Source organism: Acomys russatus, chromosome 20 (genome assembly GCF_903995435.1).
Source record: "Acomys russatus chromosome 20, mAcoRus1.1, whole genome shotgun sequence".
NCBI classification, from domain to species: domain Eukaryota; kingdom Metazoa; phylum Chordata; class Mammalia; order Rodentia; family Muridae; genus Acomys; species Acomys russatus.
Window position 1 is genome coordinate 26002509 of NC_067156.1, and position 202396 is coordinate 26204904.

The 202396-nt window shown below is 44.6% G+C and overlaps 16 protein-coding genes and 1 pseudogene across 16 annotated transcripts; 16 read left to right on the forward strand and 1 right to left on the reverse strand.

Moving 5' to 3' along the window:
- Window positions 1-1066: 1066 nt before the first annotated feature.
- On the reverse strand, window positions 1067-2210 carry Taf7 (TATA-box binding protein associated factor 7). Its single transcript, XM_051163435.1, has one exon. It carries the CDS (start codon window positions 2090-2092, stop codon window positions 1067-1069), a length of 1026 nt encoding a protein of 341 aa, XP_051019392.1. The 5' UTR covers window positions 2093-2210.
- Window positions 2211-15809: 13599 nt separating this feature from the next.
- LOC127204773 (protocadherin gamma-A1-like) lies at window positions 15810-18242 on the forward strand. Its single transcript, XM_051163991.1, has one exon. The coding sequence runs from the start codon at window positions 15810-15812 to the stop codon at window positions 18240-18242; it is 2433 nt and encodes an 810-aa protein (XP_051019948.1).
- Window positions 18243-22917: 4675 nt separating this feature from the next.
- Window positions 22918-28401, forward strand: LOC127204132 (protocadherin gamma-A2-like). The gene is made up of 2 exons (XM_051163040.1): window positions 22918-25590; window positions 28245-28401. Exons 1-2 carry the CDS (start codon window positions 23170-23172, stop codon window positions 28281-28283), a joined length of 2460 nt encoding a protein of 819 aa, XP_051018997.1. The 5' UTR covers window positions 22918-23169; the 3' UTR covers window positions 28284-28401.
- Window positions 28402-28513: 112 nt separating this feature from the next.
- Window positions 28514-30946, forward strand: LOC127204774 (protocadherin gamma-A3-like). Its single transcript, XM_051163992.1, has one exon. It carries the CDS (start codon window positions 28514-28516, stop codon window positions 30944-30946), a length of 2433 nt encoding a protein of 810 aa, XP_051019949.1.
- Window positions 30947-34400: 3454 nt separating this feature from the next.
- On the forward strand, window positions 34401-36806 carry LOC127204775 (protocadherin gamma-B1-like). The gene has a single exon (XM_051163993.1). The coding sequence runs from the start codon at window positions 34401-34403 to the stop codon at window positions 36804-36806; it is 2406 nt and encodes an 801-aa protein (XP_051019950.1).
- A 2781-nt stretch (window positions 36807-39587) lies between these two features.
- On the forward strand, window positions 39588-44991 carry LOC127204131 (protocadherin gamma-A4). Its single transcript, XM_051163038.1, has 2 exons — window positions 39588-42332; window positions 44855-44991. Exons 1-2 carry the CDS (start codon window positions 39912-39914, stop codon window positions 44981-44983), a joined length of 2550 nt encoding a protein of 849 aa, XP_051018995.1. The 5' UTR covers window positions 39588-39911; the 3' UTR covers window positions 44984-44991.
- Window positions 44992-45054: 63 nt separating this feature from the next.
- LOC127204134 (protocadherin gamma-B2-like) lies at window positions 45055-46244 on the forward strand. Its single transcript, XM_051163042.1, has one exon. It carries the CDS (start codon window positions 45055-45057, stop codon window positions 46123-46125), a length of 1071 nt encoding a protein of 356 aa, XP_051018999.1. The 3' UTR covers window positions 46126-46244.
- On the forward strand, window positions 46188-57366 carry LOC127204776 (protocadherin gamma-B2-like). Its single transcript, XM_051163995.1, has 4 exons — window positions 46188-46224; window positions 46266-47467; window positions 51138-52007; window positions 57181-57366. Exons 1-4 carry the CDS (start codon window positions 46188-46190, stop codon window positions 57364-57366), a joined length of 2295 nt encoding a protein of 764 aa, XP_051019952.1.
- An 8723-nt stretch (window positions 57367-66089) lies between these two features.
- Window positions 66090-66190, forward strand: LOC127204836 (uncharacterized; annotated as a pseudogene).
- A 15245-nt stretch (window positions 66191-81435) lies between these two features.
- LOC127204133 (protocadherin gamma-B4-like) lies at window positions 81436-82922 on the forward strand. The gene has a single exon (XM_051163041.1). It carries the CDS (start codon window positions 81546-81548, stop codon window positions 82815-82817), a length of 1272 nt encoding a protein of 423 aa, XP_051018998.1. The 5' UTR covers window positions 81436-81545; the 3' UTR covers window positions 82818-82922.
- A 4077-nt stretch (window positions 82923-86999) lies between these two features.
- Window positions 87000-92114, forward strand: LOC127204777 (protocadherin gamma-A8-like). Its single transcript, XM_051163996.1, has 3 exons — window positions 87000-89423; window positions 91656-91702; window positions 91937-92114. The coding sequence occupies exons 1-3, from the start codon at window positions 87000-87002 to the stop codon at window positions 92112-92114; spliced, it is 2649 nt and encodes an 882-aa protein (XP_051019953.1).
- A 45-nt stretch (window positions 92115-92159) lies between these two features.
- On the forward strand, window positions 92160-97402 carry LOC127204778 (protocadherin gamma-B5-like). The gene is made up of 2 exons (XM_051163997.1): window positions 92160-94565; window positions 97256-97402. The coding sequence occupies exons 1-2, from the start codon at window positions 92160-92162 to the stop codon at window positions 97400-97402; spliced, it is 2553 nt and encodes an 850-aa protein (XP_051019954.1).
- Window positions 97403-97455: 53 nt separating this feature from the next.
- LOC127204779 (protocadherin gamma-A9-like) lies at window positions 97456-99918 on the forward strand. Its single transcript, XM_051163998.1, has one exon. The coding sequence runs from the start codon at window positions 97456-97458 to the stop codon at window positions 99916-99918; it is 2463 nt and encodes an 820-aa protein (XP_051019955.1).
- Window positions 99919-102614: 2696 nt separating this feature from the next.
- On the forward strand, window positions 102615-124722 carry LOC127204780 (protocadherin gamma-B6-like). Its single transcript, XM_051163999.1, has 3 exons — window positions 102615-104037; window positions 122470-123488; window positions 124708-124722. The coding sequence occupies exons 1-3, from the start codon at window positions 102639-102641 to the stop codon at window positions 124720-124722; spliced, it is 2433 nt and encodes an 810-aa protein (XP_051019956.1). The 5' UTR covers window positions 102615-102638.
- Window positions 107140-110924, forward strand: LOC127204722 (protocadherin gamma-A10-like). Its single transcript, XM_051163963.1, has 2 exons — window positions 107140-110159; window positions 110826-110924. The coding sequence occupies exons 1-2, from the start codon at window positions 107754-107756 to the stop codon at window positions 110922-110924; spliced, it is 2505 nt and encodes an 834-aa protein (XP_051019920.1). The 5' UTR covers window positions 107140-107753.
- A 356-nt stretch (window positions 124723-125078) lies between the features above and the next one.
- On the forward strand, window positions 125079-201344 carry LOC127204129 (protocadherin gamma-A12-like). The gene is given in 5 exon segments (XM_051163036.1): window positions 125079-126265; window positions 126267-127901; window positions 185904-185962; window positions 194184-194272; window positions 200596-201344. Coding segments are annotated over 5 exon segments (2799 nt in total). The 5' UTR covers window positions 125079-125476; the 3' UTR covers window positions 200823-201344.
- Window positions 175491-179056, forward strand: LOC127204130 (protocadherin gamma-C4). Its single transcript, XM_051163037.1, has one exon. It carries the CDS (start codon window positions 176417-176419, stop codon window positions 179039-179041), a length of 2625 nt encoding a protein of 874 aa, XP_051018994.1. The 5' UTR covers window positions 175491-176416; the 3' UTR covers window positions 179042-179056.
- Window positions 201345-202396: the final 1052 nt, after the last annotated feature.

Here is a 202396-nt window from a genome sequence, read left to right on the forward strand (position 1 = left end):
CTGAAGTTTTATAAACCAATCAGACAGGAATTAATTTTTAACTATGCGCCTTATCAATTTTTTTCCAAAATTACTCCCTCAATTGTAAAATATTAAATGCTTCAGAGAAAAATTACATGTATAAAATTTTAAAATATCAGAACAGGACACAGGCTTTCATAATGAGATACACTAGTGAATCAACATGAATAAATATCAGCCTACTAAATAATTGTAGCAATTAAATTGGCAATAGTTAAGAATATAATCTTAATCAAAGCAAGTGGAATGGTCTATCTGATAATCACTGTTTAATTGCTTCCAGTATTTTACAGATAACCTTACTGCTTAATAAAAAGATACAGATGTTCATCAATGAAAACAGGGTAGTTTAAGGCTTTAGCCCCAGTGTTCTCACACCTCTAGATGGAGTGGGTGGATCTGAACCTTAATATAAAGATGAATGTCTCCATTCCCTTGTCCCTATGTATGCCTTTTTCTGAAAACACAAAAGAACACCATGCATCTTTATCAACAAAACAGGACACCATTCAGTCATTAAACTCCATGAATCCACCTCAAATTTCCATATTCACAGAAGAAAAAGATAAACATTATAATGTGGAAATTAGTACCTTTTATTGTGTAAGAAACAACTTATAAAAATAACTTGCATTTCTATGACATGGAAACTTCCTGAGCTAATAGCTACTATCTATCTACCTATCTTATAGATAAAAAAAAAACATAAAACTAACTTCACTGCCAGTATGCTAGCTTCTTACTGATCTTAGCACCAATGAGTAGGAATAAAAACTTCTGGGAAACACACAAATAGTAATAAAGTCCTATGGCAACATGATTAAAGCTCAAGTGTCATTTTACTGATATTACATATAACTTCCTTAAAACAAACCTATGTAACCCTACTCCCTCAAGAATGAAAACCCAGCACACTGGTTCTGAAAACAGCCAACAAGATTCAACAAAACTCCTAGCATTACAGGGAATAAGAACTATTTAGCAGTCCTACTGTAAAAATAAAACTTTTCTTAAGCTGACCATCTAAGACTTAAAACCACCACTCTCACTTCTCTAGAAGTGACTCCAGCTCTTCTTGCAAAGAGCTAAGCTGCTCCTTTTCCCGGTCTTCCTTTTGTTTGAGTTCATCCAGAACAGCTTGAAACCTGTTCTTGAGAGCCAGGTTTTCTACTTTCATGATGAGATCCTCCTGGCGCTTTGCCCTGTCTTGGGTCTCTTGGAGCTTGCCTTTGATGTTATCAATCTGTTTCTGAATTCCCATAACCAACTGATTGGTTCCTTCGTTTTCCTGGTGCTGTTCGTCGGATTCATTCAGCTTGTCTTGCAGCTGTCTCTCCAGATCTTCCTCAGTGTCGATGATGTTTACATCTTCTTCGTCCTCGCTACTGCTGCTGAGGTCATTGAATATCTCCCGAAGCTCGTCGTGTTCCAATGAGTCATGGCCCTGCCGGTGGCCAGACATTCCTGGAGAGGAGACATCAAGGCCTTGATTTTCTGTCTCCTTTGTTTCATCTTCAGCAATTATCTCCCAACGAGTACTGACTGCTTCTGCATCTGTACTCAGCAAGCGCTTTACTTCTTTCTCCACATCTGGAGATTCAATATATTTCTTCTTTGCTGTCTTCCGGAACCTTCTCTTTCTGACATTCTTTAGAGGTAGAGTGATTCCATGGTTCCAAACAAACTTTTTCTCTTTGTCCTTATCTTTTTTCTTGCTTGCCTTGGGGTCAGCCGTGGCAACCGGTTCCTCTACGGGAGGGTATAGGTCACCATCTACTGTGGATACAAGCATCTGACAGATATCAGCTGTCTTGTAAAAGGTTTTTTTATCAATGGTTTTCAAGCTTTCCATAACACAAGGCAAATCCACCAGTTTTGAGGCCAATGGAACTCGATCCACTCTGACAATTCCATGGCGCCCATCAGGGTGTAACTCGATGGTCAGTCTGTCTTTCAGGTTGACATGTCCAGACTGCACTGCCCTCCTCACAGTAGCGGCATATTCTGGGGGCAATCGTAAGATAAACTGGCTCTCTAGTTCATGAGGGGCGTCATCTTTGCTCTTACTCATCTTTAATTCCTTGTGAGTTACTTCTCCAATAAATACTTGCTGCGCTAAAAAAAAAATTCCAGCTCCTACAACAGTTAAAAGGGAGACTGTTATTAAGTATAATTTTAAATTCTTAATTACAGATTTCTAAGGAAAAAAGCAACAAAGTGAAACACCAGCTGCGGTCTATTTTGTCTTAATTTTCTACTTTTATCTCTAAACACACAGCAGCTTTAGCACCGTCCCGGTTAAACTCACTCGTCTACCAGACGCAATACCAAGCTGGAGCCTCCAAATCCTGCGCAGGCGGAACGCAAAAGCAAAGGAAACGGCAGCGCCTGAGGGGTTTTAGGTACAGACGTTCAGTCTAGCAGACAGTCCCCACCCACAAATTTTCCTCCAATAAGATATTTTAAAGGCAGGGGTGCCTTGAACTCTCTTTGCCCCGGGTACTTACAGTTCACTGGCAATTATAAACTCAGCTTTCCGCGGCCGGAGCAAAGCGGCGGGGAGCGGACCGGCTGCCTTTCGGTTTCTCCGCGCTTCCGGTCGCCCGGGCACAGCGACCTGCGCGCTGCCCGAAACGGCTCGGGACCCGCGGCGCGAATCTCGCCGCCCCACCACTCCACGCCCGGGACACCCGAGCCGACTCACCCAGCTCTCCTCTCACCACCGGCGAAAACAAACAGGAAATGAAAGCGCTACGTCACAGACCGGAAGCAGACGCAAGGACGCTGACGGCCGCTCTGCCGGAAGTCTAGCGTCACGGCGCGCGCAGGCGCAGTCTCGCGATTACGCTGTCTCTTCCTGCCCTGTACAGGATTAAAATTAGTGTTTTCGGGAAAGCTTTTGCTTGGGAATGAAAGTTGAGGATTCCAAAAAAGAAAAGACATAAGTTTGCCCCCTAAGACAGCACTTTTATGAAGTCATGGGACGGCACAGTTTCTAGTCTGCCGAGTGATTACAAGAGACAATGGGTTCCTTGCAGAAAGCATCTTCACTGCCTGAGCTCACCCAGTCTGCCTCCGCTACAAGCTTTGGGGACTAATCACAAAGTAAAATGTAAAGTACCCAAACCAGCGGAGTGAGACAATATTCTGCTCATTGTATAATGCTAAGTGTATAATCGTGTTAATTATGAAGGTGCCTTGAGGGGAACTAAGCCTTCGTGTTCATTTGTATTGGGGGGTGAGGGGGCAGGATGCTCCAGAGATCCAGGTGTGATGAATGATATGATCTTTTTGTTAGTATGTCTGATAGATATAAAGGTAAACAATGCTTTTATGATGGCACAGGTTCATTTAGAACAGAACTGTCTGAAACACAAATGGTCTGGTTGTGTTGTGGGGGTATCCACCAGATAACACTGCTTAGACATGGGTTTAAGCCAATAAAAAGTCGTTATTAGCTAGACAGCGACTACACTTTAGTGTTCTGTATCCCAGTGTGGCCTCAAGCCATTCTCAGAACTACAGAAGCCAAAAAGCAAGGTTAGTACATTTAGAGACTTTTCCCCAGAACTATGGAGTTTGATGAATTGTCTTTGTTTTTGTTTTGACCATTGCTCCTGTCCGTGATGAATGGTACTTTCATCATGGAGTGCGCTAAGGTTTGGGGGCCTCTTTTTAAATCTTTGTTGATAGATTGTCTCTGTGGCCTTACCTAGGCAGAATCTTGAACTCCTAGTGACCCTTCTGGCCCAATCAGCCTTCCAAGTGCTGAGATAACAGCCACCATCCCCAGCATACGCCCTGGCTCTTACTGGCAAGTAAAGTTATTTTAGAATTTATTTCGCTTCTTTACTGTCTTACTGCTTTGATATGTTTGTACTATGGATACTTAGGAGTCCATCAACATGTGGTATAGTACTTTGGAATAAAATGACAGTTTCCACTGTTTTTCTGTTTGTTTGTTTGTTTGTTTTGGTGGGTTTTTGTTTTTGTTTTTGTTTTTGAGACAGGGTCACTATGAATCCCTGTCTGGCCTCAACATCACTCAGAGCCACCTGCCTCTGCCTCCTGAGCACCAGGATCAAAGGAGTGCTCTGTCACACTGGTTTTTCCACTTCTTGATATCCATTTTCACATATTGTTTTAGTTGGCTCTCTGTGGCTCTGCATTAAAGTCATTTGATGTATGTCTTCTAAAATACTAACCATAACTAAATTAAAATGACCCTCTTAAAATGTGGTTAACAGTTCCAAAATTCACTTTATATTTACTGAATTGACTTCGTGGTAGAATGCTTTGGCTTGTTTGTTGTGCTCCAGTGACGAATACAAGAACATAGGAGCCAGGCTTGGTGATCATCACCTTTAATCCCACCACTTATGAGGCAGAGGCAGGTAAATCTCTGTAAGTTTGAGGACATCCTGGTCTACATAGCAAGTTCTAGGCCAACCAGGGCTACATAGTGAGACCCTGCCTAAAAACAAACAAACAGGAGGTACATACAACTGCTAATTGGATAACATGGTTGGTCTATCTTAAAGAAAATGTAGTCTAAATCCTATAAAATTTTATGAGAGAAAAATTAGTCTGTCACCTTAAAATTTAATAGAGCTATTTAATGCATGCTACCTTCCTACAGTGCTGGTTGTTGTAAAGTGGGACGGCTTACCAACACAGTGTGCCTTGTTTGCATATCAAGCTTTGCCCCAACAGGCACTAGTATTTTGGATACCAATTGATGGACTTTGTGGAAATGATTGAATCCTGAGGACTCTGGTCTAATCAGACAAGTTAATCTATTGATGAATAATATGAAATTACTAGAATGTAGTGAAAAGTAGATGGTGGAGTCTAGTTGGAGAAAGAAGGACAGTAGAGACGTGCCCTGGGAAGATCTCTTATCCTTGCTTCAACTCTCTTTGCTTCTTGACCACATCTGTCACATATCTGTCTGGCGTTAGGCTATGCTTCATATCAGGCCCAGAAACATGGAGCCAGGCAGGCATCCTGGGACTGAAGTCACTGATACCAGGAGGAAAAATAAGTCTTTACTTCTGTCAGGTTGTTTAAATATGATATCTTGTCAAAAGAACTAAAATCTGCCAGGAGTGGTGGTTCATGCCTTTAATCCCAGCACTCGGGTCAGGGGCAGTTGGCTCTCTGTGAGTACGAGGCCAGCCTGGTCTACAGAGTGATGAGTTCCAGGGCAGCCAGGGCTACACAAAAACCCTGTCTCAAAAAAAAAAAAAAATATATATATATATATATATATATATGTTTGATTATTTTTAAATAGACTGTCATGCTTTATCATGAGAGGAAATTTAAATGAGCTGTAGGGAAGGTCCTCATTCAGAGCACCACAACAATATAACCTTTCACTCTTTTTTAAGGGAACAGTCTCTATAACCTTTTAATTCTACTTATACCAGTAGACGGGTAGATGCTGACCTGTGGACGGTGCTTGACCTAACCATAGAAACCAGGAGACCATGGTTATACATAAAAAGAATACAAGTATTACTTTTCATTTCATTCCCTGTGAGTTTGATGCTCAAATATTCTTGTCACAAAAGATAACTTGACATAAATTTATGAAATTCTCATTGGCCAACATTTGGGGGTGTTCTAGCTAAACTGCACAGAGATAACAGGCTCATCTAAAGGTTTCCTAAAGCATCTGCCTCCTTCAGTCATGAAATGTACTGTCTGCTTTTGAGTTTCACATGTTTTCTAAATGCTGCTCTTTAAAGGGAAACTATATTGACCTTAAAACAAAGGACTTTTCCACATTACCATTATTTTAATGTCTTTCTTTTTTTCAAAATCTAATAAATACACAGAAAAGTCCTGAATGCCCAAAAACTTACACTTGCTCCATCCTATTCTTGTAATGCAAGTGAAACAAAGATTTGGGGGAGCAGTTAATTTCCTCGAGTAGTAGCACACTCTCCATAGCGTCCTCTCTATAGGAAGGAGAATAATAAGCAACCTTTGATACCATGTTATTTGAAAATTCCTGTTTAAAAAAAAACCTTTAGAATTCTTCATAGGGGGATGGTTATACATTAGAAGTTTAAAATAACTAACTATGTGAGTAATGAGAGAACATCTGCCTATATTTTGAAATTAAAAATTTTAAAGGATGAATGTGTTAGTCAGGGTTACCTAGAATAGCAACACTTATAGAGGGAATCTGTGTCTCTCTCTGCTGAGCTTAAACTGGGATGTGTTCTAAGTGTAAGGCACACCGTAGATTTAATTTCAAAGACTTGAAGACTAAATTCAAAGTAAATATATAAGTTAACTTTTAAAATAAAACAAAGTAAATATATACATATATTTTTTTATCTTGAAATCTGTGTGTATGTGGAGGGGTGAGGGAGTGGTTTATTGGAAGGATTTACAGGCTGTGTTTCAGCTAATCTAACAATGGTTGCCTATGAATGGACAGTCTGAGAATCTAGTAGTTGTTCAGTCCATGAGGCTGTTCTTTGGAATACACTGTAATCCAGAAGAAGTGGGCTCTAAAACCAGTGAAGGAATCAACTTGCTACTGAGGAGAGAGCAAGCAAGCAAAGAGCAAGAGCTTCCTTCTTCCATGAACTTACAGAGGCTGCCAGCAGGCTGTGTGGCCCACATTAAAGGTGCCTCTTCCCACCTCAAAAGATCTGGATTTGGAAAAAAATGTCTTCCCAATTCAAAGGTCCAGATTAGAAGTGAATCTTCCCACTTTAAATTAATGGGAAAATCCCTGAGAGGTGTGCCTCTCCATTTTTAAATTTTAGTTAATTCCAGATATAGTCAAGTTAAGAACCAAAAATAGCCACCACTGTGAGGAAATACGTAACATAATACCCAAAAGAAACCATATGTATTGCTAAATAACCCTTTTTTTTTTTTTTTTTTTTTTTGGTTTTTTGAGACTGGATTTTTCTGTATAGACCTGGCTGTCCTGAACTCACTTTGTGTACCAGGCTGTCCTCAAACTCACAGAGATCTGCCTGCCTCTGCCTCCCAAGAGCTGGGGTTAAGGGTGTGCACCACCACGCCTGGCTTATCACCAAAAATTTTTGAAGTTAAAAAGCAAGTTAAATAAAAATATATAGTAGTTCCTATACCAAGTAGATGCCTTCTATATAATAAGTAAAAAAATAAAAATAAAAATATGATGTGGCTACAGATGGGAGCCATAGATGTGACTTTAAGTCTTTAGAGGCCTGAGCAGTAATGCGCAGAGGACCTGCGTAACATGTGCAATGTTATGAGCTTTTGGAACACTGCTTTAAAAAACACATAACTATTATTTGATAATCACAATAAAATGAAAAAATAATCAAGTGAAAATAACTACACCCATGTATCTAAAATATAAGTCACCACTGTAAAATTTATTAATGAAATGTTTACATTCTTACTTTGAATTAAATCTTCAAAAATCTAAGGTGTGTTTTACACTTAGAATGCATCCCAGTTTAAACTAGCCACAGATCAAGTGCTCAGTTGCCAAGCATGGCTAAGGATTACTGACTGGGCGGTTCAGATCTTGAAGTGTAGTAAACAGCACTACCCAGCAGCACGAAAACAAAGACCCAATCCAGCACAGTCTGTAGTTCTTGGGATGTCTCTAAACGTGCTAACCTTGCTTGTTGGCTTCTGTACTTCTGGCTGACTGTTCTTGTTACCTGAAGTATGTCAACACAGGTCATGGTTTCTGTGCTTAAAACTCACCCTGAGGAAGGCTTAGAGTTACACTGGGGTCCTGAACACCCAGTGTAGTGGATGGCCAACAAAGACTTTCTCTTGTCTTAAACCCCTGTACAATCTTTTCTGGTTGGCACCCAGGTATACAGACACTGGGCATCTAAATTATATATTTTAGTAAAATGATGTGAGTAACTCATAATATCCACAGAAGAGCTGATTATTGGTTTTTTTGTTTTGTTTTGTTTTTAGTTTTTTTAGTTTTGTGAGACAGGGTTTCTCTGTGTAACAGTCCTGGCTGTCCTGGACTCACTTTTGTAGACCAAGCTGGCCTCAAACGCACAGTGATCCTCCTGCCTCTGCATCCCCAGTGCTGAGATTAAAGGCCTATGCCACCACGCCCACCTGATTGGGGAAATTTTAAAGTATGCGTATTGGAAGAGTTAGAATAGATATCAAAAGTAAATTTTAAAATTAGTGCAACTCTGGATTACTTTAATTTTTATAAGTGTTTTCACTGTTTTATAGTGAAAACTATGTGTTTAAATTTTGTGTGTGTTTGCCAGTGTATGAAGACCATTACCTCCCCGTCCTCTCCTTCTACTCTCCCTGTTACATCCTGAGGAAGGATCTGTCGCTGAACCTGGAGCTTGGCTGGCAGCCAGCAAGCCCCAGTGATGTCCTGTCTCCACCTGGCACAGTGCTGTGGTTCCGGGAGGCAGTGTGGCCATCGGCTTTTCACGTGGCTGCTAGGCATTTAGACTACGGTCTTAATGCTTGCCCGGCAAGCTGTTTTACACATTGAGACATCTCAACTCTAGGAACTGGTTTTTATGATCTATCTTTTTACTGTGGATACTTTCTTTAGTAAGGAGAACTCCTTTTTGTTGCGATAACGTCTCTTTATGTCACCCTTGCTGGCTTGGAACTCTCTGTAAACCTGGCTTATTTCGAACTTCTGGTGGACCTCCTGTCTCCTGATTATTGGAATTACAGGTGTGTCCCACCAAGCCTGGCAACTATCCCCCCCCCACTCCAAAGAAAAGTATTTCATCAGTGTGTCATCTTCAAAAATAAGTGCCAAGGGTGGGGCATGTACACCACTTGTGTAGACAAGTGCAAAGTCCTGACACTGATACTCAGCAGCGGGGAAAAAAATTTATCGAGAAAAGACTGTATTAGGTTTCTTAAGTCAAATTGTAATCGATTAGATTACTTCGCTTAAATTTAGAAAAAGATAGTTTTACTAATATTTTGCCCAAATAATACAATCTACACTCCTCACATTTAAGTAGTTGGTATTCAAAAACAGGTTCAGCATTGTGACGGGCATATCTGGGTCCTGGGGTCCTTCCTGCTCAAACTATGGCACCAGCCAAGGAAAATATAGGCAGTAAACTTCGAACCTCTACCCAGGCCTAGCCGATGGACAGGACATTCTCCACTGTTGAGTGGTGAGTGAGGTCTGACCTTCATACAAACTCTGGGGCCCCATTTCTGACCACGTCTCCTTGATGGGGAGGCCTGGTGGCAGTCAGAGGAAGGATAACAGGTCTCCAAGAAGAGACCCGATACCCTAGGAGCATATACAGGGGGAGGAGGTCCCCCTCAGTCACAGTCATAGGGGAGGGGAGAAGGGGGGAAGCGGGAGGGAGGGAGGAATGGGAGGATACAAGGGATGGGCTAACAATTGAGATGTAATATGAATAAATTAATACAAAAAAAAAAAAAAACAGGTTCAGGAAAATGAAGTAAAGTGTTCTCCGAAGGGATTTCAGAAGCAACTTGCGTGATAGGTACCACGCTGGACCTCTGGGTGGCGCTGTCCTGCAGTCCCTGGCCATTCCTGACCCAGATCCCCAGGCATTCGCAGACACTTCTGAAGAGTGCTCGGCAACCCTGCGCTCTCTTTGAACCTCTTCGTTTTCGCCCTCTCTCCTGCTTTCCCTTTAGAATATCCTGATCACCATCACCAGGATATTTAACAACTCGGAGTGCGGTGCTGCCTTTTCCTTCCTGGAAAGCTTGAGACAACTACAGGGAGAGAATTCGCGTCTCATCGGCTGCGTGGAAAGGAAGTCACCCACGGGGCAGGCGCGCGGAGCGCAGGAAGCACCGCCTCCCTTCCTGCAGTCTTTGTTCTGCTCCAGGAACAACGAACCTTCTTCGCAGCGTGATTGGGAAAGAAGGCTGAGTGTTTAAATGCGGGGAATCTGAGGGTGAGTGCCTAGCACTGCTCCATCTAGCCAAGACAGCAAAGACCAGCTGGAGAATGACCGGATCGACGCAGCGGTTCCGCCAAAGAAATTACGTAAGCCACTAGGATTTGTAAATTAAATCTACTGAAAATCATATAGACAGAATCATCCTAGACTTAAATGACCGCGGCTTGTGGCCCAGACTGTTTTGAAAATCCCGGAGAGCATCTTAACGGCAGTATTTAAAGATTCCGATACTGACACAAATATATCGCCCGTAACTTTCAGTAACCACCTTCTCTGACTCCAGAAATGAATGGAGAGCACTACAGCGGTAAATATTGGGAACTACTACTGAAGAAACCCTGAACCAGAGGAGCAGGACTGCCATTCCTCAGTGATGGACCCCGGGACAGAACATCTCTGGACAAAATAAAGCCTTCAAGCCTTGGATGTTGAGCCGCAGCTATGCAGCAAGGCCATCCTGCAGAAGAGCCCATCCTCACCTTGAGCACATTCCAGGTGACCCTCCTTGGCATCCTTAAGGTAGAGTTCTCCTGTCATTTCCACACACTCACAAAACATACAGAGTAGAATCTCTGTCCTCAGATTGCAGAAATGCTTGGTTTCTTTTTTAAAAAAGTAACCGCATGGGTTCAACCGCAGTTGAAATGGAGGTCAAGACTGCAGCACAGGTCACTGTCAACCAGGCGTCCACAGGTAAGAACTGCTATTGCATAAACAAACAGCAGAAGTGAGGGCTTTGCTTAAATGGAAAGGTGAAAAACGTTGCAGAAAGAATGACCCCACCGACAGACAGTTCACCTGCAAGAATTACTACATAATAGTCACCTACTGGCAGATGGAATCCTAAAAGCACAATCTTGCCATCAGTGCCTTCACAGGGATGAGCCCAAGCATTACCCAAGCATTTTCACCACCCACAACAACAAACAAACAAACAAAGCTCTGCTCGCAGGGAGTAATGGTACGCGCCTGTAACCTGCCTCAGCATCCAGGAGGCTGTCCAAGAAGATCCAGAGTTTTAGGCCAGCCTGGACTACAAAGTGAAGTGCTGTCAAAGCAAAAAAGCAGTCAAAGTGGTTTTTCTTTTCAAACAGGCCATTGTTTTTCTTTTCTCCCTTCATCTTTTATTTGTGCTGAGGTTTGAGCGTGGGACATTTTTCTATGCTAGGCAAGTGTACCACACTGAGCCACATCTTGAGCCCTTATTTTTCTTTGAGATGGGGTCTTGCTGTGTAGGACAGGCTGGTCTCAAGTTTTTAATCCATCAGCCTCTGCCTCCTGAAATGCTGGATTATAGATGTATCCCAATGTGCCTTCTGCCCAGGGAATTGGGAACACTCACCCAAGTTCCATTGAATAGTTTAGCATTTCTGAGTAGAGCTTAGGCTCTTTCATAATTCCTGTTTCTTCCTGACCAAGAAAGTGCTACTGCCCTATATCAACTGACTGCACATTGCAGCAGTATTCCTGGAAACTATCTTTAGATTGATTCTCAGCATGATTAGCCAGGCTTTGACTGGCTCGATACCATCGTGAGCCTCCCTGTGATGGTGTGTGACTGACACAAAAAAAATGCAAGGAGGATGCTTTGCCAAGAGCTTCAAGTAGGTAAGACACTGCAATGCGCACCGTGAAGCCTGTCTCCCTGGTGACCAAGCAGAAGAGCTAATTGTCCTATAGTATAGTTCAAACCATCTTATGTGGTTCTTCAGCCTAGGGTCTCATGCAGCTAAGCATGTACAACACTGCTCCATGCTCAGAGGCAGACCCTACCAGGGCCCATGTGGTGACAGTCACTACACTGCACCTAGTCTTTGCCATGAGTTTTCAGGAGTTGCTGCCAGACCTCAGTGTACGCAGCATAGCATTGCCAGGCAGATGGAGGTTCAGTTTTGGAAACTATGCCTCCGTTTCTGTACTCTTCCTCCTCAAAGGAATGCCAGCGATCATCCCGGACCTGTAATGTTGCTCTAGCTGCACCACTAGGAATGTCTGTCAGCCTGGTCTCTGAAGCATGGTTTTGGAGATGCTCCCAACTTAAGAGACACTCATGTTTTAGTGTCTTACATGCATGGCTTTGCCTATCGTAAAACCTTCAGATTACTCCCAGAAACATCCTTTAACTGGACATTGCCTGCAGTGCCAATAATGAAGACTTAAATGTTATAGTGGAGTCAAATATATACATGTGAGTTTGAATATTTTTCTTTAGTACAGCCTTTTGTAAGTCGCTCCTGCTTGTCTTTTGTTGATGGGGATGGGAAGCTATATAAATTCACTGGTTATCTTTATGTGTGCCTCTCTGGTTCACAAGTCCTTTTAGAAGAAGTTTGCATGCATTATCATGTTCTGAGAAGTCGTTATTATTATTATTATTATTATTATTATTATTATTATTATTATTATTATTATAGAATTTCTTCCTTGCAATAATGAAGGTTTATTGCATCAATAAGTTACTACCCTTGAGGCCCATATACTTGTCTTTGAGATTCTGACAAACTATAGATTTCATTATTTAAGAACAGAAATTCTTCCAAGAAGAATTCATTTGGCTGTTAAGTCCTTCCTTCCTTTTCTCATTTTCTGGACCTTTGTGGCTATTGTATCTAGTTGGCTGCCAGCATCCTGCCTCAATTGCTCCTGAAATGCCAAGCCATAGAGTACAAATACCATATTTTCTTGTCAGTTAAAGAAAAATAAATTACTGTAACTTGAGACATTGTACTTAGTAACTGCCTTTATCAAGGAATAAATTAAACATTTGCAAAGGTTAGATTTTAAATGCACCGATGGAAGATCAGCAATAGCTGTGGGACTGATCTCTCCAGCCCCCAGGTCTGATAATTTAAGCAGAGATAATTATGTTTTTTTAACCTAAGACAACCAAGAGATAAATTTGTTTAAGTTATTTTGATTGCACAAGAAAATTCATGTTCCATTTAGTCATTTATATTGTAAGAGTTCAACTTTTTTCCTTTATTTATTTCTCTTCCTCTTCCTCTTTCTCCTCTTCCTCTTCCTCCTCCTACTCTTCCTCCTCTCCTTCCTCCTCCTCTTCTTCTGCTCCTCCTTCTTTTTCTTCCAATCTTCTGTAGCCAGGCTGACCTCAAACCCACTGTATAAGCCAAGGATGACTTTGACCTTCTTATCCTCTTGATTCTAACTTCCTGCTGGGGTTACAGGATTACACACTTGCGTACCGTGCTGTGGATTAAAGCAGGGCTTTGTGCATGCCCAACCGTGATGTGCAGATCAACTGAGCTACATCCCAGCCCAAGCTCAGCCTTTGTGAATAAAATACTAAGAAATCACATTTTGACATATATTTACAAGAAAATATTTCTTCCTGGTGGAAAGATCTCTGCTATATTTATATATCCAAATAATTTATACTAATGCTTCACAAAAAATATTATTTTATTACTGTAATCCCAAAGTCATAATTTCTGTGTAAGTGAGCATTAGGTGGTGTACTGTTAAGTTACTTTTTGAGTAGAATAAATCACTACAAAGCAAATAAAAAGAATTGTAAGTCATCTGACCTTGGTGTGCACTTCTTCCCTTAGTGCAAGTAATTCAGAATTCAGCAGAGCATCACAGAGCATCATGCCACTGTGTTAAAGTGAGTAAGGACACTCAGCATGTGATAAAATTACAGAAAATGTGCATATATGTACATGTGTAATGTATAAAATATATGTTGGGTTATTCACATGGTTTTAAGTGATTAGCTATGGACTTATCATAACTACAACTAAACCATTGACTTCTGAGGAATGCCCTTCCCATTGGCTGTGGGAAGGAGGAGTGGCTCCAGTGTCCTCTCAGCTGCTCTGGTGGTCAGACTAATGATTCCAAGTGCTTCGTGATAACAGCTTTTTAAATTGGCTTTTCTCAGATCTGCACACCTCTCTTTTAATTATTTTGGAATCTATTCAAAATCCTTTTCTTGTACTTTCACCTCTCACTGTTGTATTTCATTTTTAGATTATTATATGTTTAAATTGATTTGCTATCAACCACCATTTTCCCACTTTGTGTTTTTTGAACAAAGTAATCAGCAACTTTTCATATCTGCCAGCATTTCACTCAGTGGACAAACATATCTTGTAATCGTCACTTAGTAGTTCGGAATATTTTGATAAAGTCAGCAAACGTTTGCCCTTACTGCAGCTGATCTGGAAGCTGAGACAACATTCTGGATAAAGCAAGCTAGTTCTCAGAATGACCTACCACCATGGCACTTCTAGCAGAAGGAACAGTGTTATCTGGAAATTCTTTTCTATAACCAACCAAGTCTTCAAAACTGGATGAAGCTGGGAAGTTACTCCTCCAGATTCTCAAATTATTCATGCTTTTCTTCAAACAATAAGATTCCATTCACTCAGCTGAGCATGGTGGCCCATGCCAGCACTCAGGAAGCAGAGGCAGATGGATCTCTGAGTTCAAGGCCAGCCTGGTCTACAGAGCAAGCTCTAGGATGGCCAGGGCTACACAGAGAAACCCTGTCTCAAAAAAAAAAAAAAAAGATACAACTCATCCATCTCAATTGTCAGTTTATTGACTGGGTTTTCGGCCTTCTTCACCATTCTAAGTAGTCCAGCTCAACTCCAAGCTCTAAAGAACTTCCTTCAGCCAGGATCCTGTAGGAAGGCAGCATGTCCTACTGTTTGTTCTTAGAAGCCACTTCTCAGGAGCTGCTCTCCATTTTCTGCTAATCTATCTTCTTCCTGCTTTGACCCCGGTCATACCACTAGTGTTCCGTTATTCTCTTCATAGTGAAAGGTATTGAGAGAGCCCACTGGCCGACCTGAAATGAGCCAAGGTGGGCTCACCACTGCAGCTCCAGTTCCCTATCAGGGAATAAAAGGAAAGTGTCATCATCATCATCCTAGTTAAAAGATACCGCTGTTTAAAAAGGGCCACCTTCTCTTGGAGAATAGAGTGCATGATTGTAGAACTCTGTAGCCTCCCTGAAAATAAAGATGTGGCTTTTTTCATCTATGAAGAATAATATCATGGCTTCTCAGTCTTTTGAGTTTGAAGTTATATATTCATGTGTTATTTTTAATGAGATTACAAGACACCAATTTTATTTTATTCAAAATATATTACCTTTGAGGAGGGTTAAACTTTTGCCAACATAGGTGCTTCAGAAAAGAAGAAGAAGAAGGTTGTGGTTTAACACGGTCTTCAAAATCCCAGGGTTCTGGAAATGTTCAAAGCACAGCAGACGGAAAACGGAGTGGCCCAGTTTTGAAGACTCTGTCCGGAAGTCTGAAAGTTTATACTCCCTCCCCCAATATTTTTTTCATCCTCCAAACTGCTCTTTGCAGACTGATAAATTATCAAATGCTCAGGCTATATAACACAATAAACGGGAGACTGATTTTTCCTCTCTCTGTGGTTGTTATTTGTTAAATAGCAAACAGGGAAAGAAGATAATTTGGACTACCGGGTTCTCCGGCACAATGCAGTATAAAAATATATCTATAAGAAAGTGAACATTGTATCATCTTTACATATAAGTACGTACATGCATGCATACATACTATTGGGGAAAAAAATTTAACTATTGCCCTGACAGTAAGCCAGGACTTAAGAAAAGATACCTAACATTTCCAAGGAGCGCAGTAACTTCTTAGAACTCTGGGCGCCGCTGTTCACCAACCTGGGGGATACATGCATTACACTGCTCGCCCAATTTAAAAATAAATAAATAATATAACACGTGACTCTTAGAATCCATCATACCAGATTGAAAATGTCCGCCAGGAAGAGCGTCTTTCTGGACAGCTCTCTGCCGTAATTATCTAAAATATTAAGGCAAAGAAGAACTGGAAAAGCAGAGAAACAATGACGACTCTAGAGAAGCTAACCGGCTGGAGGCGGCTGATGCTGCTGTGCCTTTCTCTGGAGCTACTATTGGAAGCCGAGTCTGGCAACATCCGCTACTCTGTGTCAGAAGAAACTGAAAAAGGCTCCTTCGTAGGCAGCGTTGCCAAGGACCTGGGGCTGGAGAGCCGGGAGCTGGCGGAGCGCGGCATCCGTATTGTCTCTAGAGGTAGGTCTCAGCTTTTCTCCCTGAACCCGCGAAGCGGCAGCTTGGTCACAGCCGGCAGGATAGACCGGGAGGAGCTGTGTGCCCAGAGCGCGCCCTGTCTGGTAAGCTTTAACATCCTTATGGAGGATGAAATGAAGCTTTTCCCGATCGACGTAGAGATAATTGATATTAATGACAACACTCCCCAGTTCCAGTTAGAAGAGATGGAATTAAAAATGAGTGAAATAACGACTCCAGGTACCAGGATCCCCCTGCCTCTTGGGCAAGACCTTGATGTGGGTATAAACTCACTTCAGAGCTACCAGCTAAGCGCCAATCCTCACTTCTTCCTGGATGTGCAACAGGGTCCTGAAGGACCACTACAGCCAGAGCTGGTACTGCAGAGCCCTCTAGATAGAGAAACTGATGCTATGCACTACCTTGTCCTCACTGCCTCTGATGGGGGCGACCCGGTACACTCGGGAACTCTGCAAATTCGTGTTCAGGTGGTAGATGTGAACGACAACCCACCAGCATTTACCCAGGCAGAGTATCACGTGAGCGTCCCTGAGAACGTGCCATTAGGCACTCGGCTACTCAAGGTGAATGCCACTGACCCGGATGAGGGAGCTAATGGCAAAGTAATGTACACCTTTCACAACGTAGACCACAGTGTGGTCCGGAAATTTCAGCTAGATTCTTACACAGGGGAAATATCAAGTAAAGAACCACTAGATTTTGAAGAATACAAAGTTTATCCAATGGAAATCCAAGCTCAGGATGGTGCTGGCCTCATGGCCAGAGCTAAGGTGCTTGTCACTGTTTTGGATGTTAATGATAATGCTCCAGAAGTTGGAATCACCTCTGTCACCACCGCAGTACCAGAAAACTTTCCTCCTGGAACCATAATTGCTCTTATCAGTGTGCACGATCAAGACGCCGGTAACAATGGTCACACCACGTGTTCCATTCCTGGAAACCTACCCTTTAAACTGGAAAAGTTAGTCGACAATTATTATCGCTTAGTAACAGAAAGAACACTGGACAGAGAGCATAGCTCTGGGCACAACATCACAATAACAGCAACAGATCAGGGAGCTCCGCCCCTATCTACCCACGCTCACATCTCACTGCTAGTGACAGATATCAATGACAACCCTCCAGTTTTTGAACAGGACTCCTACTCTGTCTACATCCCTGAAAATAACCCCAGAGGGGCTTCCATCTTCTCAGTAAAAGCCCAGGATGCTGACCACAATGAAAATGCACAAGTGACTTATTCCCTAGTGGAAGACATTGTTCAGGGAGTGCCTTTGTCTTCTTACTTCTCCATCAACTCGGACACTGGGGTTGTCTATGCATTGCAGTCCTTTGACTATGAGCAGTTTCAACAGTTGCACCTAAGAGTGATGGCCCGTGATAGTGGGAATCCACAACTCAGCAGCAATGTATCTCTGAGTCTGTTCATGATGGATCAGAACGACAACGCCCCGGAGATCCTGTACCCTGTCTTCCCTACTGATGGGTCCACCGGTGTGGAACTAGCACCTCGATCTGCCGAGCCCGGTTACCTGGTAACCAAGGTGGTAGCAGTGGACAAAGACTCGGGACAGAACTCCTGGCTGTCCTACCGACAGCTCAAGGCCAGCGAGCCAGGGCTTTTCTCAGTGGGACTGCACACAGGCGAGGTGCGCACTGCTCGGGCCCTGCTGGACAGAGATGCTCTGAAACAGAGCCTGGTGGTGTCCGTGCAGGACCACGGCCAGCCTCCTCTGTCCACCACAGTCACATTTACTATTGCAGTGGCTGATAGCATTCCTGACCTCCTGGCTGACCTGGGTAGCATCGGGACCCCTGCCGATCCCCAGAATTCAGATCTCACACTGTACCTAGTGGTGGCGGTGGCTGTTGTCTCCTGCGTTTTCCTGGCCTTTGTCATCGTGCTCCTGGTCCTCAAGCTGCGCCACTGGTACTCCTCACGCTTGCTCCAGACTGCAGCAAATGGAGCGACTGGACTGCCTGCCTCCAACTTTGTAGGCATTGACGGGGTGCATGCATTTCTACAGACCTATTCTCACGAGATCTCACTCACCGCCGACTCTCGAAAAAGTCACCTGATCTTCCCACAGCCCAACTACGCAGACACACTCATCAGCCAAGAGAGCTGTGAGAAAAAGGAATTTCTGTCAGCACCCCAGTCTCTGCTTGAAGATACTGAGGAAATATTTTCTCAGGTAAACTTGTAATGACCTTATAAGCTGTATCAGTGAAAATAATCCGTGGTTGTACATACTTGCTCTCACTGTTTTCTATAAGTAGTATATTCCATTATACCCCAGTAGTAGTTGGGAGTGGGTTTTTTTTTTTTTAATGTCACTGGCAATTAAACCTAAGAGTGAATGCATGGTAAGTAAATGCTACCATTTTGAAATAAGGTCTTAATAAGATACCTGGGCTTGCTTGGAACTCACTTTGTAGCCCAGCATGGTTTTAAATTTATAATCTTGCATCCCTAGACTACCAGGGAGATGGGATCTTGGGCATGTAGGCATAACACAGGTGGCCTACACTTTTAGATTTCTATTAGCATCCTGGGGCTAGGGAACATGCCTAAAATCCTAGTACTCTGTCTCAAAAAAAAAAAGGTGGAGAGTGGAAGTGGGAACTTTGGAAACGAGCTGTTAGTCATACTGTGAGGAGTGTGTGTGAAGGGCTGTCTCCTTTGAGAAAGAGACCTGCATCAAAAACAAACTTGTCTTTTACTTCTCACTGTGTCTGGCTAAGTCATTTCGTTGTTCTGAATTGAGTATCCACTTATTCAGAAGCAGTAGTGGCGAAAACCATCGAAAGCCATAATGTTACTTGTGTGAATGTAAAATTATAATCTATACAAGTTGTGATTTTATTGCTAAACATCTTAGTTCTATGATCTCTCATTATGAGATATTTTATGTGTGCTTAAAAATATATCTCTTTAAGTAACTTATAAAATGGAGGGTAATGGACAGAAATTTTGTCATGCAAGTTCAGAAACAGGGGTTTTTGGTGGTGAAAATGACAAAATCAGGATATATTCCATATTGGTGTTGTGGATGCTTCATACCTGTGCTGTGGTAATCTAGTGTGATGGCAGATGCTTTTAATCTCAGCACTCAGGAGATAGGCAGATCTCTGTGAATTCAGGGCCAGCCTCATCTACATAGTGAGTTACAAGCCAGCAAGGGTTGCATAGTAAGGTCCAGTCTCAAAAAAAAAGAAAGTGTATTGTGGGAATATAAATCCATGTCTTGATAGACCTAGTCTGCTCTGTTAAATTGGACAGATTCACAAAATATATACATAGGAAATTGGTAGTCTAGTAAAGTACATGTAAAAAATAAATATATGAAAGAGATAGACCAGGAAGTGATGAGTTGGTCTAAAAGTATTTTAACAGGGACTGAAGGCCAGCAATATCATACAGACAAAACTACCTCATTCTACATAGGTGGCCTAGGATTGGCTTATTGATGAAAACCAATATAAGTAATTAGAACCATCAGCTGTGTAAATCCATGAAACCTTTTCTGCCTATTCCTGTGCTTTGTTGTAAGATGAAGGCCAAGGGAGATTAATCAGATGCAGTAAACAGTAAGCCTGATCACTGGGAGCTGCGTTACCCAGATTAACACCACCACACAGCCTTGAAGCACCATTAAAAGACCTAGTTATTTCCTGGAACCTGAGCTATATTTTTAACAGGCTCTCACCGTGTTCATCAGTTGGACTGAAACTTTGTGTGTAGGCCACGCTGACCTCTGACTTGTAATTTTCCTGCCTGCATTTTCTGAGTGCTGGAATTGCAGATATGAACCGTCCCCATATATGGCTGACAAATCACTTCAGAACCAATGGAAGACAGGCATGATGGCCTCACATGCCTATAATCACAGTACTTAAGAAGCTGAGGCAAAAGGATCAAGAATTTGGGGTCATTCTTAGCTACATCTACAATCTGAAGCTATATGAGCCACATGAAACCCCATGGGTGGGGGCACCCAGGACAGAAAAAGATAAGGAAGCAGAGTAGCTGAGAACTTTAAAAACATCTTCTACTTAAATTATAAGCCTAAAAAATAAATAAATTATAAGCCTAAATTTCTTCCTATAATTTATGACTTTTACAAATGTGATATTTTCTGTCAGTGGGCTGTCATTTTTTAAGTGATTTTTTTTTTCTTCTCTGGTGTTTAAAGGAATTACATTCTTGCTGTATGTCCTGTGGATTTTTATTTTCTTCTTGGGTCCAAAATTACACTGTTGACTAATAAAGTATTTCAGTTCTGCATTTCCTTAGCTCTTATAATGTAAACGCAGATTTAATGAGTTGATTGGTTTTTTAAATCTATATTCTCTTGACAAGATAGATTATTAAATTTATACTGAAGTGTTGAAGCTAAAGATTCATGTGTACACATGCACAAAAACAAAAATGCCAGGCGTGGTGGCGCATGCCTTTAATCCCAGCACTTGGGAGGCACAGGCAGGTGGATCACTGTGAGTTCGAGGCCAGCCTGGTCTACAAAGTGAGTCTAGAACAACCAAGGCTACACAGAGAAACCCTGACTCAAAAAAACCAAACAAACCAATTGTAATAAACCATTAATACAACAACCAAACAACATTTAAGGCAACAAATTCTAGCTGTAAATTTAAGAAACTAATTGGTTATAATTATTTAAGAAAAGAAAGTGTTGTCAAACAGCTAGAAAATTATGAGCTCCCATCACTTAAAAATACAGCTTTGAAAATAGTGTCTGATTTTAACATAATTCCCAAAGAGAATGTAGATCAAACAAAAGGTTCTAGAGACTCCCAATTGCCTTTAGCTCCAATTTCAGAGTTCCATGAAAACACACACACACACACACACACACACACACACACACACACACACAACACACTAGCAGATAAAAATGTAAGAAATAATTAAATAAATAGAAATGTACAGAATGAATTAAAACAACCTACATATTTACTGAAATTCCCATCAAAGCTCTAATAATGGGATTTGAGGAAGTTTACAACAGAGAAAACTCCAAATGATTAGAGAATTTCTAGAGCATTATCAGTGATCAAAGTTAACAAAAATAGTAGTGGGACAAAGACATCTGAGAGGGAGATGACGTCATTTCTATGTATTCCCACCAGAACTGCAGTCTGAACCTAGTCAAGCGACAGACTCTAACACACTGCAAGGGAGAATGTCTTTTCAGTAGAACTGGCCAAATCTTCAGGTCCAGAGTCATGAGAGGTAAAGCCTGGTGAACTGCTCAAAGTTTACACACTGCAGAAACCTTGTGGGGTGCAACATGTGAGCCTGGGCTGGATCCTAAGCCTAGAAAAAAAGACATTGTGGCAAACTGGAAAATTATTACTAAGAGCTGTGGCTAGATAATGAAACTCTATCAATGCTAAGTTGATTTTATATGTTGGTAATGAAGGAATCTAAGAAAAGTAAAGAGACATCATGTCTGCAACTTACATGGAATCAATGGGGGCGTGAAACTAAATGTTAGCATTTGGGGTGATGTGGGCACAGAATAAAGTGAACTTTATATGTAAAGTGTGTAAGTCCAGCAACTTCCTACATCACAAATGGAAAATATTTTGAAAACAATACATTTCCTAAACATGCACATCAACTATGTGCATTGTCTTAGACAGCCATGTATAATTGGGAGATGGCAAACTGTCCAGGAGAATGTACACAGGCCATTTGCAAATTCTACATCATTTTGCACGTGACTCCACCATCCTCAGATACAGAACCATGCCCGCTCAGCTACCCACGGTTGGCTATGTATAGCATTTATCTACACTATACTTGCAACTATTCTGAAATTATTCAAAATAAAAGGCTAAACCTTTATCCTATTTAAACATGGTAAGCTGTTAAAATTAAATAAAGTCTACTGGTAGGTACACAGAATTTGGTTATATTACTTTCTGTAATGGTATGTATGCTTGGAATACTTCAAAGTGTCTTTCACCACTCAATTTTCATTAATGAATTATGAACTCACAAATTCGGCATCAATACTCCTTAATAATATTCTCTTTACCTCCCCACATCTTCACCCTAAAAGCTTCTGAGGAATAGACCGGGAGAAGCTGTGCATCCCAGCACTCCCTGTCTGGTGATTCAACCAAACCTTGTGTCAGGCACGCATACTGTTAAGTGTCCGCAAATCAGCAAATTAAATGTCAAGTATTGGAGTTAAATGCTCTGCGACCACGCACAAAAATTCAAAAACTTATCTTACTGATCTTTTTGTCTGAGGGTAGGTTTGTGTGTGTGTGTGTGTGTGTGAGAGAGAGAGAGAGAGAGAGAGAGAGAGAGAGAGGAGAGAGAGAGAGAGAGAGAGAGAGAGAGAGGGGAGAGAGAGAGGGGGAGAGAGAGAGAGAGAGGAGAGAGAGAGAGAGAGAGGGGGAGAGAGAGAGAGAGAGAGAGAGAGAGAGAGAGAGAGAGAGAGAGAGAGAGAGAGAGGGGAGAGGAGAGAAGAGAGGGAGAGGGAGAAGAGAGGAGGAGAGAGAGAGAGAGAGAGAGAGAGCGCTGGGGTTTGTTTTTGCTTTTAAGGGTAGGAGATGTAACAAGATGTAACACTGATCTAACATGGCCAATAGCACTTGGTTTAAGCCTTCAACATTCTACAGTACTTTCTCAGCAACCACTATCAGGTTGCAATGTTTTCGCCGTTCCTATTAGTTCTGAAAAAGCCCCTTTCCTTTAAATACTTACTTCTACTGGAAATAATGCTGTATCTTAGTGTAAGAGCAATTCGTGAGAGCAAAATTAAAAGCTACAGGCGTACAGGAGCTGGGTTTGCCTGAGCTAGTGCAAAAACTGGCTAAGGCCTCTGAGCGTCGCTGTTGACCACCTAAGGAGTAAAAAAAAGGCAGCCAACCAATCCCACTGAAGGGCTGGCACAACACAAAGGGCTGGCGGTTTGTCCGCAGCTTCCGGGTAGGAGAGGACACAAGAAAATACAACCCCGCCGACAGATGGTTCTCTCTCCTCTGTGATCTGGGACTGGTGAATACTGGTCGTCTCAGACCCTGGGGATAAGGACTGGACTCCCTCACGGTGCTTGCTGGAAGCTGGTTCGGAGGAAGCTCGCCTGTAGAAGGGCAATGGCGACGCTGCAGAAGTTTCCCGGGTGCAGAATGCTAGTCCTGCTGTGCGCCCTTTGGGCCGCCTTGTGGGAGGCCAGAGCTGGACAGATCCGCTACTCCGTGCCAGAGGAGATCGACAAAGGCTCGTTCGTGGGCAGCATCGCCAAGGACCTGGGGCTGGAGCCCCAGTCTCTGGCAGAACGAGGGGTTCGCATCGTCTCCAGAGGTAGGTCGCAGCTCTTTGCTCTGAACCCGCGAAGCGGCAGCTTGGTCACCGCAGGCAGGATAGATAGGGAGGAGCTGTGCGCTCAAAGCACTCCCTGTCTGTTGAACTTTAACCTACTACTGGAAGATAAACTGACTATTTACTCCGTAGAGGTGGAGGTAACAGATGTTAATGACAATGCACCTCGCTTTGGAGTAGAGGAGCCGGAACTAAAAATAAGTGAAACGACTACCCCAGGATTCAGGATTCCTCTTAAAAGTGCTCATGATGCGGACGTGGGAGAGAACACCCTCCAAAAGTATGAACTCAACTCAAATGACCACTTCTCTCTGGACGTACGAACTGGGGCTGATGGGAACAAGTACCCAGAGCTGGTGCTGGAGCGAGCCTTGGACCGCGAAGAAGAAGCCATTCACCATCTGGTTCTAGTAGCCTCGGATGGGGGCAATCCGGTGCGGTCTGGCACCTGCCGCATCCGTGTGAAGGTCCTGGATGCGAACGACAACGCTCCTGTTTTCACACAGCCCGAGTACCGCGTGAGTGTCCCTGAGAATATGCCCGTAGGCACCCGGATACTTACAGTGACAGCCACTGACCCAGATGAGGGGTACAATGCTCAAGTGACTTACTTTCAGGAGCAAGCCCTTGGAGAAAATGCGGATGTGTTTGAGCTAAAGCCAACATCTGGAGAGATAACAATCACAAAAGGTCTGGATTATGAGAAAGCTAAATTCCATGAAATCGATATTGAAGCTCAGGATGGCCCTGGCCTTCTGACCAGGACTAAAGTCACTGTCACCGTTCTAGATGTCAATGACAATGCCCCAGAATTTTACATGACATCTGCCACTGCTTCTGTACCTGAAGACTCTGCTCCGGGAACGGTAATTGCACTTTTCAACGTGCACGATAGGGACTCTGGGCAGAATGCTATTGTCACGTGTTCGCTTCCTGAGACGCTGCCTTTCAAGTTAGAAAGGTCAGTGGACAGTTACTACCGACTGGTTACAACCAGAGCCCTCGACAGGGAGCGGTCCTCCTCCCACAACATCACTCTAAGTGCAAAAGATGGGGGGAACCCGCCTCTGTCCACAGACGCGTACCTTTTACTGCAGGTGGCAGATATCAACGACAACCCACCCTCCTTCCCCCGAGGGTCCTACTCTGCCTACATTCCTGAAAACAACCCCAGAGGCACCTCCATCTTTTCAGTGCTGGCCTACGACCCTGACAGTAACGAGAATGCCCATGTGACCTACTCTTTAGCTGAAGAGACCTTTCAAGGAGCTCCCCTGTCCTCCTACATCTCCATCAACTCTGACACTGGAGTCCTCTATGCTCTCCGCTCCTTTGACTACGAACAGTTCCAGGACTTGAAACTGTGGGTGATAGCAGTGGACAGCGGGAACCCTCCACTGAGTAGCAATGTGTCGTTGAACCTATTCTTGGTGGACCAGAACGACAACACGCCTGAGATCCTATATCCTGCCCTCCCCACAGATGGGTCCACCGGTGTGGAACTAGCACCTCGATCTGCAGACCCTGGGTACCTGGTGACCAAAGTGGTGGCAGTGGACAAAGACTCGGGGCAGAACGCCTGGCTGTCTTACCGTCTGCTCAAGGCCAGCGAGCCAGGGCTCTTCTCAGTGGGACTGCACACAGGTGAGGTGCGCACTGCTAGGGCCCTGCTGGACAGAGATGCTCTGAGACAGAGCCTGGTGGTGTCTGTGCAGGACCACGGCCACCCTCCTCTCTCAGCCACCGTCACACTCACCATAGCAATAGCTGACAACATCCCTGAGGTCCTGGCTGACCTGGGCAGCATCAGGACCCCTGCCAACTCTGATGATTCAGAACTTACACTCTACCTGGTGGTGGCGGTGGCTGTGGTCTCCTGTGTCTTCTTGGCCTTCGTTATTGCTCTGCTGGCCCTCAGGCTGAGGCGCTGGCATATGTCTCGGTTGCTCCAGGCTTCAAGAGATGGGTTAGGGGGCATCCCTGCCTCACACTTTATGGGAGTGGGTGGGGTACGTGCTTTCCTGCAGACCTCTTCCCATGAAGTCTCACTCACCGCAGACTCAGGGAAAAGCCACATTATCTTCCCTCAACCAAACTATGCCGATACTCTCATCAGCCAGGAGAGCTGTGAAAAAAATGATTTTCTTTCAGCACCTCAATCTCTACTTGATGATAAAAGAGAAGAAACCCCTCAGGTAACTTTTTTTTTTCAATATGCTCATGCTATGTTGCTATTTATTTAGTTTCTCGGGGTTGTTTATACATGTTTTATTCTCATATTTCCTTGCGGATGTAATGAAGTTTTAAATGAATCCAGGTGAGCTATTCCTAGGTAGTTTCAAGTGCTCATGGGCTGTAATGGAAGTTAAAAACATCGTGGAATGAATGAAAATTAAGGATTAGTACTTGATGGTGAATTTAACTCATCAAAATAATACTATTACACACTGGGTTTATTTTATTTGTTTATTTATTGGGTTTTCAAGACAGACTGCCCTGGAACTTGCTCTGTAGACCAGGCTGGCCTCAGACTCACAGAGATCCACCTGCCTCTGCCTCTTGAGTGCTGGGATTAAAGGTGTGCACCAACACCACCCGGCCTGGCTTGATTTCTTACTTTTCCATTTCTGGTACAAATAATTTCATGTATGTAGATTAGTGATTCTTTTTTGAAAATAGAAAAATCAGAGCTGGTGATCAGTGGTAGTGTACCTGCCTGCCATGCAATGTATATGCTGGATTTTATATTAGTTGAAGACTCTTCCTTCTTTAAAATATAAGGCCTGCTTTATATTTGAATCTGTGCGTGAATTATAAAACACCTTGGTTGATCCTTTCTCACTTAATCATTCTCCTTCAGATTTTCAGAGGACTTATTTTTTCTAATTTACATGCCAATACATGTTTAAATGAGGAAGTTTTATGTAGGCATGGTAGCACACACCTTTAACCGCTGTACTTCAGAGGCAGAGGCAGGCGGATTTCTGTGTGTTCTAGGCCAGCCTGGTCTACATAGCAAGCTCCAGGCCAGCCAAGGCTACATAGTGAAACCCTGTATTGAAGAAAAAAAAAAAAGTTTTTTTTTTCAGTGTTAGGAATCAAACCCAGACACTCACACTGAGCTATATCTCAACCCCATATGTTTTTGTGTGTTGCGGCTGTATATTAAAACCAATACCTCATTTCGCACGCGCTTTGACACTGACGCGTGCCTCCGGCTCTAGGACATATGTTCCTTACAGAGTTTCAGTGTGCCATGGTGCCTCTGCTTATCTGCAAACAACAGTCTCTGGAGTACTCCATGCTCCTCAGGGGCTTATTGTGCACTCGGTAACAATTGGTAAAGTAACAATAACAGGTTTCTCTTCTGGAAATCATGTTGACGCTAGTGACTTCTATCCTCATATACTGTGCTCACAGAAAACATAGAAAGGATATTCAGAGACCATGTCATACAATGGCCAAGGTTCCTGTTCATCAGAACCCAGGAATATCCCCGTTCAGAAACTCTTGGTTCTCCTTCTCCACTCCTCTGGGTTGCTTTAGTGTGTTGATCATATACTTAATAACAATGGGCATGCGAACAGTAGGACTCAATTTCTTTTTATTTGGAAATAATCGTGGACTGGTTGAAACTAATTGCTATAGGTAGTTTCACATCTTCTATGGTGCCTGGGGTTTTTTTATTACATCTAAGCGTATCTGAGAAAATTTGGGACATTGTATTCCAATGCATTTGTCAGTATGGCATAAGCTTCTGTGAGATAAAGTCAGAATTCACTTTGGAACAGTGTGTCACAATATCTTTACTTGTTAGTAGATAATAAAGTAAGGAAGAAGAAAAATATTTCCTTTTAAGGATGTAGTAACCCTCCGAATAAGTGCCTTATGGATAACGTATGCAATACATCATGATCGCAATGACATTTTTTAATTTCTTTTTGTTTTGCTTTGAGACAGAGTTTCTCTGTATAGCTCTGGTTAGCCTATAACTCGCTTTGTAGGCCAGGCTGTCCTCAAACTCAGAGATCTGACTGCCTCTGCCTCCTGAGCGCTGGGATTAAAGATGTGTGCCACCACACCTGGCTCCCTTTCTATTTTGGTGCTTGAAGAGGAAAATATACAGATGGGATTCTGGATGTAAACAGAAAGCTTCTCTCTACCAGTGTCAGCTGTGATTTTTAAAATGGCATCCTCACACACCTCTGCACTTGAGCAAGTTGAACATCTTCAGTAGCTTGGGGTCTGTAATTTCTCTCACACCCAAGCCTTTCCCCTACTCCACTCTTCTCACGCTTCTAAATAAAGCCTTTGCTAAACTCCACAACTAGGCTGGAGAATTTCCTATCATCCTTGAATTCTCCTGGTGTGGCAGTTGTTTCAATGCATGGTATGACCCAAGTGGTTTTCCACTGTCATAAACTCCGACAGAACTGGTTGTGTCTCTATTTTCCACCTTAAACCTCCAGACAAACACATTGTCTGACACCTGATCATGTTTTTATTCAACAAATCAGTTAAGTGAAACTTAAATGACATATTAAGCGTGCTAAAACAGTATGTCAGGATATCAAAAGCAAACTTCAAGAATTACAATCCACAAATGTGGCTGATGTTTCTGTGTGGGTGTTAAACTGAACCTTTGGGAAACGGTAATTATGCTTGAAGCAATATTGGCGGAGTTAACGTTAGAATGTGGCATTCCAAAAAAAAAAAAAAGATAGCTTGAAGCATTTAACAAGTGTCAATTCGGTTATGTGAAATAGATTCCAGGCCCTTTGCCAGTACTAGTCCCCTTGCCTTGACAGAAGATGCTAGGAACAAAGGATAACTTGCCTTTGCCTGAAAGTGTGCAGTGAACGATTGGGCCTCTGGGTGTCGCTGTTGACCAAATAAGAAGAAAAGGCGCCGCTGAAGCTGTGTCCACCATTTCTCTGCTGCAAAGAAACGCCAAGAACAGTCTGAGAAGACAGAGCGGCTACCGGGCTCACCACATCGTCGGCCAACTCAGTGGTGTGTAAATTAAGTCCATGAAAGATTTAACTCCTTGAGGGTGTAAGGCTAGGACCCATCGTGGAAACCAGAGAAAGAGGCGGGGAAAAGGAAAAAGGAAAAGAAATGAGCCGCCTGAGACTAGGAACCGCCGGAGCTTTTTTATGCGCGCTCCTGGGGACGCTTTGTGCGACTGGCTTCAGGCAGATCCGTTACTCGGTGCCGGAGGAGCTGGACAAAGGCTCCTTCGTGGGCAACATCTCCAGGGACCTGGGGCTGGAGCCCCGCGAGCTGACGGAGCGTGGGGTCCGCATCGTCTCCAGAGGTAGGTCTCAGCTTTTCTCTCTGAACCAGCGAAGCGGCAGTTTGGTCACCGCAGGCAGGATTGACCGGGAGGAACTGTGCGCCCAGAGCGCGCCCTGTCTCATCAGCTTTAACATCCTTGTGGAGGATAAGCTGAAAATATTTGAGGTAGAAGTCGACATCAGCGATATTAATGATAATGCGCCTAGTTTTCCAACAGAGGAACTGGAAATAAAAATTGGTGAACTAACAGATCCTGGAACTCGATTTCCGCTCAAAACTGCCTTTGACCCAGATGTGGGCATGAACTCCCTGCAGAACTATAAGCTCAACCCCAATGACTACTTCTCCTTGGCTGTGAACAGCGTCACCGGTGACACCAAGTACCCAGAGCTAGTGCTGGAGCGAGCCCTGGATCGTGAGAAAAAGGCAGTTCATCGGCTTGATCTCATTGCCTCTGATGGCGGAGAGCCTGTCCACACTGGCAAGCTGTGCATCCAGGTGATAGTCTTGGATGCAAATGACAATCCACCCGTGTTTACTAAACCAGAGTACCACGTCAGTGTTCTGGAAAATGTGCCAGTGGGCACCCGGCTGATCACAGTGAATGCCACTGACCCTGATGAGGGATTCAATGCTCAAGTATCCTATATTCTGGATAGAATGCCTGGGAAAATTGCTCAGGTTTTCCATCTCAACTCAGTGACTGGAGAAATATCGACGTTAAAAAGTCTCGACTATGAAGATGCTGTGTCCTATGAAATCAGAATCGAAGCACAGGATGGACCAGGTCTCTTTTCAAGAGCCAAGATTCTCATCACCATTCTGGATGTGAATGACAATGCCCCAGAAGTCGCAGTCACTTCCCTCACAGGCTCAATCCCAGAAGAAGCCCCTGCTGGAAGGGAAATCGCTCTTATCAATGTGCATGACAGAGATTCTGGCCAGAATGGACAAGTCACCGTTTATGTCCTGGGAAATCTGCCTTTTACTCTAGAAAAATCAATAGACCAGTACTTCCGCTTAGTGACAGCCAGATGTCTGGATCGTGAACAGGTGTCTCAATATAATATCAGTCTCAGGGCCACGGACGGGGGAAGCCCACCACTGTCCACAGAAACTCATATCTCTCTGCATGTGTCGGACATCAATGACAACCCTCCTACCTTCACGCGTGCCTCCTATTCAGCCTATATCCCTGAAAACAATCCTAGGGGAGCCTCCATCTTCTCTGTCACAGCACAGGACCCAGACACTGACAAGAACGCACAAATCACTTATTCACTGGCTGAGGACACACTTCACGGGGTGCCACTGTCCTCATACATCTCCGTCAACTCCAATACTGGTGTCCTGTATGCTCTCTGCTCCTTTGATTATGAGCAATTTAGAGACCTACAGTTGCAAATAACAGCTAGAGACAGCGGGAACCCTCCACTCGCCAGCAACACAACACTGAGCCTATTTGTGCTGGACCAGAATGACAACATTCCTGAAATCCTGTATCCTGCCCTCCCAATAGATGGTTCCACTGGTGTTGAGTTGGCGCCCCGCTCTGCAGAGCCTGGATACCTGGTGACCAAGGTGGTGGCAGTGGACAAAGACTCAGGACAGAATGCCTGGCTGTCCTACCGCCTGCTCAAGGCTAGTGAGCCAGGACTTTTCTCAGTGGGGCTCCATACAGGTGAGGTGCGCACAGCCCGGGCCTTGCTGGACAGAGATGCCCTCAAACAGAGCCTAGTGGTAGCTGTGCAGGACCATGGCCAGCCCCCTCTCTCTGCCACAGTCACTCTCACCATTGCAGTGGCTGACAGCATTCCTGACATTTTAGGGGACCTGGAAAGCATCCATACGCCTGCTAACCCCAAAGATTCAGACCTCACGCTCTACCTGGTGGTGGCAGTGGCTGTGGTCTCCTGCATCTTCCTGGCCTTTGTCATTGTGCTGCTGGCACTCAGGCTAAGGCGCTGGCATTCATCGCGCTTGCTACAGGCCTCAGGAAATGGGTTGGCTGGCCTGCCAGCCTCTCACTTTGTGGGTCTGGATGGGGTGCAGGCTTTTCTGCAGACTTATTCCCAGGAAGTTTCACTTACCGCAGGCTCTAGGAAGAGTCACCTGATCTTCCCGCAGCCCAACTACGCAGACACGCTCATCAGCCAGGAGAGCTGTGGGAAAAGCGAGCCTCTTATAACATCTCAAGATTTACTTGAAACAAAAGAAGACCCCAAACTGCTCGAGGTGAGTTTACTTCTTTGAATGTTATGAACATTCATGCCAGTGTCATAAGAACGCCTTAATGAGCATTTATTTGAGAAGTAAAACAACAATGTAATTGTACATTCTGTTTTCTCTTCCTGTGTCCCAGTTGCCTATGATAAGACTGTACTTCCTGGCATTGTTATGGCTGAGTGGGTCCCAGGTAGCTTGTTCTGGCCAATACATTGTGAGTATTGTCAGCAACAGGACATTTCCAGAGGAAATTCCAATTGTCATGAGAATTCCAATTCTCTCCTTTACCCTTTGAAATTGCAGTTGCTCTTCTACCCAGGCCCTTGAGTAACTGTAATGAGAGAGGAGCCTTGTCAACCCAATGGTGATCTATACACCTGTGGTAAATGGACCTTTCACAGTTTTGTTCCCGTTGTCCGAGTGCTGAGGTAGAGTACAGGGTCTTGGAACGTGCTGATCATCTGCAGGACCACTGAGCCTTACCTCAGCCTGCCTTTCTCATTATGAACCCCTGTGACTTGAACTTGGTCATTCCTGCCCACTAGCGCATTCTGACCGACACAAACAAGTGGGTGGGGGAGGGGTGGAGAGCATAAATACAAAGTATTTTATTTTATGCTCTCATAAAATGTTATCTGAACCTCTCCAAGTCACACCACAGCCTTTCCATCTTAAGAACATAAAAGTCGTAGGGTAGGAAGTAAAAGAAACAGGTATAACAGTTGCAGCTACCTTGGAAACTATGATGTTGGGAATCACTCAGGCCTGGAGTTCACGACCAACCTGGGCAACATGGCAAGAGCTGTCTCAAACAGAAAAGCAGAAATTAGATAACTAAACCCTTGGTGACTAAAATATAGTGTGCATGTGTCCATGGTGCCTCCCTCTCTTTTGGCTGAAGGTGGAAAGTTCAGTCACCTAAACCATTATGAGCCATGAACTGGTATTTATCATCCTTTCAGAATGGTTTTTAAAACCTGGACTACAGGGGTTTTTAAAACCCCTGACTGTAAATCAACATATTGCACAGATATTTGCACGTTTGGTTGTTCACAAAAGATTAAGGACCTAGGCATCGTCAGTAGAGACATGCATTAATAAAAGCTGATGTATAAACATATAAACAATGAAATTTTCAGCCATAAAAATGAAATTTTGTCATTTGCAGGAAAATGAATGCAATTATAGATAAATAAGTCACCTTAATATTAAGCAAGTTACGTCTATTTCAAATATACTGTCTCTTCTCATTTATGAACTCTAAGCTTTATATAGATACATAAAATGATATGTGTGATACAAGTAAAAGTGGAACTACTAGGAAAAGGGGGTACGGACAGGAGGGGAGGGGAGAAAAAACAAGGGACATATGCCCAGCGTACAATATGTACTTGTATAAAAATGTCCTTGTGAGACCCAGTTCCATATATAATGAATAGATGTCAACACAAAAATATTTCAAAATACCAGGAAGTATTTCTCATTCTCTCCAAGAGGTCTCAGACCATCCATTATAGCAATCAAACAGGAACCCTAAATGTGCCCTAAAGTTTTCTTTGGCCAGAAGTTGTGGGCCAAATAATCTTTATTCCTGTAGCTACAAAAGAGGATTGTCTAAAAATGAACCAAAATGTATTTCATTGCACCTCAAAGGAACAAATTTCTTCCTTTATGTATTAGAATATATAACATTGAAATGCGTGAGCCAATAAAGCCTGAAGAAAATATCCATAAGCATATAAAACTCAAGATGTATATAAATATGATGGAATATTGTGAAAAGGAATATAAAGACATGAAATAGAGAAAACAATAGAAAGGAAATCTTAGAGGGGATATAATATGTTTCTGCTGGAGGTGATTGAGCTCTTCAAAATAGTAAAATTAAATCATTGGCCTACAGCTGTCAATTCATTTTTGTCACTATTAGAAAATACTTGAGACTTGGTAATTTATCTTTAAAATAAATGTTTGTAAGATGGTTGGAAACTAGGAAGTCCAAGAGCGTGACAGTCTCGTCTGCTTGGGGCATTTCCTTTCAGAGTCATCACATGTTTGGGGGGCACACCACATGACAAAAACAAAGCAAGTATGTCAGGGACTGCTATTTTTTACGACAAAGCCACTTATATAACGACCTAGTGACCATTCATTGATTCACACTAGTGAAGACAAAGCCCTCCTGGTTTGGCCATGTCCCTAAGGTCCTGCATCCAGATACTGTAAAACCATCAAATGGGAGATTGAGGTTTTAACACACAAAATGTAAGAGGTGCACTTAAGCCATAGTCACCCACTTTGGTGGTACATTAGAAATAAAAGGATTTGTTTGAGTTACCCAAGTTCAGGATCAAGTTCTAAAATGGAGTATTTAGATCAAGTGAGATGGGTGAATGGCAAAGCTGCTTGCTGCCAAGTTTGACAACCTGAGTTCCACCCCTGGCACCTACATAGTGGAAAGAGAAAGCCAACTCCAGTATACTGTCCTCCGACCTCCACATGAGTGTGCATGCACATATATACACACCCAAACACACAAGTAAGTAAACGTAATAACATGTAAATAATAAAATAAAATGTGTAAATACTGTTGATGTCTAACCAAGAGTTACTAGCAATCAGTTACTTTATTAATTAATAGCATTAAACTGGCTGACGTTAAGAATTTGGGTTATGGGGTATTGCTTATTTTGAAAGAATTTGTTTTATAAAAATAAATATGGTTTGCACAAGATTCATCATAATAAAAATCCAAATACCACATCAGTACCTTTAATAAGCTGTCATGCTCTGATGTACTTAACTGAAAATAGGATGCTTTGGAAGGGAGATGAATGCATTAAAATATCTCTGGAGATGCCACGCCTCTCTTTTGCAAAGACTACCTTTGAAAAGTTCTACCGAATTGATAAAATACAGAGAAATTAAAATACTAAATAAGACGTTACTTCAATAAACTTGCAGAAAGGTAAAGATCATAGTCCACTGAATAATATGGGTAAAAATCCACTCACTTATTGGTATATGACAGTCAGACCTGCGTTTCTAAGTGCCATACAGTGAAGTCACTGTTGGCACTTTTCTCCAAAACTGGAAAAGGGAGAAGGGGGTACACCTTGTGAAATGGGAAATATGTTATATAATGGTAAACAAGAAAATATCTAAACCAAGGGGTAAGTGTGAATACCTGGTTCCTTCGAGTAAATTAAAAATCAAAAGAAAATCTTTGATTAAACAGCTGCGTGATACGCAATTTTACAAGACAACCTCTAGGCGCCGCTGTTGACCAAGAGAAGTCCAGAGAGGGCTTGCCTGCTTTTTCAGGCACCTATGAGTCCGTCCGGTTCCTGGGCACCTTTCAAGCTCCTGACAAATGCTGCCCTCAGATCACAAACATCCAGGACACTGATTGTCTTCTAAAAATCCCAGAGAAACCTCGAAAAGAAGCTTCCTGGAGAGCAACGCGAGAGGCTTTGGAACGATGGCAAATCAGGTATTCCTTCACTTCCTGGTGCCTTTGTTCTATGGTGCCATCTCCCAGCCCATCCGCTACTCCATTCCGGAGGAGCTACCCAAGGGCTCTCCGGTGGGGAATCTCGCCAAGGATCTGGGGCTCAGTATCGAGGAATTGCCAGCTCGGAAAATGAGAGTTAGTGCAGAGGATTACTTCAGCGTTAGCGCAGACAGTGGGGATTTGTTAGTGAGTGGCAGCATAGACAGAGAGAAGATCTGTGGGAGGAAATCTGAGTGTGCACTGGAATTTGAATCAGTTACTGAAAACCCGATGAATATTTTCCACGTGATTGTTGCCATCCAAGATATTAATGATAATGCACCACATTTCTTTGGGAAAAGCATTGAACTGGAGATCTGTGAGTCAGCCTTACCAGGGGTAAAATTCCCTCTGGACTCTGCACGAGATGCAGACGTGGGAAGCAACTCGCTGAAGACGTACACCATCAGCCCCAATCCACACTTCTCCCTGTCGACGAAGGAAAGTCCCGATGGAAGTAAATATCCAGAACTGCTGCTGGAAAAGTTTCTGGATAGGGAGCATGAGAGCTCCCATCACTTAATACTGACCGCCATCGATGGTGGAGACCCACCCCTAAGCAGCACCACCCAGATCTGGATCAAAGTCACCGATGCCAATGATAATGCTCCAGTGTTCAGCCGGGACATTTACAAAGCTAGCCTCCGTGAAAACATACCCCTGGGGACCTTAGTGCTGCAAGTGACGGCCACGGATCAGGATGAGAGTGTTAACGGAGAGGTCACCTATGCCTTCCTTAATGGGCCTCCAGGTACTAACCTCATCTTCAGTCTCAATCCAAATACTGGCGCTATCACGACTAATGGTACATTGGATTTTGAAGACAAGACTAGATACACGTTAGGTGTGGAAGCCAAGGATGGAGGGGTGCACACAGCTCACTGTAATGTTCAGATTGAAATCCTTGATGAGAATGACAACGCCCCAGAGGTGACATTCATGTCCTTTTCTAATCAAGTACCAGAGGACTCAGTCCTTGGAACAGTAATAGCCCTCATTAAAGTTCGAGACAAGGATTCTGGACAAAATGGTCTGGTGACATGCCAGACCCAGGAAGAACTTCCCTTCAAATTACAACCCACTTCCAAGAATTATTACAAGCTAGTGATTGACAAGGCCCTGAATCGGGAACAGACCTCAGAATACAATGTCACTATCATAGCTACCGACAGTGGCACGCCATCCCTTTCATCCAAGACATGTGTCATTGTGCACATCACAGATGTCAATGACAATGCTCCGGTTTTCCACCAGGCCTCCTACTTGGTCCACGTGGCTGAGAACAACCCACCTGGAACCTCCATCGCTCAAGTCAGCGCCTCCGACCCGGATTTGGGGTCCAATGGTCATGTGTCCTACTCTATCATAGCCAGCGACCTAGAGCCAAGGATACTGTCGTCCTTTGTCTCAGTGAACCAGGACAGTGGAGTGCTGTTCGCCCAGCGCGCCTTCGACCATGAACAGCTGCGCTCCTTCCAGCTAACACTGCAGGCTCGCGACCAGGGCTCTCCTGCGCTCAGCACCAACGTGAGCATGCGCGTGCTGGTAGGTGACCGCAACGACAACGCGCCACGCGTGCTCTACCCCGCGCTCGAGCCCGATGGCTCCGCGCTCTTCGACATGGTGCCACGCGCCGCTGAGCCTGGATACCTGGTCACCAAGGTAGTGGCGGTGGATGCCGACTCAGGACACAATGCCTGGCTGTCATACCACGTGCTGCAGGCCAGCGATCCTGGGCTCTTCAGCCTGGGGCTGCGCACAGGCGAGGTGCGCACAGCGCGTGCCTTGGGAGACAGGGACTCAGCAAGGCAGCGCCTTCTGGTCGCTGTGCGTGATGGTGGACAGCCACCGCTCTCTGCTACAGCCACGCTGCACCTCATCTTCGCTGACAGCCTGCAGGAGGTCCTGCCAGACCTCAGGGATGACCCTCTGCCACCTGACCCCCAGAGTGAGCTGCAGTTTTACCTGGTGGTGGCCTTGGCCCTGATATCAGTGCTCTTCCTCCTGGCGGTGATTCTGGCTATTGCCCTGCGTCTGCGAGGCTCCCCTAGCTCAGCTGCCTGGGGCTGCTTTCAGCCTGCTCTCAGCTCCAACCCTGTGACTGGAGTTCTCCCCAATTACAGCGAGGGGACTTTGCCTTATTCCTATAATCTACGCGTCGACGCACATTCTACGACTGCAGCAGGGTTTAATTTTCTTCATGTGGCACCAGAGGTAGCTCCCCCTCAGGATCTCCTGTGTGATGATCCATCTGTGGTTGTCAGTGGCGATGATGAAGATCTCAAACTTTCGTTCAAATCTTCTCCTCAGGTAAGTTTCTACAGAGCTGCATGAATATATATTCTTTGTTGCATTTGCTTCCTCATTCATGCACAAATTAATCAATTTTGGTAGGTGTTTTTTCATAGTTTGGGGGATATTTGGTGGGGAAAGTGTCATAGATGCATAAAGATTGGCTCTTGGTTGATCAGTCGTCTTGGAAATGACCTGACTACCAGTTTGAGTCTTTACTGTTGGTGTTTCTGTGTGGCTAGCAAATCTTTCCAGAGACTGTTTCCTATAGGTCCTTAGTAATATTAGAGCCCTTTTTTACTTGATTTGTGAGACTGAAAAATAATCTTTAACTCTTTGTAAGCATATGACATTTCTTTCTGCCTAAATTAAAGTTTATGGTCAATTACCTTCCTTGCCTGAACAACTTTGTTTGTTTTGAGACAGGGTCTCTCAGTGTAGCACTGGCTGTCCTGGAACTCAACCTGCAGACCAGGCTACCTTTGAACTTGCAGAGATCTGCCTGCCTCTGCCTCCAAGGGCAGAGATTAAACACATGCACCGCCACCACTCCACCTAACTTTTTTTTGTAACGTGTCTGTTAAAAGGACCTTCCAAAAATTAAGCCCATTAGCACTTATTTGTCTTACTGCAAGTACCAAAGATTACCACATTTCATATTTTATTAGTAACTTTGGGTCAATATTCTCACTCATTTGTCTTTTTAATGTGTGTTTGTGGGGGATGAGACACACATGTGCCACAGTGAACATGTAGAAGTTAAAGTACAGTATGGGAGTCAGTTCTCTACTTTCACCTCAGGATCAAACTCATCAGATTTTCAAGCTTGCCAGCAAAACCTTTTGCCACCTGAGTCATCTGGTCAACCCTTCCATAGGTCTTCTGGCAATTCTTTAAGGATTTGTTTTATGTTCCATTTGTTTTATGACCATTATAGTTAGGACTGTGATGATCTTTCTTTTTGTGAAACATGTTATATCTTTCTTGCTATTTTAATGTAGATTTTTGTGAGTCAAAACTACAAGCATTTTGAGATTTTTATACATATTGTAAGTTACTTCCAAGACATATCATTTTAATCCCCCACTACTGAGCACTTAATAAATGTTTCAAAGACTACGAAAAACACATTTAACCTACTCTTTCAAAGACTAAAGACTTTTTAATTTTGCATAATTAGCAGGCTTTTATGAGGCTTTAAGTATATTCATTTCCACCTGGTAATTGTTAAGTAAGGAATAGTTTAAAGAATAGATGACTGCACACCTGTAATCCCAGCACTCAAGGAGGCAGAGACAGGTAGATCTCTGTGAGTTCAAGGCCAGCCTGGTCTAAAAAGCAAGTTCAGGATAGCAAATACTACACAGAGAAACTCTGTCTTTAAAAAAAAAGGGGGGGATGGATGACTTCTTGACTTATCTCAAAATTTCTCAGGTTACTCAAGAAAGCCCTGACAATTGTGATGTATACACAATTATTAAAATAGTTCCTTTTACTTGCTATTTCTGAAGTCAAAGGTAAAGCAATTTAAAACGGTGATTTAAAAAAAAAAGAATTGGTGGTAGTAAAATGAGACCACTGGATGTGTCTTATATGAGAGAAGTCACTAAAATATATAAATATACATGTAAATATGTTTATGTATGTGTACATATATTTTTTCAGGCTGGCATGGAACTCAAAGAGATCCACCTGCCTCTGCCTCCCAAGTACTGAGATTAAAGGTGTGTGTCCTGAAATTCTTCGTGGCCTTTAAACTTAACTTTTCTGCCTTGATTGTATCATTTAATATGTGTTTGTCCATTATTTGAGTTTGGTTTGCATTGGTGATTGAGTCATTAAACAGGGACACACCACAAGAACACCACCCACTGTATCAACTGATGAGGACTCATTGGGAACTTGAAGAGATTAGGAAGCCTGTAGGAATCTAACTTAGGTCCTTTGAATATATGTTATGGCTGAGTAGCATGGTGTTCTTGTGGGAACCCTAACACTGGCAGCAGGGACTGCCTCTGGCTCTTTTGCCTACTTATAGGATCCTTTCCCTCCTACTGTGCTTCCTTGTCCAGTCTCGATGCAGTAGCATGTGCTTGGTCTTATTATAGCTTGTTATAGCGTGTTTGGTTGATGTCCCTGAGAGGCCTGCTGTTTTCTGAGAGTAGACAGAGGAATGTGGATCTGGGGGAGACAGGAAGTGAGGGGAAGACTAAAAGAGGGGAGGGAAGGAAAACTGGAGACAGGATGTAATAACTGAGATCAAAAAATTGAAAAATATTTTAGTCTCTGAGAGTTACTGTTATAAAGATGGAGGGCACAATGAATATAACTGTAGTGATATAGCCACTAGAATGTTCTGTGTACAAAATTATCTATTTTACCTCACACCTAGAATCTTTCCCCTAGACACATTTGCACAAGGGCGATATTATCTCTTGAGCAGCTGGCATGTTTCTTGCAATGGAATTGAAAACGATATCCCAGATTCCAAAGGGGGAATTCCCCATGTGAGGAAATTCGCCTCTGCATATGTTGTAACTAGAGCCGGACCCCAGGCTACATAGGCTACTGTCTCTTTACCCTTCCCTTTTCTCCACTCTTCACATATACCTCAGTTCCTGGGAATGATGGGTGTGGTCCTCATACAATACAAAAAATACTGTAAATGATGAAGGGAAGTGAACAGTGCAACAATTAAAAAGAGAAAACAATTCTTTTCCCCAAACCACTATATTATTTCCTGGCAAATTAACTTAGTTTGATGTATAGGGATCTTTGGATAACCTCTAGATTTTTGTTGCAAATTAAACAACAGGATTTTGCCTTTTATTCTCCTTTGGAAAAGTAGGGTTAGGAAAGGGAAAAGAGCAGTGGTGTTTTTAACCAAGAATTGGTTGCAATAACAGTTTGGTACTCTGGGTGTCGCTGTTCACCACTCAGGGGTGAAAATCAGGTATTTAGTAAGAACAGGATTTCCCGGCGCACAAAGGACTGGTTCTGGTCTTAAGAAAAGCATCATTTTTGGACTCCCAAGAGCGCCAGCGTCCAAGGGCGCAAATACATCATCTTGAAACCTAAAGGTTGTGGACTCGTCAGGCCTACGCAGACTCAAAGCCCAAGCTCAGGACCCTCTGTGGCGAAACTGCAATGGCGGCTTCTTTCAGATCAAACCGCAGGGGACTAATCTGGATCTACATTTTCCTTGGATCTTTCTGCGGCCTCCGCGCGGAACAGATCCGGTACTCTGTGCCGGAGGAGCTGGAAAGGGGCTCTGTGGTGGGCAACCTCGCCGCGGACCTAGGGCTGGAGCCCGGGAAGCTGGCAGAACAAGGAGTCCGCATCGTCTCTAGAGGTAAGACCCAGCTCTTCGCCCTGAACCCGCGAAGTGGCACCTTGGTGACAGCAGGGAGGATCGACAGGGAAGGGCTCTGTGACAGATCCCCAAAGTGCACTGCAAATCTGGAGATTCTCCTAGAGGATAGAGTGAGGATTCTTGCAGTAGAAGTGGAAATTATTGATGTTAATGATAATGCCCCCAGCTTTGGAGCACAGCAGAGGGAAATAAAAGTCGCTGAAAGTGAAATTCCTGGGACAAGATTTCCTCTTCCTGAAGCTTTTGATCCGGATATAGGGGTGAATGCCTTGCAGGGTTACCAGCTCAGCTCCAATGGTCATTTCTCCCTGGACGTGCAAAGTGGGCCAGATGGGATTAAGTACCCAGAGCTGGTGCTGGAGAATGCCTTAGACCGCGAGGAGGAAGCCGTTCATCATCTGGTTCTCACCGCCTTCGATGGAGGCGACCCGGTTCGCTCTGGTACTGCCAAAATTCAAGTAACACTCATGGACACCAACGACAATGCTCCTGTATTCACTCAGCCAGAATACCACGTTAGTGTGAAGGAGAATTTGCCTGTGGGCACGCGGCTACTTACCATAAAAGCCACTGACCCGGACGAAGGAGCCAATGGAGAAGTGACATATTCTTTCCGGAACGTAAGAGACAAGATATCCCAACTCTTTCGGTTGAATCCTCTGAGTGGGGACATAACAGTGTCGGGGGAGCTGGATTATGAGGACTCTGGATTCTATAATGTTGATGTAGAAGCCCATGATGGTCCCGGTCTGAGAGCCAGAAGTAAGGTCCTGGTGACGGTCCTGGATGTAAATGACAATGCTCCGGAAGTCACTGTTACCTCTCTCACCAGCTCTATCCGAGAAGCTTCTTCCCCGGGCACGGTGATTGCGCTTTTCAACGTGCATGACAGTGACTCTGGGGAGAATGGCCTTGTCACCTGTTCTATCCCAGACAATCTTCCATTCAGGCTGGAAAAGACCTATGGAAATTATCACCGGCTGTTGATACACAGGACTCTGGACAGGGAAGAAGTCTCTGAATATAACATTACAGTAACTGCCACTGACCGGGGAACTCCACCACTCTCTACAGAGACTTATATCTCATTGCAGGTGGTGGACATCAATGACAACCCACCCACCTTCACCCATGCCTCCTATTCTGCCTATATTCCAGAAAACAACCCAAGAGGAGCTTCCATCTTATCCATAACAGCCCAGGACCCAGACAGTGGTGAGAATGCCCAGGTAACCTACTCCCTGTCAGAGAACACTATCCAGGGGGCACCTTTGTCCTCCTGCATCTCCATCAACTCCAACACCGGTGTTCTCTATGCACTGCGTTCCTTCGACTATGAGCAGTTTCAAGACTTGAAGCTACTGGTGACGGCCAGGGACAGTGGGAACCCTCCACTCAGCAGCAACGTGTCACTGAGCTTGTTTGTGCTGGACCAGAACGACAATACGCCTGAGATCCTGTACCCCACCCTCCCCACTGATGGTTCTACTGGTGTGGAGCTGACACCTCGCTCCGCAGAGCCTGGATACCTGGTGACCAAGGTGGTGGCAGTGGACAAAGACTCGGGACAGAATGCGTGGCTGTCCTACCGCCTGCTCAAGGCCAGTGAGCCAGGTCTCTTCTCAGTAGGACTGCACACAGGGGAGGTGCGCACTGTACGGGCCCTGCTGGACAAAGATGCCCTCAAGCAGAGCCTGGTGGTGACTGTGCAGGATCATGGCCAGCCCCCTCTCTCTGCCACCGTCACACTCACCATCGCCGTGTCAGACAACATTCCCGACATCCTGGCGGATCTGGGCAGCATTAACACTCACACTGACCAGGAAGACTCAGACATCACACTGTACCTGGTGGTGGCTGTGGCTGTGGTCTCTTGTGTCTTCTTAACCTTTGTCATTGTGCTGCTGGTATACAGGCTCCGTCGCTGGCACTCAAGTCGCCTGCTTCAGGCTGCAGGTGGTGGGTTGCCATCCATGCCTACATCACACTTTGTGGGTGTGGATGGTGTGCAGGCCTTCCTGCAGACCTATTCTCATGAAGTCTCCCTCACAGCAGACTCTGGGAAGAGTCACCTGATCTTCCCGCAGCCCAACTATGCAGACACACTCATCAGCCAGGAGAGCTGTGGGAAAAGTGACCCTCTCCTGGTATCTCAGGACTTGCTAGAAATAAAAGGAGACTCCAGCCTTCTTCAGGTGAGTGAGTCACTCCTATAGTGGATCTTACCTTGCTAAAACACAGGCATGGAGTTTTGTAAAATGCCTTCAGTTGTATGTGTGTTGTATCAAAACTATGCACCTCGTTATTAATAGCCCCTTGCTTTAAAATGAATAATGATTAATGATAGACGCTACCCCAAAAGCTATTTGTTGATTAATAATCTTATTTTCTTTTTGTAATGGTTTGAGTTGAACCCAGGCTTTGGGCATATTGGGCAAGCCCTCTGCCACTGAGTTACACCTCAAACCATGATTATCTATTATTTATCCTTCATAGTCTTCATTCAATGATGATTATGGTAAGAATTCCTTAATTTTATATCTCTAAGCCATCTGCTATTTAAATGCCATTTTCCTGTGTACATTGATAAAAGGCTAGAATTGACAAGTGAATAGAAGGCAATTGTTCAATGCTCTATTTACATCACCTTTCTCGTGATACTAATGGGGAGTCTAAGATGAACATGTTAAAACATTTAACTACACTCTCTGTCTCTCTATCTCTCTGTCTCTGTCTCTGTGTGTGTGTGTGTGTGTGTGTGTGTGTGTGTGTCCTTCTACTATGTGAATCCAAGAGATCAAAGTCAGACTGATGGGTATGGCCAATAGTGCTTTTAACCTAACCTAATTTTTTTTTTTAGTTTCTCCTTTATATTAGACTATACTTTGCTTGGAGTTTATTTCTTTTTCCTTGAAAAGGATTTTCCAGTATAATTATACAATGACAAATTATATGTAACAAAAATATTTAACATTAACTTCTCCATGAACGTGTATATTTGAAATATTTTTATGCAAGGTCTGACTCTCTAGCTTAGGCTGGCCTTTGATTCACTGTGTAGCCTACCCAAGATGGCCTGCAATTCACAACTCTCCTTAAGTGATAGAATTAGAGGTGTGTGCCACTATGCCCAGATCAGATATTTTGTTGTTGCTGATACAAAGTGTCCCATAGTATCTGATTCCTTTTATACAACTTGGTTATTACACACACAAAAAAAAAACCCTCTCATTGTATTTTATTCATATAAATAAATTATAAGAGTAATTTTTATAATTTCTAAATTCCATGTTATGGCATCACCATTGAGTCCAAACAAAACAGAATTCACTTCCTGGTTTTCTGGTTTTCATTGCATTGGGTAAGCCTCTCACAATGTCTGCGCGCCTTGGACTCTGGGCTGATATTACCCTTAGTACTTAGCTGGCCTTGTTCCCACCCATCAGAATCTCTACCAACTATTCTTGAAAGGCTTACCACTGTGTGACCTGGGACAAGACAAAGTATCCCCTAACGTGGCATAAGTTATTTTCTGTGTCAGAGATAGGCAACATTTTTATTTCCTAAGCTTTCCTATAGTTCTATGAGTTAATCCAAAATTAGTGAGAGTCTATACTCAAATTCCTGAGGTTTCTGTAAAGGTGAGCTGTAACAAGATGATGGGATGTCACTTGGTATGAAAAAAGAGGTGATTCTACGTGGCTTTGTGTTAGTGTGAAGCTGTGTGCAATACACAGACTAGGTAGGGATGAGACACATGATAGGAAGCAAGAGGCAACAAATGAAAACAAAATGAAAGGGCAGAGTCTATCTGAGGACACATTACTCCAAATACTGTTGTGATAAAATGTAGCTCAGAGTGTTCAGTTGGCCTAAATTTGGGTAAAGCACACTCAGATGTTGCCTTTAAGAATACATTCTTCCAAGACTTGACACCCTATGATCATATACAGGGGGAGGAGGTCCGCCTCAGTCACAGTCATAGGGGAGGAGAATAGGGTGAAAGTGGGAGGGAGGGAGGAATGGGAGGATAGAAGGGATGGGATAACAATTGAGATGTAACATGAATGAATTAATAAATAAATAAAATTTTAAAAAAGAATACATTCTTCCAGAGTGGTATATGATGATGATTTGGAGAACAATAAATAATAACTTAATATCAAAAGACAAAATAGAAAATGTTTTATATAAATAACTACTGGGCTTCCTTAAGTATGATTTATGATTAGATAAGTTACTGTTTATCCATATGATGGACTACTACATGAGAAATAATACTACATGAGAAATAAATTCAGAGCTTTATGTACTAGTATGAAATGAATTATTTTACTGAAAGTCCAGAGAAGGAGTGTACATGCAGGTGTATTACTGAGTGAAAGAAGTGAGATGGAAAATGTTATGATGTAATGCTTTTATTTACTAGAGGGGAGGGGGAAACGTTTATTTAAAGTTTGGCTGCACTATCCGAAACATACTAAACAAACACAAAAACAAAAACCCTAGAACTCATTCCATTGAAGGGAAATGTACTAAATGATTCAGAGATGATAATAAGAACCTATGCCATATGTAGCATCCTAATTTGGAACAATTTAATATATTACCTATTTTAAAACAAATAAATACATCACAAATTTTTAAGAAAAGGGCTTTCCAAACGTTTGCTAGACTTCGGTGCAATTTCTAAGAAGACCTCTGGGCGTCGCTATAGGTCCAAAGAAGAGAGAAACCATTTCCCAGCCGCATTTGGGCGATTAGGAGAGTAACTTCCTGTGCTAACCAACCGTGGAGGAGAAGACAGTACACCTCTAGATACAACAAACAGCAGCAAGAAAAGTGACCCTAGCCGGCCACTAAGAGAGGACTTACCCACACCGACAAAGGAGCATAGCGGCAGCGTCCGCCAGGAGAATGAGGCGGGGCTCTGGCAGCGGCCCGGCCTGGTGGCTGCAGGTACTGTCGCCCTTCCTGCTGCCTTTGTTCCACGGAGCTCTCCCGGATCAGATCCGTTACTCCATTCCCGAGGAGCTGGCCAAGAACTCGATGGTAGGAAACCTCGCTAAGGATCTGGGGCTCGGTATCCAAGATCTGCCCACCCGGAAGCTGAGGGTCAGCGCAGAGAAGGACTATTTTACTGTAAACCCAGAGAGTGGGGACTTGCTTGTGGGTGATAGACTAGACAGAGAGCAGGTTTGCGGGAAGCAGCTTCTGTGTGTTCTGGAATTCGATATTGTCGCTGAAAAGCCATTAAATATTTTCCACGTAGCAGTAATTCTTCAGGATATAAATGACAACGCCCCTCTGTTCAAACAGAGTGAGATTGATTTAAACATCGGAGAGTCCACCAGACCAGGTAAAGCATTTCCATTGGATCCAGCCCTCGATGCTGACGCTGGTTCTAATTCACTTCAAAAATACTATCTCACTGATAATGACTACTTTGAGGTCACAGAGAAAGAGACCCCGGATGGACGTAAATACCCTGAGTTGATTCTAAAACGTTTTCTAGACAGAGAAGAGCAGAACTTCCACCAGCTGGTCCTCACAGCTGTGGATGGGGGGGATCCTCCCCAAAGTGGCACCGCCCAGATCCGAATCCAAGTCACAGACGCCAACGATAACGCGCCAGTGTTCAGCCAGGATGTGTACAGGGTTGCCCTTCGGGAGGATGTGCCTCAGGGCTACTCTGTGCTTCAAGTGACAGCCACCGACCAGGACGAGGGCGTCAACGCCGAGATCACCTACTCTTTTCACAGGGTAGAGGAACAAGTGGAGCGATTTTTCAAATTAGACAAGCGAACCGGAGAAATCACGACAAAGGGTAATTTGGATTTTGAGACTGCTAAGAGTTACTCCCTGAGCGTAGAAGCAAAAGATCCCGGAGACCTGGCATCCCATTGCAGTATCCAAGTGGAAATTCTGGATGAGAATGACTGTGCGCCCGAAGTCATTGTGACTTCAGTGTTTTACTCCGCTGCCTGAAGATTCTCCGCTAGGAACAGTCATCGCCTTGATAAAAACCAGGGACAGGGACTCCGGAGAAAATGGAGACGTTTACTGCCACGTCTTGGGAAATGAAGAGTTTGTACTGAAATCTTCTTCGAAGAATTATTACAAATTAGTGACAGACAAAATACTAGACCGAGAGAAGGTTCCGGAATACAACGTCACCATCGTAGCTACCGACAGGGGTAAGCCCCCGCTCTTCTCTAAGGAAATCATAAGTCTCCATATCTCAGATGTCAACGACAATGCTCCGGTTTTCCACCAGGCCTCCTACTTGGTCCACGTGGCTGAGAACAACCCACCTGGAACCTCCATCGCTCAAGTCAGCGCCTCCGACCCGGATTTGGGGTCCAATGGTCATGTGTCCTACTCTATCATAGCCAGCGACCTAGAGCCAAGGATACTGTCGTCCTTTGTCTCAGTGAACCAGGACAGTGGAGTGCTGTTCGCCCAGCGCGCCTTCGACCATGAACAGCTGCGCTCCTTCCAGCTAACACTGCAGGCTCGCGACCAGGGCTCTCCTGCGCTCAGCACCAACGTGAGCATGCGCGTGCTGGTAGGTGACCGCAACGACAACGCGCCACGCGTGCTCTACCCCGCGCTCGAGCCCGATGGCTCCGCGCTCTTCGACATGGTGCCACGCGCCGCTGAGCCTGGATACCTGGTCACCAAGGTAGTGGCGGTGGATGCCGACTCAGGACACAATGCCTGGCTGTCATACCACGTGCTGCAGGCCAGCGATCCTGGGCTCTTCAGCCTGGGGCTGCGCACAGGCGAGGTGCGCACAGCGCGTGCCTTGGGAGACAGGGACTCAGCAAGGCAGCGCCTTCTGGTCGCTGTGCGTGATGGTGGACAGCCACCGCTCTCTGCTACAGCCACGCTGCACCTCATCTTCGCTGACAGTCTGCAGGAGGTCCTGCCAGACCTCAGGGATGACCCTCTGCCACCTGACCCCCAGAGTGAGCTGCAGTTTTACCTGGTGGTGGCCTTGGCCCTGATATCAGTGCTCTTCCTCCTGGCGGTGATTCTGGCTATTGCCCTGCGTCTGCGAGGCTCCCCTAGCTCAGCTGCCTGGGGCTGCTTTCAGCCTGCTCTCAGCTCCAACCCTGTGGCTGGAGTTCTCCCCAATTACAGCGAGGGGACTTTGCCTTATTCCTACAATGTGTGCATTGCTTCACAGTCAGCTAAAACAGAGTTTAATTTTCTCAATGTGACTCCGGAAGTGGCTCCTCAGGACCTCCTCTGTGACGATGCCTCTTGGGTACCAGGTACTCTTGGAGACACTGAGGTTCCTTTTGTCTCAGATTCTACCTCGAAGGTGAGCTTCAATTTAATTCGTTCTTATACTTAAGATGTCAGCGTTTCTTAATAAATCACTAAGTCGTTTATGGTAGTTTCGTTGTATATTCCATTGTCTTGTCAGTCAGCCTTGAACAATGTTCTGCCTTAAGTATGATAATTTTATCCAACCACATCTTAAAGAAAGGTTACTTGCCCATAATTAAAAGTGTTTGCAGCATGGGATACTTCTTCTTCTTCTTCTTCTCATTTACTTTCCTCTCCATCTCCCAAAGCTCATCACTGTTGAAGTTTAAGCGACTCTTTTCATGTCTAATACTCAAGTTTGGGTCCTATTTCCTCTTAGACTCGGTGATTCATTGTAAGCATGAACCTCCTGCTACTGGTTTGTAAATTGGATAGGAAAGAAACACATCAGTCAAGGTGGTAGCTTGTTATCAGCAAAGTATGGTTGGGTAGGGTACTATCTGACTGACTTGTTGACAAACATTGTGCGGGCCTTAAAAGCAAAATGTCTTGTGTTTACTGGAAGATTTTTCTAATTTTGTTTTTATTTTATATGTATGGGTTTTTTCTCGCATGTATGCTTAAGCACCAGTGCTTCTGGTACCCACAGAGGCTGGAAGAAAGCATTGGATGCCCTAGAACTAGAGTTGCAAATGCTCGTGAGCCAAAATGTGGGTCCTGGGAATTGAATCCAGGTTCTCAGGAAGAGCAGTCATTGTTCTTAATTGCTAAGCCATCTTTCCAACTGCTCCCTCCCTGCAGCTTCTATTTAAAGGATAAGCAAAGTGTGAAGTCTGAGATGTCTTATGAATTTTATTATTTTATTATTAAATTGAGAAGTCATCATGCATTTTAATTGCTTGCTGTTAAGAACATACATATTGAGGGAAAGTTTGCAACCTATGCTCATGTCAATTTCTACAAGTATATTTAAAATTGTGTGGTTTGGATTATTTACTCATTTCTTCATGTATTTACTTACTGATGTAATAAGGATCAAATTCAGAGTCTCATGTTTCCACAGCAAGCACTCTACCAACTGAGTCATAGCCCAAGCCCTAGATTGTAAAATTATAGATATCAATTAAAATCTTTCCCTATTGATGAGTTACTAGGTGAAATTTGCTTTTCTCATGGGAGGAGCTTTCTGAACTGTTTCTTGTTTTCAGCCATGACTTTTTAAAAAAATATCTGTTATTCTTCATGGGTTGTGATATTAAATATCTGCCTCAAGGCAAATAAGCCACTTACTACTGCTAACTAAATACCTATGCTTTCCTTCGTGGGAGAGAAATGAAGCCCTGTCTCCCACGTTTACTGTATTAGTTGCTACTCATCCTATCTCAGTAAAATGTCGACAGGTGTTCTGAATATAGTAATGGGAAACCATAAATAATGCAGGTAACCAAGTCAGACTTTCTGTCTGAGACAGGAAAACTGCTTATAGCCTTAGATTGAAAACTTGGAAATTTTCTCAAAGACTTGACAAGTACATTATCTTTCTGCCTGTGACAGCAAATATGGGCCACTCTGCAAAATACATTAAGAGCCTGGTTTGTTTCCTTGTCACACTAATGTACTATTAGGCAGATGTTCATAAACCTATCCTGATAAAAACAAAGTCTTGATATCAACAAAGGTAAGAATTTCAATTTCAATTAAACAGACTTGATGTGGGTAAGACATAAAGGATTCGGTGGTTCAGAAAAATCAAACTTTTCTGGAGAAGTAAAACAAAACTGGTTTTATTGATCTCAGGTTGTGGGAGGCTTATTTTCAGAATTAAAACTTAAATATAAGCACTGCTATACAATAATACATGTTATACACACAAATATACAGCAAAAAGCTTGAAAATGAAAATATCAGCTGAACTAAGAGACTAAACATAAAATTGGTGTAGTAACTGGTTAGGACTCTGAGTGTCGCTGTTCACCAGACTGGGAAAGACTCGGTCCTGGAAGCGCCCAGCTCCCAGCTTCCTCTGCACCAAACAGAGACTAGACAAGCTCCCGGGGAAAGCCACCCAAGCTAAGTCCTCTAGGAAATATGCTCTCCCTAGCGTTTGAGAAATAAGAGAACAGCAGGCTGAACTAAGGACTAAAAGGAAAGCGAAGGAAGAAAAAACAATGGCGGATCCACCCAAGCGCTGGAGCTGCAGCGACCTGCTGAAGTACTTCATGCTGCTGGGGACCCTGTGCACTCCAGGAAAAGGGCAGATCCGCTACTCGGTTCGGGAGGAACTGGACAAAGGCTCCTTCGTGGGCAACATCTCCAAGGACCTGGGACTGGAGCCCCGCGAGCTGGCAGAGCGGGGTGTCCGCATCGTCTCCAGAGGTAGGTCGCAGCTTTTCTCTCTGAGCCCGCGAGGTGGCAGCTTAGTCACGGCAGGTAGGATAGACCGGGAGGAGCTGTGCGCCCAGAGCGCGCCCTGTCTCGTCAGCTTTAACATCTTGGTTGAGAATAAAATGAAAATATATGGAGTAGAAGTGGAAATCCTTGATATTAATGATAACTTTCCCCGGTTCCGCGATGGGGAGCTAAAAGTAAAAGTAAATGAAAACGCGGCTGCAGGAACACGGTTGGTACTCCCCTTCGCTAGAGATGGAGATGTGGGTGTGAATTCTCTCCAGGGTTACCAGCTAAGCTCCAACCCCCACTTCTCACTGGACGTAAAGAGGGGGTCTGACGGGCAAAAACATCCAGAGCTGGTGTTAGAACAGCCCCTAGACCGTGAAAAGGAGTCTGCTCATGACCTGGTCCTTACAGCGTTGGATGGCGGAAACCCAGTACATTCTAGCACCGTCCATATCAGCGTGACCGTCCTGGACGCAAATGATAACGCACCCCTGTTCACTCAAAGCGAATACAGAGTGAGTGTTCCAGAGAACACACCTGTGGGCGCTCGACTCCTTACACTCACAGCCACGGATGCTGATGAGGGAATCAACGCGAAATTGACCTACTCTTTCCGCAACGAAGAAGACAAAATTTCTGAGACTTTCCAACTCGATTCTAATCTGGGGGAAATCTCAACTATCCAATCGCTGGACTATGAAGAATCCAGAGTCTACCTCATGGAAGTGGTAGCCCAGGATGGAGGTGCTCTTCTTGCCAGCGCTAAAGTGTTGGTCACAGTCCAGGATGTAAATGACAATGCCCCAGAAGTGATACTCACCTCCCTCACCAGTTCCGTTTCTGAAGACTGTCTACCCGGAACCATAATTGCTCTCTTTAGCGTACACGATGCTGATTCTGGGGATAATGGGGAGATTTCGTGTTCTATTCCCAAGAATTTGCCCTTCAAGCTGGAAAAATCAGTTGATAATTACTATCACCTGTTAACAACAAGAGCACTGGATAGAGAGGAGACTTCAGATTATAACATCACAGTAACCGTTGTTGACCATGGAACTCCTCCCCTGTCTACAGAAAACCACATCTCTCTGAAAGTAGCCGACATAAATGACAATGCGCCCACCTTCTCCCATTCCTCCTATTCCACTTCCATCTCAGAAAATAACCCCAGAGGTGTCTCCATTTTTTCAGTGAGTGCCTTTGACGCTGACAGTGGTGATAATGCTCAGGTCACTTACTCCCTGGCTGAATATACATTTCAGGAAGCCCCTGTGTCTTCCTATGTCTCCATTAACTCTGACACTGGTGTCCTGTATGCATTACAGTCCTTTGACTATGAGCACTTGAGAGACCTACAGCTACTGGTGACAGCCACGGACAGTGGGAACCCTCCACTCAGCAGCAACGTGTCACTGAGCTTGTTTGTGTTGGATCAAAATGACAACGTACCTGAGATCCTGTACCCAGCTATTCCTACTGATGGTTCCACCGGTGTGGAACTGGCACCCCGCTCTGCAGAGCCTGGATACTTGGTAACCAAAGTGGTGGCTGTGGACAAAGACTCAGGACAGAATGCATGGCTGTCCTACCGCCTGATCAAGGCCAGTGAGCCAGGGCTTTTCTCAGTAGGGCTTCACACAGGGGAGGTGCGCACAGCAAGGGCTTTATTGGATAGAGATTCTCTCAAGCAGAATCTGATGGTGGCTGTGCAGGACCACGGCCAGCCCCCTCTCTCTGCCACTGTCACACTCACTATTGCTATAGGAGATAGCATCCCAGATGTACTGACTGACTTAGGTAGCAACAGCACCCCCACAGAGCCCCAACCATCAGACCTCACACTCTACCTGGTCATATCTGTGGCAGTGGTGTCCTTTGTCTTTCTGGGATTCGTTACTGTGCTCTTGGCCCTCAGATTGAGGCACTGGCACATGTCACGCCTGCTTCAGACTTCCACAGCCAGATTGGCCAGGATGCCCACCTCCCATTTTGTGGGCATGGATGGGGTACAGGCTTACCTGCAAACCTATTCTCATGAAATCTCCCTCACAACAGACTCCAAAAACAGCCACCTGATCTTCCCCCAGCCCAATTATGCTGACAGGCTCATTAGTGAAGAGAGCTGTGAAAAGAGTGAGCCTCTTCTGATACCTGATAATATACATGCAAACAAGGAAGAGCCCGGAGATGTTCAGGTTAGTTTTCTTTTTCACTAAGAACTGCAGCGCGTTCTTCACTTGTTTTGTAACTTGTTTTTTCTGGTCGAGTCAAAATTGGGTAGATAGCGAATCATTTGCTGTGTTGGAGTTTAACTCAATTGTGTTCAGTACTTTTCAAATGATATTTGGGACAGAATATCTTTTCCTGGTGTCAGGATGCTTTAGAAAATCTAGCTGATGACAGCAGGCAATAAGATGACAAAAACATAATCATTTTCCTTTAAAATGTGCTAGTTTAAAGACTGCTATTCTATTACTAAGAAGAGTTGTGTTAATTCAATATGTATTGTTCCCTTTGATGTGTTTGTCTACATACTATTGGCGGTCCTATTTTGTAGGTGTAGTGGCTTGGATGAGCAGGGCCCTCATAGGCTCACATATTTATGTGCTTAGTCACCAGCGAGTGGAACTGTTTGAGAAGGGTGATGAGGTGTGGCTTTGTTGGAGTAGGTGTGTCACTGGGGGTGGACTTTGAGATTTCAAAATTCCACACCAGCCTCCCCACTCACTCTCTCTGGATCAGGATGCACCGCTCCAGCGCTGTGGCTCTGTGTTTCCCACCATGATGATCATGGTCTAAAAATCTAAAGCTGTAAGCAAGCCACCCCCAATTAAATGTGGTCTTTTAGCCAAACAGAGATGATGCATACCTTTAATCTCAGCACTTAGAAGACAGAGGCAGGTGGATCTCAGAGTTTGAGGCCAGCTTGACCTACTTAGTGAGTTTTAGGACAACCAGGGCTACACAGAGACATCCTGTTTTAAGTTTCCTTGGTCATTCCATCTCTTCACAGCAATATAACAGTAACTAAGACAGTGGACATTGGCAGAGGATATTGTGTGTGCTTTATATTTTAGTGTACACGTAGATGACAATTTGCAATTCTTCCACAAATCAGTAGACAGTAAGGAAAACTTTTGCTCAATCCATATCAAAAATTTAGATTATATTTATACTGACTATAAGATCACAGCATTGTAAGATCAGAAAAGTCCGAGCTAACCCATGTAATTATTGCATATGTCTCTTCATTGGGAGAATAAATCAGTGAGAAGTAACTGTGACATATGTTAAGGTCTCCAAAGAGTTGTATACAGCTATGTTCAACCAGTATAAATGTGTCCTGCCCCTTGGTGCCTGCTGGTTTCTCCCTCTTCACTATTAAAATCCATATCTCTCAGAATGTTTGCATTCTTCTGTGTGAGTGCAAATCTGTTTTGTCACACAGTAAAAGATTAGTGTTCAACATGACTTAAGAACATTTTACATTTAAATTTCATTCCTTAAGGATGAGCTTATTTCAGGTTAATGTAACACTTGTTTCTGGGTCTCAAATCTCAGGAGCATGGATCGTGTAAGGGAATAACTACTCAAGTCATCTTCTGTATCTTTTCATATGCCCTTTGCTAACTGACTCTTCAACTAGGAATAAATGGTAGAAAATAAAATAGATATTAGTAGTGGGATTATAGGTTGTTATTTCAGATACATGAAAGATTTATTAACACACTTAAAACCCAGGAACACTTGATCTTTATTTTCCAAACATTAAAGGACATCCAGACTACATGCATATGTACATTCTTCTGACAACAGTATAAACAGCAGACATAACATTATAATAGAGCAGAAAATGGTATGAACAGCAGACTTACCAAAGAACTAATGTATTCGGAAACTAAGAGTATCTGTGTGAACAGTATTGTTCATGTCACTCACTTCTTCATGGAAATACATGTGTGTGTTCGTATGTGTGTGTGTGTGTGTGTGTGTGCATGTGTACATATTTGGGTCCCTGTACACAGGTGCCTATGTGTCTGCAAGTGCTTGTGGAGGTCAAGGACAACTTCAGGTGTTGTTCTTCGGGCATCGTCCACCTTATTATTATGATAAGGTCTCTCATTGGCCTGAACCACACCAGGTAGGCTAGACTGTCTGGCCAGGGAGCCCCAGCGATCTCCTGTCTCTGCCTCCCCAGTAGTAGGACTGCAAGCACTTGCCACCATGCCAGCCTTTTAAAAACAGGTTATCAGGGTCAAACTCAAGCCCTCATACTTGCAAGGCAAGCACTTCACTGGCTGAGCTATCTCCCCGTCCACTTTTCTATTATTTTAAAGAAAATGTTTATATTTGTTTACGTATCCTGAGACAAGCTTTGTGCAATGGAAAAAATATCCTTTAAATCTCTATAAAGAACTAATAGACTTTATATTATAAAATGCTTATTTCCTACACTGTAAGTATATGTACCGTGTACACATTATATTCTTTTACCGGTTGTATGTGTGCTCTCAAAACGTAGGTTTCCCATAAAAATGTGGTACTTGGATAATAATGAAGAGGAATGTTGTTTGCTTATGTTTTAAGAAGTCTTGTTTTGGTGGGTTTTTTTTAATGTTTGGAGAAAGTACAGATACTTAGGCTGGAGATATGGATCATTCAGCACACTAAGGTTTGAGAGATGGCTCAGCACTTAAGAGCACTTGTAGCTCTTGCAGAGAACCCCAGTTGGGTTCCCAGCACCCATATGGGAGTTCACAGCTGTCTGTAAACTAAGTTTCAGGGGATCGGACACTCTCCTATGTCCTACACAGGTTCCAGGCATGCATGTGATATGCATACAATCAGACAGTACATCTACAAACATAAAATAAAAATAATTTTAAAAGAACCCACATACAAACTAAAAAGATGAGTACATGTCCATAATCCCAGTGCTGGGAAAGGGGGAGAAATGGAAGGGCCCCTGGGACTTGCTGTCCAGTTAGATTGGCCAATCAATGAGCCTTATGTTCAATGAAAGACCCTGTCTCAAAAAGTAAGAAAGTGACAGAAGACACCTGACATCAACCTCTAGCTTCTGCATACCACACACCAAAATAATAATAATAATAATGATGACGATGATGATGATGATGGTGATGATGATGATGATGATGCCAGTGAGTGTGCCTCCCTGAGTGCTGGGATTACAAGCATACACCACCAAGCCCAGCTGATACTTTCTTTCTGTAGTCTTTTTAGTTTGGAAATGTAATTAAAATGATAAGACACTAGCTAGATGGTGGTATCACACATCTTTAATCCCAGCTCTCAGGAGGCAGAGGCAGGTGGATCTCTGTAAGTTTGAGGTCAGCCTGATCTACAAAGCAAGTCCAGGACAGTTAGGACTACACAGAAACCCTGTTGCAAACAAAAAATGCTTATATGAGCTGGGCATTATGGTTGTACACCTTTAATCCTAACACTCAGGAGGCAAAGGCAGACAGAAATCCGTGAGTTCAAGGCTAGCCTGGTCTACATAGTGAGTTCCAAGACAGTCAGAATTATGTGAGAGACCCTGTCTCAAAAAAAAAGTTTAAATGGTCATACAGTAAACTAGGGACCAAGGGAGAAATCAACATTAATCTATTTCTTTCATATATATGATTATGGTTAAAAGGATTCATATCTCACCTCCCAAATTCAGATAATTTACCACTGTTAATCTACTTGGAGCCAGGCATATTGGTGCATGCCTTCAATTACAGGATTTGGGAGTCAGAGGCAGAAAGATCTCTGTGAGTTTGAAGCCAGCTTGGTCTACAGAGGCAGGCAGATTGCTGTAAGTTTGAGGCCAGCCTGGTTTACAAAGTGAGTCCAGGACAGCCAAGGCTACACAGAGAGACCCTGTCTTGAAAAATCAAAAAAATGAGCTTCAGCATAGTCAGAGCTGTTAAACAGAGAAACCCTGTCTCAAAAAACCAAAACTGAACAAACAAACAAAACCCTACTTGGGAAAAATACAATGCAATACAATACAATACAGCTTGTGAATTAGTTTGTCATGAGAATTTCATACATACATGTGAGTTTGGATCAATCTCCACTTCTCTCCAAATCCTCTCATAATCTACCTGCTCTTTCCCTCCTAACTTTATGTGCTATTTCTTAAAATAACCCCACTGAGTCCTCTTAATGCTGTCTGTAATGCTCATGGAGTCCAAATAATCTATTGGAGAATGGATAGCCTCTCAGAGCCCACAAGGTTCATAGCTATAGCTATCAAAGACTGTTGTTGGCTTTTCTCCATTGGTAGTGTGCATAGAACCTTCCGGCACTTCCACCTTACAACTCTCCAGTAGGGATAAAGCTCTCAGGTAGGTAGTAGGTACCAGTTTGATTTTTCCATGTGGTATGACTCAAGTTTATGATATCTCCAGCATTCTGGTCTTACCCTCAAGTTCTGGTAAATTCACTTTTAAATCATACTTATTTAATTTAATTTTCTAAAGAAATACTTAGAAACAGGAAAAGACAATTTCTTGCTTCCTACTATTCAATTTTATAAAAAAAAACCATCAATCTTTTTGCTTACCTTATGGGAGAAATATGATATGAGAGGGATAGTATTTTATCATGCCTGTAATCCCAGCACTGAGGAACTGAGGAGGCTGAGGCAAGAGGAGGATGGCAAGTTCTTAGCCAACTTGAGCCTAAATCAAGTGTTACTTCCAGATCACCCTGAGCTATATAGTGAGACTCCATTCTCTCTCTCTCTCTCTCTCTCTCTCTCTCTCTCTCTCTCTCTCTCTCTCTCTCTCATATGTGTGTGTGCATATGTGTGTGTGTCTTCAGAAATAAAACAGGATAAAAACTAAGGGCTATGGGATTTATAACTTTTATAGGTTAAAGTAATGGGGAATAAAATGAAATTTTACAGCCCCCACCAAACTGATACTTCAAGAATATCTGTGCTATTTATTCTGCAACCCCAAAACCTTCATTCATTTGCATACTTTTCAAATATCTTATTGGTCTCTCAGGTCTACTAAGATAAACAGGGAAGGTATCATGACTATTTTATGAAAAAGAAGTCAAAACTGTAACTATGCCAACATACATTACTGCAACAAGGTAACCTCTGCTATTTGAAAAGTAATGAAGCACTTAATTTGGAGGGATACAAAATTCCAATTTGCATAAATTATATCAATACTACATAGGAAATATTGGAAAAGTTGCTTTCAGCATCAGTACACCGTAAAATCTCATTCTAACAGGGCATTTATTTGGAGCCATTAGTGGCTACTGCTGTAACTCCTCCACCTGAGTGCAGAGTGCCACCCTTGGCAGTGATGAGAAAAGTCTTGACCCCTTCAAATGCAGCAAAATTATCTGAGAACCCTGAATTTGTCTGAATACCACAAAGAGATATCAGCCAATAGAGAACCTGCCACAGAACAAGTGCTCCAAACTCCCAAAATCGCCCAGTATGGCATGGAAAACATCCCTAGACCTGGCCATGGCAGAGCTGCAGCCTATGGCATTTCTTCTCTGATGTGTTCTGCTTGATGGTCTCAGAAATTTACCAATTTATTATGGATGAGCTAGACATGGCCTCACTTCCAAAGAACCTTACCGAAGAGCTGGCATGCAGGATCGCCTCACTAATAACCAGTGGGCTAATGCTGAGAAAATGCTCTGCTGTGAGCACAGAAGAGGGTTTACCTGTGAGTGACCTTACAGATCAAGAGCAGACTTGTGGTCAGAAATCAACCTGTATATTGGAGTTCAAAATTATTGATGAAAAGCTGTTAAACTGTTATCATATAAGTGGGCTGGCCAATGATATTAACAAAAAACACACTGATATTAGCATAAATATCACTGAGCTGGAAATCATCAAAGTGGACTTTCCTGGATCCACCTTTGTCCCAGAATCCTTGCAAGATACTGATGTAGGTGTCAGTCAATTGAAATAACATTTCCTGTTTAGTTTCTTTTCTATTTCTGTGAAGAGACTCCATGACCAAGGCAACTTATAAATAAAAGAGTTTATTGGGGATTTACAGTTTCAGGGAATGAGTTCATGACCATCATAGTAGGGAGCATGTCAGAAGGCATGCCAGCATGGTACTGGCACAGTAGCTGAGAACTTACATGTTGAGACAACAACCCTGAGGCGGAGAAAGAACCGAGAATGTCATGGTCTTTTGAAACCTTAAAGCCCGCCCCCAGTAACACACCTCCTTTCCAATAAGACCACACTTCCAATAAGGCCACACCTCCTAATCATTTCCAAACAATTCTGCCAACTCCCCAAGCATTCAAACATGAGCCTATGGAGTTCATCCTCATTCAAAACACCACATTGTTTCAGCCCAGAACACACCACTTTTTTTCAAAAGGAGAACCCAGATGGCAGATGTTACATGTATGGAAAGTGCCCCTGAACAGAGAAGGACATTCCTGAAACTACCTGTTCTTCATTACTGCGGACACAGGCAGATGCTACACCACAAGATCAGGGAACTATGGCAGATGAAAATCGTAACCTTCCCCAAAGTCTAACCCAGACTTAAACAAAATCTCAATGAACCCATCTTCTAACTCTTGGGTACTACAAATGATGGCTGTTGGCCCAGAAGAGATCATCAGTATTGAAATCGCCTATTCTTTTACCAATGTTGATAAGGCAGTTAGACAACTTTTCAAGCTGAACAGTAAAGAAGAAAATTCACCACTGATGGAAAATTGACCTTTGAAGAAATGGAGAGCTGCTATGTAGAGGAATTTTAATCCAGCAACATGGCTGCTCTGGCAAGGGATCACATCCAAAGACCTGGGTCTGTGTAATCTATCTGGAATACAAACACCCTTAGTACACACCTTTAATACCCCCTAGTTGGAATACACACCCTTTAATCTCTCTGGCTGGAATATAGGCATGACACATCTTTAATCCCTGTGGCAAAAACTAAGTACATACTTTTAATCCCAAACAATGACATCTAATTGAAGGGCAGACAAGTGACGAATCAAAGAAAGACTTGACAGAATGAATCAAAGGTAGGATATGTCCAGCTCTCATGAGAACAGACAGGAAAGAGAAGCTACTTATGAGCCGCACAGAGTGAGAGCAGAGGAGAGAAAAACATTTACATCTGGCACCCATTGTGATTGGAAAAGAAAGTACACCAACATTGCAGAAAGCAGCGGCCATCTGACAGAAGCATCCCTGAGGACAGGAAACATCTGTCAGCCTCGGAGGAGAAAATCATCTGGGATTGTCTCCAAATGAAGCATCAGTTCTTCAGGTTTAGCTTGAAGTCCAGGGAGGCTTGGAAGACTCCAGAGCATGGGAGCCTTGAGCCCAGAACAAGAAACGACACAGGAGCCTCTGAAACAGGGAATCACAATAAGCCACCTCAAAAGACAATTTTGATTATGTAGACAGACTTTTCATGCATTAAAAAATTAGAAACTCTATTTCAGACCCCTAAAGACCAAGGATAGGAGTTGAGAAACATCACTTAAAAGAGCTATTGCAATACTTATTGCAACTATGACCACCGGAGTAAACCCCTCCCTACTTTCAATTGCAATCTTTATACATTTTCTCTCAAAAAAGGTAGAAAAATAGCTGTACAACAAGAAAAATTAGCTATTAATACGAAGGCTTAAGAAACAAGAGAAAAAAAAGAAGTGAGATAACAGGGAAGTGCTTAATTTTGAACCTATGGCACTTAATGAAATTAAGGATCAAGAGACAATTGAAAATGGCACCACCTTTTAATGAAACTTGGGGAAAGCAACTCCCCCCAACTAGCACTTCCAGTTACCCAGGAATAATTCCAGAAAATAGTAAAAATTCACAAAATGAACAACTAGCCTAAAACCTGTTAAAATGCAAGGTCTCAAACATTTTAAAGAATCAATAGTAATTTATGAAATTAATTAATTTATGAAATTAATTAATTAATTATTACACCTTAAATACCTGGGCTACCCAAGGCAGGATTATCCCCTAAGACTGGGAAGATTTTGCAGTGGCTATACTGGAATCTGGTTCTCAGTTACAAAGGCTGACATGGTAGTAAGAATAAGCTGCAATTATGGAAAATCATAGTAGGTCTAAGGGTGTTAACATTATGAAATATAAATTGTTACATGAAGGCCAATATACTGATTTACAAAAGCAGATGCAACTTGATGACTCTTATTATACAATGTACTTTAGTAGCTTTACAAGCCTGGGATAAGGTATAGAAACAAAGAAAAAGGTCTATGTACTCACAAAGATTATGCAAAGCTCTAGAGAGACTTTTACTGATTTCCTACATAGATTACCATCCTCTGTGGACAGGGCAAATAAGATCCAGATGTGTGATGGGTATTAATTGAAACTTTAGCTTTGAAAAATGCAAATGCGGGGTGAAAATAGTTCTTAGACTTTAAAAAGATCAATCACCACCAATGGATTAGAACTACTGCTGATATTGACCCTAATGACTACGTAGTTGGACAACCAATAGCCAATCATTCTAAATATCAAGTGTCTGTTGTTTTAACTGTGGCAACAAGGCCATTTGAAAAGGAATTGTAGGTAAAGTGTGTCTAGAAGACCTCAGCCTTCTGGAATTTGTAGAAGGTGTAGTAGATGTGGGCATCAGACTAATAAGCAAGAGATATGTGAGATAATGCCTTACCTATGGGAAATCCTTATGAAACAATCCTTTACATGTAAGAAACTCCCTAAGGGGATTAGCTTGTATGCCGGCAACAAACAATATGAGCCAGACATTTTCCATCATCAATGAAATAGCTCATTCAAACTTGATAGTGGAGACCTAATGTATGCTACAGAAGGCAACACTGCTTCTGTAGCCCATCAATCAAGGGCAAAGCAGTGCCACTACATTCTGGAGATATCGGGAAACCAACACCTCTACGTTTAAAATTGTGAACGGCAAGCCTGTGTGGGTAGAGCAATGGCCCTTGAATAAAGAAAAATTACAGGTACTTGAGCAGCTGGTACAAGTTAAGTTGGAAGCTCAACATATGGAATAGTCTACAAGTTCTTGAAATTCTTCTGTATTTGTCATTAAAAAGAAATCTGGAAATTAGAAGATGTTGACTGACCTAAGGGTTGTAAATAAAGTGATCCAAATAAAGTGATTCCATTACAGACTGGAATTCCCTTACTGTCTCTATTACCAAGAGAATGGCCTATAATTATAGTTGACTTAAAGACTGCTTCTCTACTATTCCCCTACAAGTGCAAGATGGAGAAAATTTTGCTTTTACAGTACCCACTTGTAACAATACTCAACCTATGAAAATATGCCAATGCAAAGTTTTCCTCTAGGAAAATTAAATAATCCAACTGTATGTCAATATTTGTACAACCGTGGCTATAAAAAATCACAAGCAATTTCCTTAGCCCATAATTTGCCATTATATGGATGATTTCTTTTTGGCCAATTATGATGCAAATACATTAGAAAGAATATTTAATGAAGCAAAAAGGATTTTACCTAGTTGGAGTTTACAGATTGACCCTGAAAGTATACAGAGAGAAGATTCTAACAATTATTTAAATTGTCAACAAAAGAATCAACCAAAGAAAATACAGATCAGAAGAGATCAGTTACAAACTCTTAATGGCTTTCAAAATCTAATGGGTGATATTAACTGGTTACAGCCTACTATTGGATTAACTACTCAAGAGTTGAATAATACCAAGAGCTGAGAGTTGAAAACTTCCGAGTTCTCCTTCTGCCCATGTGGTTCTTCTTTACATATCCGATGGTGACTCTACTTCCTTCTTTCTTTTCTACCTGTCTCTCTCTCCCTCTTCTCATATCCTCTACCTTCTCCAAGCCCACAAACCTTGGCCAAGCCTACCTAACTCCTGCCCTGCCTAGGTGTGTAGACAGCTTTATTTAGCCAATCAGGGATAATTTTGAAGGCAAAGTTACACAGTATCATTTTGGTAAATGAGAGAAACTGCTGTGGAACAGTAAGAATCTCAGGGGGCAAATAATTAACATCTGAATACACAGCACGAGATGATGCCATAATATTTCCCCCTTTCTATCTAATTTAAAAGTCCATTTTTAAAACTATACAGTAAGAACAATTATGAAACCATTATAAAATAGATAAGACTTACATATATAATTTTCAGTCTGTTTATGTTTGGCAACCTTAAAGAAAATACTCTCTGTCCTATCTTGATGAGTCTAAAGTTTTGTACTTAAATTATTCTCTATCATATCTTGTATTTATCAAGCTAAAAATATCTTTTAAAACCTTAAACTATCTTAATTGTAAAATTATAATTACTTAGTCTTCAAGCCCATAAAAGACTTGAATAATGCTTTATTAACTTTAAATTTTTTGAATGCCAATGAGGCAAGGATAAAAGCTGCTGAAAGACTCAGGATTGTAGAAATGTACTGTTGAACTAGAACAACCTGTATATTTTAAAGATGTTTTAACATCATAATGGAAATCAGGGAATGAGTTACATTGGGAAAGAGGTTTTGTCTATATTTCCATAGGTGATGAAAGACTATGAGTTCCATCAAAATTAATAAAGATCTGGCCCAAGTAAGAAAAACTTCCACCTCAAGGGTCCCGCTCAAACTAAGGCACCAGCCAAGAACAATACAGGTGGTAAACTTTAAACCCCTACCCAGATCTAGCCAATGGTCAGAACATTCTCCACAGTTGAGTGGAGAGTGGGAAATGACTTTCTCACGTACTCTGGTGCCTCACATTTGACCATGTCCCCTGGAGGGGGAGACCTGGTGGCACTCAGAGGAAGGACAGCAGGTTAATAAGAAGAGACTTGATACCCTATGAGCATATACAGGGGGAGGAAGTCCCCCTCAGGAACAGTCATAGGGGACGGGAATAAGGGGGAAATGGGAGGGAGGGAAGAATGGGAGGATACAAAGGATGGGATAACCATTGAGATGTAACAAGAATAAATTAATAAAAAATAAAATAAAATACAAGTAAAAAAAGAAAAGAAAAGAAAAACTTCCACATGAAAGGCATGACTCGAGGAATGAATAAACACAGAAGGACAACAATACAGACAACACAGAAAGCTTATCTCCTGCATGGGGGCAGCTCAACAAACTGGCTGAAAAAGGACAGATCGTTCATCAGACTGGAAGACTGAAAAGCCTTGATGCTGAAGTGGTCATTTGCTAAAGGGCAGATCATCAGGACTGCAGTTATGAAGGATCATCACATCAAGAGATCTTCACAAGGACATTTAGCCTGTTGAGTTTATGGGATTGATAATTGTTTCTGTTGTAATAGTTAAACTGTGTACAGTGGTTAGCTTTAAAGAAAGGGGAAAGATGTAGAGGAGTTTTAATCCAGCAACATGGCTACTCTGGCTATCAGTCACATCCAAAAACATAGATCTGTGTGATCTGGCTGGAACACAGACACGCCATTAGTATACACCTTTAATCTCTCTGGCTGGCATATAAACATGAAACACTTTTAATCCTTGTGGCTGAAATTTAGTACACACCTTTATTTCCAAGAAATGACATCTAATTGATGATCAGATAATTTGATGAATCAGAGAAAGACTTGATAGAATGAGTCAGAAATAGAATATCACAACAGACCGAAAAGAGAAGTGACTTAAGAGCATCATAGAGAGAGAGCAGAGAGTTCATAAAGACAGTGCAGTAGAGTTTGGAAATACAGTACAGTTTGCTGCAGTTCAGTTGAGTACAGTTGAGTTCACACAGCTCAGTTTGTGGAGTTCAGAGACAGCTTTTCCAAGCAGAGCAATTCAGTGAGAAGCAGAGAGAAACCAGTTTGAACCAGTCAGCTTGTAGAGAAGTTTTGAGCCAGAACAGCTCAGTTGAACCAGCCAGTCAGAGTTCAGAAAGAACAGGGTGAGCAGTAAGTCTCAGTGACTGAAGACATTCCAGCAGACAGAGGCTGGAAGCTGAAACTTTCAAGGTCTGGCCTTGGAGAAGATTAGATTGTACAGAGGCTAGAAGTTTCTAGGCCTACACCTAGGGATAGTTAGATTGAAACATTCTGGGTTCATCCCAAGACATGTATTTGTAAAGTTTTGGTATGGCTCCCATCTCATCCCATTATCTAAGGAAACAAAAACAACATTTACAGAGCTATATAATTGAGGTGCAAGCAAATGATGGTGGAAGTCACAGTGTACATTGCAAAATATAATGGAGAAATTATGTGCTGAATTAAAGGAAAATTCCACTTATAATAGTTCAAGATTCAATACTCATATGTAAGTGGGTAAAAAATGGAACCTTCAACCAGGAGCAGATTGCAGAGTGTAGTGTGGACAAGTGCAACCTGTCACATTCTTCCAGCACAAAGTTTGTTCTGTAAACCTCAGACATCAGTATCTACTCAGTTTTATACCAGTCTTCCTATATTGTCCATATAACTGGAAACAGTCTCCTTCTAGAGACTCTATCATGGAAGTAAGTCTTTCAAGTCCTGATTTGGGGCCTATTGGCCATGTTGCCTACTCTGTCTTGACCAGTGACCTATAGCTAAGGTCATTATCCCATATGTCCCAAGTGGGGTTTGTACAACCATAAGAAACTGCACTCTTTCAAGCTGACAGTGAATTCCCACATTCAGTATTCTCCAGCCCTTGGCGCCAAGGTGGGTGTGTGCATGCTGGCAAGCCACCTCCATGACAGCACCCAGCAGATGCTGAACCCTGTGCCTGGGCACAACAGTCTTGAGCTCCTCTACATAATACTGCCCACCACAGTCTAGTGACCTATTCATCAGAGTAGTGGTGGTAGACATGGACTCTGAACACAATGCCTACCTCTCCTGCCTTATGGGACTCTACAGCCTAGGATAGCTCATGGGAGATGTTGTACTGGGCATACCTTGAATGGCAAGATGAAATCCATCACCACCCCCGACTGTAATTAAAAAATGAAGCTCAGCTACCTTATTCAGTCTCTGTTACACTGTGTGCAATCTTTGCAGATGGCTTGCAAGAGATACCTATGGACCTTAGTGATTGCCCAATACCCTGTGGCCCCTAGGCAAGCTCCAGATTTACCTGGTGATTGATCTCTGTGCTCTTTCTCCTTACTGTGGTTGTGGCTATTGCTCTACATGATAGGCAGGCATGACACTGGAGTCTCTTTTGAACTTGATCTCTGCTCCAAGGTTGCGTAGATTTCCCTTTTCCTCCCGACTATAGCAAGGAAATTTTGCTATATTCCTCCAAGTGGATTGGATGAACTACCTAACACTCTCCACGCACTGATTTTAATTTTATCCGCACAAAGCCCAAGGATGTTCTACTGCAAGATCTATGTGTTGAAGGCTTTGGGGCTGAAAGTACCTGCCAATAAAGACACCTGCAATGTAGGTTTGATTCAATAAACTTGCAAAAGATTCCTTCAAATCGTTCCTATGTGTAGTTAGGAGGAAACTCATTAACCTAGAAAGTAAGTATTTCTTGATTCTGTTGTGTTTTATTAATGTTTCTGGGTGTGGAGCATACAGTAAGGAAACCCTTTGTCAGCATATCTGTGTCACAATTGCTGTTCTGTAGAAATGGTCTTAAATTTTTTTGTTGATTCTAAAGCAATACAACTAAAAACATTGCAACAAAGTAACACATCACACTATCATTGTTACACATTATCTACCTTCCTTGCACTACTTGGTATTGAATTCAAGGCTTTTGACATTCTCAACATGCACTCTCACCCTGGGCTACATTCCGGTCTTGGTCACTGTTATATTGCTGTGAAAAGACACCAGGACTACAGCAACTCTTACAGAGGAAAGCATTTAATTAGGGCTTGTTTATAGTTTCAGAGGCTTAGTCCATTGTCATCCATCAGGGAGCATGGCAGCATGTAGTTAGACATGATACTGAGGTCGTAGCTAAGGGTTCTACCTCTGGATCCACAGGCAGCAGGAAGAGACAGACTCTGGGACAGGCTTGGGCTTTTGAAACTCCAAAGTCCACCCTAAGTGACACACTTCCTCCAACAAGGCCACACCTACTAAAGACAAGGCCACACCTCCTAATCCTTTTAAATAGTGCCAAGCCAATCCCTAAGAAATCAAATGTTTGAGCCTATGGAGGCCATTCTCATTCAAACCACTACAATTCCTAACCCCAGACATTATCTCCTGAATTAAACACAACTCTATAAAATTAAGTGATCCACTTACTTTGAGTGCAGTCAATCACAAATATCCTGTGTGTAACACAACAAATAAATGTATAAATATGGTTTATGTGACATGGAAGATAAGTGCAAAAGTAAGTTCTCTTTTGCAATCCAAAACTCATTGTTCAGTATGAGTTTTGATACATACAAAAAAGGAAGATAACACACAAAACAACTCTGAGGGATGACGGCATGGATGATGAGGCTTGTCTTGAGCACGTGGTCTGAGTCGAAGATGCCTGTGAATGGATGTTTGTTTTGACGTAGCACTAGCATATCCTACATACAGATTAGTATTCTGAGAGCAATGGGAATGAATAGGATCTGAATTTGCTTGTAACAGATGCGGAGCATCAAGCACATGAGAGGCAGATCTGCCTTAAAATGGTTCCTAAAGTAAGTTGTTTGAAGCAGGTTGCCAGAGATCCTCCAATGAAGAAGTTTTAGTTGGCATGATTATATGTTTTTAATTCAAGGAGAGATAATAGAATTATGGTCTGATATCACATCTGGATTAAGCATCTTTCTTTGAGAAAAGGCTATTTTCAGAAACCTTGAACTTGAGTGACCTCAATGGACAGCAAAAGAATCACACGTGGAATCCATTAAATAAAAATGCATTAACTTTACAATAAAAATGTTTTATGTAGCGTATACATTTCACTTCCTTTACATTTAAAAAAAAAGCATACAAAGCCTGTGTTACAGACATTCTTTAAATGTTAATAAGAACAGATAATGACATCTAAAAATAGAAGCTCTTCTATTTGCTGACACTGTCATAGATTCATTCAAAATGTTTCTGATTATCAATGACCTTACTAAAAATTGGCAAATGCAGATGACAATTCAAGAGTTCCAGAAATGTGTGATACCATATCTGCTCTATAGGATTCTAAGAGATATTTCCACAAGAATAAGTGAAAAATTTTCAGACAAAACCTAAGATTATTTGAAATCGAACATATTATTCTTCTGTTTCATTCACTCTCTTATTGGGAGAAATATAAGTGCCATAACTGCAAATTTAACAAATAAAATCCTCTACCAATTTCACAAAACGGGTGCAGTATGAAGTTAAGACTCTAAGTGTCGCTGTTCCCTAACTCGGGCAAGAAAACCGGTGGGAACAGGGTTGTGTTCGGATGAGATTACAAAGCTGTACAGAAATTCTAACCTGAAATGGTTCTCAGCGGGTCTCTGTTCATTTAAGGACCCTGAACTCTAATTCTGTGGATTACCAAGTGGGGAGGGCAGTTCTTCTACCAACAATTGCTGGGAAGTCTTTAACAAGCCAGCCATGGCGGCTCTGCAAAAGCGCCCGCCCTGCTGTGAGCTGCTCCTGCTTTTCAATCTCCTGTGGTGGCTGTGGGGCTCCGAAGCTGGCCAGATCCGCTACTCTATTCCCGAAGAATTGGAGAAAGGCTCCTTCGTGGGCAGCATCGCCAAAGACCTGAGGCTAGAGCCCCGCAAGCTGGCAGAGCACGGGGTCCGCATCGTCTCCAGAGGTAGGTCGCAGCTTTTCTCCCTGAACCAGGCAAGCGGCAGCTTGGTCACTGCTGGCAGGATAGACCGGGAGGAGCTGTGCGCCCAGAGCGCGCCCTGTCTCGTGAGCTTTAACATCCTTGTGGAGGATAAACTAAATCTTTATCCTGTGGAAGTGGAAATAGTGGACATTAATGACAATTCACCCCGATTCTTAAAGGAAGAAATGGAATTGAAAATTTTTGAAAACGCAGCTCCATCCTCTCGTTTTCTACTAATGGGTGTCTATGACCCTGATGTGGGAGTGAACTCCATTCAGAGTTTCAAGCTCAGCAGTAATAGTCACTTCTCAGTACATGTACAAAGCCAAGCCCATGGGCCCAAGTACCCGGAGCTGGTGTTGGAGCACACCCTGGACAGGGAAGGGGAAGCCGTTCACCATCTGGTTCTTGTTGCCATGGATGGTGGTGACCCTGTCCGAACAGGTGTGGCACGAATTCTAGTAACTGTCGTAGATGTGAATGACCATGCTCCAGTATTTTCTCAGCCTATCTATCGTGTGAGTGTTCCTGAAAATCTACCCGTGGGTACACGAGTGTTAACAGTTAATGCCACTGACCAGGATGAAGGGGTCCATGCGGAAATAACATATTCCTTTGTGAAGATCACAAACGAAATCTCACAGATTTTCTGCTTGGATACTTTAACTGGAGAAATTTCCACTTCTGAAACTCTAGACTATGAGGACTCAAAGTTTTATGAGCTGGATGTTGAAGCCCGGGATCAGCCAGGTCTTCAAGACCGAGCAAAAGTCTTAATAACCGTCTTGGATGTGAACGACAATGCGCCAGAAGTGGTCGTTACATCTGGCAGCCGAGCAATTGCTGAAAACGCGCCTCCGGGGACAGTAATTGCTCTTCTTCAAGTTTATGATAAAGACTCTGAACTGAATGGCCTGGTAACATGTTCCATCTCAGAAAGCCTCCCGTTTAAATTGGAAGGATCATTAGACAACTATTTTCGCTTAGTGACAAACACGGAACTGGATCGGGAGAAGACACCCTCATATAACATCTCTGTGACAGCCACCGATAGGGGAGTGCCACCTCTGTCTACGGCAAGGCTCATCTCCTTAGATGTGGCAGACATTAATGACAACCCACCAGTTTTCTCCCGCTCATCCTACTCTGTTTATGTCCCTGAGAATAACCGTAAAGGCGTCTCCATCTTCTCTTTGAACGCAATGGACCCTGACAGTGAAGAAAATGCTGAAATTATCTACTCTCTGGCCAAAGAAACCCTTCAGGGCACACCTCTATCCTCCCTCCTCTCCATCAACTCCAACACTGGTGTCCTGTATGCACTGTGTTCCTTTGACTATGAGCAGTTCAGAGAACTGAATCTACTGGTGACAGCCAGGGACAGAGGGAACCCCCCACTCAGCAGCAACGTGTCCCTGAACTTGTTTGTGCTGGACCAGAATGACAATGTACCTGAGATCCTGTACCCTGTCCTCCCCACTGATGGTTCTACTGGTGTGGAGCTGGCTCCCCGCTCTGCAGAGCCTGGATATCTAGTGACCAAAGTGGTAGCAGTGGACAAAGACACAGGACAGAACGCCTGGCTGTCCTACCGCCTGATCAAGGCCAGCGAGCCAGGGCTCTTCTCAGTGGGACTGCACACAGGTGAGGTGCGCACAGCAAGGGTCTTGCTAGACAGAGATTCACTCAAGCAGAGTCTGGTGGTGTCTGTGCAAGACCACGGCCAGCCCCCTCTGTCAGCTACTGTTACTCTCACTGTGGCTGTAGCCAGCAGCATTCCCGACATCCTGGCTGACTTGGGCAGCCTTGATATTCCACACAAGTCTGATGATTCAAGCCTTACAATGTACCTGGTGGTGGCAGTGGCCACTGTTTCTTGCATCTTCTTCACTTTTGTTACGGGGCTGCTGGTGCTCAGGCTGTGGCACTGGCATAAGTCAAGATTGCTGAAGGCCACAAGGAAAGATGTGTCAAATATAGCTACTTCACACTTTGTGGGTATTGATGGGGTGCAGGCTTTTCTGCAGACCTATTCCCATGAGGTCTCCCTCACAGCAGACTCAAGAAAGAGCCACCTGATCTTTCCCCAGCCCAACTATGCTCATACACTTATCAGTCAGGAGGGCTGTGAGAAAAATGAGCCTTTATTGATACAGGAAGATCCAACATTTTGTAAAGAGGAAGACTCTCTTGGTCAGGTAAGGTTATTGCTTTTTTTTTTTTTAATACAAACAGGAAATTGTAATGTTCTCTTTGAACAGCGATAAAGTTTTTCCTTCTTTTGAAATGAATCAGATTTGTCAATGTTCCTATATAAAATGTCCCCCCAGAGATCCAAGGCTTGATTTCCGATAAAAGTAATCAGAGGTGAGCTTTTGGAAAGGTATTGTATTGTAAGGATTGGAAAATGATGAAAGCTGTGGGAGGTAGGTCCCAGTAGAAGGGAGTTGGTTGCTTGGAGACGCAGCCTTGAGGGGGATACGTTATCCTGGGGCTTGTGCTTTACTGCTGCCATGAGGTCAACGTCCTTGCTCTACCATGTGTTCCTACTGTGGTGCTCTGCCTCGCTGCATCACTAACACTGCATCAGAGCCGGGTACCGCAAATGAAACCTCTGAGTCTGTGAGTCAAAAGAAATCTTCCCCCTATTCAAAATGACGTGTCTAGGATGCTTTTGTCACAGCAATGAAAATATAGCTAAGACAATATAATTCTGGGGTTTTCTTTTTTTATCAGCAGATTCCTTAAGTCTCTTTTCTTGATTTTCATAGGAGAAAAGTCTTATTTCATATTCCAGATTTGTTTGGTCCTTCTTTTCTGTACTTCTGATTTTGTACATCTCATTTCCAGGGGGATGTTCCTATTATAGAACAGTTAAGCAATTTGTATTCTTTATTGTTCCTGAGACAGGGTTTCTCTGTGTAACCTTGGTTGTCCTTGAGCTACTTGCTTTGTAGACCAGGCTGGCTTTGAACTCACAGAGATCCACCTGTCTCCGCCTCTCTAAGTGCTGTAATTACTGACGTGCGCCACCTCACCTGGCAGCAATTTGTTTTCTAAACTGAAAGAATTAAAGTCTCTACTATATACAATTAAGGCCTTAATTTTCCATTTTTCCTCAGTATTACATAATAATTGTAGGTGTCTTCCAAAATGGTGAAGATTCATCATGTGAGTGTTATTTTCTTTTCTTTTTTCTTTTTTCTTTTTTCTTTTTTCTTTAGACAGGGTCTCTTGTATCCCAAGCTGGCCTCATTTGGCTGACCTTGAACTTCTGATCCTCCTGCCTCTGCCTCAGGGGTGTGCACTACCACACCTGGTTAATGCAGAGTTGAGAATCAAACCTAGGGCTTTGTACATACTAAGCAAGCACTACCAAATTTTACCAGTTCTTAGCGAAAGGTATATGCACATTTACCTTATCTCTGCATCTTAGTATTTTCTTCCCATACTTGCCCTTTTACTGTCCTACATTGGTGAGAATTGATGTTCTGTTCCAGAATCTTTTGTAATCTTTGTCTCATTCTGGCTTAGTGATAAACTGCTTGCTGGGGTAAGTGCCCAATGGGCCATTGTACCATTATCGCTTTCTTGCTATACGTGTTCAGTACAGATGATATTTAAAGGTGGGTTGCTATGCCAATCTGCCATCCTTTATAGTGTTATCTTTTCACAAGAGCATAGATTGAATGTTACGCGTTTGTCTTAGTTCTTTCTAAAAGAGAAAAACACATAACCTATCAAATGTTAGAAGGTGTGCTGAAATGCCCTTTATGGTTCTTGCTTCGGTCAGAGGTCACAAGTGGAAAGAACTTCACTTTGGTTGCTGCCACTCTAATGATAGCAGTGAAACGGCCCTCTTTACTTCTTATAAATTTAGCTTCAAAAAAAAAATATTGATGTCTGTCCAAGAAACTGTCTATTCACTGATGCTTTTGTTAAAAGTTGAATAATATGTTTACAAACATTTGTAACTCATTTGAGCCAGTGAAAATCTCTATGGTCTTCCAAGGAATATCTAAAAAAATTTAAACCTTGCTTTATCTGTCTCACACAATTCTAGGAAGATGAAATAAAACAACTTTGTGAAAATATTTTTCCAACAATAAACTAGTATAGTGAACAAGTGTTTGTTGACATCACCGCTATTATAATTGTTGTATTGTTACATTATTACAATGACATTGTATTAGGTGCTTGATAGTGTCTAATAATGAAAATTAGTTTTAATATAAAATCACTTATAGGAAATATCTCTAAAAAAATAGCAGACTGACTGGTGCATTGGAGGATGAAGGCTTAACAGAATACAAATGAAAATTTAGATAATTTAGCATTTAAAGAATATATATTTATGTCATATAAGAGCTCTATAATTAACACATAGGAACTCTGTATCTAAATATTTGAAGGAAGTGAAGATTATCATTTACAGGAATTGGTTTTATTCCTTATGACTGAAGATGCAAATAGCATTATGGAATATTGAGCATAAACTGGTGAAATTTTTTAATTGTCAAAGGAATAAAAGAAAGGGACTTCTGGTGAGGAGATAGAGTCTGTGGTTGGCTCTTCTTGAGAGTAAGCTGATGATGATTAGGTGGGTGTGGTGAAACACATCTGAATCCCAGAACTCAGAAGCCTGAAGCAGGAGGATTGTAGGTCTGAAGCTAACCTTTGAGAAGCTGCCTCAAAGGGGGAAGAGGTAGAATCAATAGCCAAGGAATTAATAGTCCTGAGTTAGAAGATTCAATGACCTGACAATAGAGGGGCCTGACTACGCATACACCTGAATTTGGTGTGCATGTGCGATGAAACCTAATGTGGAATACATGTTGAAGATGTAGGAGGCTCTCCTTTGTAATCTGATGTTAACAGTGATAATAAAAACAAAGAAACTAAAAATCCATTTCTGTGGCACAGAACTTGCCAACTATGCACAGAGCCACTGTGCCAGTCCTCAGCACCACAAAAGTAAGTAACAATAAGCTTGCCTTGTGTGTCTGAAGCCCTTGTTTCAAATAAATGCTGCCACAAGGAAGGGAGGAATGAAGAAGGGAGAAAATTGGAAGAGAAAAGAAAAGAAAATGGATAAGAAAAGGGAAAGAGAGCAAAGAGAAAAGAAAAACAAAGCTATTAGATTTTTTTTTTAGACAAGATCTTGTTATGTAGGCAAATGTGCTCTATAATTCCCTGTGTGGCCTTAAATTTGTAATCTTCCTGTTTCCATCTCCCAAATATCATACCTGACTAGTTTATGCTTTTAAGTAAGAAGCTAGGGGTGATAAATGTTTTTCTAAGCCAATATTGTGCTATTTACATTTCTATAGTTATTATGAAAGAGTTCGTTTCTCAATCATGATTTCTCAATCATGACCTGATTTTTGAACAATGATGATATGACTCTTTTATTTTGTTTTAACTCAATGTTAATTTTAAACATTGTATATCCTATGTATTAGTCATATGAATTTAATGGCCTACACAAATATGATTGTTTTATAAGCTGTAAGGGGATAATTTTTGAATGATTTTAAACTACATCTTGAACATAGCATTGCCAAAGCTAGCTGAGTTTCATGGGTAAATGACTAGTTTAATCTTTCACCTGAGTTTCCTGTGACCATATAACTTGAACAAATAAAACATTTACTATAGAAAACTTATCGAACTTATCAACTATTAAACATATGAAAATCATGGACTAACGGAAACTTTTTGATCAACTTACCATACAAATAGCTAATACCAAGCTAAGCTGTCAGAGAGTTTGACCATATATTGGATTTTGAATCTTCATGGAAGCGACTCTTCAGGATCACCTGGCTGTTTTATCACCTACATAAATTGTCCATTTCTGAACAAACGCTGTTGAAGTGACAGCTGTCAAGGGGATGAATAAACTAGCAGAGAAAGTTATTGCAAAATACTTACTTTTTCTTTTAACTAAACAGAACTTCAAACAAATGGTTCATCAACGAAAATTTTACAGAGAATGTAAAATAGTATATAGAAATATATTTGCAGTATAGATTTACAATATAGATTTAAATGACGTTTGCATGCTTGCCTGCAAAGGCTTAATTTTCTCTAACTTCAACATTACTTCCTGAGAGATATTTTTAAAAGGCGTTTGGATTTATCAAATAGTCAATACTTTAAAATGTATCTTTCAAGTATATCCGTGGTGTCTGGGGCGAAGGAATTTAAACAAATAGAAACTTTGAAGACTTAAACAGTTTTCTGTAAAAATCAGTTCATTTTGCTTCAATTCAAGATGGTGCAGTAACTTAGTAAGGACTCTGCGCGCCGCTGTTCACCAGCCCGGAGAAGGTGGTGCAGGAGCTCAGTCACAACCACCGAGTTTACAACACAAAGAAAGGACACACTGAGACAAGCCCTCCTCCAAGCTGCACCAAACTCAAGCCTTTTTTCGGAAGAATTCCCGGCTTCTCTTCCGCATACTGGAGGTCCCCGAAGACACAACCGGGTTCTGAAACACATTCCAAGACCTCTCAGGGTCTGAGCGAGATCCTCAGGACAGCAATGGCGCCTGGGCAGAGAGGCGCCGGCCACAGAGGATTCGTGCTGCTTTCCATCCTCCTGGGGACCCAGTGGGAAGTCTGGGCAGGACAGATTCTCTACTCCGTGTCTGAAGAGACAGACAAGGGGTCTTTTGTGGGAAATATCACGAAGGACTTGGGACTGCAGCCTCGGGAGCTGGCGGAGCGCGGTGTCCGCATCATCTCCAAAGGTAAGACCCAGCTTTTCTCTCTGAACCCGCGGAGCGGCAGCTTGGTTACAGCAGGCAGAATAGACCGGGAGGAACTGTGCGCCCAGAGCCCACGGTGTCTCATAAGCTTTAACATCTTGGTGGAAGACAAAATGAATCTTTACCCTATAGAAGTGGAAATAATGGATATTAATGACAATGCTCCCAGATTCTTAACAGAAGAAATAAACGTAAAAATAATGGAGAATGCAGCTCCTGGGATGCGATTTCCGTTAAGCGAGGCTACAGATTCAGACGTGGGCACAAACTCCCTCCAGAGATACCAGCTCAGCCCCAGTCATCACTTCTCCCTGGTTGTGCAAAGTGGAGATGATGGAACCAAGTACCCAGAACTGGTGCTGGAAAAGTCTCTTGATCGGGAAGAAGAGGGGGTTCACCATCTGGTCCTCACGGCCTATGATGGCGGGGACCCACTCCGATCGGGCACCGCCAGCATCCGTGTGACAGTGGTGGATGTGAATGATCACGTGCCAGTCTTCTCTCTGCCGCGGTATCAAGCGACAGTCCCTGAGAACGTGCCAGTAGGCACAAGACTTCTCACAGTAAATGCCATCGATCTAGATGAGGGAGTCAATGGGGAAGTGACATATTCTTTTCGGAAAATTACTCCAGAACTTGTACAAATATTCCATCTGAGCTCCCTTACGGGGGAACTGTCGACTTTAAAAAGTCTGGATTATGAAGAATCCAGCCTCTATGAACTGGAAGTTCAGGCTCAAGATGGTGCTGGCAGTCTAACCAAGGCAAAGGTACTGATCACGATTTTAGATGTGAATGACAATGCCCCGGAAGTCACTGTCACCTCTGTGAGCAGCCCAGTCCCTGAAGATACACCACCCGGGACAGTGATCGCTCTGTTCTACCTCCAAGACAAAGATTCAGGGAAGAACGGTGAGGTGACCTGCTCTTTTCCAGAAAACTTGCCTTTTAAATTAGTGCGATCAATTGATAATTACTACAGGTTGGTCACAGCACAACACCTGGACCGGGAAAAGGTGTCTGTGTACAACATCACATTGAAAGCCACAGATGGTGGAATCCCTCCCCTGTCCACAGAAACTCACATATCCATTCATGTGTCGGACACCAACGACAACCCACCCACCTTCTCCGACTCTTCATATTCCATCTACACCCCTGAGAACAATCCCAGAGGCGCCTCCATCTTCTCGGTGACTGCACAAGACCCTGACAGTGACAAGAATGCCCAAGTCACCTATGCTTTAGCTGAGGACACCATCCAGGGGGTACCAGTGTCCTCCTATATCTCCATCAACTCTGACACTGGTGTCCTGTATGCACTTGGATCCTTCGACTATGAGCAGTTTCGGAATCTACAACTAAGAGTGACTGCGCGTGACAGTGGGGACCCACCTCTCAGCAGTAATGTGTCATTGAACCTCTTTGTGTTGGACAAGAATGACAATGCCCCTGAGATCCTGTACCCTGCCCTCCCCACCGATGGTTCTACAGGGGTGGAGCTGGCTCCCCGCTCTGCAGAGCCTGGATACCTAGTAACCAAGGTGGTGGCTGTGGACAAAGACTCAGGCCCAAATGCTTGGCTGTCCTACCGCCTGCTTAAAGCCAGTGAGCCAGGGCTTTTCTCTGTAGGGCTCCACACAGGGGAGGTGCGCACTGCAAGGGCCCTACTGGACAGAGATGCGCTTAAACAAAACCTCGTGGTAGCTGTACAGGACCACGGCCAGCCCCCACTCTCAGCCACTGTGACACTCACTGTGGCTGTGGCCAACAGCATTCCTGATGTTCTGGCAGACCTAGGCAGCATCAAGACCCCCAGTGAACCTGACGATTCAGACATCACTCTCTACCTAGTGGTGGCAGTGGCCACTGTTTCCTGTGTTTTCCTTGTCTTTGTCACTGTGCTACTGGCTCTCAGACTGTGGCGCTGGCACAAGTCACACATGCTACCTGCTTCAGGTGGTGGGCTGGAAGACGTCCCTGCCTCGCACTTTGTAGGTTTAGATGGGGTTCAAGCTTTCCTACAAACATATTCCCACGAGGTCTCACTCACCGCAGACTCTCGAAAGAGCCACATTATCTTCCCTCAGCCCAACTACGTGGATACACTCATCAGCCAAGACAGCTGTGAGAAAAGCGATTCTTTGTTAACGTCCATAGATTTTCAGGAATGTAAGGGTGAAACCCCAAGTGCCCAGGTGAGTTCATAGCTTTACTTTTTCTGTGTGCCTGTGTGTATGCCGTGCTCTCATGATGCCAAGTACCTTCTATTGCTTTCCGCCTTGTATATTGAGGGAGGGTCTCTTATTTAAACCTAGAGCTGGCCGATTTGACTCTGAGATCCCCGCATCTCCATCTCTTGTGCTCTGGGATCACAAGTGGGCCACCATGCCTACCTGGTACTTACTTGGGTGCTGGGCTTGGGATCCAAACTGTGCCTCTCACACTTTCAAGTCTAACAATTTATCCATGAACCATCGACAAAGGATCCTCTTCCTTAATCTTTTGCTGGGAGTCTTCCCCAGCATGTTACTGACAGGGCAGCTGGCAGAAGGAGATGGGGGGGAGGCGCGGAGCAGAAGGAGATGAAGGCGGGAGTCAGATGTGATGGTCAAGGGAATCCTGGAGCTCTGACTAATTAGCAATTGGAGGCTTCTTTATTTATACAGGTTTCACAGAACAAAGACAGACTAATGATTATCCAAGAAGTACAAATTATATGTTTGATTTTTTTCATTACATGTTCAGGGTTATAAGTTCAATCACAATTAGAAAATACAAACAACAGATTTTATTTTTATTATCAGCCCCATAATTCCAATTTAAAGAATCTAAAGAATGGCTCCTCTAAAGAAAATGCATTTATTATATGACAGCCTGCTTTTAGGCTGGCAGTGTTTGTAGTTTTAAAGCACTCCAGAGAAACAGAAAATATCTAAATCACCCTTTTTATGAATAGCAAATACTAATACCTACCTTCTTTTGCTATACGTTTCATCATCTACTCTATAAAGAAGGAAAAGTTTGAATCAGTTTATCTTAATTACTGAATTCTATTCCTTCATGGGTGAACCCTGTATGGCTCCTTATTGTAAAGCAGGGCCTTGAATCTGTTACCTGTTCTCGTGGCCAGAGTTTGTCAATTGTCTCTGTTTACCATGCACCAATTATACTGTTGGAGTTTGCTTAGGGTCAGGCACCCCAAGAAGATTCTTGGAGTAATGGCCTCACCTTGCTGTGTGCTTATCTGTGTTTAATGATCTCCAGGGCATAAGGAAGACTTCCAAATAAAGCCAGACAAAGTTAATTTTAGGATGTTCCTAAAAAGACTCACCCATAATTTTCTCAATAAACGAATCATAATATAGAAAATCCCCAAGAATGCAACACACAGAGACCAAAGTCCAACCGTGAGAGATAGAATGGCGGTGAGTGCAGCATTCGGCTCAGCTTAGCTGAAACTATGTCAAAAGCTGTGATGGCTTCATTACTTTTGCTGCTTCCAATGGGCGTGGCTGTGCAGGTCTTTATTTCCACAAAGGTTATATTTCGCGTGAGCTGTCTCTTACCATTTTGCAAAAACAAGAATTAGGAAAATATAGATGTAATGACATTTAAATGGTGCAGAAAGTTCACCATTTCAGTGGTTGTACTTCAGCAAGAAGCACGTAAACCATGCTATCCTTTCATTAAACCCTGTGCACAAGAATATGAATAAATAGGCTCATGTATCTTGTGCCACCTACCTTCCTTCTGTTTCATTTTCTTAACTCAAATATCATCTAAATAAACATGAATTGTTGAGCATTCAGGCTGGAGAGATGGCTCAGAGGTTAATAGCACTGGCTGGTCATCCAGAGGTCCTAAGTTCAATTCCCAGCAACCACATGGTGGCTCATAACCATCTATAATGAGATCTGGTGCCCTCTTTTGGCAGGCATGCATGCAGGCAGAACATTGTGTATATAATAGATAGATAGGTAGGTAGATAGATAGATAGATAGATAGATAGATAGATAGATAGATAGATAATTTTTAAGTAAAGCGTTCCTTAGCCACCTTCCCAGGGTCCTCCTTAGAATTCAAATCTATAAAAGAGACTTATTTAGTGGCCTTTTCAATCTGGAGCCTTTCTCTGCTTTGCTTCTATCTCCACTCAACTTAGGAGCCTTTAAAAGCATGATTACTTGCTCAACTGTGTAAATCACAGGCATCAATTAAAGTTGGTTTGCTAATGGAATATTAGATAGATGCTTTGAGGATGGAATGTGTCCAGCTGGGTGGATACCTTAGTCAATAAAATGCTTCCTGCAGAAGCATGAACACCTGAGTTAATTCTCAGTACTCATGAGAAAAATGCAAGTATGGTGGTGCGTTTTTAACCCCAGTGCTGGGGAGACAGAAACAGGCAGGTCTCTGGGATTAGTCTGGCCAGCCTAATTTAACTGGTGAAACCCAAAGTCCCAGTGAGAGACACTGACTCAAAAAAAATGGGTAACTCTTGAAGAACAATGCCTGATATTTACCTCTGGCCCTACACACACACACACTTCATACAAAAGAATGAAATGTGTCAAGTATCACTAAAATCTCTATTTAAAAAACAAACATGGTATCTAATGCACTAAAGTTAATTGGTCAAAGTGGATTAAATATGTCAAATAATATGAAGTTTCCAAAGTAGGTGTGGTGGTTTTGCTTGCTATTGCAACAACGCTCCAGAGACAGAAGCAAGAACTATGGGCCAGCCTCTTCTAACTCAAACACCAGTGTCTTTTTCAAGTGTTCTAACTCTATTTGAGAAATGGACAGTTGCATTCATTCGCACACAACTCCAATATGTTCTTTTTTTAATTTTTTTATTATTAATTTATTCTTGTTATATCTCAATGGTTATCCCATCCCTTGTGTCCTCCCATTCTTCCCTCCCTCTCCTTCTCCCCTTATTCCCCTCCCCTATGACTGTTCCTGAGGGGGATTACCTCCCCCTGTATATGCTCATAGGGTATCAAGTCTCTTCTCGGTAACCTGCTGTCCTTCCTCTGAGTGCCACCAGGTCTCCCCCTCCAGGGGACATGGTCAAATGTGAGGCACCAGAGTACGTGAGAAAGTCGTATCCCACTCTCCACTCAACTGTGGAGAATGTTCTGACCATTGGCTAGATCTGGGTAGGGGTTTAAAGTTTACCGCCTGTATTATCCTTGGCTGGTGCCTTAGTTTGAGCGGGACCCCTGGGCCCAAATCTGCCTATCATAATGTTCTACTTGTAGGTTTCTAGGACCCTCTGGATCCTTCTACTTTGCTATTCTCCCATGCTTCTCTCATCTAGGGTCCCAATAGGATGTCCTCCCCTCTGTCCCAGTTTCCCGGTAAGTGAAGGCTTTCGTCCAATATATTCTTTTGGTGGTACTCCAGCTAAAGTGTCTGTGGTCTTTCTCTAGGGGGTATACTAGGAAGGCTCTATGAAATAACCACCTTGTACTGTCAAGCCCCACTTTCACTTATCCATTCTTCTGGGAAACAAAAGATTAAAAATAAGTAAGTTTGGGAATTGACTACTTCCATATTCTTTCAGATTGTTTTTGTACTACACTTATTTATAGGAAGAATTTGGCAAAGTGATAATGACTCCTGGGACTTTCTGAGTGCTAATTAAAAGGGTTTTTTCCTAGTGTAATGCTGTATTTTGTGGTATTTTTCCATACGAAAAAGCACTTAGGATCATGAGAGAATGTTTCACTCCTGTAGTGTTCAGGGGTGTAATAATTAAGGAAGAGGACTATATTAAATTTTGTGGGGAAAAGCACACTAGTAAAGAGATTCCAGACATAATGAGAAGGAACTCCCCTAATCAACACTTATTAGATTCTCAAATACATTTTTAAACAAAGAAGAGAAGTCATCATCAAACTCAGGCAGCTATTGAAAGCAAGGTTTCCATGAAGGTTTCTCTCCAACCTTAAGGTTATCATGAAATGTAAAGCAAGTGCAAAGGGAGAGACCAATACAGGAGTTTCATGAACTTTAGTCCCTTTGTGTCACAAGGTAAAGTATTACTTGCTTGGTGGTTTGAATATTGATCTTAGAGTTTATAGTGAGAGTAGCTCTAATGGGAAATGGGTGGCCTAACTGTTCAGCCTGCATTATTTCTTTGACGATGATACTGGAAATGAGAATCAGATAATACTACTGTAAGGCAATTGCTTGATCTATTTTTTTTTTTTTAATGAAATAGGTTGGATGATGAGGGTGAATTACACCTTCGACAAGCCACATTTTGTCCAGGCATGGTGGTGCACAATTTTAATACCAACATTTGTGAGGAATGAGGCAGGTGGATCTCTGTGATTAGAGGCCAGCATGTTTTATATAATTCCAGGACAGCCAGGCTATGTAGATAGACCCTGTCTCAAAAGAAAGAAGGAAGGAAGGAAAGAAGAAAAGAAGGAAGAAGAAAGAGAAAAAACAAACAAAGAGAAAGAAGGAGGAGGAATAAAAAGAAGAAGAAGAAGAAGAAGAAGAAGAAGAAAGAAGAAGAAGAAAAAGAAAAGAAGAAGAAGAAGAAGAAGAAGAAAAAGAAGGAGGATATATTCCAACATTACTGACACACTTAGAAAAGAAAGTATGAATTATGTCATAGTGGGTGACCTAGAAAAGAAGATAAAATATTAGGGATAAAAATAATGAAAAATTTCCCCCTGTATTGCTGCTAAATAAATATGCAATGCTATTGCTCCCTGAGATTATTTAGGCCAAGACTATTACAGTCGTGTTTGGCTAACTAGTTGTGTATCAAAGATTAAAACATGTTTGTGTCAACATATTTTATGCGTTTACCGATATATTCCTGGGTTTGTGATTTTTTTTTAAAAAAAAGAATTTCTGACAATATGATTTGGGACGTTATTAAATACGTGAAAATTGATTAAGAACCACTAACAGCAGAGGCTGCAGTTTCCTACTATGGACTCTGGGCGCCGCTGTTGGCCAGACTGGAGAGCCTGAGAGCCTCTTCTTGCGCAGCCGCAGAGCGCTTTCCAAGACACCCTTTCTCAGCCTTCTCCTTTAAACGCAGCTTCTTTCCCAGCAAAAGAAGAATCGTTTCATGGACTAGAACTAGTATCAAACTCCATTAGGAACCCGGAATATCCGCAGCACGGAGCTACCTCGTAACCCAGCGTTTCCAGCCTGGTGAGCAAATAAACGGGAACAAGAAGGATGCGGGAGGGCGCTGCCCAGAGGCGCCAGAGGCAGTGGCGGCCAATACTCCTTCCCTTCCTGCTCCCTTTGTTCAGCCCCGCGCTCTCTGAGCAGATCCGCTACAAGATCCCCGAGGAGATGCCCACCGGCTCGGTAGTGGGGGACCTCGCCAAGGACCTGGGCTTCAGTGTCCAGGAGTTACCCATGCGAAAACTACGTATCAGTTCCGAGAAGCCTTATTTCAGTGTGAGCACAGAAAGCGGCGAGTTGCTAGTGAGCAGCAGGCTGGACAGGGAGCAGATATGCGGGAAGAAGCCAGTGTGTGTTCTGGAATTTGAGGCTGTTGCTGAAAACCCATTGAACTTTTATCACGTGAGCGTGGAGCTGGAGGACATTAATGACCACATGCCAAAATTCATGCACACATTCTTTGAATTGCAAATAAGTGAGTCCACAAAACCAGGGACACGATTTATCTTAGGATCTGCCCATGATGCAGATGTTGGAACCAATTCTCTGCAGAATTACCAGCTTAGTCCTAATGATCATTTTTCACTGGTGAATAAAGAGAAGTCAGACGGTAGTAAGTACCCTGAAATGGTATTGAAGACACCTCTAGACCGGGAAAAGCAGAAATCCTACCACTTGACCCTGACTGCTTTGGACTTTGGGCAGCCACCCCTCAACAGCACTGCACAAATACAAGTCCTAGTGACTGATGCCAATGATAACCCTCCAGTGTTCAGCCAAGACATATACAGGGTGAGCCTTCCAGAAAACGTGCACCCAGGAACCACCGTGCTTCGGGTGGTGGCCACAGACCAGGACGAAGGTGTCAACTCCGAGATCACGTTTTCTTTCAGCGAAGCTGGTCAGATCACGCAATTTAACCTGGATTCTAATACCGGGGAAATTACTACTCGAGGCACATTAGATTTCGAAGAAGTCAAAGAATATTCCCTTGTTTTGGAAGCAAGGGATGGTGGGGGAATGATTGCACAATGTACGGTGGAGATAGAAATCCTGGATAAGAATGACAACGTCCCTGAAGTGTTATTCCAATCTCTACCTGACTTCATAATGGAGGACGCTGAGCCAGGAACTTATGTCGCTCTGCTTAAAACCCGCGACAAAGATTCTGGACGCAATGGAGACGTTGCCTGTAAATTAGAGGGTGTTGCTCCATTTAAAATAATCACTTCTTCAAGAAACACATATAAATTAGTGACGGATGGAGTTCTAGACCGCGAGCAGAAACCCGGAATACAACATTACTATCAGAGCCACTGACAAGGGTGACCTGCCCCTCTCTTCCAGCAAAATTGTCACCTTGCGTATTGGTGATGTGAATGATAACGCGCCAGTTTTCACAAAGGTTTCATATGTGGTCCATGTTGCAGAAAACAATCCGCCGGGAGCCTCCATCGCTCAAGTCAGCGCCTCTGACCCAGATTTGGGGTCCAATGGCCACGTCTCCTACTCCATCATAGCCAGCGATCTGGAGCCTAAATCACTGTGGTCCTACGTGACCGTGAATGCGCAGAGCGGGGTGGTGTTCGCCCAGCGCGCCTTCGACCACGAACAGCTGCGCTCCTTCCAGTTGACATTGCAGGCGCGCGACCAGGGCTCTCCCGCTCTCAGCTCCAACGTGAGCATGCGCGTGCTGGTGGGCGACCGCAACGACAACGCGCCACGCGTGCTCTACCCCGCGCTTGAGCCCGATGGCTCCGCGCTCTTCGACATGGTGCCTCGCGCTGCCGAAACCGGATACCTGGTCACCAAAGTGGTAGCTGTGGATGCAGACTCAGGACACAATGCCTGGCTGTCATACCACGTGCTGCAGGCCAGCGATCCTGGGCTCTTCAGCCTGGGGCTGCGCACAGGCGAGGTGCGCACAGCGCGTGCCTTGGGCGACAGAGACTCCACGAGGCAGCGCCTTCTGGTCTCTGTGCGTGATGGTGGACAGCCACCGCTCTCTGCTACGGCAACGTTGCACCTGATCTTCGCAGATAGTCTGCAGGAGGTCCTGCCAGACCTCAGCGATGACCCGCTGCCCCCTGACCCTCAAGCCGAGCTGCAGTTCTACTTGGTTGTGGCCTTGGCTTTGGTTTCTGTGCTTTTTCTCCTGGCTGTGATGCTAGCCATTGCACTTCGACTGCGACACCCCTCCAGCAGCAAGGCATGGGGCTGCTTTCAGTCAGACGTTGTGGTTCCCCCCAACTACAGTGATGGGACTTTGCCGTATTCCTACAACCTGTGTGCTGCAGCCACAGGAAAGGCAGAGTTTAACTCTCTAACATGTAATGACCAGCTGAAATCAGGACAGGATATATTTTTTGGAGATTCAGCAGGGGCCTTGTTTCCACTTTGTAATTCCAGTGAGTCAACCTCCCATCAGGTGAGTTTCCTGCAAGCATAAGGTACTTCTTTCTACTCAGTTCTTCATATTCTCCGGAAATATATATATATCACGAAAAGTTAGTGTGGCTAAGTGGAGATGAGCACCTGATCTCCACTTGATGAGTCAGTCCCTAAGGCCACCACAAAAAGTTTTAGTGGGTTAAGAAGTGCTTATGGGGGCCAGAGAGAGACTCACTAGCTGCTCTTTCAGCGAACCCAGGTTCAATTCCCAGCACTCACATAGCAATTGCCTGTAACTCCTGTCCCAAGGGATCTGATGCCCTCTTCTAGCCTCCGAGAGCATCAGACACACACAGTGCACAGACACTCATGTAGACAAACACCTATACACATCTAATAAATAAATAGTTCCAAACAGTGACGATGCAATTTTTTAAAAGTAGATAAAGTAGGAGCACTTGTGTAACTTACATGTATGATGTACTGACCTCAGATGTTCAGGAAGTGGTCTTACCTACAATATGAACTTTTACACAGTGTTGTCTCTCCTTAAAATTCAATTGATATTTCTCCATGAATTTTCTCCCTGTTGCTTAATAAGATGAATGCTTTGTAGATTACACATACTATAAATATAAAAGCAATCATTGAGCTGGGCATGGTGGCTCACATCTTTAATCCCAGCACTCAGAAGGCAGAGGCAGGTGAAACTCTGAGTTTGAGGCCAGCCTGGTCTACAGAGAGAGTTCCAGGACAGCCAGGGCTACACAGAGAAACCCTGTCTTTAAAAAGACAATCACTGACGGGAGGGAGGAAGGAATGGGAGGATACAAGGGATGGGATAACCATTGAGACATAATATGAATAAGTTAATAAAAAATAAATAAAAATCATTAAAATAATCTTTAAAACAAAAACACGGTAAAAAATGGATATTTTGCTATTGCTTTAGCTGTTTTAGCTTCTATAATCTGTTGTTTTGCTTCTTGTGACTATTTCCTTTTCTCCCAAAATAAGATCACTTAAGCTCAGTCCTATGGCCATGGCCTCTTGTAATTTTATACAGTATATTATATGTGATCGGTTCCTTAGCAGAAGGCCCGGTATTTACCAGAAGATCAAAGGGACTGATAATCCATGTGTATAGTGCCAGTATTTGGGAGATAGAGGCAAAGCCAGAATGGGCTATATGAGACCCTTTCTAAACAAACAACCAGAAGCTGGTTGTTACTGCTTAAAGCATAGGTCTTTGAGAATTTATCTGTACTGATGCTCATTTAATAGAGATGAACAACGCCTTCCCTCTGTTCCTCCCTGGCACCCTCCAACATATCATTTTTTAAATTATTACTAGTATCTGGACATTGGTGGTACATTCCTATAATCCCAGCATTCAGAAACCAAAGGCAGGCAAATCTCTGAGTTCAGGGTTTGTCTGGTCCATAAAGCAAGTTCCAGGACAGCCAGGGCTACACAGAGAAACGCTGTCTCAAAAACAAAACAAAACAAAAAAATATTACTAGTATTTTCTGTGTGTAAATAATGTATGGGTATATATACAAATCAGAGGACAACTTTGTAGTTTTGGTTCTTTTATTTCGTCTTTTATGTGGCTCCCAAGGGTAGAGCCCATGTCACAATGCGTAGTCAGCAAGTTCTGTCTACTTAGCCATCTGGACTCTAGCAAAAAATTCAACTGCCTTTTCTTTGTGCTTCTAAACTAAATATGTAGAGGTCTTCTACAAATTTATCTAGAAGATAAATAGTCTTGAAGTTTTCACACTTTTAGACAAACTTGCCAATCTGGTGTGCAATTAAAAATAATAATATATACGTGTTAATATGTGCACAGCGTGCTGTGTCCGTCTTCCTGGACGGTCTACGCACCTGCCCCAGCTCCTGGCAACTTCAGTACCAAAAGGCAGAGTTTTTGTTGTGGCATTTACTCTTTGGCTTCTTACGATAATCACAAATGTTCCTCACTTTTTGTTGTTCTTTGGATGAAAGTTATAGTAGTGGAGCTAACCTAACGTGTGTGTGTGTGTGTGTGTGTGTGTGTGTGTGTGTGTGTGTGTGTACTCCCTTAAATGGTCATCTGGTTTAAAATGTAACACCAGGCTTGGTGGTGCATGCTTGTAACACAGCACTGAGGAGCAGCAGAGAGGCAGATGGAACTCTGTGAGTTCAGGTCCAGCCTGGTCTACATAGTGAGTTCCAGGACAGCCAAAGCTACTTCGTGAGATCCTGTATGAGTTTTGTTTCTTTTGTGGAAGAGGGGGTAGAGTTTTGCTTTTATTATGTCTTTATCTGTTCCTCCCAAGTATTTTTAAATAACAAACCCACATAATATAATTTTTTAAAAAAACTTGAATTGTGAAAGTATTCGTCCTGGTCAAATTCCTCAATAATAATAAAAAAATCATTGGTGTGTAATTAAAATAAGATTTTAGTAAGAAAACATAAAAGCAACAACTCTGTGGAAAGCTACTATGATGATTAGTTTAAACCAGAGAAAACAACCCTCCAAACAGTCATCTCCATCAGATCTGGTTTACTCTAAAAATTATCAGTTTCCAGTAGCAACTAGAATTATTAATTTATCCGCATATGTAGAAACCATTCACACAAAGCTGGGAAACAATGAAAAGTAAAACTGCACTGTTTGCTTTAGAGAGCAGATGTAGACTGCCATTCGATATAATGCTAGCCCAGAGACCTGATCATTAATATAACCACATTTTATCACACACACATATTTGCACTTTCTTCTAAAATATGTATTTAGGAACAAATTTAAACTTAAAGTAATAAAAAACGGTTAATTGATAAGGCTTAAATAACTGCATCTAAGTGCAGTAACAATTTAGGACTCTAAGCGCCGCTGTTCACCTTCTGGGAGAGAGATGCACCCGGAAAGCAATCGAATTCTCAGCGATGACAAAATCAGACTAGCAGATTCCAGAGTCGAACTGCGACACTGCGGTGAAATTCTGTCCCTAAATTTGTGGCTCTCCAGCTTTCCGTGAGATTGTAATCTCCATCACCTCAAGCAAAGGTAAACCAGCCATCTATGCCCAGGGAAGACTGAGAGGATTTTTTTGCGAATGAACAATGGCCGCTTCCAAGAACCAACACAGGCACAGCCCGCTGGTCCTGTTGTGTACGCTCATGGGGACGCTGTGCAAGATCGGGGTAGGACAGATTCGTTACTCGGTCCCAGAAGAGACAAACAAAGGCACGGTCGTGGGCAACATCTCTAAGGACCTGAGGCTGGAGCCCCGCGAGCTGGCGGAGAGCGGGATCCGCATCGTCTCCAGAGGTAGGTCTCAGCTTTTCTCTCTGAACCCGCGGAGCGGTAGCTTGGTCACCGCAGGCAGGATAGACCGGGAGGAGCTGTGCGCTCAAAGCACTCCCTGTCTTGTAAATATTAACATCTTAGTTGAGGGGAAAGGAAAACTCTTTGGGGTTGAAATCGAAATAACTGATATTAACGACAATAATCCGAAGTTCCATGTTGAAGATCTGGAAGTGAAAATTAATGAAATCGCCGCCCCTGGAGCACGGTATCCACTTCCAGAAGCGGTTGACCCAGATGTGGGGATAAACTCCCTCCAGAATTACCAGCTCAGTCCTAACCAACACTTCTCTCTCCACCTGCAAACCGGAGACGACGGAACTATAAACCCAGAGCTGGTACTGGAGAGCACCCTGGACAGAGAGGAAGAGCCCACTCACCTCCTGGTCCTCACCGCCTCCGATGGCGGTGACCCGCGCCGCTCCAGCACAGCGCTCATCCAGGTCACAGTGTTGGATACAAATGACAATGCCCCTGTTTTCGAACAACCGGTTTACCGCGTGAAGGTCCTTGAGAATGTGGCCCCGGGCACCCTGCTGCTCACAGTGAGAGCTAGCGACCCGGATGAGGGTGCCAATGGGAAAGTGACGTATAAATTCCGGAAAATTAATGAAAAACAGTCGCTGTTATTCCATCTTCATGAAAACACTGGGGAAATGACCGTAGCGAAGAATCTGGACTATGAAGAATGTTCATCGTATGAAATGGAAATACAGGCTGAAGACGTGGGAGCACTTCTCGGGAGGAGCAAAGTGATAATTATGGTGGAGGATGTAAATGACAATCGGCCGGAAGTGACCATTACATCCTTGTTTAACCCAGTTTTGGAAAGTTCTCTTCCTGGTACAGTAATTGCCTTCTTGAATGTGCATGACCGAGACTCTGGAAAGAATGGTCAAGTTGTCTGTTATACACATGACAACTTACCTTTTAAATTAGAAAAGTCAATAGATAATTACTATAGATTGGTGACATGGAAATACTTGGACCGAGAAAACGTCTCTCACTACAATATCACAGTGATAGCTTCAGATCTGGGATCCCCACCTCTGTCTACTGAAACTTACATTGCCCTGGTCGTGGCAGACACTAACGACAACCCGCCTCGTTTTCCTCATGCTTCCTACATAGCCTATATCCCAGAGAACAACCTGAGAGGTGCTTCCATCTTCTCACTGACTGCACATGACCCTGACAGCCAAGAAAATGCCCAGGTCACTTACTCTGTGTCTGAGGACTCCATACAGGGAGTACCTTTGTCCTCTTATATCTCCATCAACTCGGACACTGGCGTCCTGTACGCACTGCAGTCTTTTGACTTTGAGAAGATGCAAGACTTGCAGCTATTGGTTATTGCCAGCGACAGTGGAAGCCCACCACTCAGCAGCAACGTGTCACTGAGCTTGTTTGTGTTGGACCAGAATGACAATGCGCCTGAGATTCTCTACCCTGGCTTCCCCACAGACGGTTCCACTGGTGTGGAATTGGCGCCCCGCTCTGCAGAGCCTGGATACCTAGTGACCAAGGTGGTGGCGGTGGACAGAGACTCAGGACAGAATGCTTGGCTGTCCTACCGCCTGCTCAAGGCCAGCGAGCCAGGTCTCTTCTCTGTAGGGCTGCACACGGGTGAGGTGCGCACAGCAAGGGCCCTGCTGGACAGAGATGCTCTCAAACAGAACCTGGTGATGGCGGTGCAGGACCATGGCCAGCCCCCTCTCTCTGCCACTGTAACTCTCACCGTGGCTGTGGCTAACAGCATCCCGGAAGTGTTGGCTGACTTGAGCAGCATTAGGACCCCTGGGGCACCAGAAGATTCCGATCTCACGCTCCACCTGGTGGTGGCCGTGGCTGTAGTTTCCTGTGTCTTCCTAGTCTTTGTCATTGTCCTCCTAGCACTCAGACTTCAGCGCTGGCAGAAGTCTCGCCAGTTCCAGGGCTCCAGAGGGGTATTGGCCCCTGCACCTCCATCACATTTTGTGGGCATCGACGGGGTACAGGCTTTTCTACAAACCTATTCGCATGAAGTCTCACTCACTTCAGACTCCCAGACAAGCCACATTATCTTTCCTCAGCCCAACTATGCAGACATGCTCATTAACCAAGAAAACTGTGAGAAAAATGAATCTTTATTAACATCCATAGATTTTCATGAGAGTAAAGATGAAGACGCTTGTGCTCTGGTAAGTTCGGGTGCTTGATTTCTCGCGGGAATTTTGAGATATGCCAAAACTGTTGTGTTCGTGTAAGTAATGGGAATGTCAATCTGAACACTTGAAAGTCATGTGTCTATGAAAACAAATTGAGTTTGTTTTCAAAGGGATTGAGCAATGCTTGGGAACGTAGGTTAGTTATTAGAGTGCTCGCCTAGTTCGCACAAATCCTGAGTTTGATTCCCAGCACCAGATAAACCGGGCTATGTGAGACTCTGTCTCAAAACACACACACACAGAGAGAGAGAGAGAGAGAGAGAGAGAGAGAGAGAGAGAGAGAGAGAGAGAGAGAGAGAGAGAGAGAGAGAGAGAGAAGAGGCCTTTAAAGCATCTCATTGTCTTTATCACTCATTTAGTTAAGAATTAATTACCTACCACACACAGTACCTTTTCTACTTACACACATGGATTTCTTTGTCGTCGTCTTCTTCTTCCTCCTCCTCCTCCTCCTCCTTCTCCTTCTGGTTTTTTGAGACAGGGTTTCTCTGTGTAGCCTTGGCTGTCCTGGACTCACTTTGTAGACCAGGCTGGCCTCAAACTCACAGCCTACCTCTGCCCCCCAAGTGCTGGGATTAAAGGCATGCACCACCTCACCTGGCCACACATGGATATTCTAAGTGAACACTATGCAAAAATAGTTGAGATTTTCAAATCCTTAGTAATTAATCATCAAGTGTGCACCACAATTATATTACCTACAAGGAGCCCCCATGAGATGTCTTGCCTTTGAACATCTCTTAAGGCCTGCTTCTGCATCTGCATTCAAACTTTACTACTGCTTACTATACTTCAAACCACAAGCGCAGGGGCTGGAGAGGTGGCTCAGCGGTTAAGAGCACTGCGTCCTCTTCCAGGGGTCCTGAGTTCAATTCCCAGCAACCACATGATGGCTCACAATCATTTATATCCTCTACTGCCCTCTTCTGGCATGCAGGTGTACAGGGAGATAGAGCACTCTAATACATAAAACGAGTAAAATCAAACCACAAACACATTTTAAAATGTGGATCTTGGTGGGAGATAAACTGGTGCACAAATGTTGAATGTATGTGTGGATGGTTATCCTTCTCGGGGTCTGTGCCTATGGAAATATGACATCAAAAGCCTCATTTAGCAATCAGTCTCCCCTCCAAAAGAAAAGCAACAAAATCTAAACTAAAATAAAACTTTCTTAATTAAGATAGTGAAGACTCCATTTCAGAAGATGAATCATGGAGAAAACTCATGAATGATAAACAAATTCCAAATAAGTTAACTAATTTCAGAAAAATTGTAGCAAGCTATACACATTATCTGTATTTCCTCATTTGTCACCAATCAAAAATGAAAGATAGAATAAATATATTGTGATTGTGGAGAGGGATAGTTCCCAAGGACTGTGCAGTATTCCGTGCTATGTTGCATGTACATAGGAGTAGAAATTAACATCATGCTTTCTGTAGCATCTTGGCGCACAATCATTTGAGGAGACTGCTATATCATTGGCTCTGTCATTTTGTTAGGGGTAAAGAAAGCTGTCTCTTGCCTAATATGTGTGTCACCCTGATTTGATTCCCAGCACTTCAAAAACTAATTAATTAGTGGAGTATTAAGTTAGACCAAATGTCACAGTTTCAGTAAGTTTATGTAATGGGTTTACTATGTTTTCAGTTTCTCCAACTCCAAAGTGTGGTGCCTAGGCAGGGAAATAATGTGCTCTATGTGTGTTGCACATAGCTAATCACTTCCCCAGGAATTTTAAGGCTGAATTGCTGTAATATAAAGAGTGAGGTACAAACTACATAATTTGGAAATAATAAAGTAGGGGATTTATATCTGGGCTACCTCACTGAGATATCCTTCTCAAATTTGTATCGCTAAAGAGCCAAAAACAAAAAACAAAAACTCTTGGTTTTTATAAAGAGAACGTTGATGTTACCAGAAAGGAAGGATGTCTGAGGAGTGGGACGCATCTGCCCAAGTACAATGTAAGTAATAACTTACAACAGTACTGCTGTCTCCAAACACTACTAAACAGCATTGATTACCTAGAAATCTGGAAGAATTATAGAAATAAATAAAGAGGAGTAAAAGTAGTTTCAACATACCATAGCCAACAAAGAAGTGAATTTGTGGACTTAATAATCTAATAGACTCCGAGGGAAAAACTAATGGTTCATTAGCTATTAAATTCTCACTCAAAAGTGTAACATTTTTCTTTAGGTAAAAGCACAGTGCATGCACAGTGACCCAAGAATGGACCGTTATATGTAGGTTTGCACAAAAACTCAATGTGGTATTTCAAACATCGTGGAAGAATAAAAAAGATATATGAAATGGGTATTTAAAGTATTTTTTCTAAATATTAAAGTATGACGTATTAAGTTAGGCACAATTGTTATGTTGTTAGTTAGTTAAAAATAATAAAATAAAAAAATAAAAAACCTCCGAACAGCAGAGGCTGCAGTTTCTTACTGTGGACTCTGGGCGCCGCTGTTGGCCAGACTTGAGAGTCTGAAGCTCCACTTCTTGCGCAGCCGCAGAGCTCTTTGCAAGACACCCTTTCTCAGCCTTCTTTACTTCGCTCCTTTCCGAGCAAAAGAAGAATCGTTTCATGGACTAGAACTGGTATCAAACTCCATTAGGATCCCGGAATATCCGCAGCACGGAGCTACCTCGTAACCCAGCGTTTCCAGCCTGGTGAGCAAATAAACGGGAACAAGAAGGATGCGGGAGGGCGCTGCCCAGAGGCGCCAGAGGCAGTGGCGGCCAATACTCCTTCCCTTCCTGCTCCCTTTGTTCAGCCCCGCGCTCTCTGAGCAGATCCGCTACAAGATCCCCGAGGAGATGCCCACCGGCTCGGTAGTGGGGGACCTCGCCAAGGACCTGGGCTTCAGTGTCCAGGAGTTACCCATGCGAAAACTACGCATCAGTTCCAAGAAGCCTTACTTCAGTGTGAGCACAGAAAGCGGCGAGTTGCTAGTGAGCAGCAGGCTGGACAGGGAGCAGATATGCGGGAAGAAGTCGGTATGTGTTCTGGAATTTGAGGCTGTTGCTGAAAACCCATTGAATTTTTATCACGTGAGCGTGGAGCTGGAGGACATTAATGACCACATGCCAAAATTCATGCACACTTCCTCGGAACTGCAAATAAGTGAGTCTGCACAACCGGGCACTCGATTTATTTTAGAGGTAGCAGAAGATGCAGATATTGCCTTAAATTCTCTACAGAATTATAAACTCTCTCTTAGCCCTAGTTTCTCGCTGGTAAATAAAGAAAAACAAGATGGTAGTAAATACCCGGAATTGGTATTGGAGAAAACTTTAGACCGCGAGCAACAGAATTACTACCGATTAGTCTTGACAGCCTTAGACGGTGGGAATCCTCCCCTAAGTGGCACCACTGAGCTTCGGATCCAAGTGACTGATGCTAACGATAATCCCCCTGAGTTCAACCAGGAAGTGTACAGAGTCCGCCTTCCCGAGAACGTGCCCCTAGGCACAACTGTGCTACAGGTGACAGCTACCGACAAAGATGAGGGTGTGAATTCGGAGATTACTTATTCCTTCTACAGAGCTGGGCAAGTGTTTGGTCTAAATTCAAAGAGTGGAGAAATTACAACACAAAGGACACTGGATTTCGAAGAAATGAAAGAATATTCTATAGTGGTGGAAGCACGGGACGGTGGGGGCCTGGTTGCACAATGTACGGTTGAAATTAACATTCAAGATGAAAATGACAACAAACCAGAAGTTACAGTTGATTCCCTACTAGAAACGATTCTAGAAAACGCGGCGCCAGGAACACTGGTTGCTTTGATCAAAATACACGACGGAGATTCTGGGGAGAACGGAGAGGTTCATTGTCGACTGGACGGTGAAGTGCCCTTTAAAATTATCTCTTCTTCCAAAAATTCTTATAAATTGGTAACAGATAGAGCCTTAGACCGAGAGATGACCCCGGAATACAATGTTACCATCACAGCCACTGACAGGGGCAAACCACCCCTCTCTTCCAGCACGAGTGTCACCCTACACATTGGTGACGTCAATGACAACACTCCACTTTTCCACCAGGCCTCCTACTTGGTGTACATAGCCGAGAACAACCCACCTGGATCCTCCATCGCTCAAGTCAGCGCCTCTGACCCGGATTTGGGATCCAATGGTCAAGTCTCCTACTCCATCATAGCCAGCGACCTGGAGCCTAAATCGCTGTGGTCCTACGTGACCGTGAATGCGCAGAGCGGGGTGGTGTTCGCCCAGCGCGCCTTCGACCACGAACAGCTGCGCTCCTTCCAGTTGACATTGCAGGCGCGCGACCAGGGCTCTCCCGCTCTCAGCTCCAACGTGAGCATGCGCGTGCTGGTGGGCGACCGCAACGACAACGCGCCACGCGTGCTCTACCCCGCGCTTGAGCCCGATGGCTCCGCGCTCTTCGACATGGTGCCTCGCGCTGCCGAACCCGGATACCTGGTCACCAAGGTGGTGGCAGTGGACGCTGACTCCGGACACAATGCCTGGCTGTCATACCACGTGCTGCAGGCCAGCGATCCTGGGCTCTTCAGCCTGGGGCTGCGCACAGGCGAGGTGCGCACAGCGCGTGCCTTGGGCGACAAGGACGCCGCCAGGCAGCGCCTGTTGGTTGGTGTTCGCGATGGTGGACAGCCTCCTCTCTCTGCCACTGCCACGCTGCTCTTGGTATTCGCTGACAGTCTGCAGGAGGTCCTGCCAGACCTCAGTGACCGCCCGCTGCCCCCTGACCCTCAAGCTGAGCTGCAGTTCTACTTGGTTGTGGCCCTGGCCTTGGTTTCTGTGCTTTTCCTCCTGGCTGTGATTCTAGCCATTGCACTTCGACTGCGACACCCCTCCAGCCCCTCTGTCTGGGGTTGCTTTCAGCCTGGATTTTGTTCTGAGTCTAGACCTGTGGTTCCCCCCAACTACAGCGAAGGTACTTTGCCGTATTCCTATAATCTGTATGGTGTACATGCCGGAAAGACAGAGTGTAATTTCCTAAAATGTAGTGAGCAATTGAGTTCAGGACAGGGCCTTCTTTGCCCTGAGTCAACCGGGGCCCTGTTTCCACTTTGTGATTCCAATGAGCCGACGTCCCACCCGGAACCTCTAACACCGGTGAGTTTCACTCAAGCCTTTGGTTCTTCCTCTCTTCCTAAAAGGACACAATTATTTATATTTACATAGTAATACAGCACGTTTTCAGGTCTTGTGAGTCCTCTTCAAAAAGTTTAAATGGCTCAGAAAGTTCTGTTTTGTTTCCTCAATAGAGTTGGGTGAAGTGTGGTATAAACTAAGTTTTAGAAAAGAATTAAAGGTTACAGATTTACAGTGTAGTAAAATATCCAAGCAATACTGAGAGTGTGTGCTGTTAGCTTCACAACAAAATTAGTGCACAATTTTTCAAAGTGATTGGAATTTACCTGTTGGTTTTTACTTTTTTGAGACAGAGTCTTGCTATGTAGTTTATAGGGTGGCCTTGATTCATGACTCACAATGTATCTCAGGCTGGCCTGGGAGTTATTATACTGGGCAGAGGCCAGCCTGGAACTGGAGCTCCTCCTGTCTCAACCTCGTGGGTGCTGGTTTATAGGTCTGAGCCACCATTCTTCCTATTTTTTTATACATAGGCAAGCATTAAATTTAGAGTACATAATAATTTGCCAAGCAATGGTGGCACACGCCTGTAATTCCAGAACTCAGGAAGCAGAGGCAAGCAGATCGCTGAGTTTGAAACCAGCCTGGTGTACAGAGTGAGTTCCAGGACAACCAAGGCTACACAGAGAAACCCTGTCTCACAAAAGAAAGGAAGGAAGGAAAGGACTTTATCCTCTAATGAAACTACTCATTGGTCTCTTCCTTTGCTTCTTTCACTAATGGTTTCCTTTCTTGTGTTTATTCCTTGTGCTTAGCTTCCTATGCTTACTTAACAGATTCATGACTTTGATTTCCTTAAAGATACATGAAAACTACTGTGTGTGGTGTGTGTGTGTGTGTGTGTGTGTGTGTGTGTGTGTGTGTGTGTTTGTGGAATGAAAGAGATTTGCTGAATTCTTCAGACTCAACTCACTAAGTCCTATCAGCTTTGTGGAATCCTGAAGAAAACAAAAGACAGGCAGAGATGTGGTGATGGAGCGCTCCTCTGTTATGCTCTAGGCCCTGGGGAGCCTAGGAGAAGACTAGGGAAGGAAATGAAGAAAAGATATTATCACTCCCATTTCTTTTGTTCTTTTGTTTAATTTTTGTTGTATGTGCATGAGTGTTTAGTTTGCATGTATGTCCGGACACTACTTGCATACCCAGTGCCCTCAGAGGCCCGAAACAGAAGAGTATTGGATCCCCTTGGACTGGAGTTATAGATTGATGTGAGCCATCATGTGGGTGTTGGGACTTGAACCCAGGTCCTCTGCAAGACCAGTCAGTACTCTTAACTCCGAATCATCTCTACAGCTCCCTCCTCTGGTTCTTGACATATAATCTCTGAAGAAGGGAGCAGGAGGGGAAACCACTGGATTCTTCTTATAATTTGAAGCCACAAAGGTTTTCCAGCCATCCCTGTAGTGGGGAATTCTGAGTTATTGACTCTTAAAGGAAAGAGCTACTGCTCAGGCATGCACATGAAACTGCTATTTCATACTATGTCTTTGCTTTGTTTCCTCTGACAGTAAAATATAGTAAATGGCTACTTTACAAACAGATTTCTTCTTTACATAGCATCACTTAACCATTTACTTCTTGATAGTAAACATTTGTTCTATGTTTTGTGCTCTTTTCTTTCAGTCATTGATTAAATTTAAAAGACCTTTAGAATAAGAAGTGTATGGCCACTTTAAAAATCACACGATTTCTTTCTTCCTTTCTTTTCTTTTGTCCTGAGGGTTGAGCTGATGCATGCTAAGCAAGGCAAATACTTTTCTACTGAGCTGCATCCCAGCCCTTGAAACTGTATGGGGGTTGGTGATGTAACTCAGTAATAGAACTCTTGCCTAACATGGTAAGGTTCTAGATTCTATCCCCAGAACACACACACACACACACACACACACACACACACACACACACAGTTCTAGGCTAGCCAGGGTTATATAATGAGGCCCTGTAAGAAAAATATGGAATCAATATAATTATGAAATGAACATATATCAAAGTATAAAGGAAATATAAATATTATAAGACTTTCATACCAAAATTATTTCTAAAAATCGTAAAGATGTGCAAAACAAAACAACATAAAAATAACATTTTAACAACTTATATATCTAGAGGGTGTGTACAAACCAAAATTTAAGGTGGGTTAGGTTAACATTAAGCCAAAACTGCGGAGTTAATACAGAAATATCATTCCCCTTAATTTAAAATTCAGATGTCCACAAATGGTAATTGCTTTAGAAATGTGAGTGCAAGAAAATGCTTAGAAAATCTAAAATCACAATAAGAAGAGAGTACTCTTTTCTTTATCTATAATCAAATATTTTGGGGGAGCACATGAGTAGACACAAGTGCTCTGGAGACTGAGACAGGAGAGTACCCTCCTTCAAGACCAGCCTGAGAGACTCCATTTCTGTAAGACACTTAATGAAAGAACAAAAGGAAGGAAGAAGGGAGAAGAGGGTGGAGAAAGAAAGGAAGAAGAAAGGAAAAAGAAGGGGGAGCCGGGGAGAAACAGGGAGAAAGGAGAGGGAGTTGAGAAAGGAACAAAGGGGAAAATGGGATGTGATGTCTCGGTGTAGTAACGACTTAGGACTCTGAGCGCCGCTGTTGACCAACTAAAAGAAAAACTAGGCTTTCCGTACGGATTTTCACGTCAGCAACTACATAAAGCTCTGCGCATCCAACAAAGTGGCTCCCGGACTATAGCAAAACTCAGCCTTTTAGCGTGGAATGCTCTGGCTTTTTTCCTGAAGAAGAAGAAGAAGTATCATCGGGGCCCTTATAGGAAGAAAAGAAGAGCCTAAGGAGTTAGCGAGCACAAAGAGTATTCTGAGAGAATTCCCTAGCAAAAGCAACAATGGCTGCCCGGACCAAAAGCCCGCCCTGCAGAAGACTGGTTTTCCTGCTCCCGCTGCTGGGGATGCTGTGGGAGGCCACGGCCAGGCAGATCCGCTATTCGGTGCCAGAAGAGACAGAAAGGGGCTACATAGTGGGAAATATATCTAAGGACCTGGGACTAGAGCCCCGTGAGCTGCCGGAGCACGGAGTCCGCATCATCTCCAAAGGTAAGATCCAGCTTTTCTCTCTGAGCCCGCGGAGCGGAGGCTTAGTCACCGCAGGCAGGATAGACCGGGAGGAGTTGTGTGCCCAGAGCGCGCCGTGTCTCCTAAGCTTTAAAGTCTTAGTTGAAGATAGAGTAAAACTTTATGGGGTGGAAGTAGAAGTCACTGATATCAATGACAATGCGCCGAAATTTGAGGCCGAAAATTTGGTAGTAAAAATCAGCGAAATCGCCGCCCCTGGAGCACGGTATCCACTTCCAGAAGCGGTTGACCCAGATGTTGGGATAAACTCCCTCCAGAACTACCAGCTCAGTCCTAACCGACACTTCTCTCTCCACCTGCAAACCGGAGACGACGGAACTATAAACCCAGAGCTGGTACTGGAGAGCACCCTGGACAGAGAGGAAGAGCCCACTCACCTCCTGGTCCTCACCGCCTCCGATGGCGGTGACCCGCGCCGCTCCAGCACAGCGCTCATCCAGGTCACAGTGTTGGATACAAATGACAATGCCCCTGTTTTCGAACAACCGGTTTACCGCGTGAAAGTCCTTGAGAATGTGGCCCCGGGCACCCTGCTGCTCACAGTGAGAGCTAGCGACCCGGATGAGGGTGCCAATGGGAAAGTGACTTATAAATTCCGGAAAATTAATGAAAAGCAGTCGCTGTTATACCATCTTCATGAAAACACTGGGGAAATGACAGTAGTGAAAAATTTGGACTATGAAGAATGTTCATCGTATGAAATGGAAATACAGGCTGAAGATGGTGGGGGACTGAAAGGGCGGGCCAAAGTGGTAATTATGGTAGAAGACGTAAATGACAATCGGCCGGAAGTGACCATTACATCTCTGTTTAGCCCGGTGAGGGAAGATGCGCCCCCGGGGACAGTAATCGTTCTTTTCAACGCTCATGACCAAGACTCTGGGAAGAATGGTCAAGTAGTCTGTTCTATCCAGGAGAACCCATCTTTTAAATTAGAAAACTCAGTAGATGATTACTATAGGTTGTTGACAGCCCAGATTCTTGATCGAGAAAAGGCTTCTGTGTATAACATCACAGTGACCGCAACAGACAGAGGAACCCCATCCATGTCCACAGAAATCCACATCACCCTGTATGTAGCTGACATCAATGACAATCCGCCTACCTTCTCGCAAACCTCATACTCAGTCTATGTCCCTGAAAACAACCCCAGAGGCACCTCCATCTTCTCAGTTACTGCCTATGACCCTGATGACAGTGAGAATGCTAAGGTTACATACTCTTTGGTGGAAAACACCATCCAGGGAGCACCACTCTCCTCCTATATCTCCATTAATTCTGACACAGGTGTGCTCTATGCTTTGCAATCCTTTGACTATGAACAGTTTCAAAATCTGCAAATGCAGGTGAAAGCAAGTGACAGTGGACAACCACCACTCAGCAGCAATGTGTCCCTAACTGTATTTCTATTGGATCAGAATGACAATGCTCCCCAAATCCTGTACCCCTCCCTCCCAACCGATGGATCCACTGGTGTGGAGCTGGCTCCTCGCTCGGCAGAGCCTGGATATCTGGTGACCAAGGTCGTGGCAGTGGACAGAGACTCTGGACAGAATGCTTGGTTGTCTTACCGTCTGCTCAAGGCTAGTGAGCCAGGACTTTTCACAGTGGGGCTACGCTCGGGTGAAGTACGCACAGCCCGGGCCCTGCTAGACAGAGATTCTCTTAAGCAAAGCCTCCTGGTGGCTGTGCAGGATCATGGGGAGCCCCCTCTTTCTGCTACCATTACTCTTACAGTGGCTGTGGCAGACAGCATCCCCGCCATCCTGGCTGACCTGGGCAGCATCAACACTCCAGCAGACCCTGATTCTGACATTACTCTCTACCTTGTGGTAGCAGTTGCCGTGGTGTCCTGTGTCTTCCTGCTCTTTGTGCTTGTGCTGCTAGCGCTTAGGCTGAGGCGTTGGCATACTTCACACCTGCTGCAGGCTGGGACCAGTGCACTGACTGGGGTGCCAGCATCACATATTGTGGGTGTGCAAGGGGTTCAGACTTTCCTACAAGCCTATTCCCAAGAGTTCTCCCTCACACCTGATTCTGGGAAGAGCCACCTGATCTTCCCCCAGCCCAACTATGCAGATACACTCCTCAGCCAGGAGAGCTGTGGGAAAAGCGAGCCTTTGTGCAGTTCAGTGGAGTCCAAGTTTCCTATTGATGACACTCCTTTGGTTCCTGTGAGTTTGGGGGTCCCCCCCTTTATTATGTCTGATAATTAGCTCTCTGCTTTAGTCTTGCATAAGTTGATATTTATATACCTGTAACCCCTCTAGTTTTCACTGAGACTAATCTTCACCCGCAACATCTAAAATGTTTATTGGTCAGACACCACTGAGGTAATTTCTGAGGTGCTGATGGGAGAGGGGGAACAGTTAACATTATCCTGCCTGGTTGGAGCTGTTTAGAGTTGGTTGGTTGGTTACAGTGGCTCCCTCCTACCTCTCCAGCTGGAGTTCTTTTCCTGACATTAATTGCATCATTTATTCCTAGTGCCCCTCATTGTAGCTCTTGCTCCTAAAAGTTTCTAGAGTGATCCTTTTGTAGGGGTGAACTAAAAAGTACCCTTTTCTTAGAGAAACAACTGAACAACCAGTCTATACCCCCACATTTCTATCTCTACGACATGAAAATGCCCTCAATGAACTGTTGTTTAGCAGACCATAAGTTCATGGAAACTATTTGTGTTTAAAGAGCTTTCTTTATTGAGGATGAGTTAAGCTTCAGTTGTCAACTCCAGACCCAGCAAAGCTTTTTTGGTTTTGTTTTTATTTTTTTCTTTTAATGGTGAAAATTGTAACTTCCATTGTGGTAATAGCGTTGAAGCCTTGGATTTCCTAATGGTGTAGTCTATAGCTTGACACTCTTCATTCAAGTCTGTGCTTGCTCAAGTGAAGTTGCTAGTAAGGGGAATTTAAATTTTGTCACATGTGGGGAATTAAAAATTTGGCTCCAGCTCAATACTCCAATCTCAAGAAGTAGAAATGAAACTGAACATGGGATGTAAGGTAGAAACTAGTCTCAGAACATGCTGGAGGAGATTCTAAAAAGATGTCTGGATTTTAGATTTAAGTAAAAATAATTTATTACTTGGATTTTAAACATAATGCCAATGTTGAAGAGGCAGATGACATGTGGGAGAACACTTGAAAATAAACTTTGGAGATGGTAGTATTGTCCAGTGACAGAGTACTTGCCTGTCCTATGTGAGACACCGGCTTCAACCCGTGTCTGAAAAAAAAATGGAAGAAATGAAACTTGCACATTTTTAGTCTGTAGCCTGGTATGGTAGCACATGCTTTCAGTTCCAGCACTCAGGAGGCAGAGGCAGGCAGATCTCTGTGAATTCAAGGCCTACATAGTGAGTTCCAGGACAGCCAAATCTATGTCTAAGAAAAAAAAATTTCTATTCTAAACATGTGCTGCATAGATACATTGATGACTGCTGGCGTTTATAGGAACATAGAGAATTATGCACATAATAAGAAGTTTGATGTATCTAGGTGTTGATATTAAGATATATTATGGATATACGATACATGGACATTTTAACCTCTTCAGGCATTCTGTCAGTACCATGGTACGCATAGCTAGGGGGTAGAGGAGTTGTGCACAGCTCCAGGATCCATCTGTAGCACCTGAAGAAAAAAAAAAAAAAAAAGCAAAGAAAGCACTCTTTCTTCCTTAAGCTGATAGGAGACAATAAGAATTCTTTGATGATCTTAATTTTCAGTAATGCAGTATGGAAAGTTTTCAAATTTCTCTTCTGAGGAGTCATATCTGTATTCAAATCATCAGTGTAAAATGCGTAATTTTGGAAAGCATAGTAACAGACATTCATGCTGTACGGATCTATGACATGGTAAGTAGACAAGTCTACACAACACCGCCACTTCTCTTCTCAGTGATTATTAGCTTACATTAATTAGGACATTTCCGTACATGTGCGGAATGTGTTTCAATCACACTCACTCTCCCACCGCCACCGGTTACCTCCACCCACCTTCAGTCTTCCCAACGCATCCCATCCATACTTCCACGTGTTTCTCATCAGAGTTGTTTACAGGAGTACAGGTGAGGATGTTTCTGTCCTGGTTTGGCTTGGTCTGGTTTGGTTTGGTTGGCCTTTTCATTCAGGGTCCCATTGTGTCTCCCAGGCTAGTCTTGTGCTTGCAGACGTATGGTTCCACACCATAGTTATAAAACCATGATGTGGATAGCTTAATTGACGGCTGAGAAGAGTGTGGGAAATTATCAGTTCCAGTGCCTAAAACTAGGTGTGTAGATAACAGATTGTAGGACATAAATAAGCAGAAATATGGAATTACTGGTGTTTTGTCTCTTTTTATTTAAAAACAATACGTGTTAAATGACACTACATATTTTGTATTTGCTTATGAATAGCCAGAAAGCTCAGTATACACTAAGCAAAGATTGCCTTTATGTTTATCCTGTTGAAGTTGGTTGGTCTGATCTGTATGTGAAGATTCAAAACATAATACATAATATTCCACATTGTGGTATAAGTTTCCAATTATAGATACTTTTAAAACATTAAATACATAACTATCCACTGTAATTCTCGTAGTGGGATTAAGTTTTTCTGGCTACTTCTTAGCTGCATATTCAGAGCAATACATACATTTTGAAAAGGGATTTCTTAAAAAAAGATAAACTGCAATTCCACTCAGAGCCTCTGGGCGCCGCTGTCGGCCAGTGCAGCGCAAGCTCCAACGCCCGGGATACCTCAGTCTCTAGCCTGAAATTTCCTGCGCAGAAACACTTTCATACCAAAGCGAACTCTCACTCACAACGACTAAGACTCCGATTCCCGGCCCCCAAACTGGGGTCAGGCTATCAGAGACTGAATGCACCCCGGCCTCGATTGACTACACTCTCCTACTGTGAAGATCCTAAGACCTACAGACAGCCAGAGACAGCAATGCGAGGGAGCTGCGCTCACAGGCAGCGCCCCGGCCGCCCGCAGGTACTGTTTACCCTACTGCTGCCTTTGTTCTGCCCCGCGCTGGGCCAGCCGGTCCGCTACTCCATCCCGGAGGAGCTGGACCGCGGCTCTGTCGTGGGGAACCTCGCCAAGGATCTAGGGCTCAGTGTCCTGGAAGTGTCTGCTCGGAAGCTGCGGGTTAGCGCTGAGAAGCTGCACTTCAGCGTGGATGCGGAGAAAGGGGAGTTACTGGTGAAGGACCGCATAGACCGTGAGCAGATATGCAAAGGGAGAAGGAGGTGTGAGCTGCAGTTGGAGGCCGTGCTGGAAAACCCTTTAAATATTTTTCATGTCGTTGTGGAGATTGAGGATGTTAACGATCACGCTCCTCAATTCGAGAAGAAAGAGACGCGTTTAGAAATTTCAGAGTCTGTGCCCATTGGTACACGAATACCCCTTGAGCCTGCCACGGACCCCGACATAAACTTGAACTCAGTTAAAGATTACCAAATAAGCTCCAACCCTTACTTCTCATTAATGGTGAGAGTTAATCCTGATGGCGGCAAAACCCCAGAGCTGTCTCTGGACAAGATCCTAGACAGAGAAGAGCAGAGGTCTCATCTCTTGATACTGACTGCCTTGGATGGAGGGGACCCGCCCCGCAGTGCTACCACTCAGATAGAAATCTCTGTAAAGGACATCAATGACAACCCCCCAGTGTTCAGCAAAGAGGAATATAGGATCAGTGTTAGTGAAAATCTGGCCCCGGGATCCTCCGTGTTGCAAGTGACAGCCACTGATGTGGATGAAGGCGTCAACGCTGAGATAAGTTACTACTTTCGGAGCACTGCCCAAAGCACAAGACACGTGTTCGCTCTTGATGAGAAAACAGGCACCATTAAGAATAACCAGTCACTGGATTTTGAAGATGTAGAAAGATACACCATGGAAGTGGAAGCGAAGGATGGAAGCGGTCTCTCTACGCGGTGTAAAATCATCATAGAAGTCCTAGATGAAAACGACAACAGCCCAGAAATAATCATCACCTCTCTTTCTGATCATATTTTGGAGAATTCTCCTCCAGGGGTGGTGGTTGCCCTCTTCAAAACGCGAGATCGGGATTTCGGAGGAAACGGGGAAGTCAAGTGTGATATAAGCAAAGGCCTGCCTTTCAAGATCCATGCTTCATCCAGCAACTATTACAAGTTAGTAACAGATGGAGCCATAGACCGAGAGCAGAACCCACAGTATAACGTCACCATCACAGCCATGGACAGGGGCAAACCACCCCTTTCTTCCAGTACAACAATCACTCTGCACATCACTGACATAAACGACAACGCTCCGGCTTTCCCGAAGTCTTCTTACATAGTTCACGTAATGGAGAACAACCCACCTGGATCCTCCATCGCTGAAGTCAGCGCCTCTGATCCGGATTTGGGATCCAATAGTCAAGTCTCCTACTCCATCATAGCCAGCGACCTGGAGCCTAAATCGCTGTGGTCCTATGTGACCGTGAATGCGCAGAGCGGGGTGGTGTTCGCCCAGCGCGCCTTCGACCACGAACAGCTGCGCTCCTTCCAGTTGACATTGCAGGCGCGCGACCAGGGCTCTCCCGCTCTCAGCTCCAACGTGAGCATGCGCGTGCTGGTGGGCGACCGCAACGACAACGCACCACGTGTGCTCTACCCCGCGCTTGAGCCCGATGGCTCCGCGCTCTTCGACATGGTGCCTCGCGCTGCCGAACCCGGATACCTGGTCACCAAGGTGGTGGCAGTGGACGCTGACTCCGGACACAATGCCTGGCTGTCATACCACGTGCTGCAGGCCAGCGATCCTGGGCTCTTCAGCCTGGGGCTGCGCACAGGCGAGGTGCGCACAGCGCGTGTCTTGGGTGACAAGGACGCCTCCAGGCAGCGCCTGTTGGTTGGTGTTCGCGATGGTGGACAGCCTCCTCTCTCTGCCACTGCCACGCTGCTCTTGGTATTCGCTGACAGTCTGCAGGAGGTCCTGCCAGACCTCAGTGACCGCCCGCTGCCCCCTGACCCTCAAGCCGAGCTGCAGTTCTACTTGGTTGTGGCCCTGGCCTTGGTTTCTGTGCTTTTCCTCCTGGCTGTGATTCTAGCCATTGCACTTCGACTGCGACACCCCTCCAGCCCCTCTGTCTGGGGTTGTTTTCAGTCTGGTCTTTGTTCTAAGGCGGGACCAGGTATTTCTCTCAACTATAGCGAGGGGACTCTGCCTTATTCCTATAATCTGTGCGTTGGACAAACGGGGAAGGCCGAGTTAAATTTCCTGAAATGTAGCGCACCTTTGCCCTCTTCTCAGGAAATAGTTTGCAGTAGTTCTCCGGGAGCTTTAGTTCCGCTTCACGTTGGGGATGATTTGACAATAGATCCCGAGACTCTAACATCGGTAAGTTTCATTTTATTCTTTAATAATTCTAGTTTCTCTTATTTTATAGTGACTTCATTTTCATATCTAGGTTCATATTGAAAGATCAGTAGCTAACTACCACCTTGTCTTTTCAATGGTGAAATGATGACTTTTCGGTCATAAATTGATCTAGCCAGCCGGGCGTGGTGGCGCACGCCTTTAATCCCAGCACTCGGGAGGCAGAGGCAGGCGGATCGCTGTGAGTTCGAGGCCAGCCTGGTCTACAAAGTGAGTCCAGGATGGCCAAGGCTACACAGAGAAACCCTGTCTCGAAAAAACAAAAAAAAAATTGATCTAGCCTTTGTGGGAAAAAAATGTTAACAAGAGCTGAACGTGGTAGCGCGCGCGCGCACACACACACACACACAAACACACACACACCCTTATTTAATCCCAGCACTTGGGAGGCAGAGGCAGGCAGATCTCTGTGAGTTCGAAGCCAGTCTGGTCTACAAAGTGAGTCTGGGAGAGCCAGGGCTACACAGAGAAACTCTGTCCTGAAAAAAAAAAATTAACAAAATGGTGGTGGTGCACGCCTTTAATCCCAGCACTTGAGAGGCAGAGGCAGGTGAATCTCTGTGAGTGCTAGGCCAGCCTGGTCTACAGTCGAGGCTATGCAGAGAAACGCTGTCTTGAAAAAAAAGGGGGGCTCTGACCGGCAAAGAATAAGAGTAAAAGTCCTGGGCCTGCCTGAAGGGTGAAGAGCAGCACTTGTTGCTCTTGCAGAGGACATATATTCGGTTCCCAGCTCCCAATCATCCAACCACTGTCTTTCCAGGGGATCTGGGAATCTGATACCTCCTGCTGCCTTCCCTGGGCTCCAGGCAGGCACATGGTGCACATACACATGTCGGGTCCAAACAGTCCGACACATAAAATAATTCTTTAAAGCAGTGGTCTTGGCATCTAATCAAATAAACGGATGACCTACCCAAACTTGCCACTTAAATGAATTTATGCATCTAAGTTTTATGTTTTAATGTCTGGCATGTTGGGGCATGCTGAACTACCAGAACAGGTGCTCCTTTCCAGAAAAAAAATTTTTTTTTCATTGTAAATAATTTCTGCCGCCTTTTGGTGTCTCTGTTTATTTTCACATTTTTTGTCTACCCATGAGCACTTGGGGGGGGTGACTGGGACATCAGTTAACAGATCTTCCAACTTCTGTTCAGGATCAGATGTTCACTTGGTAGGTAGCTTAAAGTTTTGCTCATATTCCCAAGGTTTTTGGTCCTACATAACTGCCCTAGAGGGATTTTCCCTTCTGCTTCTGGGTCTTCTAGCTTTCTTCCATGTTTTCATCCTTCCCTTCTCTTAGAACTGCTTTTGTGCCTCTTCTCAGTCTCTTCCTCTATGTCAAAAGAAATTACTTTCAGGAAGACTGTGAGATACTCTTGCCTTTTTCTTTCAGTCTGTTTGTGATTTGAGATCTTTGGGGAAAAAATATATGGTTGGATCTGGCCAGTACCTGCCTAGAATTCCAATGCTCAGGGGGCAAGGCCCTGCCTCTCAGAACCATAACAAAACATTCGAAGAGTGTCCTACTGACTGAAACACTTTCAAACAACCTGTTTTCTTTATGAAAGAAGTAGACTTGTGCCGCCTCCTGGGTGTGGGTGGAAAGGCAAAACTACAGCTGCACTATCCACCTTTTCACACTTCCAGTGTCGATGCTCTGATAAAATAGGGCACTTGGCATAAAAGCCTGCTTATCCAAAACTCTACACCAGAGTCAGTCATTTCGTGCTTGCCTTTTGATCCGCTACACTGGAAGAGATTCACATCACTGCATCTCTGATTTTGTTTCTGGTACCTGAAATGCGTGTGTGCCTGTCTTTCTATTGCAACACACTTTAGAAGGCAACCTTAGATTTGTTCCTTTTACTTTCTAATTATTTAATGGATTTATTTCCAAATAGCCTGATTAAATTTTAATAACTATCCTATATAAGAAAAAGAACATTTTTTCAAAAAATCTTAAGAAATAGTCGACTATCTTGGCAGCCTCTTAAGTGATTATAAAATAAATAACACAGTCAAATTGAAGAAATTTAAAATATAAATTTTTCAAAGTGAATTTTATCAAAATCGATATAATTGTCTTCATGTGAGTGAATATCAAAGTTTTACTATTTTTCAACACAAAATAAACATTATATACACAAAGTAAGCATACCCATTTTAAGTGGGTATGCTCCTGTTGGAAATAAGATGCAAATATTATCAATTTAACTTATTATACTCCCCAGTTAGAAACCTTGGGAAGGGCTCTGATACAGGTCATTGGTGGTGCATTTGTCTGCACGTATGGAAAGCCCTGCTTTCAATCTCACACCGTCTCAAAACTATCAACAGAGAAAGGATCAACGTAATTAAAATAATTCAACAGAAAGATGCACTTGCTGAGATATTGTAGTGGGTGCAGTACCCTTCTTCCGACTCTGAGCGCCGCTGTTCACCTACAAGGAGCAAAACTCCGCCAGAGCTCAGTTGGGATTCTCTGGGTCCAAAAGCCTCACACTTCAAACAAACTGGTTCCTGAGCTGCAACGAAAATCACCCCGGAATTTAATGCCCTCCAGCTGCAGGAGACTCCTGAGGCCACAGAAGAAAAGAACCAGGTTAAACACCCAGAGGATCGGGGAGAGCTTTAAGAGAATTCCGTGCTCAGAAGACAATGGCTGTTCAAAGGAATCTCTCAGGGCGCACCAAATTGGTCCTCCTTTTCCTGTGGATTCCCTGGGAGTCCGCAGCCCGGCAGATCCGCTACTCGGTTCCTGAGGAACTAGAGAAAGGCTCTTTTGTAGGTAACATCTCCAAGGATCTGGGCCTGGAACCCCGCGAGCTGGCGGAGCGCCGGGTCCGCATCGTCTCCAGAGGTAGGTCGCAGCTTTTCTCTCTGAACCCGCGAGGCGGCAGTTTGGTCACCGCAGGCAGGATAGACCGGGAGGAACTGTGCGCCCAGAGCGCGCCATGTCTTGTGAGCTTTAACATCCTTGTGGAAGATAGAGTGAGACTTTTCGGGATAGAGATAGAGGTAACAGATGTCAATGACAATGCCCCAAAATTCCAAGCAGAAACTCTAGATGTAAAAATTAATGAAAATGTCGCTTCAGGGATGCGCTTTCCTCTTCCGGAAGCTATTGATCCGGATGTGGGCGTGAACTCTCTGCAGAGTTACAAGCTCAGCCCCAATAAGCACTTCTCTCTTGGCGTTCAGAGCCGTGCTAATGGCGTCAAGTACCCAGAGCTAGTGCTGGAGCACTCCCTAGATCGTGAGGAAGAAGCGATTCACCACCTGGTCCTCGTGGCCTCTGACGGGGGTAACCCTCCCAGATCAGGCACTGTCCTCATCACTGTGACTGTCTTTGATGCAAATGACAATGCTCCAGTCTTCACCTTGCCCGAATACCGGGTGAATATTCCAGAGAACTTGCCTGTGGGCACTCAGCTGCTAAAGGTAACCGCCACTGACAAAGACGAAGGCGCCAATGGAGAGGTGACATACTCGTTCCGAAAGTCACTGGACACAAAATTGTTGAAATTCCAACTAGACAAAAATACTGGGGAAATAAAAATATCTGAAAATCTAGACTATGAAGAAATGGGTTTCTATGAAATAGAAATCCAAGCTGAAGACGGTGGGGCCTATCTGGCGACTGCAAAAGTGTTGATTACAGTAGAGGATGTAAATGACAATGATCCAGAGGTCACCATCACATCTCTCTTTAGCCCAGTGACTGAAGACTCGCCTGTGGGCACTGTCATAGCCCTTTTAAACGTGCACGACTTAGACTCTGGGCAGAATGGAGAGGTAACCTGTTCCATCTCAGGGAGCCTGCCTTTTAAATTAGAAAAGTCCATTGACAGTTACTATAGACTAGTGACACAAAGAGCCCTTGATAGGGAACAGGTGCCCTCTTACAACATCACAGTGACGGCCACTGATGGGGGAAACCCACCTTTGTCAACCCAGGCTCACTTCACTCTGCAAGTGGCAGATATCAACGACAACCCGCCTACCTTCCCTCGCACATCCTACTCTACCTCCGTCCCAGAGAACAACCCCAGAGGTGCCTCCATCTTCTCAGTGACTGCCCTGGATCCAGACAGCAGAGAGAATGCCCAAATCGTTTACTCTCTGGCTGAAGACACCGTTGAGGGGGCACCACTCTCTTCCTACATATCCATCAACTCAGACACTGGCATCCTGTATGCGCTCTGGTCCTTTGACTATGAGCAGTTTCGTGAACTGCAGGTGCAGGTGACTGCTAGTGACAGCGGGAAGCCTCCCCTCCACAGTAATGTGTCATTGACCCTGTACGTGCTGGATCAGAATGACAACTCTCCAGAAATCTTGTACCCCACCATACCCACTGATGGCTCCACTGGAGTAGAGCTTGCTCCCCGCTCAGCAGAACTGGGCTATCTGGTGACGAAGGTGGTGGCAGTGGACAGAGACTCGGGACAGAACGCCTGGCTGTCCTATCGCCTACTCAAGGCCAGCGAACCAGGTCTCTTCTCGGTGGGACTGCACACAGGTGAGGTGCGCACAGCACGGGCCTTGCTAGACAGAGATGCTCTCAAGCAGAGTCTCGTAGTGGCTGTGCAGGACCATGGCCAGCCTCCGCTCTCTTCAACAGTCACTCTGACTATCGCAGTAGCTGACAGCATCCCTGAGGTTCTAGCAGATTTGGGCAACCTAGAGCCACTTCCGGACTCTGAAGCCTCAAGCCTCACACTCTACCTAGTAGTGGCGGTGGCAGCGGTCTCCTGCGTTTTTCTTGCCTTTGTCATTGTGTTGTTAGCACTCAAACTTCGTCGCTGGCACAAGTCTCACGTGCTGCGGTCTTCAGGAGACGGATTGGCTGGCCTGCCCGCCTCTCACTATGTGGGCGTGGATGGGGTGCGCGCTTTCTTGCAAACCTATTCGCACGAGGTCTCCCTCACTGCTGATTCGCGGAAGAGTCACCTGATCTTCCCGCAGCCCAACTACGCAGACACGCTCATTAGCCAGGAGAGCTGTGAGAAAAAAGATCCTTTGTCTTTGTTAGACGATTCGAAGTGCCCTGTCGAAGTGCCAGTGAGTTCTGATTTTACTTTTTCTTTAAACAATTATGATCAGAATTACTTTTAGGCTTAAATAGAGGCGGTGGAAATATTAGATCTCTATTTTTTTAAACCATTTCTCTCGGTTCCAACACTTCCCTCTTGCTAAAACATCGAAGAGTAGAACCTGGTGGTTAAGACTGTGTTGGAAACTTTGTGATGAAAATCGCCTAGGTTGCCATAAGGTTGTATAAGTAGCCTTTTCAGAACCTTGTGTGCTACTGTGTTGCTGAATACAACATTGATGGTTCCTAAAAGGAAACTTCAAACGGAAATGTCCGTTGATTTATGTGTCCTCCTCAGTGGCCACGTGCTGCAACCTCAAACACTTTAGACAGCCAGAGCTCAACTAACAATTCATATTTATCTGCTTAGAATCTTTACAACCATAACCATTATGCCCATTAGCCCAGTGGCATGCTTTCGCATATAATTATGTAACATCTTACTATATGAAAGATACGGCTTTTTAATTTGAATTTCCTTGCCCAACAAGGGTTCCGAATTTTTATTTTAAAAAACTAAATTAAGGAGATTTTGGATTTTCTTTGTCTTTTTTTTTTTTTTTTTTTAAGCATGGCAGTAGTTAATGCTAAGGTCAATGAGGGTTGGGAGTGCATAACGCTGTGCCTGTTCCCAGGAACAGAAGCTGAACATGATGAGGACATTGTCCTCTTTAATGGTGAAGAAAACTCAGCGGAAACCGGAAGTGCTGGGGCGGGGCTCTAGAATAACCTAAGAGTTAAGAGCAAAGAAAGAATTTCCAGTTCTGCAGGAGACTAGAGCTGAAGCAAAGGTGTACATAAAACTCTTCTGAATAAGTGGTTAGTGGATTAGGTATTGGTGCACACATTTAGTTCAAGGAAAACAGTGATATATTTGATTCTATCTTTGGATTTGTTATTACCCTACACAAGTCACAAGAATAAAGAGTGGTCTACAGGGTCTCAAAGTACACCTGAGACCATGACACATGTGTCAACACTTGGGTAGCTGTGGATCCGTGGAAGGTAAGTACACTCTCTGGAGTTATGATACTATTTATTCATTATTCATCTTTGTCCCACAAGGGTAATAATTATACATACATTTCAGTTCTATTATTTGAAAATGCAACCTTCAACAGCACTCTTTTCTTTTGACATTGCAAGTGTTCTGTTAAGTTTTTAAGAGCAATTCTGGAGGACTGAATACAGCCAAGGTTACAATCCAGTGTCTATATATGGATGGAAAGGTTATTTTTTTTTAAACTAGCTAGAGCTAGAGTTGACGACAAAAAATAATATCTTCAAAAAAGAGTGATAGTCATTTCCCATGGATGGAGGATTTGGGTAACAGTGGGCCATCAGTTAGGATCTGTGCACCTTCATTTTACTTTCTTTCATGCCTTTTAATTTGATGGAAATACACCTTCAATCTACCCAAAATAAGTATAAAATTTTACGTATAAAAATAATATTTATTATTAAAAATTTGGACTATTAAAACAAAATCAATGAGAAACAAAATAAAAATGTTTGGCTATCAACTTGCACTTACAAGAAAAGATTTCCCCAAAATTTGAACCGCCAGACTGCAATTCCACTCAGAGCCTCTGGGCGCCGCTGTCGGCCAGTGCAGCGCAAACTCCAACGCCCGGGATACCTCAGTCTCTAGCCTGAAATTTCCTGCGCAGAAACACTTTCATACCAAAGCGAACTCTCACTCACAACGACTAAGACTCCGATTCCCGGCCCCCAAACTGGGGTCAGGCTATCGGGGGCCGAACGCACCTTCTCTTCGGTAGACTGCACTCTCTCCTACTGTGAAGATCCTAAGACCTACAGACAGCCAGAGCCAGTAATGGGAGGGAGCTGCGCTCACAGGCAGCGCCCCGGCCGCCCGCAGGTACTGTTTACCCTACTGCTGCCTTTGTTCTGCCCCGCGCTGGGCCAGCCGGTCCGCTACTCCATCCCGGAGGAGCTGGACCGCGGCTCTGTCGTGGGGAACCTCGCCAAGGATCTAGGGCTCAGTGTCCTGGAAGTGTCTGCTCGGAGGCTGAGGGTTAGCGCTGAGAAGCTGCACTTCAGCGTGGATGTGGAGAGCGGGGACTTACTGGTGAAGGACCGCATAGACCGCGAGCAGATATGCAAAGGGAGAAGGAGGTGTGAGCTGCAGTTGGAGGCCGTGCTGGAAAACCCTTTAAATATTTTTCATGTCGTTGTGGAGATTGAGGATGTTAATGATCATGCTCCTCAATTTCCAAAAGACGAAATAAACATAGAAATAAGTGAATCCATCAGCCCAGGGATGAGAACAATTCTGGAGTCTGCAAAAGATCCTGATATTGGTGTGAATTCACTGAGCAAATACCAGCTAAGTCCTAACGAGTATTTCTCACTGTTGGTGAAAGACAATCCTGATGGTGGCAAATACCCAGAATTAGAATTGCAAAAAACGCTGGACCGAGAAACGGAGAGCACCCATCACCTGGTGCTGACAGCTATAGACGGCGGGGAGCCACCCCGAAGTGGCACTGCTCAGCTCCGGATCCGGGTGATGGATGCCAACGATAACCCCCCAGTGTTCAGCCAAGACGTGTATAGAGTCCGCCTTCGAGAAGACGTGCCTCTAGGGACCACTGTCCTAAGGCTGAGGGCCGCGGATCAGGACGAGGGCATCAATGCTGAGTTCACATACTCCTTCCTGGGTGTGGAGAACAAAGCCCAGCACGTGTTCTCTCTGGATCCTGTGACGGGAGCTATTGTAACTCGCCAGCCGCTGGATTTTGAAGAAGTAGAAAGATACACGATTGATGTGGAGGCAAAGGATCGAGGATCTCTTTCTTCGCAGTGTAAAGTCATTGTCGAAGTTTTAGATGAGAACGACAGCCACCCAGAAATAATCATCACTTCTCTCTCTGATCAAATTTTGGAGGATTCCCCTTCTGGAGTGGTTGTGGCCCTCTTCAAAGTACGGGATCAAGATTCCGGGGAAAACGCGGAAGTCGCGTGCAGTTTAAGCGGAGGCAGTCCATTTAAGATTCATTCTTCTTCTAATAATTACTACAAGTTAGTAACAGATAGCACCCTAGACCGGGAACAGACCCCAGAGTACAACGTCACAATCACAGCCACAGATAGGGGGAAGCCGCCCCTTTCCTCCAGCACAACCATCACACTGCACGTCGCTGACGTCAACGACAATGCACCTGTTTTCCAACAGCCGGCCTACCTGGTAAATGTACCCGAAAACAACCAGCCCGGTACCTCCATAACCCAAGTCAGAGCATGGGACCCAGATCTGGGACCAAATGGCCTCGTCTCCTACTCCATCATAGCCAGCGACCTAGAGCCAAGGGCGCTGTCGTCCTTTGTGTCTGTGAACCAGGACAGTGGAGTAGTGTTTGCGCAGCGCGCCTTCGACCACGAACAGCTGCGCTCCTTTCAGCTAACACTGCAGGCTCGCGACCAGGGCTCTCCCGCGCTCAGCGCCAACGTGAGCATGCTCGTGCTGGTGGGAGACCTCAATGACAACGCGCCACGCGTGCTGTACCCCGCGCTAGAGCCCGACGGCTCCGCGCTCTTCGACATGGTGCCACGGGCTGCCGAACCCGGATACCTGGTCACCAAAGTGGTGGCGGTGGACGCTGACTCGGGACACAATGCCTGGCTGTCATACCACGTGCTGCAGGCCAGCGATCCGGGGCTCTTCAGTTTGGGCCTGCGGACGGGCGAGGTGCGCACAGCGCGTGCCTTGGGCGACAAGGATGCAGCTCGCCAACGCCTTCTGGTTGCTGTACGAGATGGTGGACAGCCACCGCTCTCTGCCACCGCTACGCTGCTCCTAGTTTTCGCAGACAGCCTACAAGAAGCGTTGCCGGACCTCGTTGATCGTCCCACCCCCACCGACCCTCAGAGTGAGCTTCAGTTTTACTTGGTGGTGGCCTTGGCCCTGATCTCAGTACTTTTCCTCCTTGCGATAATTTTGGCTACTGCTTTGAGACTGCGACAGTCTTCCAGCCCTTCAGCCACTGGTTGCTTGGGGTCAGTTCTCAGCTCCAAGTCTCGACCAGTACTTCCACCCAACTACAGTGAGGGAACGTTGCCCTATGCCTATAATTTGTGCACGCCAGGAGATCAACTTAAGCCAGAATTTAATTTTCTCACATCTGTTGGTGATTGTCCAGCCACACAAGATATCCTCACCAAAGATAGCTCCTCAGCACTGTTGGCTAGCGTTTTACCTCTTAATATTGAAGCAGATGAGAAGACCTTTAACCAGGTATTTGATATTATGGTTTTTTTTTTTCATTCCGGTATGCCTATGTACTCCAATATAGTGCTGCTATTTTAAAGAGTTTTGCTTTGTGTTGTTTGAGACGGGGTCTCTCTGTGTAGTCCTGGTTGTCCTGGAATTTGCTGTGTAGACCAGGCTGGCCTAGAATTCACAGAGATCCTCCTGCCTCTGCTTCCCAAGTGCTGGGACTAAAAGGAGGGGCCTTCCTGCCTGGCTCTATTTTAGGAGCTTTAAGTTCCTAAGAGAAATCTAGGTTGAACTTATGGGTAAAACTGTGTTGGAGAAGAGTGTTACTTAGTGACAAAACATGTACCTCATGTGAAACAGACCTAGTTCTATCCAGCACACACAACAAAAGATTTGCCTGCTTAAACACTCTACTATCCAAACACATTTAATTCTTTTTTTTTTTTTTAAGTTTTTTGAGGGTTGAGGTGTACCGTGCTGTAGGTCCTGGCTTTAATTACCAAATCTCTCCTCCCTCGTCCTGCCTTGAGCACACATGAGTATATGAAAATCTCACAGAAATGTGTCATTAAAATGTCTTGCAGTTATGAATATGAAATAGTTATTTTTTAATATCTCTTAAATGATAACATGATCCTATTCAAATTTTTGAACAAAACATTCTGTCTTTATTTTACTTGTTAAAAAACAAAACACCTCATTAAAAAAAAAAAAAACAACCTGGTGGTGACTGGAGAGATGGCTTAAGTGGTTAAGAGCACCATTGCTCTTTGGGAGGACCCAGGTTCAGTTCCCAGCGTCTCACTACTGCCTGTAACTCCAGCTCTGCCTTCTTCTGAATTTCACACCAATCCACACTCACATGTGCACACACTCACAAAGACACATGCATATACACATAATTAAAATAATAAAGATGGGGGGGTAGTAACAATAATAGCCATGCATCCAACCTGAGGATTCTGTCTGGACCAAGCTGCTTTCACATCCACAAATGCCGTGTCTCTTCAAACAGTAAAGCCAGAATAGGAACTAATCTGTGCGTTTTCAGTTCCGGTAATACATCGAAACATTTTTAATTAAACCAGTTCATTTAATAACCATCCTTTTCATGCGTGCTCTTGGTAAAGTTTACGTCACATTGCACAGCTATTGTTTGCGGTTTTCTTCTTTACAAATGTGTATGATCCACGGAAAAGGTGAGTGTGACAGTTTCCTCCGTAATAGACACCAGATTTTTCTTAGCGCTGCAATAATAAAATTGGGCTCTAGGCGCCGCTGTTGACCAATCAAGGAATGGGAGGACAAAGCTCCTGAGCCCTCCCAAACCTCTACCACACAAAGCGGAACGGGACGGAGGCTCACGCATCCTACTTCTGGAAATATAAATACCTTCATTCGCTTTTGAATATATTTTGGATACTGATAGCCTGGAACTTCGTAGACACAAAAGCTGATTCAGAAATAAATAAATAAAAATAAACCGGAGCAAGACCCTCACGGAACAGCGCTCACCATGGCGAATCAGCCTCAGTGTCTGGACTGCAGTGTGCTGCTTCCGCTGTGCATTTTCCTAGGGTCCTTGCTGACCTTTGGGACAGGGCAGATCCGTTACTCGGTGCCAGAAGAGACAGATAAAGGCTTCTTCGTAGGCAACATCTCCAAAGACCTGGGGCTGGAGCCTTGGGAGGTCGCGGGACGCGGAGTCCGCATCGTCTCCAGAGGAAAGACGCAGCTTTTCGCTCTGAATCCGCGAGGCGGCAGCTTGGTCACCGCGGGTAGGATCGACCGCGAGGAGCTCTGTGATACACTGCTCTCCTGCTTGCTGAATTTGGAAATTCTCGTGGAGGACACCCTGAAGATTTATGGAGTGGAGGTGGAAATAATGGACATTAATGATAACGCCCCCAGCTTCCGGGAAGAGGAGATAGAGATCAAAGTCAGTGAGCATACTAGTCCTGGGTCGCGATTTCCGCTACCTAACGCTAGAGATCCAGATGTGGGGATGCACTCCCTCCAGAGCTACCAGCTAAGCCCTAGTAGCTACTTTTCGTTGCAGGTGAGGGGCGGAACAGATGGGGACAAGAATCCAGAGCTAGTGCTGGAGGAAGGCCTGGACCGGGAGAAAGAGGCGTCTCACCACCTTCTCCTCACAGCCTTAGATGGGGGAGATCCCATCCTTAAGGGCACAGTTCCCGTTCGCGTGGTGGTCCTCGATGTAAATGACCACATCCCAAAATTTACACAGTCTGTGTATAGAGTGAGTATTCCTGAAAACCTCAGCTCCAGAACGCGGGTGCTCATGGTAAACGCCACAGACCCAGATGAGGGTATCAACGGGGAAGTGACGTACTCATTCGGGAAAATGAAAAGCAAAGTTTCTGAAACATTTCAGTTGAATTCTCGAACTGGAGAAGTTCTAGTCGGAAAGCCTCTGGATTTTGAAAAATATAGGTTCTATGAGATGGAAATTCAAGGCCAAGATGGCGGAGGGCTTTTGAGCACCACCACGTTGTTGGTCACGGTTGAGGATGTGAACGATAATACTCCAGAGATAACTGTCACCTCTTCCATTAACTCAGTGCCAGAAAATTCTCCTTCGGGTACAGTAATTGCTCTTCTAAATGTTCAAGATCAAGATTCTGGAGAAAATGGTCAGGTCTCTTGCTTCATTCCTAATGGTCTTCCTTTTAAGTTAGAAAAGACGTATGGGAATTATTATAAATTGATAACAAATCGTGAACTGGACCGGGAGCAGGTGGAGAGCTACAATATTACCTTGACCGCCAAAGACCAGGGAAGTCCATCCTTGTCTACAGAAACCCACCTCCTGCTGAAAGTAGCAGATGCCAACGACAACCCTCCAGTTTTCACTCACTCCTCTTACTTGTCCTACATTCTGGAAAACAACCCCAGAGGCTCTTCCATCTTCTCAGTGACTGCAGTTGATAGGGACAGCAGAGAAAATGCCCAGATCACTTACTCTCTGGCTGAGGACACCATCCAGGGAACGCCTCTATCCTCTTACGTTTCTGTCAACTCAGACACCGGTGTGTTGTATGCCTTGCAATCCTTCGACTACGAGCAGTTCCAAACCCTACAACTGAGAGTGACCGCTAGTGACAATGGTGACCCGCCATTAAGAAGCAATATTTCGCTGACCCTGTTCGTGCTGGACCAGAATGACAACACTCCAGAGATCCTGTACCCCTCTCTCCCTACTGATGGCTCCACTGGTGTGGAATTGGCGCCCCGCTCCGCAGAGCCGGGTTATTTAGTGACCAAGGTGGTGGCGGTTGACAGAGACTCCGGGCAGAACGCCTGGCTGTCCTATCGCCTGCTCAAAGCCAGCGAGCCAGGACTCTTCTCCGTGGGACTGCACACCGGGGAGGTGCGCACCGCCCGTGCCATTATGGACAAAGATGCTCTCAAGCAAAGCCTCGTGGTAACTGTTCAGGATCATGGCCAGCCTCCTCTCTCCGCCACTGTCAGGCTCACCGTGGCAGTAGCTGACAGCATCCCAGATGTTCTAGAGGACCTGGTTAGTATGGAGTCTTCAGTCATCCCGGATGAGTCAGGCCTCACCCTCTACCTAGTAGTGGCCATCACTGCAGTCTCCTGCATCTTCCTCATCTTTGTCATGGTACTATTGGCTCTCAGGCTTCGGCGCTGGCACTCTTCGCGTCTGCTCCAGGCTACCAGCGGATTGGCTGGCGTACCTCCTTCGCACTTTGTGGGAATGGACGGGGTGCGCGCTTTTCTCCAGACCTATTCCCACGAAGTTTCGCTCACTGCAGACTCGAGAAAGAGTCACCTGATCTTCCCGCAGCCCAACTACGCAGACACACTCATCAGCCAGGAGAGCTGCGGGAAAAGCGAGCCTCTCCTGATAGCTGAAGACTCAGCTACTGTTTTAGGCAAATGTGATCCGACAGATATTCAGGTGAGATATATATTTCTTTGCCTCCTAATTGTTGCTGTTTTGGCAAAAGTCTTGAAAGGACTTTTGCTGAGCTTGTTATGAAAATTAGGCTTGAGTGGGACTAATTAATCCATACATATTAGAACAGTAGATGTTGGTTTGTGAAACTTGTCATCATTCAATTAACATTCTCCCCCGCCCAGAAGAGCGTTATGAAAATCAATTTTTTTGTACTTGCATACTTTTTGAAGGGCTATATCGATAATTCTCGCTTGCTTTGTAGTGATTTAGTGTCTCTATTGTTTGTCTATCATCATGACTGATGGCTCTCATCTATGACTCAATTTGATGATTCACAAACAGGATTTATTTCAATTTCATGGCGCCTCTCTAGTCTACTGTGATTTCTCTTCTACTCTTTAATTCAACTCAGTAGCAAAACGTCTGCAGTTTTCCTCATTTACCTACAACTTGTAAGGAGGTTTTCTTCTAAGCACAGCACAGTTCTGTTTTGCTTTTCGATGGTAATTTGTGTCCTGTTGAATATTTCAATGTTGTATCGCTGCTTCATCTGATCAAAACGGACTTGCTGACAAGGTTTTAGTTATAAGGCTTTGTTGGAAGAGGAAATGCAGGACCATTTTCTTACACTTTCTTATCACTACTGTGAATTCGCTAGGTTGTTCTGAAGACTAACCAGACCGTTGAGTTATTCTTATTCTTTACCTGTAGTGTTGACTAGAATGGGTTCTCTTTTTTTCCTGTTTATTATTTTCTTGTTCTTTTTATTTTTCCTTTCCTTTTTAATGTTTTTTTAGTGTAACAAATTTACACACAGAAATGAGTTTTATTCCATGCTTCTCAAAGACTTTCAAATTCTAATTTGCTCACATGGTTTGTACAAATTAGAGATGGGGGCGTATTTAAGTCATATAAGTGACTCATGTCGAGGCTGGAATATGGTTCATTTGTTGATCATGTGCTTAGCATGTGCAATCACTAGCATTCCGCCCCCCGGGGGGGGGACTTTGTATTCATTTGTTCATGTAATCTTCCTCCTCCTCCTCCTCCTCCTCCTCCTCCTCCTCCTCCTCTTCTTCTTCTTCTTCCATCTAGGAGTCTTGGATTCTTTTTTCTATCCATAAGTTTATTTTTGCACTACATTTAAATACATTTAATTGCTGAAGTCAGAAAGAAAAACTTGCTATTGAAGATCTGTACATAATGTGAATCAAAGGCAAACAAGGAAAAGAGGCTTCCCTAGAAGATTTGATCACAGGAATCACTTTACTGATCAAACTCCACATTCTTATGTCACTTCTAGAGATTTGGTTCAAATTACTTGCATGTTAGTATTTCCTTCCAAGTTTATGTTTCTCTTTTAGGAGTTTGATTTTAATATAATTTATTATAAACTTGGTGATTGGGCACATTTTTTCAACTGTTGGACAGAGAATTCTTCCTAACAGAGGTCTAAATTCGTCTTGAAGCCAAGAAAAGCATTTGAGTGTTTAGAGTAGTATTTATGCTGTGGAATTCTAAACTCAGAAGATGAGAAAAACACTGAGGCACTACACTTGAACTAGAATTAGATTATTCAAAATTCCATGAGGCATTTCATTGGTAAGGAGAGGTTGCTTTGTATTTTTAAGCACAATCTAAACTAGTTATGGGCTGTTATTGGAGCTCTTGAAGAAGAAAAAGAGTTGATAAGCAAGTCATAGGAAAGATTCAGTTAGGATGCAACATATAGTTTGTTTAAATAAAAGGATAAATGGAAAATTCCCTCCCATCTCATGTCGTTAAATTCTTCATGGTGGAGCTGGAGAGACGGCTCAGAGGTTCAGAACACTGACTAGTCTTCCAAAGGTCCCAAGTTCAATTCTCAGCAACTACATGTTGGCTCACTGCCATCTGTAATGCGATCTGGTGCCTTCTTGTGGCAGGCAGGTGCACAGGCAGGCAGAATACTGTATAAATAATAAATAAATCTTTAAAATTTTTCACAGTGATAGAACATTTAACAATCCTTGTAATGCATTTATATTATAACTGAAAATACTTTATGGCGTTGGCCTTTTTTTATTTCAAATGTGTCCTAAATAGTTCTGAGTGCCCCTCCTCTACTAATTATGGATGTGTCAAATGGAAGATGATACGTGGTATCATTTTAGTACTGTCAAGTTTTCCCATACCACTTGGTGGGGCTATTTTTCCACGTGGTCTTGAGAAAAGGCTTGTCTGGTTCTTCCGATCTGTGTGTTTCCTCTGATTAGAAAAGACAAGCCTTTTAATCTGTCATCACTGGGATAATAGTTAATAACAGATCCCATCTCTGAGGAACTTTGTTCAGTAGTAACACTGAGAAACAGACAAATTCTAAATTCATAAACTCCTTTGTTCCTTGTGTCCCAACATAACTCTGTATACCTAATCCCATTGAGTCTGCAAGGACTTCTGATTGTAATTTTATGAATGGACTCTGGGCGCCGCTGCTGTCCAATTCGCTGCAAGAGCTGACTCCAGACTCTACTGGTTGAAATTATGTAGATTCTCTCTGAAGGCTTAAAGAGTGTGAGGGGCGGTGGGGACTTGAATTTTCCGGTTGGCAAATCAGATAAGAGACTGTGACATCCTCAAACTTGGAGCGTTTTGGTTTTCTTCCTGGTGGAAGTAATTGGTGAAGCCTCTTCCCTTCACATCGGGAGCGCAAGAAGGATGGAACGCGGCGCGAAGCTAGGGAGCAGGATCCCATGGAGGCAAGTGCTCTTTCCCTTCTTGCTGCCTTTGTTCTGCACGGGGCTCTCGGAGCAAGTGCGATATTCTATTCCGGAAGAAATGGCCCTGGGCTCGGTTGTGGGAAATCTCGCTGAGGACCTGGGGCTGCCTGTTCGGGATTTACTGACGCGAAACCTCAGAGTTACCGCGGAGAAACCGTATCTTGCTGTGAATCCTGAGAACGGGAACATAGTTGTGAGCGACAGAATAGATCGAGAGTTACTCTGCTTCCAAAGCCCGCTGTGTGTCCTGCCCTTAGAGATTGTGGCAGAAAATCCCCTAAACGTTTTTCACATTAGCGTGGCGATAGAAGATATCAACGATAACCCACCCCGTTTTCTCCAAAATAGTATTGTTTTACAAATCAATGAACTTGCAATTCCAGGCACTAAGTTTGGCCTGGAATCTGCCATAGATGCGGATGTAGGACCGAACTCTCTCCAGAATTACCATCTCAGTTCAAATGAGCATTTCTCTCTTGTGGTGAAGGAGAAGACTGAAGGCAAGGATGCCCCAGAATTAGTGTTGGAGAAGCCTCTGGACAGGGAAAGTAGGAGCTCCCAGCTCTTGGTCCTGACAGCAGTAGATGGGGGGGAACCAGTCCTTACTGGCACTGCTCAGATTCAAATTGAGGTCACAGATGCCAACGATAACCCCCCAGTGTTCAGTCAAAGCACGTACAAAGTCAGTCTCAGAGAGAACATGCCCTCAGGCACCTCTGTGCTAACGGTGATGGCCACTGACCAGGATGAGGGCATCAATGCAGAAATCACCTACTCCTTCAAATCACTAGGAGAAGATATTAGAAATAAGTTTGTCCTAGATCATCAAAGTGGAGAAATCAAATCCGAAGGCCCTATAGATTTTGAAACCAAACGGACTTATACCATGACCATAGAGGCCAAGGATGGCGGAGGCATGGCCACAGAATGTAAAGTTATAGTAGAAATTCTCGATGAAAACGACAATGCCCCAGAAGTGGTTTTTACTTCGGTGTCCAGTTCTATAACTGAGGATGCAGAACCAGGGACAGTGGTGGCTCTGTTCAAAACATATGATAAAGATTCAGAAGAAAATGGAAGAGTGACGTGCTTCATAAAAGAAACGGTTCCTTTTAGAATTGAATCTTCTGCCAGTAATTACTATAAGCTTGTAACAGATGGGATCCTGGACCGGGAGCAGACTCCAGAGTACAATGTCACCATCATCGCCACTGATAAAGGCAAGCCACCACTCTCCTCCAGCAAAAGCGTCATCCTGCACGTTGGAGACATCAATGACAACGCTCCAGTTTTTCACCAAGCTTCCTACTTGATCCAAGTGCCTGAAAATAACCCACCTGGAGCCTCCATTGCTCAAGTCAGCGCCTCTGACCCGGATTTGGGATCCAACGGTCAAGTCTCCTACTCCATCATAGCCAGCGACCTGGAACCTAAATCGCTGTGGTCCTACGTGTCCGTGAATCAGGACAGTGGCGTGGTGTTCGCCCAGCGCGCTTTCGACCATGAACAGCTGCGCTCCTTCCAGTTGACGCTGCAGGCGCGCGACCAAGGCTCTCCCGCTCTCAGCTCCAATGTGAGCATGCGCGTGCTGGTGGGCGACCGCAACGACAACGCACCACGAGTGCTGTACCCCGCGCTTGAGCCCGATGGCTCCGCGCTCTTCGACATGGTGCCGCGCGCCGCTGAACCCGGATACCTGGTCACCAAAGTGGTAGCTGTGGATGCAGACTCGGGACACAATGCCTGGCTGTCATACCACGTGCTGCAGGCCAGCGATCCTGGGCTCTTCAGCCTGGGACTGCGGACCGGCGAGGTGCGCACAGCGCGTGTCTTGGGAGAAAGGGACGCAGCTCGGCAGCGCCTTCTAGTTGCTGTGCGTGATGGTGGACAGCCACCGCTCTCTGCTACAGCCACGCTGCACCTGATCTTCGCTGACAGCCTACAGGAGGCTCTCCCAGACCTTAGAGATGACCCTCTGCCATCTGACCCCCAGAGTGAGCTTCAGTTTTACCTGGTGATGGCCTTGGCCTTGGTCTCGGTGCTCTTTCTTTTCGTTGTGATTTTAGCCATCGCCCTTCGCCTTCGGCAGTCGCATAGTCCTGCTGTCTCCTCCAGCTGTTTTCAGTCTGGCCTCTGCTGTAAGACAAGACCAGGAGTTTCTCTCCACTACAGTGAGGGGACTCTGCCTTATTCCTACAATCTCTATGTTGCCTCTAATTGTCAAAAAACGTCTCAGTTTCTTACTTTGACGCCAGAAATGGTCCCTCCGCCAGATCTTTCTATGGAAGCTTCTGTGGCCGTGAGCGGCACTGAAGAGAATAACAAGATAGTCTCAGATTCTATTGCTTCTACCCACGTGAGTTTCAATGAGCCTTTCTTTCAAAAATTGTTTAATTTTCAAATTCTTTTGGAAAGATGTTATATTTATCTATTTGTTCATTCATTTATTTTGAGACAGGGTCTCGCAACATAGTCCTAGTTGTCCTGTATCTCACTACGTAGACCAGGCTGACCTTGAACTCACAGAGATCCTCTTGCCTCTGCCTCCACCACACTTGACTTTGAAAAGAATATCTTAAGGCACAATCGTCTGTTCCGTTTGCAGTCTCAGTACTTTCCTGTCTTGTCTCTATGGGTCCGTAACTGCACCATTAGGCTTTAAGGAGTTTGAAATATTTTACTCATGTACATTAAAACTCAGAACCTAGAAGTATTATGAAGCACTGCCATTCAACTAATCTTAAATATTATTATACTTTAGTTAATGTATTTACTTGTGTGGTGTGTGTGTGTGTGTGTGTGTTCACTCTCGTGTGAGCGTGTGCATGTGCCATGTGGAGGTCAGAGGAGAAGTTTGGGGAGTCGGCTCTATATTTCTACCCTCTAGGTCCCAGGGATTGAGCCTTCACCGGCTTCACCAGCACCTTTATTAGCAATCTCTCAATGGTCCTACTCAAATATTTTAAATTAGGCTATACTTTTGAATTTCTGTGGTTATTTCTTGAGAAATAATATGTACAAAAGGCTTTCAAATATGGTGTGGTAATAATTTGGTAATAGTATTCAGATATATTAGGGTTTGGGTTTTGTTTTTGTTGTTGTTGTTGTTGTTGTTGTTTGTTTGTTTTTTTTTTTTTTTGGTTTGTTTTGTTTTGGTTTGGTTTGTTTTGGATTTGGGGTTTTGAGACAAGGTTTCTCTGTATAGCCTTGGCTGTCCTGGACTTGCTTTGTAGACCAGGGTGGCCTCAAACTCACAGCAATCCACCTGCCTCTGCCTTCTGAGTGCTGGTATTAAAGGTGTGTGCCACCACGCCCAGCATTTAATCTCACTTTTATGTCTGGTCTTTTCACACAAGTATCTGTAAGTTTTCTCCTAATGTTATTTTATGGCTGCCAGAGTCTAAAAGTTAGCAAAGTTAGAGATTTTATACTTAAGTGTTGGAGATGGTTAAGGTCCACTGTCCAAGTAGTCATCACCAAGAGGTGATTGTTCTCAAATACAGTTTCTAGACACATGAAATATGTATAGGAGATCATCTCTGATAATCTGTTTCTACATTCTGATGTGCTTCTAGATGTATGGCCAGTAGTTATCAGTTATTAAAATCACCCAGGAGAAGATAAGTTTGTGGTATTCTTCAGATTACTAATGTCCTTTTGCAATACATTATATCTGTATAATTGTATAGCATGATCTCCAGGTCCAGTTAGTGCAAGTTGAAATCTTTCCACTTGCTCTAAAGTGGTAATACATCTTCATCAGTTGACTAACAACATATGAATCTGATGATGCACACAATAACAGTTCTCATTTTTGCTTTCGGTATTATCACGAAACTTTGTTTTTTCAGTATTTAAATTCCAATTTCTTACACCAGTTCTTCCCTTTAAGAAATTTCAAGAAATCTATGAAATTTTCTGTCTTTTTAGGAAAAATAATTCAAGGAAGTGAATTTGTAAGAAAAATATTAGGGAACTGAAATGCTCACTGAATTGTCCACTACAGTTGTGGTTGCGTCTTTCTGTTTCCATCTCCACTTGCGACGGTAGGTGGAGCTATTTATGATACACAACCCAAAAATTCTCTCCCAGAGTTCTCAACTGTGCAGTAATTGGTTCGGCCTCTGAGCGCCGCTGTTCACCAAGCAGGGAGGAAAAGGCAGCGAAGCTGTGCTCGATTTGCAGGCGCCTAAAGCACAATGCAGATAGAGTGAGACAAAATACCTCTCCAAGGAAACTGGGAGGAGCTAGTCCCACTTCCTAACTGTCGGATTCCAAAGCCTGAAAAAGCAGATTCTAGTTCAAGTGGTCAAAGGCAGAATTGGAAGTAATCCTCAAGTGACAATGATCCCCGCCCAAAGGCTCAAGGACTGCAAAGGGCTGGTCTTCCTGGGAGTCCTCCTCGGGATGCTGTGGGAGGTCGGATCCACCCAGATACGCTATTCAGTTCCGGAAGAGCTGGAGAACGGATCTAGGGTGGGCAACATCTCCAAGGACCTGGGCCTGGAGCCCCGCGAGCTGGCGGAGCGCGGGGTCCGCATCGTCTCCAGAGGTAGGGCTCAACTTTTCGCTCTGAACCCGCGAAGCGGCAGCTTGGTCACAGCAGGGAGGATAGACCGGGAGGAGCTGTGTATGGGGTCCGTCAAGTGTCAATTAAATCTAGAGATTTTGATGGAAAACATAGGGAAAATATACGGCGTAGAAGTAGAAGTGAGGGACATTAACGACAACGCTCCCTACTTCCGTGAAAGTGAATTAGAAATAAAAATGAGTGAAAACGCCGCCGCTGGAATGCGGTTCCCTCTTCCCCACGCTTGGGATCCAGATATCGGCAAAAACTCTCTTCAAACCTACCAGCTCAGCCCAAATGCTCACTTCTCGCTGGAGGTGCAGAACGGAGCTGATGGTAACAAATACCCGGAACTGGTGCTTGAGCGCGCAGTCGACCGGGAGGAAAAGGCCATGCACCTCCTGGTCCTCACCGCTTCCGACGCGGGGGACCCAGTCCGCAGCGGCACGGCGCGCATCCGCGTCATGGTTGTGGATGTGAACGACAACGCACCTGTGTTTGCTCGGTCCGAGTACCGCGTGAGTGTGCCGGAGAACGTGGATGTGGGCGCTCAGCTGCTGCAGGGTCAATGCCACCGACCCGGATGAAGGAGCCAATGCAGAAGTGACGTATTCCTTCCGGTATGTGGACGACAAGGCGGCCAAAGTTTTCAAGCTTGACAGTAATTTGGGGACAATGTCAACAATAGCGGAGCTGGACCACGAGGAATCGGGTTTTTACGAGATGGAAGTGCAAGCAACAGATAACGCGGGGTATTCTGCACGGGCCAAAGTCCTGGTCACAGTTCTGGACGTGAACGACAATACCCCTGAAGTAGCCATCACGTCTCTCACCAACTCTGTTCCCGAAAATTCTCCCCGAGGGACATTAATAGCCCTTTTAAACGTAAATGACCAAGACTCGGGAGAAAATGGACGGGTAATATGTTCCATCCAAGAGAATCTGCCCTTTAAATTAGAGAAATCATACGGAAACTACTATAGTTTAGTCACAGACACAGTCCTAGACCGAGAACAGGTTCCTAGCTACAACATCACAGTGACCGCCACTGACAGGGGAAGTCCGCCCCTGTCAAGCGAAACTCACCTCTCACTGAACATAGCAGACACCAACGATAACCCACCCGTTTTTCCTCGGGCCTCCTACTGGGCCTACATCCCGGAGAACAACCCCAGAGGGGCCTCCATCGCGTCTGTAACCGCCCACGACCCTGACAGTGACAAGAATGCCCAAGTCACTTATTCCCTAGTTGAGGACATCCATCAGGGCGTACCCCTCTCCTCTTACGTCTCCATCAACTCGGACACTGGTGTCCTGTATGCACTGCACTCCTTTGACTATGAGCAGTTCCGAGACCTACAGCTGCAAGTGATGGCACGTGACAGTGGGGACCCGCCGCTCAGCAGCAATGTGTCACTGAGCCTGTTTATACTGGATCAGAACGACAACGCCCCCGAAATCCTGTACCCTACTCTCCCTACAGATGGATCAACTGGCGTAGAGTTAGCGCCCCGCTCAGCAGAGCCTGGCTATCTGGTGACGAAGGTGGTGGCGGTAGACCGAGACTCAGGACAGAACGCCTGGCTGTCCTACCGTCTGCTCAAGGCCAGCGAGCCAGGGCTCTTCTCGGTGGGGCTGCACACGGGAGAGGTAAGCACCGCTCGGGCCCTGATGGACAGAGATGCTCTCAAGCAGAACCTTGTAGTGGCTGTGCAGGACCACGGCCAGCCTCCGCTCTCCGCCACTGTCACCCTCACTGTGGCGATCGCCGACAGCATCCCCGACGTTCTGGCGGATCTGGACAGCCTAGAGTCTCCTTCCACCTCCGAAACCTCAGGGCTCACTCTCTATCTGGTGGTGGCCGTGGCGGCGGTCTCCAGCGTCTTCCTGGTCTTTGTTCTGGTGCTGCTGGCTCTCAGACTGCGGCGCTGGCACTCACTGCGCCTGCTCCAGGCTGCGGGACCCGGATTGGCTGACGTTCCAGCCTCTCACTTTGTGGGCGTAGACGGAGTGCAGGCTTTTTTGCAGAGTTATTCGCACGAGGTCTCGCTCACTGCGGGCTCCCGAAAGAGTCATTTGATTTTCCCGCAGCCCAACTATGCCGACACGCTCATCAGCCAGGAGAGCTGCGAGAAAAGCGAGCCTCTTTTGTTATCGGGTGATTCGGTGTTTTCTAAAGATAACCATGCATTAATTCAGGTGAGTCCATTCTGAGATTGGAGCAAACTATCATCCTAGTATAGATGATTCGTGGGTATTGGGAATTGATAAAGCAGTTGTCAACAAATTTGTACACACATGGCAGCCAACAACAACTACAACCTTGTTTGGTTTAAAAGATACATAAACATAATATTGTCACAAGATATAAAAACAATTTCTGCTCTATATCAACCTATAATTTGGTAGCTTGGTTCATCACCGATAATGCTGTTTCCACTTTTAATTATTTTTCTTTCTGGTCATGAAGCAGCTTTGTGTCCCGCTGTCTGTCTGTTAAGAATACAGGAGCAGTGAGTGTAGCTCAAAACTCAGTGGTAGAGCACTTGCCTAGCATGTATGGAGAAGAGCCCCTGGATTCAATCCTCAGTGAAGGCTGAGGGAACACAAATCTGCTAGAGTGAAGAAACAAAGGTTAATGGAAAGTATGGAAAGTACGGCGGCTTCTACCCAACCCACCTCTGGGGATTGAGCCAAGATCAGTGCATGCTAAGTTAAACACTTTATCTATCCCTAGGCCCAAAAGAGTGGCCTTTCATTGCATATGACTCTGCCAGGAAATTCATATGATGCATTTAGTGTCTTTTAAATTGTACTATTTTTGGTCATTAGGGATATATTTTTTTCCTTTTAAAACGTTATTTGTACATGTGTGACTGTGTCTGTATGAGTGTATGTACCCATGCAGAGGCTGGATAAGGGGACTGGATATTCTTACCACTTTCTGCCTATTCTTCTGAGGCAAAATCTTTCCCTGGATCCAGGGATGGAAGTAAGCAAGCCCCAGAAGTCCTCCAGTCTCTGACCTCTGGCGGGGGTGACAGTCCTTTGTGGGACCCATGGCTGGTTTCATGGTACCTAAGATCCAAACTCCCAGTGGTCATGATTCGCCGCAGACACCGTAAACTCCTGTGCATCTCTTCAGCTCTGCACTTAGACTTCTTTGCGTAAATAACTTCATGTTTTTAGATTGTTTGATTTCCAGTATGGTGAATTTTATTTATTTATTTTTTCTTTAAGATTTACTTATTTATTAGATATACAGTGTTCTGCCTGCATGTATATCTGCACACCAGAAGAGGGCATTAGATCACATTATAGATAGCTGTGAGCCACCATGTGGTTTCTAGGAATTGAACTCAGGTCCTCTGGAAGAGCAATCAGTGCTCTTAACCTCTGAGCTATCTCTCAAATATACAATTCATGTGTTGGAATGAGGAAGAACCATAATGACATTTCATCTGTTACACATAAGTAATAATGTAAAAGTATCCGTTTCAGCCTGCACCGATAATATATAAACTATCCAGACACCGCCAGCGTAGCACAAGCAGGAGTTACTTTTACACAGTGAAGAATTCCTTGAGGAAATACCTCTAAATTTTAAATATTTTAAACAATATTTTTTGTTCTGAAGAAACTTTCCAGTCGTATAGTCCTCCTTCACTCAATCTTCCCCTTTTTGAGCACAGAAATTTTTCTGGAAAGTGTAGGCGCTAAGTGTTTCCTTAGAACTTGTTTTTTCCATTTATGTGTTGCCTATCTATTAAAAACATAATAATTGGGACCCAAATTTATAAAAGAGATTAGAGAAACTTAGAGAAGGAAAGGTAATCAAAAAGGTAAACAAAACAACCCCCAATGGCTTGTTCCGGTGAATGGGTCCACACCTATGCACACACAGGCAGCACTACTGCACCCAGTCAATCATTAAAAATAAGGAAAAAATAAGAATAAGGAATGTCATGAAGAAAGAAAATGTCTTGAAGTTGGAAGGGGACATGTTAGAAGAACCTAGAGAGAGCTGGAAGGAAGAAACCTGCAGTGGATGTGGTCGTATTTCATTGTATACACACATGAAATTCACAAATAGTAATTACAAATATTTTTTCTTTTTTATTAATTAAAAAAAAACAAAATAAAGCAGGATTCAAATGTCATCTTACGTGTCTTGACAACCAAGACAAATAAAATAAAATAAAGAAGTATAGATTAAGTGGTTCTACTTGTATGATTTTTTTAAAGGAAATAGTTAAGCCTTTATAAAAAAAATTAATTTTAGTCAGGGCTAGTAATAGGGGCCTATAATACTAGTCCCAGGTACCCAGGAGGCTCTAGTGGGATGTTAGAAAGTTTAAGGTCAATCTTAGTGAGACCCCATCTCAGAATACAAAGTCAGAGAGGGCAGGGAATGTAGCTTAGTGGGAAAACTCCTGTGTTGCACGCACAAGGCTCTAGCTAGCTTCAGTCCCTAGTATTGCATAAATAAATAAATAACATGTAATTTGTATTTACACTAAGCTGTAAAATGGAATGTGCTAAGTATGGTGTTCTGTAATTATTACCAAGGAAAACTGGGCATTGCCCTCTTTTGTGAAAATTCAAAAAGTGTTTACGGCATAGTTCACATGTGGTGGGCAACGCTAAATGAAAGGGGCAATTGAAAAACGATTATGTTAAAACTTAAATGAGCATGATCTAAGGATGTTGATCTCTGTTTATTAGCTTGGTTTCAGAGACAAATTATTGGGTGTTGTGTCATAAGTACTATTGATCTTAGACAGCATCCCAGGATCAGCGATAACTGTGTCCCAATTTGAGCTGGTTCATTAAATAGCTCCGAGGGTGGAGGTTGGAGAGGTGACCCTTGCAGAGGACTCAGACTTGGCTCTGAATGCCTACATAGTACCCCAAGTTCCAGAGGATCAGATGCCCTCTTCTGACCTCCATGGGCACCAGGCACTCATGTAGCACACACCATCAAAATCCTCACGTGAAACACATACACACAAATCCTTAAAAGGTGCTTTAAGATTCCATGATACCAAGTACCCTCAGATGCATCATAGTGCACACTAGGGGTTTTATTTGTGGTGGTGGTGGTGGTGGTAGGGATTGAATTTAGAGCTTTGTACTTACTAGAAAATGCTCTTCCACTGACGTATTTCCTTGGAGATAGATAGATAGATAGATAGATAGATAGATAGATAGATAGATATGTATGTATACAAATGTATGTTTCCTATTTTTTACTCTAAGACCTAGTATTGCTAAGTCATCCAGACTGACCTTGAACTCGTCACCTTCCTGCCTCTGCCTCCTGAATAGCTGAGCTTACAGTGCTACTAGGGCAATTTTTAGCTAGATAACTTCCTAACTGGGTCGGCTTTGGCGTGTTTTTTAACCTTTGGGGCTTCAGCAAAATAGGGATAATAAGATAATATTTCAACTATTGTGATAAGGACTTGGGAGAATATATAAATAGTTTGGCTCATAACCTCTATTAATTGATAATAGCTGTTTATCTTGTAGTTGGCTGAAAAAAGACATGCTTTCAATGACAGCATTCCTAGAATTCTTTGGGGAAAGTAATAATGACCTATCTTTCTCCAGATGACATAGATAATATAAACAACAATCTGTGGTTGAAAACAAAACGGTTTTAGTTCATTTTAAAGTTTTAGTCGGCGTGATGGCATATGCCTGTAATCTCACCAATTGTAAAATGGAAACAAGATCAAAGTCATCCTCTTTTATATATGAGTTCAAGGCCAACATGGGCTATGTAAGAGTGTGCCTCTAAAAGAAAAATCTGTTGTGCCTAGGCACACTCTTAGTTGAGAAACTATATTTTAGGCCATAAGACAAGGGAGAAAATTGTTTTGTTTGAGACAATTTTGTGAATTCTAGCTTTTGTCTGTCTGGATAGTATAGTCTAAACAAGGAGCCAAGGAATGTTGTGCATGTATGTGTGTATGTGTGATGTATATGTGTATGTGTGTATGTGTGTTTATATGTATGTATGTATGTGCATTTTAAGGCAGAATTTCACTACATAGCCTAGCTGGCCTGGAATCAGATGTGTAAATCAGAATGGCTTCAAACTCACTCTGTAGCAGAGGGTGATTTTAACCTGGTGATGACCCCACAGCCTCTGCTTCCCCGGTGCTGCAATTAAAGGGAACTGATGTATTTTAAACGAGTTCGCTCTTGAGTTCGAGGCCAGCCTGGTCTGCAAAGTGAGTCCAGAACAGCCAAGGCTACGCAGAGAAACCCTGTCTAAAAAACAAACAAACAAAAAAACAATAACAACAAAAAAAGAGTTCACTCTAATACAATCTTGAGTGGTTTAGCTGGAAAATAATGGCTGAAAACTGAAAGTTGGAGCTTTTTGTTTTGGCTGTATGAAAACGGAAGCTGATGGAGATACAGACACCAGTTGTAGCAGCGGATCATCATGGAGGGTCGTTGATAGTTAAGATAGTAACTGGCAATAGGTTTGCACAGTCACATTTCCTCTCATTCTGGTGATGACAGCGTGTCAGAAACTTGACTTCCTATGTGAAGGTGTGTAAACATTCATTCCACCTCTGAATCAAAGGGTTCAGCTGTACCTTAAACATTGGCATGGTGTCGCACACCTTTAATCCCAGCACTCAGGGAGGCAGAGGCAGGTGGATCTCTATGAGTTTGAGGCCAGCCTGGGCTACGAAGCGAATCCAGGACAGCCAAGGCTACACAGAGAAATCCTGTCTTAAAAAAACAAACCAAACCAAACAAAAAAGTTGTAGTTCTGAGTTGGGCAGTGACAGCATATGCCTTTAATCTCAGCGCTCAGGGAGGCAGAGGCAAAAGGATCTCTATGAGTTCGAGTCTAGCCTGATCTATAGAGCAAATTTCAGGACAGCCAGGACTACACAGAGAAGCCCTGTCTCAGAGTGAGGGGGACACTGTCGTTATATTGAAAATTACAGTATAATCTGGCAGCAAAAATTCTTCTATCACTTTTCTTTTGGGGGAGGTATGAAAGCTGACACAGCCTACACGTCTCGCTAGAACTAGTTCAAAGATCATTTTTTCCATGAATTGGAAGGCTAATGATCAAGGAGTAAATTATCACCTTCTCAATAACATGCAACTGTTATAAACACTCCAGTCATAAACTGAATGATTTTGGTGCAGGAAAAAAAATATACTTTTAATGCATACAAGATACCAGGTTCAACAAAAACAAATACGTAATTGTGAAAAGATATTGATTGAACAAATGAGTCTGTCTCTTCGGAAAGTGACAGATTTACTCCTTAGTGGTACATTGTGGATTCACCTTAGGAAAACTATATTCATTGGAAAACTACCACTAGCCAGGGGTTGGAATATTCTTAATATATTATAGTGAATGATGGGCTATGACAAAGGTAACAGCAAGTATATAAAAGCTATTTCTGGGTACCATCTGGGAAGGGGTGCGGTTCAAGAAAAGGTGAAGAAATTGTCACGGGGGAGACCATTGAATCCAAAAAATATATAAAAGGGAGTTGGCGCCACCATTAATTTTTGTAGAGAAGTCATATAAAACCACTAGTGCTTAATACCAGTGAGGACAGGTATAATGTTGTAGGTGTCGAAGTCTCTGAAGCGTTATGCGGTAGTTTCCACCGCGAACCAGTCAACGAAATGAGTTAAGTGATGAAAAGGTGATGTCTTGGGAAAGAATCATAGTGCAAAATCCATAATAAAAGACAACTTTCTGGCCTACCTTACAAAGCTAATGGCCAAGATAGTTGCCAAATTTCCATAAAATTTCCATATTGTAAAAGCCCCTTAGAAGCTACTTTCATATTTTCAGCTAAAACCATGTTAGATTTTAAAAGTAAGCTTGGGAAATCATCAAAATGGCAGGGGGAAGGGAGGATAAGTATTGCCTAATTTCAGGGTTTAAGATATAACACACACACACACACACACACACACACACACACACACACACATTAGGGAGTAAACTTGGGGCCTCATGCACACTAAACAAGATCCTAACCACTGTGTCTCAGTTGGTGTTTTATTGCTGTGAAGAGACACCATGATCATGACAACTTTTATGAAGGAAACATTTAATTTGGATAGGCTTACAGTTCAAGGGTTTAGCCCATTGTTGTCATGGTGGGAAGCATGGTGGCATGCAGGCAGACACATCTGGATCCACAGGCAGCAGGAAGAGAGAGACACTGGGACTGGCTTCAACTTCTGATATCCCAAAGCCCACTTACTCCAGTAAGACCACAACCTACTCCAGCAATCCCACCCCTCCTAATCCCTCTCAAATGCTGCCACTCCCCAATGACCAAGCATTCACATATATGCGCCTTTGGGGGCCATTCTTATTTAAAGAAACAGGCCCTATTTCTCGGGTAGGGGAGGGGCGGTGGGGGAGGGGCGCTAAATATTTGCTGCATTAGTACAAGTATCTGGACTGTGAATGATAGTGCCTGTACAGCTTGGCTCTCGATTTACCCGCCAACAGTGAGATGTGCAAGAGAACCAGAAGGGGATACTAATATTGAGTGATTTCTTACAAAAAGCATCACCTTGGGCACTACTCTGTTCTTACCTTTGTAGTAGGAAAGGCAGGTAATGGAGAGAGGGACCTTAGAAGCACCAGGCCAGAGTGAGCCAGCTCTTATCGTCCTTTATTGCTAACAGTCTTCCATTGTGGAGACCAACAGCAAAGTGACATCACTCAGATCCTGGTGGGAGTTGCAGTGACAACCCCCTCTCATTCGGCAAAGCCATGGGCCAGCCTTCAAGAAGAGGTACCGCTAGGCACCTAAGTGCTGAGGCTGAGAGCCACCAACAATGCAGAGATCATATATGTCTTGGCAGTACTCATATCCGGTTTGATCTTGATGTCAACAGTGGGAAAAGTGAAAACTAAGCACGCTGACCTTCAAAGTGCTTTAAAGATTATTTCAAAGTTTTGGAAATGACAGATAGAGAAGAACTGATGGGCCAGTGAACCACTGAGAAAGAAATTATAGATGATATGCCTGGCAGTGGTGGCCTTTAATCCCAGGACTTGGGAGGCAGAAGCAGGCAGGTCTCTGAGTTCAAGGCCAGCCTAGTCTACAGAGCAAGTTCCAAGTCAGGCAAAAGGATGACAGAAAGAAATTATAAATAATAAATACAGTGTGCCAGGAGAAATTTAAGTCTATTTGCAGGGTTTTCCAGGGATTCTGAACCCGAGACAAAAACTGCTCTTTTTAAAACACAAGATTCTGATTTTGGAGATAGGGGAAGGCAGGCAACCTCAGTTGAGCATGGTGGTGCACACCTTTAATCCCAGCACTCAGGAGGCAGAGGCAGGCGGATCTCTGTAAGTTCAAGGCCAGCCTGGTCTACAAAGAGAGGTCCAGGACACGTGTGTGTGTGTGTGTGTGTGTGTGTGTGTGTGTGTGTGTACATCTCACCACATCTTCTTCCTCCAGTAATCACTACAAACATTTATGACAAAAGAGACCTTGGAGGGGCTGGAGAGATGGCTCAGAGGTTAAGAGCACTGGCTGCTCTTCCAGAGGTCATGAGTTCAATTCCCAGCAACCACATGGTGGCTCGCAACTACCTGTGGGATCTACTAAAGATTGGCAACCAAGAAAAGACAAGCATATCAACAATGTGTGTGGCCTGAATGTACCAAAGTTGGCATCTAACACCATGTTTTTTGCTGTATTCACATTGTAAAATACTCAAATCAGGCCAACTGTATCTACCTCCTCAAACATCCTTTCTCTCTGTAAAATTTCCTCAGTTCTTCCTTCTAGCTTTTTGAAACATTACATTATTGTTAGCTGTTGTTTCCCTAATGTGGAACAACACCATGGAACTTTGGCTGCTGGCTAGCTACATTTTAGTTATCATTCATTGATGAGCCTTTCTCTATCTTACCCCAATTCTTCCAAATCTTTAGTAAATACAACCCCCAGCCCCTTTATGAGACAGGATTTCACTGTATCCCTAACTAGTCCGGAAGTTGCTACATAGACCAACCTCACCTTGAACTCAGTGAGATCCTCTTCCTCTGTCTCTCAGAGTGCTGGGATTGAAGGTGTGTACCACCATGCCTGACACAATTCTACCCTATGAGATCAACTACATTAGATCTAAATACGAGAAAGATAATATGGTGCTTGTATTTTTGTCTATAGCTTATTTCACTTAACATAATTATTTCCAATTCTATTCATGTTGCCATAAATAACAATATTTCATCCTTTTGTGAGGATAGCATTCCACTGTGTATATATACCATATTTTCTTTATCCATCAGGTGATGAATGCTTATGTTGTATCCATTTCTTTACTAATACAAAAGATTTGGAGTCTTATATATCTTTCATTAAACTGTCCGAGTATGTGATTTTTGTTACCATAATTAGTATTGTCTTAACTTATATTCTTTTTTCTTGTTTCTAGTTTACAGAAAATTACAAGTTTTGTTGTGGTAGATGTTTTAAGGCATGGTCTCACCGTGTAGCCCAGGTTGGCCTTGAATTTGCTGTATACTCCAGCCAAGCTGGCTTTGAACTAAGGAAGTTAGTGTTCTCCTGCATCGTCCTCTCAAGTTCTGGAATTACAGGATGTACCACCACACCTGGTAATGCTATGCATAAATTTTATGTGCATTCAAAACCAAATTGTGCAGAATACTGTATCCTTATACTATACTATGGAAGCCTAAACTATCTCTACACGAATTTAGGCTTCCATTACCTATAGTGTGCAGGTTGATAGATCCCACCCAGAAGCAGAAAACACTGGTGTCTGCCCAAGTCTAGCGGTGGATAGTTTATTAATTAATTAATATTATAAATATTTATTGACTCACAAATACTAGCAAAGCCTGTCCTAAGTGACAAGGATGACAGGAGGCAGATGACATGATCCCCGCCTCAGTGAATGCCATAGTTTTACAAGGACTTTACAGGTGTGATGGATGCCATCGAGTATAAATACAAAAACAGTAATCTTGTAATGAAGCCAGACCTATTCTCAAGATCAAGGGAGGATTCAAGAATGATCTAGAGTGTGGTCTGGAGGATTAGTAGGACTTACTGAGGCGACAAGGAGAATGGCAAGAGAAATTGCCAAGCACAAGGACTAGCATGTATCAGGGTCCTAATACCAGAAGAGCCGTGTGACTCATGCCCATGAAAAGAGTCAGGGATGCTGGAAACAGAACATGAAGTGAGACTGGCAAGAGGACAGAGCCTTGTATATCTTACTGAAGATTCTGAATTTTGTGCTAAGTTCTTTTGTATTTGGATGTTGTTACATAGTTTTTAAATAAGACAATGACAGAATTTGATTCAAAATATAAGTATTATTCTGGCTCTCGTGTGGAGATGTGATCTACTAGGGTCGTAAGTAGACACTGGGAGTACCATAGGGAACTCTAGCAATGTTACTAGTAAATAGTGCTGGAAAGCCAGGGAGATGGTTCAGGAGTAAAAACCCTAGCCAAACAAATGCGAGGACCCAAGTTCAAACCCCTGAATTAACTTAAAAGGCCAGACTCAGTAGACTGCATCTGCAGCCCCAGCACTCCTACAGTGAGATTAGAGGAGGCAGAGAGAGAGAGAGAGAGAGAGAACAGCCTGGAAGACTGAGGGTCAGTTAGCCTGGAATACACAGTGCAGTAGCAAAAACAAAAGGGACACCTGCCTAAACAAGATGGAAACTGAGAACAGACTCCCTAAAGTTGTCCTCTGATCTCCACACGGGCACCATAACACATACATGCCTACACACACATACACGTACACTCCACACATGCACCCCACACATGTATGAAAATGGATATGCAGAGGATATAAAAAATAAATGAGTGAACTGGATGTGGTGGCACACACCTTTAATCCCAGCGCCTGGGAGGTCGATGCAGGGGGATCGCTGAGTTCCAGGACAGGCTGGCCTACAGAGTGAGTTCCGGAACAATCGGGGCTGCACAGAAATCCCTTCCCCCCCAGCCCTGTCTCTCTAAGAGTGGATTGGGAACATATTTATAAAGTATGTTTACAAGGTAGATTCAATAAGGCAACATTGGAATAGGTAGCTATGAACTCCACAGGACAGGAATTGTTTTATTGTGTTCTATAGTGTCTGAAATATTGTTGGCTAGCTAGTGGTAGGGTCCTCAATAAAATATTTTTTACTCAATATAGACAATGAATGAAAGGACTTAGAGTGCTTCTTAGGCATCTTAGTCACTATCCTATTGCTGTGATGAGACACCATGTCTAAATAACTTATAAGAGAAAATATTTACTTGGGGGCCTGCTTACAGTTTCAGTGAGTTAGTACATGACCATCTCGGCAGTGGTCGTGGTGGCAGGCAGGCATGGAGAAGTAGCTGAGAGCTTACATAATCCTGATCTGCCAGAGGCAGAAGGCAGAAGAATACACTAGTCCTGGTGTGGGCTTTTGAAACCTCAAAGCCCACCCACCAATGACACAGCTCCTTTAACAAGGCCACATCTCTTCCAGTGAGGCTAAACCTCCCAATCTTCCCCAAACAAGTGCACTAACTGGGGACCAAGCAGTCACATATATGAGCCTATGGGGGACATTCTCATTCAAACACCTCGTCAGGTTTTCCAAATTGAGCAATTAGATGGACAAGGGGGCCATATAGTCAGATGTAGAAGAATAAAGAATGGATTTAAGAACAATTGAGAGTATGTCCATATTGAAATTCTGAGAAACAGCCAAGTGCAGGTATTAAGTGTATGGTTGGACATTTGGTCGCCATTTAATTAATTAACATAATTTTTTTCTATTGTCTGCTCAGGTAGTGGGTCTTCACATGGTTGAGCAAAATAAGCTTCCTGGTACCCCTACCCTGGTATGTCTTTGGGTTTCCTAGCTGACCTATGCCAGATTTATTTTTTTTTTTTCTTCTTTTTTTTTTTTTTTTTTTTTTCTTCAACATGTATACACTTTATTTTTTCTTTCTAAAATGCATATTTGTCATTGGAAGATTTTTTTTTCTTCAACATATTTTTCTTCTTAGTTTATAAGACCAAAAGAAGTACCCTGTATCTCTCTACACAAAACTGTGTCTAATATATAATGTCTACTTTTCAGACTAGTCCTGGCATTCAGGTTTTTTTCTGCCTTTAGTATTCTGCTTAGACTATAACTTATTTGACTGATCTAATTTTGGTTAAATAAATAGAATGGGTAAAAGGATCTTGCTATGTCCATGCTGGCCTTAAATTTATTATCCTTCTGCCTTCACTTTATAGGTGCTGAGATTACAAAGGGGCATCACCGTGACCAGACCTTTGACTTTTTTTTTAACTGTTGTTTGTTTTTCCCCACACCTGACTGCATCCTCTCCATTAATTGTCTGCTAGGTGCTGCACTCAGATTCAGGGTTTCGCATACTCCAGGAAAACAGTCTACTACTGAAGTACAGCTCTCTGTGGAAATTTTTTATGTTGTAGAGGAGTTTATTAGATGAGCATGGGGAGAGAAGGAAAGGGGGGAGGGGCACCCCAGAGAGACAGAGGCAGGAAAAGTAAGAGAGAGAGTAGAGAGTAAGAGGGCACTTTGTGGAAACTTTTAATCTGCTTTCTCTGTGTAGCCTTCGTTGACCTGGACTCACTTTGTAGAACAAGCTGGCCTAGAACTCACAGAGATCCACCTGCCTCTTGCCTCCCTGAGTGCTGGGACTACAGGTGTGCTTAATCTGTTTTTCCTTATCACCTGCTTTTGACTTACAAATGGCATGACTTAGGAGGAATGCATCGGCCACAGGGTGTTTATCAGTCACACAGAAATCATTGAGCTTTAATATTAAACATGCAGAGAGTCCTCGACATTTTAAAGTGGACATCAATAATACTAATGATTTAAGGCCAGGTGTGGTGGCACATGCCTTTAATCCCAGCCCTCAGGAGTCAAAGTCAGGAGGATGTCTGTGAGTTCAAAGCCAACCTGGTCCACAGAGTAAGATCTAGGACAGCCAGGGCTATGTAGAGAGACCCTATCTCAAGAAATAGTGTATAACTTTTCTTCCCTCAAATGATAGAAATATTCTATATCTTGATAGAGAAGGGAATGAGTGTATTTTCTAAAACTCATTGAACCTAATATTCTTGCATTTTGAGTCTATGTAATTTACAATTCAATTTTTAAAACAGATTTATGGAAATAAAATACCAGATTCTGTTTCCCAGCCTCAGAGTCCCCTCAAGAGAGCATTACCGTTAATATCTAGCTATGTACATTTAGAAACATGGCCTATGTGTATGCAAGAGTATATGGGGGTTTTGTTCAAATGAGATCATTTTATTATATATATATTATATACTGTCATACAGCTTGATATTAATATTTATTTACTAATGCTAAGAATAAAATCCAGGGCCTTGTATATGTTAAGTTAGTGCTTTTTCATTGAGCTGTATACCCTGTTCTTATCTTTAGTAACTAAAATAATTTGCGTGTGTGTGTGTGTGTGTGTATGTGTGTCACACATGCGTGCATATGTGTATGCCATAGTACATGTGTGGAAGACAGAGGACATCTTTCAGGAGTTACTTCTCTCCTTCCTATATGTGCATTCTGGGAATCAAACTTGTTCTGGAAATCAAACTCAGGTCACCAGGTTGGGTGACAAGCCCCTTTATCTACTGAGCCATTTTGCTGATCCATATAATTTTATATGTTTGTTTGTTTGTTTGTTTGTGAGACAGGGTCCCATATACCACAGACTGGCCTCAAACTCTAAATTTAACTAAGGCTGACCTTCAACTCTTCATCTGCCTGCCTATAACTCCCAAATGCTGGGATTGTGGAGATGTACTTCTATGTCCAGCTAATAATTTTTCTATTTTCACTATTTGACAGGAACCCATGTATTGATTCCCCCACCATATAAACCATATGAGGGTGGGTCATGCTTGTAATTTCAGCATTTGGGGAGTAGAGGCAGGATGATCAAGAACTCAAGCCCGTCCTTGGCTACACAAAGATTTCAAGGGCAGCCTGGGCTAAATGAAACCTTGCCTCAAAACATGAGAGAGAGAGAGAGAGAGAGAGAGAGAGAGAGAGAGAGAGAGAGAGAGAGAGAGAGAGAGAGAGAGAGAGAGAGTTTGGTGGGAATTGAACCCAAGGCCTCAAGTATACTAGGCAAGTCCTATGCTACTGAGTTGTTCTACTCCAATATTCGTATATTCTCTCTGTCTCTGTCTCTCTCTCACCCACCCTCCCTTCTTCCAGTATCATATAGTCAGGCTGGCATGACTGAACTTCGGATCATCCTTCTGTCTCCACCTCCCAGCTGATGAGATTAGAAACATGAGCTACCCATTCCTGGCTTATGTGGTACCGGGATCAAACCCATGGCTTTTTGTGTGCTAGGTGTGAGGGTTAATTTTTAACTGTCAAGTTGACAAATCTAGACTCAATTCTAGAGAGTCTTCATTAAGATTGACTAGATCAGGTCATCCTGTGCACGCGTCTGTGGGAAATTACCTTGATTATGTTAATTTAGGCGCTAAGAACCCTCCATCTAGGGTAGGTGTATTCCCTACGTAGAGAACCCTGAATGACGTTAAGAGAAAGTGAGATGATCGCCGCTCTCAGCCCGTGGCCGTGGGTGAACGGTTACCAGTGATCCCAAACTCCTCCTGCAGTGAAGTCCCTCCTATGATGGACTTGTGAGCTAGCAGAACCTTTTCCCTCTAATTCACACTGTCAGGATGCTCTGTCACAGCAACAGAACTAAAACTAAGGCATTAGGCAAGCATTCTATGAACTGAGCTATATCATTATTTAAAAATACTTTTTGATTAACAGTTGATGGAGAACCTCACAGATACAGAAGGCCAACTCTCTCTATATAGATATAGATATAGATGGGATATATAGAGACATATATGTGATATATGTGTAGGCACATGTTTGTATGTGTGTGTGCTTATATATATGCATGTGTCTATATGTACACCACTTTATGAGCATTTTGAAAGTAGACTGTAGACATTGTGCCTTGTTATTTCTAAGTATTTTATTGTGTATTTCCTAAGAGCAGAGGCATTCCTTTTAACTATCTCTTTTCAGTGATAAAAGTCAGAAAATGACATTGATACAATATGACTGCCACCTCATCTACAACCTACCCTGAATTTTTACCACTATTTATTTATTACTCACTTTTATTACCTTAGGCTTATTTTATTTTATGAGTTTTGCCTGCATGTATGTATGTGTGTCACGTGCCTGCCTGGTGCCCAGCGATGTCAGACAAAGGTGCTGGATCCCCTGGAACTGAAGTCACAGACAGTTGTGAGTGGCCATGTGGGTGCTGGGAACTGAATGGGTCCTCTGGAAGAGCAACAAATGCTCTTAATTGCTGAGCCATCTCTCCAACCCAATATTTATTTATTTTTAGTATATGTGTGGCATATTTGTATGTTTGGGGGTATGCTTACAACATGGCAAGTGCCTACATGTTGGGGAGAGTGTGTTCCTTACTCATTTTCCACCTTGTTTCTTTTTTTTTTTTTTTTAAGAATTATTTATTTATTTATTTGATGTATATGAGTGCTCTTTTTGCATGAATACATACATGTCAGAAGAGGAGATCAGATCATATTATAGATGGTTGTGAGCCACCATATGGTTGCTGGGAATCTAGCCCAGGACCTCTGGAAGATCAGTTAGTGCTCCTAACCTCTGAACCATCTCTCTAGCACCCACCTTGTTTCTTGAGACTCTCTCACTGGACCCTGGAGCTCACCATTTCTGACTAGACTGGATAGCCAGCAAGCCGCCAACATTTCCTATCTCTGCACACAGAGGGTAGGGTTATAAGCCTCTCGGGTGATGGGGGTCCAGGGGCAGAGACTAGTTTACTGGGGGTAGGTGGGTGGTGCAGCAGGTGAAAGCACTTGTGGCACACAATCCTTAGTACCCACATTAAAATCAAGATACAGAGACCACACCTGCAACCCCAGCAGTCTTCTAGTGAGATGGGAGGTGGCAACAGAGAATCAGCTGGAAGCTCCTGGGGCCAACTAGCCTGGAGTACACTATGCAGGAGTAGGAATGAGAGACCCTGCCTAGCTTCTGAGCGCACACACACACACACACACACACACACACACACACACACACACACACGAGGGGGGGGAGAGGGAGGGAGAGAGAGAGAGGGGAGAGAGAGAGAGAGAGAGAGGGAGAGAGAGAGAGAGAAAGGGAGAGAGAGGGGAAGGAAGAGAGAGAGAGAGAGAGAGAGAGATACACGAGGGCAGATCAATTAAAATCACAAATATTTTTTAAAGGAAAGCACTTATCCACCAAGCCATCTTCCCAGACCCTTCCCATTATTTTTATAGTCTGTTGTTTGTTTGTTTGAGTCCAGGATTATAGTTACATTTGGTCATTGTGTGTCTTTAGACCACTTTAGTTTGAAACAGCTCCTCTGCCCTCCTTTAGTTATATGACACCAAGTTTCTAAAGAGTGCAAGCCATTTGTTTAACAAGATGTCTTCGCATTTGCCAATGTTTCCTTGTGGTTGTATTTAAACTTTGTACTTGGGGTAGTAGTATACTAGTTATCCGTTGTCCCATCACAGGCTGTGTAAGCTTAGCATCTTATCAAGATCTACTGTTTCATTAGTTTGGTGGGTAAGGGTAATCCAAGTTTGCTTTGCCAGGTGCCTCTGCCTCGTGTTTTAACAAGGCTACAATCACGGCATCGCTCTGCAGTGTTCTTACATTGTTATGGACAAACTTCAGTTTCCAGAAGTTTGTTGGACAGAGGCCCCAGGTTCCTTGCTTCCTGTTAGCTGGAGATATGTCTGAGTTTCTTAGTATGTGGACTGACTGTGAAGCAGCAGCTCCAGTGGGACAGCTAGCTTCCATCAAAACAAGTAAAGGAGGGAGCCAGAGAGGGAAAGTGTGATGGACTCCAGTGTGAAAGTGGCATGTGTTACTGTAAATATATTCAGATCATTAAAGACAGTCATTTGGTCCTGCCCATACTGAGGAGAGATGGTTTTCAGTGTGCTTACAGTCCTTGTCTGTGTTGTAAGAAGGAACACCCCTCAGGAGAGATGGTTTTCAGTCCACTTACAGTTGTCTGTATTGTAAGAAGGGACACCCCTTCTCTTTTGTTTAGTCATGTATGACTGTGTGTCTTTTCAGTAAGATTATTGTTCCATTGCTACTGTTTTTTATTTTGATCTCAAATTGCTCTAGATTTGTTTTGTTTTGGGGGGGTGGAGTTCTTGTTGTTGTTGCTGCTGCTGCTGTTGTTTTGTTTTTGTTTTTGAATTGGGGTTTCTCTGTGTAACCCTAACTGTCCTGGAACCCACTCTGTAGACCAGGCTGGCCTTGAACTCAGAGATGTACTTGCTTGGGCCTCCCAAGTGCTGGGATTAAGGTCATGTGCTGCCACCACCCAGCATAATTGCTCTAGACTTTGCCCATAAGAACCTCTTAAAACTGGTTCCTGTGTCCCTTTGCCATGTTAGCATCATTTTTTCTTGAACAATTTCTTAGATTCAGATATAAAAAGATATCCCAGGCTCATCTTGAACTTAGCCTCCTCCAGTCATGAGGTAGACCATATTACCTGTATCTGAATGTCCCTGTCTCTTTTATGAAGGTATAGCACTTAGGGATAAAAACGAGGGCTTCCTGTGCACTAGACAGGCACTCTGCCAACTGAACCACATCCCCAGCCCTGACTTGTATTTTTGAATAAATAAAATATTAATATAAGCAGGGCACAGTGGTGCATGCCTGTAATCCCAACACTCAGGAAGGCAGAGGCAAATGTATCTCTGTGAGTTTGAGGCCAGCCTAGTCTACAAAATGAGTCTAGGACAGCCAAGGCTACACAGAGAAACTATATATATATATATATATATATATATATATATATATATATATATATATATTAATGTAATTAAAGTCCAACCATGACAATAAAAATATGGAGGCTGAAGAGGTGGCTCAGCAGTTAAGAGCACTGGCTGCTCCTCCAGAAGGCAGGAATTCAATTCTCAGCCCCCACATAGTGCTCACAAGACTCCCAGGGTATCTGATACCTTCTTCTAGCCTCCATGGGCACATGCACACATGTGATGTACAGACATTCAAGCAAACACTAAAAATAAAAATAAATCTCTAAAAAAAAAAAAAAAAGAGTTCTCAGGAAATTATAGCTTCTTCCTTGTGCCTTCTGCCTCATTTGTACCGCACACTGTAGATGATTACATTCATTTCTGATTTACCTTCCTGTGTTTCTCTTTAAAAAAAAAAAAACACCCACATATGTTTACAGTTTTTGCTTCCTCTGCTTGAACAGAGACACAGTTCTGGCTTTGAAGTAATAAAAAAAAAAACTTACTACAGTTTAAATAACAACAACTTCCTAAAATTAGTTCAGAGATATATTAGCCATGAGAAACTGCATAAAGCACTAACTGTGTTGGTAGCCCTTCATTGCACACACCACTTTATAGATAACAGATGAGCTAAGTGGTTGTGACCAGTTACATGGTTTCTTCCAACATCTGCCAGTTATTGGTCAGTGTGCATGTTAATTAATATGTGCACAGGCAACAGAGTATCTAAGTGTGGAGCCTCTTTGTCTCCTGATGACAAAGCCACATAGTATTAACTTTTGAAAGATTTTATTTTTCATGTTTATGAGTATGTACCTGAATGCACTATAGGCGCGCAGTGCCCACGGTGGCCATAAAATGGCACTGGACCTCCTGGGGCTGGAATTATCTGCCATGTAGGTGGTGAAAATCAAACCCTTGTTTTCTGGAAAAGCAGTCAGTCCTCTAAAGCACTGAGCCATCTCTCCAGCCCCAGGACCCCACATAGAGCTTTTACAGTGTTGGGTAAAGGGAGTTACTTAATAAAGAAAAGTGATGGTGCTTTCAGTGAAACTGGAGCTGAATGCAAATGCAGTTCTAGAGGAGGGAACTGGCTGCGGGAATGTTGTCACGCCAGCTTCGCGTGTCTCCAGACACAGTGTTGGCGGGAACCCTGTTGTGATGACAACTGGTGCTGGGGCATTACTGTTTCCTGTGCAGAAGACGCATGGGATGAATCAAATGGCCAGGCATGCATCTGTGTTAAAATCTCAGGGTGGAGAGGTGGCTCCGTGGCTAAGAGAGGACCCAAGTAACTGGCGTGGACATTCAAGTGGTCATAATTCCAGTGTTTGGGGGAAAGATCATGCAGGAGAATCACTGGAACTTTCCAGCCACCAGCATAACCCTAGAGTCAGGAAGAAGGTCTACCTCAGTGGAGCAAGGCAGAGAGTTACAGAACAAGAGACCCGACATTCTCTGCCTTCCAAGAGTGCACAGACGCCCAGATGTGTGCAAACACACACACACACACACACGGGGGGGGGGAGAGAGAGAGAGAGGAGAAAGAGAGAGGAGAGAGAGGAGAGAGAAAGAGAGAGGAGAGAGAGAGAGAGAGGAGAGAGAGAGAGAGAGAGAGAGAGAGAGAGAGAGAGAGAGAGAGAGAGAGAGCCAAAGCTCAGTAAAGCTGAATGTATAAATATGAATGAGGGAAGCAGCTGTGACAGGAAGGATGAAGCTGCTCCCGGGGAAGTCCCACCAGTATAAGCCTTCACATTAAAGGGACTCTCAGAGAAAGCTCACAACACTGAAAGCTAAGTGTATAAATGCTGGAAGTTAATCCAAACACAGAAAGAATGTGTGTGTGTGTGTGTGTGTGTGTGTGTGTGTGTGTGTGTGTGTGTATTATATATACATATACGATTATATATATATATATCAGTTTGCTTTAGAAAAGATTATCATTCCTTATTGCAAATATCCTTCTCATTTTCAGTTGCCCTAGTTTTAAGATATTGTACCATATTAAATAAATATCCATTTTACTGGTTTTTCTTTCCATATAAATTTATAACCAGTAAGAGTTAATATTTTAACAAAAAGTGTTACAAGGTTACAGAACAATCATACATTTTCCATTGATTATTAAGATTAATTTCTACAGTTTCAGCTCACGCCAATTAATATTTATTTGAAGTCCTATAGTGCTATATAAAGTGAGGACAGCCAGTATGGACTGTTATGTGCTTTGCCTTTAAAACTCACTGGCTTTATTGAAGCATAACTTATGTATATTAAAAGTTAGCCTCTTAAAATTGTACAGCTCAGTGAGCTGCGTAATTTTACACATCTGTGTAGCCACTGCCACAATAAACTCGTAGTACGTCTCTGCACCCTTCAGAAGTCCCCTCCCAGCCCTTCGCAGTCAATTCCCCTCATCTCCAGCTCCTGGCAATGACTGGTAGGCCATTATAAATCAGCCCTGTCTCTTCTGGGATTTCCTCTAAGTGGGATTTCATCGCACGTGCTTGGTTTGTGTGCACCGTCCTTTGTTCGGTGATTTTAAAATGCATCTGCGGTGCTGTGTGTATGTATCAGCAGCTTGGTTCTTTACAGTCCTGTGCACTGTTTCATCATGTGGAAATACAGTGACTGTGTATCCATTCCACTGCTAATAAATAGCAGCTGAGTTCTTCCCGCTTTGGGGTTATTGTTTACTAAGGCGGTATTGACACCTGTGTACAGATACCCATGTAGTCATGTGTGTGTGTGTGTGTGTGTGTGTGTGTGTGTATGCACTCATGTGTATGAAGTCATTTTATTTATTTATTTCTGATAAATACACAAAAGCAGGATTTCAGCTGAGCATGGTGGCACATGCTGGTAATCCCAGCCCTTGGGAGATAAAGGCAGGAGAATCAGGGGTTGAAACGTATTCTTAATCACATAGCAAGTTCCAGGCCAGCCTGTGCTACCTGAACCTCGCTCACAAAAATCAACAACAACAACAACAAAAGCAGGATTGCCTGCTTACACGAGAAGTGTGCATTTAACTTTATAAGAAAGTAAAATTATTTTCAAAGCTGTAGAATCACTTTACGTTCCTATTGAAAATGTAGACAGTATTCTGTTTCACGTCATCACCAGCCTGCCCTCTTGACGTTTTTGACATTTTACCCGTTCTGGTAAACACAAAGTATTGCCTCACTGTGTTTTCAATCCCAGTTTTCTTATTGACCAAAGATACTAAGTGTGTTTTCCTTTTTTGTTTTCTTGAGCTATCAGCTCAGATCTGTTACTCCTCTTTAACTTCGTTGATTGTCTTCTTTTTTTTTTAATATTTTTTATTTAATTTTAATTTATGTGTGTTGGTGTGAGAATGTCAGAGTTACAGACAGGCGTGAGCTGCCATGTGGTTGCTGGGAATTGAACCCGGGTCCTTTGGAAGAACAGGCAGTGCTCTTAACCGCTGAGCCATCTATCTCTCCAGCCCTGATTGTCTTCTTAAAATTGAATTATGAAAGCTTTTTAAAAGGTGTCCCATGTATGACTTTATTTGCTCATATGTATCTTGTGGATATTTTGTCCCAGATTACATTAGTGTTTTTATTCTCTTGGTAGTACTCGTAAGAGAAGCTGTCATTCTGATAAAGCCCAACCTATTCAAATGTTCATTCATAAATAAAATGAGAGCTGGTAATCAAACCCAGGGCCACATTCATGACAAAAATTTGTCCACCCGTTGAGCTGCACTCCCAGCCCCTTTGCTTTGCATTGCTTACGGCATACTTAAGAAGTCTGTGCCTACTGAAAACATGATTTTCGTCTAAATTCTCTCTTAGGATTTTGCAAGGTTTCTAATCAGTTTTGAACTGATGTTTTTGTTAGGTATGGCATAGGAATAAAAGTTCATTTTTTTTTTAAGAAAAAACAACAACAACAGCAAAAAAAAAAACCCACATAACCAAAGGAAATAAAAAGCCAAGCAGTGGTGGTGGCACATGCCTTTAGTCCCAGTACTCGGGAGGCAGAGGCAGGCGGGTCTCTTGAGTCTGAGGCCAGCCTGGTCTACAAAGCAAGTTCCAGGATACCCAGGACTACACAGAGAAGAGAAACCCTGTATCAAAAAAACAAACAAGCAGCTGGGCATGATGGTGCACGCCTATAATCCCAGCGCTCGGGAGGCAGAGGCGGGCGGATTGATGTGAGTTCGAGGCCAGCCTGGTCTACAAAGCCAGTCCAGGACAGCCAAGGATACACAGAGAAACCCTGACTTGAAAAACAAACAAACAAACAAACAAACAAACACCCCCTAAAATCCCCACACAACTTTTGGAGGGTGTGAGGGGACAGGAGGAAAGTATGGGAGGAGTTAGAAGGAGGAGTGGGGGGTGAATATGATAAAAATACATTATATGTGTACATAAAATGCTAAAAGAATTCATTTTAAAAGTATATTTTAAAAGGAGAATTAGAATTACTTTTTGTTGTATTGATAAAGCACTGAACAAAACAAACGTGGAGAGGAAAGGGTTGATTTCAGCTTATAGGTTACAGTTCATCACTGAGGGAAGCCAAGGCAGGGGCTGAAGCAAAAACCGTGGAGGAGTGCTGCCTATTGGCTGTCTATTGGCTTGCTCTTCATGCCTTGCTCGATGTGCTTTTATAAACCCAGGACCTGCCCAGGGGTGGGTGGTACTGCCTATAGTGACTTGGCCCACCAACATCAGTTACTAATAAAGAATATGCTCCATGGACTTACCTATAGGCTACCCTGATGGCGACATGTTCTCAATTAAAGTTCCCTTTTCTCAGATGTCTATAGGTTTGTGAAAAGTTGGGAGGAAAAAAAAAAAAACTAACCAGCACACCTTGGAACCTGGACCCTTAATTATTCTAGTGGCACTTTTGGTAGATATGATAGTTTGAGTGATAACAGCCCGCATAGACTCATCTATTTGAACGTTTGGTCCCCAGTTAGTGGAACTGTTTGGAAGGATGAGGAGGTGTGGCCTTGCTGCAGTGGGTGTGTTGCTTGGGGTGGGCTTTGGGGTTTCAATAACCTATACCAGGCCAGGTCCCTCTCTGCCTGTGGCTCATGATATAAAGCTCTCAGCCACTGCCCCAGTGCCATGCCTGACTGCTTCCTGCCATGATGAAAATGGACTACCGTCTCAAACTGTAAGCAAGCCCCCAATTAAATGCTGTCTCTTATAAGGGTTGCCTTGGCCATGGTGACTCGTTAGAGCAATAGAACAGTGACTAAGACAGTAGCCGTCTTAGACTTCTAGACACCCAACCACGTTCTCTACAAACATAAATGTTTTATTTCTTCCTTTTTTCTTTTAGCCTTTTCTTTTTCTTTTTTTTTGGGGGGGGGGGGGGTGGGTTGGTGGGGGGTTTGAGACAGGGTTTCTCTGTGTAGCCCTGGCTGTCCTGGATTTGCTTTGTAGACCCGGCTGGCCTCAAACTTAGAGATGTGCCTGCCTCTGCCTCCCAAGGGCTGGGGTTAAAGGCATGCGCCATCACCGCATGGCCTTTTTCATGTCCTGTTGCATTAGCTAAGGATTCTAGGGCAGAATTAAGTTGAAATGGTGTGAGTAGGCGTCCTCCCTTTGTTTCTGATCTTTTTTAAGAGAAAGCATTTGGGGGCTGGTGAGATGGCTCAGCAGTTCAATTCCCAGCACTCACATGGTGGCTCAGAACTGTATATAACTCCAAGATCTGACACCCTCTCACCAATGCACATAAATTAAAATTAAATAAAAAATATTTTTTAAAAAGAGAAAACGTTTGATTTTTATCCATTAAAGTTGCATAGGTACCTTTAGCTGATTTGAGAAGTTTCATTGTTTGTTGGGTTTTTTGTGATGAACAAATAAGTATTAACTTTTGACAAATGCTTTTCTACATTTGTGAGATGCTCATATCACTTCTATATTTTACTTTGTTGATATGATAAATTATACACTGGGTGAGTATTGTGGCCTTCCTGTAAGTACAGCTTCATAAAGTGGACACAGGAGATCCCCAGAGTAAACTGGCTAGCAAGGCCATAGTCATATCAAGGGCTTCAGCTGAGATCCTGCCTCAATGAATCAGATGAAAGAGCAACTAAGGACACTTTCCATACCACCCCTGGACCTACACATGCACACATGCACACACATACACAAAATGTACATGCATACATGCACATCACACACACATAAAAAATAGAAAAAGATATAATTTTAAATTTTTGATGGAAAGCCAGGCATCATGGCACACGCCTTTAATCCCAGTACTTGGGAGGCAGAGGCTGGCGGATTGATGTGAGTTCGAGGCCACCCTGGTCTACAAAGTGACTACAGGACAGTCAAGGCTCCACAGAGAAACCCTGTCTCAAAAAACAAAAACAAAAACAAATTTGATAGGGGCTGGAGAGCTGGTTCAGCGGTTCAGAGCACTTGTAGCTTTTGCAGAGTACCTGAATTCAGTTCCCAGAAGCCACATGGTGGCTCATACCCATCTGTAACTCCCAGAGAGTTGGATGCCCTCCTCTGGCCTCTGTAGGCACCAGGAAAGCATATATGCAGGTAAAATACTCATACACATAAGATAAAAATAAATATTTAATCTGAAAAATTTCCAAAACATTTATCTGACAAAAAAACCTCATATCTAGCATAACCAAAGACCTCTAAAAATTCAAAATGTATAATAATTTCTACAATTCAGCTAGATATAAAAGGGATGAGAAAGTGCATTGTACGTGCATGGAAAATCATAATAAAAACCTTTGCTTTGTCTTTATAATAAAAAAAAAAAAAATAAGTAAAAACCAAACTAGAAAACAGTCATAAGACAAGCTTCTCTGAAGAAAACACATGGATGACAAACCAGATACTCAGTGCCTCTAGCCTATTGTAGATATGCAAATTAAAACAACAATGAGAACCCACAGGGCTATTTAAAAGCTGGTCGACAATTTCAAATGCCTATGAGAATTTGTGTGTCAAACACTTTCTGGTGGGAATGCAGAATGGTACAACTCTCTGGAGAAGTCTGGTAGTTTCTATAAAACTAAGTGTGTGTGTGTGTGTGTGTGGGTGGGTGGGTGGGTGGGTGGGTGGGTGTGTGTTTTCTATACCTTTTCATCCTTTTAACTAGGACTTTTTCAGAATAGTTCATTTAAACGAAGTCCAATTTATGACGCGTTTCTCTCATGGATCTGTTTCCCTATAGATCATGCTTTAGCTGAGTGCTGCTCAAGGGTCTCAAGTCCTAAGGATTTTTCTTCTATGTTTACTTCTAAAAATTTCATCATCTTAATGACTTTCTAAATTCATTGCCATCTGTTGCACTGGCTCTCTTTTCATCTCTGATTTTTAATAGTTTGAGTGATCTCTCTTTCTTTTGGTTAGTTTGGCTAAGGATTTTTTTACCTTTTCAAAGAACCAACTCTTTGTTTCATTGAGTCTTTGTGTTTTATCCATTTCATTTCCATCATTTCTGCCTTGACTATTAATTATTTCTGTCTGTCTAGTAATTTGGGGGTGGATGTTCAGGTGTCTTTGTTTTTCCAAGGCCTTAAATTGTGTCATTGAATTACTTATGTGAGGGTTTTCTGATTTTTTTTTAAGATAGGTTTTTTTAATTGTTATTTTTAATTATGTGTAGTTACGTGTGCTTCTGCACGTGGGTATGCGCATAGGAATGCATGTACCTGCAGAGGCCTGATGCTTCAGATCCCCTGGAGCTTGATTTAAAGATGATTGTGAGCTGCCTAACATGGGCATGGGGGCTGGGAACCAAATTCAGTTCCCCCAAAAGAGCAGCAATTGCTCTTAACTGCTGAGCCATGTCCCCAGCCCCTCTTTGATTTTACTTTATTTTTTATTTATTTTATTTTATTTTATTTTATTTAGTGTGTGTGTGTGTGTGTGTGTGTGTGTGTGTGTGTGTGTGTGTGTGTGTGTGTGTAGGCTCTTGTAGCCATAAACTTTCTTAGGACTGCTTTCATTATATTGAATAGAGCTTGATGTGTTGTCTGATGTTTTCTTTCTTTCTTATTAAATTTATTTATTTTGTTCACTTTTCATCCTGATCGCAGCCCCCTCCTTCCTCTCTACCCAATCCCACCCTCCCATCATCTTCCTCCCTTCCCTACCTCTTCTCCTCAGAAAAGGGGGTGCTGTGTTTTCTTTTCATTCATTTCTAGGATTGTTTGTTTGAGACAGCATCTAACATAGCCCAGGCTAATTTTAGGAAGTGTTCCTTTCTTGGTTTCTTCCCCGGCCCATTTGTTGCTCAGTGGGGTATTGTTTGAACTCTTGAGTTTTACATGTTCCATGGTTCTTCTTGGGTTCCTCTGATTTTAGGAGATAAGTTTTAACTTTTTAAATTTTTATTATTAATGTATGTGTGATGTGTGTACACACGTGCTTGCAGATGCCAGAAGAGCAAGTTGGCTCCCCTAAAGCTTGGGTGGCAGGTGGTTATGAGTGTGGATGATGAGGATCAAATTCAGGTCCTCTTCAAGAGAAATAGATGCTCTTACTTGCTGAACCATCTCTCCAGCCCCTTGATTTCTAGCTTTGTCCATTGTTGTCAGCTAGAATACAAGAATGTATTTAAATTTCTCTGTATTTATTAAAGTCTACTTTATATCCTAGTATCTGATCCATTTTAGAGAAAATTCCATGGGCACTTCAGGGTGTACTATGCAGCATTTGGGTGGAATGCTCTGTGGATAGCTGTGATGTCCACTTGATTTAATGTCATCTAACTCGGATGCTTCTCTGCTTTTGTCAGGATGACCTGTGTATTAGTGAGAATAGAGTATTGAAGTCACCCACTATTGTGTTGGGGTTAACCTGTGACTATATATTTTGTTATATTCATTATATGAAATTGAGTACATTTTTTTTTTTTGAGACAGGGTTTCTCTGTGTAGCCCTGGCTGTCCTGGAGTTGCTTTGTAGGCCAGGCTGGCCTCAAACTCACAGAGATCTACTTGCCTCTGCCTCCCTAAGTGGATGTGCCACCACGCCCAACTAAATTGAGTATATTTGTATTCAGTGTGTATGTCTAAAAATGTAATGTCCTCTTTATTGGTTGTTTCCTTGACCTGTGTGAACTGTACTTTATTTCTCCTGAATAGCTTTGGTTTGAAGCATATTTTGTCAGATATAAGAACAGCAAAATCTTCTTATTTCCTAGTGTCTTTTACTTAGAGATTCTTTTTCCATTCTTTTCCCCTGAGGTAGTATCTGTCCTTGATGATGACGTGTGTTTCTCAGAAGCAACAATGGATCTTGCCTATTCATCTACTCTGTTAGGCTGTGCCTTTCTCATTGGTCCACTGAGATCAGTGAGAGGCAAAGTTACTGGAAGGTCTGTACCAACTCCTGTTGTTTTACTGATTTCTGTAATGTTTGGTGTTTTTCCATTCTTCCATTGCTTCACTTCTGGTCTAGAGTGGTTTATTCTTTCCTGTAGCCTCATGATATGCTTAGTTTTCCCTTAGTTCAAAGATTTCCTTCAAGTATTTTCTGTAGGTCTGGCTTAATGGTTAAATTTTTCTAGCTAATTTTTTATCGTGGAAATTTTTTCTTTCTTCTTCAATTTTGACAGTTTTGCCTGGCGTAATGATCTGTGCTGGCTGTTGTTGACTTTTAGGACTTAAAACACATTTCAAGACTTCCTAGCTTCTCAAGTTTCTGTTGAGAAATCTGCTGTTATTTTATCGGGCCTGTCTTTATGTGTGACTTGCTGTTTCTCTCACAGACTCCCATATGCTTTCTTTGCTCTGTATATTTAGCATCTTAACTATACTGTGATATACAGATTTCTTTTCTATCTTGTCTGCTTCATGTTTTAAATGCCTCCTGTATCAGAATGGTCATCTTTTTAAAAATTTATTTATTTTATTCACATTCATGTTCTGCTTGCATGTACGTCTGTGAGAGGGTGTCAGATCCTCTGGGACTGGAGTTATAGACAGTTCTGAACTGCCATGTGAGTGCTGGGAGTTGAACTCAGGACCTCTGGAGAGAGCAGACAGTGCTCTTAACCACTGAGCTCTCTCTAGTCCTCAGAATGTTCATCTTCTACCCTAGATTTGGAAAATGTTTCTGCTATGACTTTATTAAAAATGTTTTTCCATGCCTTTAGCATGAACTTCTTCTTTGTTTACTATCCATAGATTTTTGCCTTTTCATTCTGTCCCATAGATCAGTGCCCCACTTACAATTTCTATCGTTTTATCTTTGTCAATGTCTGAATGTCCAATTCTTATACCTTGTCTTCAAGCCCTCATATTCTTCTTCCTTTTCATCCTTTCTGTTGATGAGGCTTTCCATGAACTTTTTTTTTTTCAAGACAGGGTTTCTCTGTGTAACCTTGGCTGTCCTGGACTTGCTTTGTAGACCAGCCTAGCTTTGAACTCACAGAAATGTGCCTGCCTCTGCCTTCCTGAGTGCTGGGATTATAGGCATGCGCCACTGCACCCAGCTTAATAGGTTGATTTTTAAAAATACTTATTAGTGTGTACATTTGTGAGTGTGTGTGCCAAAGTGTACAAATTGAGTTCAGAGGACAGCTTGCAGGACTTGGTTCTCTCCCATGGATTGAACTCAGGCTGTCAGGCTTGGTAGCAAGCGCATTTACCTACTGAGCCATCTTGCTGGCCCAGGAGTGGTTTAAAAAAATAATGACTATTACTGTATGTTCACAGTGGGCGAGGCATTTGAGAGTGACTGCTGTTGGAGATGGTACTCTACTTTTAGGAGAAAACCGGAGATCAAGTCTGGTGCCCAGAATGTCAGCTCTAGCTGATGAAAATGACACATCAACCCCTTACAACCTAGTCCTTCTTGGAAGTTCAAAACACTTTCAGTAAAAGGACAAGAATGGTAATATTTGGAGGCTGGAGAGATGGCTCAGTGGTTAAGAGCATTGGCTGCTCTTGCAGAGGACCTGAGTTCAATTCCCAGCCACCACATGGTGGCTCACAATCATCTAATCAGATTTGATGCCCTCTTCTGTCTGATGCTCTCTTCTGTCATGCAGCATACATAAAATAGAGCACTTATATACATAAAATACATAACTAAATAAATCTAAAAAGGATACTAATGTTTAAGTTCCAATACAGAAACACAAGTAACATGAAAGATCAAAGCAACATGACCTCTCCAAAGGGTACTATTCCCACAGTAATGCTTTCCAATGATAATAAATTAAATAAATTCTCAAAGAATTCAAAGCAATGATTGTAAGTATGCACAAAGAGAACAAAAGTAAACCTCTGCATGAGTTTCAAAAGAATACAAATGAACAAATGAATGAAATAAAGTAGTCATTACAGGACATGATGAAATTTAATAAAGAGAAATACTGAATAAAAATCAAACTGAAATACTGGAAATGAAACATTCAATACATCAAAAGTTTATGGAGCTGAGTGTGGTGACACACACCTTTAATCCCAGCCCTTGGGAGTCAGAGGCAGGAGGATCTCTGTGAGTTCTGTCTCAAAACAACAACAAAAATCTACCTGTTATTTCTTAAGGGCTGGTTATTTTAGAAGGTAAATTAATAGAACTATATTTATCAGTGGAAAAGGAAAAAGCAGAGTAAAGCTACTGTATAGGGTTGGGTTGATAAAGAAAAGGAGGTAAATTTAATAGATAAGGAAATAGAAGAGGCGGTGGGAGGAGAGAGACAATTTTGGCTAAAGGTAGAATGGAAAGAAGGAGGCAAATAAATACAATAAGGATAACCTAATCTCAACCCCTTTGGAGTCACATATCACATGTCCCGCACATCATATATTTACAGTATGATGCATAACAGTAGCAAAGTTACAGTTCAGAAGTAGCAATGAAAATAATTGTATAGTTGGGGTCACCACAGCACGGGAAACTGTATCAAAGGGTCGCAGCATTAGGAAGGCTGAGAACCACTGGTTTAGGAAGATGAAACAGGTGAGACCCCATTAAACAAGACAAGCCTATGAGACATTGAGTGTGGTTGGTGGTGAACACCTTTAATCCCAGCATTTGGGAGGCAGAAGCGAGCTCTGTGAGCTCCAGGCCTGCCACGGCTGCATAGTGAGACCCTGTCTCAAAAGAGAGACAGAAAGCAGGTGGGAGCAAGAACAGTGCAGGAAGGAAACGGCCAATCACATCATCGCTGGGTATTAAATAAAGGAAAAATAAGTATGAAGAGACGGGGCCTAGATGTGCGGATAGAGTGTGAACACAACCTGGCCTGTGGCTGGATCCAGTCTCCAATCTCTCAGCAACCCGTCCTGACTCCCAGATGCTTATCACATGCCTGGGCATTCCTTTCAGAGGTCAGCAGCGGTTCATGTTCTGGGTGAGCTCAGGATTGAGCTGTCAATGTTGTCTCGGCTCCAGGCAACCCTTGGGCGGTGGGGGTAGGGAGACTGTGTGACCAGATGCTGGTTGGCCCAGTGAATGACATATATTGTAAACGTTATATTGTTGGGTTTGGGGCTTACCGTCTTTTTAAAAAAGTGAAGTTTGCTTTGAGAAGCAATTTTTTCTTTTCAGATTGTGTGTGTGTGTGTGTGTGTGTGTGTGTGTGTGTGTGTGTGTGTGTGTGAGTTTAAGGTTTCTTAGGATTGATCTGTGGTAGCTTTTACTTGGAGTTGACTTAGTCCTTCTACTATTCTTTGGCGTTTTTATTGATCCGGGTGTTGAGAAGGACTCTGTTCTGCCTGGGTAGAAGCTATGCATCAATTCCAAGGCCCCCAAGATCTCCAAGAACTCTAGTTTACAGCTCCATGGTGTTCACTCATGTCCAGCCATAACGGAGTATCAGTGTCTGCATGTTCACGGACTCAAGGCAATCCCTGTGTAGATTCTTTTCAATTGTTTTTTAACCATATTAAACTTGTATGTGCGCACGTGTGTGTGTGTGTGCGCGCGCACGTGTGTGTGTGTGTGTGTGTGTGTGTGTGTCTTGTGTTGTGCTGTATGTTTGTGAGGCTCAGAGCATAAACTGCAGGAGGTGGCTCTTTCCTTCCACTATGTGGTCCTGGATGGTTTAATTCCAATCATCAGGCAGGAGGCCCTACCACACCCAGCCAGTTTTCCATTTCTTTTCATCACTTGTTGTTGTTGCTGTTGTTGTTTATAATGATATAGCTTGGTCTGCATGATCAAAAGCAAAAACTATATATCCTAGAAATCATTTTATGTCAACCTATAGATATCTTCATTTTTAAAATAGTTTCACTAATCCTATTGTATATGCATACATCTCCATCTGTTGAGCCGTCTATAATTTGTCATTTAGGTAGTTTCCAATATTTTACAATTAAAAATAATTCTGAAATGAATAACTAGATATACATATACATATGTGTTTTTAAGGATTTATTTACTGTTGTTGTTATTTTGTTTTGTTTTTCAGACAAGGTTTCTCTGTGTAGCCTTGCTGTCCTGGAACTCGCACTAGACCAGGTTGGCCTCGAACTCAGAGTTTGGGATTAAAGGCATACATTTTCAACTCTTATCTTAAATTTTGAGATGTGTATCAGGTTAAATTCCTATTAGTGTGATTTCTGAAGGGGCAAATGTATGTGAAGCTTTAGTAGAAATTATGACAACTTTGCTCCACACAGGCCACACCATTTTACATCCCTGCACGAAATTAAATTGCCTAGTATCCCTTAGTCTCATCTACAGTGTATTGTCAAGTTCTGTAAATTTTCACCAATTTGATTATAAAAAGACATCTCAAAATATTTTTAATTAGCATCTTTCATCAAGTGAATTTAATTACCTTTTCCTATGTTCGGCTGTTTATAGATTTGATTATTTTTCTTACCAGAAATGATAACATGCACCTCTAATCCTATCAGTTAGAGGCAAAAGGATCATACACATAAATGATTGTAAAAAATACAGCTGGACAGTGAGGCCACACTACTGTAATCCCAGCACTTGGGAGGCAGAGACCGGAGAATCTCTGAGTTTGAGTCCAGCCTAGTCTACAGAGTGTGCTCGAAGACAGCCTGGCCTACACAGAGCAACCCTGCCTTGAAAACAAAACAAAAGAAAAACTCAAGGTTATCTGCAACTATATAGGGAGTTCCAGACAAGCCTGGGCTGCGTGAGACCTGTTTCAAAACAAGCAAGTGAAGACAAAGCCATTGATTTCTAAAACCATTATTTGATTTTTCCAAAATATTATTAGATTTATGTTTACGTGTGTGTGGGGGGGTGTGTGTGACACGTATGGAATGGGCACGTGCATACGTGGCCGGGGGCCATGGATTACCTGGGCGGAGTTCATTGCAGGTGGTTGTGGCTATCTGTGTGTGCTGGGCTCCCAGCTCTGGCCTTCTGCCTGGGCAGAGCATGCTCCTGACCCCTGAGACATCACCCTGCCCCCACAATAGGTATGAGATTTCTTCTCATTCTGAGAATAGACAGAATGAAGACGTTATAAAATCTATTTGAGTTTGCAGATGATCTTTTCAAATCAAAACATCTAAAACATTCAGGTAAACCTGAGTTAAGTACTAAAAAGCATTCAGACTGCCTACCAAATCCCTGAATCTTCTACCTGTGGAAATTGGGTTACTTGTTTGTTTGATAATAAGATTATCTATTTTTATTGTCATTCTCCTCAAGTTGTCTCTTTATTTGACCTTATCATGTTGTTCAATGGATAAATTAGATTTGAATTTAAAGATTATTAGCTGATATTTAGAATGTTATTAATGGAAATATGCACACACATAAAACGTAACATATGCAGTCATATATGGCCTCTGTTATTTTGTTTTTTGTTCTTGAGACAGGGTCTCACTCAGGAGCTCAGGCTGACCTGGAACTCACTGTAGCTCTGGCTGACCTGGAACCCACTGTAGCTCAGACATCCTTGGATTCATTGCAGTCCTGCTTTACAGCCCCCCAAGTGCTGGGACTACCTGGTGTGAGCCCCTGGGCTTTGTCAGAAATATATTTTTTTCTTGAGTGCAATAATTTATTTTAAAAGCTTCCTGATATAACTGACAGTCTTGGAATAACATTAGATGATTACACAGCTACTTAACATTTAAAATAATATCAGGTAATCCTTTTTATTTTTGAGACAGGGTCTCTATGCATCCCAGGCTGGCCTGGAATTAGCTATGTCCATCAAGCTAGCCTTGAACTCACAGATTCTCCAGCCTCTGTCTCTCGAGTTCTGAGGTTAAAGGTGTGTGCCACCATGCCCTGTTTCAGGCAGTGGCACTGTCATGGGTGAGGCCTGTTCAGTTACACAGAGCTCTATGTTAAGAAGGGAACCATACCTAAAAGCCACCCGCCCCTGAGTTAATTCTCTGTTATTATAATAATTCCACAAACTCCTTAATTTTTATTGTATATTAGCCTAGACAATTATATAATGAGTTTCAGTGGCAAGCATTGCTCAGCAAGGAAGGTGCACATCTAATGCACATATTTGGAGGAAGCCTCAAGTTTCAGTATGTGAAATGGAGGACAGTAACAATATCAGAAAGGAATCTATCTTAACATTTAAAGTGGCTTTGAATGACATGGTTGCAGTAAACTGAGAAAGTAGTTGATAGTTTTTAACTTTTGGGATCCAGAGAGATTGCTCAGTGGTTAAGACCACCAGCTGCTCTTCCAGAGGACTGAGATTCAGTTTCCAGCACCTGCATGGTGGTTAGCAATTGTCTGTAATGACAGTTTCAGAGGATCCAATACCTTTTTCTGGCCTCCCTAGGTACCAGAACACATGTGGTGGTGCACAAACATACATGCAGGCAATTATCCATACACACAACATAAAAGTAATATGAAAATTTAAAAAACAAAATATACTTTGGAAACAGTATGTGGTGGTATTATTTTATTTTTTAATCACATACACACATATTCTTTGGGACTGGGGTACCATTAGTGATAGAATACTTGCTTGTTTAGCATGCACAGGCCCTGGATTCAACTCCTAGGACTATGAAACAAAACTCTGTCTGTCTCTGTCTCTGTCTGTCTCTCTGTCTCTGTGTCTCTCTGTCTCTGTCTGTCTGTCTGGTCTCCTCTCTTTCTTTCTCTCTCTCTCTCTCTCTCTCTCTCTCTCTCTCTCTCACTCACACTCACACACACACACACACACACACACACACATGGACACATATCCTCAGGCACACACATGAATACACACAGACACACACATGGATGCACACACATACATGGGCACAACACACACACACACACCCCACATATTTGTTTAGGGGAAAAGAGACCTTGTAGGCCTGATGCATTGGTCCATGCCTTGCCAGTCTCTGTGCCTTTGAGGCCAGCCTTGTCTACAGGCCAGCCTGGTCTACATAGCGAGTTCCAGGCCAATGAGGGCTGCGTAGTGAGACCTTGTCTCAAGAGGAGGTGGGGGGATTGCAACTTAGCAACAAATTTGACACAGCTTCATACGTCAGATGCTTTTCTTTTAAAAGCTGGGCGGTGGTGTACACCTTTAATCCCAGCACTGGGGAGGCAGAAGGCCAGCCTAGTCTATAAAGTGAGTTCCAGGACATCCAGAGATACAGAGAAATCCTGTCTCTAAAAAAGAAAAAATAATAATAAAATAAAAATGTCTTGTATCTGGCAGAAGGGGGAGGGGTTCCTAAATGCTTTGTTTACAAGAAACAAAACTGTGCTGGGACCACTTACTTATAATCATCTCCATCTCCTTCCCTTCATCTTCCCACCCTCCTTTTTCTTGTTATTTTTGTCCAGGATGGCTCCCCTTTCTTTCTGTACGGAACTTTCATCTTTAGAGTGGCACATTGTCCTTCAGCTGGACAACCGCCTTTCATAAAGCTGCCGGTGCTATGTCCCACATCTCCTCATTTCTTTGTGACATCACCAATGGCCAGGATGTCCCACTTTTATTTATCTGTCCTCAGTGAAAACTCCAGGGCTCTCTCTATGGAGGTCAATGTACTGCAACGGTTGTCATTTCTTTTTTTAATAGAAATTCTATAAAAATCAAAATCATAGAGCTAACATGTAGTTCAGTAATAAAGCACAAACCTAAAATGGCCCTGGATTTAATCTTTTTTTCTTAAAAATGCAAAAAAAAAAAAAAAAAAGAAACCCACAAAGACAGAAAGTGGATGTGTGGCTCCTGGAGGTTAAAAGTAGGACAAGGACTATGTGAAGCCGTAAGGGAAAATTTTGGGGTGAGGGTAGTATTTTAAAGCAGGGTATTGGTGCAATGAATGTATTAAAACCCTTGAGCTGTATGTGAGTGCTAAAATTCCATGTAAGTGACCATGTAAGGCTACTGGAAAGAGTTTACGTTGATTCGGGTCCCCGTGGTTATCCAGCGGGCACTATTATTATTTCTGGTTTACAAATAAAGCAACAGAAGTTAAAAATTAAAGTTTTGTGCCAATGTAACTCAGTGGTAGAGTGATTGTCCAGCATGTTCAAAGCCCTATGGTCAATTCCCAGTGCTGTAAGAATAAAACATACTAAAAAATAATAATAATAGAATTTTCATGGTTCAGCAACTACAGAGGTAATGTCCAGAATTGGAAGCTGCACTTACTGTTTACTGTACAACACCCATACTTACTGTTGGTAAACTATTTTTGCTGTATCTTGTGGGTCAGAAAATGTCTCAAAATTATAAAACAGAAATGACAAAAGACAGAGGCTAGAAAATTGTGATGATGGATCAGTCTCCAGCACTGCGCGGGAAAGGGTTTCCCTAGAGGAAATGGCTGTACCCAAATGAGTGTGTGAATAGGGGTGTGTTCCTTGGTGTATGTTACAGCTAGCCACTATGACATTAACATGAAAGTTGTTACATTTAAGAGTACCTGAGGTGGGCCTATAGAGATGGCTCAGAAGTTGAGAGCGCTTGCTGTTCTTGCAGAGGACCCAGGTTTCATTCCTAGCACCTACATGGCAGCTCATACCCACTTGTAACTCTAGTTCAGAGGAGCCGGTCTTGTCTTCTGGCCTCTAAGGGCAGTAGTATGACTACATAGTGTACTTACATGCAGGCAAAAACATTCATGCATAAAAAGTAATATATATATGTATATGTATGTTTGTGTGTGTATGTATATATATATATATATATATATATATTTTTTTTTTTTTTAAGAGCCTGATACTGTGGACTCAGAAGTAGCACAGTTGCTCAGCTTGTGTGAGGATATTGTTCCCAGTGGTCAGGGTCTGAGCTGGGGTTTTTCTAAGTGTTTAGCCTCTTATTCAAGGATGAAGTAAAAACCCACACAGACTGCAAAGTAGCCAGGAAATTTACAGAGTATTATCAAGATAGGCAGCCAGCTACCACAGTGGAGGTGCTCAAGGCCATCAGGTTAATGCCTGGAGCTTCTTTTTTATGGGGAGCCTAACAGGAGGCGCTGGTTGCTAAGGGGCTTAGTTTGGATGGTTCTCTGTTTTGATTGATGGATTAGGTCATGACTATTTTTATCATTTGTCCCTTCCTATAATGCATCTGATTTTAATCATGTGCCTGTCTGGTTACAGACAGGGGTAAGGTGTTAAATAGGAGAGCATCTCTAAAAGTTAACTTAGGAACACAGTTTTGCCTTATTGCACACACACCTAGAACCAGTTTAGGAGGAATACACTTTTCCGTTCATGTAGTCTGACAAAAGTGGAGTACATCTGAAGACAATCTAAGTTTGATGATCTTTAAGAGGGAGAAATTTTTTCTCCATTGTCTAGAGTGAGGGATGCATTCAGCTTGACACAGGTGGAGGTCCTTAGCTTGGGAGCAGGTTGCTAGGTACATTGTTCAGAGACATGTGTCTGTGCATAATGTGTGCGGTAAGAAACTCACGCTGCAAAACACACTACTATTAGAAGACCAACTAGAGTCTCAAGTTATTAAACTACTCCTGTGCTTGCTGTCACGAGGGCCTTGCACTTGATTCCTATCACCACACACAAAAACAATAATAATAGTTAGGGCCAGGTGTGGTGGTGCAAGCCTGTAATCTCAGCACTTGGGAGGCAAAGGCTGCCGGATCACTGTGAGTTCAAGGCCAGCCTGTTCTACAAAGTGAGTCCAGAACAGCCAAGTCTACACAGAGAAACCTTGTCTCAAAAAACTAATAATAATAATAATAATATAAAAATACAAATAATAATTTAGTATTATTATTATCATCATCATCATCATTATCATTATTATTAGAGGGAACACTGGAGTGTAACCTGGTGGCATGGTATGTGCTTAGCATGTGTGAATGAATTGTTTTAATCCTCATTATGAGTGCACTTGTACACACGCACACACACAGAGCATGAAGTGACTACTGCACTAGATGGAGTACAGGAAGAACACAAGTCACCAGTCACCCTCAGAAGTGGCACCGTTCCTGTCCTAGTGCTTTCTTTTCCTTTTTACTTCGTTTGGATGGGAGCGGTTTACACATTTAGAAAACAGTTTAATGCAATCTAATTAGTCAGCTCTTGGTATTATTTCTGCACAGGTGAAATAAACTAACTTCACAAAAACAAGTATCGCATGTTTTCTCTCAGATGTGATACCTGGAGATGGAGTGAGAGGAAAGGATGTAAAAATAACAGGGGATGGTTGGGAGGTGGGTGGGAGAATAGGGGAGGAGAGAATAAAGGTCAGTAGAGGGAAAACATAATAACTGTCCATCACATGCATGTATAGAAATGTCACAATGAAACCCCTTTGTACAATTTCCATAAGCTAATAAAAAGCAATTAAATCGTAAGTTGTGTTAAGTTCAATGGAAAAAGTAAGGTACCCAAAGAGGCTAAAACAAAGAATCTTGACGCTAACTGAAACCTGAAATCTTTGTTGTATTTTGAGATAGGGTCTCATATCACTCAGGGTGAATTCGTGGCCTGCCTACTTCTGCTTTCCCAGAGCTGGGATTGTAAGCAAATACTACCACACTATCAGTTCCTGGTGCTTGGGACCAAGCCCAGGGCCTAGTGCCCTCTACCAACTGAGCTACATCGCCAGTCAATCTGTTTGTTTCTTTGTTTGGCTAGTTAGTTGGTATTTTGTTTCTTAAGACATAAAATTTTGGAATATAAGTAAGCACAGGGGAGAAAAGCAGCCTGGGTGAAGGCCCTGGGGCACAAAGGGTCTTGCTTGGATAATGACCACACTGAAAACACTGTAATGGAGTAGAGTGCAGAGAGAGAGAGAGAGAGAGAGAGAGAGAGAGAGAGAGAGAGAGAGAGAGAGAGAGAGAAGGCTAGAGGATGCGGATTCAACACAAAGGGTCTGGTATTGTATTTCAAGTGAAACACTGTGCTGTCGAGGAGTAGCTGGGAGAAATATATGACCTAACTGAATATTGAGGAAGGAAGCTTATTCTACCTACTGTGGAGAGAGAATCTCAGAGATGTCTATTGGTTTATGAAGAGATCTAAGAACTATGGGCCTTATTATTAAGGAGAACGGTTACATTTTTTAAAACTGGTTTTCTGGGATTGGGGACGTGTAACTCAGACATTAAACTTGATTTGTCTAACATACTTATGACCTTGGATTCAACCCAACACCCTCCCCTCAAAAGCTTCCAGAATCCTAAATGTGATTTATGTGATAGTGAACAGACCAAAAAAAAAAAAAAAAAAAATTAAGTCAGCACATCTCTGAATAATCCACCAAATTTAGCACCAAATTTAGTTCTTATCAAACTTTAATGTGTCTTCATGGAGCCAGGTATTTTGGTAAAGTGCAGACTCTTCACTGCTGACAGGCTCCCAATGCCTGCCTATGACATTTGTTCTCCCCCTTTGAGTAGCAAGCAGCTGCGCTATAGTCCAGATACTAAGCTCCAATGGGTGCATCTCCTTAACGCCTGCCACCATTCTTGGTGATCTAGCCAATTGTCACCTTAAGTATGTAAAACTGGTTTAGTTGGAGCTGGAGAGATGGCTCAGTGGTTAAGAGCGCTGCCTGCTCTTCCAGATGTCCTGAGTTCAATTCCCAGCAACCACATGGTGGCTCACAACCATCTATAATGTGATCTGGTGCCCTCTTCTGCAGATAAAGTACTCATATACAATAAATAAATAATTTTTTAAAAACTGGCTTAGTTTTAATTTTTTTATTTTGGAGGGACAGGGCCTCACTAGTCTGGAGCTCATGGCAATCATTCTGCCTCAGATTTGCAACCATGAGCCACCTTATCTGGCTCTGACACCGTGGAGTGGGGTGAGGTAGAGCGTGGGGTTAGTACTGAGGACATGGCTTTTCATTCCATCAGAAAAAAAAAAAATCCCTTTTCTGGCTATCTCACTGCCTGTAATTAAGACTTAGTTACGCTTCCAAAAGGACAAGGCATTTATATAGAGAGAGTATGGTGCTCCTAAAAGTTCACATCTAGCCCCTGATGGACTGCTTTGTGGGGTTCTGGTTGGTTGGTTGGTTGGTTGGTTGGTTGGGTTTTGGTTTCTCTGTGTAGTCTTGGAGGCTTACTTTGTACCAAGCACTTTCATCTGCTCATGATCAGGATAAGAGTCTAGAAACCTTTATGTTAGCCTCTCATCCACAACATACACCCAAACTTGGCCTCATTTCATAGCTAACTTGTATTTCTTATTCTGACCACTGCTTTGGGAGGGGGGGCGGGGGATCTACAATCCTTAATGTAGAACTTTTTATTCTGTGACTAAAGCTTTGTATTTCTCTAACGAATCTATAGACTGTTGCTCCCATCGTTTCAATTATTTTATGAGAGGTCCTGGATACCATATGGCCTGGCCTCCTCCCTTCTCTCTCTTTATTAGCAATTCGACATGAAAATGGTTAATCCCATAACAGAGGGTATTTGAGAGATCCTGTTCTAAACAACCGAGATTACACGGTTGGGGGGAAACAGAGAAATTCCATATTGCTTTTTGTTCCTTGAAAACAAGGGTGACGTCCGATTTTAAAGGAAATAGAAATCTTCATTTTATTTTTAAATTTTCAAGACAGAGTTAAGACAAACAGATGCTGTTGATTTGCTCTACTGAGGAAGTAACGAATTCTAGCCTCGTCTGGAAATAGGTAAAACTGTGGGTTTATGGGGAGGGGGGCCTATGCTCCAGAGTAAACCTCACGCATGCAAAGTCAGAATCGACTTGTAAACTACACACATCCGACAGCCCATGAAAGAGATATTATTAATCTCCCCCAGAAGTACTCATTCCTCCTTCCAAGCAGGATCCGGCCGCTTCTCTGACCTCCAACAGACCCAGTTTGCTGCCGGTTTTTTTCCCAGTCAATGCTGTGTAGTTTTCAGTTTGGATCGTTCCCCTCTCGTGTGATCAAAGACAAAGATAAAAGTGTTTGATGGGCCTGGTTGGGCTGGGAGGTGGGCAGATCCGCCCGCAGATTGGGTTTGCTCCCCTGGCGCTGGTAGGGCGCTGGACAGGAAACTCTGGAAGGCAGCCAGAGGAAAGTGAAGTTCCTGGCGCGAGCGCGTGTCTTGCTCAAAGAACCCGGCGCTAGCGCATTCTTCGTGCAGTTATTGGCTGGGACTCTGTGTGCCGCTGTCGGCCAATGAAGACGCTGGAGATCTAGCCCCGGCCCGTCCCCTTTCGGCGCCCCGGGATGAGGCAGAGACTGAACAGAAGGCGAACAAATCAGAGGCGCCCAGAAAGCCATGTCGGAGTCGGCGCCCAGCGCCCAAGCGCTAACCCGCTGAAAGTTTCTCTTTGAAACCTCCGGGACTACCTGGACCCCGCCAAGAGGAGCTGCTTTTGAGTGAGATGGTCGCAGAGGCCCGGAGCAGCGGACTGGTAAGCCCCGGGAGAACGGTGGGAGTTTTGCTTCTGCTAGCTGCCTTCACCGAGGCTTCCACCATCATTCACTATGAGATCCTGGAGGAGAGAGAGAAAGGGTTCCCTGTGGGTAATGTGGTCACGGATCTTGGTTTGGATCTCAGCAGCCTGTCGGCCCGCAGGCTCCGAGTGGTGTCCGGAGCTAGCCGTAGGTTCTTTGAGGTGAACTGGGAGACTGGAGAGATGTTCGTCAACGACCGTCTGGACCGAGAGGAGCTGTGTGGGACGCTGCCCTCCTGTACTGTAACTCTGGAGTTGGTGGTGGAAAACCCGCTGGAGCTGTTCAGCGCGGAAGTGGTGGTCCAGGACATCAACGACAACAATCCCTCTTTCCCCACCCGGGAAATGAAATTGGAGATTAGCGAGGCCATGGCGCCGGGGACGCGCTTTCCGCTCGAGAGCGCGCACGATCCCGATGTGGGAAGCAACTCTTTACAAACCTATGAGCTGAGCCACAACGAGTACTTTGCGCTCCGCGTGCAGACTCGAGAGGACGGCACGAAATACGCGGAGCTGGTCCTGGAACACGCCCTAGATTGGGAACGGGAGCCAAGTGTCCAGTTGGTGCTGACGGCGGTGGATGGGGGAACCCCAGCTCGCTCCGCCAGCCTTCCAATTCGTATCACAGTGCTGGACGCGAATGACAATGCGCCTACCTTCAATCAGTCTTTGTATCGGGCGCGCGTCCGGGAGGATGCACCCCCCGGCACGCGCGTCGCCCAGGTTCGTGCAACTGATCTGGATGAAGGCCTCAACGGAGAAATCGTTTACTCTTTCGGTAGCCACAATCGTGCTGGGGTGCGGGAGCTATTCGCTTTAGACCTCGTAACCGGGATGCTGACAATCAAGGGTCGCCTGGACTTCGAAGACACCAAACTCCATGAGATTTACATCCAGGCCAAAGACAAGGGTGCCAATCCCGAAGGAGCGCATTGCAAAGTACTGGTAGAGGTTGTGGACGTAAATGACAATGCCCCGGAGATCACAGTCACTTCCGTGTACAGCCCAGTGCCCGAGGATGCGCCTCTGGGGACTGTCATCGCTTTGCTCAGTGTGACTGATCTGGATGCTGGGGAGAATGGGCTGGTGACCTGCGAAGTTCCACCGGGTCTCCCCTTCAGCCTGACTTCTTCCCTCAAGAATTACTTCACTTTAAAAACCAGTGCAGCCCTGGATCGCGAGACCGTGCCAGAATACAACCTCAGCATCACAGCTCGAGACTCGGGAACCCCCTCTCTCTCAGCTCTTACAACAGTGCGAGTCCAAGTGTCCGACATCAACGACAATCCTCCTCAGTCGTCCCAATCGTCCTACGATGTTTATGTTGAGGAAAATAACCTCCCTGGAGTTCCTATATTAAACCTGAGTGTCTGGGACCCCGACGCCCCGCCCAATGCCCGCCTTTCCTTCTTTCTCTTGGAGCCAGGAGCGGAAACTGGGCTCGTGGGTCGATATTTCACAATAAATCGTGACAATGGAGTCTTGACAACTTTAGTGCCCCTAGACTACGAGGGTCAGCGAGAGTTCCAACTAACGGCTCATATAAACGATGGGGGTACCCCCGTCTTGGCCACCAACATCAGCGTGAACATATTTGTTACTGACAGAAATGACAACGCCCCCCAGGTCCTGTATCCCCGGCCTGGCCAGAGTTCGGTAGAGATGCTGCCTCGAGGTACAGCTGCGGGCCACGTGGTCTCACGGGTGGTAGGCTGGGACGCAGATGCAGGGCACAATGCCTGGCTCTCCTATAGCCTCTTGGGAGCCCCCAACCAGAGCCTTTTTGCGGTGGGGCTCCACACGGGTCAGATCAGCACTGCTCGCCCAGTCCAGGACACAGATTCACCGAGGCAGATTCTCACAGTCTTGATCTCAGACAATGGAGAACCACTGCTCTCCACCACTGCCACACTGACTGTGTCAGTAACTGAAGAGTCTCCGGAAGCCCGGGCCGAGTTTCCTTCTGGCTCTGCTCCCCGGGAACAAAATAAAAATCTCACCTTTTATTTACTCCTTTCTCTAATTTTGGTCTCTGTGGGGTTCGCAGTCACAGTGTTGGGAGTGATCATATTCAAAGTTTACAAGTGGAAGCGTTCTAGGGACCTATACCGAGCCCCAGTGAGCTCCCTATACCGAACACCAGGGCCCTCCTTGCACGCAGACGCGGTGCGAGGAGGCCTGATGCCACCACACCTGTACCACCAGGTGTACCTCACCACCGACTCTCGCCGCAGCGACCCGCTGCTGAAGAAGCCTGGTGCGGCCAGCCCACTGGCCAGCCGCCAGAACACGCTGCGAAGCTGTGATCCGGTGTTCTACAGACAGGTGTTGGGCGCAGAGAGCGCCCCCCCTGGACAGGTAAGAGTTTTAGCAAGTCATCTGTGAACCGCTTTAATGCTTGTTGATTCCTGTACAAAGTCCAGGAGGTACGGATCTGTTTTGTTGCTGTCGTTGTCATTTTGAACAGTAATGATGTTTTTCTGAGCATGCTTCCAGACTTTGATCTATCCTTCCTAGATCAAACAGTACCTTTAGGGGGAAATAGCTGGCTAGAGTGTGCTCTTTGTGGTCCTGTGTCAAATGATGATATTTGCTTGACTCATTTGTGGACTCAACTTACACCCTCCGCATTCCTTTGCCATCACAGTTAGCCTGTCATACTAAGGGGCACTTGACCTCAGCACTCAGAGCTTAGCTTGAATTGTTTTGTGAGCTCCTGGAGACCTTTAACCAGTGTCAGTAGGGAAACTACCTTCTCTGGCCATCTTTCAAGTGCTTGCTACATCATCTGTATTAAAAACTAATGTGTTTTAGAGGCTGGTTGTTTCTTTGTTCAAGGCCAGCCTGGAACCCACTGTAGAGACCAGGCTGGCCTCAAACTCAGAGATTCACATACCTCTAGAACTGATAGGTCGGCTTGTTCGTTCGTTTGTTTGTTTGTTTTTAAATAACCTTCATTAGCCTGAACCGTCTTGTACCTCTTTCTTGGATAATTTATAAAGCTCTAGGCATCCTTTAAATTCATTTTGAGCACAGTACTGGAGATAATGGGCATGTTAACAAATGTCTTATAACACTAATAATGAGCAGCATAGGAAACTTGGAAAATACATAAAATGTAAAGACAAAATTTTAACTATAATACACAAAGCTAATCATTTCAATTACAAAAACAAACATTTATTTTGAAAATAAATCTAGATGGCCCACAAGAACATCACGTGGAAAAGCCTCTAGTGTTCCTAATCTTTCTCCAGCACTGTGTCTTGCTAGGTGTGAACAGGTAAGGCATCCATTCATGCATGCTGGAATGCTGGCCTTGAGACAGGTATACATACTCTGAATTGTAGGAGAATCACTGTTATCTGGTAACTAAGTACATTACTGCTGGCAGTTCTTTTGTTTGCTTGCTTTATTTTTTGATACAGGGTTTCTCTGTGTAGCCCTGGCTGCCCTGGAACTCACTCTGTAGACCAGGCTGGCCTGGAACTCAGAGATTCGCCTGCCTCTACTGGGATGAAAGGCGTGAGCCACCACTGCCCTGCTATGCTGGCAGTTCTTAGCTTTGGATCCTCACTTAGCGAATGAGTCTTTGACCACGTGCTACTCAGTCTCCTTTCCAGGCCGCTTACAGGCAAAGAGGAAACAACATGGGCTTTGTTGGACCAGTTGGTGCTATTCTGCATAGTCGCCATGATGGCTAAGCATTATTGGTTATTACTATTAATATTACTACTAGCACTTCTTTGCCCAAAAGCTTGAACTCACTTTGGAAATTAGCAAATATGAAGACCACCTAAGCTGGCAAAGAAGAGGTTAAAGGAGGCTGACAGAAGAGCACACAGAAGACACAGAAGATGCTGGCTGCTCTCTGTCTGCCTGGAAGCAACTACCTTTTTTCTACAACAGTGTTCTCAAACTTGGGTGCCCCTTAGAATCAGCCAGGGACCTTTCGAAAAGTCTGAAGCACAGACAACACCTCCAATTTGCCCTGGAGCCTGCTGGCCCATCATTTATTGTGGGTCGCTGTCATTCTGATGTTTACAAAACCAGGAGTCAAAGGCCAACTTTACTGAACCAAGTCCAAACAAAAACAAAAATACTATCAAGCCACCTTCCAGCTTTAAAATTTTAAATACTATATAGAGCAATTCTAAAAGAGCATTGTACGTGATGCATACTGTGGCACTTCAGTCACCTAAAGAGACAATCTTCCTAAACCACTAGCAGCTAGGCAGCTCTTTTCCACTGTGTTTGTCTGTCTGTCCATCCATCGTCTATCTGTCCATCCATCCATCTGTCTGTCTGCCTGCCTGTCTTAAGTAGACCAGACAGCACTGCTCCTCTTATCTCTGCCTCCCGTGCCTAGCTTATTCTTTGAAATTAGAACTGAGCAATAGGAACTGGATCTTTGAGGCAGCTCAAATATATTTCAAAATTAAACCATGGCAATAGCTCCATCAATTTGGTTTAGGTGGATATACAAAAAGCCATTGATAAAGCCTAGATGTAAATGGGTTTAAGAAATGACTCAGTTGTTGAGAACTTACTGCTTTTGCAGAAGACTCGGGTTTGGCTTCCATTCCCAGCACACACACCAGGCAGCTGACAGCTTTCCATAACTATAGCTACAAGGAGTCTGAAGCCTTCTGACACCTAAAACAAAACAAAACTTAAAAACCTAGTGGCAGAAACAGGCATGGTGGCACACATCTTCAATCCCATCACTTGGAAGGCAGATGAGGTGCCTCTCTACAAGTTCAGAACAAGCCTAGAGGACCAACATGAGTTCCAGAGGAGCCAAGACTACATAGCAAAACCCTGTCTCAAACAAACAAAAGACAACCTAGAAGTGGGAGAAGTGCACACCTGGCATAAACGATCAAATCAAGGCTATGTAAAACAAGGGCTTTGTGATGCTCCAGTTCTAGTAAACAGACTGTGTTTGTTTTAGTGCGAACTTGCAGTACCCTATAGGACTACATATGCTGGTTTTTCCTGTCTGAACTTCAGATCCCTCATCAAGACATAAACACAGGGGGCTGGAGAGATGGCTCAGTGGTTAAGAGCACCACCTGCTCTTCCACAGGTCCTGAGTTCAATTCCCAGCATGGTGGCTCATAACCATCTGTAATGTGATATGGTGCCCTCTTCTGGCTTGCAGGAGTACATGCAAGCAGAGCACTGTATATACTTTATAATAAATAAATAAATCTTTTTTTTTAAAAAGACATAAATACAATACCTACTTTGTAAATTGTTAAGCAGTATTTATTGAGGTAATACGTAATATGGATATTCATGGTGCATTAGTATCCCCATGTGCCAGACTCTGTAAAGGATGAAAAGACTCTCTCCTCTTGTGGTACACAGGATACCAGAGGAGATAGACATAAAAAAAGAAAAAAAAAAAGAGGGGGAAAAAAGGATGATGGATTGGGATGTGGTTGTATGCATCTTTAATTGTAGTGGTTGTTGGGAGACAGATCTCTGAATTTAAGGCAATCAGGGCTACATAGTAAAACCCTGTCTTAGTTAGAGTTACTGTTGCTGTAAAATGGGGAGGAAATGGTTTGTTACACTTAGCTCCATCATCATCATCATCAAAAGCAGTGAGGGCAGGAACTCAAGCAGGGCAGGAGGCGGCAGGAGTTGATGCAGAGGCCATGGAGGGATGCTGCCTACTGTCTTGCTCCCTGTGGATTAATCAGCTGCTCTCCTATAAAACCCAGACCCAGCAGCCCAGGGGTGGCCCCACTCACAATGGCTGGGCCCTCCCTCATCAATCACTAATTAAGAAAATGCCCTACAGGCTTGCCTACAGCCTGATCATAGGTAGGCATTTTCTCAGTTGAGGATCCCTCCTTTCAGACGACTCTAGATTGTGTTAGATTGACATAAAACTAGCCAGCACAAACCCTGTCTAAAAGAAGAAAAGGAGTAAGGTCAATGATGTAGCGCTTTACATTCTACAAGAAAAAGTGGAGGCAAAGGAGGAGAAATGCATAAATTAGTCTAGGCAAGACTAGAGGCTTTTTTATAGAGGTGGTGGTGATGCCTTGAGTGAAAAACTAAAGGTTGAATTGTCAGACAGGAAAAGGGGCCAAGAAGGGACTTTGTAGGAAATTCCATGCAGAAGGATAAAAGTAATTCATTACTGCTGAACCTTGAAGTGTGTGTGTCCCTATGGACAATGGTCTTAGGTCCTGAATGACCTGTGGGGTCATGCCAGAGAATGGTGGTGGTGGTTGTTTTATTTTCTAATCCCATATAAAATAATCATTGCAGAATGACTGATTCTTCAAGGCTGACCTCTAATGAGGACACACATACACACACACACGCACACACACCACTCACACCACTCACATATACCACTCATACATATCACACACACACACACACACACACACCACACATACAAACACAGCCCCCACACACACCACACACACATGCATACACATCACACACACACAGATATACACCCCACACATGCATGCACACACATACACCACACACAAACACACCACCCTCACACATACACCCCCCATGTGCACATATACCACACATACGTACACACACACTACACAGGCACATATATACCACAAACACACTCCCCGTATGCACTCACACACACCATACATGCACCCACATACCACACACAACACACACATACACATGCCACCAGTACTTTTCTTGTTTTGGAGAATTTTGGCAGCCATAGAGAAAAGAATGGGAGACACTATGGTTAGAAACAGAGACCAGTTACCAGCTATAGCAATATTTGAGGACATTGGTAGATGTTGGAATCAGCACAAAGGCAGTGCCGGTGCAGATGGGGGAGGGGGAATGACTGCATAAAGTCTTCAGGCTTGTTGGTTGACATAGGAAACAAGGAACAGGAACAAGCCGGGCAGAAGAAGATTCACTGAGGTGGTGGATTGGGACAGCAACACCTTGGTAGAGCAGGTTGATTTCCTCACTCACCGCGCCCACCGGAGGTGGCACAGCAGCTTTGTTGCTGTTTGGTTTTTATTTTGGGTATGAGGAGCTTGTTTTGTTTTTACGTAAGAACACAGAATTGCCAGACCTCTCCCTAAGAGGTTTTAATGTTGGATGCTGGCCACAGCATAGTCAAGAAGACCCTGGGGGAGGGGCTGGAGAGATGGCTCAGCGGCACTGGCTGCTCTTCAGAGGGTCTGGGTTCAATTCCCAGCACCCACATGACAATTCACAGCTGTCTGTGACTCCAGTTCCAGGGAGTTCCAGTTCCAACACCCTCATACAGACATACATGCAGGCAAGATACATTAAATTAAAAATAATTTTTAAAAAAAGAAGAAGAAGAACCAGAGCAGGGACTGACTCTGACGTGAACTCTGGTGCCCCCTACTTGACCACGTCCCCTTGGTGGGGAGACCTGGTGACACTCAGAGGAAGAGTAAGCAAGCTACCAGGAAGAGACCTGATAGGCTGTGATCATATGGTGGGGGAGGAGGTCCCCTTCTGTCACAGACCTAGGGGAGGGGAATAGGATGAAAGAGGGAGGGAGGAGGAAACTGGAAGATAACAAGTGAGGGGATAACAATTGAGATGTAATCTGAATAAATTACTTAAATAAATTTTAAAAAGAAGAAGAACCAGGAGATAAGAACACTTTATCTACTGCTGGTTTTGGTAGCTATTGATAACCTAGGCAAGGATTTGGATGAGTTAACATATCTCATACTTAGATCTGTCCGAGTTTTTCTTTCTCTGGTGTGCTTACTGTCAGAGTACAGCTTTCAGGTACCCGTGGTGTAAAACTGTACTACTGTTCCTGCGCTTGTGCAAGATAGCAGGCAGGCTGCTGAGAGGTCTGAATGAGGGTGGGGGTGGGGCGAGCTTAAGCCGCCAGCTTCAAGAGGTCCCCTGGGGCTAAGTGAAAGGCTTGTTCTTTTGAAATGGCCTCTGTTGGTAATTAACAACATATCAGGAATACTGTGGTGTCAGATAAAGAGGATTTGTAGGCGCAATGTTGGTGGCAGCTGATCCCTAGCATTCCCGTTCAATCTGTGAGCATTAGCGTTCTGCCAGGTGATGCGATCTAGTCCCAAACAAGTCCCAGAGTCTCACAGTGTTGGAACGACTCCCAATTCTGGTTCCCATTTCCATACTGTCCTTGAGATCAATGAATGGTAGGGTGGCTTCCTGTTGTAGCAAATGTCTGAATAAGAGGTTTGGTTTCGGCTCTGCCTTCTGTTACAATACAAAGCGTGTGCTGTATAAATTTAATTGACTTCATTAATGTGTAAGCTTTGTCTGCAAAGAGGTAATCTGGGGAGGAGCAGAATTTTGAGAATATGCAGTGCTTCGTATAGGCTGTTGCTTTAATAAGCCTGAGACGGGAGCTACTCATTTAGAATATTGGTTGATGACAACACTGCCTTGAACAAAGTGACCAGCCTCAAATGGCCACTAGCTTTCCGAGGCTGCAGGTTGCTAGGGCTCAGGAGGTAGCTGTTTTCCCCGCGAAAAGGGGCGGGGTGAATTGATGTGTTGCTGGGGGCGGGATACATATATGTTTTCTGCCTCTCCATTATAATGACGATCCACGGACATAACCGCGAGTTGAGCAGGAGGCAGGTAGAAAGAAACGTTAGTATTTATTATATTGGGGGTTTGTTTTTTGGGGTGTGTGTGTTTCCTCCCAATGCTGCGACGCATTAACCCTGCTGCTATTGGGACATTCTCTGCTCAGCCTATTGGCTGAGACCAGGAGTTGCTGCCTGCCAATCGGGTGGAGAAAGGCAGACAAATCTACCCCGCCACCAGAAAGAAAAAAAAAAAAAAAAAAAAACGGCGCGTAACCCTTGCTGCGCCGGCGGAGCCGCGCCAGACCTGGCGCGGGGAAGGGAGATAGGTGTCTCCAGCTGCTGTGGCTATTAGGGGCGGGTCAGCGTCTTTGGCTTCTCCGGAGCAAGTAGAGAATTAGCGGATGGCAGCGATGCCCAGCAAGGTGAGAAGCTGGGTAGAAATTTGGTGGGGGGCTACCCTTTTGTTCCTCTTTTGCCACCTGGGTTACGTTTACGGGCAGATCCGCTACCCGGTCCCAGAGGAGTCACAGGAAGGGACTTTTGTAGGGAATGTCGCCCAAGATTTTCTGCTGGATACAGAGAGTCTATCAGCTCGCAGGCTGCAGGTCGCTGGAGAGGTGAACCAAAGACACTTCCGCGTGGATTTGGACAGCGGAGCCTTGCTCATCAAAAATCCAATCGATCGAGAGGCACTGTGTGGGCTCAGTGCCAGCTGCATCGTGCCCCTGGAGTTTGTAACCGAAGGGCCTTTGGAAATGTACCGAGCGGAGGTTGAGATCGTAGACGTGAATGATCACGCCCCCCGATTTCCGCGGCAGCAGTTGGACTTGGAAATCGGGGAAGCAGCTCCGCCAGGACAGCGTTTCCCCTTGGAAAAGGCTCAGGATGCAGATGTAGGGAGCAATTCCATTAGCAGCTACAGACTAAGCTCCAATGAGCACTTTGCCCTGGATGTCAAGAAGCGCAGCGACGGCAGCCTGGTCCCAGAGCTGCTGCTGGAGAAGCCGTTGGATCGTGAGAAGCAATCCGACTACCGCCTGGTGCTGACTGCCGTGGATGGAGGGAACCCCCCTAGGTCTGGCACCGCAGAGCTCCGGGTGTCCGTGCTGGATGTAAACGACAACGCCCCAGCCTTCCAGCAAGCCAGTTACAGGATCAGCGTGTTGGAGAGCGCTCCGGCGGGCATGGTACTCATCCAGCTCAATGCCTCTGACCCAGACCTGGGACCTAGTGGTAACATCACCTTTTCTTTCAGTGGGCACACCCCTGATCGTGTGAGGAACCTCTTTAGCCTCCATCCTACTACTGGAAAGCTTACCCTTCAGGGGCCTCTAGACTTTGAGAGTGAGAACTATTATGAATTCGATGTGAGGGCACGTGATGGGGGCTCCCCAGCAATGGAGCAACATTGCAGCCTTAGGGTGGATCTCCTGGATGTAAATGACAATGCCCCCCACATCACAGTGACCTCGGAGCTCGGAACTCTACCAGAGAGTGCAGAGCCTGGCACTGTGGTGGCGCTCATCAGTGTGCAGGACCCTGACTCGGGGTCAAATGGAGACGTGAGCCTTCGTATTCCTGACCGCTTGCCATTTGCCCTCAAGTCTGCCTTCAGGAACCAGTTCTCCCTGGTAACGGCTGGACCCTTGGACCGAGAGGCTCGATCCAGTTATGACATCATGGTCACTGCTTCTGATGCTGGGAACCCTCCCCTGAGTACCCACAGGACTATTTTCCTCAATATTTCAGATGTGAATGATAACCCACCCTCGTTCTTCCAGAGGTCACATGAGGTGTTTGTTCCTGAGAACAATCGCCCAGGGGACCTGCTTTGCTCCCTTGCAGCCTCTGACCCAGACTCTGGCTTAAACGCGCTCATCTCATACTCTCTCTTAGAGCCCAGAAATCGAGATGCGTCAGCTTCTTCCTTCATCTCTCTGAACCCCCAGACAGGAGCTGTCCATGCCACTAGATCATTTGACTATGAACAAACGCAGACACTGCAGTTTGAGGTGCAGGCCCGGGACAGAGGCAGCCCACCACTCAGCAGCACGGTCACAGTGCGCCTGTTTGTGCTGGACCTCAATGACAATGCCCCCGCTGTGCTACGCCCTAGGGCTAGGCCCGGTTCCTTATGTCCCCAAGCATTGCCTCCATCAGTAGGCGCTGGTCACCTAGTCACAAAGGTGACAGCTGTGGACTTAGATTCAGGTTACAACGCTTGGGTTTCTTATCAGCTCCTGGAGGCCCCAGATCCCAGCCTGTTTGCAGTCTCCCGGTATGCTGGGGAAGTACGGACGGCTGTTCCCATCCCAGCTGACCTCCCACCTCAGAAGTTGGTCATTGTGGTAAAGGACAGTGGTAGCCCTCCACTCTCTACCTCTGTCACTCTACTAGTGTCCTTAGAGGAGGACACTCACCCAGTGGTGCCTGATCTCCGAGAATCTTCAGCTCCCAGGGAGGGAGAATCCCGCCTAACCCTCTACTTGGCTGTGTCCTTAGTGGCAATCTGCTTTGTCTCCTTTGGTTCTTTTGTGGCACTGCTCTCTAAGTGCCTTCGTGGGGCTGCCTGTGGAGTAACATGCTTTCCTGCTGGCACCTGTGCCTGTCTCAGCAGGTCTCGGAGAAGGGAGGGGCTTCCTCCTTCCAATGGGATTCTCCGAATCCAGCTAGGGTCAGAAGATCCTATCAAGTTTGTTGATGTAGGAGGCCACTCTCACGGCTGTACACCGTTGGCTTCTGCGCCCACTCGGAGTGATAGCTTCATGATGGTGAAGTCACCCAGTGCACCTATGGCAGGGGAGCCTGTGCGCCCAAGCTGTCCGCCCTCTGATCTTCTCTATGGGCTAGAGGTGAGACCTTTGCAGGCTCAGCCAGTGCTTGAGGGCCATTGTGATTCAGGCACATGGCTGGGCCAAGTGCCAGAGAGTTCTGACCTCTCTGTAAGAGCCCATAATGATGGCACCTTTTTTGTGAGTAGTAACTATGTAGTAAATGTTGTGTTCTACAGGTGTTTTTTGAATTGACGACTGATTAGAACTTGGGGGGGGGGTGGAATGATGCCTGTAGATTAGAATTTGGGGATGATTAATGCCCATATTTGAGAGTAAGAAATAAAAGCAACTGGTTATCCAGAACCAAACTGCTGTGGAAGGGTGCCGATGGAATGCTAGGAGCATTGATGGAAGCTATCTTGCACAAGTGTGGGTTGGGCTAGGACATCACCTGAACCCAGGAGCTCTTCCTTTGTTCTTTTTGAATGAGGGGGTGGTGCTCTGGAGAATGTTAGCTCTGGATTACCATCTCAGACTGGTTTGGTGGTAGACTAGAAATCTTTGCCCCATGTTATCTGGTGTTCTCTAGCCCAGTGTGAAGGGAACTATTTGTTTGGGGGGGAGGAAGGAGGGAAGCGGAGTCAAAAAAAGGCGGGGAATCAAAGGAGCAGAGAGGTGCAGAGATCTTTCTTTGGGATTCCTGATATTCCCCCACTGGGAGTTGGTGAACTAGATGCAATAAGCTGGGAACAGAGGTGCAAGAGGGTTACCTCTTGGGGGAAGCAGTAGATGGTCATTTAGTGTTGGAAAATTGATTCACAGTTAAAGGATTCAGAGACAGACACTCTCGGACTCTTTAGGTAGAGTTTTTAATTCAATAAAACTATGAAGCCTAGAGGCCATTCTGGCCTCTGGTCATCCTCCAGGGCAGCCTAGATCAACCCAAGAAATGTTTCCTTTCCCATAAGCTGTGACAAAGCTTTACTAGTATTGAGTAGGCTCTGGAAGGTGGGGGATGGGAAGGAAAACACCACGTGGCCTTTGCATCTCCACAAGGACACATTTTTGTTGGTTCAATCAAAATAGTGGGAGCTTCTAAAGTCATACAGGGAGTTGGTGGGACAGAACACTGAGGAGTCTCGTACCATTTTAATCTTCCCCACTGAGCACTGAGCCATCAAACTTCACGGCCAATGAGGATGAATCAACCTGCAGCATGCATGAGGTAGGAGGCTTCTGTGACACAGATTTTCCAGCGACTGTTCCCAAGGTTTCCAGGACCGAGGAGACTTCATAATTGGTTGAAAGCAGACAGACTTTTTGGCCAATCAAACTCAGAGCCGAGGTGGGGGGATCTGCTCTTCCTGCGTGCCTCTCCTCCTCCAGCTCCCTAGCTCCACTTACATTTAACTCCCCTCCCCCGCCCACCCCCGCCAGTTGGTGACTAAGAAAGGCTGCAGGCAGGCAAACCTCAGAGCAGTTTTTTTTAAAGAGGCTGGAAGGAGACATAAGAGACTTCAGCTCCTGCATTCCAAGCCCTGGGTTTTTACCTTGGAGACAGGACAGCACAGTTACTCTCCAAGAAGGGACTTCTGGGTCATGGGGCCTGTGGCATCCCCACAGCTCGCTGGGAAATGGCAAGTTCTGTATGTGTTGTCCTTGTGCTGCTGTGGCTGGGTGTCTGGGCAGCTTCGCTATTCAGTGGTGGAGGAATCTGAGCCGGGGACTTTGGTGGGGAACGTTGCTCAAGATCTGGGCTTAAAAGTGACAGATCTGTTGAGCCGCAGGCTGCGATTAGGCTCTGAGGAGAATGGGCGCTATTTTTCCCTGAGCTTGTTGACTGGTGCTTTGGCAGTGAATCTAAAGATTGACCGAGAGAGCCTGTGTGGAGCCAGCACCAGCTGCCTGCTGCCTGTACAGGTGGTAACTGAACACCCCCTGGAGCTCATCCGTGTAGAGGTAGAGATCCTGGATCTCAACGACAACTCTCCCAGCTTTGCCACTCCTGAGCGAGAGATGCGCATCTCGGAATCAGCCGCACCTGGAGCCAGATTCCCACTGGACAGTGCCCAGGATCCGGATGTGGGTACCAATACTGTGAGCTACTATACTCTAAGTCCCAACAGTCACTTCTCTCTGAATGTGAAGACCCTAAAAGATGGGAAGCTGTTCCCAGAGCTGGTGCTAGAGCAGCAGCTAGACCGTGAGGTCCAGGGGAGACATCAGCTGGTGCTCACTGCTGTGGATGGGGGAACCCCAGCCCGCTCAGGGACCAGCCTTATCTCTGTCACTGTGCTGGACATCAATGACAATGCCCCAGCCTTCCAGTCCTCGGTTCTACGTGTGGGACTCCCAGAGAACACACCCCCGGGGACACTGCTGCTCCGTCTCAATGCCACTGACCCAGACGAGGGCACCAATGGCCAACTAGACTACTCTTTTGGAGACCATACATCTGAGGCAGTGAGGAATCTTTTTGGGCTGGATCCCAGCAGTGGAGCGATCCATGTGTTGGGTCCAGTAGATTTTGAGGAGTCGAATTTCTATGAAATTCATGCAAGAGCCCGAGACCAGGGACAGCCAGCCATGGAGGGCCACTGTGTGATTCAAGTGGATGTAGGGGATGTGAATGACAATCCCCCTGAGGTGCTACTGGCATCATTGGTCAACCCTGTCCTAGAGAGCACACCAGTGGGCACAGTAGTGGGGTTGTTTAATGTGCGGGACCGAGACTCAGGTAGAAATGGTGAGGTGAACTTGGATATATCTCCAGACTTGCCATTTCAAATCAAGCCTTCTGAGAACCACTACTCACTGCTCACCAGCCAGCTTTTGGACAGAGAGGCCACATCCCATTACGTCATCGACCTACTGGCCAGTGATGCTGGATCACCTCCCCTACACACACATCTCACCATCAGGCTGAACATTTCAGATGTTAATGACAACGCACCCCATTTCACCCAACAGCTGTACACTGCTTATATCCCAGAAAACAGGCCTCCGGGTTCTCTCCTCTGCACCGTGGCTGCCTCAGACCCAGACTCAGGGGATAATGCCCGCCTTGCCTACTCTATTGTAGGAAGTCAAATTCAGGGGGCCCCAGCCTCCTCTTTTGTGTATGTCAACCCTGAGGATGGACGTGTCTTTGCCCAGAGGACTTTCGACTACGAATTACTACAGATGCTGCAAATTGTGGTGGGGGTCCGAGATTCCGGCTCTCCCCCACTGCATGCTAACACATCTCTCCATTTGTTTGTCCTTGATGAGAACGATAATGCCCCAGCTGTGTTGCACCCACGACCTGGCAGGGAGCTCTCAGCCCCTCAACGTCTCCCTCGCTCTGCTCCTCCTGGTTCTTTGGTCACCAAGGTGACAGCTGTGGATGCTGATGCTGGTCACAATGCATGGCTCTCTTACTCTTTGTTACCACAGTCCACCACCCCTGGGCTGTTCCTTGTGTCTACGCACACTGGTGAGGTGCGCACAGCCCGGGCCTTACTGGAGGATGATTCTGAGACCCAACAGGTGGTGGTCCTGGTGAGGGACAATGGCGACCCTTCACTCTCCTCCACAGCAACAGTACTGCTGGTCCTGGAGGATGAGGATGCAGAGGAAATGCCCAAATCCAATGACTTTCTCTTACACCCTCCTGAGCGGTCAGATCTAACCCTTTACCTTATTGTCGCCCTAGCAGCTGTCAGTCTCTTATCCTTAGTGACCTTCACTTTCATGTCAGCTAAGTGTCTGAGGAGGCATGAAGATGGGGGCCGGGGTGGGGGCCAGTGCTGCGGGGGCCAGGACTCGCCCTCCAGGGAGTTCTATACGCAATCCAGCCCCAACCTGCAGGTGAGCTCAGACGGCACACTAAAGTACATGGAGGTGACCCTGCGGCCCACAGACTCTCAGAGCCATTGCTACAGGACGTGCTTTTCTCCAGCCTCCGATGGCAGTGACTTCACTTTCCTCAGGCCCCTCAGCGTTCAGCAGCCCTCAGCCCTGGCGCTGGAGTCCGAGGCCTTACGGTCCCGCTCTAGTACGCTTCGGGAGCAGAGCCAGGTGAGGGCTGGGCACTGCAGCGTTGGGACTCCACAATCCCCCCCAACCCCCACCGCGATCCACATAAGGGGCTTGGATCTTGCACTCTCTCTCTTTGTACGGAGCTGGCTCCTCTGCTGGGTGCATTTGAAAGTGGATAATCAGAGTTGTGGAGGCAGAGATGGGGTTCTGAGCACCTAGGGGTGGTGGTGTTTATGGGCCAGGGGACGTGGGTTCAACTGCCATCTCACATAGAGAAAGGCTGGCGCTCCGCACAGCTGCTGGTGAATTCTCAGTGATCTGGCAGATGCTGGGGGGTCCTGCTGTGGACGGCTCCACAGACCCATGCTGCAACCCAGCGCCTGCTCCAATGCAGATCTGTCACTCTTGAGGCTCCCTCCTCCAGGTCTCCCCACTCTCACAACCCGTGACTTCGCCACTCCCTCCAACTCTACTTACTTCAGCTACAGCCAACCACTGTTGCTTGGCTAAGGCTGGCTAGAGTCCTGGGTGATGGTAGTACCCACACACCATTCCTCCCCCATTCACCCCTGGACTGCCCCCGGAAGGCGCTCCTGGTGAGATTCCCAGGTTGCACCTGCCCAGGGCAAAGAAAGAACTCAGGAGTTTCTCCCCAGCATTTCTGTAACTCTCCTTGCCATCCTAAGCTGAGGTGGGTTTCCAGAAAGTCAGGAGTGACGCCGGCCTTCTAGCTCTAGGCTCCAGATGGCAGGACAGGCCGGAACCTGCTAGCCCCAGTCTGGCTGGGCCTGGGGCACTGTACCGAGTCCTTCACTCTCAGCGCCTGTGCCCCTCTTATAAGGCAGGGCTTTGGATGGACAGTGAGCAGGCCTAGGACTGCAGGCCTGGAACCTGGTGTCAGCAGCGACCCTTTCCTCCCTGGGGAAGTGTGAGCCTTGGAGAACCCATACTCTGGGGGCTCAAAACTAGGCTTTGGCTCCGTCGTCCTTGTCCTTAAATGTGCTCAGAGATCTAGGGTCAAGATTTGGGAAAGATGATCAGAGTACCTGAGACTTGGCACATTGCCCCTCCTCTGACAGATGGGAAAACCACAGCTTCTGCCCAGATGCCAGAGGTAGCCCTCATATACAGGGAACCTGAAATGGTAAAAACAAACAAACAAACAAAGAAGTCTCTTCTCCACAAACTCAGAATCTTTAGTGCAAAGTACACATCCTCCACCCTGCCTCTGCTGTGTGGGGTTTATATTCTGAAACTTCTCCAGGTACTTTTGATAGCTGGTTGAAAAGATCTATACTACACACTGCCTTAAAGAGTCAGCAGCACTCAGCAGAGGCAGGCAGATCTCTGAGTTCAAGGCAAGCCTGGTTTACGAAGTGAGTTCCAGGACAGCTTGGACCACACAGAGACCCTGTCTTAAGAACAACAAACAAAAAACCCCCCAAACAAACAAAAGATAAAATAGAAAGAACCAACCAAACCAAAAACAACCAGGAAATGTCACCTGCCCCTCCTATCACTGTCCCCGGATTTATATTAGCCTACTAGTAGCTGCTTTCACAAAGGTTAAACAACTTGCTCAAGTTCAGAATACATGATGATAAAAAGAGTCTAACGCAGGCCTGTTTAACCTCAGTGTGTGCTTTGAATAGCTTGGCACTTGAAACTTGTAAAGCGGAACAAGAGACGCTTGGCATCTGATGGGATTAGACAGGATGGAGGTCTTTTCTCATTAGGACCTCACATACGGAAGAAACTCTTTGGGGCTTGCCTTTCTCTGTGGCACCCACTGAACAAACTTGTTCCTGCTCTTCTCATATGGGTGTAGAGTTGCTTCACGCCATCCTTTCATCCTCATGTCTGGTCTACAGTCAAAGGGTTCGGTGGCTAAGGATCTGCACCTTTCTCCATGGCAGCAAAGGGTTCAGTGGCTAAGGGTCTGGACCTTTCTCCGTGGCAGCAAAAGGTACAGTGGCTAAGGGTCTGGACCTTTCTCTGTGGCAGCAAAGGGTACAGTGGCTAAGGGTCTGCACCTTTCTCCATGGCAGCCTCCGAATGCTGCTCATGGCACCTGATGCACCAGCAATCTTAGGTTTCTGGGTCCCACTCCCATCTCTGTCACTTATGAACCTCAGTGTGAGTCACTGGAAAGTCCTGGGTCTCCCTTCTCCCCAGTGTAATCTGAGATGCTCACACTTGCATCTCCTGGGAGCCTGTGTGAGAATTAATTACCAGCACATCCCAGAAACTGGTGAAGTCATGACGGTGGTAGGAGAACGTGTGGCCAGGATACCACATCTCCTGGAAGGACCTGCAGGGCTTAGAAATTAAGTAATGGCTGGCAAAGCCCTGCACATTGAGTTGGGTGGGAGAGGGCTACAGCTGGAGACTCTGTTGACTCTGCTTGGAGACTGGAGACTGTGGTCCCTCTGGACTCTATCCCACCCAGCCATTTTCTCTGCTTTGCACAGAGCCCGCCTTGTTCTCACTCCTTAGTCACAGGCCATTGTGTGGCATGAAGTTCTGGGGGTGAGAGGCATCCCGGGCCTTGGATGCCCTATAAAGGCCCAGGCTGGCATGACTCCTAAATTAATAATGTATTTAGCTGTGGGAAGAGGTCTCTGAGAGCGAGGGCCTGGAGGAGGTATCCCTCTGAATGTGTCACTGTACGACTTGGCATGAAAAGGGTTACCCAGAGCAGCAGCCATCTTTCTGCAGCCTGCTTTGTTCCCAGCCAAGGAGCTGAGCGGTTCTATTCTGGGGCTGGTGGGGTTTTATCTAAAAGCCTCTTTGACAGCTCACTTTCCTGCACCCTTTCTCAGTTCCGCAGAAGACACTTTGGGTCCTTGAATTTTGGCTCGGAGGTTCTGAGCTTGGGACAGGAAAAAAGAAAAAGGAATCTGGGCTTGTGTTCACTGTGATCAGATGAAGTATTTTATTAGTCTCTGGGATGGTTCTCCCCACCCCCACCTTTGGAGACGCGTATACCATCCCCCTCTGCCTTCCTTTCCCACTCCCCTCCCCATTCCCAGGGGCTCTTTAACATCTCACTGCTGTTGGTTACTCAGCCACTTTCCCTCTGTTTTCTCCACAGCAAGCCCCGCCCAACACCGACTGGCGTTTCTCTCAAGCCCAGAGACCCGGCACAAGCGGGTAGGTGACTGATTCCCCAGCCCACCCTCTTCTCTGCGGCATTTTCTCGGTGATGACGTAGATGAGGGGAGGGCTCGGCATTTTCTACAAATGGCTTTTTCCCTCATTTCATGGTTTCAAGGAGGCTTTTGTCTCCTGGGGGCTGTTATATTGGTCCCAAGAAGAAGAAGAGCTGCCTACTTCGCCTATATTGGAAGCAAGATTCACCCACTCATCGTCTTCCTTCTTACAGCCACACGCGCATTTTCCTATCTCCTGAAATTTCCTGTCTCTGTGGGACCCAAGGATAGACAGGGGCGGCGGTGGGGTGAGGAGGGCTTTTGTACTTATCCGTTGTTTACATTTCTGGAGCTGGGCTCTAGCTGAGACTTGAGTAGAGGAAGTGGGGCAGGAGAAAAGCCTGCTGTATCCAGTCAGAACCTTCCCCCGAACCATGGAGAAAAATGGAGGAGAGAGAGAGAGAGAGAGAGAGAGAGAGAGAGAGAGAGAGAGAGAGAGAGAGAGACAGAGAGAGAGACAGAGAGAAAGAGAGAGAGGAGAGAGAGAGAGGGCGAGAGAGAGAGAGAGATATAGAGAGATAGAGAGAGAGAGAGAGAGAGAGAAACCGCATAGCTGGAGACGGCACTGCTTATAAAATGATACGTTCTCATGGCAACATGAGAAATAGAAAGTTGCCCTAAGGAGAACCGAGGCAGGTCTCCCTCTCTCTGCTTCTCCAAGCTGCCTTCTGACCCCACACGTGTCCTGCTCTGTCTACCTGCTGGATTCCGTCTCTGCCTTCTCTTTCTCCTGCCTGAGCCCCCCTCCCCCCCTTTCTCATCTCTGCATCCTCCCCAAAGTCTGTTTTATTTGTAGTCTCTTTTTCCTTTCTTCATCCCTTACCCCTGTGTCACCTTTCCCAGGTCTGCACCTGCCCTGTCCTGTCCCTGCCATGGCATGATGCTCAAGAAAAGTGGAAAGAATGAAGAAATTTGATTTTTCCTAGTGCCAGATTGTTCTTCCTTTCTCTCTCTCTGTCCCTTGTCCTCTTTTGTCTCCCAGTCCAGTCATTTCCTGTGTCACTGTGGTTTTCTGTCCCTCCTCCTCCTCCTCTTCTTCCTCCTTCTCTCTCTCTCTCTCCTTCCTCTCTCCCTCTCTTTCTCTCTCTCCCTCCCTCCCCCCCCCCCCACACACTATCCCAGTCTCTCATTTCTTGGCACTTGTAGGCAAGCCAGCACCCAGGAGCCGCCTCCTCCTGCCCCTCACACTTGGAGCCTTTGATTGCTGCTCTCTCACCCTCCCATCCTGACTGCCCCAGCTGTTCATTTCAATCGAGGATAAATTCCTGCTGAGACAGGAACCCCCTATGGGGGTAGAGGGGGGCGGATGGACTTCAACAGAAAGACCTTCAGTTGGTCTGAGGGGCGTGGGATGGGATCTGGGCCAGCCTGCTAGGCAGAAGCTAGGATTTAGGAAGAGTCTGTCAGACCACAGGGGTGGGGGTGGGGGAGCAAGGCTTGGGCTTGCTCCCTTTCTATGTTTGCCCAAGATGCTAAGATGGTGAGTTTTGAGCTTCTATTCTGCTTTCTCCTCACCAGCCAAGCCCCTAGCTACAAGAATCCAGAAGCCTTGAGAACAGGCAAATTCCAGCGCCTAGGCATGAGCAGGCTTTTCTACAGCATCAGGAATGCAAAGCACTTCCTAGAGGGCCCCTAAAAGGCAGCCAGAAAAGGCTGGGGCTGATGTTGTCCCTGATTTGACCCCAGCTGTTTCTTTTTTCCTCTCTGGCCTTGCCAGCCTTCTGTAGGTTGTTCTTGTACTCATTCATTGTTTTTTTATTTTTTTTAAATGAGTATCTTCTGTGAGCCAGGCACTGTGCTAATAGCATGTTTGTAAGGATGAACAAGCAGACATCACCCCAAACTCTGAAGTTTTCAGGCCAGCAGAAGGGGAAAAAAGACAACAAATCACACTAAAAACAAGAACAACAAACAAGCAAAAAGAGCAACAAAACAAAACTAGTTAGAAATCATAGTTCTATGAAGAAGAGGGCGAGTGCAATAGGGAATGTTTCCAGGAAGGTGACGTTTGAGTCGCAGCAGCTTTGAGACATCTGGGCAACTGTGTTCCTTCTCCCCTGGCCAGCCAAGACCCTGGCCCTGAAGCAACAATTGTTGTGAGTCTTGGAAGCCCCAACAGTTGTTTCTCATGTACCCCTCTGGAGCATCTTTCCCATGCTGCAGGCCCCTTCTCATTGGTGAGGGGCTTTGGTGGCTTGGAGTCCATCTCAGAGCCCTCTTGGGGAGATGAAAAAGGCTCCTTTCCATAGCTCGCTTGCTGTGGTTGACTCAGCCCCAAGTGACCAAGATGAAGCAAGAACGCACCAGGGTGTGATCCCAAGGTGCCAGCTTCTCTCCTTCATTCACTTAGCCATCGGTGAGGACCTTCTGCCGTCCATGCATCATGGGATAGATAGAAGCAGTCCCCAATCTCAAGGAGTTGGCAGTGTCTTGGGTGTTGTGAAGAGCGGCATTCGTGGGGATCAGGCCTAGTCAAAGAGCAGAAGATAAGAGAAGGCAACAAGCTGGGTGAAATCAGAAGACAAGGAAGAACATTCCAGATGGGGGAAGAACCTATCAAAGGCCCTGTGGTGAGGCTTCTCGAGATGAAGAGAAGGGCAGAGAGTTTTCTCTTGGCTGCCGTTTTGATAAGCAAACTGGAGAGAGAGGATGAAGAAAGGCAATTTCTGGTACTCCCTCGGTGGTGGTACCTGGTTGCAACCCACCACTGCTTCTTTGCCCACTATCTGGCCCAATGTCTGACAGCCCAGCCGGCTGGCACTTCAGGCCTAGAGCACGGCCAGTGTTGAAGTCTTCAGTAACCCAGGGTGAAGTTCCAGGCAACAGCAGGTCACCCAGACAAAAAAATGAAAGCCGCTCCAGAGTCCTCACTGTGTGTCTCTCCTTCCCACATCTTCTCGGTCATCCTTCTGATTCCAGCAGCTGTTGTGCCAAGCCTGGAGCCCAGTGAGCTGTTTCTCTCTCAGGCTGTAACCTGGGCTCTGGCCTGCTCTGCAGCTGTTCCTGGAGTCACTGGCGCCACCTTGTTCTTCTTTGTGGTGCCACACTATATTCTTCCACAACCTGAGCATCCTTTTCTTCCTCTCTCTCTCTCTCTCTCTCTCTCTCTCTCTCTCTCTCTCTCTCTCTCTCTCTCTCTCCTCCCCTGTCTCAGACTGGTCAGTTAAAAACAAAAAACAAAAAACAAATAACAGCCTTTTCCCCCTGCTCATAAAATAGAGAAAACTCAGGCTCTCAGGTTTACAGTGCTTGCTGCACTCTTCCACAGGCCAGAATTCAGTTCCCAGCACATACACACACAGCGCACACAGCTCATTGTGTTCCTCAAGCAGGATAGATAGAGAAAGAAAAAAAAAGAGGAAAACTCCTCCATAATCTAGGAAGAACTACTAACACTTTAATGTAGAAAAAAAAATACATATATGAAAATAGTATGCTCAACCTCTTAGGTCCTGCCATTCAGCCCTAACTTGCTGTCCTGTCTTATGCCACTGAGAAACCCATCCTTGTGCCCCTTAGATTATTTCATCGCAAATCCCAAACATTAATTTCATCTGAGATTTCCCTGTCTGTCCTTTTACTGGGTGTGGTAATGAATGTCTTTAATCCCAGTACTCTGGAAACCGAGGCTGGCAAGTATTTGTAGGATTGAGGCCAGCTTGGTCTTCAGAGCAAGTTCCAGGATAGCCGGGGCTCCAAAGAAACCCTGTCTGGGGAAAAAAAAATTTTAAATATGCATTTTTCATTTGGTTCAATGCATCCTAAGTCTCTTGATCCTCTTTCGTATAAACATTCCTTTTCTTTCCCAACATTTTTATCTTTTGGTTGCAATTTATTCATTGAGTCATTAACATGCTCATTATGTGTCTTTCTAAGCATTTTTATTTCTATAACTAAACAGCATGAATAAGCTTTTTTTTTTAAGTATGGCAAATTTGTTCATATGTTACTAGTTTTTTTTTTTTAAATAGAAATTGAGGTCATCTTTCTAGTATTATTGTAGCCTATTTTTTCTTCTTTTATAACATGCCTTATGAATTCCCCCATGTCAATAAAAACTCTTCAAAAGTCATTAAAGTGTTACATAATGCACCTCATGTACCTCATATAGATATAAATGTACATATATATATGTATATTTTTAAAGGTGCTAATAGATTCTTGCTTTGCTAACCAAATACACTTGCATTCACATCTTAACACAATTAAGTACAGGTATTGTCGGTGGGGCTTTCCCAGGTTTCTTACTTTTTCTGAGCATACCACAGGGAATATTTTGTTGCAGCTTATAGGACACTCTTCTTCCCCAACACACACACACACACACACACACACACACACACACACACACACACACACACATAGCCAGAATACGTGTGTGCTTGGAAAATGGCCTCTTAACCACAGTCCATCTCCTTCGTGCTCACTTCTGTTTTCAAAGTTTGGAAGAGACCCCTGGATCTGCTGCTGGGGTGCCAGGCCACCTTGTTGAAACCAAGGGCCTCTGTGTGAGATCATCATGGGGCTTCGGGGGTCATATCAGGCCAGGCGGGAGTTGCAGTTCTGCCACCTAACTAGCTGTGTGTGGCTTTGAGAAGGCCTCCAAGCCCTGCCCTTATCTGCTGGAAGTCATGGGTAACAGAACCCTGTCTGCAGGGTGCTTCTGGGTATGAAATAGATAATGAACACGCAGGGCCGAGTGGGTCCAGGGCGCAGACTCCTCCCACTGTCATTTCTTGCCCAGCTTCAGAAAGCTGGCAGCCTGCCCAGCTGCTTGGCCTCTCGCCTTTGAGCATCTTCTTGACAGTCCATCCCTCACGGCTACAGATTACCCTTGCGTTCGCCTTTATTCCCTCTATAGCACCACCCACTGCCAGGGCACCCTCCTGATCTGAGTTGTCTCTGCCTGTGTTTTCCCATCCCTTCATCCTTTCATCAGACCCAGGAGCTCAGTCACACTAGCCTGAGGTCCCTGGGTTTTCATGAAACCACTCTGCATTCCTGTCCCCTCAAGGGACCCTCACACCCTCCATCCTTGTCCAGGGCCAAGAGTGAGTTTCACAGTTAAATCTCACCGTGGCAACTTCCCTTCTAAGCACCTCTGGAGCTCTCTAGAACTCTGAGGGAGGAGGAAGCCAAAACATGTAGAGTTCACTTTGGTTCCCTAATCAACGCATGCTCCCACTAAGTTCCTGAAGACATAGCCCTCCCCAGCCTTGAGTTCTGCCTTCCACACTCTGTCTCCTAGGTGACTTGTTTTTGTTTTATATTTTTGAGACAGGTTTCTCTGGGTAGCCCTGGCTGTCCTGGAACTTGCTCTGTGGACCAGGCTGGCCTTGAACTCAAGAGATCCACTTGCCTGTGCTTCCCCAGTGTTAGGATTAAAGGCATGCGCCACCGCCACTGCGACCCCACCACTACCCCCCCAACTCCACCCCCAGCTTAGTGACTTGCTTTTACTTCTCAGATTTTTAATCTTAAAATGTCTAAAATGCCCGGCGTGGTGGCACATGCCATTAATCCCAGCACTCGGGAGGCAGAGGCAGGCGGACCTCTGTGAGTTGGAGGCCAGCCTGGTCTACAAAGCGAGTCCAGGACACCCAAGGCTACACAAAGAAATCCTGTCTCGAAAACAAACAAACAAAAATGTCTCAAAGATCCCAAAGTTGCAAGAATAGTATGCTGAAGTACACATATTGGATGTTTTGTTAAAAAATTAACCTAGGTTCACTGTTCACCTGTGCACTCATGTGCGCGCGCACACACACACACACACACACACACACACACACACACACACACACACACACACACACACAGGTCTTTCCTGTGGGACCCATGTGAAAGAACAGAGAAACAACATCAGAACATTTGATACAATGTTTACCTTTTAGAACTCCTATAAAATCACAAAAGAACCATATTTGAGGAACTTAACATTAATATAATAATACACAGTCCACTAGCAAACCTTCCCAAATGCTTGCAGTATGTCCTTTTAATCTGTCCTTTTAATTTTAATCTTAATTTTTAAATTAAATCTAGAATTTGATCATGGAACATGAATTGCATTTGGTTGCCCTGTCTCTTCCGTCTGCTTTAATCAGAACAGCTTCCTTGCCTTTTTTTCCTTTTTTTTTTTTTTTTAATTTTTAAAAATTTTTATTAAATAGATATTTTTAAAGCATCCAAACCAATAGTCTTTTAAATGCTCATAGTCTGGGTTTGTTGATTCTTTTGGCTAAACTTAACATAATTCAATGGTCTTGGTAGGCCCACTCCATTGTGGTGTTTTGGACTTCCCCCTGACTGCATCAGGAAGCACTTAATGGCAGTTTGTCTGTTACCAGCATTTGACATCTGTTTGTCCTGTTATCAGAATTGCTGTTTATTCACTTGGTAAAAGTTGTATCCCTGTACTTCTTCATTATGACTGTTTTCATTTTTGTTTAATTATCTCCTTTGAGAGACAAACTCTCTCTGTGTAGCCCAGGCTGGCCTCTAACTTTGGAGCTCAGCTGATTGCCCCACCTTGGCCTCCACAATGCTGGGACTACAGATGTCAATCACAGTGTCCATCCTTACAAAGCTGTATTTATTTATCTTCTACTGGGCTAAGACATAGAACCCCAAGCTTCTTTCATGCTAGGCAGTCACTGTATCACCAAGCCAGTCCTTGATTTTTTTTGAGACTGGGTCTTTCTATATAACCCAGGCTGGCCTTAAACTCATAATCTTCTTCCCTCAGCCTCCAGACTGCTAGGATTATACACACACACACACACACACACACACACATTACTTGCTTGAGGCAAGTTTATCTCTATGTAGCTCAGACTGATCTGAAATTCTCAAATACCCTCCTGCCTCAGCCCCTGCCCCCATACTCCAGTGCTGGTGTTACAGGTATGCACCACCAGTCCCAACCAGCTACTGTTTTTTGGAGGAATTTCTCTGTGCCAGACTGTGCCAGTGTGGGGCAGGATGTGTTGTGGGGCAAGATATGTGTGGGGTTTCTTCCCTCACCCCTGCAAATTAGAGACATTTGATCCTTGAAAACCCAGATGATGGCTAGGTATGGTTGTATACACCTGTAACCCCAGCACTCACAAAGCTGAGACAGGAGAACTGCTGTGAGTTCAAAGCTCACATGGGTTATATGAGCTGTAAGCCAGTCTGGCTGACAGAGTGAGACAGTCACAAAAACAAAACATAAAAAAACAGAGACAGGGAGGAAGGAAGAAGGCACATGGAAATTGTCACCATGGGAAAGGTCCACGTGAGCACAATCAATTGCAATTTCTTGGCACTCTGAATATATTTAAAAATCACGAGTCACTTCATGTTTTCAGCACATGGTGCTTCAAAGTGACCCAATGAAGCCCAGGTGCTCAGACTTCCTACTGAGTGCTTCAGTGGGAGGCAGGCACACACACATACACACACACACACACACACATGGACACACACACACGGACAGACACACACACACACACACACACACACACACACACACACACACACACACGGGTCCCCACACCACAGGGGTCAGTGAAATGAAGGAGCAGATGGGACAGCGCCCTGCCCAGCCCAGCCCTGGTGAATTTTAAAATCCCCTGGGACACATTTTATGTACACATTCTGGGGATCAGCAAGAGAGAGCTGAACAGGAGGATCCTGGGAAACTGATGGTAGCCTGTTTGGGAGTGGGGAGGATGGACGGTTTGGTGTGACTGTAGACTCCATAGCTCAGGATAACACTGAGCAGAGATCTGAGTTTGGGGAACTGCTGTTTGGTTACTTGGGGGGACCTCCTGAGGTCCAGGATAATTTCTCTCTTGTTCCTGGCCCTTCCTCTAGTTATAGGACATTCCCTCAAATTGCCTTCTTTCACTGTCCTTGGAGGACGCCCTGGTGTCTCAGGCTGGGACAGTAGATCACACCCTATCGTGAAGGATGGAGGGATGGCGTTTATTTAAGGCACCCGAGACTGCATAAAGCTGCCTGGCCTGGGGAATGGACTTATTGGGGTCTGGCTTATGAAGGGCTATATAAACTCCTACTCCACTCAGAAGCAGGGCTTAGGCATGGGGAGGAGATAAGGGTGGGGATTTGGGAACCCTGGAAGATGAGTGGGACTCACCGTGTCACTGTCTCCCCAGATCGCAAAATGGTGATGAAACCGGCACCTGGCCCAACAACCAGTTTGATACAGAGATGCTGCAAGCCATGATCTTGGCCTCTGCCAGTGGTAAGTGGTTCCCATGGGTGTATTAGGGTGGGAGACTGAGGGAGGGGTGTGGCCAGCATAGCTATGGGTGGGGTATAAGTCGGTGTGGCTTCTCAGGATGACCAGGTGACCATCTGTGACACAGCTCATTGTTGAAGGATAACAAAGGGGTTGAGAGACCCTAAAATGCCCTGAGCAAAGTGAGCAAGTGGTCTAGCCATGAGCTGAGTATGGAGGCAAGACGCATCTGTAATCCCAGCATTCCATAGGCCAAGGCGGGAGGATTTCCATTGAGTCTGAGATCAGTCTGGGTTATAAAGCAAGACCCTGTCTCAACACCAAACAAATCCGACTCCAGAAAGGGCCAGAACAGGTCGCATCATAGCTCTGTCACATACTGACCTTGTGACATGGAGCAGTTTGTTGTTTAAACTTCAGCTTCCTCAGCCAGGAAAATAACCAGGTTATATAGTGAGGACTGAAGGAGAGGCACAGAGTGTGGTACTGGGTGTGGATGTTCCCAAAAGATTATAACAAAGCCATTCTTTTCTGCTCCCCTGGCCTCCAGGCCAGGACTGTAGTTTTCCCACAGGGCTAAGCATCAATTCAGCCAGTGGCTGTACATGAAGAGTCCCAGTGTGCTTTTCGGGCCAACCAGAATCAGTTCACTAGCACTTAAGAACACAGGCCTTGGAAGCAGGCCAATCTGGGTTCAAATCCTGCTGTTCCCACTTAGGGATGAGGCATTAGGTAAACTATTAGGCCCCTCTGGGCCTCACTTTCACCTGTGAAATATTTATACATTTCATTGTACTGTTTGAGGGTCAGATATAAAGGTTCTTAGCATAGGCTTGGCAGAGAGTGATTATAGCAACAGTGCTATAATTGATTAATCATTATCTTTATTGATCTGTAGGGATAAAATGAGAAAACGGAAGCATTTTTTCTTTCTTTTGAGACAGGGGCTTATGTAGATAGTCTGGTTTCACCTTCATATGCATTTGAGGATGACCTTGAACCTCTGATCCCCCTGCCTCTATCTCCTGAATGCTGAAATTATAACTGTGTAATACTATTCCTGGTTTAAAAGATGCTGGGGATCAACGCTCTGCCCACCATCCCAGGGCTTCATGCATGGTACGGGCACATCCCAGCATCAGAATCTAACTGCTATTACACATATGAAGGAGCCACAGGGAGACCCATTACTTGCTATTCTAATCCAAGCAATCAAATTAAAGTGGAATAAATTATAAGAAAAAGAAACTAACACCTGTTGATATGGACTAGCATCTGGCCCAGGAAAGCAGAGTCAGTGGGAAGCTTGCAGAAGATTAATGCTGGGAAGGAGGGGGGGGAGAGATGGGGGGAGAGATGGGGGGGATGCTGGGGGTGGGGGGTGGGGTGGGGAATGGGCACTGGTGGGTTGAAAGCCAGGAGAAGCATCCTTATCATCAAGATGTATGCTAACTAAACCTTTAGGGCTTTGTTGTGACTAATCCTCTCTGATCATCTATGCTTGGGGGAGGAGGGATGTGAAATGCCACTGACGGGGACCCTCCCATTAGCCAGCACAGCTGCGGTTCTAACTCAGCTTTGCTCGCAGGGCCATGCGCTTCTTCCACAGCCACCTTTTGGCCTGTAGATCTAGCCCGCTTCCCTCTTAGCTGACTGGACCTAGAGGCTGAGTTCCTCCCAGTGCCCCCTGAGTTAATCTCTCTGGTTAGAGTTGCCAGATAAAATCGAGGGTTCACAGTTAAATGTAAATTTCAGATGAAGATTTGCATTTTGTTTGTTTGTTTTCGAGACAGGGTTTCTCTGTGTGGCCCTGGCTGTCCTGGAACTCACTCTGTAGACCCAGGCTGGCCTCAAACTCAAGAGACTTACCTGCCTCTGCCTCCTGAGTGATGGGAGTAAAGGCATGTGCCACTTCTGTCCCACTATATACACTTTTAGTATAACTCCTTCTTAAACCATTTGCATGAGGCATCATATATTTTTTTTTAAATTCTCATCTTCTATCCAAAATTCAGAGGTAGATGAAATCCATGTATTTGTAGTTGTTATAATAAAGCAATCTTAGCCTTGATGTCTGTGATGGTGAAGGAGCCCTGGCCTATGGCTGACCAAAGGGCAGAGGAAGGGAACAGATGATAGGGGCTTTCAACCTCTCAGGACAGGGCTGAGGCCCTTGAGAGGCCAGCTGCAGACACTGGGCCTGGGGAGATGCCAGGGCCAGCTCTTGAGAGAAGTAAACAGGTCTCTTTAGCTGTTGTGGCCTTGAGCCCTAAGGCCAAAAAGCAGTCTTTTCAGTCCAAATCCAGATGCTAAAAACAGACATGGAAACAGTATTTATGGCCCAAAATCTTCCCAGAAGGTCTCCCTGGAGTAGTGCCATGGCCGCATGCAGGCTCCCCTGTCACGGCTCCACCCCTCCAGCCCACACAGGACCTGACCCAAGGCTGAGCCCAGGGCTCTGGGGGAATAGAGTCCAGGGTGGAGGTGGCAGGGTCAGGCCCTGCTCTCACTTTCGCACCTACTTCCCAGCCACAGAGCTTTAAAGGCTCCTGGAGCCCGGCCCAGGCAGCCTAGTGAGGGGAGAAGGGAGGGACCCTTGAGAGAGCTCTTAAATAAACACTTGGGGGAGGTGCACCCAAAAGGAGGCTGTGGCTTGCAAGTATGCCAGTTTTGGGCTTTGCTCCCTTGGCTATCCCTGGCTATTGCTATTGTGGGGTCTTTGTCTGGCAATATTAAGGGGACCAGGGGAGGGTGGTGATGAGTTTGGAGCTGGAGCGAGGCCAGCGCCCTTCCTCCAGCTGGAAAAGATCCTGTCTCTTTGTATTTCTAAGTCTTCTATGACTAAGAGAAAACCCTGGTCCTTGCCTAGGCCACCGTCTTGGAGGCTAGGATATAAGTTGGCAATCCAGCCTCTCCCCCTCCCCCTCCCCCCTCCCCCCTCCCCCCACCAAGATGGGGAAGCTGAGTTGTGCAGGCGCTGAGACAAGATCAAGGCAAAGCTGACAGGGCAGGACCCCAGAGTGGCATTCCGCGTCTTCTCTCCCTCCTGAGCCATCTCAATTTCAGATTCCCACAAAGTGGCCATTCCGATCGAGCGAGCTGGTCTCAGAGATCTTGGATGCCTGTAGAGTGTGGGTGGGCCTGCCTTCTCGTCCCTCCGTGAAGCACTTCCTGCCTTTCTGCTCACTTCTCCATTCCACATTCCTTCCTTCCTGAGTGCTTGGGAACGGAAGCAGCTACAAAGACACACACACACACACACACACACACACACACACACACACACACACACACACACCTGTCTTCTCAAGCCCCCCCCCACCCCCCTTTTCCCTAAATCTCTTTGGAATCCTGGCTCTTTGAAACTGGATCTGAGCCCTTCCCCCATTCTCCGGCTGAGGCTGTCAGCTTGAGCGGAGGGGTGGGCCTTGGAGGAGGACTGCTACCTCCTGGAGTTAATTAGGGAAATGTCAACAAATGAAAGGGCTGAGGGGGGAGGGTAGTGGTGGTGGCAGGGGTGGGCAGCTCCCCCCTCCTAGCAGTCCAGCTCCCAGAAGGCCTTCAGCCCCAGGACTTTGGGGACTGAAAATAGAGGGTTGTGAAAAGCAGCCTCCCGGAGTGTGAAGATGGAGAGACCCTGGCACATCTCCACTCTTGCTCTTCCTTTCTCTTGCTTTTCCCTCTTACCCCGACTGGAACTATTTCCTGTCTCTATTTCTCAACCCCTGGTTGATGTCCCAGAATTACTCAGCCTCTCCAGCTTTAGCCTCCTTCTCCACAAGCTCCAAGGTCTAGGGTGGAGGTAGAGGCTAAGAGTAAACTCTCCCTTGGCCAGGCTGGGCAGCGCCTTCCTGGAGCTTTCATTCTCTCTGTGTCCTAGAGGGTTTCAGAGTCTCCAGCTGGGTATCTGCGACTCAAATGCCCATCACCCTCCCCACCACCAGCTCCATTCAGAGACCGGATATCACACTGGATGATGAGAATGATGAGGACAAGGACGAGGGGGCAGGGGCACCTAGCATTTATGAAGCACTTGGCGAGGGCCAGGCACTGAGCGGTCTGTCTCATTTAATCCTCACAGAACCCCCATGGTGGGTTATTTCTGGCCTTCAGCTGCTAGCTCGACTCTGGTCGTCTGGAGATCTCATTCCGGAGATCTCATTCCCGGGCAGATGAGGATCCTGCACTTTAAGTGCATGTGCCTCTCACTAGAGTCTTCCTCTGTCTAGTGGGAAGTTGGCATAAGTGGCATTGAGTCACCTGCCTCAGGCTCTGAGCCCCATACCTGTGCTGCACCTAAGATATCTGTTCCCAGGACCATCATCTCCTAGAGTTCAGGGCAACCCTCTCTTGCCCATTTCTTTGCCCCCAGAGCAGGGATAAGGTCCAAGTTGGAGATGGGTGGCGTCTATTCCCATGTCTTAGATACACTTGGGATGGAGTTTTAGTGCAACACACAGTGTCTGGTACTTCTTCTCTCAGCCTTGACTCCCTATTGTGTTTGTTTGATTGTTTCTTGCTTTTTTGAAACAGGGTTTCTCTGTGTAGCCTTGGCTGTGCAGACCAGGCTGGCCTCTGAACTCAAAGAGATCCGCCTGCCTCTGCCTCTCAGAGTGCTGGGATTCAAGGCATGCACCACTGTGCCTGACCGGCGGCTCCCTGTTCCATAAAACAAAGACAGAGCCACATGCCTGACTGAGTGCCTGTTGAGGTTTAAGTGACCATACATGTGCTTGCCACAGGGGGCGCAGTCCAGTACTGTCAAGAAGTGGTTGCAGCCAAGCCTGGTGTGGCCAATGTTTGTAATTTCAGCCTTCAGGAGAGGGAGGCTAAAGGATTTCAAGTTCAAGGCTAGCTTGAGTTACCTAGCCTTGTCTCAAAAAAACAAAAAACAAACAAACAGAAACAAGGGCTGAGAAAGCAGCCCAGTGCTGGACCAACTGCTGGTGTGCGTAAGCCGCAAGGTTGGCTCCTCAGCACTGGGGGTTAGGGGCTGGAGGGCAGAAAAAGAAAGGAATGCCTCTGTTGGGCTTAGCATGTTTACACATATCTGCAGTCTCAGCACGCAGGCAGCAGAAGCAGGCCAAGACTGAGTGAACTCAAGACCAGCCTGGGTGAGGCTTTGTCTCACAAAACCAAGGGCTGGGACAGGATTGGTGGCACACACCTTTAATCTCTTAGGTAGGTCTGGTCTAAATAGTTTCAGACCAGCCCTGTGCTTACATAGTAGTGAGACTGGTTTAAACAACAAAAACTGCCCATACCTTTAATCCCAGCAGAGGCAGGGCAGATCTCTGAGTTCCAGGCCAGCCTGCTCTACAGTATAAGTTCCAGGACAGCCAGGGCTACACAGGAAAACAAACAAAATGCCCAAACAACAACACCAAAATCCAAGAAGAACAAAACCACAAAACGAAAAAAACCAAGGGCTTACCTGGGTATGTAGCTGTGCTGGGGGAGTATTTGCCTAGCATGTGCAAGGACGTGAGTTCAATTCCCAGCGCCACACAGAGAGACATATGTACACTCACAAATAGAAGAACACCCCTGCATACATATTAATGGCAGAGGATAATGCACAAATCGTAGTCTAGTGGGGAAGCTGGGGAAAGTATTTGACGCCTTAGAGGAATGCTAGCTAGCATGTTCTGAGCACTCACCACACACGAAGCACTGTCCCAGGCACTTAAGAAGCATCTTTTGTTTTGCTTTTGTTTTTGTTTTTTCGAGACAGGCTTTCTCTGTGTAGCCTTGGCTGTCCTGGACTCACTTTATAGACCAGGCTGGCCCCGAACTCACGGTGATCTGCCTGCCTCTGCCTCCCGAGAGCTGGGATTAAAGGCGTGCACCACCATGCCTACCCAGCCTAGAAGCATCTTTTAATTCTCACCCAAAGTGGATACTCTCTACCACCTTCATATTATGAAAATAGAAGGATGGCAAGCCAGGCGTGATGGCACACGCACCTGTAATCCCAGCACTCGAGAGGCAGAGGCAGGTGGATCTCTGTGAGTTTGAGGCCAGCCTTGTCTACAAAGTGAGTGTAGGACAGCCAAGATGACATAGAGAAACACAAACACAAAAACCAACAAAAAGAAAATAGATGGAGGGCATAGGGAGGCTAGGTAAACTCATTGAGGATCACAGAAGAAAGAGAGCTAGGACTCCTGTGTTTTGCCACTCTTGACTTTTCCCCTAGCTCCTTGCCTTGGTGACCACGGGTATACACAGAGGTCGAGTTCCAGGATGCTTTAGAGGCATTTACCAACTACAATATAATGCAGTCACTGACCCCCTCTGATCATCTGCTCTTCCTGTCTCTGCAGAAGCCGCTGATGGCAGCTCTACTCTGGGAGGGGGTGCTGGCACCATGGGCTTGAGTGCTCGATACGGACCCCAGTTCACCTTGCAGCATGTGCCCGACTACCGCCAGAATGTGTACATCCCTGGCAGCAATGCCACACTGACCAATGCGGCTGGCAAACGAGATGGCAAGGCTCCAGGGGGCGGTAACGGCAACAAGAAGAAGTCGGGCAAGAAAGAGAAGAAGTAATACGGAGGCCAGGCCTTGAACCAACAGGGCAGCCTCCCTCCCCAGCCAAGTCCAGATTGTCCTTACTTGTACCCAGGCCTCAGAATTTCAGGGCTCACCCCAGGATACTGGTAGGAGCCAAGGCCATGCTCCCCGTTGGGAAACAGAAACAAGTGCCCAAGTCAACACCCCCCCTCTCTGTGCCCTAGGGGGTTGAATATGCAAAGAGAGTTCTGCTGGGAGCCCCCTATCCAATCAGTGATTGTACCCACATGGGTAGTAGGGTTAGTGTGGACACATACACACACACACACACACACACACACACACACACACACACACAAAATCCTACACACACTCCCTTAGTTACAACTGACCTCCTCCATCTTCCAGCTTAGGCAGGTTTATCCCCTGCCTCCCTCTCCTCACCCCACCCACTCCTTCAGTCCCTGTTGGGGTGACAGGTGACCTAAGTGGTCTCCTAGTTCTGAAGAGTTGAGAGAGAATCCCCACCTTTTGGCCTCTCCTTCAATTCAGCCCCCCCCCCCAAAGCATGGTTAGGTACCAGTCTTCTCACTTCCTTCTAGAGCCTGAGACCAATGTGTAAGTTTTGGGGGACACAGTCACCATCCCCCTGGTACTGATTTTGCTGGATTTGGGGGAAGGCATTTAGCTACCAAGCCTCTTTTCAAGGCCTGGGGACCAGTCTTTTTTGTTTGTTTGTTTGTTTTTTCATTGTTTAATGTTCCCACTGCATGCTGTGACTTCCCTACTCCTCAAAGAAGAGACTCCTTTGCATGTCTGGAGACAGTAGGGGGTGGTAAACTAAAGGGAAGTTGAGTGTATACTGATGGGAGTGGGGCAGTGGACCAAACAGCATGTTAATAAATAGGGTCTTGCAAGGGGCTCTGTATGTACCCAGGGTACTGGCCCAATCCCCAAATTCTAGCCATAGACAAACACCAGGCCAGACCCCTCTACCCTGGTTCAGCCTGGGCAGCTTGGGCTGAGCTATCAGGACCAATGGGTTTAAGCTGGCATTTCAGTCCTAGAAGACTTCTAAGCGGGTTGAGGAACAGAGAGGCAAAAGGGGCCTCTGTGGGTGCTGGGTACTCCAGAGCTGCCCCTGGTGGGAGGGTCAGTGGTCCTAGCAGGGAGGGAGGCCCAGCAAGGCTATTCTTGGTCCCCCGGGGATGAGTCAAGGAGCTAGAACAAGGGACGAAGTGGCCATAAAGTCTCAGCCAATGATGGGGCTTCTCCACTGGGCCCCTGGAGTCCTCAAGCCCCTGGCCTCCACCTTACCAGGTGCCATTTCTTCTCAGAAGGCCACTGCCCAGGCCCCTAGGCCGCCCCATCGTGGCCAGAGACTGGTTAAAGCCCCCCAGTGCCTCCTTGTGCATAGAACTTCCTCCACCCACTCCCCTCTGCCCCAGCCCTAACAGTAGTGTAGAAGCCCCCCCTCCGCCCCAACCCCTGGCTGGTGTAGAATAGCCAATAGTGTAGTGTGGTGTGCTTTTACGTGATGGCGAGTGGGCAGCGGGCGGTGGGCTGTGCGCAGCCGTCCTTGAATCTCAATCTGCCTGCGCAGCCCGTGC

Excerpts from the sequence above, each read along its gene's own strand:
- LOC127204780 (XM_051163999.1), top strand. The coding sequence starts at position 102,639 with ATGCGAGGGAGCTGCGCTCACAGGCAGCGCCCCGGCCGCCCGCAGGTA. Across the intron at positions 104,038-122,469 it reads CGTAATGGAGAACAACCCAC|CTGGAGCCTCCATTGCTCAA; the intron begins CTGGATCCTCCA and ends AAAATAACCCAC.
- LOC127204775 (XM_051163993.1), top strand. The coding sequence starts at position 34,401 with ATGGCAAATCAGGTATTCCTTCACTTCCTGGTGCCTTTGTTCTATGGT.
- LOC127204722 (XM_051163963.1), top strand. The coding sequence starts at position 107,754 with ATGGCTGTTCAAAGGAATCTCTCAGGGCGCACCAAATTGGTCCTCCTT. Across the intron at positions 110,160-110,825 it reads AGTGCCCTGTCGAAGTGCCA|GAACAGAAGCTGAACATGAT; the intron begins GTGAGTTCTGAT and ends GCCTGTTCCCAG.
- LOC127204133 (XM_051163041.1), top strand. The coding sequence starts at position 81,546 with ATGCGGGAGGGCGCTGCCCAGAGGCGCCAGAGGCAGTGGCGGCCAATA.
- LOC127204131 (XM_051163038.1), top strand. The coding sequence starts at position 39,912 with ATGGCGGCTTCTTTCAGATCAAACCGCAGGGGACTAATCTGGATCTAC. Across the intron at positions 42,333-44,854 it reads GAGACTCCAGCCTTCTTCAG|GTCCAAAGAAGAGAGAAACC; the intron begins GTGAGTGAGTCA and ends GCGTCGCTATAG.
- LOC127204134 (XM_051163042.1), top strand. The coding sequence starts at position 45,055 with ATGAGGCGGGGCTCTGGCAGCGGCCCGGCCTGGTGGCTGCAGGTACTG.
- LOC127204777 (XM_051163996.1), top strand. The coding sequence starts at position 87,000 with ATGGCCGCTTCCAAGAACCAACACAGGCACAGCCCGCTGGTCCTGTTG. Across the intron at positions 89,424-91,655 it reads ATGAAGACGCTTGTGCTCTG|GTAAAAGCACAGTGCATGCA; the intron begins GTAAGTTCGGGT and ends ATTTTTCTTTAG. Across the intron at positions 91,703-91,936 it reads CCAAGAATGGACCGTTATAT|ACTTGAGAGTCTGAAGCTCC; the intron begins GTAGGTTTGCAC and ends GCTGTTGGCCAG.
- LOC127204779 (XM_051163998.1), top strand. The coding sequence starts at position 97,456 with ATGGCTGCCCGGACCAAAAGCCCGCCCTGCAGAAGACTGGTTTTCCTG.
- LOC127204132 (XM_051163040.1), top strand. The coding sequence starts at position 23,170 with ATGGCGACGCTGCAGAAGTTTCCCGGGTGCAGAATGCTAGTCCTGCTG. Across the intron at positions 25,591-28,244 it reads AAAGAGAAGAAACCCCTCAG|TGTGCAGTGAACGATTGGGC; the intron begins GTAACTTTTTTT and ends TTTGCCTGAAAG.
- LOC127204778 (XM_051163997.1), top strand. The coding sequence starts at position 92,160 with ATGCGGGAGGGCGCTGCCCAGAGGCGCCAGAGGCAGTGGCGGCCAATA. Across the intron at positions 94,566-97,255 it reads ACCCGGAACCTCTAACACCG|CAACTACATAAAGCTCTGCG; the intron begins GTGAGTTTCACT and ends TTTTCACGTCAG.
- LOC127204773 (XM_051163991.1), top strand. The coding sequence starts at position 15,810 with ATGACGACTCTAGAGAAGCTAACCGGCTGGAGGCGGCTGATGCTGCTG.
- LOC127204774 (XM_051163992.1), top strand. The coding sequence starts at position 28,514 with ATGAGCCGCCTGAGACTAGGAACCGCCGGAGCTTTTTTATGCGCGCTC.
- LOC127204776 (XM_051163995.1), top strand. The coding sequence starts at position 46,188 with ATGGAGACGTTTACTGCCACGTCTTGGGAAATGAAGA. Across the intron at positions 47,468-51,137 it reads TCTCAGATTCTACCTCGAAG|TCCTTTGACTATGAGCACTT; the intron begins GTGAGCTTCAAT and ends TATGCATTACAG. Across the intron at positions 52,008-57,180 it reads AAGAGCCCGGAGATGTTCAG|CAAAATTATCTGAGAACCCT; the intron begins GTTAGTTTTCTT and ends CTTCAAATGCAG.
- LOC127204130 (XM_051163037.1), top strand. The coding sequence starts at position 176,417 with ATGGCAGCGATGCCCAGCAAGGTGAGAAGCTGGGTAGAAATTTGGTGG.
- Taf7 (XM_051163435.1), bottom strand. The coding sequence starts at position 2,092 with ATGAGTAAGAGCAAAGATGACGCCCCTCATGAACTAGAGAGCCAGTTT.